The following is a 219,168-nucleotide window of genomic DNA, read 5'->3' on the forward strand; positions in this document are numbered from 1 at the left end:
CATAGGAAACAGTTACTGAAAAAGCACACTGTGAAGCTTTAATTTTGAGGCAAACAAGGATAAGTTGTCTGTTCTCAGTCATTTTAGAAGTAAATTTGGGAGTAACTCGAGAAAAGTGTCTTTAGACTTTATTCCTTTGTTGAACAGTTCTAGTACTTACAGGCTAGGGCTTTCTAAAAACCTCCTGGTGCTGTTTATTGTTCAGTTGCTGGGAGTCTCCCACCGGGACCTCAGCCAGGTCTTGGGGTGGTGTTGGCCTTTGAGGGTCCTGGCTTTGCTCTCAGGTCATGCTTTTGCTGTGAATGACCATAGCTGTTTTGGAAGCACTCCGGTTCTGACTTGAGAGATAAGGAATAGGGAATCCTGCCAACACGTGGGAGAACTGATAGGGACCGGCACACTGCCGAAAGCCCCAAGGGCCTGTGACCAGTGAGAGGCAGAGGTAGACTTTCCGTTGTCAAGGGCCTGTTCAGGTCATGTTACATAGTTGCCACTTCCTGACAACTGAGTTCCTGTGTGTGGCACAGGGTATATAGACTTGCCCCAAATGAGGATTATTTGCTCTGTGGGTATCCTGGGCTCCTGTCGAGGCCCCAGGTTGAGGAAGCCTGTAATTTCTGGTTGAGTAGATTGGTAACACAAGGCTTTGGCAAAAAGTAGAGAGTTGTGTATCTGTTGCTGCATTTTGGAGATGAAAACCCACCAACAGACTTAACCAGAGTGAGAATCAGACTGTCGACAGCAGGAAAGAATATAATCTGGCCCAAGCTGTTAATTTTCAGGAGGTCTATGACTTTCCCAAGGTTACTCTCAAAATCAATAGCAAAGCAGGGATGAGAACTGAAGTCTCCTTATTTCTAGGCCAAAACTCTCCACCTGATCAGCTCCCTATCCAGGGCAGATGTGCTGGAAAGATCTGTAAGAGAAGTAACCAGAAATGGCTCAAAGCAGACACAGTGAGAAGCTCGTAACAGAATTTTCACCTTCAAAGGCCTCTGCACTAGGATAAGTGGTGTCAGACACCCTGCGTGTTCACCCTCCACCCTCCCTCACACGCATGTTTTTCATAGACTATCTCAAGCTGCAGATGGGATAAAGGAGACAAAGCCCACTGATTTCTCTTATCAGCCAGACTGCAGCCAGGGCAGCAGACAGAGGTAAAGGTGATCTGGGCTAATTAATGAAGCCCAGCAAGAAAGAAGCAACAAATACAAGGAAACCATCTGGCATAAATTTTTAAAATGCAAGCAAAAGCACCTAAAATGAATGTTGAAATAAAAGGGTTTTTTTAATAAACTATTTTGCAAATTATGTTTGGTATCCTATGTCTAGTGCTGCTTTTATACAGCAATAGGTAGGGTTAGAACCTACCTATTGTGGGGGAGCTACAGAAAGCTGTCCTCTCAGCAGCCTGCCTGTAGTCACCCTCTCACCCCTGCCCTGCCCAACAACCTAGAAACAGGCTGGTCTCCCAGCATCCAGGCTTTGGAGGAGATAGAGCTTGCAGAGGACTGCTCTATGGAGATTAGTCTTTTGTCTAGTCCTAACAGAATGAGAAAAAATTTTTCACAGCATCTCTGCTGACAGTTTGCTTTCTTTCCCTAATGATAATATGCCTTACCTAAAACCCATCCACTATCTGTCAGAGGAAGCTGGTTGACTGTATGTTAGTAGATTAACCCACCCAGCCACTGGCAAGGTGCTCAGGAGTGTTTGTTAAATACAGCAGTGCTGAAAGATTGGAAAGTTGTCTGTGGTCCTTCCCTTACAGAAATTGCATTCATGTTCTTTAGTGACCTGTTCACAGATGAACATTTTTACTGTGTACATGAGTTTTCTGCGGAAATGGTTAAATTGAAGTGTGCTGTCATGAGATTCTGAATGCTAAAACTTGGTCACTGAACTTGAGTTCTCATTTTAACAGTCCCAGAAGTTGCCAGTACAGGTGGTTTTAGGGACCAGCAGGGTAATAATATAAGTGTTTGAAGACACCTGTGTTCAGCTCCAAGTGATTGTTGCCTTGTTGCTTATAGTAATAAGGCACAATGTTGCTGGATCTTTTTTTTTTTAATAAGAGGCTGGAAACAAGATTTGTGAAATCTCCCCATCTTTAAATGTTGGTGACTTATTCTAAAAATTTTAGAGTATCATATTATCTAAATAAAACAGGTTTCTGATCCAGACTTTCTGCCCTAAGAATTCAGGCAACACATATTTTACTGAAATCAATGTTGCATGATCTCTTTTAAGCATGTAAGTTTTATTACTTAAATATCTATTTTCTCTTAACTAAAAAGTTTAAAACATATACAGTAGGCCAAGAATAACCAGAAAAATGCTGTCAGTAAATAAGTGTACTTCAGAGTGAAGTACAGAAGATTTCAGATTACTCCCAGTGGTTTCAGTTTGAGAACCACCCCTCCCCGCAAACTTCTTGGCACAGAAGGAGCCGCACAGCTCCCTGTCCGGCCCAGCATCCCCGCTCCTGACTGGTGGAGACTGACTTTTTTCCTGCAGATCCACTCAAATGAAAATTATCTCACTAAAAAGATAAGTTTGATTTTTTTTTAAATTGGGAAGATACAAAGGGAGTTAAAATGAAGTGTAAGGAGTAAGACAGGGGGTGTCTTTGTGCAGCCCCCAGAAGTTTTGAAGCCTGAGGTGCAGACCCTCCTGGGGTCCTTCCAGCCCCAGTAGCTGAGACCTTGCTGAAGTTTTTGAAAAGCAGTTTCGCCTTTGGCATCATACAGATTTACCTCCAGATCAGTAAGGATTAAAGCAAAGATATACAGGTGGTTGGTTGGTGGTTTTTAAAAAAGCCAACTATGATCCCATCATTGTATTTCTAAGGAAAATGTAAACTGCGCGTACATTCTCTTAAACATCACAGTGAAAAACAAGTACCCGTATATGTGATAGGGCAGGCAGAGGGCTCCACCTGCTCTGTCCTTGGCAAAGGACCTTGGCCATACTGGTGAAAATGCCAGCTTGGCTTCTTCGCGGATACTCAGGTCACGCCATCTCACTGGAGCACCGGTGGACCCCGAAGGCAGGGCAGGGCGAGGGGATCAGTTTTGAAATGTTTCCAGGAGCTCTGTTCAGCTGTCTCTGTCTTCCAGCTTGGGAGTGCTGCGCAAAACTACAAGGACACTGAGGAGACCATGGTTCTATTGCCATTCTCTAGAGAAGACTTGGCTTGGAGTGTGGCTGCCTGGATTCGAAAATGTGTCCTTGACTCCATGGAGTAATTCTTGTAGTTTTGCCTGGAAGATACCCGAGAATCAGACACATGAGGCTGCTCCAGTGTGAGCTGTGGCAGCCCACTAGCCAAGGAAGAGCTGCAGAGGTTTAAATCCCTATCCATCTAAAAGAGTGTTGGGCCTGCCCAGTAGGGATTAGCAGTGAGGCTGTGTATCTCCTCACCCAGATATCATGCCCTCAGGAGCTGCTCTTGGTCCTGACGGGTCCCCAGGCTTAAGTTTTCAAGAGGTAGCTCTATGGGCTAGAAGGCAGGAAGGAGACCTGAAGCTTCACACAGCCTTGTGGCTGACTTGTGTGTGACGTTGGGTAACTCACTCCCTACTTCTGGGACTCCAATTCCTCACTGGTAAATTGAGGAAGTCTTTGCATGCTGGGTGAGAACTGGGTTCCCAGGGACACAGGTCCACCCTCGAGACTACCATCTTGCGTTGCCCACAACCTCCCTCGCTGATGCCTGGGCTAATCTAGCCTTACTTGGCAGTTTCCAAGAGTTTGACAGCCTCTTCATTTCTGCCTTGCTCCATGAACAGCAGGGCCAGCTCCAGCAGGGCATTTGGGATCAGGTAGTGGTCATATTTGATCTTCTTTTCACTGTGAGACAGAGGAGGACATTGTTTATAGGCCCTGCCCTTGAGACGCCCTTCAGGCTCCTCCAGAGCCTTCTCCAAGTGAAAGGATCCAACCCATGCCCTCAAGTGGTGTTTCCAGCTCTGAGTTACAATTTAGGAGGGTTCCCACTGCCTACCCCTACAAAGGCTTAGGATCCACAGCAGAGCCTTCCAGGCCTCTGCACCTGGGACCCAACTTCCTAATAACGTATGGCTCTTGTCATATCCTTAGCCTACTCCCACCTGAGTCCCCTACCTGCTTTTCCCAAGTTGAATGAATAATTATATTGGGAAGTGTCCTGTCTCCAATTTGGTCCCTTTAGCCTACCCACCATGCTGCCCCAGAAACACCCTTTTCACTGGGCAGGGCAGGACAGGACCCAGACCTGCCCTGTCTGGTATCTTTCCTGGCTCTTTTCTCTCTGCAGGATGAAGTTCAGTCTTCTAGAAAGACAGCCAGGCCCTGTGCAGTGGAACCCTTCCCCCCACCTTTTGTCTGCAGCTCTTTCCCTCTATAGTTTCACACAGGCAGGGAGAGCCTAATCACTGTCCCTCCAGCCTCAGGTGTCTCTGTGCCTGAGCATTTGCACGTGCTGTAACCTACTCCACTTAAAACTCCTCCATTGCTTTCTCTGCCTGATAAACTTCGCAATTTAAACGGCATACTTGGAAAGCCTTTCCTGGTATCCTGCGTTGGGTTTAGGGTCCTCCTCAGGGCACCTGCTATCTTCTGTGCTTCTCCCTAGCACAGCCCTGATCTTACCAGATTGAGCTGCCTGTAGCTATCTATCTGGAACGTTTGTGATCCCCAAGGGCAAGGGCAGAGTTGGTGAATTACAAACTTCAGGGGGCACCATTCACAGGGAACTCAGTGTGGATGGGCTCCTGTAGTTAAGCAATCCGGTGGCCCTGGGGGATGAGGTCTTAATGATCAGCGCCCAGCACGTGTCCTGGCGCAGAGTAGACACTATGCACGGTGCATAGAGGTAAGGCCATGTGCTGGAGTGAGTGCACATGAGGGAAAAACGTGTGAAAATTCTATCCAAGAGAACCTCGCCCAGCAGTAGGCCATGCGGATCGGAAGCAGCCAGAGGCACTTACTTGGCAGTGATGCTCCTAAAATTCTCCTCAGCCTCCTGGACACGGCCCAGGTATTTCAGACACAGGCCTTTCAGCAACTTCACTAAACACTCATCATCCACTGAGTACTCATTTTCTGAGAACAGGGCAGTGAGAGAAGAAAACAGGCTTGATCATTGCTGGGCCCTGGGAACACAGAGGTAACTCACACATGGTCCCTATCCTCAGGGAACTCACACTGGGAAGGAAAGACATACTGAGACGACGACAAAAGAGTGAAATCAAGGCTGAGAGAAGGAAGCCCAGGGGCTGTGGGAGCCCATGGGAGGCCTTGACTCTACCTGGGGGACAGGGGGTAGCTTCTTGGAGAAGCTGTCCTTGAAGCTCATTCTAGAAAGGCAAAGGTCAGTTGCCAGGGTAGAGAAGTAAGAAAGCAGAGGAAGTTTCAACTGAAAGTCCCGTGGTCTGACCCAGCCTGGTAGGTTCAAGGGCCTGGGGTAGTCACCTGGCCCCTTTTCCAGCATCTCTTCAGCCTTGGTGATAATCTCAAGTATCCCGTCTGTGAGTTCTGGCTGCTTCCCAATCACAGCGTAGCCATTCCAAATGTACATCATTTCCTGAGGGCAGGGGAGCAAGTCAGTCAGGTTTCCTCAGCGGAACCTCAGTTTCCCTATCTGTAAAATGGGCATCTCAGACCAGGGGATCACAAAAGGCCCTTCTAAACTCCTAAATTTTGGGGAAATAATTTGTTTAGAACAGTGTTATCCAATATATTTAATCACAGAAATCATTTTATGCATAGATGGCATTTGATTATAGGTTAGGAAATTCTCCCCTAAATTTTTTGTATAGGTACTTCCCCTGCCCTTCCTTACAGCACCACCTCCAATTTTATAATAGCTTTATTTTATAAAATATTTTAAAAAGTTGTTTAGAGATATTCAGGATACAAGTTCTAAATAAATTCTATAAATATTGAACGTTTTGGCCTTGGCCAGGTTGCTCATCCCAATGCATGAAGGTTGTAGATTCAATCCCCAGTCAGGGCACATACAAGAAGGAACCAATGAATGCATAAATAAGTGGAACAACAAATCAATCTCAAATAAATTTTTAAAAAAATGTCGAACTTTTTCATTTATGAACTATTTAACACATTTTAACAGCTGATTCTCATAACTGTACTATGAAATGGGCAATTATATATTATCCCATTTTCCATTAAGGCCACACAATTGGTGAACGGTAGAACCAGAACCAATGAAAGGTCTCTGAAGACCCTTTCTACTTTTCTGGCTGTCTTACCATTTGAATAACAAGGACTCCTAACAAACTGGAACCTTCTCTGATGCCTGCTAAAATCATGCCTGGAATGAGCATCATAACAGTGGTTCAGAATATGGTCTCTGGAACCAGACTATCTGAGTTCAAATTCTGACTCTTAACTCACTAGCTGTGCAACCTGGAAAAATTATTTTATCTTGCTACTTCTATCACTTAACCTAGTAGGGCTTTGTATCCCTGTCTGTAAAATGGGGCTACCACTGGCACCTACTCAGAGGGATATTGCCAGCATCAAAGGAGGCCATAGGCGATGGGTGTAAGGAACCTTGAACACAGCAGGTGCCCGGTAACAATGTCAGCTATTCCTATTGTTTCAGAGTGGAATATTGCAGGGTCCCAGGCCTCAGCAAAGCGAGATCCAGTGAAGGGAACAGTGTAAACAACAACTACAATTGTGTGACAAGACTGAAACAATCAGGGTAGAAACACAAACAGCTGAGTGGTGCCTCTGCCTGGGGACAGGCACATGGAGCAGTCTAGGAGGGGCTGCTCTTTTGTCTCCTTACTCCCAGCCCCACACCCAGCAGGCCAGCACTCTCTCAGAGGCAAGGGCCAGCCAGACTCATCTGCCCTCCCCCCAGTCCCAGGTGAATTGTGAAAGCCTCTTCAGGCCCTGGAGGCACAAAGGTCTTTCTCCCTCATCCACTTCCTCTGGGTCCATGGTTGTACCCCCGGCTCTCAGCTGATCCCCACAATTCCAAACTGGAGTGCAGAGCCAGTCACGAGCCTCTGACCCACCAGAGCAGGGATTGGTAAAGAGACAGGTTTGGGGGAGAGGTATCGCCTGGACTTCCGGATGGCAAACTTCTCCGTGGGTAGAGATTTCCCAGCAATCTTGAGTTTCAGGCCTGGCACAGCTCTGCAAGAGATGAGGGGGGAGGGGGGAGAGGTGGGGAAGGCAGGCAGGGTGAGAAAAAGCAGGAGAGAACTGAGAGTCCCCCAACTGCCCAGTGTCCGCTTGGCACCTCTCTGCACTTCAGTTTCCTCATCTGTGTGACGAAACAGTATTGGATTCATAATGGCCGTATTTCACAGGCCCTGTCCCAAGACCTGACCACTTCCTGTGGCCAGGCAAGGGGTTCCTCCTCACCAGCTGGCAGAAGTGACGCCCCAGCCTGCTCTGCCTTCTAGCTGTCCCCTCCACTCTCAGGCCCCATTTCTGGAGGGCCCAGTGGAAGTCTGACCCCATTTCACAGGGGAGATGAGCATCCAGAGAAAGGGAGGGGCCTGCCCAAGACCTCACAGCTTGAACCTTTAATTAACTCTTGCTGTGGGAGTTGGGGCTTCCTCAGCTGTTTCCAGGGGTAGAATAAAATGTGGTATGCAGCTAAGCGAGCCTCCACCGCTGGGGCCTCACCCACCCAGCTCCATCCCGCTCTCCGATTTCTCCCACATTCACAGGGTGTGGCTGTGACCCTCAAGCCTGAGCCGCCCAAGCCCAGGAAACAGCTGGACCTAGTTGTGAGGTCCTCCCCACCAGACCCCTCCCCTGCCTGTTCATTGTGGAACTTCTCGGGGCCTGTTTTCTCATTTCTAAAATGGAGAGGATGACGTAAAGGGGGGCGGAATTTGTCACCCCACGACATGACCTCTTGGCATAAAGATTATTTTAGGCAGGTTATTTTTAAGAAATAGCAGACATAGGAGAAACTCCTAAAAACCTAGAGGTTACCTTTTGTGAGAGACGTTTACATTTATAAGGGAAATACCATCTGTACAGGTGTATCACCACCCTCTCTGTAACAGGGATAGGAGGGTGACTCTCCAGAAACTTACCAATAGAGAAAGTAGAGACTTAATCTGCACAACAATCACACCCTCTACTGTGCTTTGAAAACCTCGAATAACTGGCTCCCCAGCCAAGCCATCTTTTGTCTTCAGCTGGAGACGGTATTTAAGGTGATGGCTTGGGCCATTTCAGAGAATTACTCAGTTTTCCTGTATAAAGTCTCCCATGTATAAAGGAGGCATACATGTCATTAAACTTCTCTTTGTTTTTGTCCTGCTAATCTGTCTTTTATAACAGGGAGGGGGACTCAGCTTAAAACGTAGAAGAATAGAGGGGAAATTATTGTCCTCCCCCACAGATACTCACCCTTTGAGGCTTTCTGGGAGAGTTGCGGGAGATGGAGAAACAGAGGCACTCAGTAGATGATACATGCTCTATGACTAAGACGCTGGTAGACACTGGGGGAAGCTCAGGTTACCCCCACCTCAAGGCCAGCCCTCACCACAACCGGGGAAGGTCCGCCACGCTCAACCTGCCAAGGCTGAGGACTGCGCTAGAGCCTTAGCAAAGGCAAACATGGCAGGCCGGCCTTACAGATAAGAGTAAAAACAGCCTTTAGTGGCTCCGGGCTCTATAAATATATCCTCTATTTGATTTGCAAAACAATGCTGCAAGGCAGAGGTTGTTCCCATTTTATAGATGCTGAAAGTGTTCAAGGTGACACAGCTAAGGAATGGCAGAGGCTGGATTTAATCCTGTTTATTTGATCCGACTCTGGCTCTCTACTGTGCTTCTCTGAGCGCATCAGGTTAACCCAGCAAGCAGAACAGGCCTCTCTAGACCTCGGTATCCACGTCTGTCCTCCTGACCCGATGAAAGAGGCTCAACGGAAAGGGCATTGACAAAACCACTTTGATGAAAGCAAGCCTCTGAACAGATACAAAGGTTCCAAAAGCAGCAGGAGGAGAATGTGGTGATGGAAGGGCATGGAGGGCTGTGGCACAATCCTCGGGGAGGGCCAGGGGCGATGACCACCCCAGCACCTCCTGCCCGGTGCCCTGGACGGAGCCTGGCTGAGGTCTGCAATGGGGGTGCTGTGGTAGAGCTCACCTAAACAACTCCACTTCGTCATCCCCAAACGGCTTGTAGTCGTCCTTCCCAAACATGCTGAGGTAGGCAGCTTTCATGTAGATGTAGGTCGCCTGTGAGAGGCAGAGGCAGAGCCAGAGTCAGGTGTGAGGAACCCCATCACGACTGCAGACGGCACAGGTGAGGACCAGTGGTGGAGGCCGGCCCAACTGCATGCCACATTTTACTCTGCCTTTGGAAACAGCTGAGGAGGCCCCAGCTCCCGTGGCAACTCACTGGGAACTCATTTGGCGCAAATACCTCATTTAGCAGCTAACATTATCCCCAAGCCCCAGGGGAGAAACTGAGGGAGCTGAAGCAACTTGAGGACTTGAGCTGGGAGTGAAATCCAGGACGGGCCCACGTCAAAGCAGCTGCTACCCTCTCCACTGTGAAGCAATGGAGAGAACAACTCCAGCAACCAGCGGATGCAGGGGCAGTGCTGAGGCTAGGACGGAGACACGGAGACACGAAGGCAGAGCAGGCAGCAAGGGCTTCTGGGAAGCAGTTACTTCAGACTGGGCCCTTGAAGGCCAACTGGGAGATTCACAGAAACCCTGAGAATGGACCTTCGAGGCGAGGGGAACAGCCTGAGCAGAGCCTATGTATAGCAAAGATACAAATAGGTAGCACAAAGTATGGGATGCATAAAAAAAGAAGGGTGAGGCCCGAAGAGTGAGCGTGGCCCTGGGTCATGGCTCAGTTCAGGATTCCTTGGAGGAACTGCCTTACTCTGTGCTAGGCCTTTACATACATCACCTCACTTGACCCCACAGACAGTGCCAGAAAGGAATCTGTACCCCCCTTCTGCTTCTTAAGAGGGCCTCAGCGCTGCTGGGGGCAGAGCTGGGAGTGACACCATATTTGTGTGGCTTTAAGAGCCTTGTCCACAGGGAGGGAAGGTGCGGCTGTGCAGACTGCCCTTCCTTCTCCCAAAGATCTATCCTGAAAAGCTGTGCCCCTTCCCCTTAAAAATCCAGTGCCAGAGGAGCCTGGCTCTGTACTGCCCTCCAGTGGCCAAGCCTTGCACCACAGCTCCTGCCACCTGGGGCTGCTGCCAAGGAGCTACCTACCTGCCATTAGCCCAGAAAGAAGTGTAGTGGGTGGAGGAGGAAAGGAAGCAGGACATCCTGGAGTCTAGTCTCTGGAGAAGGTGGAAAGCAGCCTCTACCTGGCAGCCCCACCCATGCTGAAGCTCAGGGCTACTCCCAGTTCTCTTCCCTCAGCACCTCAGTCTGCCCTTCACAAAATGAGGAAAAGCTGGGTTTTGTCGGGTGTGGTGGGAAAAATATTTCCCATTGCTAAAGCCTGTTCCCCATCCCATCTTTAGCTTCCTGGTGTCACCCATCCCTTCTCCCTCTTCCCCATCCTGGCACTGAGTCACTAAATCCTCATGACTTTACCTCCCATCTAGTTCTTGAGTCCCATTAACTCTGTGGCTCACCCCGTTTATTGCACCAGCCTACACGCCGGCCCCCTGCTCCAGGCCTCCAGGGGTCTTCCTACTGCCCTAGACTACACGGCCTCCTACCTGGTCTTCCTGCTCCCACTCCTGTCTCCTGCAAGCCATTTCCCACACCATAGATCTTTTTAAGTCAAATTACATCAGTTTGTCCCTGAAATGTTCTCATGATATCCCACCACACTTAGGACAAAACCCAAACCCCCTCTCACAGACCCCATACAGTCTCCCCTGGTTTCCTCTTCAATTTCATCTCCGCTGTTTCCGCTCCCTTTACATCATTCTAACCACGCTGGCCTCTGGGCCCTGCCCAGAATACATCAGAGACACCCAGCTTCAGGCAGGGGAGCCCAGCAACTGCAGGGGAGATTTCTTAAAGCCCAAATCTAAGCCACAAGCATCAAGGGCTCATTCCCTGCCAGACTAAAGCCCCAATGGCCACTTGGGGCTCCATGACCTGTTTTTCTGGCTCCTCTTCTTCCAATTATTCCCCGTCACTCCTGAAACTCAGCCCCGGCCTTTGCCTGTGCCTGTCCTCTGCCTAGGAGGTCATCATTCCTTCTCTGCCAGGCTCACCAGGAGAGGGCCCTTCCTCTAAGAGCCTTCTCCTGCTCCCCACCGGACAGCTCGCTCCCTTGAGTCAGCAGGAGGAAGGGTGGATGCAGTGACCTGGAGTTGTGACCCCTGTGGACATCCAGTTATCAAGGAATAATCTGGGGCCACACTGCTGGAAAACAGCAGCCTCCCCCTCTGTGGGAGCCCTGTCTCCCCAGTTATGACGGTTTGCCCATTGATTCCACAGTTTTCTGGATTACTCTGCCAGGGTCTGCGCAGTTAGATCGTCCTTGTCCTCAAGAATCTACAGCGAGTGGCCTAACAGGGATGGTTTCCCTGTAGTCCCCCTTGCACTTCTACCCACAGCCCGTCACCTGGCCACACAGCTTCTTAGCAGCACCAGGGCTTTCAAGCCTTTGTCCTTGCCGTTCTCTTGGCATAGGGTGTCCTTTCGCTTCCTCCACTCTCCACCCTAATTCCTCCTCCTCCACAACTCAGCTCAGATGTCTCCTCTTCCAGAAGCCTCTCTTGTCTTTTCGGCTGGGCTGCCCAGTGCTGCCTGAGCTCTGTTTCCCTTGTTACAGCACTGAATACACAGGCGTCGCCACCCAGATTCTAGCCATCTCAAACCAAGGGAAACATGGAGCTCTGCAGCAGGGGTGTGAGGTCCAGGCAGAGGGAGATGCCATAGCCACAGGCCAAGTCCCTAGAGCTGAAAGTTGGTGGACTCTGAAGTGGCCAAGGACTGGACATTAGGAATAAATGAAGCCCCAGAACTCAGGGCGCTACAACCCCCACTTTCACAGGAAACCCTTCTGAAGAAGGGGCTAGAGAGAGGGTTGCTGACCACCCCAAAGTCACACGGAGAGCTGGAGACGGAGCTGACTCACGGGGAGACTGCCTGCCTCTGCTGCGCACAGCAGCTGTGTGCACACCCCCACACCTCTTCCCCACGTGGGTGGACCCAGCTGCTCAGCCTATGCCACGGGAAGGCTTCTGGGTCACTGGTTCAAAAAGGTTCCCCAAGCCTGTGCTCTTGCTGAGAGTGGGAAGTGAAGAAGAATGAATGCCAGGCCCACAGGGAGCACCTCTAACAGCGGGGTGGCCTCAGGGCAAGCTAGGAAAAGCAGAGGCCTTTGTGAGTCACACAGGGCTGTCTGCAAATCCACAGTCGGCACCAGCAGCAACGTGGGCGAGGAAAGTCACACACCTTCTCTTGGCCTCAGTGGCCCTGGTGCGCCCAGTGGAGATAACCTCCGCCTCATTGGATGCGGTGTGGAGGAAATGGCGAGTGCTGGGCATGGGCTGAGAGCTCAGTGACAGCCTGCCCTTCCCCCAGCCCCACCTGCCCAGACCCAGAGAAATCCCTTTCAGCCTGGTCCCCAGGCAGGGTCCTGGAAAAGGACTTCACAGAGGTGGGGAAGGATGAGAAATGGGGACTTAAACTCACTGAGACACAGTGCTGTGTATTTGCCAGCACCAGACTGGATGCTCTCTGGTGACCTAAATGATTCTTAAACTCTTTGTTCGGAATTTTGTGCTGTCATTACCATGATAATAATGGCTAATACTTATTTCACCACTTATCTTGATGCTGTAAGTTTTCTCCTATAGTAGGCACCTGTTTTGCTTTGTTTTGCCTACATGGCATCTCTTTAATGCCCCCCCATGCTACTTCTTTTGGGGACATCACCTCATTTTTCTTTTAGGGAATCACCCCTCTTCTACTCCCTGTCCCTCAGTCCTCCCACCCCTCTGTTTGCAGGCACTGACATGCCGTCTGTGCCAGACCATGAAGGCTCAAGTCATGGGGCTGCAGCTGAAACCAAAGGGAAGATGCGAGTTTGGGGCAGGCAACCCATGGCCACCCTTCCTGTCACATGGAGAGGACCGGCCTACACAGCCAAGATGTCATAGAGCAGAGCACAGCCACACATGGAAAAACCAAGCCCAGATGACATAATTGGAATTCCTGGATCCAACCCTACCTGAACTCAGTTTGCCTAGAATTCTCTGCTGTATGAACTAATGAGCCTTGTGTGTTTTAGACCCACACAGTCCCATACAGTGGCCACTAGCCCATGTGACTTTTAAATTTAAACATGATTTAAAAATAAAATGAAAAACATCCAGTCTCCCTAGGAATATTTCGAGTACTCGGTATGTACATGCGGCTGGCGGCTCCCACCGTGGGCGGTGCAGGAATAGAACATTTCCACCACAGCCAAACATGCCGCTGGCCAGCACTCGCCTGTAGTGTGAGCCACGTTTCCGTCCCTTGTGACTAAAAATCTTGACTGACACTTTACAGGTCTGAAGTTTCTCTGTTCCTCGTGGTCTTTAGTCCCTCCCAGCCCTGCGTCCTATTAGAAGTTATGGTTCTGTTCAAGTTCCAGTGGAGACACCTGTGTCCAGTCAAGGGCTTGGTCCTTGGTCTGGGGGCACGTGGCTAATCTGGGTTGGCTTGGCCCCCCAGGGTCCCCCAGCACTGGGTATGAGCCCACCTTGGACCAGGAGTTCTCCTTGCTGAGCAGGTCGGCATAGAAGTAGGCCATCTTCCACTGGCCCTTGTAGGTGAAGCACCACATCAGCTCCCAGTAGCACATGTGGTGGAACTGCTTCCAGTGCTGCTGGGCCTCGCAGCACTCCTCGAACCGCCGGATAGCCTGTGGGCACCTGCTGGTCAGTCACGGTGGGCACTCTGGCCCTCGCCCACTCTGCTCTCCGCACCCCCCTGCACCCACCCGACTCCACTGCAGGCCCAGCCTCCTCCAGCAACGGTGGCCCAGCCCCCTGCCGGCAGACTGGCTTTGGTCCTGATCGTCCCCCCTCAGTCTCACATGACCTTAGACCCAGTTGCTGTCCCTTTCTGGGGCTCTAGTCTTCAGGTCACAAAGTGAAAGGACAGGACAGAGCTATATTGGAGGGATTACAGGCAGTGGACGATGTTCAAATGAAAGTGATGTAACAATGCCTGTGCCTCACAGCAAACTCCAAAGGTTTCTGTAGCTCCTGTGGAGTGGCCTGGGCCAGGGGCATCTGTCCCAATGTCTGAGGAATCACAGCCAGAGCCAGCGGGAGACCCCAGAACCCCACACTGCAGAGTCCGTCCAGGCCTTGGCTTCGTGCTGGGGTCTCCAGCAGGACTGCGATCTCCCCTCTGTAGCCCCTTCAGTGGTTCCCTCCCCGCGGTGGAGCCCTGCACTCACCAGTTTCCAGCCTCTCACCACACCCTGAGTAAGTGTGTCTTCTCATGCCCCTGCCTTCCTCCAGCACCTCCCTGTCCAGGAATGCCCGGGTCCTGATCTCCCTGTCAAAATCCTACCCCACAAATGCCACTGCCTCCCTCAGCTTCCCAGACTGCCTTGGAAGTGCCTCTCCCACTCCTGCTCACCTGTTAGTTCTCCCTTGGGGCCTCTTCCCAGTGGGCCCTGGCACTGAGTATATTATCTCTGTGTGTCTGACTTCCTGCTGGCCCGCAAGCCCCCCAGGGGTCCTTGGTACCAGTCTGCACCCCATTACTCACTGCGTCAACGTTGCCTTTAATGGCTTCAATCCTTCCCGCGAAGAACAGGAAGATGGCGCCCTGCAAACACACACATGTGGGCCTGGGGGGGGGCATGGGGCACACATGCGCTGGGGCACCTGGCAGGAGGTAGAGCTCACCTTAGGGTATTGCTTCAGGTAGGGCTTCAAGAGCCTTTCTGCCTCCTCGATGTTGACGTTCCCAGTGCCTGAGGCGGGGGGGGGGGGGGGGGGCAGGGGCACAACGCATGTCACTACCACCACTGGCCCCGGTGCTGCCCCCAGCGCCTGGTTTCCCCTCTGGGAAATGGCGATAATATATTCTCTATCCACAGTGACGTGAGGGTTAAATGAGACAGTGCAGAAGTCACATCACAGGTCTCAATAGCCAAGAGTCAGTGCCCACCAAGGGCTGTGTCCAGAACCCCAAGGAGCTGCTTCCAGTGTCCTCACACCCTCTCCAAGGTGGGCGTGAGCATCCCCATTTCACAGATGAGAACACAGAGGCCAGACCCCAGTCAAATTGTGGGGAAGGGAGCGGTCAGGGGCCAGGCCAGTTGATATGGCTGTTCTTTGTGGTTTCAGGGCCCCATCCTCAGGCTCAGGGGTCCCATCAGGGTGTGTAGCCCTTCACCCTTCTGACCCCTACCCTTAGAGCCAACCATTCCCCAGAGGCCCCCCGCATGGGCCCCAAGGGCCCTCCTACCGAGCACAAAGGTGAGGAAGGTGTGGTAGCACAGCAGCAGCATGACGCAGAGCACGGCCCGGAAGCTGTGCCCTGAGGCGCCCTCCTTCAGCTGCAGCAGCCCATAGTCCTGGGGGACAAGGGGACAGGCTGAGGCCAGCAAGGCCCAGGCTCCCCAGGGTCCAGCCTGGAACCCAAGGAGAAGCAGGGGCCTGGAGGTTCCTGCACAGCTGTGAGGGCTGCTGCTGGAGCTGGGGGAGGGTGGGAGAGCCCTAGACCCAGGAGGCCGGCTCAGCTGCTCCCAGGCTGTGCAACCCTGGACAAGTTGCTGCCCCTCTCTGAGTCTTAGCAGCCCTCCTGGGGACAGCGTACACCGCTGCCAAGGCCACCTCTTCGACAGTGCCTCACCCATTCCTCCCTCCATTGGCCTACTTGGCCTGTGGTGGGTGCTGAGGCCCTGAGCAGCCCCAGGTCTGATAAGGGCAAGAGGAATGACAAGGAGGCAGATGATCTTAACCACAGACCCAGGGCACAGATGGGACCACAAGGACTGTGGTCTGGGAAGGCTTCCTGGAGGAGAAGGCTCCAGAGCCTGACTGGGGAGGAGCAAGAGGCCAGACCCCACTTGTTTCCCTGTCTGCAGCCTCTGCCTCTCAGTCTGCCCTCCAGGGTGCTCTTGTTCCTTGTGACACACAAACCTGATGGGCCTCGCCCCTGCCTCAGACCCTGCATGGCCCCTTTGCTTTCAGAAGGAAGACGGAGTTGGCGCTGTGCTGGGGGTCTCCCCATTCTGGCCTGGTCACCCTCTCTTCCTGGCCAGGCAGCCACACCATCCGACCTCTTGGCCTTTCTCGTGCTCTTCCCTCCCATCATCATCCTGAAAGCCTACTCCTGACCCAAGGGCCTTCTTAAGAAAACAAAATGGAAAGGGACCCTCAGAGCCTCCAGTGAGTGTTCCCCCACCTGGGCCATGGACCACAGGTGGCAACCGAGGTGTCAGAGGTGCTCCAGCAGACGAGGAAGCGGAGAGTCCCACACCAGGGTCTTCCCTTCTCAGTTCTCGGTCTGTCCGTCTGACGGCGGCCGGGGAACCCAGGCCTGCGCTGGTGCGTGCTCCACATCGCGCTCGCCCTGGACTTCCTTTCTCAGCCAGCCTCGGCAGACCACGCATCCCAGCTGGGCTTTCGTAAGACTGTTTGAGCCTCATAGGATTTATTGTTATGGTTATGCTCTTATCATACCAAATAATATAGGTGTTCTGTGTAGTATGTTTACTTTAAATAAATTTAAGTAAAAATTTCTAGCCACTTTTGAGAACAATAATGTATAAGTAGTAACAATATAGAGGCCCATTGACATGTCAAAAATCAACAAGGGCCCTGGCTGGCGTAGCTCAGTGGATTGAGCATGGGCTGTGAACCAAAGTGTCGCAGGTTCAATTCCCAGTCAGGGCACATGCCTGGGTTGCAGGCCACAGTCTCCAGCAACTGCACATTGATGTCTCTCTCTCTCTCTTTCTCCCTTCCTTCCCTCTCTAAAAATAAATAAATAAATTCTTTTAAAAAATCAGCAAGGGCTAGAAAAAGTTGAGGTTTGAGAAACACTGACCTGATTTTTAAAAGGGGGGGGGGGAAGCCCCCTTTTTACTGAAAAGAGGCTCAGAGTCACAGGGGGAAGGGGGTGCCTTCTAGGCCAATGCTCCTTCCATCACTTCAGGCTTCCTCCACCAGGGAGCCCTCCTTGATCTGCTACCTGGTACTCAGGTTCCTGCCCTCAGTAAAGCCTCAGTATAGTGAGTATGGTTTCTGCCCCCAAGGCCTGATGCATAGTAGGGCTTCCCTTGAGCATGTCCCAGACCAGAAGATGGTCCCAGGGGGAGGGACTTGCTCCAGGCTTCTGAAGGGAGAAGAACCAAGTTCCCGATGCTCATGAGGCCCAGAGAGCACACCCCCAGGCCCCTGCACAGAGCTGCCCTCCGCAGCCACCCTAGCCCCAGAGCCTCCACCCTGCGAGGGACCAGGCAGGGATCACTGGCCCTACTTGACTGAAGGGTAGACTGAGGCCCAGAGAGGTTTGGGCCTTGTCCAGGGCCACACACTGAGGGGGACTGAGCCAGAACTGGCACCTGGGCCCGGTGGCCCCTCAGCCCCGCTTCGTCTGGCTGAGCTCCAGTCCTGGGGCTGAGTGGGTCGGAGATCCCAGAAAGCAGGTAGTTACCTTGTTTCCTGAAAATCCCACAAACTCCAGCAACCGTAGGATCCTAGTAGGGAGCATGGACAGCGTCTGCAGGAACAAAGGCAGGCGGGCACAGGGAGGGGCCCAGGTGTGCCCAGTGGGGCTCAGCCCTGTGTCTAATCCTGGGGGCTCAGGCCCTATGTCTAATCCTGGGGGTGCAGGCCCTGTGTTTGTGATCCTGGGGGTGCAGGCCCTGTGTCTGCAATGCCCCCGGGTTCCCAGGAAAGCCAATTTCCCCAGATAGGGAAGTGTTACAGTGTGACAGGAGCAGACTGCGTCCAAATCCTAGTCTCACCACTCCCAGCTGGGTCGCCTTGGGCAATACACATCCTCTCTATGCCTTACTTTCCTCATCTGTAAAATGGGAATAATAAGAGCCCCTACCTCATAAGGGTACTGTGCAGACGGGTCGAATTAATATGTGTAAAGCACATAGCAGGGGGCCTGCATGTAATAATCAGCTGTTGTAGTTGTTGTTACATTGGATCCCTACTTGGCACAGGGACTCCGTCATTGCATTCGATACTTAGAACAGTCCTGCACAGAAGGGACTACTGCCCCTTTTGACAGATGGGGAAACAGAGGCCCAGGTAAGTGACAGGACATGTCCAAGGCCCCAAAGCTCATCAGAGGTGGAGCCAGTCCTTGAACTCAAGGAGAGTTTGGCTATAACCTGCATCCAACACACTTTGCAGTTTGTATTCCTCAGCACCCGGCCTGGACTCACTGTTCCCATTTTACATATAAGGAAACGAACTCAGACCCGGGCAGGGATCCCCGCCCCAAGGCCTGCTCTTGGAACAGGCTTTGCCTGAAGCGGAGAGAACACCCCTGCCCTGTATTCCCTACCCCCTTACATAGATACACACACACACACACACACACACACACACACTTTGGAAAAGTCCCCAGGCCAGGAGGCTGAACTTTCCATGGGCAGCTCCTCCCAGGAGCAGACACGGTTCTTCTGAGTCTCCCTGCTCTACTCACACTGTTCCTTCTGCCTAGTGTGCTCTTCCTTGCCTGGAAAACTTCCCCCACCGATGGGTCATCTGAGATCCAGCTCAAATACCACTCCCTCCAGGAAGAAAGTTTCCCCGCCTCCCCCAGAAAGGAGTTTGGCTCTCCAGTCCCCGTGGGTCACCAGCTGTTTCCAGGACTCTCTCCTTCCCCCCACTACGCAAAGTCAGCCACCAGCTCCCCAGGGAGCTGATTTAGTGTTTTCAGTTTTTGGTGCTCTAAATACTGCCACTGTGGTAGATTTCAAACTTTCAACTTGGCCTGGGAAGGAATGCGCAGCAGGGACTCTGGAGCCAGTGCCAGCACCCACGCCCACCCGCACCCCAGCTGAGCCCCTGAGGCTGCAATATATCTGCTTACTGTGGGGTCCCAGGGGCGGCACAGGGCCCAGCACAGGAGCCCAGCAAAGCACATGTGTGCAGCTGGGGCGTGCAGGGGAGGCTAATTTTGAGCCCAGACACTTGGACATGGGGAGGGGCACTCCCACTCACCAGGTTGAAGGCGCCCATGCCGAGCTTCACACCTCCTACGAAGTGCCTGTGGTTCTCTCCCTTGCAGTATTGTGAGGACTGCACGAGGTTGTCCAGCTCCCTGCAGAGGGAAGCAAAGTCACGTAGTGGGGGCTGCAGCTCATTCCAGCCCAGCCTACGTTGCCCCTGTTGCCAGCCGATCTCAGGACTCACGCAGGTTTACACCAGTCCCAGCAATCCAGAAGGCTGATATCCAAGGAGTTTCCAGCCTCATCTCCCACTATAACAGCACACTCCTTGTCCTCAGTGTCAGCCATGTCAGCCATTGTGCACCTGCCTTGGCCAACACCCAGGCACTTGCCTGTGCTCTGCGTTTTGTCTAAAACACTTTCTCAGCCTGGGCACTGCTGGCATCCTAGGCTGCATGACCCTCTGGGGGAGACAGTGCATCACAAGATGTTGGGCAGCATGCCTGGCCCCCCCCTCCCTAGACACCGGCTGTGACAACCAAAATGTCTCATGGGGAGGGGTGCAAAGTCACCCCCAGTTGAGAACCACTGGGCTAACTCCAGCAGCCCCTCTTTCGGGAAGTCTCCTGGAGTCTCTCGGTTAGAATCCAGCCCTCTTTCCCCTGGCCACCGACTGTATGAAGCCCGTGTCCCAGCCTGTCTGGGGCAGGACAAAGGCTCTAAGTATGTGCCCGTCATCTTCCCCGGCCTTGAACACCTGGAGGACCTTTAACCAGCAAACATTGACTGCGGCCTCTCTGTGCCAGACACTGAAGGACAGCAGGGAGCAAAGCCACCAGGCGGCTGCCCTCATGAGTCTCCCTTCTAGAGGGCAGACCTCCATGGAGTCAACTGTGAAGGTAAGAAAGGCCTTGAAGAATGATACCGGGGCCTGACCGAGTCTGGGTTCAGGGAAGGCTCCCGGTGGAGCTGACATTTGAGCTGAAAACTGAGGGATGAGGAGGGATGAGCCTGGCACAGAGAGAATGTTCCTGGCAGGGAGGACAACGTGTCCAAAGTCCGTGAGGCAGGAATGAACTTGGCACGTCTGAAGAGCTGAAGGAGCGCCCGAACGCCTGAGGCGCAGTGCAGCGGGAGATGTGGTGAGGAGGGCGGGGGGCTCTGGGGAGTGACTTGGCAAGAGGAGCCTCGGGCCTTGGCAGAGGGCAACCTGACAAGGTTTGTGCTTTGCAAACATCACGCTGGCAGCCGGTGGGGAGACGGAGGAGGCAGAACGCTTGTCTGGTTTCCCTCGCACATTCCCGGCACAGGCCCACGGGGCGTGTGGTGCCCACGTACTGCATGGGTGTTACACCAGCGATACCTTGCAGTCAGACTCAGAATAGCTCTGCAGGGAAATGGTCGAGTTAAATGGGGGAAATAGAGATGATAAATAGCCTCAAGTCAATTCAAGTCGACTTTTAATGGAAAATGATTTTTTAATGCCAAATGGGCAGTGGGGGCGAGGGGAGATGTGCTTTCAGAGCTGTTTTCACTTTGGAATGGCAGACATTTGTGGTGCCACGTTAGGTAAAAGTGCTCTGTGTTGAGTCTTCATTCTTTCATCCATAAAATTGGCCTATGCCTTGCCCAGTACTGGGATGGCACAGAAATGATCTGGCCCTCAGGTAGCTCCCACCTTAGGGGGCACTTGGGGTGTGTGTGGTAACCACCCCTGTGTTCTGGAGACGTCAAGGAAGGCTTCAGGGGGAAAGTAACATTTGGACTGGGCTTTAATGGGTGTGTAGGAGTTCTGCTGCTGTTCTCAAAATTACCGTGTCCTTCCCCCTGCCCCCACCAGCCCAAGCTGTTTGTGCAGAATCTATGTCTTATGTTCTGTGAGTTCAAGGTCAGGCACAGAGTAAGCACTCAGGGGAACCATGAGACACACCCAGGAAAATGAGGGGAATAACATTCCAGAAAACTGAGGTCCTGGGGGTACAGAAAGCTGCCTGAGGCCTCCGGCTGGCGTTCTCCAGCTCCCACAAAGCAGCCCGAGGCACAGGGCAGCAGATGCTGTGCCCCAGGCCCCCCAGGCCAGCCCCACTCACTTGTAGGTCTGATAGCTGTTTCGAACTTTGATGCCGCCCTTGATGAAGCTCACCATGTTCTCATCCTGCAGGAGGGAGAGATGCTAAGAGCTGGGCCTGGGTGGGTAGCCAGCAGCTTAAGAAAGGTCACACAAGGCTCTGGGCTCTGCCTTCCCCCTTCCTGGGTCCAGCTCTTTGAGGGGCCCTGGGGGAATGGGGTCAGAGGTCAGCCAAACCAGGCTCCTTACCCTTGGGACTTGAGATGAGGGTCTTATTTACTAACTGAGACCTCCAAAATGCCCAGGGATTTGACTACACCCCCCCCTCACCAGCTTTGCATGTGTACTACGTGCTTGGAGAAAGGCCTTGTGATTCACCCAAGGTTCACAGTGCCTCCTGTGGGTGCAGGGCAGGGTGTGGGAAAGGAAGAGGGATGCCCGGTTTTGGATTGTTTGTGTTTTTCACAAGCTGCTATGTATCACATTTGTAATTTAAAGCACTAACACCTAGAGCCCACCCAGCAGTTCCACTCCTGAGTTTATACCCAGGAGAAATGATGAACACGGGCTGCAGGAGTCACCTTCAGGAATGTTTACAACACCGCTGTTCACAGCCGCCAAGACCCAGAAACAACCCAAACACCCTTCAGGAGGAGGATGAATGAACAAGCCGGCATATTCAGAGAAGGATCGCTACACGGCCACATAGGCTGGGTGAAGAAAGCAAGTCCCACACAGATCTAAGCCAACTAAAACATAATATGCTGTTCAGATACGAATTGGAAGATGAAAAAGCTATTTTCCAAAAAAATAGGGTGGGGGATGATAAACATAAACTCTAGCTAGGGGTCTCCCTCTGGGGAGGGAGGCAGGGCACAGGGTGGAGAGGGGCCCAGAGGGCGAGGAGGCTTGCTAGCAACGTTCTGTTCTCAGGGCGGGGGGCGGGGGTGCAGTTCATGAATGTGTGTTTATTTACTGTGTGTAACACTAGAATAAATAAAGAAAATAAAAGGCCATTTATGATGCAATTATAATCCTAATGAAGGATTAGGATCAATCCAATTCTAATCACCAGAGGACCAAAAAGATAGAAAAATAGCAAACAAAGATAAACAGCACCCAACAATAAATTTTATATGTGTTTTTCCACCCTAATGTACATATTTGCATGATGATTATATGTGATCATTCTAACCAAACTTTCTGGTAAAATCCTGAGGTGCTGGTTCTCCTGGTTACCGATGTGTGGTATGGAGCGTGGGCTCCTCATGGCCAGACCTGGGTCAAATCCCAGCTCTGCCATTTGCTAACCATGTGACTTTGGGAACGTGGCTCCTCCCCTCAGACCCTCCCTTTTGCAGGCCTGTGAGATGAAGATTGAATAATATATGTAGCTGTACATAAACACAAACATGCAGCGTGGATAAGGTATGTAAAAACTACATGCCTGTAATATATGCACAAAGCCTGGTATGTTGTAGATGCTACAAGTCAACTTGTCAGTTGAACAAATCAGTATGAAACAGGCTTTATGACCATGCCTGTGTCCCACGTGACCCTTAGCAGGAAGGCGGCAGTCACGAGCTAGAAGCACATCCTGGTAGCGGATGGGACACGTGTGCTCTGTGTGGAGCGGGTAAAGCCCATGACCTCTGCCACTGAGTCTGGCCAGGGCTGGGAGTGTCGCTTCAACCACAACGGGGCTGATCATGGCTGCGATAGGCCCTTCTGTCTTTGTCATGGTGATCCAGCTTCTGAAATCCCCAGGCTGCTCGTACAAGCAGAGGGTTCCTACCTGCAGGAAAGTCAGGGCTGCTCTCTGCAGCAGGCACTCTGCGTAGCAGACCTCAGCGTGGATTTCCTCTGTGGGGAGAAAACCAAAGCCCTGTGGCCTCCTGGGACTCTTGGCAGGAGGCTTGGGCCAAATCCTCCCCACCCCCACTTCCCAAAAAAGCAAAGGGAGCCTGAGTCAGTACCCTCCCCATCCTCCACCCCATCTCCCAGGTCAGCTTGTGCAGCACTCACCGCTGTTCTGAATTGGCTTACATTTCCTGCCCCTTGTCTGCCCCAGTCCCCCCATCCCACCACCCAGAGTGTCAGGACAGGGCCCTCAGCCTGCTCTCTGCTCCCCAAGCATCACTGTATCCAGGCCCCAAGACCTGGACAGTGTTGGGTCGGGCAAGGAGAAGGCACTGGGTTGCACAGATGAACAAAGAATCTGTGAGAGTAAAGGAAGGAGACCTAACACAGCCCAGGAGTCAGGGAAGACTTCCAGAAGAAAGGGCATTTGAGTTGAAAAAGGAATGAAAAATGAGGAAGCAATCGCTTTCTAGGAAGAAGCCCAGGAGAGCCAAACGACTGAGATGTTGGGGGACCGCTGAGGCACAGACGGTTGAAATGGGGCGAGGTGAGGAAAGAAAGGGGGTAGGTGCAGAGGACCCTGAATCTGGGGGACAGGGTGTCGAGGAGGGACTACAGACTTGGTCCTGCAGGCGACAGGGAGCTACAGACAGTATGAAGGAGAGAATAGCACCATCACATGCATTGTCTCTTGCTGGAATCTTCTAGGGCTCTCCAGGTGGGGAAGGACATTTGCCCCTATATTGAAGAGTTCCAAATCGCTCACGGGTGGCTGCTGCTGCTGCTGCTTGCAGAACTGAAGAGGCTGCTCAGGTGCTGGCAGCCCGGACCGTCTCCTCCACCGCTTTCAGTTCCCTCCCCCCATGTGTCAGCCTCTAGACCACATTCCCTCTGGGGCATGGGGGTCCATCTCTACTACAGTCAAGCCAGTAAACCTAACTGCACATGCAATGCTGAGCCCCCCTGGCCTGAGGAACCAAGTACATAGGCCTTATGACAGCATTTTCCTTCCTGGATTCCCAGGCGCTTAGCAGGTGATGCCATCAAGGAAGTGAGTCTTGTTTGCTCTCCCATCACCTGAGAGCCACTCCTCAAAAGGCCCCAGGTTTGGCCCACATGTGTCCCAGCCAGGGCCCTGCCCCCTCAGTGGGACTGGGAGGATAACTGCCCCTTCCTGCCCCTCCCAGGCCTGGAACTGGGCTGCCTGGGGCCAGCAGGATTGAGAAGACATCTGGATGAGGCCACACCTTCGGTGAACTGATCCATAGTGGGGCGGTGCACCAGGCTGCTGAAGGAGTCTGTTACAGAGGACTTCTTCCGGTACCTAGAGAGGGAAAAGGGGCCTCCGATCATTCAGGGAAGGTGAGTGAGGGTCCCAGCTGCGCTCTGACCACATCTGCCCCTCCCATAGGATGCCCCCCACCCAACCCCATGCTGAACTCCTGACAACTCCCCCAAATTTAGGGCTTTCTCACACTGGTGTCCCTGCTCTTCCCTCTGCTTGGAGCTCCCCCCTCCCTGCACTGCTCCTAGTCATCCTTCAACCAGCTCTGGCATCAACCCCTCCAAAAAGCCTTTCCTGCTCCTCCACAACCCCTTGGGCACCATGCTGGGATGTCACTGTTTATGGCTGTCTTCCCACCAGGCAGTGTGAGCGTCAGGCGGCCCAGGTCTGACGATTCCCTAGGCGGCCAGCACCCAGCACAGGGCCTAGCCTAGGACAAGCACAAGTGTGTGCCTGCCCAATGTCAGCCACATGCGGGGTCTATCGGTTCACTGATTTAAGCAGTTAGCATATACTGAACACCCGTCACATGCCAGGGGCTGCCATGACAGTTTCCTGCAGCCCCAGGGCAACCCTATCATCACACCCATTTTACAGACAGGGAAAGCCAGGTCCCCAGAGGGACCAGCCCAAGGCCAAAGAGTTATTAAGGGACAGCCAGGTTTGGTCTCCTCCCAAACATGCCTGGCCCCCGGGAGCTGCTCAGTGAATGGCTCAGACAAGAAGGGTCCTGAGGCAGCGCTGACAGGGACAGGTGTTAGCACTTGGGGACACATCCTTTTAGCTGAAAGGAGCAGCATTCATCACAGCACTTTCAGCGCTGGGATAGGCCAGCGTGACAGAAGGATGGGCCTCATGATACCTCAGCCCTCAGCCCTGCCCGCCCTGTGGCCTGACCTCTGACACAGCAACTGCGCCTCCTTCATCATGTTGCCAGCAAGCAGGATGTCCTGAGGGTCAAAGGTCATCATGGCCTGCATCTCCAGGATGGTGGCATACGTCAGCGAGTGGTACATGCTCTCCTTGGTCCTGCCAGAGAGAAAGGACATGAGAGTCCCAACTCCTAGGGCTCCAGAGACAGCCAGCCCTGTGCCAACCAGCCACCACGCCCTCTCCCATCTACATGGGGGCCAAGGAGGGGAAGAGACTTGCCCAAGGTCTAAAGACCTCAGATCCCAGCTGAGGGGCTTTAAGTGACTTAAAGCCAAATCTGAGACTCAGTTTCTCTTCCGTTCTGTACAGAGAGCAGCAACAAGGCTGCTGTGAAGGCTCAATTAAAATTGGCCCAAGGCCACACTTCCCTTCCCTCAGCCAGGGCTGGCCCCTCGCCTTCTGCCCTGCACCCCACAGGCGGAGCCCAGGTCCTGTCAGTGGGATCTCTTCTGTCCTCAACCCCCACCCCCGGGCTTGTCCGGTGCATGTTTCCTGGGCCTCCTTACTGGCCTCCCGCCTCCTGCCTCTTCCCATTCCACCATCTAGCTGACTGTGTCTCTTCCTGGTTAAACCCTCTGTAGCTCCCACATCCCATGAGATAACGCTCAGGTCCGAGGCTCCACGCAGTGCAGGGCCTGCCCACCTCCCCAGCCCAGCCCTCTTGTCGCTTCCGCTCTGTGATCTGGTCACATTCAAGGCTGAACCACACATGCTCTCAAGAAAATCCCACAGTCTCCCTCCTCCCAGGCCTTTACGCATGCTGGTCCCTCAGCTTCAGATGCCCTTCCCCTACCCGCATGTCCCCTGACTGTCAAGGCCTTTAAATGCCTCCCAGGCCCCTGGGAACCCAGGGCTCCCCCCTCAGGGGGCAGGTGTCTCTGACCACAGTGAGGCCCCCACTGGACCTACATCAGCAGAAGCAAAGCTCTCTCCCCAGACCTCGGGCACCTCAGGGACAGAGCTTGTGTGGGACACATCTCTGTCCTCAGCACCATGTACGGGACCAACAAGCCTACCTCAGGCAGCGGGCCTTGCCCTCCAGCCCTCCACAAAAGGGTGTGCTGGGGCTGGGGTAGGGGGTGGGGACAGTCAGTCTAACACATGGAGAGAGCGGCAGGCAGGGGGAGGGATGAGGACAAAGCCAGTCCCTCTTTGTACTCGGGGAAGTCAGAGTGCGGCTGGGCCTTGATTTATGCTTCTGCAAAATGGGGGCGATGATGCTGGCCAACCCAGCTCCTTGTGGCGCTGGTTGGAGAGTACCCTTGCCTGGCACACAGCAGGTGCTGCAGTGGTTTCACTCCCTTCCCCACATCCCCTCGTTAATTAGTTAGAAACTCCTAAGTGCTAGGCTTACATTGGGAATTTCAGAGCAAAAGGATGACTAAGGTTTATAGACTATTCTATTGTACAATCATAATCATGTGACTTTATGCATTTTCCTGCTTTTCTCATTCACAAAACACCTCTGTAAATTGTTGCTTTTATTTATTTATTTATTTTACTTCTGAGTGGCCCTCAGGTGACATCATCCTTGGAAGTCAAAGGTTTGGGAAAGAGACAAATGGCTGGTCCACCCCTCGCCAGCCCCGTTGGGACACCTCCCAGATCTCTGCTGGAACCGTTCGATCTGAGGGCAGTGGCCTGTGGCAAGGAGTCCGCAGCCCGTGGTGGGGGCAGAGCTCAGGCTGCAGAGTCCCTCAGACACAGGTTGGAATCTCGGCCTTGCTAGTTACCAGCTGTGTGGTTCTGGTGAGCCTCGCAGCCTTTCTGAGCCTCAAGTTTCTCCTCTGTAAAAGGGATACAATAATCCTTCTCTTCCAGACCTTGGGGGCTTAAATAGGATGCCATATGGTCAATGGTCAATAAATGTGAGTCCTTCCGTGTCCAGCCAGGGTCAAGAGTTATTACCCCAGATGAAAGCTTTCTCCACAGGGAGGGGGCTCTCCCCCAGCACACAGACCCATGCCCACTCCCGACAACCCCCTCCCGCCAGGCCTCTCTAATTCTCAAGCCCCTGCCTTTCTCTTCCTCTCTCCCCTAACCCCCACCCCAGCACCCCAGCTCCACCCACTCAACCCACGTGCTGAGCCCAGTCTGGTGCTGGGCCCACAAGGAGGAACAGCACCCTCCCCCCATCCCAGGGAAGCTGGCAGGCAAAGTGGAATTTCCAGTCTGAGGCCCAAGGCCACAGCATGCTCCTGGCCCTTCCCCAGCCCACCACCTGGAAGCTCCCCAACTACGGAACGGACTGGGATTTGGGATACAGAGGCATCACGACCTCCCTGGCCTCAAACACTCCCAGTGCTGTTTGCACTCCACAGACTTCTCGTTTGCACACACAGCGTCCAGACCCCTGGGAGCAACAGCCCTCTCACCTCTGAGCTAGACCAGCTATGGGACATGACGCCCACTGGGGTCTCACCTTCTGGGCTCGGACCAACTATGAAGATGGGGAGGGCACTGGAAGAGCCCTCAGAAGAGCTGGTGTGGAACCAGGGACTCCATGGCCTCCTGGAGGTCAGCTAAGTCCAGGGGCCTCCAGCCCTTCCCTCCTCCACCAGTAGCCAAGGCTCAGGCCCTTGTCAGCTACTTGTTTGCCATCCTTGTCCCCATCATCTGGGTCTCCTGGCTCTGACCCAACCCCCACTGATCCTTCCTGGGGCACCCCCTCAGTCCCAGCCTAAGGTCCCACTTCCGAGGGCCTCTCTGGGCAGGCTGCACTAGACTGAAAGGCAGAAACAGCACCCAACCCACCTCCCAAGCCTTTTTATTTACTTCACTATAGTTAAAGCCCTACCATCGCACGTCCAGGTCCTCTCAGACCCCACCTCACTGCCCTCTTCTCCAGCCCGACCACCTTCTGGGGGACTCGTACTCCCAGCCCCGCTTCCGTCACCCAGCCCTCTCCCTTCCGGGACCTGCTCCAGCTCTCCTCACTCCAACCAGGCCTAGCGTCTCTGCTCCTCGAATACACGGGACCCCCCTCCATCACTGTGAGGCCCTTGCACAGAGTTTGCTCTGCCTAGAAATGTCCTCCACCCGACTGTCTCCTCATCCAGCCCATCTCAGCCTCAGTGTCACTTCCTCCAGGAAGACGTCCAGGCTGGCTTCATGGTGGGATCTGTGCAGTGGCACTGGGACTCACGCCTAAAAAGGCCCAACGCTCGCTTGGTTTGATTCTCTGCTATTGCTGTCTTGAAATCCTTAATAATTTTTGAACAGGACCCCATATTTTCACCTTGCAATGCGCCCCAGAAATTATGTGGCCAGTCCTACAGCCTTCCTGGCCAGCCCCTCCCCATGAGTTTGGGGTCCAGGTATAACTCCCGACACCCCTCATTGCTTGTTTCACTGAGAACAGCCCAAGCCTTGCTCGGTACCGCAGCCCCAGAACCCAGCACACTGCTGGGCCCATGTGAACACTCATGAGGTTTTGCTAAATGAACCAGGAACAGGTACCCAAATCACCCCTTCCCACGGATCACACCTTCGCCTCATCATCATCCCACAGAGTGACTCTGCCTCAGGAGCCCGAAATGACGCCACCTCCCTACCTTCCTGCTTTGGCTCAGCACACCCGCTGCCCCTCCCCCCACTCCAGCCTGTCTTCTCTTCCTGATGTCTCAACTTACTTCTTCATACCAGCCGCTCTCTTGTGAAATACTCACTGCTGAGCCTTCCAACCTCCTGCTGCACCCACTTAGGAACCATGGCCACACAACTGCCCACTTTGTCCCAACCAACCCTGAGGGAAGCCACCAGCTACACAGGCACACTCTGAGCAGAGGCCACCAACCCCAGCCAGGCCTGTCACACTAAAACTTTTCCCCTCTCCTCCTCACCCCCAACACCAGCCTGCCCCCTCACTCTCAGCAAGGGGCTTTGCCTCTCTCCTCAGGGGAACCTCAGGGCATAGCATGAAAACACTCGGAACTTCCTGCACCTGCACACGACTGATCAACCTCCTTCCCTCCCTCCTGGTGGAGGAGGCAGGTGCGAGTCCTCTCGCCCAAAGTAAACTCCTCCACCTGCTCGAGCTCTGAGACAGCCCCAGAGGCCGTGGGCTGTGGAGCTGCGTGGGCCTGGACTTGAATCCTGGCTGTGCAACTTGTCAGTTGGGATCATTTTTTCATCAAGAAGACCGGAATGGAGTAGCTACCATGTTCCAGAGACAGTGTTCAGGGACAGACACAGTGTCAATCAAAATGAACTTGAAACAAAGACAACACTACTCAACAAGTGACAGACTGAAGGAGGGGGGCAAGCAGGAGCTCTCTGAAGGCAAAAGAACAGTAACATCCCCCACTGCCTGGGGTTAGGACAATGAAAGGAGACACTTTGTACACAACGAGGAACAGTGAAGAGAACGGAACACCAACATCTTTCCAAGCTTCAATGGCTGTGACTGCGGAGGGGAGGCCGTTTTGAGCCAGAATTGTTTTCTGGAGACCAGTGGTTCTCACCTGAGGTGGAGAGGTATTTTTGCCGCCCCCAGACATTTGGCAATATCTGGAAACATTTTTTGTTTGTCACAAGGGGCATGAGGAGTGTGCTACTGACATCTACTGTTTAGGGGGAAACTCTTACATTCGGAAAGAAAGCAAAGATCCTTTTCTAGAATGGGGATAAAGAGAAGCTACGCTACCTTCCATGTGTGGTAAAAGGTGGTCTCATGTGCAGACTGTCTCTGTGGTGCCACCTTTAGGAAGAGGGGAGGTGAGGTGGCCCCTCAATGAGGAGGGGCTGCAGGGGGGTCACTTAGGGATTCTGTGGTGGGTACAGCTTGAGGGACTGGGTGCAACATGGTATCTGGTTTAAACAGTTTCCTCTGGGCCCTGCCTCCCTTCTGTTGGCCCCATGTCTGCAGGACAGTTTAGAGTTAGACCAAGGGATAGCCCAGTCTTACTTAGCTGGGCTTTAGGGGATAAGGAGACAGGCCAGTGTCTGGGCTTGGAGTATGGGTAGGGCAGGCGAAGCAGCTGTATGCTGGGCAGCCTGGCCAGTGAGGGAAGGCAGCCACAGTCTGGGGGTCAGGGCTGAGTAAGGGACAGGTAATGACCAGGATGGAAATGGAGTCAGGAGTCTTCCGAAAACCATGGAAGGGGACACTGGATGTTCGGGGACAGTGCAGGAAGAGGCTTGGCCTGCCTCAGATGATGGCCGCACTCTGGCTGTAGACCGCTGCCTGCCCTGCTCTGCCCACCTCAGGCCCAGGTCCCCTCAGAGGGTGGGGGTGAGGTGTGGGGGCTGCGGCCGGAGCCCTGTTGTAAGACACATGGTGACTGTCATTCCTTGGGACCCCTGCCCCCCAGGGGCTGAGCCACTGACCCTGGCAGAACAATGAATGGGTCAATCAAGACTAGACAAATTGAACAGGTCAGGCTTGGGGACTTGGGGGAGGAGGACCCCTGCCCTCATTCTTTGCTTTCCCTGGGAGCTTGGGAAACCAGGTGTGGCAGAGGACAACCTAGAGCTGAAGAGAGTGGATTAAGGGTAAGCAGACCATAGACAGGATTAGACCCCGCCCCCACCACCCCCACCCAAACCCAGAGTGCAGGGGCAGGGGCGGCTCCCTGTCCAGCCTGAGGAATGGAGGACTCTTCTCTGGAGAAGCTGACATCTGGGGCCAGATCATCCTGAAGTTGATGCCACCAATTACAAGGCTGCCTGGCTTGGACTTTCCAGTTGGCCCTTTAAGAAACTCGCTCCTAAATATGACCATGCAAACAGCCAGGCAACAGCAGGCATTACGGAAAGACCCCACGAGTAGAGGGTTCCTTCATTAAACAGAATAGGGAAACTGGGGATGGCTGAGATTATGCAGGAAAATAATAAAACATGTTTAAAAGAGGTAATACTCTGTGGTAATAATAACAATAAATACTTATTCAAGTGCTTGCTCTGTGCCAGACCCTGTGCTAAGGACTCTCATGTTCCAAATACAATATAAAGAACTGAGAATATTTAGACAATGGAACAGAACAGAGAGCCCAGAAATAAGCCCAAGTCTCTACAGCCAATTAATATTTGACAAAGGGAGCAGCAACATAAAATAGAGTAAAAACAGTCTCTTCAACAAATGGTGTTGGGAGAACTGGAAAGCTAGCTACATGCAAAAAAATGAAACTCGAGCACCAACTTACATCATACACAAAAATAAATTCAAGGTGGATAAAAGACTTAAATACAAGCCATGTCACCATTAATGTCCTAGAGGAGAACATAGGCAGGAAAATCTCAGATATTTCACGCAGCAACATTTTTACTGATATGTCTCCCAGAGCAAGGGACATAAAGGAAAGAATAAACAAATGGGATCTCATCAAAATAAAAAGCTTCTGCACAGCTAAAGAAAACAGTATTAAAATAAAAAGAGAACCAACTGTATGGGAAAACATATTTGCCAATGATACCTCAGACAAGGGTTTAATCTCCAAAATATATAAAGAACTTACATGACTCCACTCTAAGAAGACAAGCAACCCAATTAAAAAATAGGCAAAGGACTTGAACAGACACTTCTCCAAGGAGGACATACAGAGGATCCAGAGACACATGAAAAGATGCTCAATATCACTACCTATCAGAGAGATGCAAATTAAAGCCACAATGAGATACCACTTCACACCGGTCAGAATGGCCATCATAAACAAAGCAACAAACAACAAGTGTTGGAGAGGTTGTAGAGAAAAGGGGACCCTAGTGTACTGTTGGTGGGATTGCAGACTGGTACAACCACTATGGAAAAGAGTATGGAATTTCCTCAAAAAACTAAAAATGGATCTGCCTTTTGACCCAGCAATTCCACTGCTAGGATTATATCCTAAGAACCCTGAAACACCAATCCAAAAGAACCTATGCACCCCAATGTTCATAGCAGCACAATTTACAATAGCCAAATGCTGGAAGCAACCTAGGTGCCCATCAGTAAATGAATGGATCAAAAAACCATGGTACATTTACACAATGGAATTCTATGCAGCAGAAAGAAAGAAGGAGCTCCTACCCTTCGCAACAGCATGGATGCAACTGGAAAGCATTATGCTAAGCAAAATAAGCCAGGCAGTGAAAGACAAATACCATAGGATCTCACCTTTAACAGGGACCTAAAGAACAAAACAAAGAAACAAGCAAAATATAACTAAGGACACTGAAATAGAGAACAGTCTGACAGTGTTCAGAGGGGAGAGGAGAGGGAATTTCAGGGGAATTTCAGGGGAAAAGAGGAAGAGTTTACAGGAAGAAGTATAAAGGACACATGAATAAAAACTAGGGGCAGGTGGAAATGGGAGGGAGGAGGAAAGGGCTGGGTGGGTGGGTTGGGATGGGAGTAAAAGATAGAAAATTGTACTGCAACAACAATTAAAATAAAAATATTTTAAAAAGAACTGAGAATGTTTAGAGAACAATGAGTAGTAGGAAATTAATCATATGTGCTAATTACAAGAATAAAGAAAAGTCAGCAGAAGGATTTAATGATAAGATCAAGGAAATCTGGAAATCAGAAAAAAAAGAAAAAGATATTGAATTGGGGGCAGGGGGTGATAAGAGGCTTAGAAGAGGGCTAATCCAGGAAGTCTAACATCTGACTTTAAAAAAGCTCAGGGAGGGGAAACAAAACATGGAGGAATGATACAAGAGAATTTCCTAGAACTGAAACAGTCTCAAATTAAATGTACCAAATAAAAAGGGCTACAGCCCTGGCTGGTGTGGCTCAGTGGACTGAGTGCTGGCCTGTGAACCAAAAAGTTGCTGGTTCGATTCCCAGTCAAGGCACATGCCTAGGGCCAGGTCCCCAACTGGGGGCATGCAAGAGGCAACTGATAATGTATCTCTCACACATTGATGTTTCTCTCTCTCTCTTTCTCCCTCCTTTCCCCTCTCTCTAAGAATAAATGAATAAAATGTTTAAAAAAACCAAAAACAAAAAAACTACATTCCAGCATGTTATTGTGAAGTTTAGGACATGCAGAAATAAAAGAGAAGAGCTTAAGCTCTCCTGGAGGAAAAAAGGTCACATGCAAAGTGAGAAGAATTAGGGTCTCACAGCTATAGTAGAGACTAGAAAACAAGGCACAATACGTTCAAAATTCTGATTGATGCAACAATTTCTAGAGGACACACTCTGGTAAAATGAGGGAGGATACAGGAGAGAAAAAGCTGGGGGAGTTCTGGGAGACACGCCTGTCCTCCGGGGGACAGGTTTCCAGGCCAAGGAGGAACCGAGTGCCCACCTGACATGCCTGAGCATTTAGGGAAGTGCTCGCAATAGTAGGGTCTGATGGAGTAATTATAAAGAGTTCAAGGAAAATGTATAATAAATTAGGCAAGTGAAAAAAAATGAGACAATTATTAACTCTGGAAGGGAAATGTAGTCTTACAATGTACAACTTGTCTCTGTGGTGAGCATTAACTACATAGTTATAATAATGTAAACATTTATTGTTGATTTAGCCGAATATTGTGATATAATGATAAGAGGGAGGTGAGGGAAGGGAGATGGGGCAGAGGTCCAGGAAAGCTAACTTCTTATTTGCCAGTAGATGATGTCTGAAAGTAGAAAGCAACAGAGTGAATTTCATGGTATCTGAATTTTATGTCAATTTCAGTTTCTGAAAAATTGCAAAAAGTAAGTGAAAAAGAGCAGTATAAACATATCATTTAGAAGTAAGACAGTAAACCCTAGAAGAATTAGATGAATGACTCTGATTATCACTCAAAAAGGCAGCCTTAGTCTTTAGCACTTCGGGATAAAACAAAGGAAGAGGGCTGTGTTAACTGATGGGGCAGAAGCCCCTGGTGGGTTTGGTGGGAACAGGAAATCAAAGCAGAAGAGGCCAGAAGAAGCCAAGAGGAAGGAAGTCACACTGACCTTGGGGAGGGCCTGGCTGCTCACAGCTGTGGAACGAGGAGGCTGAGCCGTGTTTCTGGGACTCCCAGGGGTCACTGTGACCCAGCAGGCTGAAGGCATTCAGTTACAAAGGGCCCTTTCACAGAAGACCTCTGGTTCTCCATGACACCGCAACCCCCCATCCCTACACTCACATGTGGGCTCCCAGAAGTGCACACACAGGCACACCTCCTACCCCCAACCTGGGCTTGAGACCCACCTGGGCTTGAGGTAGCTGAGTGCTTCTGAGAACTGGTTGGTGAGGAAGAGGTCCAGGGCGATCATGCACTGGTCCAGGGCCTCATGGAGGCTGCTCACAGCAGTCCTGAGGAGAGAGACATGGGTGTGATTCCGGCGACTTCAACCCCACTCCTGGCTGTAACAGCCTCTCCAGGGCCCACCCGACCTCCCCGGTGGGCCTTGGATGCCTGTCACAAGCTCCTCCAGGCTGCCCATTGGCACACAAGGACAATTTGGACCCACTGCTGAACGTCCCTAAAGGCAGAAGGAGAGCAGAATGGAGCGACATCTGAGATCTAGTGGAGGGGGCTGAGGACAGCGGGGCAAGGAGCACAGAGATTTCTCTTACCCCTCACAAGCGTAAAGGGAATCTTTGTGGCCCTTCTGACCCATTGGGCTTTTCTGTGCCCCCCTGGGGGGCACAGCCCACCTACTAAATTCCACTTCAGTCCTTTTCTTGCTCCTCCCCTAGGCCTTCTCTGGCCTGCCTCAGGCCCGTGCTCTAGAACCCCGGAGGCTCTGTCACAATGGGCTGCGGTGGGCACCGGCCTGTGAGGGCTGCCCGGCCTTCCGCGCTCAAGGCTCACCTTCCCAGCAGCACCTCCAACGTCTTCCAGTCCTCGCTCTTCTCTGCAGCTCTTACCACCTTCTGACACATAGTTTTTACTTATTTTTGTCTTTATTTTGTTTATAGTCTCTCTCCCTCTGCCAAAATATATGCTTCCTGAGGGCAAGAATCTTTGTTTTATTTCCTGCCATATCCCCAGCATCTAGTATCTGGTATAAAATGAGTGTCTGATAAATATCTGCTAAGTGAGTGAGTGAATGAATGAATGAGAGTCTAAGGCTAAGAGAGCAAATCTCTGACTTTTCTGGGCCTCAGCTTCCCCATTTGAAAATGAGAGATGAAACCAAGTCCTCTCTGATGATTTTGAGACTCTCTCTTCTCAAGAGGTCTCTTTAGAGGGAGAGAAGCTTTCAAAATGGGGCTCCGTGATCTTGCCGAAGGAGATCCTTTCCCCCCCACAATGAAGACAAAGCCCCTTCTCCACCAGGTAAACTCCTACACGCACTTTAAGGCCTGGCTCTGGAGCCCAGTGTCCTTCTCTGTGATACATCAGCAGAGCTTCCCAGGCAAACTGAAACTTGTCCCGTTCAAAAGTGAACTCTTGTTTGTTCTCCCAAACCTGTTCTCCCCAAGTCTTTGATAAGTGACACCCCCCCTACCCAGTTCCTCAAGCCTGAAATTTCATAGTCATCCTGAACACAGTCCTCTGCCGGGCCTCTGTCGTGGACTCCATCCCTAAGCCCTGCCGGTTCTCCCTCCTGAACATCTCCCAGCCCTCCGCCTGCAATGGCCGGTGCCCCCAGCGCCAGGTCTGATGGATGGCTCCCCCTTCCACACCCAGCCCCTCCCACCCCTTCTGTCTCTCTCTGTTAGACGATTGCGTTCTGTGTTTCCTGTCTCTTCACTCTCTTCTTTGCTTCCTGTTTGACTCTCTCTGCTAGAGTCTGAGTGATTTCTTTAGAGCTTCCATTTCACTAATTCTCTTCTGTTCAATAGTTGTATTTTTCATCTCCAGAAACTCCACTTTGTTCTTTTTCAAATCTGCTTGGCCATTTTGGGTGGTATTTTCTTCCCTGCTTATTGTTTCAAGTACATCTTTTATTTTTTTTTTTTACACATTTAAAGCACAATTATTTGTATTCTATATATCATAAGTCTAGCATGTTAGACTCTCAGAGAAACTAATCCTGCTACTTCTTGCTCCCAGTGCCTGTCGCTCACAGGGACCCGTGTCCTTGTGTGTCTTGTACTTTCACCACGATCTCCTACTTGATCGGTCGCCTTGGGATGAGGCCATGTTCCTCCAGGGAGGATGGTCATGTGCTCCGCCAGGTACCCTGGGGCACTGCCACCCTGAGATCACGCCAGTTACTTTTCTGTTTAGTATATTCAAGATGACAAAGATAGTGTTGTATTGAAGCCCAAAATTTGTGTGAGGGCAATATAATTTTCTATGGAACCTTTCTGTCCCCACCAGAACTGTCGTCTTCCATTGCAGGTGGCTGGATGCTTTGTTCTAGTCAATGTTCCTGTTGGCTGAAGACTTTTGAAGGTCCCAGATTCATGTGGTGGGGGTGCAGGCCCCTCCACACTGTGGCTGCAGGCCCAGGACCTTATTTCCCTTCCCCTGAGTGGCTGTTAAAACTCAAGGTTCTGGGTTTGTAAACACCCCCAGGTTGCTGTGGCTACATCCCATTCAGCAGCCTAATCTCAGCTCTCTCTTTATTGTTGGCTTGAGAGGATTTCTGTTACTTCTGTGGAAGCTCAGGAATGTATTTCAAAGGATGTTTGTTTTAATTCATCCAGCCTCTAGGTAGGGTTTTGTTTTGTTTTGGTTTGGTTTGGTTCTGGTTTTTTGTTTTGTTTTATTTTTAAGGAGAATTTTAGAGCCCTGGGTGGTGTGGCTCAATGGATTGAGTACCAGCCTGCAAACTGAAAGGTGGATGGTTCAATTCCCTGTCAGGGCACATGCCTGGGTTGAGGACGGGGTCCCCAGTTGGGGGCGTGCAAGACACAACTCACTGATGTTTCTCTCACATCAATGATGTTTCTTTCCTTCTCTTTCTCTCTCCCTCCCCCTCTCTCTGAAAATAAATAAATAAAATCTTTCTGTAAAAAAAGGAAAATGTTTAGAGGTGTTATTCCCTTTAATCTATCCCTCTCATAATAGTTTTTTAAAAGTTTTTTTTAATCCAAATATAACCATGTCATACTTTTGGACTTGCACCACTTTACTGCCTTCTCAGTACTCTTAGGATAAAGACCAAGTTCCTTTCTGTGCCCAAAAAGGCCCCACCGGAAGTGGCCCTGTCCCTCTCTTCATGAGACAGGGACAGTGTCTTCCTTTGTGCCCAGGGCTGAGCCTGTTCCATCCACCCATCTCGGTTGGATGAATGGATGAAGAGGCAGTGGGCACTTATGACCCCAGGTGTTTAACTGGCATTATCTCCTTGAGCCCTCACTAAGCCCCGTGAAGTGGGTTATTACCCCCACTGATGATGAGGAGACTAAGGCATAGAGGAGAGGTGACTTGGCCAAGGTCACATGCCCAGTCATGAGTTCTAACTCAAGTTTCTGCATGAGCCGGTGCCCACCAGCTCAGCCCCAAGGAGTCAAAGTCCATTGTCCTGGCTTATATCCATCTCTACACAGCTCCAGAGCCAAGAGCCTGCCCCCCATGTCTGTGCAACACCCCGCCCCACAACCACCACCATCTTCATCCCCCACCAAGGAAGAGGTTCTACCTGTTTGGAGAACCTGGAGAGGAGGACAAACAGACAGATGGACACACAACACAGACAGGTATTCCCTCCCCTGGCGGCCCCAGCACCTCTTCTACTTAACTACAGTGAGGTGGGTCTGAGGTGACCTCTCCCTCCTCCCCGCCCACAAATGCCCCTCATCTCCAGCTCCGGGCCAGGCCTGGGGACACAGAGCAGACCCAGACCCGGAACGACAGATGCCACAGATTCGGGCGAAGGCTGTGACATTCAGATCCCTCATGGGAACACTGGGGATTGAGGAGGCCAGGAAGGGAGGACGGGGCATACAGGGAAGCTTTCTGGAAAAGATGGCACTGAACTGAGGACCAGATGGAGAAAAGAAGTCTAAGAAGGGAAAAGAGTGTGAGCAAAGGGCTGGAGGCATGACAGCACAGTGAGGGGCAGGCCCAAGCCACAGGGCAGGGCAGGGAGACAGAAGCTCTGGAAGGCCTGCTGGGGGAGGGAGGGGCTGGGGAGCTCAGGAAGGCTAGGGACTTGGGGCCCACTGACTTAACAACAGGATTAATAACTCCTCCATCACCACCATGAAGTTATCACTTCAAGTTATCTAAATTGATGACTAATTAGTTCTCTCAGTCCTTCCACCAGCCTGGAGAGGCAAGCAGGCTCTTATCTACATTTGAAAGATAAGAAAGTGAAGACAGAAACCCAGTCTGCTCCTCCCAGGAGCCTGAAAGAAGACAGAAATGCTTTCTGCAAAAGCAGCTTGGGCAAACCTCTCCTCTCCCCGCTGACTGAGGTCCCCACTTGTCTACAGGCTTTCCCCAAGGTCTCTCTGCTCCAAGCCACCAGGCCATTAAATTCTTAAGCTCCCAAGTGGTGATGGTGGCACCTCCCCTGGGCTTTGGGGAAGCAGAGGATTGGAGGGGGGTACTAAGCACATTGGAGCAGGAAGCTGGATGGTGACCAATGCCAGGAGCTTTGGCATAGTGGGGGAGGGACACTTGATGCCAAGGGGAGAAGGGGGCTGGAAGCTGAGGGGGGAGCACCAGACAGCCTGGAGCCACCCCACTCTCTCCTTCCCTCCCACCTCCCTGCTTTAATCTTCCTGCAAGCTGCTACTTTCGTGATTGATGATGGGCAGGGCTCGGGAGAGCTGGGGAGACCCTCAGTCCCCACGGTGGGGGGGGGGGGGGCAGAAAACTCCCCTTTCCTGACCCAGTCTGGGTGAGGTGGCTGTGGGACAGTGGAGAAAGGGCAAGGATGTTATTCAGGGAGCAGATAGGGGTCTGAGCTGGGTTCCTACTCCCTGCTTCACCATTCCGGGGGCACTTTGGCTCAGAGGGTTAAAACATTATGTCTGCAGGGATCTGGCACTTCCAAAGTGACCTTTCTAAATTGCAAATATGATTGTGACTCTACTTCCAAAGAATCCCCTTTAACCCTGCATAAAGAAAGTATCATGTGGCAGGGCCTAGTGCAACATGGCCTTCAAGAGTTTTGAAAGCAGACAACCCTGGACTCAAGCCACAGCTCACCAAGTACTTGCTGAAGAAACTTGGCAAGATTCTTTAACCTCTATGAGCCTCAGTCTTCCCATCAATGAAATGGGAGATGGGGAACAACCTCCCATTTGCTGTGAAGAACAACTGAGATCATGTTAAAGCACAAGAAGCACTCAGGAAATGTAAGTGATTGTTATTGTTTCTAAGATTATGTATTTCCCTCATTTCTCTTATTGAGCAGCTCTGCTTTTATAATGAGACTAGATAACTTTAAAAGAAGGAGTATACATATCTTAAGACCCTGTGATTCTACTCCAATGGGGCAACCTAGAAGGACCCTCACATACATGCAAAGGGCAATTGTATGAGAATATTCATTGTTTGAATAGCAAGACACTGGGAACCACCTCAATAATTATCAAGGAGCCTGGATAAACAAGCAAATGGGGGTCACATTGAGTGGTGGATCACCATCAGGGCACATGGGAGCCAGAGCCACAAGGATCTAGAAGGCTAAACCTCAGAAACCTGAAAGTAAGTGAGAAAAAGCAAGCCACAGAATCATTCATACTCTGTGACTCCATTTGTATAAAAATTTTAAAGTAAGAGCAAGCTAAATATTTTTTTAGACTTACACACTTGGAAAAACAATAAAAACTAATACAAAATGATAAAACCGAAATTCAGAATGGTGATCCTTTCTGCAGAGGGAAGAGGGGAAGGGGTTCTCCGCCAGGGCTTCTTTCTCAGAAAGAAGACTGTGAAACAAACAGGGCGTGACGGCATTTTCTGCAATGGCTGGGCGGCAAAGGCTTGGAGTTCCCTTCACTGTTTGCTATATTTTTCTGAAGGCTTAAAATATTTCATGGTTTTTTGTGGGGGGACCAGGGGAGAGCGCAAATGCAGTCCCCCTACTACACAAATTATGCAGTCAAGTTGCCCACATTTGGGGAAATCGCAGGGGTCAGCACATCCAGAGTGCACTGGATAAGCCTCACCCAGGGAAATCCAAGTTCGTGATCATGGTGTCTCCCCTGCCAGGTAAGCATGTATTTCATGATTTTTAAAGTTCGTTTTATTGATTATGCTATTACAATTGGTCCATTTTTTTCTCTCCTTGATCTCCCTCCGCCCAGTACCCCCATTTCCTCCAGCATTCCCTCACCCTTAGTTCATGTCCATGGGTCATACATATAGGTTCTTTGGCTTCTCCATTTCCTGTACTATTCTTGACCTTTCCCTGTCTATTTTGTACCTACCATTTATGCTTCTTATTCCTACCTTTTCCCCCATTGTCCCCTTCCACCCTTCCTGCTGATACCCTCCATGTGATCTCTATTTCTGTGATTCTGTTCCTATTCTATTTCTTTGCTTGGGTTTTTTTTTGTTTGTTTTTTTGTTTTTGTTTTTGCTTTTTTAGTTTCAGTTGTTGATAGCTGTGAGTTTGTTATCATTTTACTGTTCACAGTTTTGATCTTCTTTTTCTTAAATAAGTCCCTTTAACATTTCATATAATAAGGGCTTGGTGAGTATGAATTCCTTTAACTTTACCTTATCTGGGAAGCACTTTATCTGCCCTTCCATTCTAAAAGATAGCTTTGCTGGATAGAGTAATCTTGGATGTAAGTCCTTGCCTTTCATGACTTAAAATACTTCTTTCCATTCCCTTCTTGCCTGTAAGGTTTCTTCTGAGGAATCAGCTGAAATTCTTACGGGAACTCCTTTGTAGGTAACACTTTTCTCTTGCTGCTTTTAAGATTCTCTCCTTATCTTTAATATTTGGCAGTTTAATTATCATGTGTCTTGGTGTGTTCCTCTTTGGACTCTGAGCTTCTTGGACTTTTGTATGTCTATTTCCTTTGCCAGATTGAGGAAGTTTTCTTTCATTACTTTTTCAAATAAGTTTTCAATTTCTTGCTCTTCCTCTTCTCCTTCTGGTACCCCTATGATTTGGATGTTGGAACATTTAAAGTTGTCCCAGAGGTTCCTAAGCCTCTCCTCATTTTTTTGAATTCTTATTTATTTATTCTGTTCTGGTTGAATGTTTATTTTTTCCTTCTGTTCCAAATTGTTGATTTGAGTCCCAGTTTCGTTCCCTTCACTGGTTCCCTGTGTATTTTTCTTTATTCCACTTTGCATAGCCTTTACTTCTTCCTCTATTTTGCAAGCATACTTAATCATTTCTGTGAGCATCCTGATTATCAGTGTTTTGGACTCTGCATTTGATAGGTTGACTATCTCCTTGTCACTTAGTTCTTTTTCTGGAGTTTTGATCTGTTCTTTCACTTGGGCCATATTTCCACATTGTAAGGGGTGGAGCCTTAGGTATTCACCAGGGTGGGGTGACGCACTTCACTGTGTTGTGGTGCAGTGTGTGGGGGAGGGGTCTGAGAGGGAACAGTGCCACTTGCTCAGCTCTCACCCTGCTTTCAGTCACTTCCCCCACTTCCCACAAACGAATTGCATCCTTCTAGGTACTGCCCTGGTGCTGATTCCTGGGTGGGTGTTTTTGTGTACATTCTAGGACCTCATGGGCCTGTCTAACAAACTCTCCTGTGAGACTGGCAGTTTCTCCCATAGCTGCAACCCCAGTGGGTTTTTACAGCCAGAAGTTATGAGGCTTTATTTTCCTGGTGCTGGAACCATGGATTGTGCAGTCTGTCTCACTCCCCAGTTGTTCATCCTGGTTTATCCATACGTGAATGTGGGACCATCTGGCCTGCCAGCCGCCACCTTGCAGCACATTCTCTCTGCCCCGGCTGCCAGTCTGTTCCCCTCCTACCAGCCTGGATGAATGTTTCTTCTTTAACTCCTTGTTGTTGGACTTCCATATAGTTTGATGTTTGGGCAGTTCTGATTGGTTTTTGTCTTTTAATTGGTTGTTATCCTTCTTTTGGTTGTGTGAGGAAGTGAAGCATATCTACCTATACCTCCATCTTGGCCTGAAGTTATTATTTCATGATTTTGTTTGTTTTTCTTTTCTTTTTTTAAAAAAATTTATTTTAATTGTTGTTCAAGTACAGTTTTCTGTCCTTTACTCCCATCCCAGCTCACCTTCCCATCCCTCCCCTATTTCATGATTTTTAAAGTGGTACAGATTGAAAACTTGGTTTGTTCTCCACTGACCCTCACACACAGGCCCAGGCCCAGAAAGGCCTCAGAGGTGTTTGTTGAGTGACTGAATGAGTGTCTATAGTGAAAGTGGCACTGCTTTGCCCCTGCTCTGCTCAGACCCCACCAGGATGGCACTAACCAGGGCAAGGGGCAGAGGCAAATGGACCTATGTGGCCTCAAAGAAAACAGGGACCTGGAGGGCATGCAGGCGGGCAGGTATGGTTCAGTAGGAGGAAGATCCAACAGTGACAGAAGAGTGAGCTCACTGACCTGGAAGCCTGCATGGGGCCAGAGGAGCCTGGAGCTGTAGAGAGGGTACTGGCTAGGATCTGAGTGTGCAAGGAAGAAGGATAAATGTGGCTTCTATCCTGGGAGTTGAGAATTCCTTGATAAGAGCCCTGTTCTACCTGCCTTCTGATCTGGAAACCATTTTTCTGGACTCAGTGGGGTTGTACTCAGTCAAGGCTGGGCAGAAGAGACCTAAGCAGGCTCCAGATTTACAAAGACCAGCCCAGAGCAAGAAAGGAGCCACCAGCCCAGCCTCCCTGTATTTTCCAAAGGAGGGTCAAGAAGTCCAGGAAGCAATGAGCAGGAAGGGTGCATATATTCTTTTGACTTAGTGTTTCAGATTTCTTCAGATATATTTTCAGAAGCTGGGTCATAAGACAGTTGAATTTTTAACCTTCTGAGGTATCTCCATACTGCTTTCCATAGTGGCCGTACCAATCTGCATTCCCACCAACAATGAAAAAGGATTCCCTTTTCTCCACATCCTTGCTAACATTTGTTGTTTTTTTGATTTATTGATGATGGCCATTCTGACTGGCGTGAGGTGATATCTCATTGTAGTTTTAATTTGCATCTCTCTGATGATTAGTGATGTTGAGCATCTTTTGATATGTCTATTGACCATCTGTATATCCTCTTTGGGGAAGTGTCTATTCATGTTCTTTACCCATTTTTCAATTGGATTATTTATCTTTTTGGTGTTGAATTGTATGAGTTTTTTATAAATTTTGGATACTAACCTCTTATCAGATATATCATCAGCAAATGTGTTCTTCCATTCAATGGGTTGTCTTTTCATTTTGTCGATGGTTTCCTTTGGTGTGCAAAAACTTTTTAGTTTGATGTCGTCCCATTTGTTTATTTTTTTGTTGTTTCTCTTGCTGGAGGAGATATATTACAAAATATTCTACAAAAAAATGTCTGAGATTTTACTGGCTATGTTTTTTTCTAGGATTTTTATGGTTTCAAATTGAACATTTAAGTCTTTAATCCATTTTTATCTTATTCTTGTGTATGGTGTAAGAAGATGATCTAGCTGCTGCTGCTTCTTCTTCTTCTTTGCAGATACCTGTCCAGTTTTCCTAACGCCAGCTATTGAATAGACTATATTTACCACATTGTGTGTTCTTGTCTCCTTTGTCAAGTATTAATTGACCGTGAAGACATGGGTTTATTTTGGGGCTCTCTATTCTGTTCCATTGATCTATATGTCTGTTTTTATGCCAGTACCATGCTGATTTGATTACTATGGCCTTGTAGTATAGTTTGGTATCAGATAGCATGATTCCTCCAAGATTGCTGTTGCTATTTGAGGTCTTTGGTGGTTCCATGTAAATTTTGGTATATTAGTTCTAGTTCTGTGGAATACACCATCGATATCTTGATAGGAATTACATTGTAATTACATTAATTTATAGATTGCTTTGGGTAGTATAGACCTGGAGAGCATTATGCTAAATGAAATAAGCTAGTCAGGGAACGATAAACACGATTTCACTCATATAAGTGAAACCATATGATTTCACTTATATGTGGAATGTAATAAACAAAATAAACTAACAAACCAAATAGAAACAGACTTATAGATACTGAGAACAGACTGACAGCTGTCAGAGGGGAGGGGCTTGGGGGACTGGGTGAAAAAGGGATTAAGCAAAACAAACAAACAAACAAAAACCTCATAGACAACAGTATGGTGATTACCAGAGGGAAAGTGAGGTGGGGGATGATAGGAGAGGGTAAAGGGGGAATAAGTGGTGATGGAAGGAGACTTGACTTGGGGTGGTGAACTTGAGACTTAACAATACAATATACAGATGATGTATTATAAAATTGTACACCTGAAACCTGTATAATTTTATTAAACCAATGTCACACCAATAATTTCAAGAAGAAAGAAAGAAAGAAAGAAAAGAAAGAAAGAAAGAAAGAAAGGAAAGAAAGAAAGAAAGAAGAAAAGAAAGAAAGAAGAGGGGGGGAGGGAGGGAAGGAGGAAGGGAGGAAAAAGAGAATGAGAAATAAGTCTAGGGAGGATAAAGGACTTGGCCAAAGTCATACAACAAAAGGTCAAGACTCCCCAGCGAACCCTCCCACAGTTCCGAGTGTCCCCCAGCCACCTGACTCCCAAGCTCTCCATGAGGCACACCCTCACACAGGCCCAGTGGAGCACTCCAGCTGGCACTGGCCTTGTCACCTCCCTGTTCATGTGTTAGCCCTGAGGTCCTTGGTAAATATTGTCCCTGGTGGTGAGGCTCCAGGCAGGGTGGCACCCCTCCCAGCTCACCTGGGCTGGATCTCCACCCAGCAACCTCCCAGCAGTCCAGGCTCCCAGCAGCGGCCCCCTAACCACCAGGGCCTAGGAAATGCAGAATTGATCCTTATCTCCCAGCAGTTAATCGCTGTCACTGCTCCAGGGGCAAAGTAGGGGTCCTACAGGGTTTCTCAGTAGGGTGGTGGGCAGGAGAGCCACACTGAAAGTGACAGCACCCACCTTTTTTGCCCTGTTTCAGGCTGCACCCAATGGGCTCAACTGGTTCATTTCTTAGCCTTTTAACTCCCCCAAATATCCCTGAAGATGAGGTAGTGTGCCTTGCCAGTGGGGACTCTGGCATCAGATGGAACTCGGTTCAAACCCCAGACCCACCTCTCACCTCCTGGGTGACCGAAGACAAGTTCCCTCCTCTGTAATGGAGGTGATAATGAGACCACCCACAGGTGTAAACGCCACAGGGGAGGAAGGCAGCTTTGGCTGTAGTACAGGCCTGTTACTACGGATGAGAAAGTTGGGACCCAGGGGGGAGTGAGGACCCAGGATCCCCCGCGCCTCCAGTCTCCTAGCGCGAGTTTCCGCAGCCCTCTCCCCCTCCTCCCCGCAGCGGCAGCACCCAGAGGCTCAGAGGCGGACGGGGTGGGGGCACGATGCCGCCTGGCAGGGGCTGGAAGCCGCAGTGCGGGCCGCGGGGCAGGTGGCGCAGGGGAGGCCAGCTGGGTGCCGGCCCCACTCCGCGGGCCCAGACCAGCCCGCGCCCCCCAAGCTGTTGCCGTTCCCGTTCCCGCCGCGCACTTACCCAGCGGGCAGGGTGCCCGGGGCGCCGGCCGTGGTCATCGCGGAGGGGGGCGGGCAGCGTGCCCCCGCCGGACGCCAGCTGTGGCCCAGGTGCAGCCGCCGGAACCCGAGCAGGGCGCTGTGCCGCGGAGCCAGGGACGCGGCGGCCGGGGAGGGGCGCGCCGGGGGCGGGGAAGGCGGCGGGGCCGGGCTGGCCTCGGGCTGCCCACCCGCGCAGTGGGACCACGGCCGTGGCCGCCTGCTGAGTACGCCCCCACCCCACCACCGCACCTTCAGCTCGGGCAGGTGAGAGCCCCGGGTGCCCACGGCCTACGTGGCCCATGTCCGGGTACCCTCTCCGCGCAGCCCCCAGGGACCAAGAGTTCACTCCTGCCTTGCACAGCTGCGCCTGTGTGAGGCCAGAAAGTTCTAGACCTGTCACTCTCCCCTCCTTCACAGCTCCTGCCTCCCCGCGCCTGGACCTGAGTCCTTCACCTTCCCATTGCATTCACTGGTGGGAGGCCTCCGGAATCAGGCTTGGATTTTAATCCCATCCAATAGCCCACTGGTGACTGTGTTTGAGAAGACAAGGAGTCGGAAAATAATGCGTTTTAGCACTCTCTGCTAGCCAACAGGTCACACTCACCTCCTCAAATAATCCCCATCACTGCCATTTTGCAGATGGGGAAACTGAGGCACAGCGTTGATGCGAGTAGCTCAAGACCACTCACCTAATAGAGGGCAAGTTGTGACTGGAATCAGCCCTCCTGACTACAAAGTTCACATTCTTGCCTCTTGCCCCCTTGGCTCCTCCCCTGAATCCCCAGTGCCTATGTGGGGGTCACCTATAACACTCCTCGGATGCCCACTGACTGCCCAGTCCTGAGGTTTATGTCTAGGGCCAGGGTTAAAGCCCACCTGGTCTCCGGGCAGAAAGAACCACTGGCCCATGAGGAGTTAACCAGCCATCACCCCTAGGCCCCAGATGCTCTTAACCATGACTCATCAGACCACGTGGCTGCCATTATAGCTGTCCCTTCAGACGGGCAGGGGACAGAAGGAGGAGGGGCTCTAGCACCGGTGGATCAGCCCTGAACTCTAGAATGTCAGAAGAGGAAAGGGAGGAGCTTGCAGAAGCAGCTGTGGTGGGAGGAGGGCTTGGACTAGGTCCAGGGAGAGCCAGGCTGATAGGGCCCCGTGGCAGAAGGCGCAGGTTTAGGGGAGTGCTGTTTAAATCCCAACAGGCTATTTGTAAAGGTAGTGGGTTCTTATCCTGCCCAGATGTGAGCAGAAGCTAGATGCTCACTTGCAAGGCTCTACGCCCCTCTGGGATTCTCAGACATAGGCACAAAAAGGTAAGTCACTACAAGGAGCAGGCTGCGATGACAGCCACCATTGGCTATAGAAATACAGATGAGGGGAACTGCTACACAGGCTGGCGGGGTGGCTTCCTGGAGAAGGTGGGCACAGAGTTGACCCTTGAAGGTTATTTATATACAGTGACAGCTGGAGTTTCCCAAGCTGGTGAGGAGAGCAGCAAGTATGTAAAGAGGGGCCTGGGTGATGTGGCTGAGGCAGGCAGGGGCCCTGCCACCTGCCACACACTTTCAAATCGTTAGGCATTTGCACATGCTGTTCCCTCTGCCTAGAACACACCTTCCTCCTGTGTCACTTACTATTCATTCATTTAACCATGGGTCAGCCCAGCAGTTTATGATGGAACGGTTTCCTCCGGAGCCTTGGGAGGGGCCAGGTGAATGAGAGGTCCTCTAGACTATATCAACTTCAAGGTAAATCTCTACTGTATTCAGTTAACATTTATTAAGAACATGCCATGTTCCAAAACTCCTACTCACCCTGGAGGTTTTAGTTCAGAAGCCGCCTCTTACAGAAGGCCCTCCCTCCCTGGCTGGCTCAGGGGCTCTCTGGGCACACCCTGCCCTAATCCCCGCCGACCTACCCCACTCACCCTGCGCTGCGTGTGGTGGTGGTGGAGTGAGGTTTGTCTGTGGCCGCCTCTGCCATCAGACTGGGAGCTTCTGGCGACTCGGGCCCGGTGAGACGCCCCCGTGTCAGTGCCTGACGACTCCCTCAGCACTGATACTGGGCCGGGCACTTGCACGTTTCCCCCTGAGGTAACGACCACAGTAACGAGTGACATTCATCAAAGGCTTACTACGTGTCACACGTGTTAAGTGTATAACAAAGATTATCTCATTGAATGCCCACTTTAACCACGGCTCTGAGCCTCAGTTACCTCCTCAGTAAAATGGAAATAATAGCACTGCTTACAGCAAAGGGGCATAGTGAGGGTCAGGACTCGCAAACATAAAATGTGCGGAGCCCTGGCTGGCCTGCAGCACGGCGCTGTGGAGGGCCTGATGACGGTGGCAGTGGCAGAACGGTAGATGCTTTCGCTCCCCCCTTTTTACAGATGACAACTGAGGCCCTGCCAGATGAGCAGCCCTTGGAGCTGTGACTCTCCCCACGCCCCCACAGTGACGGTGATACTAGAGCGGCTCACCGGTGAGTCAGAGCGTCAGAGTGGCCCACCAGCTCTCAGGAGGGCCCTGCCCCAGTGGTTCCTGGCCCCCGGGAACTCTGGCCCAGTCCCAGCCCTGAGGAAGGAGCCTGTGAGTCACCATGATTTCCACCTCCCAACCCAGGTGACCCTGCTCAGGCCACCTGCGCAACCCCAACTCAGGCTGGCAGCCAGGCCCTGGGGACCTGAGAGTGTCCTGAGGTCCTTCCTCCCCTGCCAGGGCACCTGTTTCCTGGTCCTCTGTGCCTGGGACATACCACGAGGCCTGCTTTCCTCCCTCACTCCCCCCCACCCCTGCAGCCCACAAGCACACACCGCTGGGCTTGCCATACTTTACGATAGCCCTGACGCCCTCATGCGGACTGCTTTCACCTGCACCATCTCTCAGCAATAAACGTTTGCTTAGTGAAACTTCCTCAGAAGGCTCCAGAAAGCTCTGCAGTAACTTTGTCTCCCATCCTATAGGAGGCTTGGACCAAGTGGGACTTGGACTCAGTCCTAGCCCTAGCATAAACCCAGGACTTGACTATTTCTCCTGCGGGGAAAGTGTGGAAATGGGGCTCCCAGAAAAGGGGGTGTGAGCATGTGAAAAGGGTGCCATTGTTGTAGAAAGAGCTTAAGCTGTGAAGTCAGCCCTGCCTCTCCCTCCCTGCATCTCATCTGTAAACCTGGACAAACGTCTCACCCGCTCCAGGATACTGCGAGGCTTACTGAGCATTATGCAGGAGACCACTCATCCCCTTCCCTGCTCTCAGTCCCTTCCTCCAGGGCTTTCCCTGGCATGAAGCGCCCTCATCCCCCCTCCCTGCCCCACCCCCGCTGGCTGTGCCTGCCCAGAAGCCCCAGAGCCCTGGGACTCCAGGGCTGCCCACTGCAGGGAGCTGGTGACTGTAAAACAGGTTGTCTTCAAGTGAGTGCCACCCAGCAGGTTACAGGCTTGGTCTCATTAATAATTCACAAGTAAGCAGGCTCCTCAACAAAGGGCTCTTGGAGACAGCTGTGAGTCACAGCTCTTCAACTTCCCTGGAGAGGGCCACTTGGGGGGGACCTGGCCTGCTCCTTGGGCCAGCCTCCTCCCACCCCCTGGCTCTGACCCCCACTACATGTGTGACCTTGGGCAGTCATGACTGCCCCACTGTGGCCCTTAGTTTCCTTCTTCCTGTTCAACCTCAAGAGAAAAGACGACTGGACCAGAAGCTCAAGGGCCCTCTGGGCTCTGATGTCTTCCATGCTGGGATCTGAGTTCTCCTACCAAAGTCTGGTCTCCAGGAGCTGCTGCAGGTAGGTTTAAGGAAGGGGCCAAGACCAGTTTTAATGGGAAGAAAGAGGCAGCTTTCTGCTGAGGGGATTCTGGCATTGAGTAGCCCCTGGTCAGGAGCTCGGACATGAGCTCCAGAGCCAGGAGGTTCTGAGCCCACCACGTCCACCTGTGCAGCCCCAAGCGAGTCACCCTACTAGCTTGAGGCAGGGCCAGGAGTGGCTTGCAGAGCAGGTTGGCAAGCCAGGGCTTACACCCCTGCTGATACCCTGCACCAGCGACTTCATCTCTGAACTAGGGATGTTGACGGCACCCACCTCACCGGGTTGTTGCAAGGATTAAATGAGGTAACATCCATACAGCACTTCGAACAGGGCCTTTTCTGCTGTCCTTTGAGCTTTAGTTTCCTGACCTGCAGAGCAGGGACTGCAGGACTGTCATGAGTCTTAAATAAGTAAATGGACTCGAAAGAGTTTTGGGACCACGCAAGGCTGTCCAAACAAGAGGGGTGGCCCCTAAGATGTGCATCCGGGCCCAGCCAGGACCACAAGGATGGAACCACACCCTTTGGACACACATTATGTACATTCTGGGCAGGTGTGGTAGGTCAAACACTGCCAGTGGCCATAGGAAGGGGCACCCTCTTTCTCAGGACGAAATTATAGACAGAAAGCCTTAGAAAGATGACCCTGTAACACCTAGACAGCAAACATGTCTGACATGAAGATCTATGGCACAAAGGTGTCCATCAGAGTGTTTTCTGTATTAAAGACTCAGTTGGAAATAACCAAAATGCCAATTGACAAGGAATTAGTTCAATGGATTATCATGAATTTGTAGGGTGAACTACTTGCAGATACTTAAACTGTGCTTGTAGATCATTTATGTGCTGGGATGACTGCACCGTCTCCTGACTAGTTTCTCTGCTCCTGCCTCTGTCCCCTTGTTGTCCTTTCTCCACACAGACCAGACCCATCTGATCGGATCACGCCATTCTCCTGGTCCAAACACCACACCCCGTGTTTCCTAGTACAAACGCTCAAGTCCCCACGTGGCCATGAGGCCCCGCATGACCCACACCCCCTAGCTCTCTCTGATACCACCTCCCTTTTCTCTCTCTTAGTCAGCAAGCCTGGCCTCCTTGCTTCTCTCTAAGTAGCCAGCCCACTCCCACCTCAGGCCCTTTGCACGTGCTGTTCCCTCTCCCTAAAATGTTCTCCCCCCACATACTCACCTGAGCACCCCCTCACCCCCTTCAGATCTCAGCTCAAACTCTGCCTCCTCTGTGAGGTCTTCCCTGACCATTCTATTTGAAATGGAATTCCTGCCTCCCACTTCAAATTCCTGCATTAGTTTTTCCATAGCACTTGATATCTGACATCCTGCATATTTTGCTGATTCTTTTATTCTCTGTCTCTCCCCATTAAATTCTACACTCCACGTGGGCAGGGATTTTTTTTTTTCTGTTTCCATTGCCCAGAACAGTGCCTGGCACAGAGGTGCTCAGTAAGTGTTTGCTACATGAATGAGTTTTCTGAAAGGTGGGAAAATATTTTTTAAAAGCAGAATTCAAAATTAATACTTAAAAAACCCTCATTGTCTGTGCATTTGAGAAAGCATGAGGAGGCCTCAATGTCCTCATCCTTTAGAGTGGGAACTGGACCTCTGCAGGCCGAGCTGTAGTGGGTTGAAGGAGCTGATGCAGGTCAGGTCAGGGCACCATCAAGGGCAGACCTCCATGCTATTCCAGACCACTGAGGCAGCGGGGTGGCCGGGGATGGGGGGCTTCTAGAGGCAGGGGCCTAGTTCAGAGGGTATCTGGGAGAGAAGCTGGGGCTGAGGGAGAGTGGCAAGCAAGAAGAAGGGTTACAGTGTGAGCGCAGTGCTGTGCGCTGAGACTGTGGGCATCCATCCCCCTTTGACTGGTCTGTGCCCAGGGCCAGTGCTTGGGTGTGCCCTTCAGTCAGCTAGGTGTAAAGGACGTACCCACCCAACCATTTTCTTGGTAAGATAGCAGAGTCACCTTCAATCTGAGACCTAGATGCTCTATCTGGGAGGGGGGTGTTCATGAATTCTTACAGTGGGTGGGTGCTTGCAAGAGCCGACCATTCCAGGGAGTAAGAGGAAAGCCTGAGGCTGTGGAAGGGACAGGCAGGGACAGACTTTATCCCATGGGAAAAGATGGGAATCAAAAGGAGTGAAGTATCTGCACAGGTTGCCTGGCCAGGGCACCTGATGGCCCACCCAGTGTCCTAAATCCTAATATAATTGTCCTGTTGAAGGACATGGGGCAAAACTAGCCATTTATAGGGTGGAGGAATAATTTTACCTAAAAGGAATAGATTTCTGCATTGCTGTTCATCCAAGAAGGGCTGGTCTTAGAAAAGGAAAACAAAGCTTAGGAGCCTTGAGTTCTGAGAAATTTTCTGCTCTCTTCTGGGAAGGAAGATGGTGGAAGACATACATTCGGCCCTCCCAGAAGCGGAAGTTCTTCAGGGATGCTGAGGGGCTTGGAGAAGGGCCCACTCTTCCAGGGTGGCTGAGGGGCTTGGAGAAGGGCCACAGAACCATAAAAATCTCCTATTACTCTTCCCTGCTTCCTAGGGTACTCTTAAGAGGCAACGGGGGTTATTAGAATCCTGGGATCAGAAGCTTCAACATCGTAGAATCTTGAAACGAAAGCAGTAAGTCTGGTGATCAACTCTGGATCTGAGACTCAGATCCAGTCTCAAGGAAGAGACACCAAAGCTGCCCAAGGATTCCAGTCACCAAACTACAACAAAAACTCCCTACATGGAGGGATCAGAGAGCTCCTTGAGCTCAGGCTCAAACCAAGGGCAGCAATTCTGTCCACAGCCGCCCCAGCAGTCCGCCATTCTCGGAGAGGGCCCTCCCTCCCAGAGCAGCTCAGCCACTTAAAGCAATCTGCCTGCCCACACTTCCCCCTTTGTTCCTGGTGCTGACTCCTACAGAAGCAACCATAAGTGGGGGGCACGGATCTGGTACGTCTGGGAAGGGGCCCTATTTGTAGGCCACGTAGGTGGTGGTCCACATTGTGTACAATGCATGGTTGTCATTTCCTTCTTGTCTCAGTTCCCAGCTACTGAGGGCCTGAGAAAGAAAATACCTACTTAGAATGGCTCCCTGCGGCCAACTGGGCTCAAATTTTAGAAACAGAGCCTAGCAGCCATTTCTACACAGGGAACTCTCACACAAACTGCCCTGCAGGGAGAAGCCTGCACTGCACTGCCAGCCTGCACTGTGTCCGGCCAGCTGAGCCAGCCCTTACAGAGGGGTTCCTGGAATCCCATGTCGACCAGCAGGACTGAGGTTTTTCCCATCCAATCAGAGCTGCACAGCTATCACAGTTCTATCCCCATCAGCTTCTTCACCAACCAACTAGAGTGGCTCCATTCTGACCAAGCTGGACTGTGCCTTTTTGACCAAACTGTAATAATCTGGAGCCCGCAGGTGCATGAGGAGGAACCAATCATGGTCCAGGAAGTGGGGACTTCTGTCTGCGTAAGCCAGCTCACCCCTGGCTCTGAGAGCACACTTTTCCTTTCCACCAAAGGTTGAAGACTGCTTTTCCCCTGGCTGGAGTCTCACCAGAGCAGAGCGGGGCAGACTGGTGCAGGGCGCGCAGCAGACTGGCACAGAGCAGGCCAGTGCGGGAGCAGAAAAGAGCTGTCTGGCCAGAGAGGGGTCTGGCCCCAGACCTGCCCGGTCAAAGGTTAGCCTAAGAGTCAGGCTGTTTTCAGGGTGGCGCTGTATCAAAACTGAGCTGTTTGCACTGAATCAAGTTTCCTTTTTCACTGCACCCCCATTCAGGGATTCCTGTCAGATTGACACCAACAACCTTCAGTTCACACTTTCTAATCCTGGTGCCAGGAATCCCACAGTTGGCTCCCAAACCTCTCAAAATCCCCTGCTCAATGCAAATACCCCTGCAGGAAGGTTACCTTGTACCATACCAGTGCAAGAAGGAAGTGAACTCACACTTGCCAAGCACTGACTGACTGCGTCCCAGGGCGGTCTATCAGGTCCTTTACCAGCCTGACTTCGCCAGGTCTCCCCACTACTCAGTGAGTAGCTATGATTTTTCAGCTGAGTAAACTGAACTTCTCACAGGCCAAGTAACTGAATCAAGGTCAGAGAGCCAATAAGTAAGTGGCAGAGCAGGGTCTGAATGCTCTCCCAAGCTCTCCACCCTTCCGGCTGTGGGCCACAGGGAGCACGGTTGGTGAGGAGTGAGGTGGAGGAGTCCCAGGTCCCAAGCTGGGAGGATGGAGACTTGGGTTTTTGCCTCAGAAGTAAGTCCTGGTGGGGGCAACTAGGGGCAATTAATTACCTAAGTATTTGAGTCCAGCAAGTTCCAGCAAGTTCCGTGAAGCATAAAGGCACATGTGTTCAGGCCCTTGTGCCTACTCCCTTACACAGGCCCCTGGGGGGCTGTTGTGGACTCTGCTTGGCCAGAGTTCGCCCTCTCCCTCCTCCTCACTCCTTCTCACCTCCCTCCCGTCTCTAGTGATTCTGGATCTCACCTCCCAGCTTGTCCATTTGCCACTTCTCAGCTCTTCCTTCTTAGTTTCTTTCTCCTGATCCCCTCTATCCTACTAATCCATACCTCAGCATCTGTCCTGGATCATCACACCAGCCTCCTCTCCGGGCTCCCTGCCTCCAGCCACACTGTGACGTCAGAAGTGCATACACATTGGAAACCCACCAGGCTCCCTGGTGCCTACAGGACCCAGCACAGCTGGATTCTTACAGGCAGGACAGACCCCGGGCAAGAAACCCCTGGGGACACAGCCGCTCCTCACTACCCTAGCCAGTGGAACCCACCCTCTTCAAAAATCATCCCCCCACGTGCTTCACAAAGCTGAAGCACACCCTCAGCCCCATTCCGTGCTGGGCTCCTGTGACACGGGGGGCACAGGAACACTGTCATCTCTCCACATGTGGAGAGACAGAAAAGGGTGACTGTGACTCAGTGTCGAAATGGTTGTTGCACAAATTCCTTCCTTCATGGTGCAGCAGGGTCATCCTTAAATATGTGAATTCCCCTCCCTAGCGCCCTCTGGTGGTTCCCAACACACTATGAAATCCCTGTTCTGGGCATCCTGCCTCCAGGATCCCATTGGCACTGATCCTCAACAACCCACCCCCTTTTTCTGCTCCTCAGGTGCACCTCAGGCTTTGACAAGAGCTGTCCTCTCTGCCAGGAATGCTCTGGGCATGGTCAATTTTACCATTTACCATATCACCCCATTTTAAGCCTTAAACATCATCCATCTGGTGTTTACTTATTTGCCTGCTAGTTTAGTCTGTTCTTTCCCACTAGAACATGGTCTCCTGAGAGCAGGGACCTGTATGTGTGAAGTGATAGCATATCTGCAGCGCCTAGTACAATAGCCTGGGACATGCTACATGCTCGACAGTGTTTGTTGAAAGACTGAATGAGAGCCGTGAGAGGGAAGCAAAGATGCTGGGGCCCTGAAAGCCACTGAGCCTGACTCAGGGGCCGAGCGAGAGCCCCTCTACGGCAGGTTACCCAAGTTGAGTCTTGTGGGGTGAAGGTCAGGAGTGGAAGATGGCATTCCAAGCAGAGGCAGCCCCGGCAGCCAGGCCCAGCTGCAAACGCGCTACAAGGCCAGCTGGTGTTGGCGGACAGCGTGAGGGTCAGGGAGCGATGGAAAACAGGCCTGGGCAAGCCTCAGCCTCCCACCTTGAGAGTCTTGAACTTTAACTTCCAGGTGACAGAGAGCCACGGAAGGGTTTCGAAGCAGAAAAATGACATGGTGTGGTGTGTGTTTTAGAAGAGACCAGTTGGAGGGATGCATGGAAAGGAGGAGTCTGGGGACCTGGGAAAGTTAGGGGCTGTTGCACAGTCCACAGGAAATGAGCAGCTTTGGGAGACATCCAGGAGAAAAACCAGCAGAACCTGGAGACTGGGGTGGAGGCAAGGGAGGAGAGGGATAGCTCCCAGGCTCCGGGCTTGGGCAACTGGGTGGATGACTGTGCCATTTTCTGAGATGGAAAAACAGGAGGAGGAACAGGTTTGGGGGTGAAGATGCAAAGTTTGATGCAGGGCTTGCCAAGTCTGAGGTGCTCATAGGATAGGCAGGTGGAGGCCTTGGTGGGGGGCAGGCATAGTCCTTCTCCAAGCAGGCTTTAGATAGGAAAAGAATTGGGGGTCCAGACATCGCAGAGGAGAGATTGGGGCTGTCTCTTCTCTCTTTCATGGGAACAAATCTAGAGACACCAACTCATCCAGGAGGTGGGGACAGCTTGGGAGGTGGAGGTGACACACAGGAGGCCTTGACACGTCTCTGACCTGTGGTGCATACAGTTCCACCCCAGACCAGACCTGGGACCTGGGGTTTTCCCCCACACTGCTGCCCGAGCTGTGGACAGCCTTGCGGGAGGGTAGTGTTCCTGCTCTCGCCTGTCACCCCTCCACTCACGCTCCTCTGGGAAGGACCAGGTGCGTGAGGGGCGCCCCTGAGCGGAGCCACAGGGCCGAACCTGGCCCGCAGCCAGACCGAGGTCCCGCTCACTGGAGTTGCCCTTGCAGGTGGCCCGCAGGCTGCAGCAGGGGAAGCCGCGCTGGAGCGGGATCGGAATGGGGGCCGTAACACGCCAGCAGGGGGCACGTGGAGGTGTGACAGGGGCTAGACTGCCCCTCCCGCGGCCCTGGGGCCGTTAGCCCAGCGGCGCACACCCCGTATCCGGCTATGCCCCCTCAGTTGTCCCTCCCGTCCGTTGTTCCCCTGCCGCCCCTCGGTCCCTTCCGCGACTGTCGCGGAGTCCCGGCTCCGCCTGGTACCTGCGGTCGCTTTTCGCAGGGGCCGCTCCTTTCCAGGTGGTCAGAAAGGCCATGGACGGAGGCTGGACTCTGCTGGCGGCGCGGGCGGCCCCTCGTGGCAGCGGCGGTGCTGGCGGTGCTCGGGCGGCGGCACCTGGACGGCGCGGGCGGGGTCGGACCGGAGGCTCCGCCCAGGCCTGGACAGCGCCTTCCTGAAGGCAAAGGAGTCGGTGTCGCCTACCACGGCAGACCTGGGGTCCCAGGGCAAGACCACTTTCGTCCAGCGCCATCAAGACCCATCATTAGTCCCCGGGAGACACTGAGGTCCAGGACAGCCAGGGATTTGCTCAAGGTCACAGAGACGGTCACTGGCGGAAGCGCCAGGACTACCCCAGGCCTCTCCGCTCCCAGGCTACAGCTCGTCCCGCGTACAGGTGACCGCTGCTGTCACCAAAGCCTTTCCCCTCTGCCTAACGACGGAGCCTGCCTTGCCGGGGCTGCCCCTGCGTGGAGTTAGGGTCTCGGGGCTGCTGCAGGGGCCGGGTACAGGGCCGGAGCGGCAGGGGCGGGCTGGGCCCAGAGTGGAGGCTGCTGCCCAGGCCCTGGGTCGTGACCCTGTTCACAGACTCCTGTGGGAGGCCGTGGTCAGAGGAGAATGAGCCACAAGCCATCTCCAGTACCAACTTTCTTTGAAAGCCCCTATTTTGTCTTAGGTCACATGCATTTAAAAGTTTTAAGTAACTGTTAACAAGTAGCAGAATCAGCTCTGGAGCGAGGCGAGCCCCTGGCAGCGCAGTCCAGCAGGACTCCGCGGGAGGCTCGGTTAAGGGCGAGGGGCAGGACAGCGCCCGGAGGAGGGATGTGAGAAGGATCATTGAGGGACCCCTGGAGACTTCCCTCAGTGAGCAAACAGATGGGGGTTGAGCACCAGGCAGCGGCAGGGTGGCTAAGGGGCCCTTCCTGTCTCCTTTTTGGGGTTGTATCCTAGATACAAATCACGTGTCTAATAAATGGTGACCGATTCTGACATGGAGACATTTTCTGTGCCAAGTTCAAAGCCAGGTGTTCTGCCCAAGTTCTTACTTCATTTCATCTTATGAAACACCCCCGTTTTTACAGTTGATGAGACAGGTTCAGAGGGATCAACTGACTCCCCCAAGACTGAGCTCTGCAGGTCTTACACGCAGGCTGGTCTGTGCCATCGGGTTCTTCCCTAGACCCTGCCCGTGGCCCACAGGGGGGCTGAGCGTCAGAGTGGGAGGCCTGGGCAAGGCAGAGGGCGGAAGCCTCAAGGCTCATCTGGGCAGCATCGCCCACTGTCTCCCTGGGAGGCAGCAGAGAAATGCGGCCTTTCCCCCTTTCTCTGAGCACTTGAGTCAGTCTTGGATCAACAAGGGCCCGAGAATGCCGCTTGTCTGACCACAAAGCTTGAGTTCCGGATCTGGAAATTCCAGTTACAGTGCACCCATGGGCCCCAAACCCTCGGTCCACAGAGCCTTGTCCAGTTTGGCGGCACTGGACACTGGGGGCAGCCAGATCACCAGCACGAATACCACAGGGCCTCCGAGGCCTGGTCTCTCAAAGGCCCAGAGCCCAGTCTTACCCTAGGTGGGGTTATAGTCCCACCAGCCTGTGAGCCCACAGCCAACACCACTTCCTCCAGGAAGCCCTCCTGTATCTCCCCCATGGAGGAATCACTTCCTCTTTGGAGGTTACATTTTTATCTTTCTCCTGTCATTTATCACTACCTTAGTTACTGATGACCATATTGGTGTCACTCTTCAGATTTCTCCCACATCTGTGTCTTCTTCCATGGACCCCAGCACCACTGCTGCAGATGGCAGGTGCTCGGTGTTGAGTAAGTGAAGAGGGAACTAAGATGCATGGTCTCTACTCAGCAGCAGGCGCTGTGCTGAGGGCCTTTATACACACTGCCTCTAATCCGGACAACAACTGTGTTTTGAGAATCTTTGAGTCAGAAGTTTAGAAATGTTCCTGAGATCAGATCAGGAGCTGGGATGTGGTCACAGGTTTCTCAAATGTCAAAGCTTGTTTCCTGTTTGTTTTCCTGCCTTTTTTTTCTCCTTCATCTTCATCATCAGTATCTTCATTATCACCATCATTCGTTTAAAAAGATGTTAGGCATTATGGGAGCCCTTTATCTGGGTTTTATCCACAGAACAACTCTATCGGGTGTTTCCTTTTACAATCCCGATTTCTATAGCTGAGGAAGTAGGGCAGAGGAATAAGTCATTTCCTCAAGACTACAGAGGCCAGGCAAGTGGCAGAGCTAGGACTCCACCCAAGCAGCCAGGCTTGACTCTTTAGCTTAACCCCAGCCCCAGTCTGTCTGCCCCACCAGCTCTTAGAACGCATACGGCATTTATGAACCACTTTCCCAAAGCTTATTTTGACTCTTGTAAGAACACCAAGGTTTTATTCTTGCCCTTGCTCTCGAGCCAGACTGCCGGAGTTGGAATCTTGACCTCACCACTGAGAGCTGCATGTGACTTCAGGCAAGTTAACCTCTGCTTCCTGATCTTTAAAATGGGAATAATATCAACACCTCTCAAAAGGGTGGTTGTGCTGACTAAACGAGTTAATGCAAGCAATACAGAACAGTGCTGGACACATAGCATGTGTTATGTGAGCCTCCTACTACATGATAGTTTTATTCGTAATCAGAGAGGAATGTTCTGGATCAATAAACTTTCAAGATGATCAATGTTTACCCCCTTTAATCATAGTATTTTCCTAGAATGTATTATTAGCTTTTCTGTCTTCTTAAAAACGAACATAAGAGCTCTTTGTCTGCCACATAACAGGAACTAAGACTTTACATTCATCATCTTCCATTTTCACAGTCGTGTGAAGTAACTGGTATCCTCGCTGAGGACCAGAGGGGTTAAGAGATTTAACCCGTCACATAGCTAGGAAATGGGAAGGCCAGAATGTAGACCCATGTGAATCCAAGTCCAAGGTCTGGGTTCTTTCTACAAGGCCAGGAAGCCCTCTCAGGAAGCTGCGATGAATCAAGGATTTCTTTGAGAACATCAGTTCTTGCTTAGGGCCCAGGGTTGCCGTGTTAGATCTCTGTCGCTATGTGGTCTCCCAAGGTGTGTGAAAGGCAGCCTGGTGTGGGGGACAAGCAGGTCTCGGAGCTGAGGCACCTGGGCTGGAACCTGACTTGCTCTCTAACAGGTTAGGAGGTCTTGGCCAAGTCCCTCCTATGTCTTTATACATCATGTTTTTCTGTTTTAAGTGGTGTGAGGAGTAAATGGGGGGATATATTGGCAGTCTCAGCATCAGGCTCAGAGAAGTTCCTCAGTGTCAGCTACTTTTCCTTGTCTCTTCCTTTCCACAAAATACAGTCATGCACTACTCAATGATGTTTTGGTCGATGATGCATAGATGACAATCGTCCCATAAGATAATAAGGAACCTGAATTTCCTGTAAGAAATGGAAGGATATGTGGTTCAGGAGGAATTTTTTTCTCTGACAGGAGCAATACCTGGGAGGTATGGCAGTAGACTCCCTCTCACTCACAGCACCTCAATTTTGAGCGCACACATTGCGCCCCAGTCAGTCAGTCAGCCACTGACCTTTCAGCACAGAGGAGCCCGTCCCCCAGCACGACATATGCAGAGGGTGCGGCAGCCCTGGCAGATCTAGCTTGATGGTCTTCTGAGTACATTGCCGTGCATTCTTTGTGGAGGACCTAAGGCCCTGTACAAGGACACAGGTCCCAGGAATTACCGTAACAGGTAGTAGGTGCCACTGCCACTTTGGTTAAAACTGTCTGTGGTCCTGTGGGCCCAGCCTGTCTGTGTACTTTGGAAATATTTTCAGGTTGTAATGATGTAAAGCACAGATAAATTGTATTTCTTCCATCAGTTCAATGCCAGAGAAAGCCCTTTGTGCTAGACAGGGTCAATGGAACCAAAAACAAATTTCCAGTGTCAAAATATTGAGTCATCAGCTCCATACCCTCATGTTCAACACCCTCTTTTCTTTATGGATACAACAAACTTTCTTAATCTCATGACTGTTCCAACATGTACTAGCTAAAACCATATTGCATGACAATCCCCTGTGATCCTTCATCTCTCCATCCTGACTCCTTATTCCTACTGGCCCCAGGCCTCCGTTCACTCCCTCCCGACAGTCACTACTATGGGGGTCTATGCCTCACCCAGCCCGTTTCTCCTCATTATTTCCAATCAGTCCGGCCCACGTCCCTGTTCATGGAGCAGCACTGACAGCTTCGATGCTCTATTTCTGACCCTGTTGGAAAGGACCAGTGTGGAGGGCTGCGGGGCAGTGCCCATAAAGTCTACAGCAGGGCACAGTGACGCCCCAGGCCTGCACACTCCAGCAACACTCACTGACTCGCCCACAGCAACTTCCGGTCCTTTGAGCTCCATTCATGGTAAGCACCCTACACAGTGCACCATCTTTAATCTTTTATACCCTAGTTTTACTCTACCTTTTCTGTGTTTAAACACACTTCAATACTTGCCATTTTGGTACAATTGCCTACAGTGTACAGTTCAGGTTTGGAGCTTAGGATCAGTAAGCCATACCATAGAGCCTCGCTGTGTAGTAGTAGGCTGTCCCATCTAGGTTTGGGTAAGCGCACTCTACAAAGTTTGTGTAATGACGAAATCACCTGATGACGTATTTCTTAGAATGTATCCCCATCGTTAAGGGACATATGACCAACACAGACCCCCAAGTTCTGACTCCAGAGAAACCAGAAAGGAGAGGCTGGAACCAAGCTCCGAAGTCTTGGGCAGCTGAACACATTCCATACACTCACTGGGGTCGGAAAGAAACATGGGTGGCGTCTTTTGGCAAAGACACACCTTCCCCTCCATGAGATAATTTTTCATGATACTAACCTGGATACTGTATTTTGCTGTGTATAATGCACACTTCTTTGCCCCAATTTTTGAGGGAATAAATAAGGATGCGCATTATACAAGGCAAAATATGGGCGTATAACATTAGGCCCTACATTTCTTACTTGAAGAGAGATGTTTAAAAAATCAGTGGCTTCCAAACATTTTATCTTGTAGCCCCAAACATATTCAATAACAAATTCTATTTCATGATTTTGAAAAAGCTACTTATTAAAATACTGAAAAAGTAAGTGAGTAGGATTTCAGACTATATAATATTGAATACAGATTGGTAATTACTGAAGATGATTATTGGTACACATGAGTTCATTCTACTGCACTGTTTATAGTTTTTTCATGCTGCTTGACTCTCTAAACTGATTTCATGGCCCAACTGATATGTTACAACCTGTAGTTTGAAAAATACCAAGTTAAAGAATAAAGTTTTGGACATTTTAGAAGGATTTCATACTCTATAATCAGATTAGGGTTACCTTTATTTCCTTCAAGTAGTATTTTCTGAAGATTTTCTTTAAAGATTTTATTTATTTATTTTTAGAGAAAGGGGAAGGGAGGTAGAGAACGTCAATGTGCGAGAGGAACGTCGATCAATTGGCTCTCACACGCCCCCTACTGGGGACCTAGCTGGAAACCCAGGTATGTGCCCTGACTGGAAATCGAACTGGTGACCTTTTGGTTCTCAGGCCGGCGCTCAATCCACTGAGCCACACCAGCCAGGACTCTCAAGATTTGTTTAAAGGGGGAAAAAAAACCCAACTTGCGTGCTCGAGCCATTACTGATTAAATACCAATCAGAAATTAAGGTTATGAAGGAAAAGCCTTCTAAGGGGTTAGGGTTTTAACCTGAGTGTGATGAGTATCAGGGGCATCTTCTGTTGTAGGAGTGATAGGGGCAGATTTTGATTCTAGAAGAATCTGACTGCAGCACAGAGGTCAGTTTGGAAACAGAAAGAAAAACAGATTATGGCGAGGAGATTAGAAAGCTTTGGCAAAAGCCTAAAGAAAAGAAAAAGACGACGAAGACCTGAACTGGGGTAGTGGCGTTGACTGGAGAAGAGGTCGGTCTGAGAGAGGTTTAAGGCACTGCCCTCACAGGACACTGCTAGGACACCGACGGTTTGGGGAGGGTGGCTCAGGGAAGAGGCCCATACACTCTCGGTAAACGATACAATCAATCAATCAATCAATCAATCAAAGGGTGGAATCAGAGCCCAGCTGGTGAGATGCTTCACCAAGAACTCAGAAACTGGGGAAAGTCTGCCTTAGAAGGAGTTAAACTGCAGAGTCCACGGGCAAAGATAAGCAAAATCACTCCAAAGAGACATTACAGCTACCCAACCAGCCAAATCAGACTATAACCTGATTAAACACATTAATCTAAAAACTGTGTTCACCAGAGGGACGCAGCAGCGCTGGCCGCAGAGTGAGAAGCCTCAGAGGCAGGGGGCACCCAGGCACTGGCGAGGGAAAAGGTGTCCGTCTCCTTTAGTCAACTGTGGGTGCTCCAAGCCCTGTGGCAACAACTTTTACTGGAAACTAACTTTCTGTTCTCTATGCCAGTTCCTGTGAACTTGCTTCATGGGACCTCTTCTTTACTGATGAAAATCAGGTTTCAAAACTTGAGGGTCAGGCCTTGGACCCAGCTGGATTCACCGAAGGACTGAACACCTAAATGAGGCCTCCTGGGAGCCCGCCTGCCTTTTGCAGTAACAGAGCCCTGACATCCAGGGGCGGCCTGTGAGAGCTGTGCTTTTTTTTTTTCTTTCAGCAGTCACGATCTGTGCCTTTCCTAACGCCTGGGGCAGAATCATGTGTCCTGGAAACACACCTCTGGGAAGCCTTCCCCAATCCTCTAAGCAGGAACTATTCTCTCCTTCCTCTGAGTGTCCCAGCATCCCCATCACAATCCTCAGTAAGCAATGTCGTGTAATTAGCTGTAAGCAGATGTCTAGCTCCCCTACCACCCACTGTTGGCAGGGCCATTCATTCAGTCTTCTCCTGTGCCTGGCCCAGCGCAGTACCCAGAACACAGGACCCAGAACACAGGGCCCTTAGCAAAGGTGAAAGGGAATAACGATTTTCTCACTCACTGTGCTCACAGTATACAGCTGTCTGAGGGCAACAGGTGCACTGTAGATCCATGCATCAGAAGTATTTTAATGCACGTTTTGTTTTTGTTTTTTTCCAGCCAAGCAGAGTGACTGAGCATAGGCTCTGGAGCCAGCTGCCTGGGTTTGAATCCTACCTCTGGCACTTTTTAGCTCTATGATCTTGGGGAAAGTATTTAACCTTTTTGTACCTCAGCTTTCTCATTTGTAAACTGAAAATAACAATACCTAACTTAAAGCATTGTTATGGAGATTAAAATGAATCAGTATATAAGTATTTCAAATAGTATGGGCACATAGTAAGTGCTAGCTTTTAGCTTGCAGCTATTATTTTTTTAAGCTCTATTCACAAAAAAGATTAGAGGTTCTTTACACTATGAGTCAGAACCCACAGGTCAAGTACAGAACGACCAGGTTCAACAGCACTGCAAACTAAAGGAGTAGATTCAATAAAACTCACAGGAGAACAAAGCGACTTGGAAGTTAGCTTTTATTCCAGTGGTTCTCACCTTGAGCTAGCAACTGTAGCATCATCTGAGAACTGGTTAGAAATTCGTATTTTTCTGTCCCACTCTATACCTACTGAAATCAGAAACTCGGGGGTTGGGACTCACGATCTGTAGTTTAACAAGCTCTCCAGGTGATCCTGATGTTCGCTAACCTTTGCAAACCACTTCTTTCCCCTCACCACCTACAACGTATTACGTCTAATCAGACTCTAAGGGCTGGTAATTCTCTTAACTCCGCCCCACTGTCCCAGGCCACAGCCACACTTAGGTCCTCACTGTCTCACCTGAATGAATGCAACAGCCTTCGTCTGCTCTCCCTGCCTTACCCGGTTTCCTCCCAGAGCCATCCTCCAGATCACTTCCAATGAGATCTCTCTTACACACAAACACAAAAACTACTCTTTTGCCCACACACTACTTAAATTCTTGCTGCTTGCTCGCACACAATCCCTGTCCTACCCACTTGTCTTGATACCCACCCACGCCCTCTGCCTAGAAATGTCCTGTCCCTTCACCCATGAGGCAAACTCTTCAAAATCTACTTTGTGCCTAATTTCTCGTGTATTTTTTTGTATAGAATCATCTTTATTGTAATTCACGAATACATCAGAAATGAAACTTTAATAAAAGGCATCTAGGTTCTCATGGGCTTCTGCTTCTGTTCATTTAGCTATATAATTTGAAAACCAACTTTGAGGATGAAAAAGGCCAATAATACCTTAGCTCCAATTTTTCACCTTGGGTATTCTAAAAGGGTCCCTGGGCCTCCCAGGTCCAAGAACCTCTCTCCCTCTCTCTGCTTGCTTGCTTCCTTCTTTCCTTCCCTCCTTCCTTCCTTCCCTCTCCCCTCCCTCCCTTCCTTCCTAAGGTTTTACTCATTTTTAGAGAGAGGAGAAGGGAGGGAGAAAGAGAGGGAGAGAAACATCAGTGTGTGGTTGCCTCTCACACACCCCCTACAGGGGACCTGGCCCATAATCCAGGAATGTGTCCTGACTGGGAATCAAACTGGCGACCCTTAGGTTTGCAGGTCCACACTCAATCCACTGAGCCACACCAGCCAGGGCTTAGAACCATACTGTCTTAATAGACCTGCCCATACTCAGTGCCTTCTGTAATTCCTCATAGATTTTACTGGGCCACCTGGCCAATGGAACATTCTAGTACCCTACCAGTTCTTAATACAGATTTGGGGCTATGCCTGAGAATTTGCATTTCTGTCCTCCTGTTCCCCTTTTTACTCTAAAGGGCAGTTACTATCTTCCGAGAAATAGTATCATCACTTTACCAACTCTCTCTGTCAGAGAAAGGGCCCAAAAGCATTGTCAACAGCCAAAATGTCAGGTGAGGCTCCTCTTCTCTCCTCAAACCAAGTTATTTGGAGTCTTGACTGAAGGCAAACCACTCGAACGCAGAACAAAAGCCTTCCCCTTACCTGTTTATGTATTCTGTCTGGAGCTTTGCCAGCACTGAAAAATTATTTTCATTTTTGCCAGCCTCAGGATTTTAAAATATTTATTTCTTTAATAGAAGCAAGGTTGGCTATCTCCCCTATATACTTATTTATCATTTACGGTAATAGTAATAACTAACAATGGTTAAGTGCTTTCATGTGTCAGGGACTATTCCAAATCCTGGTAAGGACTGAATAGAAGAATGGACAGGAAAATGTTTTGTAAGATGCCAGTGTGCTATGGGTAATAGGTCTATTTCATTAATCCCCAAGAACAGGGATTACATGAACTATTCTATTTATACTTCTCCTTTGGCTGTGGTGGAACACAAGTAGTGATTAAAATTCTGGAGCCAGTATCCTGGGTTCAAATCCAGCTCTGCCACTCACCAGCTGAGCGACTGGCCTCGTCAGGGCACCTCTTCTGCACAGTGGGGACGGTAACAGTATCTACACGGGACACGGTCAGGGTCGCTGTGAGGGTTAAAGGAACTAATATATGCAAAGCATTAAGGACCCTGTCTGGAACTTAATACCTGTCACATGTTATTATTTATCATATTCTGTTCCTAGAATTTCCTATAAGCAAATTTTTTTCACACAAAATGAGACAAAGCATGATAAAGTGGAAAAAGTATCATGTTTTAGAATCAAAGAGACCAGAGTTCAATTCCTGGCTCATCAACTTAGTAGATGTATAATGTAAATCACATTATTTTAACTTCTTTAGAGTTTGTTTCCCTATTTCTAAAATACAGAATAATAATAGTACTGTTTAGGGCTCTTGTAAAGATTAAACAACAACAACAACAACAACAACAACAACAAAAACACAGATAAAGTGCTTAGTACATAATGTGCATTCAATAACCAATAGCTATTTTCATTATTTTCAATAAAAACATAGCTTAATTTTTAAAATAAAAATACGGAGGATCCCTGAACAACATTTGGGTGGTTAGAGGCACCAACCCCCTCACCACACACAGTCAAAAATCTGTGTACAACTTAGATCAGCCGTCCTTATGTGCGATTCCTCACTGCACATCGAAAATACAGTCAACCCTTGAACACAAAGACTCAAACTGCATGTGTCCACTCGTATTATTAAAAAGCCATCAAAATCAAATCCTTCGAAACACTTCTGTGAGTGAGATATTATGTTGTTCATCAGATGAGGAAAACAATGCTCAAGGAGGCTAAACAACTTTGTTATCTTTCTCAAAAATGGGAAACCAAAGATTCAACCCCAGGATTGATTGTATGAACTTTTTACACCATGCTGCCCTTCTAGAATCCATGTCATAAATCCTCATTCAATAAATATATGCAAAGCCACCTATGCACGCACATTTGAGGCACTGTCCCTGTGCATACACATTTTCTATCCTTCAAAAAATAGAATTTTCCCCGGCCAGAATTTGCCCTGGCCGGTGTGGTTCAGCTGGCTGGAGCACCATCCCATGACCAAAAGGTTACAGGTTTGATTCCTGATCAGGGCACACACCTAGGTCGTGAGTTCAATCCTCCATCCTTGATCCCTGGTCCAGGACCATATAATCCCCGGTCCTGGTGTATGCGAGAGGCAACCAATGGATGCTTCTCTCTCCCTTCCTCTCTCTCTGAAAGGAATGAAAAGAAAATGTCCTCAGGTGAGGATGGGGAAAAAAAACCCCAGAACTTGGTAACTAAAAATAATAGCTAACATTTATTATATATTCTACACCAGTTAGTGTCACAAGCACTTTACACTTACACCTGACTGTATACCTACCTTGGTCACAGCATGGACGCAACAGAGAACCATGCAACACTCCATTTCAAATGGATGTATGGATAGTGTGTTTTATTGTTACTTTACCTTTATTGTTCTCATAGTTACAGGCTACAATTTAGTAGTTTGAAACATATAGAATTTTCTATAAAGAGAGAAACCTGACTAAAGATGTAGAAGATGGTTAACACTTTGTAAATACTGCCACTTAGCTCTCAGGAATACTTATCTGTCCTTTTCAAGCACAGGCTCTGGAGCCAGAGTCAACAATGTGAAATGTCATCACAAACAACTCTAAGATATTCATCCTACACAAGTGAGCATAAAGATAGAGATATACATACTTATATTTATATAATATATACATACTTTAATATTATATTGGTCCACCGAGTATACATATTTTAACAAAAGATAAGAATCTATGTAATCCAGTTAAACATACATAAGATCAGGGTACACATTACATCGAAAGTTGGTGTTTATAAGTTACAGATATTTCATCTTTTCCAGAGTTTTTAATTAAAAAAAATATTTTAAAAGCATTTCAAACATCTGTTCATTTTCCCAGTGCAAAAGAAGGTTGTTCAAGTCAACTTACCTTTTTCCTGAAGTGTAAGGGGAAGAAGAAACCCAAAACCACAACCTACCACAACTCCCAGCACTACCTTCTCAGTCACCTTTGCATATATCCTCAGTCACTGGTTTATCAAAATTTAAGCCTTGTGATTACGATTCAGCCCTTGCTTCATATGTATGACTTTTATGCTGAACTATTTCAACTTACAAAAGTAGAAAAAAGTTAGCAGTGTAAGAAAGTGGTTTAAGTTTGTTTTAAGCTATAGCAATCCAATTGTTTGTGGAGAAAAACAAAGCACCATTTCAAGATGAAATGAACTGGATGTTTTGGAATTATTCATAGGCTATGCAGTAAGTTACTGATAAACACAGATCAATACCACTTTGACTTGATGACCAGAGAGACTTTTAATTAGTTTTAAGTGCATTTTTCTTTATCTTGGTAAATAGGTATTCAGTACATTACCTAAGTCAGTAACCGATGTTAAAAAAAATAAGATTATAACTTAACAGCCTATTCAAATTCAGCTTGTCTGCTAGGTCAGTTTTACAGAAGATAGGCTTTTAACACATGAAGAGTTCTAATAATTTGGCAGGTCTCTTCTCTCCCAATTAAAAAAAAGATTTTTTTGCCAGCCTGCCAATTTCATAGGCAAAAAACATGAATAAACATTTTAAACCACAAAAATGGACAAAAAGCAATGTGATTTAATACATGTTACTTTTTCATTTGTATTCAGTGAAAGTTTTTACATTTCAAGTACTGAGCCTTCATTAAAGAAACAAAAAATATATATACAAAAATTAAAGTACCTTCCAGTTCTAGCTTGCTAAAGTTTCTTCTGCAAAAATACAAAAATAAACCTACCGTGAACTAACAAGGACAGTGCCGCAGCAATGGCAGAACAGCTGCCACACCCTGATGCTTGCTCACCTCATACGGATGGGTGTATTTTAGGTGACAGATTTCCTCCATTGTCTAGCACTTCAAATTATGGAGAGGTATCTGTTTATCTAAAATTCTTTAAATTCAGTCTGAAGCTGTAATGGTTCAATCTAAAGCATCCCTTTTTTCAGTAATGGAGTCAATTTATGTAAAATATTTTTCCTTGTCTATAAAAAAAGTTTTTTGATTCTATGGAAATACAAACATGCACTTTAGTCAATCTGTACTATCGTAAAAGAAACAGGATGTCCTATCCCTTCTCCTCCCTCATCCACTTAAATCAGGGGAAAATACTGCAAGTTTTAAGAAAAAACCCCACTGGCTATCATCAGAGTAACTACAGAACAAGGGTAGCACAGGGGTGAAAAGTTATTTCTCTATATTCCAGAAGGCAGAAGCTTGGGTGCTCTAGTTTAACACGCAGAAGTAGCAGAGGCAGGCAAAAGCTCACAGTAAACGCACACCAGAACGGGGACCCAGGTCAAGTTGTCTGACTCGGTTACTGCTTTTACGGGGAGGAGGGGAGACAAATCTGAAATGAATTAAAAAAAAAAACTTTTGTCACATTTACAGGAATCTCAAACCTTTTATATCCCCATGCTTATGGTAGTTTTGATATACACTGTAAATAGCTTCAGCATTCAGGAAGAAGAGTGTTATATGGTTGACAGAGGAGAGTTCTTCATGCTTCTGAAATCTCAGACTTGCTGAGTGCAATGGCCAGTTCTAAGTCTTCCTGCTCTTGCTGGGTCAGGCGGGCAAGCCTCTGCTCTTCCTCTCTCTCACTCTCCCTCTTGGCCCATTCGATCATATCTTCTTCAGAGGGATACTGCCATGGAAAAGGCAAATGAATAGACACATGAACAGATTAATGAGCAAAACAAATAAAAAGAAAAGAAGAAAAAATAGTTTTTACAAAGGGCATTAACTACTTGTTTCACCTGAAGGATGCTGGAAATAGTCTTCTTACATGTTAAATTTTTTTTCTGAAAACACCTTTAGTTTAACCAGTTACTAAATATGGTTTTATTTTAAAAATTAATGCAGCTCACAGCCAGTTTATAAAACTAAACATTAAAACATCATTTTAAAAAGTATACGCTTAAGGTGAGTTAGCAGATTTAAAAAGAGGAGGGGGCCAGCCTTTTTATCTAATATAAAACACCGACCACTCCCACTTCAGTGAGCACCCTCACAGGACAAACCGTGTTCAGCTTAACCCCACTGGTACCTCCCTACCACACCCTAACCTTCCTGCACAGAGAAACCATAAAGCAAAGAGTATAATGATTTTGCTGTACATACGATAAGTACTAAGCACAGTAAACAAGGTGTGGATGAAATTTTTTTTTAGTGCATTATAAAGATTTTGACAGTCACTGAGAACTTTTGACCCAGTCTAGATAAGACCTTAACACTGGTAATTAGGTCAGGGATGTATTTTTATCCCAAAACAGCAATCTTGGCAGATGCTAAATTAAAAAAATTCTACTTGCTTTCAAGTCCTGTTATATTCAGGAATACCATAATAAGATGAATATCCTAATAGGATGAAATGAAAGAAATTGTCAGATTTTTAAAAAATGATAGCTTTTCCCTAAGGAATTAGAGGGACTTTTAAGTTTTTAATGCTTAAAAAATCTTTCATAATAAAAAGAAAAGATGTTCTTAAGATTTTATTTATTTATTTTTAGAGAGGGGAAGGGAGGGAGAGAAGCATCAATGTGTGGTTCCCTCTTGTGTGGCCCCTACTGGGGGCCTGGCCCTCAACCCAGGCATGTGCCCTGACTGGGATCGAACTGGCGACACGTTGGTTCACAGGCCGGCACCGAATCACTCAGCCACACCAGCCAAGGTGGAAGACATTTTTATTATGAGCTGCTTTGTATTACACTATACTGAGATTTTGGAGTTTAAAATAGGCAAAATGCCTCAGCTATTGTTCGAGACTTATTCCAAACAGGTTTCAACTTGCTGAAATAATATTTAATGTATTAAATGCCATGAACTGCCAGAAGGTAACTTTATATTAAGAGGATTAAAATCTCTTAAAGAGCAATGCTGGATTCTATGCTTGCAACAACTCAAATTCCATGTAACAAAAGTAAAGAGTGTAATTCTGACATTCCATTTTCCAATAATCAAGATTTTGATTCCTATTCTGCTTCTTCACTTTCAGAAGAAGCCACTGGTGCTTAGAGTTCAGATTTGGTGATCTGACCAAATCTGGGTCGCTCAGTTTAACCCGTCTGACCTGGTGTATGCTGATTCCTGCCCAGTTCCTTCTAACTAGAAATGGCTGCTGGGATGAAGTGCCTGGCTGGGCGACACAAGGCTACACTGATGGAGGCACGGAGGCACGAAGCCGAGTGTGGCCGAGGTTGCCTGGCCACTAGATCTCCTATTTCCCAAATCATCAAGGCCTTTAAGTGATAAATAAAGCAAAACTCCTTTGTTATAGAAATAAAGCAAAATCTGGAAAATCAAACTGTTAGCTACTCTAAGAATTTTATTTTTTAAAAAAGCCTTGCTTTTTATCAAACAACAGTGGCACGTGTCATTTGCTTTATGTCCCTCCACAGTGACACCTCCATGGCTGGTTTTCTCATCTGTGTGGTGTCACAGGCCCCACCTCTGTCATTATCACAGCCCTCCACGTGTTTTTACTGACCTACCTGGTTCAGTCAGCTCTGGGAGAGGTCAAAGTACATATGCAAGGCTAGTGAAGTAGAGCCCTCCAAATAATTAAAGATTTGTTTAACTCCTAACGATTGTATTTCATAAAACTGACATTTACATTAACAAACACTACTATGTACAACCAGAGTTTTACTTGCTATTCAGAATTCCTGGCCCCGTCCTGTCATGCAATAGTTGTTGACTAGTCTCCAGAAATCTACAAAGCTTTATATACAACACACATACACAGTAACAAATACACAACATCATTATTGGCATTATTCACTCAGTGGGCAGACAGCAAATGACTGTCTAATGGTCCATCATCCACAACAATTTGCAAAACAGTAACCATAAGGATTTTACTTAAGTTGTTTACCAAGATAAAGAGAAAAGTTTACAAAACAACTGGTATATATCACAAGAAATAAGACTACTAAAATCATTTGTGCATGGAATATTTCAGAACCATCAAAACAAGCAAACAGAGGTTTTGGTTAGGGAAGAATAAATAAATATTTTTTTCTTAGTATGTTGGTAAATTTAGTTGGAATGATGTGTATTTGGCAGACTCCAAAGTAATCTTTGAAAACCCTTCAAACTGCAAATGGAAAGATTCTCCCCCAAACAGCCCATTCACAGTACTTACAGCACTGAAGTTAGCAAAATTGCTTGGGTCAGCCTCTTTATTGGTAGTGGTAGTAGTAGTAGAAGTAAATGGGTCGCAAAACATATCTGGATCTTTTTCTTTGGGGCTATCATTGACTGGGAAAGGCTGAAATGGATCATTCAGTTTAAAGGGATCGGAAGAATCCAATTTGTTGATGGGTCTTTTTCCTGGATCAAAATCATTACAATTAACTCAACCAGCAAATATGGCAAACACAAACACACAAGAACACGAACGCAGGGAGCATTAAAGAACTGGGGGTGGGGGAAAGGGGTGAGTGCTTCAACACACCCCCAATGTGGTCTCACACGGCCACACCAGCAGTCTGACCTCAACTTCCACACGCACCCTCTCAACTACAGTCCAGCTCCACGTAGGCAAATTAAAAAATAGTGAAGGGGAAAGGGGTGGGCCAGAAACCCCACTTTTGCCAAGAGAAGAAACATCTTCTTCCCCAAAATAGCATGGCTCCATGAAAAGACAAAACAAGCACGTAATCGGAGAATGACAAAGAATAAAGACAGCAATGCTTCTGCTATTAAAACCTCAGCGTAATACCATTCTCCACTGGCGGCAGTAAGGGCAAATGACCTTTGAAAAGTGCTAATATTCTTCTGATTTTTTTCTCTAGATTTACATACAACACCTGGGAACATGAAATTAAAATTTACGTTGGCAAACCCTACCTACTTCTTGCCATCTACCATGTATCGCTGGAGAACAGAGAGTTCTCCATGACGCACAAGGCCTACATCTTTGTGTTTGCTGGTGATCTGATCAAACAGCAGCATGTTGTTGCTCATTAATTCATCATCACTTTCAAACAAGTCCTCAAATTTTAAAGTCTTAAACTTAGTACTTCTTGAAGAAAAATGAGAATAGGTGTTAAAATATCTCCAAAAATACATATTTTCCTGAAATGTGTTAAACTGGTGATAGCAATCATGTCAACAGATTCTTTCCATTGCTGCGACAGCTCACAGAAGATGTCCCAGTTTCACATCTCAGTGGACCCTCCCGACAGCCCTCGCAGGAGGGCAGAACTGGAGGTACTGCCACCGCCTAACATCTCGGACAGGGAGGCCCTGAAACCGCACTCTCGAGATCACAGAGCCAGTGGGAGCACACCCGGAGTTAGAGCCCAAACCTCTAAGCTTCCGGCCCAGTACGCTCTCTCCAGCAAACCCTCCTTTCTTTGATCTTTCTACAGTGACAGACACTCACTATGCTGCAGATTTACATAAAGCACTGATATATTATTTTACTTAGGATTTAAAAAATACCTTCACTTTTGGCGTCATACAAGGCCAAAAACTTAAATGAGCAAATTGACTCTCATTTGTTTAATATAGTCTGACAACCTTACCCTCTAGCGATATATGATACAGGCTACTTTCCTTAAAAAATGGAAATCACTTAACTTGTTTACCTGCTTTTTCAACAGATAATTGAGTATTAACAATTATGTATGCAATTCCTTTAAACCAAGGGAGAAAAATTAATCTTCCCAAGAAATACCATAGGGAGGTTATTATGAAAAGGAAAGAACAGTAATCTACAGCTGCTGTGGTCGAAAACCTCCCAAGGAAGGATGTGTAATGGGAAGAACACTGTCCAGATGTGTCTTCTCCTGTGATGGCCCAGTAGCGCCACAATGACTCAGGGGCTGGCCTTTTCTGCCACTTCTCATGAACTTTATTATCTTCATTAAAAAACACCCCTTGCCATGTGTCAGAGAAAAACAACAACCCCCAAACCCCTTTTCTTTGCATAGTACTACAAATTAAAAAGAAAAAACAACTTTAAGAATTTGTTCCTGGACCCTCAAAAATCATTTTATAAGATAAAGGAGTCTTATTATATGAGGTAAAATACTTGTTAAAAAAAAACTTCCTTTTCAAATCACTATATTGCTAAATTCTGGATGGCAAAAAGCCATATATTCTCACATTAAAAAATTTAAGACTTCACATTTGTCAAGAAAAGACTCCAGCTAATCTTCTCTTATAGCAATTAATTAAAACACTCAAATGTAGGAAACTATCATTCAAACGGTAATCCATGAGCTTCCAAAAAAGCGAGAGACTTCATTAGTACTTTCTTTTTTCCATTTACTGCCTCTCTAAAATGATTTAAAAAGAAATTCGCTTTTGCCAGAAAAGCAGTTCCTGACAGTTACACTGGCTGGCCCCTGGGGTAATGTCTGTCATTCAGTGTTGGGGTCAGAAGAAAGAACAGCAGCAGGCTCCTGCCATGTTTTTTGACTTGTTCTAAGGCCCTTCAGATATATCTATAAATAAAACCTACACAATACTTTCAGAAAAGGAAAAGATCTTGTTGATCTAGGAAAGGTACTAACTCTCATACCAGGCGGCGGTGGGCAGGGTCTCGTTGGAGTTCCGACCTTTGGGGGCAGTGCGGGGGGTACATCTTCACTTCTGACTGGTGCTTCCTCCAGCGTATTTTTTGTAGCAACCACACTGCTGGCAGAGCTCAATGTGGCTGAACTAAAAGGATCTTCATTGTTGACCTGTGTTTGAAAAGAAATGTTTATACATGGTTATATATATTATACCAACCAAACTATATATATCATGTAGCATTTGAAAAACGGTCTTCAGTATTATGCAGCTTCATTTATTTCAATTCTGAAGCAAAGACATTTTAACTTTTGTATTCAGGGCCAAAGGAAGAATTTTATTAAATTGTTCTATATGAGTAGTAAGTATAATATCTTATTCTTTCCTTCCTTCCTTCCTTCCTTCCTTCCTCCCTTCCAATATTTTATTTATTTATTTTTAGAGAGGGGAAGGGGAGGAGAAACAGAGGGAATAAAACATTAGTGTGTGGCTGCTTCTTGCACACCCCTCACTGGGGACCTGGCCAGCAACCCAGGCATGTGCCCTGACTGGGAATCAAACCAGTGACCCTTTGATTTGCAGGCAGCACTCAATCCACTGAGGCGCACCAGCCAGGGCAACATCACTGTTTATTAAGAGTAACAGGCCATACCAGAACAAGCCAACTCTGATCAACAGTCTGTCAAGCTTCAGGCAATACAATACAAAACCACCTGAGGCCATTTTAAAGGGACTACATATCTTCCCTCAAATGAATATCTGATCTGAATGATTAAAAAAAGATTTCATACTTCCCAATGTATACTTAAATATAGGCAAGATCAGCAAAAGCCAAAAAAATGGCATTTTGAAAACATTAAAGACAGCTTGAAATCAGTGTTTTAAAGTGAAGTGAGCCATGGAACTGTAATTTGAGTCTTTATGTGAGTCTGAAGACCCTGTCTTTCTAATATGTGGAGTAATGAAAGACTGACTTTTCTAAAATGAATCAGGTGTTATGATTTTGGATCTTCTTAGGCCAGTATTTCTCTACAGGAGCACTACTGACATTTTGAGCTGGCCATAATTCTATGTTGGGGGTTGTGGGGGCTGGACAGGGGGTTTGCAGGGTGTTCAACAGCATCCCTGCTCTCTATCCGCTGAATATGAGTAGTCCCCCTCTCCAGCTGTGACAACCAAAAATATCTTTAGACATTGCCAAATGTTCCCTGGGGATGGGGAGATGGGGGAAAGTAACACCCAGCTGAGAAACAGTGGCATAGACAATTTGACTCTAATTTTACTGTTTTGGCTTCAACCAGTCCTAGAGCTATCCTGGAAAGTAGGTAGCAGACATTTAAGTGCTGGACTACGTGGATTAATTGTCTTAATATAAACCTAACAGCCTTAGAACAACAACAAAAAATCGATTAACCAACGCAGAGAGGATGGAATGGAATGCCCAGAGTACACAAACAACTATTGACCCAAACAATTGAGAGGAGAAAAATGTAGTTCAAAACTGGAAGAAATGTGTTCAAAAAGACAGAAGACTCTTAAAAATGAAGTTGTTGAGCAAACTTGTCAGTAGGACACTATAATTACCTGTACACTCAACACTGTCTTTATTAATAGAAATACATCTACTTTAATTATATCTTACCTTTCATTCCTATCTGAAATCAACATTTGCTGCAATGTATTGAAATCAAGTCACAATGTCTGTGAGAGGCTTAGATAATAGAAAGGAAGGGCTGCTCTTTTGGTGGAGACACAGTGTATTTCCCTTTCCCACCAACTTGGATTACCTTTGACAATGTGCTGAAGTCAGCAAATCCGTCTTCAAATGATTCATTTCCAAAAACAGAAGCAAAGGGGTCTGTGGCTAAAATGAATAAAGAAAATCAATACACCAGGACGGAAAGACATCAAATTTCATGTCCTCTTTCGTTTGGTAACATTAAGACAGATGAAAAATATCTAATTCCAAATAATAGTTCTGAATTTCTGACGTAAGTCCACAAAGACAGTGAACACATTGATATCCCTGCGAGATAAATATATTGCTCTGTATAAATCAACTGATAAATGATGTAGTATAAAATAAAAACAGGTAAACTAACTCTAGGGAAAGCATTTAACACTTTGGAACAACTGGGGAGCAAGACAGACTGCCCAATCCAGGGTTCAAGTACGGGAAAAGAAAACCTCACCACCTCTGGTTGTAAAAATCTGTGGGGGTTGTGGTGGCAGGAGAAACTCCCAGCCTCACAGGAATTTGTTGGCAAGACCCACAGTGTCCTAGAACATACACAAGTCCACCTACCTGGGTACCAACCTACAAGGGCCCAATCTGCTTGTGGGTAGTGGGGGAAGTGGCTGAAAGCCAGCCAAAAGCAGAGCAAGCGCTATTGTTCCCACTCAGACCCCTCCCCTACATACAGCACCACAACCTAGCGACATGGGTTACCCTGCCCTGGTAAATACCTATGGCTCCACCCCTTACAACATAACAGGTGCACAGAGACAAAGAAATATGGCCCAAATGAAAGAACAGATCAAAACTCCAGAAAAATAACAAAGCAACAAAGAGATAGCCAACCTATTACATGCAGAGTTCAAAATATTGGTAATCAGGATGCTCACAGAAATGGTTGAGCATGGTCACAAAATAGAGGAAAAAGTGAAGGCTATGAAAAGTGAAATAAAGAAAAGTATACAGGGAACCAACAGTGAAGGGAAGGAAACTGGGACTCAAATCAATGATTTGGACTAGAAGGAAGAAATTAATATTAAGCAGAACAGAATGAAGAAACAAGAATTTAAAAAAAACAAGGAGAGGCTTAGGAACCCCCAGGACAACTTTAAACATTCCAACATCCAAATCATAGGAATGTACAAGGAGAAGAGGAAGAGCAAGAAATTGAAAACTTATTTGAAAAATAATGAAGGAGAGCGTCCCCAATCTGGCAAAGGAAACAGACTTCTAGGAAGTTGGGAAAACTCAGAGAGTCCCAAAGAGGTTGGACCCAAGGAAGCACACACCAAGGTACATCATAATTATATTACCCAATATTAAAGCAGAGAATTTTAAAAGCAGCAAGAGAAAAGGAGAGAGTTACCTACAAAAGAGTTCTCATAAGACTAGCAGCTAATTTCTTGAAAGAAACCTTACAGGCAAGAAGGGAATGGAAAGAAGTATTTGAAGTCATCATGAAAGACAAGGACCTACATCCAAGATTGCTCTATCCAGCAAAGCTATCATTTAGAATGGAAGGCAGATAAAATGCTTCCCAGATAAGGTGAAGTTAAAGGAGTTCATCATCACCAAGCCCTTATTATATGAAATGTTAAACAGACTTAACTAAGAAAAAAAAATTAAAACTATGAACAGTAAAATGACAACACACAACTATCAACAACTGAACATAAAGCAAAAACAAACTAAGCAAACAACTAGAATAGGAATAGAATCACAGAAATGGAGATCACATGGAGGGTTATCAGTGGGGAGGGAGAGAGGGGAGAATGGGGGAAAAGGTACAGGGAATAAGAAACATAAATGGTAGGTACAAAATAGACAGGGGGAGGTTAAGAATAGTATAGGAAATGGAGAAGCCAGAGAACTTCACTAGAACTCACTGTCCAGTGAGAAACATGTAAGCAAACCATAATAAAACAATCTTAAATGAGCTATTTGAGGTTATGAAAAACCTATTGTTGGAGTCACTACCTGTCTGGGAGAATTAGGAAAAGTATCAAAGAAGACACTACATCTGAGCTAGGCCTTTTAAATAAGGGATGGGATCTGCCAGATCGATGAAGGTGGGAGAAAGCTATTTCAGGCAGAAAGCGCAGTAATTGCAAAAGCAATGGTTTAACCCGTGCTCCACATGCATGAGAAATTACCTGTTCCATCCCAGTGCACCTATCACATGGACTAACATTTCTGGTAGGAATGAACTGATCTGCTTTGACATAGATTTCACCTGTTCAGGCGTAAGTTCTACCAATAAAGTCAAAGAATGTTTATAGGAATTGCTGCTTGATACAGGCAAGTACAAAGAAAGAAAGGTAGTTGTGGGGGAAGAGACCTGTGAAAGAGAGGGTAAGACACAGCAAGCTAAGAAGTGCAGAAAAAGTCTCCTTGTCCTTCCTCAACTCTTCATGTCTACATCAAATCAGTTTTAGAACGACAGTGCCCACCGACCATTTAAATGTGTAAAGTGTGCCCTTACCCTAAAAATGAGTATACCATGGACATAAACGGGAGAGAGGCGAGGGAGGTATACAGGGGTAGGCAAAAGTGGGTTTACAGTGAGGAGTACATAAAACAGAGTTTATTCGTGTACTATTATATTACTTATTTGTATTACAACTGTAAACCTCATTTTGCCCACCCTGTGTATTATTTTTTGTTTGACTGTCACAGACAGTCACGGGGTGGAGGAAGTACAGAGAGGTGCGTAGAAACACAGTTAGTCCTCCAGGGGTACATAACGACTCAGAGCCTGAAGAGGATGTGGGAAGTCCAGAGTTACAGGAAATCCTACGGCTTCGGCTATGAAAGATGCTTTACTATTGTTACACATCTGCTGAGCCTGAGAGCCTGGGGCCCAGCCTAGTCATGGGTGCTGTTACAGGCCTTCCCTGCTTTCTCCTCCTCTTCCTGTTTTTCCTGACACCAGGGCAGCTGTGGCACCATCAGGGTGCAGATGCGCTCCTGACTGGCGGACAGGTGGCAAGGGCAAAGGAGCTGGGCTCACTTCACTGGAGGGACTGAGGAACCTGCTTCCGGCTTTTCCTCTGCCACCATCCCAGCGCTTTCACAGGAAGTCCTAGTGCATGTGTGGCAACAGTGTTGAGTTAGGTCAGGTCTGACTGAAATTTTGACAAAAAGTGTACACTGTGAAATAAATGAATAAAAAACATGACATTTATGTATGAACCATATGCTGCTGTAGCGAACAAGAGTTTTTCTACAATTTCTTCATTGAAGTAAATTAAACATTCAGCATTGGCCAAAAACACAGAGAAATGTATCCTGAAAGAATACATTTTTTTTTCCCAAATTGGGGAATTAGTAAGACTTTGGCTACCACTTTCTCTGATATTGATCATGACTGATATGAAGCAGAGGCCTGCTCAGACATTGGAAGGAGTCACTGAGTGTGAACTTGTTTAGAGTATGTGTGAGACACCTGCTGAGGAGTCCCAAAAATAACACAGTAAGGAACTCAGCAGGTGGCTTACTACCTACTGATGCACCCAGGGTCTGTGGGCCCGCAGAATCAGTCTTAAAATGCAAATGTGGCCTCACTAACACCCTCTTCTCTGTAAGAATAGAGGTAATGAACACTCTGGAAAAATACATAAAAGCATAATAAAAAATGTCATCTATAATGTCATTTCCAGAAATAACCTGTACCAGCATTTTAGCATACTTCTGTAACAGCTTTTTATCCTCGTATTTTTTCATTACATATTTGAGATCATACTATGCTGACATGCTTTTTTGTAATGTATGATGGATAAAGCTACACTTTAGGCATACCACATTTTATCCTGTTACCCTGATTTGATTTATAGCATTCACCAGTACCTAACTTATCACATATATGTTCTATTAAAGACAGGAACTCTGTTTTGTTGACCTCTGGATCTTCAAGGCCAAGAACAAGGTCTGGCAAATAAGACCGAACTCATATTGTTGAAAATACTTTAAAAATTTTTAAAAGGAGGATATAAACCACCTATTTAACCAGATTACCAACAAGGAAAAAGGGAAACCCGTTTTAAGGCTCACAAATAAATCCCATAGAACAGCTGTCTACCAGAGAATCCTGGGAGGAGCAAGAAATTTTCCCCCCTCTCCACGACCCGCTTATGGACCACAAGATAATCAAGCTCAAGCTCACTGAAAACCTTCAACAGATCTTCATGAATAACCTGAGGTGTAGACACTGGTCATTAATAAGGGATCCATTTTCTCAAGCTGGTCTCCAATTCATTCACACATTCCTTGACTCACATTTACTAAGCATCTATTATGTTCAAGGCTTGGTACTAAGGATTCAGAGAGGAATAAGGCATGAATACCTGCCTTCAAGGAACTTTAACTAAGTGATACACACACACACCACTGCTACACAGTAAGTGTTAAAATTCAGAGACAGCAAAGGAGAGGCAACATCTACATTTATGAGAAAGAGGCAAGGAAGACTTCAAGAGAAAGATTTCACTTTCTTTTACTGGTGGACAGAAAGGAGGTAGGAGAAGAGAGATACACACACCACACACACCTGCTCATGTGCACACATTTCTTTTTTTGACTTTTTAAAACAACTTTTTAGAGATTTATTTATTTTTAGAGAGAAGGGAAGGTAGGGAGACAGACAGAGAAACATCTCTTGGTTGCCTGTGCACGCCCCCGACCAGGCCAGGGACCCAGCTCACAACCCAGCTATGTGCCCTGAGTGGGAATCAAACCTGTGACCACTCAGTCTGCAGGGCAATATCCAACCCACTGAGCCACATCAGTCAGAGCTTTTCTTTCTTTCTTTCCTTTTTTAAAGATTTATTTATTTATTTACTTGTAGAGAGGAAAATGAATATCCAATGTGAGAGAGAAACACTGATCGGTTAGCTCCCACACAGACCGCAAAATGGGACCGACCCTGCAACTCAGGCATGTGCCCTGACCAGGAATCAAATAAGCAACTTTTCACTTTGTGGGACAATGTCCAACCGAGACACATCAGTCAGGGCATGCATACACATTTTTCCATTCAAAAATTAAGTGGCCTTGGAGGAGAAAGTCATGGACTGTGGCTTGCAGAAATGAAAAAAACTAAAGAACATGAAAGAAAGCAGAAGCTAAAAATCATAAAATATATGAACATCTGTGTTTTCAGCCTGAGTCATTGCCTGTAAAAACAAAGACCTACCTACTCTGAATTTTATTACTGCTGGAGCCAAAGACGCTCTGGGGATGCCACAAGTTCCCTTCTACTCACTGTTCACTATTCAGGATGTTGTAAAGCTTTTTTTTTTTAGGATGTTGTAAAACTTTAATTAAGAGTTGGGCCCTGGCTGGTGTGGCTCAGTGGATTGAGCACCGGCCTGCAAACCAAAGGGTCACCAGTTCAATTCCCAGTCAGGACATATGTCTGGGTGGCACGCCAGGTCAGGTCCCCAGTAGGGGACACTCGAGAGGCAACCACACATTGATGTTTCTCTCCCTTTCTCCCTCCCTTCCCCTCTATCTAAAATAAATAAAATCTTAAAAAAAACAAGTTGGAAAGACTCTGCATTTTCTCAGTCAGGAGTTAGTAAAATATCCTATGCAAAAAATTTTCTGACAACAAAACTAATCTCATTTATAATGAAGTGGCAAAAGAACTTTTACAAGTTGAAATAAAGTAGATGTAGAAACTAAGTAACCTGAATTTTCTTGCTTCTGTTTTTTCTTAGTTCTGTAATGTGTCTACCCATCAGTAGGAAATGCTAAAAAGACTCTAATGTGAAGCAAAATATTAAAAATATTTAATGTCCTCCTATATGTCATGCCTACTATACTTTAGAGGTCGAGTACAGTAATTTATCATTTAGTTTTTTTTTTAAATTTTTAGAAAGAGTGGAAGAGAAGGAGAAAGAGAGGGAGAGAAATATCAATGTGTGGTTGCCTTTCATGTGCCCCTCACTGGGGACCTGGCCCACAACCCAGGCATGTGTCCTGACTGGGAATCGAACCAGCCACCCTTTGGTTTGCATGCTGGTGTTCAATCCACTGAGCCACACTAGCCAGGGCTAGCATTTAATTTTTAAGAACAAAAATTTACACTTATGTTTTTATTTTTAAAGCTTATAGTTTTTTTTAAATTTGTTTAAATCATTTTTATTTTTCAACTACAGCTGACATACAATATTGTATTAATTTCAGATGTACACCCCAGTGTTTAGATATTGTATAACTTACTAATTGAACATCCCAATAAATCTCACATCTATCTGACACCATACACAGTTATCAGAATATTATTGACTACATATTTCCTATGATGTACTTCACATCCCCATGGCTATTCTGTAACAACCAATCTGTACTTCTTAATCTTTTCACCTTTTTCACCCATTCCCCCAACCTGTCTCCCATATAGCAACCCTCAAAATATTGTCTGTGTCTGTGAGTGTTTCTGTTCTGCTTCTTTATTTTGTTTTTTAGATTCAATTGTTGAAAGATATGTATTTATTGCCATTTTCTTGTTCATATTTTCTATCTTTTTTTCCTTCTTCTTAAAGAAGACCTTTTCATAATTCAAGTAATACTATTTGGTAGTGATGAACTTTAACTTTTTCTTTTCTGGGAAGCTCTTTATCTGTCCTTCAGTTCTAAATGAAGCATTGCTGGATAAAGTAATCTTAGTTGTAGGTCCTTGCTTTTCATCACTTTGAATATTTCTTGCCAGTCCTTTCTGGCCTGCAAAGTTTCTTTTAAGAAATCAGCTCATAGTCTTATGGCAGCTCCCTTGTAGGTAATTAACTGTTTTTCTCCTGCTGGTTTTAAGATTCATCTTTGTCCTTAATGTTCTGTATTTTAACTATGTATTTTGGTGTGGGTCTCTTTGAGTTGATCTTGTTTGTGACTCTGTGCTTCCTAGCATACTGTGACTTGTATGTCAATATAGAAGTCCTAACTAGAATAATTAGGCAAGTTCAAAAAGAGCACCCAATTGTAACAGAACAAGTAAAATTATCTGTGTTTGCAGAAGACATGATCTTAGATGTAGAAAACTGATTCCACAAAAAAACCTATTTAGAACAAATGAATTCAGCAAGTAGTAAGACATAAAAATCAATACACAAAAACCAGTAAGATTTCTATATACTAATGATAAACAATCTGAAAAGGAAATTAAGAAAATAATTTCAGCCCTGGCCAGGTGGCTCAGTTCACTGGAGCACTGAACGATATGCCATAAGGTTGTGGGTTCGATTCCCATGGGAAGGCAACTGATTTGATGTTTCTCTCACACATCAATGTTTCCCCTCTCTCCCCCAGTTCTAAAATCAAGAAGCATATCCTTGGGTGAGAATTAAAAAGAAAAAAGAAAGAAAATAATTTCATTTGAAATAGCATCAAAAAGAATAAAATACTTAGGAATTAACTTAACCAAGGCAGACTTAAGCACTGACAATTATAAAACATTCTGTAAGTAAAGAACAAATAAATGGAAAGACAGCCCATGTTCATGGATTAGAAGACTTAATATTGATAAGATTTTTAATACTATCCAAAGCAATCTACAGGCTGAATGCATTCTCTATGAAAATCCCAATGACATTTCTTGCAGAAATAGAAAACTCATTCTAAAATTCATATGGAATCTACAGGAACCCTGAATAACCAAAACAATTTTGAAAAATAATATAGGTCTCAAACTTCCTTTTTTCAAAACATATTACAAAGTTACAGTGATCAAACAGTGTGGTACTGGCATTAGACATTTAGACCACCAACACAGGCTAGAAAGCCCAGAAACAAACTCTTGCATATATAGTCAAATTATGTTGCAAGGATGCCAAACCACTCAGTGCAGAAAGAGCAAGTCCTTTCAATAGATGGTGTTGGGAAAACTAGATAGTCACATGAAAAAGGAATGAAGCTGGAACCTTACCTTAAAACATATACAAAATTTAACTCAAAATGGATCATGGGGGGGGGGGTAGAAGTGAGAGAGAGTATAAGGGGAATAAAGAGTAATAAAAAAGTATGATAAAAAACAAACTATTAAAAAATGGATCAAGGACTTGAATGTAAGATTTAAAACTATAAAACTCTTGGAAGAACACATAGGGGAAAGCTACATGATATATACAGCTATACTTTCTTGCATGTGACACAGGCAACAGAGTATATACAGTGAACTACATCAAAATGTAAAAGTTTTGTGCACCAATGGACAGTATCAACACAATGAAAAGGTAACCAATGGAATGGAGAAAATATCTGCAAATCATATGTTCCATAAGGAGTTAAATCCAGAATATATAAAGAATTCCTACAACTCAGTAACAACAAACAACCAATATGAAAAATGGACAAAGTGCTTGAATAGACATTTCTTCAAAGAAGATATCTAAATGCCCAATAAGCAAGCATATGAAAAGATGCTCTCGACATCACTAATCATTAGGGAAATGTAAATCAAATCAGTAAGATGATACTTGATACCCTTCAGGATGGCTATTACCAAAAAACCAGAAAGTGGTAAGTATTGGTGAGGATGTAGAAAAATTGGAACCCTTGGAATGTAAAATGGTACAGCTGCTGCCCTGACTGGTGCAGCTTCAGATGGATGGGTGTCCTCCCTCAAAGTGAAAGGTCACGGGTTCATTCCCAGTCAGGGTGCTTATGAGAGGCAGCTGATTGATGTTTCTCTCTCACATCGATGTTTGTCTTCCTCTCTTTCTCCCTCCCTTCCCTTCTCTAGAATTATTATTTTTTAATTAAATGGTATAGCTACTATGAACAACAGTATGATAGTCTCTGGAAAAGTGAAAAAAATAGAATTACCATATCATCCAGCAATTTCACTTTTGGATATATACCCAAAAGAATTGAAACCAGAGACTTAAATAGATACTTGTATACTAATATGAAGGGCGGCATTATTCATAATAGCCAAAATGTGGAAGCAACCCAAGTGTCTATGGAAGTATAAATGGATAAACAAAATGTGGTATGGACATACAATAAAATATTATTTGGTCTTAAAAAGAAAGGAAATTCTGACACGTGCTACAACACAGATGAACTTTTAAGACATCATGCTTAGTAAAATTAAAAAAAGATGAATACTGTATGATTCCACTTATATGAGGTACCTAGAGTAGTCAGATTCATAAATAAATGTGAAGTAAGTAAATACAGAAAGTAAATAAATGGTAGTTGCCAGAGCCTAGCAGGAGGAATAATGGGGAACTTTTCTTTGACGAGTGTAGAGTTTCAGGTTATGAAGATAAAACAAGTTCTTGAGATGGGTGGGTGTGATGGTTGCACAACAATGTGAATGTATGTAATACCACTGAATCTTACACTTAAAAAATGTTTAAAGTGGTAAATGCTATGTTATATATATTTTATCACATTATTTTTAACAACCCACTTATCAGAACAACATAAACAATATACCCCATCCTCAAGATTTTCACTCACTGGGCTACTATCATATGCTCTGTGAGGAGAGTAATTTATTCATCCATTCATTAAGCAATATTATGCGCCCAGGCATGGTTTAATGTTCTTGGATTACATCAGTGAATACAAAGATCCAGGTTCCTAAGGAACTTAAAACCTAGTGGAAGAAGAAGATAGATGAAAGAAAAACAAAGTAATTTCTACTGTATGCTGTAAAGTAATTAGCTGTAATGAACGAAGAAAGAGTACAGAGTAATTGTAAGGTAGGATTGCTGGGATGGGTGGTGGTAGCTGTAAATGTTAAATAGGGTGAATAAGCCTCACTGGAGTGACAGTTTGGTGAAGATTTGTTAGAGGGAATGGAGCATATTGTGTGGAGAGATGAAGAAAGATCAGCCCATGAATAGGGATAAGGTAAGAGCAAAGAGCCTAAGGAACACCAGCCCATTGTTTGAGCAACAGCACAGAGGACACTGTGGCTGCAGCAGAGTAAGTCAAGAGCATGCTCATTAGAGAAATTATTAGAAAGTTACAGGCCACTGTAAGGCTTTTACTGGATATAACTTGAAGACAGAGACAGATTTCCTTACAGCTAGGGATAGAATGATAGAAAAAGAAGAACCACAGATGACTTTGATATTTCAGGTCTTAGCAATATTAAAGATGAAATAACCGTGAATTAAGATGGAGAAAGCTTTAAGAGAAGCAGGTCGGAGAAAGAAGATCAGGAGTTCGGTGTTATTAGACATGTTGTGTTAGATATATCTAGCAGATCATTTAAGTGGAGATGTGAACAGGTAGTTGGGTATATGAGTCCAGAGTTCAGGAAAAAAGGTGTGGCTAGAGCTATAAACCAGCGTACTGACAGAATCAGCAAAGGAGACACAAGGAATGACCAAAGAGGTCAGTGGAAAACCAGAGACCTCAGATGGACCTACTGGGTCCATCTATTACTCCTTCTTTAACCCTGCGAAACAGCTCCATGTATGAAAATTGAATGAGACCATGTATGGAAAAGCAGCACATGGAGTGCTAGACTTATGCAAGTGCTCAATAAATGGTGTCGTTATGATTAACGAGAATAAGTCTTAGCTCCCTCCCAGCGATATTTATTCTACCACTTTACCAGAAATGAGCCAGAAACTGGAATTGAAGAAGATGAACAAAGGCAACAGAAACCTTCTACAGTAAGACTGCAGTCTACCACCTACGGACTGAGCCTGACTATTCATTCCTCTCCGCAACATAAGCTTTATCAAAATGTCCGTTTTCTCCTTGAACATGCCCTGTGTGTCTGGCCTCCATTCCTTGCTCAGGTCACTCTCTCTGCTTTACACAGTCTCTTTCCATAACTTATGTTTCCATAACTACTTATTCAAAACTACTTATAACTACTTATTCAAAATCCTAGCCCATTCTTTCAAGGCATACCATAAAAGCCACCTTCTGCTTTAAAAATCATTCATGATTTAGACTAACTGGAGGTAAGCTCTTTCCTCTAAATTTTTGCAGTTTTAATGAACTCTCATGGCACTTCCCATTCCTTAATGTAGGCAACTGAGAGTTAATTATTAATGTATTAACCTTTCATTTTATTTTCTCATGTTATCCTTTCTAATTATATAACATCCTTAGCACTATATTAATTCACCAGTTCAACAAGGAGAGTCTAAAAGAGTACACGTATTTACAAAAATACATAATTTAACCACTGTTACTACAATAAGCCTTTTAGAAATCGTATTTGCTGTCATTCTAAATTTTGGATTAAATCAATATTCTGTACTACATTAAATCTTGTTTTCTACACATCTGCTTTTTACATTCCTCTTCTTGCTACTCAGGCTGTAAGTCAAATTTCAACCTATAAATAAACAGCACACTGTTAATAAATCCCATCTTGTTACAATTTGTAAAGTACAAGAAATCCAAATTGTGAAGGCAATTCTACTTTCTTTCTCTATGCTCACAATACTCAATTTGTCACAATCAAGAAATTTGTGTACTGAATAACCTACCCAATTTCCATCTGAAAAATAAGGCATTCTATTTTCAGCATGATATTGATATATTTACTTGTTTCAGTTTACTTCCCTCTAATTTCCAGCTCTCCTATATAATAGCTGGTCTGTTTTGTTTTTAAATGAACAATGAGAAAGAAGCAGAGTTAGTTAAGAAGGCTTTTAGATTCTGTCAGACCTAGATTTAAATCTAGGCTTCACTTGGCTCAACTCCAGTAAGCTGTAGAACCTTGATTAAGTTACTTGATATCCTGGTCCTCAGTTTCCTGATCTTTAAATAGGAATATTACTTAAAGGTTATTAAAAAGATAAATGGAAAATTAGATATGATAAAAAAGCATGAGAATTGGATGCTATAATAACATTTAGCTTTTCTCTATATTATTACAGGACCCATCCACTATTTGGAAAGCTATTACCGTAACTTACTGGAAACCACTAATTTTTAAATTTAGGCCAAGATCTGTAAGAGTCAATGCTGACTTTAAAAGTGCAAAGCTACACTGGTTTTATATGAAAAAAAGTTACTGGTTTATACTGATACTGGCTACAGTACATATTCTAGGAAGATCTTCAACATGAACAATAAATGAAATAATAAATAAGAAAAGTAGAAAGTGATACTTAAACACTTGTCATCATTGTTATTAGTAGTTATAGTTTACAACTGGATGTAACTAGGCAATAATTTTAAAGCCACACATATGTAAATAGGACAAATACATTTGGAGGCCGAAGAAAAAAAACTTAAAAGAAAAGGGTAATGTTTACTGTTCAAAGAAATTGGTTTACCTGAGTCACTAGCTGCAACAACAACTGTGCCACCAGGAGCAAAAGGATCATTGTATTTCAGTGTTTCTACCTAAACAAATTACACAAAACCATGACTGAGTGAGGCAACATTTCATAGCTGAAATCTCATTGCCATAACAAAGAAAATATTCTTTACAGACTCTGATTCATTAAGGAATATTAAGTCATTAGGAACAATGTTTCCCCCTACTAATTTGCAATCTTATTAAATCAAAATCATACATAAAACTGCATGAAAGATTATGTACAGTTTAACAAATAAGTATCAAGTGAACACATACCTAATCACCTCCCACAAAATTGCCAACACCGCAGAAAGTCCTCACATGCTTCTCTCCGATCCCCACCCCATCCCTCCTATGCAGAGGTGCAGAGGTAATTATCATCTTGACTTTTGTAGTATTTATTTCTTTTTTCTTCATAATTTTGCTACTTGTATAGATGCACACTATTTTAACTTTTTGTTTTGAAACTAATTTTAGATTTCTAGAACAGCCGTAAAGATAATACAGAGATTTCCCATACATCCTCCACCCAGCTTTCTCTATCATTAGTATCTTATATAATCATGGTACAGCTATTAAAACTGCAGAATTAATACTAGTACAAAGCTATAGACTTAATTGGGATTTCAACCAGTTTTTCCATTAATGTGCTTTTCCTACTCCAGGATGACATGTTGCATTTAGGATACATACTATTTTAACTCTCACATATCGTAGTACCTAACATCAGAAAATGCTACATTTCCATTTTCTATTTGTTATCTAAAAACAATTTAGCAGTCTTCTCCTTAAAGAAAACATGTACTTGTGCATGGGGTGGAGGGAAGGGGGGGGGAGAGAGAGAGAGAGAGACTCTAATTCCTGCTAAAAAGATCCTGCCACTTTCAAATAAGCCATATATTTAAAACTCTGGATCAAGCTGTAAGGGTGAGTAGCTGCAAAGAGTGAGAAGCCAGTTGTCTCCTATAGTTTTCAATCACAGTCAAACAGATTGTCTCTTTAGGGAGACAACTGAACCTTTTCTTTCTGGCATATTTGTAAGAGGCCATCCAAAAGCCTTGGCAGACAAGTGAGAGGGGCATGGAAAGAGTTTTGCAATACTTATCTCCTACTCATTTATTTCCAATCATCAAGAAATTGGAGCCCTTGCTGGTGTGGCTAAATGAATTGAGCACCAGCCTGCGAACCAAATGGCCTCCTGTTCAATTCCCAGTCAGGGCACATGCCTGGGTTGCAGTCCAGGTCCCCAGTAGGGGGTGCTCCAGAGGCAACCAAACATTGATGCTTCTCTTCCTCTCTTCCTCCCTTCCCCTCTAAAATAAATAAAATCTCTTTTAAAAATAAAGGAAATTGGATATTATAATTGAATGCCAAAGAACAATGCAGAGCTCAATTTATAAATTCCCAAGTAAAACAAATGTATTTGAAAAGGGAAAAGCAATGCTGAGAATTCTATTCTCTCTTTTAAAAAGAGGATCCATTAAAACTCTGGGCAGAAAGAATTAATACTAACGAAGTTTTGGAACTGAAAATGATAGTTCTTATTTTGACTGATGCCAATGATATTATTTAAAAACTAGCACACTAGCTTATACTCTGATTACATCTGCTGAATAAATAAACAGCAATCGAAGAAAAAAAGCTGAACTGTATAGTAAATGACTTTCCAAGGTTCCTAATATTGGTGTGAGAGACAGTTATTCACATGGTAACTTAAGTCACCAACTATTAATTGCTTATCTTGACTTTGAGGGAAGGAAAAACAAGCAGGTCAGGTTTTTAACAAAAGCTTACAAGTTTTGTGTACAATTACAGAGAGAAATAGAAAAAACATGCCTGCATGCATGTCAGTTTGAAGTTCTAGTCCTTCATCATACACTATGTGACCACTTGAAAATGCCACTGGGACAGCAAGGGAAGAAAATGGATTATTAGCCCAGGAGTAAGTGGCCACAAAACTCTTTATGTTATGCTCAGTTTGATAATTAGGCAATTTCATACAAAAAAAATTTCATAACTAAAATTCACGTTCCCAAATCCTCAAAAAAGGTCACTTAACTTACTGAAATTCTCTCTCCTGTATCAGCCGTCCACTCCCCACTTTGACAGCAGGACCCAGCACCTACACGATGCTACCACACACTAGGCTAGGGCAGTAGGAAGTGGCGGCTGTTTGTTTGTTCTGGTTTGGTTTTAAAATTATGTCCCTTTGAAAATAGAGACCATCCTTGAGGGAATAGGAAAGACTTTTGGGGAGAGACTCAGGACTGGAGGCATAATCAGAGGCCTGGGTTTTTTTGTTGGTTTTTTAAGTAAGATTACAAAATCAAGAGTTTTGAAACTACAAAGAAATGAAGTTCAATTTTAGACTATAGTGGAGAAGACCTTAAAGATTTTTGATCAAGGTTTGAATTCAGTTCCATCATTTACTAAGCTATTACCACTTAACCTCTCTAAGCCTCATTTACTTTATCTTTTTTATTTTTAAAGATTTTACTTATTTATTTTTAGAGGGAGGAGAAGGGAGGGAGAAAGAGAGGGGAGAAACATCAATGTGTGTTTGCCTCTCATGCACCCCCTACTGGGGACCTGGCCCACAACCCAGGCATGTGCCCTGACTGGGAACTGAACCAGCTTCTGTCTGTAGGCCGGCATTCAATCCACTGAGCTACACCAGCTAGGGCTCATTTACTTTATCTTAAACATGAAGATAATAACATGAGGTTCTTAGGATTATTGTGAAGATTAAATGAAGTAACGTGAAAAGAGCTTACTTAGCACCATGCCTGGCACATACAAAAGATTAGATAAACAGCTACTCTTATATTGCCAATTTGTTGTTTTGTTTTGCTTTTAATGGAGAAATTAAGAGTTGTTAGCAAGGGCAAGTTGCTTTTGAAAACCGGGGAGAAAAAAGAAAAAGTAACTAAAACAAATGGCAGAAAAATTTCACTAGTGTAGAGGAACAGGAGACTTTTTTATTTTTAAATTAGAAAGAGCTGCTTTAGTTTTCTTGCTCTTTGAATGATACAAGTGAAGAATGAGAGGGTAGAATAAGGTGAGCGAAAAGAATTTAGTTTGCAGCCAATTTAAGAAGAATTTGGCAAATGGGTCTACACTGCAAACTATGCACTGTAGGAAAACACAGTATCCAGTAGCCCGTGGAAACCACAAATATTCAGTTACGGAAGCATTTGCTCAGTTTTACATCAATGGAAAATACCAGTTCCTGGCCAAGTAGCTCCTTACCAAAGACAGTAAGGAAGATACTCAAGAATACCAAAATCTATTACCTTTTTTAAAAAATATTCTTTAAAAAAGTTTTTTTACTGAATTTATTGGGGAGACATTGGTTAATAAAATTAATAAAGCTTTCAAGTGTACAATTCTATAATACACCACCTGAATACTGTATTATGTGTTCACCACCCAAAGTAAAGTTTCCCCTTTACCCCTGCCTCCCCCGCCTTCCCTTTGGTTATCACCATACTACAGTCTGTATCTATAAGGTTGACTTTTTTTCCCCCCAAGGAAGTATTCTTTCCTTAAAACTTAATTTATTTATTTTTAGAGAGAGGGTGAGGTAGGAAGGAAGACAGGGAGAGAAACATCAAGTGGTTGTTTTTCGCATGCCTCCAACTGGGGACCAGGCCCACAACACAGGCATGTGCCCTGACCGGGAATCAAACCAGCAATCTTTTGGTTCACAGGCCAGCACTCAATCCATGGAGCCACACCAGCCAGGGCAAAGAAAGTATTCTTAATCTAAGAGTATTAAAGACAAAATTCTTGTTTCAAATGCCTGTCATTCAACTGATCCTTTCTGTGTCTGATTTACTTATAAACATGACAATTCTGCCTCAAAAAATAAGCCTCCAAACAAAAATTTTAAAAGAATCTAAAATTATTCATAATTATTAAAACTGGATGACAGACACATGAAAGTATGTTAGAATATTTTATTGTATTACTCTTTTGAATATGTTTAAATATCCATGATATAAAGATTTTGTTTTTAAAGCCTCCAGACGATAAAGCACTTGGCTGGTGAACTTGGTTATGTTCATCTTCTGGGTTCCAGTGTTCCCACTGTTAAAATAGGAACACCAATGCCTGCTCTGCAAGGTTGGGGTGGAGATTAGGAACAATAAATGTAAAGCACATGAGAAGTAGCTGATCACATAGTGTGTGGTTACTAAATGGTGATTGTTGTACTATACATGTTCTCAAGAGTCTGACATTTAGTGGGAATTTGAACTTCTTTACAAGATTAACATTCTAGATGTGTCTATACAATAACATAAATGATTTTATTTTTCTAAAACATCAATGTTTTTCCCTTTAAATTGGTTTTCATTATTTTAATAATGCATATCTAACATTTCTGAAATCCTTTACTTAAAATTGGTATATATATTTCTAATAATTTATTTTAATATCTCCAATGGGACAATATTTGGTCCTTTGAAAAAAGTAGACTTGAGTTTTGGATGGCATAAAGTTATTCTAGTTAATTCCCATAGGTGATCAAGCTGTGAAATACTGCTCTGAACCAAAACCTAATTGGGTTAAGGGAAACTAAGAATTTTATATGGCCCATCAGAAGTAACCTAAAATAGGGTCCTTTTATCACCATTTATTTCCAGAAACTCACTTAGAACACTTGTTACCCATTTAACAGTTTTACCCCCTCACTTACCGATGTGTTACTGCTATTGCTGGCTGCACTGAAAGGGTCGGTGCTGGAGGTGGCAAAAGGATCAGCAGAAGGCTGCTTGAAGAAACAGTCAGATGCAAACGGATCTGAGCCTTTGAAAGGATCACCTCCAAATGGATCTAAGAAAATACAGCACAAACAGGAGAGATTAAAATCTATTACACTGGAGTTCCTCTCACCTGAAGGCATGACAACTGCAGTGATAAAAAGACATTCTGAGTTCCTGAAGAATCTAAGTTAGATACTTTCTATTATTTCTCCTGATCTTTAAAAAAGTGTAAACAGTTCAGTCTAGTTAAACAGCTTTAATTAACATTCTTTCCTACTAGTTCACCATTCACCCAAAGGACACCGATTTCTGACACTTAACTACACAAATGTTCCTGCATGCTAGGTTTCATAATACCTCTAAGCAGGTTTTAACTGGGGAGGCGGTACCACAAATTTGGTTACGGTTTTAATCAAACAGGCTTTTACCTAAAACACTTATTTTTTAAAATTAGCATATAATTTCAAAGGATCTCATTTTAAGACCCTTTATTCTATGCTATTGTTAACTAAAGAAACAACAACAAAAACTTTTAAATGTATTTCTTCCTCTGAGCTCAAAGGTAACAGCCAATAGTTTGGAACAGCTTTGCAAAGCATAGCTAAATGGAACAAAAGATTTGCTTTATTCCAATGCAAAAATCTTAGAAAGCCTGACTTTTAGTAATTCTTTAAATGTTTCCTTTTCCTCCATTCATTGGAATAGACTGCAATCTTAGAAAAACAAAAGTTCTAAACCCTGTAGTAGTGTAACTTCTTATACTCACCTAATCCTTGACTAGTAAGGAGAAATCAGTGTAAATATTACTAAAAGCATCTAATGCCATTTTTTAAAAAGTAAAGCTAACAGTTAAGTAAATTCACAAGAATCTACCACTTTTCTCTCTGAAAATGCCGGAAACATACAACATCTTAGAGGGACCTCAGATCTGTTTCAAAACTAAATAAAAAAGAAGTCTATTTCCTATAACAAGTCCATTTACTATAACTACCCAACTGTGACCTCTCATTCCTAAATACAACATAAACTTACAATTAAATTAAAGCTAAGATGGACCTCAATAATATACTGACCAATTTTCCCAAAAGGATCATCCTTGAAAGGATCACCTGTGATAAAATAAATAAGCAGAAATCAAAATAATAATATTTACTATTGTGGCACCATTACTTAAAGGTAACTTTAAAACAAAAGCAAAGGTTCTTAAAGCAAAACTTGTTTCATTAACTCTGCCTCAAAGTAGCTAACAATAAATGTCATCCACCTTTAGGAAATTTTAAAATAATAAAGAGTAAAAGCAGAGCAGCAACACACCTTATCAAAAAGGCAAATCTGAGTTACAGCCAGCTATACTTACTTCATAAGACTGGCACAACAGCAAGAATTTTACTAACAAAATCTCTACCCTTCACAACAGTATGGAAGGGGTATTACCTTCAAAAATAGACACTGAGCTTCACTGAGGCAAAAAAAAAAAATCGTATAGAATTAAGCCCAGAAATAAACCCTTACATTTATGATCATTTGATTCTTGACAAGAGCACCAAGACATTAAACGGGGAAAGGACAGTCTTTTCAACAAATGATGCTGGGACAACTGGACATCCACATGCAAAAGAATGAAGTTGGACCCCTATCGCACACCATATGCTAAAATTAATTGAAAATTGATCAAAGACCTAAATGTAAAAACTAAAACTAGAAAATTCTTACAAGAAAACATAAGAGCAATCTTTAAGACTTTGTATCTTAGATATGACGTCAAAAGCATAAGTGACAAAAAATAAATAAATTAGACTTCATCAAAATTAAGACAACAAAATACAAGAAAATATTTGCAAATCATATATAATCTATGATTCAGGACTTGTATTCAGAACAAGAACTGTAAGAACTCTTACAAGTCAACAGTAACAAGATGTGCAAATAGCCAATAAGCTCACAGAAGGATGCTCAAAAACACTAGTTGTTAGGAAACTACAAATCAAAACTACAATGAGATACTGCACAACACAAGATGAGGGAACCTTAAAAATGTGCTAAGCGAAAGAAGCCAGACACAGAACACACATTATGAATATAATTACATAAATATGCAATTCTACAGAGACAGAAAGTAGATTGTCACCTAGAGCTGGGGTTTAGGGGGATAGAAAGTGACTATCTATCTAATGGTATAGATCTGCTTTATGGGATAATAAAAAAATGTTCCAAAATTAGATTTTGGTGATGATCATACAACTCTGTGAATATACTAAAACCATTTTAGTATTTAACTGTATATTTTAAAGGTTCAATTTATATATCTTTTAACACTTTTACATATCTCAATAAGGTTTTTTTTAAAAAGTGTTCTAATATCCAGACTCATTAATGCCATGACTCTAAGCAAGTTATTATATGTGCCTCAGTTTCCCATCTTCAAAACTGATATAAACTGACCTATCAAGGTGATTTAGAAATAAGTAAAATGCAAAAAGAGCTTTAGCACAAGTAGTATTTAGCATAATTTACAGTGACATCAGATATTTTATTTTTTGTTAAATTTTTAATTTAAGTTTATATTTTTTATTGTTGTTCAAGTACAGTTGTCTCCATTTTTACCGTACCACACTCCCCTGCCCCACCCATCCCTGCCTCCCATCCTTGAACCTGCCCCTTTGGCTTTGTCCATGTGTCCTTTATACAAGTTCCTTGATGGCCCTTCCCCTATTATCCCCCATTATTCCTCTCCCCTCTGGTCACTATCAGTTTGTTCTTTATTTCAGTGTCTCTGGTTGTATTTTATTGTATTGTTTTACATTACTTTGTCCTCCTTACACCCCCTTCCCCCTAGCAATCAGGTATTTTAATTTATTAAACTTATGTTTCTTCACTAAGACTGCAGGCACCTTAAGGGCAGGGGTCAGGCTACTATCCACTACAGCTTCCATTGTTGTAAAAGCGTGGTGTGGGCACTTCCAGTAAATAATGGCTGGCTGACTTAAAAGTGCTCAATCTCCTCTCCTTTTGATCCCTGTTCTGAAGAAGAAACATACTCTTATTCATGGGTTCCTAAGACATAATCAAAGGCTTAGTCCTCGGATTTGGCTGGCTAAAGAGGACAAATACCAAAATCTGAGCATATAAAACCTTCCTCTCCACTCTACTTTTGTTACATCAAGTAGACTCTGAAAATTGAAGCTTTAATTCTTATACAGTTTATATATTTAAAAGCCTTTTTTGGTAAATCTATATTATGAAAATAAGAATACTTACTGCCAACAAAAGGATCAGACTGGAAAAAATCCAAGTTTGTCTCTGCAACTGGATCTGTCAGTGAACTTGATTCTACAGTAAATGGATCTTCCTGAAAATAATTTTCAATAAGAAAAAAATGTTTTAGGAACCAAAATTTTAAAAGGTAACATTTTTAAATAAAATAACATGCTTTGAAAAATCAACTGATGGTAATATAACAAATATTTCTGTGGCATAAAGTTCATTTAACACATTTTTCTTTTCCCTTAGTCTAAAATAGTGTATAACCCTTCTTGGGAAACCAGCAATAAGAATATTTATAGGTAAAATCATTTTTACCTCCTTTGAATGACTGTCTCTGTTGAATTCAGGACAGGCTTTTTCATTAACAGCTGCAGTCACCACTTCGCTTTCATCAGTCACACCGGAAGGCAGTGTTTCAGGACTACTTCCTGTCTACAAAATATTAATGCCACATGGACTGACAATGTATTTTCTACTTGGCAGAGGAAACTGACAAAGAATAAGCACAAATTACTAGAAAAGACAAGAAGAACATACATGCTGAAGGACTTCTTCTATAATATTTCTTTGGAAAATGGTATCACCGATCATCAAAGTCACTCAGGTCTTCACCACTTCCCTGTAGTCATTCTTCAGCTACACTCCCTGTCTTACTGTATCTACCTCCTGCCTCTTTCTCCAATTCTTCCCTTCTTTACCACACTCACTTTCACTATTATCCACTTATATAATTTCTAGTCCAAATTACAGTACTGCTTTTGTGCCCTTTCATTCTATCCTCCTCATAACAGTCAAAGTAATAGATCAAAAATGTGAATCTAATCTTAAACCCTTCTGGTTAAAAGTCCTTCAATGGCTTTCCATTGCTTTCTGGATTTAGACCAGTGTATAATAAGGCTTAAGAAGTGGCAGGGGCATCCTGGCCAGGTAGTTCAGTTGGTTAGAGCATCATCCCGATATGCCAAGATTGCAGGTTCAATTCCTGGTCAGGGCACATACAAGAAGCAACCAGTGAATGCATAAATAAGTGGAACAACAGATCAATGTTTCTCTCTCTCTCTCTCTCTAATCAATAAATTTTTAAAAAAGTGGCAGGGGCAATCTCCATTTAATACCACCCTTTGTCTTTGAAGAATAACCTAGTAATTTTCACCTTTTGCTCTTAAAAGAATATTCTATAATGTGTCCAACACTGTGCCGTTTAAATAAAATCAAGTCTGTCCTCTCAAATTTGTATTCTCATCATCCCACCTGTTACTGCTTAAGTTTAGGCTAAAACAACCCTCACAAAGACCATTACAACAGTCTTCCTAATATGGCCAGTCCCACTCTCCAATCCACTTCCCACACTTTCTCAAAGGTAAATTTAATCCTGTCCCTTCTTGCTTAAATTCTTAAATGGCTCCTCAATGTAGTTTGATAAATTTCCCAATGCTTCCATATAAATCCAAATTTCTTACTCTCTGGACCTTTTTGATCTAAAAGTGGTCATTTTAATAAAGGTACACAATCACCCAGGGCATTTATTTTAAAATACTGTACCTGGTTCCATCATAGAAACTCTAGCTCAACAAGTTTGGAAAGGGGCTCAATCATCTACATTTTGATCAAGTACCAGAGGTAATGCAGGCGCCACAGGAGAGAGCCGCATCTCCTGCTAACACTGTCCCTACCATCACAAGATAACCTCCAAAAACCACATGACCCTGTGCAGCGTGTTTTCTCCTGTCTCATACAGATGCTAATGCTGTTTTCTCTGCCAGGAAGGTACCACCTTCTACTTTGTTTAATAACCCCCTTCTCACTTTGAAGGTCACTTGTAAAGTTTTCCCTACAACATCTTCTCTGAGCCCCTCCAAGCTGAAGATCCCATGTTTCCTTTGTCGAAGCCCTTTAGTACTGTGTCACACTGCCCTACTGTGTGCTGCTGAAGGCAGAGTCCACTTGTCCTTTGCCTCTGTAGCTCTCACACAGAGCACAGCGGCACTCTTGCACGTAGTTAGTGCTCTCTAAATAACTGGTAACTAAGTGTCCTCAACAATAGCAAATAAAGAATTACTTTCAACTTTGGGTGAGAGTATTGAAAAACATTAAAAATGTTATTATCTATAGAACTATGGTTTTTGAAAACATGATAGATAACAAATAGACCAGTTAAAATAATATTTTTAAATTGTTAAAACTCTTAGAACTGTTAGATGAGTACCCACTCTCAAAAAAAAATCTCATTTTTCCTCAGATAAGGCAAGGTCACATATTTATATCAGGCATAATGCCAACAAAACTTTGATCCACACTGATTTTTTTTCCTGAAGTTGACTATGAAGGTTATGGAAGTATTACACTCACTGGAGACTCCTGGTGTATAGGCTCAGACTCCAGGGTGCTCTGGCCGTCCGCGTGCTCATTCAGGTTGGCTGTTTCACTGCTGCTGGTGCTGAGGCTGCAATAATCTGTAGCGCCATTTACAAGAATGCTGTGTGGGCTACTGCACCAGTTTAGTTGATTATTATGGTTTTCTAGCTCTTTCATTTCCATCAGTTTCATTTGCATCTGTCAATACAAAGTAGAAGTACAAAACAGAACTTATTACCAAAAGACATGCAATAGAAAATTGGCTCTACCCCTAGACTTGGTCAAGGATAAATTTGCTTCCATAAGGAGAATGCACTGGGAATGAAGCGTGACTCAGAGATTTCACTAATTCATCCCAGTAAGTTCTCCTCTTGAAATTCCAGTACATGTGGATTTGCTTTTGTATACCTTTTGAGAGCTCTAAGATTTTTGATTCAAATATCTACATATTAGCAGTCCTTCATAGGGTATAATTGAAAAAAGATGGGTCAATGTATTGGGAAACAGAGAGCAAAGTGCCACAGAGCAAGAAACATTTTGTGGTAAAGAGACAAAGTGAGGGAGAGTGCAGAAGACTTTGAAGCCATCCACACTCCCACCATGAAAGACAGGAGTGAAGACAAATCAAATGAGCTCTGTGAGTTCTTATTAATGGACTAGGGTTCTAGAAAGTAGTCTGTATATCTAAGCCATTGAGTGCTGAATAAAAGGCACTCAAAAGTTTTCTTGATCCCAATATCCAAGTGACTTTATACTCCTGGGATAGAGGGTAGAAGTCAATAAATTTTAACACATACACACATGTTGGGGTCCAGTGGCAAGAAAAAAAATCCTTATTTATACTAACATCTAAAAAGAAAAATAAATTTACAAATATCTTTAAAAAACTGAGAAGGTAGAATCAAAAAATATTTCTTAGTAGAAAGAAATAATTTAATTTTTCATAAAATATATATATATTTTTAATGACATTGAAATTCCCTTTATTTATTACCATGCTATGCTTATTTCTAGCAAACATAAAAATGAACAATTGATATTTCATAAATCAAGGCTCTGTTTACTTAGCCTTATTTTCTCCCATAAGGTTTTTAAGTTGCTCAATTTGAAATCTGTAATTTATCACAGATCATTCAGAGTCCTAACCTGGGGAAAGAACACCATTTTGGATTGGAAGACAAATGTAAATCCAGCTCTGTCACCTCCGAGTTAAATGATCTTACAGTAACCTCTCCAGGACTATTTTTTAACCCAAAATAGATGGAGTAATAACCATCTATTATATGAAGCAAAAATGTATGTTAGAACTCTGTAAAATGTAAAGGACTATGTGAATGATGGACAGCACAGCACACCACACTTCCCACCCCTCTAGCAACTTTTTTCCCTTCATTCACTTTCTACTAATCACACACTCTTAAAAAGTTAAAAGACTTTGAGCTCTTTGAGGGTAGAGATCACACCTTTTGGTATCAACTTTGCATCTCCAACATCTAGCACAATGATGCATACTGCAAATGTCTGTTCACTTAATGAACACAAGTACTGTACTGATAAATTTAAACAGTGGGCATCAGGAAACATATCCATCAAACTGGATACTACACATTTGTAACACACAGCATACATGTGCCTTGTACAGTCCTAGTGCTATAGAGCAGTGGCTTATAAACTGTTGTTTTTTACTTTACCCCATAAAAAGAAATAGATTTTATATCCTAACTCAGTAAATATATATGCATATATTTGGATGTCTCTGTGTGTATATGTATACATAAATATAAACATGTATATAATATATATGTAATTATATATAGTTTATATATTATTTTATGCATATATGTATATTGTACATGCAGTGGTGAAACAAGTTTCACAAATACTTATCCTTACTACATGTAATATAGTCTGATGTTTTCTATTCTATTTCATTAAAACTTTATCATGACTATTGATAAAAATTTTAATATCTATTACAACCTTGCCATTAAAAATGTATAACATTAACACTAAAATAATACCTATCATATAGATGTAGTAAGTGGATACACTAGTTTATTAAATAATTCTATTTATAACAGTTTATTCCTGCCTTGCTAGTATGGCTCTGTGGATTGAGGGTAAGCCTGTGAACCAAAGGGTTGCAGGTTCGATTCCCAGTCAGGACACATGCCTGGGTTGCAGGCCAGGTCCCCAGTTGGGGGCGTGTGTGAGAGGCAACCACATACTAATGTTTCTCTCCTTCTCTCCCTCCCTTCACCCTCTCTCTAGAAATTTAAAAAAGAAAAAGTTTTAAAAAAAGGATAGTTTGCTTCTCATGATTATTTCTGAGACAATCAGTAGAACCTTGAACAGAATCAGGCACTCTTATGCCTGGCTCTCTCAGCCTATGTTCTTCTTGAGTCTCTAAATAAACCTAATTGGTATAAAAAAATAAGTCACGCAACAAACTCTTTATAAATTGTATAAGAAAAGCACAATTAACTATTATAACACCTTCAAAATACCTGCATAAAAATAGTATATATCATGTAAGTATAATACATAGATTTAAGGTCAGAGGTTCTTTGGTTTTTTCTTGCTGCAAATACTAGGTAAGAAGTAAAGATGAAAACTCAGCAAGTCAGAAAAATTTTCTTCAGTTATTCCTTTTTTCCAGGGAAGTTATAATTTAAGCTTTAGAGAGCAGTGAACATCTCAGGCTAGTTTACAACCATATCTTTATTTTTACGGACCCATGGGAATATACTGCCCTCTTTGGGAAAGGCACAGAAGCCACTGAATAAAATGTAAGAAATAGTCATGTTTATTCTCAAGATTTGGAGATCAGATACAACGATATAATTTCTTCCACAGATACCAAACATATTCTGGCACACTTGGAAGTACACTTTACTGAGGCTATTTTCCTTGCTCACAAACACTGCTTTATTTTCTGAATGATAATTCATAATACTGAGTCCTTTCTACTTTTCTTATTTATGCTCCTTCCTTTGAAAGACGTCCCCTTTCAAAAAGTCAAAGAAAACAAAAAGACGAGTCAGAGATTGAGAGAAATTAACTGCAAACCAAGTATCTGAAAAAGGACTTATATCTAGAATATATGTTTAAAAAAAACATGTAATTTGGCCCTAGCTGGTGTATCTCAGTGGATTGAGCGCCAGACTGTGAACCAAAGGATCACCGACTGGTTCAATTCCCAGTCAGGGCACATGCCTGGATTGCTGGCCAGGTCCCCAGTGTCAGGCACATGAGACGCAACCACACATTGCTGTTTCTCTTCCTCTCTTTCTCCCTCCCTCCCACTCTGTCTAAAAACAAATAAAATCTTAAAAAATAATAAAAATAAAATTTAAAAACATGTACTTAATAAGAATAAAATTCAATTTTAAAAATAGGTGAAAGACTAAAATGGACATTTCATTCAAGAAGATGTATGAATGGCTGGATAATAAGCACATGAAAAGATACTCAACATCGCTAGTCATTAATAAATTCAAATTAAGAAAACACCATGAGATAACACATTACACCTACTAGAAAAATTATAATTAAAAATCAGATAATAAAAGTGTTGGTAAGACTATGGAGAAACTGGAACCCTCAGATACTGTGGGAATGTAAATGATACAGCCACTGTGGAAACCAGTTTAGCCACTTAAGGCTGAAAAAAGGGGTGAGCATAACTTTACAATATAATTATTCCACACTCAAGAGAAATGAAGACATATGTCTACACAAAGAATTATATGCAAATGTTCATAGCATTATTAATAATGGCCCCAAAATAAAGACTCCAAATGTCCATTAACTGGGAATGTATAAACAAAATACCTATATACTACCTGTATACTTTCAATGGAATAGAATGTTGATACATACTACAACATGGATGAATCTCAAAAAGGTTATAGCTTCAGTTTGTTCAAATTCAAAACAAAAGGAATGGACTATGTCCAAAGAAAACACAAATGGAGCTACTTTAAATGGAACTGGAGCTGCCATACCAGAGGTACGTACTGCTTTGCACATCTTGTGCCTCAAACCTCTGGGCAAAATAACCTTTGGACTGGGCCTAAGACAACACTGTGTCCCAAAGACACAGTGTGTCTTTCTTGTTATCTTTGTTTGCAAAGATAACAAGAAAGCAGATACTATGACTTCTGGGCTGGAAATTTAAAACAATGTTTAGAATTAACATCAAGGTGCTGTTATCTGTACCAAAAGAAATGCCTTCCTTCTGTTGATGTAACTGCTCTCCTTTCCCTGCTCAGAAGAACCCATTTGTTTCCTACCAAGAACACTCTATGGGCTTCTGCCTAAATTGGTGTGTCCCAAACAGCTATTCTACTGATCTCAGGTAAATACTTTTTTTGCCTCTCACTTTGAAAGGCCCTTTTATTTTTAAGTTAACAGCTATGTGATCTCTATGCTCCTATCTAACCCTCTTGCTTTCTACCATTCTATAAAATATTCTCCATTTAGGAAGGCCCAGAAATAACAAAGCAAAGGGTCTATCAGGAGTATCCAACCTGCGGCCCATGGGTCACATGCAGCCCAGGATGGCTGTGAATGTGGCCCAACACAAAATCATACCTTTACTTAAAACATTGAGATAATTTTGTCACTATGTGTCGCAACATATGTAATGTGTGGCCCAACACGATTCTTCTTTTTCCAGTGTGGCACAGGGACACCAAAAGGTTGGACATCCCTGAATGGACACACCACAACACTACACACTTATCTATATGAAAACAATTTTCTAATTAAAAAAATTAAAGGTTCTCAATAAGCAAAACTGATGTCAACATTAGATTCACAAAAAAGAAGACACTGGGTTATTATTTATAAAAATAAGTAACACTTAGCATTTATCGATCAAACACTATGCTAAAGTGTCTCACAAGTTTTGCTTCATTTAATCCTCACAGTAGCACTAGGATGGGGTATTATTAATTCTCCAGTTTTAAAGACAAGAATGTGATGCTAAAGTGATTCAGGCAATAAGTGGCAGAGCCAGCACTTAACCTGAATCATCTTCACCATGATTCCAATGATTATTACCACATGCACAAAATGAACGACAGTGTAATTTATGACTGGTGACGAGAAACCTGTTTGTATGAGATGACTGAAAAATTGATAATACACTAGGCAGAGAGAGAAGAAGTTGAGAAGTTATTATTTAGTGAAAGGATATGTGGGGGTCCAGTTGAGCATACTTCTTGCTGCTACAAGACTTACTGAACTGACTTCCTGCTGTGAATCTTGCAGGTGCTGCTGAAGAGGTCCCAGCTGGGCCTTCCCTGACTCCACACTCTCCTCTAGCTCTGCTGTTTCTTGCTGTAGGCGACTGAGCTCTTCTCTGGCTTTGGCCAGCTCTTCTTCGTAAGTGGAGATCTGAGATTCCTGACTAGTTAATTCAGCTTTGAGGGATGAGATCTATAACATGGAGGTGAATGAGAAGAAAGGGGGATATAAAAAGATGTCATTAAAATGTTCCACAAGGTAATATGTTTACTTGTTTAGTTTGCTATTTTGGTATTTTTTATGTAAATTTTTTATAGAAAAGAACAATCAGAGAACAAATAGAGGAGCACTGAGGGCACAGGCATCATACTTCCAAATAAAATTCAGAAAATAGCTCATTAAGTACCCTATTCTCCCTAAAGAGGGCCTGTAATTTCTGGATGAACCATGTTTCATTTCCTTCACGTGCCCAGAGTGTTGATTAGATTGCCACCTAACAACAAGAAACGGAGAAGGTTTCCATTTCAAGCCAGGAAAAGCAGCTAAGGCATAGATTCGCAGCAGTAACCAGCCAGTCTTTACCAGCTGGGCCTCCTCAGCGCATTTCTTTCTGACTTCCTTCAGCTGCTCCTCCAGCTGGGCTTTCTGCTCATCCAGGCCATCAAGGAGCTCCTGGACTTGCTGTTTCTGGGCCTGCAGTTTCTGCAAATTAGTATTCTCCCTTTGAACTTCATCTTGAAGATCCTGAAATACAAGAAAATGAACATATACTCTTTGGAGGCAGGGGAAGGTTAAGTCAACAATTTTTAAGAGCCTATCTTGAGGGAAAATCAAGTCTTACCTTATTAAGTATATTGTGTTGGTGGGTTAAAGGACTCATAACTTTAAATACAACGTTTACTCAGGACCTCTTCCCTAGACTCCAGATTTAGATATTCAATTTGCTTAAATCTGTCCTCAGATGTCTGATAGATTCCACTAACAAGTCAATAACAGAACTCCTGGCATTCCCCAGCCCCAAATCTGCCTTAACTCCAACCCACCGTCCCACTTTCAATTCCTCTGGCAAAACAAAACAACAAAAAACTCCCCCAAAATCATCATCTCTGACTCTACTCTTTCTCTAACATCTCAGCTTCAGTTTGTCAGTTTATATTCAGTATAGCAGCCACTGTAAAAAACCTATGTCAGATGATGTCACTCCTCTAACTCGAAACTGTGCACTGACTCCCCATCTCCCTCACTGTAAGGTGGAAGTCCTCACAAGAGCCTTACATGATCCCGATCCTATCTCCCAACTTCCTTTCCTTCTGTTCTCTTCCTTGCTTGTTTGATTTCAGTCATACAGGCCTCACCGCTGCTCCTCAAACATGTCAGGTATGCTCTTTTCAGGATCTTCCATTGATTATCCCATCTTCCTAGAAAGTTCTTCCCCCAGGTATCATCCACATGGCTCAGTCTCACATCTCTTTCAAGTTTTTGCTCAACTGTTACTTTCTCGGTGAGGCCTTCCTCAGCACCACCACTACCTCAGCCCTCCCCACCTCTAATTCTCCCTCATATAAAGCATGTGATTTTTTCCACTGTTTTTTAGAGAGGCAGGGAGAGAAAAACATCAGTGTGAAAGAGAAACATCGATTGGTTGCCTCTCATACACACCCGGACCAGAGATCAAACCCGCAACCGAGGTAGGTGCCCTGGAATCAAGCCCACAACTTTTGGGCTACAGAACAATATCCAACCAGCTGAGCCACACCAGCCAGGGCTATAGCATATGGTTTTAGTTACTTTCTGCGACAGCTTTATTGAAATAATCAGATGTCACACAATTCACCCATTCAAAGTGTACAATTTAATACCTTTTAGTATATTTACAGAGTTGTGCAACCATCACCATCACAACAATTTTAGAACATTTCATCACCCCCAAAAGAAACCCCACACATTAGCAAGCCACTCCCTACTTCCCTCCAGATCACTCCAAATGGAACCATACGAGATGCGGATTTGGGGGACTGGCTTTTTTCGTTGCTTCTCATGTTTTAAAGGCTCATCTTTGTGGGCAAAAAATAACTATTTTTACAAACTTTGTTAAAGTATAATTTATGTACCATAAAATTTGCCTACTTTAAGTATACAATTTGTGTTAGTAAATCTATACAGTTGCGCAAGAATCACCATAATCTAATTTTAGAACGTTTGCAACACCTAAAACCTTCCTTCATACTTTTTCAGTCACTCCTTGTTCCCATGTCTAGACCTAGGCAACTAAGGACCTGCTTTCTATCACTAAAGTTTTGGCTTCTGTAGAAACTTCGCCTGAATGGGATTCTATATATGTACTCTACTATATCTGGCTTCTTACACCTAGTATAATATTTTTGAGATTCACCTGTACTGTTGCTTGTAGAAGTAGCTTGTCCTTTTTATGGATGAGTAATACTCCACTGTATGAATATACATTTGATGGACATTTAGACTGTTCCAGTTTTTGGCTCTTATGAATAATTGAGCATATAATTGATCTTATTTATGGTTTTAGTCCTCCTACTAGAGTGTAAGCTCCATGGGTCCAGGGATATTTTTACGTTTTGTTCACTGCAATATTCCCAGTTTCCAGTATGCAAGAGGTACTCCATGACTATTTAGTGAATAATGAATGACATCACAAAAATGTCAATTATCTCCTAATTCATCTATACATCCCATGAAAATTCTAACAAGGTTTTTCAAGGAACCTGACAAGGTGACTCTAAAACATATGTGGAAGAGCCCTAGCTGGTGTGGTTCAGTGGATGGAGTGCTGGTCTGAGAACCAAAGGGTCACTGATTTGATTTCCAGTCAGGGCATATACCAGGGTTGCAGACCAGGTCCTCAGTTGGGGGTGTGGGAGAGGCAACCACACATTGATGTTTCTCTCCTTCTATTTCTCCCTCCCCTCCTCTCTCTCTAAAAGTAAATAAATAAAATCTTTAAAAAACATAAAAATAAAACATATGTGGAAGAACAATGAAAAAAAACATTATAAAACGTAAAGGGGTTTACCCTACCAGATATTATGAATTATGGGGAAGCTAAAAGGATAAAGACAGTTTGGTTTTGATGCAGGGACAGTCTAATAGACTAAAGGAACAAAACAGAGACTTTAGATATGAATACAGACATACACAGAAAAAAATGATGAGAAGACATGTATTAAAACTGACTGGAAGAGAACTACTCAGTAATTTTTTTTTGTTATATGGCGCACCAATTTAGCAAAAAAAAAAAACCCCACTAAGTCTCTAAATCATACCAATCAGAAAATAAATTCTAAGTATATTACACACTGAAACATAAAAGACAAACTTTAAAATGTACAGAAGTTAATAATAGATGTCAGTGTAGGAAAGACTTTCTTAAACTTTCTTAAGACTTTCTTAAAAACCCATTTTGAAAATGCTGGATTTATTCATTGTGCCAGACCTTATGCTTCATGATAAAGGCTACAGAGAATTTTTAAAACACATAATAAGAAATCTCTGTACCTGCTACTTCATTTGCTGTATGCCTATAATTTTTCTAAAAATAAAGTCTATTAAAAATACAAGAGGACTTCTGGTCAAGATGGTGGCATAAACACAGCTCACCTTCTTGCACAACCACATCAAAAGTACAACTATGATATAGGACAACCATCATTAAGAACTGTTAGAAATTGAGTTGAGTGGAAGTTTGACAACTATGAACTTAAAGAAACCACATCCATCCAGACTGGTAGGAGGGACAGAGATGTAGAACAGGCTGGTCCCACATTCACATGTGGTGGATAAATATTCAGGAGAAATACCTGGGGAGCAGGAGTCTCAGCCCCATACCAGGCCCCCCCAGCCCAGGGTTCCAGTGTCAGGAAGGTTAAGTCCCCATAACTTCTGGCTGCAAAAGCCAGCCAGTATTGAGTCAGTGGAAGAAACTACTAGAGTCCCAAGCAGTTCCTATTAAAGAATCCACACATGAACTTACTCAAACTCACTCCCTATGAACTTCAGCACCAGGGTAGCAGGCTGAAAGGCACCAGTGCCATACAGGGAGGAGCTGAAGTGTCTGGCATCAAAGCAAGAGCTGGGGACAGCTTTCTCCCAGACACAAAGGTGAGAAGAGGTCATTGTCCCTTTTCTGAACCCTCCCAACACAGAGCCAGCAGGCTGGTGTCATATTTGAGACTTCATTAATCTAGCTAACACTGCTTGCCCTGCCCTGGAGAACCCTTGAGGCTCTGTCCCACCCAACTTAAGGACCCACCCAAGCTGTTAACAGTAGCTTTGCCATATGAATGGCTGGTCTTGGTTCATGCTTCACAACTTCCTAAATCCTATAAAACAAGTTACAGCTGGCCTCAGTGAACCCTGCCCCCTGACCCCCCTACCACTTGCTAAGTGGCCCTATGCCTGGCACTAGCAGCAGCCAGTCTAGATTTAAAGCTTGGCTTCGCTTGGGAATCTCCAAGCCCAGCACAAATAGTAGCCCTCTCAGATTGCTTTATTGCTCAGGCAGGGTGACCCCAAGGCAAAACACAGATAGGGGCTGTCCTTGGCTTGTACCACCTGAAAACCACAGGGCCTCTGGAATAGTTGAACAGCTACAGACCACACTGAAGCACCACTACCCTGCCCCTGCACAGCTGATTCTCCACGGACAGTGGAGGTTGGTGGTCAGTGGTCACAGCCAGTCCTTGCAGCTGACTGGCCTGGGTAAATCCCTCCCATTGATCTGCCAACAGCAACCAAGGCTCAACTACAAGTGGAGGGTGTACTCAGCCCACTTGAAGGGCGCACCTTAAGTACCCATCTTGGGCAATAGGGTAGGCCGCACTACTGGACCCAACAGGACACCTACTACAGTAGGCCATGCTACCAAGACATGGAGTCAAAGCAGATCTAACACACAGAAACAAATGCAGGGAGGCTGCCAAAACAAGGAGACAAAGAAACATGGCCCAAATGAAAGAACAGACAAAAATTCCAGAAAAAGAACTAAACGAAATGGAGATAAGCAATGTATCAGATGCAGAGTTCAAAATACTGGTTATAAGGATACTCAAGGAACTTAGTGAGGACATCAACAGCATAAAAAAGATCCAGTCAGAAACTAAGGATACACTAATTGAAATAAAGAACAATTTACAGGGAAACAATAGTATGGTGGATAAAGCCGAGAACAAAACCAGTAATTTGGAACATAAGGAAGAAAAAACAACCAACTGAATAACAAGAAGAAAAAAGAATCCAAAAAGCTGAGTATAGTTTAAGCAGCCTCTAGGACACCTTCAAGTATTCCAATATTCACATCATAGAGGTGCTGGAAGGAGTAAAAAAAGAGCACAAAATTGGAAATCTATTTGAAAAAATAATGAAAGAAAACTTCCCTAATTTGGTGAAGGAAATAGACATGCCAAGTCCAGGAAGCACAGAGTGTCTGAAACAAGATGCCCACTCCAAAATACATCATACTTAAAATGCCAAAGGTTAAAGATAAAGAGAGAATCTTAAAAGCAGCAAGAGAGAAGCAGTTAGTTACCTACGGGGGAGTTTCCATAAGATAATCAGCTGATTTCTCAAAAGAAACTGTGCAGGCTACAAAGGATTGGCAAGAAACATTCAACGCCATGAAAAGCAGGAACCCACAGCCAATATTGCTCTACCCAGAAAGCTATCATTTAGAATTAAAGGGTAGATAAAGAGATTCCCTGACAAGAAAAAGATTACAGGAGTTTATCACCACCGAACCATTGTATGAAATGTTAAAGGGACTTAAAGAAAAAGAACTAAAACTAAACAATAAAATGGCAATAAATACATATCTATCAACAAGTGAATCTAAAAAACAAACTAAGCAAACAGGAAGAACAGAGACAAAATCATGGATACAGAGTGTTTTGATGGTTGCCAGATGGGAGGGCTGTGTGGGGGAGAGTGGATGAAGAGGTGAGGTGATTGAAAAGTACAAATAGGTAGTTACAGAATAGCCATGGAGATATAAAGTACAGTATAGCAAATGGAGTAGCCAAAGAATTTATAGGCATGACCCACGGGCATGTACAATGATGTGGGAATTGCCTGAGGGAATAGGTGGTGCTGGGTGGAGGGGGGCAAAGGAAGAAAAACTGGGACAACTGTAATAGAACAACAATAACAAATAAACAAACAAACAAAATACAGATGCCTTTTGCATGGGACATACTTATACTAAAAAATTATTTGTGCCCTGGCTAGGTAGCTCACTTGGTTGGAGCATCCCCCCATATACTGAAAGACTGTGAGTTCAATTCCTGGTCAAGGCACATACCTAGGTTGGGTGTTCAATCCCCTGTCAGGGAGAGTATAGGAAGCAACCAATAGATGTTTTTCTCTTTCATCCATGTCCGTGCCTCCCCGTCCCCCCTCTCTCTCTCTGTCTCTTCTGCTAGCTCTAAAATCAATACACTTGTCCTTGGGTGAGGAATAAAAAAAAGGTTGTGGTACATTTACACAATGGAATACTACACAGCTGTGAAAAAGGAACTATTACTCTTTGCGACATGATGGACTGACCTGGAGAATAATATCCTAAGTAAAATAAGCCAGTCAGAAAAAGACAAATACCATATGATCTTACTTATATGTGAAATCTAGTAAACAATAAAAACTGAGGAACAAAACAGGGCCAGGGGCGTGAATTCATGGAACACACTGACAGATCCCAGATGGGAGGGGGTAGTGGGACTGAAAGACATTAGCCAAAGAACATATGTGCATATATGTGTAGCTGAAGGACACAATGATGTGATGAAGGCTAGTGGGAAGGGGCAGGGGCTGAGTGGAGGTGGCAAAGGAGGGAAAATGGGGGACATCTGTAGTAGTCTCAACAATAAAAAAACAAATCAATAAAAATATCCTCAGGTAAGATTAAAAAAAATACTTTTTTCTAAAAAATGCTAACCATCATGTAAGCCTGTTGGAAAAATGGTGCCAACGGACTTGCTCAATGCAGTGTTGCTACAAACCTTCAAACTGTTAAAAAAAAATGCATTGCCTGTGAAACACAATAAAAGGAGGTATGCTTGTATATGTAGATGCTTCTGTGATTAAAACATTGAACGATGCTTTTTATAATTGCTTTTCATTTTATATTTTCTCAATTAACTAATTAAATCTAAAAATAAAACTACATGTTGCTTTAAAAATGGTCTTTAAAAGGGCCAGCACAATAGATGATCATCATGAAAGACTTGTCTAGTGCTAACCTTTCACGAGGTTACGTGATATCAGATTCATAATGGTGAGCTCCACTTGTGTTTTGTCATTAATTTGCCAGCATCACCTAAATGTTTTCTCATGCCTAAATATTTTAACCTACCTACACTGTTAACCGATCCATCATCAAATACAGAGATCCTGCTTTAGAAAGGCATCTGGCATTGGCTCTCAATAAATACATGGCAGCTTTCACTGTCCCTCCCTTGATTCATAATTCTGCCTTTGTTTCTTCCTATTCCATATGCCTAACTTCCTTTTTTAAAAAAAGAGATTTTATTTAATTATCTTTAGAGAGTGGGGAAGGGAGGGAGAAAGAAAGGGAAAGATACATAATATGCAGTTGCCTCTTGAGCTCCCCCTACTGGGGACCTGGCCCACAACCCAGGCATGTGCCCTGACTGGGAATCAAACAGATGACCCTTTGGTTCTGAGGCTGGTGCTCAATCCACTGAGCCACACCAGTCAGGGCCTAACTCTCTTCTAAAATAACTCATCAGATAGGAGCGCTTTTTAATCACTCGGCTATTTCAAAAATATGATGGCTCCCTCTCATCTGCAGAATAAAGTAAAACTGGTTACAAGACATATCGGAACCTCCAAACCTGGGCTCCAAGTTACCCTTCTACTACCTTCATTTCCTCACATTCACCTGTGCCCCAACCTCAAAAGACTCTCTTCCTTTTCTAAGCCATTTCCTCTGCCTTAAAGGCCTTTCCCCACCACTGCTATCTGGAAATGCTATCATTCTTAAAGACCCAGCCAAATTTAATCTCTTCTGACTCACCTCGAGTTTCTTTGGGGGTTTTTTGCCTTTGATTTTTAATTTTTTAAATTTTCTTTTCTTTTTTAAAAATATATTTTATTGATTATACTATTACAGTTGTCCCATTTTCCCCCCTTTATTCCCCTCCGCCCTGTACACCCCCTCCCACCCACATTCCCCCACTTTAGTACATGTCCATGGGTCATACACCTTGAGTTTCTTTTACCTGTGCTCTTACAGCAGTGTATACTAACTTCTATTATCACAATTAGTACACTGTATGATAAAATGCTGAAGGACACAGCTAATCTCTCGTCTTTCCTTCAGGTTCCACAACCTGGTACAAAGCTTAACACATTCCAAACAATAATTAAGCAATGACTAATACTATCACAAGGATTCTAGTATCTGGGAGAAACTATCAGCAAACGTGCCTAGGGTTGACAGAAAGAAAAGACTCGATGTTCTTTTAACATAGTGTGAAGAGTTTCACTCTGTTCCAATTACAGCTAAATATTAACACTAGCCCCAAACTCATCTATGATAAAATGCCATTTGTTAAATTAAAGTACCTAAATTTCTATTCATGATTTTTGTACTGTATAGACCAAGGCTGACCTGACATTTAAAATTTCCATTTTATGAAAATAATCTTTACTGCTTTAGCATGTCACTATGGCACATACTTTTTGTGTGTTTTTAAGCTTATTTTGTTGTTCTATACATTATATTATGAGCTATTCTTACTCTTCAGGAAGGCAGAATAACTGCTTCACTTTAACAGTGGCTTGAGTAAATACAGTGGTTTGAAAAATTCTTATATTTTTTAAATGCACCTGCAGATCTAAAATAATTTTATTATTTTGGGAATATAATTCACTGTGAATACCTTATTGTATTTTATATACATATATATAGATATTATAGATATACAGTAATGTACATAAAATTATTATATAGTTTATATGTAAGCTGACCCAAAATGCAGCTTTTAAGAATATTGGGGGGGGGGGATTATTTTTCCTTTTCTTTAATTAAAAATGTTCAGAGGTGGGAATAGGAAGAATATGTTACCTATCTGCATCCTCAAATATTCTAATTTCCCATCCTCTCCCAAACCCCAAAGAAAAACATTGGACTTTACATCTCTAATATTATGTAGTGTTTATAATTAGATGTAATTTGATGATTCTATTTTTATTATAAATCTAATGAAGAAAAAAATTTATCTTAAAAGGGTCATATAACCCTGGCTGGTGTGGCTCAGTGGATTGAGTGCCGGCCTGTGAACTAAAGGGTCGCCGGTTCAATTCTCAGTCAGGGCATATGCCTGGGTTGTGGGCCAGGTCCCCAGTGGGGGAAGCATGAGAAGCAACCACACATTGATGTTTCTTTCTTTTTTCCTCCCTTTCCCTCTCCGTAAAAATAAATAAATAAAATCTTAAAAAACAAAAAAAAGGTCACATAATATCAAAAATGTCTGGGACATAATGCTAAATTTAAAAGATGACTACAAAGACTGAATCACAAATATAAAGCCATCTGTGTTTATTCATAGGAAATACAGCAAAAATGTTAAATTGTTCTCTCTAGAATGTGAGATTGTAGAGTTTTTTCTTTCTTATATCTTTCTACATTTTACAAGATTACTATGGACCCATATTACTTTTATTACCAGGAAATGTAAAAAAATGACCATTTCCACGCCAGCATCAGTATCCAGATACACTTGGCTATGTTATTGTGGTACAGATTTACTTATCCTGAGACTAAGTGAAGGCAACAACGCCTATCCCCTTCCCACGTCCCCCTCTCCCCTTAACGAGGGCAGTGCAGGTATTCCTAGTGAATAGTATCTTGGACTAACCTAGGACAGTTTTGTCTTTACATTTTGATAGCCTTTTGGTAAAATCCTCTCCGATGTCAGCACTACCAAATGTCACCCCATCAAGTGGGGGACTGAAGACATTTGCAGATGCCTTTGTAGTCAGGCTCTGCTCTATTTTATTCCTTCTTTTTTCCCCAAAACATTTCTTTATTAACAGTGTATCTGAGAAATAGAAGCCACACATTTTTTACTTTGCACTTTCTTCATGTAACATTTATTTCATTCTTTTGTAGTTTATATTTTGGTTCCTGTCTTGCACCATTAATGAAATTGATGAATTTTTCTCTTAAAAAAGACCTTCGTGTTGCCCTGACGTGACTCTGTCAGCTGGAATGATGTCCAGTAAACCAAAAGGCATATACCTGGGTTGCAGACACAGTCTCCAATAGGTCTGTGTTTCTCTTTCACAGCAATGTTTCTCTTCCTCTCTTTCTCCCTCCCTTCTCCTCTCTCCAAAATCAGTAAGCAAGTCCTCAGGTGAGGATTAAAAACAAAAAACACCTGTATGTTTAAGGTGAATCCAAGACACAGAGGTCTAGAATATGCTGACACTGATAAATCTAAGAGCTTTGAAGATTTAGTTTTCAAACAATAATATTGCAATTCTTACACATTAAATAGGTTTTTTTATTTTTTAAAGATTTTATTTATTTATTTTTAGAGAGGGAAAGGAGGGAGATGGAGATAGAGATAGAGATAGAGAGAAAGAGAGAGAGAGAGAGAGAAACATCAATGTGTGGTTGCTGGGGTTATGGCCTGCAACCCAGGCATGTACCCTGGCATCTACCCAGCCAGGGTTTCGATGGGAATCAAACCTGCGACACTTTGGTTCGCAGCCTGTGCTCAATCCACTGAGCTACGCCAGCCAGGGTTACATTAAATAGGTTTTATAAAATTAGGCTTCATTTAAGTTTCCTGCCCTTTCTATTTTAGCTGTTTTGCTATTCTGATAATTTTGAAAAGTGAAACAATGTAACTAAAGACATTAATGAAATTCATCTAATGCGTTACTCCCCACTCCCACCCCCAGGTTATAAATGAAAAGAAGTTAGCTTCATCAATAAAAACTTGCCTCAGCAAAAATTATTTTACAAGTTAAATTAACAGTTCCTGCAAATTTTGCCTATAAGAGAAGAATTCTATATAATCTAAAATGATCACTCACATAGATAACTTTTCTTTTTTCTATTACACAGATTTTATGTAAATACTCTCTTGCTGTACAAAAGAATTTAACAGTATAGTTCATTGAATGTCCCCTTGATCATTCCTCCTATCCTACTCCCTTTCCTAAAGCAACACACTGGCCGGCAGTCATGCTCTATTTTCCACAATTATGCTCTACTTGCCTACCTGTGCCAGCACCAGCAAAGGAAAGGAGGACACAGAGATCAGAGAGTGGCGAGGATGAAGTGAACAAGACTACTGAGATGCAGTGCCAGGTTTGTTTTAGAAAAATACCAAAGCTGGGCATATCCAAGGTTCCTCATCCAGGAATGAATGGATGCTTGAGAGGAATGTTGGCTTTATTTTAAAAGAAATTTCCTTGCACTTTTATAGTCAATTAATATTTGCCAGAGGAAGCAAGCAAATAAAATGAGCCAAAGATAGTTTATTCAATAAATGGTATGGGGAAAATTGGACAGGTATGTGCACAAAAATGAAACTAGACCACCCTTCTTACACTACACACAAGATAAATTCAAAATGGATTAAAGACTTGAATGTTAAACCCCAAACCATAAATACCATAGAAGAAAACACAGGCAGTAAAATCCTGGACATTGCTCATAGCAATTTTTTTTTATCTGATATATCTCCCCAGGCAAGGGAAACAAAAATAAATAAATAAATAAATAAATAAATAAATAAATAAATAGGATACATCAAACTAAAAAGTTTTTGCACACCAAAGGAAATCATCAACAAAGTAAAAAGACAACCCACTGAATGGGAGAACATATTCACCAACGATATATCTGACATGGTATTATTATTCAAAATTTATAAAGAACTTATAAAACTCACCCCCAAAAAAATCCAATTAAAAAATCGACAAAGAACCTGAATAGACAGTTCTCCAAAGAGGACATACAGATGGCCAAATAAACATGAAAAGATGCTCAGTCACTAATCATCAGAGAAATGCAAATTAAAACCACAATGAGATACCACCTCACACCAGTCAGAATGGCCATCATCAATAAATCAACAAACAAGTGCTGGCTAGGATGTGGAGAAAGGGGAACATTTTTGCACTGTTGGTGGGAATACAGATTGGTGAAACCAGTACGGAGATAATGCAAAAATTTAAAATGGATCTGCCTTTTACCCAGCAATCCCACTTCAGGGAATATATCTAAAGAAACTCAAAACACTAATTCAAAAGAACATAAGCACCCTTGTGTTCTCTGCAGCATTATTTACAATCGCCAAGATGTGGAGGCAGCTCCAGTGTCCATCAGTAGATGAGTGGATAAAACAACTATGGAACATTTACACAGTGGAATACTACTTGGCCAGAAAAAAGAAAAAAGAAAATTTACCCTTTGCAACAGTATGGATAGACTTGAAGAACATTATGCTACTAAGTGAAATAAGTCAGTCCGAGAAAGACAAATACCGTATGATTTCACTCATAAATGGAATCTAATGAACAGACTGACCTAACAAGGAAAACAGAGACATACTCATAGATGGAGAACAGATGACAGCTAGTGTGGGGAGGGGCAGGGAGGGGAGGGGGTGGAGGGACTGAGCAAAAAGGTAAAAGGGCTCATGGACACGGACAACAGAGTGGTAATTACAGGGGGAGAGAAGTATAAGGGGGCTTAATGGTAATGGAAAAAATACAATTAAAAAAAAGAAAAGAAAAAGAAATTTCAAGGAAAATGTCCTCTTTTCTAGAAATCACACAAGTACTGAAAATGATAAACTCATTCCCAACCCTCCACACTCAATGAAGTACTACAGGGATAGTGAAAATAAAACTTAAACAAATACATAAAAACTCTTACCTATTAAAGAGTAAAATAATTCATTTTAGCAACCCAAGTTAGTTTTGTAACTGAAAAAGCAACTTAAATACTAAACCTATGAAATATTAGAAACACAAATGTTTATACTTGTTTCATATAGAGTAAAAATTAAATATAAAATACGCTAATTTATGAATAAAACACTTACTTACATTTAATTAATTTACAAAAACTCTTTATACTAAATCCAAACTAGAAATAATTAGATACATCCATTATGTTGGCCTAATTCTCAAAACAGAAGATACAGAAGTATTCTTAATATTAAAAAAGTACCAACTGTACAGCAAGATGTTTAAGTCAAGGAACAAACAGGGAATTTACTAAAGTAGGGCGGGCATCAGAGAACCTCACGAACAGCCTGCCTTTATTTCCCAATCACATGCTTCCCAGCATATGTTCTAAGAGCATTATCACCAGGAAAAGAATGCTGAGCTCATGTAACTAATTTTATTTCCACCCAAAATAAGCCATCCTTCTTCATCTAAAGGAAAAAAAAAAACCCTAATTGAATTAAAATTTAAAAAACACATGGACAATTACTACGAATGACTAAACCTTTACTGATAAAGTATAAACAATTTGGAGCTGCTTTTGCACGGGGATAGTACAAACAATACGAACAAGTCTGACCCTTCACTGTGCTCCCAATCCTTCCTGTCTGTGGTTTCTGGATGTGTCTAGACCTATTTTTAATTTCATGCACAAAATTGAAGTTTATTCATTTCTATTGTCAACTGCTTCCTTAAATTTACCTCCATTTAACAATATCTTAATCTAATATAGTAAAAGATATGGTCCAAGGTACAAATTCTATGCTTAAAGAGTTCATAACACAGGCTGAAAGATATTGAAATGTACATACATACATATGCACTTAACTAGCACAATATGGTAACATACTGGACATGCCATGTAAGTGGATACACACTCCAGTGGAATTTCCAACACAGAAAAAAACCGGTGTAGACTGAAGCAACAGGAAAAGTTTAACAGAAGTGGTGGGATTTGAGTTGTGCTTTCAGGCATGAATGGAATTCACATAAGCAGGGAGGTAGGGAATTTTAGATTTCAACAACAAAAGGTGTAAGAGTGGGGAATAAGGAAGAGAATGTCTGGCACACAGTTCAGAGGCAGAAAATAAAATATTAAGTAGTAATAGAAAAGGGAATGTATCTCATCTTTTTCCACCCCCAACATAACCATGAGTTACGACACCCCACATCATTAACAGTGGTGGTGGGCAGCAGGAAGCATTTTCACCTATGACAGTCATGATACTGAAATTAGTTTAGGAAGAAAGGCAAGAAGAGAATGGGGTGAACACTTATGCTCTGCCTTTACATTTTTAGATGTTAGGTGATAAGGGTGGCAACCAGTGAGAAAGAAAAACACTGGTAAAAATAGGGAAGTCCAAAATTGAAGCCTTTTTTCTCCCAATACAGTGAGACTCATTTTAGACATATCAACTTTGAAATGATAAACACCAAAATGCCCAAGTGGAGAGATGAGACTGGTATTCAGGAGAAGAGAGGGCTGGATAAATACTTGGGAGTCAGTGGCATCTGGATGACAGGGGTATGTAAAAGAAGGAAGTCGGGGAGGAAAGAGAGTGTCAGTCAGCCCCTGGCAAAGGAAACAGAAGCAAAGGGTCAGAGAGGCAGAACATCTAGGAGAGTGCAATCCCAGAAAGCAGTAACCAGTGGATCCGGCCTTAAGTTTACTGCTGGTCCTAAGGAGAAAAATTAAAGCATAGTGGTTATTAAAGTACAACAGACTAAATAAGGTTAATGAAAGGACAGGAAGGGAAAAAATGGCCACGCAAAGCAACAAAAACAGAGAAAAACAGGCCGGTAGCTAAAGTGACAGCAATAGTGAAAATAAATAAATAAACAAAAAACAAACAAACAAATAAGTAAATAAATAAATGTGTTTTCCAATTGGTCAGTCCTATCTATATACAGACAGCTCAACGTGGAGCTCAAAAATGAAGTGAGATAAGAAGGAGATGAGAGCAGGGCACAGAATCCCACTACTAATCAGTGCATCTACTGAACTTTGACTCGATGCTGGTCACTCTGTGAGCCACTTTACCTGCATTTTCTCATCTTAGTCTTACGGCAACTCTTAAGTGCTAGGTATAGGAGACCATTCTGCATGGCATGGGCCCAGCTCACATTTGGAAAGACCAGTGGAAAGCAAGGTCCAATGCACAGGACCCACGTCCATGGATGGGTTCTCCTGTGGGGAATCAGACCTGCATTGTACCTAGGCCGCTTTGAGACTTGCTTTTTGCTAAAACTCCCTCACCCTGAATTGAGGCAGCAAACATTTACTGCATATCTTTAAAGTAACTTCCTAAAATCCATGCTAAACCTTCCAAGGACAAGTGTAACCAGTTCAACTACTTTTCCTTTTGCATTTGCAAATATCCTTCTTTTGTGATGTGATTAGCCACACCCTCTCCTTTGTTTTCTGTTAAAGGTAACCACCTAAAGTGAACCTGTACACAATCAATGAGGACCATCATGTAATGTGCCCAGAAAAACAATAAAAGCTTGTCAAGGCGGGGGCTGAGGCGCTCTCCCCTGGAGAGAGTGGCTGTGCCGTCCTTTTCCTACACAGGACTCGGTAGTCTGTGTGAATTTGTCTCATGTCTCATCCATAACGCCTCGGACCCGTCCACCTCACTAGGGAGTTTTATCATCCCATGTTACAGAAGATAAAACTAATGTGTAGAGTTGTTAAGGTACTTACTTAGGACCAAAAACCTAGAAGAGCCAGAACCAGGAATTAAATTCAAGTTTGTCTGATACCAAGTTGTTCCTATAAACTTCTGGGTAAAACTGAAGAAAACATACAATGAAGGTGAATTTCTAAATATCTGTTAACTACTCAGAAGAAAAATTTTAATGAAATTGTACACAGGCAATTGTACATACGCAGTTTAAGGTAGGAAAAAATGTAGGTCCCTCTTCTTTTAACAACGACAACAAAGCCCAAATCATAAACATCTGTAACAGAACAATGCTGGAGAGCCTGTTACCCTCGGGTCACTTTGGGCCTAATTCCTCCACACTTAACAGCGTGCCGCATGGGAGCTAAGAGTGGTCATCTCATAAAATTAAATATGAACTTAATCACTGGTTTGGCTTTCAAGAAAAAAATCTTGAAAAATATTGAAAATTTTCAATATGTAGTTCATGGGACTACAGATAGGAAACAAACATTTAAAATTTAATTATGTAGCACATTTTCTAATTTACTGAATTAGGAAGACTATATAAATGCAAAAACAAACAAAAAAATAACTAGTCTTTTGGCACTTTGATTCACACATAAACAGGCTTTGAAAGTTTGGTAACTGGCTTGAGGTACAAGCTCATACAATAACTTTCTGTGACTTTATAAATACAGAGAAAAGCAAGAGCACTCAGAAAAGCCAACTTTGGATCAGGCAGACACTCACTGTTAGGTCAAAACTCCCTTCACACCTGATGCCTTCACGTTGGCATCTCTCATTAGCATCTACATTAGGAAAGGGGGGTCAGAAAGAAGCAGTGAAGTACACATTCTTCCGTTCTGCTATTTATTAACAGCTCCAGTAAACTGCTTTTTGACAGAGAAACTGGAAAATAAGTACTAGGAGTTGCAATTACTTAACAGATTCTAATTATCCGTGTTATTACTAGTCTGTGCTTCATTACCAATGGGTAAATCAGAGTTAATTAAATAGGTACTGAAGTCTACATATTACCACTTCTGATAAGTTGTCCTGTGCTTCAGAAAATTGAAAATGATCACTAAAATGAAAAGTTTTAATTATTTGTAGATGTCAATTATCCATATCATCATGGTCTAGTGTCTCATTACCATGGATAATACAGAGACACCTGTAATGGAATGGAATGAATGAGTAATAAATGCACTAACACAAAGTTTTAATCCAATATTCTTTTCAATGAACTTTTGTTTGACCACTACAACTTGATTTGTGCTAACCATGCTCCAAGATGCCTTTTATTTACAGCACCCAATGCAAAAATGCAACAATTTAGACTTCCTATGCCAATCACACATCTGGACTTAGCAAAGCTTAGGTTTAACACATACCTTACTGTCACCACTAAGTAAAGAAAGATAGCTTTGGCCGGTGTGGCTCAGTGGATTGAGCACTGGCCTGTGGACCAAAAGGTTGCCAATTCGATTCCTGGTCAGGGCACATGCCTGGGCTGTGGGCAAAGTCCCCAGCGGGGGACATGAGAGGGGCAACTGATAGCTGTTTCTCTTGCACATCATGTTTCTCTCCCTCTCTTTCTCCCTCCTTTCTCCTCTCTCTAAAATAAGTAAATAAAACCTTTAAAAAATAAAAAGAAAGATAAGCAAATCGAGAAGCAATTTTGACAAAAAAAACTATAATTTAAAAAAATCAAATATTCAAGGATAGCCCATTTAGCCTAAAAGGAACAAAGCTCCTATAGGCTAAAATTCAATAAAATTGAATTTTATTATTTGAGGCTATTTAAATTCACATCCTCAAAAGACTGCAGTAGGGAAAACCAATAGACAGATGCATACAAATAAAACACTGTCCATCATAAAAAAATTTCATACTTTGAAACATTACCTGGTTAAATTTAGAAGCTGTCCAAGATTATATCAGTAACTATATCTATTTCTTCAGATTTATAAAACTTTATAGATTATTTTATCTTCCATTCTTAAACTATTTTCAGCATTTAAGAACCTCAAAAATTGCACAATAATGTAACTGAAGTAACCCCCTCATCTCACTACCACAAAAAGAAAAACATTAGTGATGAACTCTTGACTTCTGCACTACCTTTAGAAAATTGCAGTGCATGTAATAAATGCAGTCTTCCAATCTGAGCACCAGCTTCCAACAAGAAGTCTCTTTGCCTTCTTCCTCAATCCCTCAGTAAATCATTCTCCCCATGCTGGCACAGTCCACCTGGCAGACAATCTGGTGAACATCCCACATCAAAACAAAACAGTGCATCTAACAATTTAGAGCTTTCACCCATTTATAACTGTGAAAAGCAGGGAAGTCAAACATACAAGTAACATGTTAAGAAATGCCCATCCATGAGCTCTTGCTGGCAGCGGCTCCCAGTGCTTTCACACCCAGCCTCCTGTAGGCACTGGTGCAGCATTCAGGAAACATGCCCCAGGAACAGTCACACGCAATGCTTACAGTTCTAACTGCAACACTGCCCGACCTTCTGTATTTTTAATGTTTGAAATAACCCTTTTTGTGTCATTTCCCAGTCAGAAACTGAGGTTTTATTGTCTATTTTGTTTGTAAAATGAAGCTACTTAACACAGCACCTAGTGAAAATGAATCAAATCTCTTTATGCCAAAGTTTAAGATATCCTGGCTACTAAGCAACTTATAAAATACTATTTTAAATTATTCTGTATCATATCCTCCTACCAGTATCGTGAGAAATAGTCCTTTAAAATACTAGGTTTCCTAGCTAACAAAAATCTCACGCCTATGAAAATGCAATTTGCATTTTCATGATGTAGATGATGATGCTGATAAGTTCACTCATTTAATTTTACTTGTGTAATACTATTTATATCACAAGTCATTCAAACTTACTTTTAATGATATAATATGTAGGTAAATATTATCTTTAGAATACTTTCAAAACTAGAAATTTATGATGAAAAATACTGCTTTCTCATTGCAGTGTGATCTCTGCAGGCCAAAATTCAGAGAAAAACAATCATTTTACAAAGGACAACTATTTATATCACATGTGTAATAGGTATTCCTTGATCTATTCACCAACACCACAATCATTATATAGTAAATGACCCTATACCTTTAAAATAAATTCTCCTACGTCAGAAATGGAATACTGAATTTCACAGCTCACGTACCTGAACCTCGCTTGTTCTCTGTTTAAGAATATCTTCTTTCTCCTTAAGGTCCTGCTCCACATTATTCTTTTCCCTAGAAGACCAGCAAACAATGCAAGAATATTTGAGAACATCAGCTACAGCCGGTATGGTTATCCATCCTCCTAATCCTGAATCGCTTTTTAAATACATAGTGAAACATTCAATTTTTAAATGAAGGGCAGATTTTTCTACCCTCTTTTAATTATTTATGGAACAGAAATCAATATAAAGCTCTGACTGTTAAAAAAATATCAAATCTCCTTCTCACTAAAATGTGGTGAAAAGAGAATAGATTAAAAAAGGAAAAGGAGAAAAATAATCAATGAAACATCGAGGTTTCACTGATCTCACTGTTGCTATAGAAATGCTGTCCAATGAAAATTGCTGGTGAAAAAAAGGAGGGGTTGCATCAGCTCTGTAAGCTTAACCCTTAAGTACCACTATTAAATTAAATGAAAATGCTAATAGAAACAAATATTAACATTTACTGAAGTGGTAATGTCCCCTTAAATCACTGGTGTGTGCCAATTTGAGAATGAAATATAAAGAAAATGGAAAGGACTGCCAATACACAGGCCATTTGCTCTAGCAAGTACATCTGCTAAAAAAAGCTATTTTAGATCACTGATCAATCCCAACTGATCAAATATAAAAAACAATGTAGCATTAGCATTTATCTTTCTACTCTTCAGATTAAACATGCTAGGATCCCCTTTTACTTTGAAACATCATTATTTAAATTCATACATTATCCATAAGAGTGGGATTCCTAATACATGAATCCTAAGTAATCTTAGATTCAGAATTACAAAATGAAGCTATTTTCTTTTGATACAATAAATTTAACTGCTGTTTGTACTTAAATCACACACACACTGCTCCCTTCACTTTCTTTTCTACAAAACAAGAGAAAAAGCTGTAGAATTCTGCAGTATTACATTTTTGGGGTGGGGAGAAAGGTTAAAAAAGACAACATGAAGAAGAGAGGAAGGCATTCAAGAAGTCCTCCAGACTAGAACTGCAGAGCTGCCCATGGAGCTTCATGACCGTGTTTCAGTTTCATCTCCCACATGAGGTTGGGCTCCACTAAACTGGAGCACACAGGAAAGTGAGAAAAGGAGAGGCTTAAGGGGCAACTACATTTATATTTCTCACCTTTTTTAGGTGAAATTTTAAATGTAGATAAAACTCAACTGTTTTGGATATGTAGGTACAATGTTTTTAAGATCTGCATGGGAGGAAAAAAGCACAAGAACAAAGCTATATGTGCACTGTTACTTTTAAACACTGGAGACGGCCGAGGAGCTCACTAACTGTTCTCAGATGGGTCGCAATGTGGGTCATGATGTTGCTGAGATTTTCAACAGTCTCTTACCATATGAATCACTGTGGCAGCCTGTTCCTCCCATACCTCAATCTACTTATTATGCAAAGGTCAACCTCATAACCAATCCTTATAAAATTATGTAAAGTTGAAGAATAGAAAAACACAGGAAGAAAAATCTAAATATGCCCTAGAAATTCTGCTAGCTCAATCTTAGAAATTTTTTCTTTCCCCCATACACGAGCAGAAGAGTGTTCTCAGTCTGGCTGCAGCATGTCAGAGATAAGTCACATGAGAAACTAGCCCCTCCCCCCACCCCAGATCCTCAGAGGCAATCCACACAAGGTCAGTATCAATTCAGCTCCTGGTTTCTAATAGTACATAACAACAACAGAAAACATTATATGGTATCATAGATCAGCATTACAAACACTAATGTGTGTTTGTACTCAACCCCTTCTGCTCCGCTGTTAACTGCTTTACTGGCTGTGTCTGCTGAGAAGATCAAGTGTACGTGCATAAAAACAGGGCGGCAGGAAGGCAGTAAGCTGACACACCAATGGGAGAGCAAAAGAAAGAAGCTTACTTGGTGAAAAAGGAAAACATTACAAAGGACTTTCAGCTCTAACAAGCAAACACAGTCTATGTTTGGGTAAAATGAAGGATGCTTAGAAAGTACAAATTTCTCTTTACAAATTTTGGGTGAGGGAAGAGTGGGGAACAGTGGTAATGTCTACAAACATATCTTGAAAACATATGTTTTCGTATGTTTTCCCAACTAAATAAAATACGGGAATCTTGAGGCATTAATTTCTCTTAGTACTGAAATCAAATTTAACTTTTGATCTACTTTTATCTAGTAAAATTCTGGTTTCACAATTCCTTTTATTATTTAAGCCAAGTAGTATAATATATATTCCTAAACAGAAAACTTAAAAAAAAATTGCCAGTTATATTGCTTTCTATAAAAAATATAACGGAAATTCTGTCCTGAAAATCAGCCTGACAATCAAATAATTTCCTCATTGGCTTATATTATAATTACAGAGATGCCAAATTGTTATTCTGTAGTATTCCATAGAGTCAACATCTATGGGGTGTCCAACCTTTTGGTGTCTCTGCGCCACAGCAGAAGAAAAAGAGTTGTCTTGGGCCACACATTAAATACATTACCACACATACTCACAAAACAATCTCATAACGTTTTAAGTAAATTTACGAATTTGTGTTGGGCTGAATTCACAGCCATCCTGTGCTGCATGCGGCCCATTGGCCACAGGCTGGATACCCCTGCTAGCTATCCTTCTCATTCTTGACAAGTAAAAATATCTAAACACATTTAGATGTACTAAAGATGCTTGGCCACATTTCTTACACTTTCCTCTCTTTCAAATTAACACATATTTTTCTTTTCTTTTAAAAGAGACTTTATTTATTTATTTTTAGAGAGAGAGAGGAAGGGAGGGAGAGAAACATCAATGTGTGAGAGATACATGGACTGGTTGCCTCTTGCATGCCCCCAACTGGGGACCTGGCCCACAACCCACACATGTGCCCTGACTGGAAATCGAACCAGTGACATTTCGGTTCACAGGCTGGTGCTCAATCCACTGAGCCACACCCGTCAGGGTTCAAATTAACACATATTTTTCTAAAGGTGATGGATGCATAGCTAATGCAAAGCATTCTGTTGAATATTAGTGGTTTAAAATTTTAATTATTTTCAAGATTCTGCACCACAATAAAAAAATATTTACATGCAGTTTCCTAAGAAGTCTATTGATATATGTGGATAAGACAGACATAAGATATATTTCAAATACAGGTGTATGAGCATTTTTCCCAGAGTAGTAGTACTCATCTTGGATGTCATGACAGGAAAAGCTATTGCCTTCACCTTAGTAAATCTCAGAAAAGGGAAATGAAATGATCCTACACACCCTCTATCTTAGACTATGCACTCCAAGACGCTGGTACAACCTAAGGGATCCAAGAATACCAAAGCCACACAGGAAGGCCAGGGATAGAGCTCCCTGGTGTTCCAAAGGCTGACTGTTCTGATTCTGTGGAAACTAGTGTCTGAACTAGCAAGGAAAGTAAAGTCCAAGCTAGGCTTTCGAAGTCTGAAGTTGATCCCTATATAAACCTACTATCAAGCAGTTAAAAACTATTCACAAGGACAGTCAGCCTCAGGACCTAGAGTTCTTGCAATTCACTTCCATTTACCCAGGCTCTGTTTATGGGGAGGAGGGAATGGGCCATCTGCCTTAATTTTTACATAGTACCAATCTTTTCAGAAAAACAGGATTAAATCACCTTTAAAGTCCTTTCAGATACAGTTTTATGTCTTTTTTCCTAAACCGAAGCATCTATTATTTTCCAACTGGAAAACAATAAAAACTAGAAACCAACTGAAAACTAGAAAGTTGTGAAAAACATAAAGTTATATTTTTCCATCCTAAGACTTATTATGTAACACTAAAGATGCTCTTATTATTAAGTAGCTTAAGTGCCAATGAATCTAATAAGCAAACACAAAAAAGCACGCTATTCTCATTATGTTGTCTTCAGTAAGGCATGTGGGTTTTATGTAAAGTAAGAAAAATGGGACTAAAACTGGAGAACTGGAAACAATCTGGCTCTGCCATGAAATGGTTCTGTTGACTCAAATCAGATCCCATAAACTTTCATTTTCCTACTTTTCATTATACAGATGCTAATATCTCTACCATCCTAAGATATGCAAGGCGAAATGTACAAGATGGCATGTAATTAGGGAAAAAGGTAGTCTTTCAGCCCATGCTTTGGTTGTTTTTAATTTAATACTAACATTACTTATTATTTTAAATAACATTGGTGAATAATTTTTAAACTTGTTCAAAGGAATTATGAGTTACAAAAAAAGTTTCAAAAATGATCTAATACACAGGGGCTATGTAATCACTGAAATCCCTACCCCCAAAATCTTGTCTACATATTAACAATAATCCAGCTCTCTACTATTAGAAATTCATTACATGGTTTTCTTGTCCTTTTTTAAATAATTTTTTTTATTATATGGTTTTCAAAGCATAAGATTTAGAGTAAAATAGTCCGGAATTCAAATGCTGGCTCCATCACAGGACGTAATATCTAGCTGTAAAAACCATCAGGGATTCTGTCCACAGGGAGAGATGGGAGTCCACTAAACACCCAGGTGTCCTCTTAAATGGCCAGCACACCCTCGACTCTGGTGCAGGGAGGGCAGATCGCAACCAACTAAAGACAGACTGGGTTGCACAGCTCCAGGTAAAGAGCTGAAGGGACTGCTACCAAGGTCCCTCTGCTGAGTCCCTCTCCCACACCGCCAACAGATGCCATCTTCCCTGGATCAAGCACTCCCCTCCAAACTGCATCAGCCTGGAGAAATACGACAGCCCTACCCTCCCAACTCCCTGTCGCGAGCCCTGTCTAGCTCATGCCTTTGGGAGGAGTCACCAAAAAAAAAACAAACAATCCAATTAAAAAGTGGACATAGGACCTAAACAGACAATTCTCCAAAGAGAACATACAGAAACCAATAGACATCTGAAGAGATGCTCAAAGTCACTCTCATCAGAGAAATGCAAATTAAAACCACAAAAAGATTATCATTTCACACCTGTCAGAATAGCTATCATCAATAAATCTACAAATGGTGAGGATATGAAGAAAAGAGAACCCGAATGCAGAACTGGTGAGAATGCAGATTGATGCAGCCACTATGAAAAACAGTATGCCACTATGAAAAACAGTATGAATGGTCCTCAAAAAATTAAAAGTGGAACTGTCTTATGACCCAGCAATTCCACTTCTGGGTATATATCCAAATAAACTCAAAACAGTAATTTGAAAGAATATGTGTACCCCTATGTTCACTGCAGCATTATTTATAATAGCCAAGATATGGAATCAATCCAAGTACCCATTAGTTGGATAAAAGAATTGTTGTACATACATACACACACATGACAGCCATAAAAAAGAATGAAATCTTACCATTTGTGACAGCATGGATAGACCTAGAGGATATTATGCAAAGTGAAATAAGTCAGTCAAAGACAAATACCATATGATTTCACTTATACTAGGAATCTAAAGAAGAGAATAAACAAACAAAATTGAAACAGACTCAGAGACAGAGAACAGACTGATGGTTCCCAGAGGAGAGTGAATGAAAGAGTTGAAGGTTAGATTAAAAAGTACAAATTGGTAGTTACAAAATAGCCATGGGGATGTAAAGTACAGCACAGGGAATGGTGTCAATAGTACTGTAACAACTATGTATGGTCCCAGGTGGGTCCTAGAAATATTGGGGGACCACTTTGTAAAGCATATGATTATCAAACCACTATGCTGTATACCTGAAACTAACACAAAATAATAGTGAATGTAAACTGTAACTGAAAAATAAAAAAATTTTAAATGAAATTAAGATATTCCCAGATAAAAGTGAGTGACTTCATTATCATTAAACCTGTGCTACCACAAATGCTAAAGGAAGTCTTTCAGGTTGAAATAAAAGGATGCTACTAGACAGTAACTCAAAGCCACATGAAAATATCAAGATCTCAGAGGTTTTAAATGTTGTACCACTTTACATGAAACTGAATTAAATTGCTTCCTTATTACCAAATGCACACTACAACCTTATGTTTCCATAACTCAATCAGTAACACCATTCTTGAAGCAGTCATAATCGAGACCTTCTGTATCAGTACCACAGATCTCTACAGGGCCAGAAACTGATTAGGTTGGATTATATAAACAAAAGGGCTCCAGATTCAATAACATAAGTAATGCTTTCCCCAGAGCTAATACCTTCTAAAGGTATCTGAAATAAACTAAACCAAAAACATAATTAAAACAAATTCAAACCATATGCTAACACTGCCTTAAATATATATACATATATATGTATGTATATATATGTGTATATGTTTATATTTTTAAATCAGCTCTCAAATATAATTGAGGTAGAGATCTATATATTTAGGAATATAGACCCTGGATACACAGTTCCTGTTTCTCTTCAACCAGGGAAAGAGTGCTCATTCAGCTACTCCAGCCAATGTTTGCTGAGCACCTACTCAGTCAGCGCTGTGCTCAAAGTGCTCGGCTGGTATTAGGGATGATGACAACGAAGGTGATGATGATTACTAACATGTATTAATAGAGAATGTACCATGTTCCAATAACTGACCCGGTATTTTATATGGTATTATTCATATTTGCACTTTACATTGAAGAAACTCGAGTGCAAATAATTAACTAAGCCACTTGTCTAAGTCACATCAGGGGTCAAACTGGGCAATCAGGTTAGAAAGCCCAGGCTCGGAAATATTACACTATATTTGCTCTATTACAAATTAGAGACATTCTGTGTTATCACACAGAGCTCAGAGTCTATTGTGGAAAGAAATATAACCCAGTATTGTTAAGTGTTCTGACAGAAGGAAATTGAGTGCTCTCTGAGCTGAGACAGATATCAGGGAAGGCTTCTTAGAAAAGACTTGTCCATTCCTCATCTGAAAAACTGAGATAAAACTACTTACCCTTTAGCAACACTGCAAAAACTGAGTAAAAGAATTTATATAAAGCAGGCAGAGCACAATGCCTAACAATCATTATTGTAATTATCTACCCCATTTACTGGCCCCAGACCAGGATAACAACTGGCCTGACAGGATGTAGCTTTTACTTCCTGATATTCTTGCTAAAAGGACAGAGACAGGAAGGAAGAAGAAGCTGGTGGGAGACAAACAAATGTTAACTGCTGCTCAGCATAATTCGCTGCCACCACCACACTGAGTGAGTGAAGCAATTTCTCAGTACATCTCGCCTTACTTATCACTGCCAAGTGAGCCGCTTAACTTTCAGAGCAAGGGTTCTTGAAACTGGTTTCATGGATAGTTTTTAAGGGCCTGAGAACTCCTGAAATAAATGCAAAATGGTGTACATAGATACACATTTTTTTCCTGGGCGAAGTCTGTCTTCATCAGATTTTCAAAGGAGCTCCTTGATACAAAAACAGTTAGTCAAAATATGAAAAATCAAACCACTAAACCTCATTCTCTGTGAAGATTAAAAATCCTTTTGTCAACAAAATCCTCTACTATATCTTCAAAAATAAGCTATTATTGAGTTGTTTTGCTTTATTTCATCATTTAACATATGGCCTTCTAGAATGCCATAAAGTGTAGGAATTAAATATGGGAAATATTCTAATATTTATAACATACTCTGACTTCTTCATTCAACCAACTAACCAACCTATACTGAGATTCTATGGTTTCAGGCAATGTGTGTCGGTTTGTTAACCTATCCAAATGAATACGACACAGCTCTTGACCTGAAGGAGTTCAGATTTTTTTAATGCATATTTTTAAAAGGACCACAATAAAATGTGGTGAGTAGTATTATAAAACACTAAAGTTTCTAGAAGTAGAAAGGAAAGAGTAACGAGCAATCAACCTTTCAGAGGTTTGACTAAGGAGATGGTATTTAAGCTGAACCATGAAGCATGAGTGAAAGTTTGTAAGGCAAAAGGTGCCTCAGGCAAAGGGGAACAGTAGGATCAGAGGCAAAGAAGAATTAAAAAGCAGTGGAATATTGAGGTGAGAGGTAATAAGCCTACCCACCAGGTGGCTGGAGAAAAGGGATAAAACTGAAATAGATTAGAGCATTTCCTGAACCCCGGGAGTACGAGGGCAAACATACTGTGTCTACTTTCAAGAAAGTTTACAGTGCTATCAGCAGATGAGTCTACTTTGTTGTGGGAGGTGGCTAAGACAGAAGAATGATCAGGATGCTAAGAGAACACCATGAGGGAAGAGCCTTTGTGTCATACTCAGAAAAGTGAACTAGATCTAGTTGGGAATGGGGAATCACTAAGGGATCTGAGTTGTTCTTCATACATCAAGTGGAGGTAGGATGGTCAAAAAGCTCAAAGCAGAGAGTTAATTAGGTTATAACAGTGATGCAGATAAGAGATAAATGCTAAAACGAAGACGGAAACACAAGAAAAAAGGGACAGATTTCAACAATGAGCGAATTATTTTCTCATCTATTACATACGCTAAGCATTAGGGTTATAATAGTGAACAAGTGAATAGTTCCTATGCTTAAAAAAGTACATAGTCTAGTTTTATTTTGCCAAACAAAATAGACAATTAGAATAAAGTACAGTAAATGTTATGACAAGTGTAAATATAAAAACAATGTACAACAGGCTATTACATAAGACTTGACAGGTACAGGGTTGTGACATACAATAGTCAGAGAAGGCTTCCCCCTCTGGAGGAAATGGTGTCCAAGGTGAAATCTGAAGGATGAGGAGTTAATTAGGCAAAGAAGATGAGACGGTAGGAATGATTTCAAGAAACATTTCAAAGACAGGAGCATAATGATGAAGGAAGAAACAATCTCAGGTTGCAGCCCAAGTGATTAGATGAACATCACTGAGAAAGGGGAATGAAAGAGACAGACAGCGGGCAGGGAAAGACTAGAAAGCCTGTCCTACTGGAGATTCAGATGAAAGCACCGCTGGGCAATAAAAAATACAGCTAAGGTGAGAGATGCAGGTATTTGCTAAGATTATCATAATACAATCATTGCTTTTCTTTCTTTAAGTTAAAAATATCATACTAATTTAGTCTGACTGACGTATTTAAATCCCTATGTAGCAAAAGTTAAAGGAATTAGTGACCTAATATAAACATTTATAAAATTGAATTTTAACAATCAATTTTAGCATGGGTACATGAGTCTCATCATGATGTTAATGGAGTTGACAGATGATGGAAGTTTGCCTACATTGTAGATCTCAAGTAAATAAAAGCCGAGGGAAAGTATTTTTACAAATGTCAAATCACATATAAATGTATTGCACATTTGTAAAATATGACTACAACCAAAAACCTAACAAGGCTTTGGAGGTATGTCATTTTCTTAACTAAAACAGTCACAAAATGTTAGACATGTTCTTTTTATGTTAGCTGGGATTCACTAAACAAGACGGCCTCTAGAACAACTTAACATTAGGGTTTCTAGAAGTTAATGAAACCTCAATTGATCAAAATAACTAAGAATTGCAAATGTTTGCACTGGCAAGAACATTTTATGTATGATGCTCTACTTCCCATTAAAACTCACAACAGAACATTTCACATGTTAGATAATGACTGATGAACTCAAGCACATCCTAGAACATTGGGCTATGTGTCTATTTTCATAGGCCTGACAGGCATAGAAGACAAGTATTTTCAAATCTAACAACTATTTAGTGTACATTACATAAAAGGCAAAAAATGTCAATAGACCATTTATGGACCATATGAAAATGAAAAGTCTACACACCATTACAGACTCAGTAATCAAATGTTTACTTCTCCTATTCTGAACCAAAGTAAATGTTTTTAAATCTTAATAAGAGTCACACTTATAACAGAAAGAAAACAGATGTAGAACTTACACAACCTGGTTTGGGTGCCAGTCAGCACGGTTGCTGACTTGATGTGTGACTTTGGGTTTGATTCTCCCCCCGCCCATGATTAAGAAAGTGGGGCTATATGATATTCAAGGGGTTTTGTTTTGTTTTTACTCTCTAGGATTCCAACATTAGAGGCTTTATGTAATAGGCAAAGGCCAATTTTTGAACAGAAAATAAGAATTTGGTAGGTATGCTTAAAACTAAGCAATGACATTTAGAAAGGTACCCAGCATAAGTTTACAGAATATCAAGTTATATTATTCAGAGATGCTGATCACTGAAATTACTGGCGACTTAAAGCCATACTGTCTTCAGCAGACATTTACCTCTCCAGAATTCATTTCTCTCTCTTGCAAACTGTTCACATGGGAATTCCCTCTCCGACTCATGTGGTGTCCGTGGCAAACTACCACCCACCACTCTCAGGACAGAGTTTGTGAAAAATCAAACTACATACATCCCTGGCCAGATTGTTTCAGGGTAGGCAGGACACTAAGCCAGCCCAATCAGGTTGAATCTTAGGAGTTGTGCAGGAACTGCCAGAAGAGAGGCACTCCACAGACTGGAAATTGTAAGTACATGAGGCTAGATTGCTATAGCCACCTTGACAACATAATCAGAAAATCCATCTGAAAATGGATCAACCCAGCAGAAGTGGAAACCAGAAATGGAGAGAGCAAGAGAACTGATTATATGGTTTGAGCCCCAGTATAAAGCTATGTTGTAAGTCACCACTACCTCTAAGAGCTCTTAATTTCACAAGTCGACAAATTCAGTCCCACTTAAGTATGCCTGGGTTGAGTTCCCTCTTGCAATGGGAAAAAAATCACAAACAAGTTTCTCTGCAGCAATCTCACTACAGTCTCATGGATGAGGAAAGATCATTACCAAGTTCTTGCAAACAGTCCAGATAAATTATTTAATTCCCTTATGTCTAAATACCACCAATAAAATAAAGTATCAGTCAATGTCCGCATCAAAGTGTTGTCAAGGTAAAGAAGGGGGTTTGTGTAAATGCAGTGATATTTAAATACAATGCCTTATAGATGGAAAAAGTCTCACTTTTAAAAAAGTAATTTTAGCCTTGGCCAGCGTGGATCCACAGGTTGGAGCAATGTCCCATAAATCGAAAGGTCGTACATTGGGTTCCCAGTCAGGGCACAGCCTAAGTTGCAGGTTTGTTCCTGGGCTGGGGTGTGTACGGGAAGCAACCAGTTGACGTTTCTCTCTTACATGAATGTTTCTCTCTTTCTCTCTCCCCAATTCCCTTCCTCTCTCTCGAAAAACTTAATAAGCACGTCCTCGGGTGAGGATTTAAACAAAAGTAATTTTAGGAGGTTATTTTTACAATGAGTATGGCCATAAAGTTTCCAAGGAAAAGGGAAATTAAGGAAATATCAATAGTGTCTGCTGTTATTAGAATCAAATCTGATTGTATTCAAGTCTGTTCTACATGGTACCTATGCAAAGAAAGGAGATTTTACTCTAAATCAAGTAGTCCTGAGATTAGGTATTGGTTCTACAGTTGACAGATTTGTATGACTTTCACCAAAATAACCTCTCTAAGCATCTAAACTCCTAACGTATGAAACAGAAGCAATAAATATCTATCTCAAATCATAAGGCTTTTGAGAGGATCAAATGGGATAGCAACTATGAAAGCTCTTAGCATGGTCTCTGCATTTAATATTCCTTCCACAAAGTGGAATGCAAGCTAGTCTTATAATTCACTTCCTTAATAGACTGTGCTCTTAAACAACGTTTTTCTAGTGTGTTATTCAAATATCTAAAGTTAGAGGAACACTGTATTTCATTCATTCTAACATACAAAGTTTTCACTGTCTGAAATCAAAGAGTATCTAACATTTGATGACAAGCCATTGTTTATTTGGCTTTTTTAAGTGAATTTTCTTTTTTTTTTTTTAGTGGTACAGAGGAAAACAGTGCCTCTTGCAATTAAAGGTTGCCTGAGATTTGATGAAATAAGGTGTATCAATTCCCAATTGAAGAACCATGCTACTTAACCAAGTAAAGTAGTATTTACTAAGAAAGAGAAAGAGAGAGATATTTATACAGTCAGCTGTAATAATTTTATTTACATACCTCTGCAGGTCAACTAGCTCATTGTTAAGGGTATCTAGCTCCTTAATGGCAGAGAAATCTGCAACAGGACTTGATCCTATGATGTTCTAAAAACAAAAAGTTCACAATTATACATTATTACTCTAAAATTATATATGCCAAAGCATTTAAAATGTTTAAAAGTACTACATGGATATAGGGTATTACATTTTTTATGGTATTACCAACAATTTTAATTTATTTAAGAACACCCTATCTAGTACAATTTTAAACGCACACTGTTATGTACTAAGGTATTTTCCCTTAAATTCTCTAAAAGTTATTGTTCTAGATTATGTACCATCACTTCAGATCCCAATGTCTTTGTCACTTGATTCTAGCCTGTCCAGAACTTGTAGCACAGCCGTATCCGATTTATAAAGTAATTCCCCCACTGAAGTGTATATTTCTTGTGGAGATCAATGGTGATTTATTTGTATTTGTACCATGTGCCACAAAGTATACAAATATTTGTTGAGTCTTAGAAGTAAATGGTGGTTGGTTTTATTCAACAAATGTTTACTTTTGTTAAATACTTTTCATGTCTATTTAAAGTAAAATCAGCTGCTCATGCATGTTCCATAGTAAATATTATCACCGTATATGAAACTATCTTCATATATCACATTCTTTACATGTTTCTCCTTCAATAATGAAGGTGTCAAAATTGGTCTCTGAATTTTACTTGCAGTTAGAAAATCTTGCTGGGTTTATTTTGGGCTCTACTATTTTACTAGCTGCATGATCTTCACTGTAAAACAGAGAAGTAATTTCTTCCCTGAATACTTTAAAATTAAATGAAATAAATAATACATGTGGAGTCATTCTACAAATTTCATATTTTATACATTTAAGTTATTCTTGTAATTAACTTCCTCAACAGAAGATGCTGTTAAAAGATGGATGGCCCTGGCCCTGGCTGGTGTGGCTCAGGGGACTGAGTGCCGGCCTGTGAACCAAAGGGTCACTGGTTTGATTCCTAGTCAGGGCACATGCCTGAGTTGTGAGCCAGGTCCCCAGTCAGGGTATGTAAGAGGCAACCACACATTGATGTTTCTCTCCTTCTCTTCCTCCTTCCCTTCCCCTCTGTCTAAAAATAAATAAATTTTAAAAAAATTTAAAAAGATGGATGGCCTCTCAATGAGCTGCTTCTACCTCAGCTCAATCTCCTTTGTGAAATGACTTCCACAGCTCTCTTATCACTCTAACTCAAAAAGAGTGACTCACATTTGACTGTCATTCACTATTAAAAAATATCATTTATAAGAAGAGTGAAACAAACAAGTTTAACCTCAAACAAGTTATAAGGTGACACCACAGACAACTCCAAAGGATGATGAGTGTACTGTAGTCAGGGCACAGCTTGTGTCACTCAGCTGCTGACACAAAAGCAAACTCCCGTACTGAAGCAATAAAATGACATGCAGACAGGAAACAAACAGGACATCCAGTATAAAAAGGGCATACACAGAAAAATGTACTGTGTTCCCTTCTTTCAAAATATGTTCTCACCCTGTTGTGTACATTACCCCAAAGTTCCACTTTGGTGACTTTAAGTGGATCAGAGAGCCTCGGGAAGGCAAGTTAGAACACATACAAAGACCAAGTAACAGACATGCGATAGAGGCATGCTGTTTAGGTTATTTTCTCTGCATTAACTTTGCTGCATAAAAAACCTCTAACATCAAAATGTATCTTGTAAACCCAAAACTGTAATACTAAAAAGGCATAAAGTAAAGCTCTAACCTTGAGAGAGTAAAGAAACTGAGAGTACAAGAAAGGCGAAAAGCAGAGTGCTGCAGAAGGGAAAAAATAGTCCAAACTAGAAAAAACACAGAAAGGAAAGCAACATTCAAAAAAGGATTAGTCAAAGCTACAAAAAAATGCAGTTCTCAAAAAAAAATCAGCTTATAAAAAGAGATTATTGTACAGACAAAATAAATGTTAATTTTAAAAATCCCATTTTCATGAATAGCACTGATATCTGACATAAACAGATAAGTCTATGCTCTCTTTAGTGAATAAACTTTAAACGAATCTATTACATTAAAAACTGTAGAGCAGACACAACTTGAAGTGTCTACTAGTGTCACAGAGACGTCAATGAACAAACAATTTGCTTCAGCAAGTTGTCGTATCTGTAATTTGTGTTCGTGGGACACTAAGTGGGTATAAAATGAAGGCAGCGAGAGGGGGAAAAACCAGTCACATAAGTAAAAGAAAGGGGAATACAACACAGCACTCTGTAACTGCAAGAGAGTCACAGCAGAGGACGTGAACAGATTTGCAACCTTTACCTTTCTGGTGGCATCATTTTAGCCTTCTCCACAATTTAGGGAACCCACATCCCACATCACAAGAAATCTCAAAAAACTCATAAAATGTTCCTCCCCCAAAACTCACAAAGCCAATAATCAAATACTTATTTTATTTAAAAATAAGTAACTTCTATACCTGGTGGCCATAAATTTCCATTTAGACAACTTGGAAACAAATTAAATTTTGACTTTTATTAGGTTTGTTTAAATGGGATTTTTTTAAACCTATGTGACAAAATTAATGCAAAACCGAAATATTCTATTGACATTTTAAAGAGTGCTTTTCTGGAATCACACATTTGACAACTCCTATAACGCTGAAGAGTCACCACAGCAATGATTACTTTATAGGTCACAAGAAATTTAAAGATTCAGAGTATGTATTTTTAATAGCAAATAGCCACTAGAGTATGCAAATCCAATGCACTACACTTGGAAGGGTTTCTAGAGGAGGAGAGAAAAATCCAGGCACCACATGGCTAACCAATGGAGTTTTGAAAATTTGTACTGATGGCCCAAAACCAAAAGCAGCAGAGCTTCTTTCTAGCTGTGCAGGTATGAAATTCAGTTGTGTGCTCAGGAACAGAAGGTCATCAACACGGCGAAAACCACACAGTTTCAACATAAAGTTTTTCTTGTATTTTTTTTTAATTTAAAACTGATACCAAGCAATTATAATCTCCTTGATTTTGTTTTCAGATTTGTATTCTTTTTTGTTAAGAGTGAATCATCGAATGGAACATAATAATTAATTCTTATGAATTTCATTTAAATTTTATACCCTATTCATAAAAATTAATCCTCGAATCCAGGAAAAATCCACAAAGGGGGGGGAAAAAGACCACATTTTCCCAATTTGGAGACTGGAAATGTGGATGCCATGTGTAATGAATGATGGGGTCAACGAGGGACAGCTCAAAGATGTCGTACATGCATTCAGCATATTTACAGTCACAAACCAAACCACAAACAGCACACTACTCTGCTCCCAGCCAGATACACTGTTCCACTGTTCCGTCCAAACCCAGTCTGTCATCTGACATAGTACTTGTTCCTTTCTATAAGTGCATTCAGGTTTTCTTTTAAGTCATCTTACCTTTTGTAAACTGGCCCTGTCTGATGGTGGAATCATCTCAGGAGTAAGAGTGTGAGGAGGATCAATACCCTTTATTAACTTCTGATTGATTAGATGAAAAGCTAAGGCAAACTGATCCTTTGAAAGCTTCCCACAGTCCTTTGTGTCACACAATGCCCTGTACAAATAAACACAGAGTATATAAATGCCACAACCACCACTCTAAAAACCTAGTAAGACTATATAGCTTTTTAAAAATGATCACTTGAATTAAAAAAGGAAGTCTTACTAATTTGTAGCTTGCCCAAAACTCAATCCAGTGTTAGAAGAGATCAAAAAAAGATAAAGACTGACAGAATGTTCATCCTGGTGCTGAGCAGGGGTCTCTAATCATGGTTTGTTTTGTACTTTTTCTTACCAATTTTCACAGCCACTACTGAGCAAGAGTTACAGTGGACCAAAGAATCCCAACAATGTCTACTCCCAAAATTTCAACATTAAAAGATGTAAAAAAATGAAACCTAAGTTTCAACAAATTTGGTTCATTAGTGGCATTAGCAAAATTCTGAAACAAGCAAAACTTTCCACGTCAGCTTGCTTCCACAGCTCTTGGAGTGGGAGGGGATGAGGATCAACGAGTCAGAGCAGGAACAACAGCTGCAAATGGAGATCACGTGCGAAGAAAGAGCAACAATCTGGAAAGCTTTACAAAGTCACTTGAAGAAAAACAGCACATGTTTTATTCTATTTTCTTCTTTTTTTAAGGTTAGCTTTCTGAAGTCCTGATCTGTCTGATTCACTGAAAACCAGTATGGCCCAAAAGACAGACTATAGGTTACAGTGTCAAAGAAACCTTGAATTCTACCTTTCCTACTTATTCTTGTGATCTTAGCCAAATTTTCTAACCTCTCCAAGCCTTAGTTTCTTCATCTATAGAAATAACATCCATCTTGCAGGTTACTGTGAGAATTAAAGACAAAGTACATAAAAAGTGTGGGCATAATGCCACACCCCTAACAGCTGCCATTTTACTGAGCATTGTGCCGACCCCAGGCACTCAAAAGTGGCAGCTATTATTAGTTATGCATATAATCTTCCCAGTCTTGGGTTCTTGTCCCTTTGTTCTTTTCTAAGTTTCTCTTTGCAACTATGTGGTTCCACTTCTAATGGTTGCTTCTCCTTGAAAACATCAAGTTAACCTCTGCCAGTCATATGGGTTGGCAGCTGGCACACTCTGAAGCGTGTTCATGTACATTATCTCACTGAATGTGAAAGGCATGAGACACATTAAGGCTTGTCTTTTTTAAGGACCAAGAATGTAATTCATATGTGAAGGTATAAAAGTATATATATACCCTACAGAATTATACAAATATGTTTGAAGACATTTCAAATTTCAGATTTTGGATTCTCCCTTAAAAATTTAAGTTTGATGAACTGATATAAATAGATGCTGTATTTTAACATTCTAATAACAATTAATTGACACTGTCAATCTTATAAAACTTTAGGTAGCCTATTCCCAAGCTTATGTCCATTATCCAGAAGAAATCTTCAGTTTTAAATTTTTCAATAAAGAATGCTGAAACAAAAAGTTTCGTATTTACAAATGCCTAAAACTAATGCACAAAACCAGATTTGATTCAAACCCAAATTTGTTTTTTAAATCGATTTAAATGAAGTCTTACCAAATATGGGCTAGTAAAGTAGAAGGTAAACCTGTCTTCAGAAAGATTTCACGAACTTCCAATCCAGATACAAATCCATCATTATCTTTATCAGTTTTCAGAAAGATGTCATCATATTTAGCTTTTTCTGCAGGTGACACAACCCACTGCAGAGGAAAATGTACATATATATATATTATTTCTGCCAAGTGAAACAAACATTGAAGTGGTATCTTTCAACGCGTAACAGTATCCGTCACAAATTCTGAGCAATTCTACCCCACACTGACTACTATCTATAGCGACAGTGCATCATCTTCATCACACCCCCAACCAAAACACTGTGGTAAAGAGAAAATTACAGAAGAAAAATATAGGTCTGTGGGACTATAAAGATGTCCATTTTACTTTTTTCCTTTTTAAGTAATGAGTAAATTTGAACACAGTTAACTCTTGACTTATGAATGACCACATGAATATGGGTTGGGAGAGTCTGTTTAAACAAAATATTCAGATAATTCTCAATCTCCAATTTTTATAGTTTCATTCAGCACTGTTAACTATGGCCAAATTGGCTGATTTGCATAGCCTGCCATTATTTTCCTTTTTTCAACCTAACAAAAAGCAAGTTGGAGGGAAAAAAGGCGTTGGATAGCCCGAAATTGGATAATCTGAACCCAAAGAATCAAGAGTTAACTGGAAATTAAACAAACAAAACACCTGTTAACTAGTTAGGGCAAGCATGCCAGATTAGCATGGAGCATCTGCTACCTCCAACTTTAATACCAGGTAGATCAAGGCAAAGCCAACGAACCATCCATATGACCTAAGTAAGGCCAAATGCAGGAGAAGGATTATCTCTTTTCTCTGGGACATCACATTATGCAGATTCAACCAGAGAGAGCTCTAAATCTTGATCCCTTTGATTGCTCCTTTTATCTTCATCAAGCATTCAACTGTTAAATGCCATGCATTTTTTTTTTAAAGTTAACACTGATAAATCTATACCTGTCTTAATGGTGCTTTGGTAGGTAAAATGCCTACACGTGGTAAGGAGTGGTAAGATTCCTTGGCTGATGCTGAAGCCCTGGGGACCAACCGCATAGGGCCTGATATACTGACCGTTTTCCTCTTAGAAGGTGGCACCAAGGCTGGAGGCAAGGACATTGGCACGGGTTCTTTCTCCAGTGCGCAGTATACCAAAAACATGGCCTTCAAAATAGATGAACCAGGGTCATATATATTAAAATCATTAATAACATCTACCCATTGAATTAAATATTGTTCAATACCAAAGTATCTTTAATACATCTCAAATCCCTTTTTTAAGAAATTGAGCTGGGAAGGAAAGAAAGTGGAAGAGAGGGAGATATGAAAGAAAGGAGGGAGAAAGAAAAATAAATTAAAATAAAATAAGTTCCTAAGCAACTTTCAGGAAGATATCCTGAGTAGCGAAATCTTAGAGAAACACCCTTCAGCAAAAAATTCTTGCAATGCCAAAGGCAAATGACCTGGGGAAAAATATTTGCAAAGAAAAAGCTAATCTCCCTAAAGTATAAAGAATTCCTAGGAATTAACAAGAAAAAAAATTCAATAGGAAAATAGGCAGAGTATGAACAGATATTTTACAGGAAAACTACAAATGGCCTTACCCTTTAATACACAAAAACATGCTCACTCTCACTCACATAAAAAATACAAGTTAAAATTATATTAAAATACAATTTTCCACTTAATTGGCAAAAATCCAGAGTTTCATAACACTTCGTTAGCTTGATGAGGCAAACAAATACACTGCTAGTGGGAATTCAAACTGGTACAAAGTCTATGAAGGACAAATTGGCAACATTTTCCAAACTTATTTCCCCTTTGGCTGAGCAATCACATTTGGAAATCTATCCTGACTTACCTGATTACATAAGAAACGCTGTATGAAAAAAATTACAGAATTTCCTATATCAGCACCCAAGTGCTCATCAATTGAAAACTGGTTTAAAAAATTATGGTATATATCCATACAATGAAATACTATAAAACAAAAAAATGCAGGGGAACATTCTATATCTTGGCTGTGGTGGCATCTTCACATGTATATACAATGATCAAAACTCATCACATTATACACTTAAACTAAGTGCAGTTCATTGTATATTAAGTAGTCTTTAATAAAAGTGACCAGAAAAAAAAATCACGGAGCTCTCTATATGAAAGACATTCGAGATACACTGTTATACATGACAAAAGCACAGTGTTGGACAGTATATATAACTGTGTATACTGTGTTATCTTCTATGGTAAGGGGGTAATAATTACTCAGATTTGTTTATTTTGCATTAAGAAATTCTGCAAGGACAAATAAGAAACCAAGAAAAGTGGTTCATTATGGAGTAGTATAAATGGGCCAGCTGAGGGCAATGACAGGACTGGGATTTTCCCACTGAATATTCTCTTATAGTGTACTGATTTCTGAACCATGAGAATGTATTACCTATTACACTTGTTTTTTATTATTAAATACATAAAGCACTTGCACAAACAAGACAACCTACGTATAGACAGTATCAGGATATTGCTTCCACTTTGAATTCAAGGGACCTTCCACACTTTAAGAAGATGAAAATTTCCCACAACTATCTTCAAGCATATGAAATTACTCAACCTGGAACCCCAGAAAGGTTACAATAACAACAGGAAGAAAGATTTAATACTTAACTTTTTTCTTCCATTAAAAATGACCATTGTTCCCCCAAATAAGTTTGCTTCTAATTCTAAGTTTTGTGGGACTTTAAAATACTTATTGAACACCTAACACAATCCATGATTTCTGTGATTACTAGTATTATTTTACAAATGAAGAAACTGAGGCTAAGTTATGTTAAGTAACTTGTCCAATATATTCTTAAGAGGTGATAGAGTAAAGTTTAAACCAAGATCTTCTGGCTACAAAGCTCTTTTTTCCAGATTTGATCATCTGTATTAAGAGCACATGTAATTTTACAATACCACGCTCTCTTCTACAAGAAATAAAACCAACCTTTGTCCTGGCTGGGTGGGTCAGTTGGTTGGAATGTCAACCCCTATACCAAAAGGTTGCAGGTTCAATTCCACATCAGGGCACATACCTAGTTTGCAGGTTCAATTCCTGGTCAGGGTGCATATAGGAGTCAACTGATTGATAATTTGCTCTCACATTGATGTTTTTTCTTTCTCTCTCTCTCTCTCAATGTCTCTCTCCTCCCTTCCCTCCTTCCTTCCTCCCTTCCTCTCTTAAATCAATAAACATATAGGATTTTTTAAAAAAAAAAAACAACTAACCTTTAACCCATTGGTATCCAAATTGTAGTAGGCATCAGAACTACCTGAGTAGCCTGATAAAGCACAGATTTCTGGGCCCTCCTCCCAGAATTCTAGAATCAATAAAGCTGCAGTTGGGTAAAGAATTTCTAGGAAGTTCCCAGGTGATGCTGATGCTGTTTATTCTGAGACCACATTTAACCATTTGATCCAAACCAACAATTCTCCTTTCTTCATTCACTAGTCAACTTGAGCATTCAATTTCAGTTTTCTTGCTTTTTCTAATTTCAGTTTTAGAAACACAAATTTTCTATCTCCAAAAGCTTAAGCCTCCAGAAAAAAAAAAACCAACCTGGCTAGCACACACGTTCAACCAAATAAGCAATATCCCTAATATTATCAGATTGACACTGAGCTAAAAGAAGTGATTAATGGGAACACTGAAGGTCAGCATTCCTCTTGCTGCAGATGGGAGTCATTTCCTGGAAAAGTGGACACTAGAAGCAAAAAAAGCTATGTCAGCCATCAGCTGCCAATAGACAACACATTTTTTGAAAGTTAAAAATATACTATATTATTAATTTCATGTTGCCTTGAAAATATCTTGACAAAAGTGTAGTCAATTTTTCTACAAAACAAAACAAGAAAGTGACTTTGTTTGTTTTCTTACAATACTGTGCTTTATCCCAACCAAAGTCTGTCATCAAAACAAATGTAGCAACTAAATCAAATGATGACCATACTCAACACACACACAAAAGGTCTGGTTGGCAACTAGTTTCTAAACCAAAATGTATTAGCAAATGCATTTACACAGCCTGAGGCAGACACTTAACCAAGAAGCATTTAGAGTATCTTTCTGAAGATTTCAATGTAAAAAGACCAAAAATAAACCTAAGCTTAGTCCAGGATATCAGAGAAAAGGACAAAGAGAAACTTAAACATAATAAAATAGGTATTGTGGATATATATAAGTCTAAAATATCCTGTACAGAAACATTAGCATATCCAGAGAGCATATGTAAAAATAGATCATAAACTTGGCAACAAAGAAAATCTTGAGACCCAAGATGGCGGAGGAGTAAGTAGAAGCTACACTAACCTCCCTTCTCCCAGGACCAATCTGGAATTACAACTACAATGTAGAGAAATCATCCTAAATAACCAAATGAACACTAGCTGGAGAGAAGTCTTACAACCACAGACAGAAGAAGCCACATCACCACAATGTGACTGGTAGGGAGTACGGAGATGAGAGAGGTCTGGCTGGGCTCTCCCAGGCAGCAGCTAAAGTTTCAGAGGGACATTTTAGTGGCTGGGGCGGGGGGATGGCATTTCCCCTGAGAAGTGTGGGGTCTAAAACCAAAGCTGGACTCTCCAGCCTACAGCGCCAGAGCCAGGAAGGAACCCAAGTAACACATGGCTATGAAAAGCAACAGGGTTTCTGTCTGTCAGAAGAGACAGCTTGAGATACAGAGCCTCTTAAAGGGCCAATGCACAATATTTCATTTGCAGCCACTTACCCGGGGTCCCAAAAGAGGGAGGGTAGAGTGGACTAGAGATGCTTGAGGAAAGTCTGGGGTTGGTGGCTCTGGGGGGAGAACTGGAGGAACAATCACCAGGATCCCTGTGCTAAGTCATCCCCCATACAGCAAAAGCCATCTTTCTCAGGCAGAGCTCTCCCCCGCAAGTGGCACCGGAATGAGGGAAAGCAATAGCCCTATCCTGTGGAGCTTAAGCCATGCTGTTAAGTATAGCTTGAAGCTATATTACTGAGCAGTTAACAACTAAGGCAGATCTCAGGGAGCTCTGAGGCCTCAGCTGACCTTTCCCTGGGCAGGGTCCTGCCTTCGTGTGCAGCCTTGTTCTTTCTGCACACACCCAGGCCCAGCAGAGGAAGCCACAAGCTGTGAGCCACTGATAGCTCCAGCCCAAATGTCCACCAGTAGATGAGTGGATAAAACAACTATAGGACATTTACTCGGCTGTAAAAAAAAGAAGAAAATTTTATCCTTTGTGACAGTATGGAAGGACCTGGAGAACATTATACGAAATGAAATAAGCCAGTCAGAGAAAGACAAATACCAATGATTTCACTCATATGTGGAATCTAGTGAACAAACTGAACTAAAAAGGAAAACAAGACAGATTTGTGGATAGCAAGATGACAGCTAAGGAAGGAAGGGGGGGTTAGAGGTGGAGGGACTAAGCAAAAAGGAAAAAAGACTCATGGACATAGACAACAGTATGGTGACTGCTGGGGGGGAGGGGGTATAAGAAAACTAAATGGCAATAGGAAAAAAATGCAATTAAAAAATAAAGTACAAAAGAAAATCTTAACAAATTTTTTTAAGGAGAGATTTTCTTTTAATCCTCACCTGAGGATACGTTCACTGATTTGAGAGAGAGACACACACACATCATATAGAAAGAAACATCGACTCGCTACCTCCCATACACACCCTGACCAGGGACCGGATGTGCAGCCTAGTTATGTGCCCTTATTGGCAATAGAACCACAACCTTTTGGTTTACAGGACAATGCTCCAACCAAGTCACCTGGCCAGGGTTACCTAAAGGTTGTAACGACCACATTCTCAAGTCATAATCTAATCAGCTAAAATATATCAAAGGGAACAAAACCAAACAAACATATTTAAATACTTTAAAAGTAGGAAACACTCCTAAATAGATGAGCAAAAAAACCCTAAAAATTATCTAAAAAGTAGTGAAAATAAGAGAGTACTTTGCACCAATATCTGTGAATCCAACTAAACCTGTATTCAGGGGAAAAAATGTCTTTTAAATGCTTTGAATATTAAAGATAAAAAACAAAAGGACTTAGTACTCATTTTCAGAATTATTTTTAAAAAAGTAAACCAAAAGAAACTAGGAAGGTGCAATTAAGATAAAAGTTGGAAAGAATAAAAGTCAATACATAAGAGAAAGAATAAATAAATCCAAAAGATATCTTTATTAAAAAATCAATAAAGTAGATAAACTCTAATTAAAGAAAAAATGAGGAGAAAAAAAAAACAAGTAAGATTTGGAATGAAAAAGGACTATGATCACAAACCCAGAAGAGATTAAAAGAATAATGCAAATAAATCTGTGGCAACAAGTTTGAAAGTCAAAGAAATGGATAATTTCTTAGCAAAATAAAGGAAGAAAATTTGAACAGACTAATTTGAAAATAAGAGATTAGAACGGGTGTTAGAAATTTACCATTCATGAGTTCACAGCAGAATTTTATCTAACCTTTGTGGAAAAAATGAATACAACTCTATTTGAAATTAACTCTCTAATTACTAAGGACAACATGTCTTCAGATAAGATGTCAGAACTTTCTCAGAATACATAAATGAAATGAAACTAAAATGTTATTCATGTTTTCCTTTAAAGAAAAACAAACTGAAAATTTAGGCATATATGCGAAGTTAAATTATCCTATAGCAGAAGCAGATACAGAGATGCTTGGTCAAGTTGAGATACAAATGACAACACTCTTCAGCATCTTCACAGTGCATTATCCAAAGTATGTATTTGCATGTATCTTAAAGTTAAATAAAATGAAGAGAGCAAACACATTTTCTATTATCCATTTGTTTAAAAATATTTATTGATGACCTATAAATTCTAGGTAAAAATAATCATACCAACAATCTTAGGGAAATAAGTTTTCCTATAGGATGAACTGAAAGGGGAAATTTTCACTTGAGAAAGCCGTTACGGTGTTTAAGATTGTAAGAGCATTAGGTCACTTACCACTGCAAACTCATCTCTGTCAAGCATTCCATCATGGTCAATGTCACTCAACTCCCAAACCTTAAAAAATAATAATAATCATCAATGAGAAAAATAATGTTCTTTCATTTCATGTGTTACATGTAAACACTAAATATAAAAGTTGGGGTAAAAGCTTCACCTAAACGTGTATTTTTTCTGAGAAATTTCAATTATGCTTATTATTATATTGCTATTATATTAAATGCTATATTAACATTACTATAAAAAGAAATAACTCAAATACATTTTAAATAGAAATTCCTTTACAAATTTTTAAAACTATTTTCTTACTCTCAAGTCATAAAACAATTATGTATACAGTACTTCAGACAACTATTGTACAATGCTTTGTCACAAACATCATCTAAATTAATTCATGCAGCAGCTCCATGTGGTGCTAACAACCCTGTTTTCCCTGCACTACAGAACCCCTAATCCACTAAAAGAAATATGCAACAAATACCATGTTATGGATCATTAACTAGCTAATAAGGTCCAGGCCAGGGCTTACCAAGAAAAAATAAAATCTAAAAGGCACTGGTAGATTTGGTCTAAAACATGAATAAATTCCATAGCTTCAGAACAGTCATAAAACCACAATAAATCCTTGGGAAGAAGATATTTAAACATTCAACAAAATCTCACTTGGGCAGGAAGAAAAGGTGAGCTAATGAGAGACAGGAGAGGGGATAAACAAGTGCTTGGTCATAAAATGCCTTGCAAGGAGTTTAGACTTTCTCCTAAATACAATGGGAAGCTACTAAGAGGGTTAGTTTTACATTAAAAAAAAAAGGTAACAGGATTATATTTACAGTTTAAGAAATCTCACACTGGATTACACAAGGGAAAAATGATTAATAAGAAACAATACTAGAAAATGGCTTTTAAATTAATATTTATTAAGCAGCTAACCTATAGGACACCTACTGATCTAGCAGTAATGCTGCAGGTGGTAAGGTGGTAGCTGTTACCATCATCAGCAGCAGCACAACAGTTATTGTTCAAAAAGTATGTACCAAGCACTGTGCTAAGTATTTAACAAACGTTATCACATCTAATCCTTACAACCCTGTAAACTGGGAATTATACTCATTTGAAAATTAAAAAACTGAGACATGCTTTTCCAATGATTAGTCATCCAAGGTCAAAGAGCTGAGAAGTGGTGCAGCCACGATTTGGCCCTACAGAGTCTGATTAAGCAAGTGATTAAAGAAAGGACTGGAGGTTTAATGAGAGTAGGTAAGGTTTGAACATGAAAGGTGGTAAAGAAAAATCACTATGGAAACAGTGCGAAAGTAGGTGGCAGTAAGGACAGCTCAGCTGAAAATGTTGATCATGAAATTATGGCGATACCAATCTCTATTAGACTTTCTCAGTACTCCATGTGCAACCACAGAGAAGGTAAATAATTAGCTTCTTGCAAAGCTTGGTTTTCACTGAGCAAGCAAGAAGTTAGAAAACATGAAAAAGGGAGCTAAAGATGCTGATATGAAACTGTGGACCATAAAAATCAAAGTTGGATGAGGAAAAAGTAAATTCAAAAGATGGGGAAAGTAAGGAGTCTGAGATTTAAAGATCTTGGTGAAGTCAAAGAGGTAGTCTTCCAAGGACCTAAGAAGGAGACCTAGAAAGACGGAAGTTCTATTCAGAGAGTAGAATTTATGATTTCAGGGATGAAACTGTTCCTTATGACAAGGCTGCATGATACAACCACGGGATAGGTGGTGGAAGATGTAAATTCCTGATGGTCTCTGGAAATCAAGTCAAGGAATTGGATTTGAGAGGTCAGAGCGTGCATTACAACACAAAGAAGAAAGGACCTACTTAAGGGGCTTACAGACATAGATAATTTCAAACACTCATATTTTAGAGAGAATAATCAAACAAAGAAATAAATTGGCAATGATTTTATGTATTACATCAGAACACAAAAAACTCTGTAACAACTTCAAAATAAGGTCTGTCCATTTTTTTTTAACAATGAGCTATAAGTTCTCCAGGTTGATACAGAATTAAAACACATAAAAATTACATTTAGAATTTAGTAATATCTTACTCTTCCAAGGATATCCACAGGTAACTTAGAGTTGAGCAACACTGGTTTCACTTTATCACCAGACAGAAATCCATTTACTGGGCTTAAACTATCAAAAATTGCATCATATTTGGCCTTATCTTCAGACTATAATGTAAAAAAAGATTGCAAATTAAAATATTTAAAAGGATTCAATTATAATTATAAAAATCAAGCCTTCAAAGAATAGGTAACATATTTTTAACTTACCACTTAAAAAACATCTTCCCTTTTATCAAAATATAGTATATTAAATGATAATTTAAGTTCCTCCACCCAAGAATTCGGTATCCCCTCCATTCATTTTATGGCTGGAACACTATCTTTGCTTTTCTTCTCTTAGTTTAGAATCAAAAGAATCCAAAGGTAGAAGGGCTTTGAGAAGAGCCCTTCCAAAGAGAGAGCGTCCAACCCTCTCACTGAAATAGATCCGCAGCAAGGAAGTAACTTTTATAAAACATACAGCTAGTTGGTGACATTCCATGACTTTCTAAACATGGTAAGATTAACATTTCAAACTCAAACAACTCTGAAAAAGAATATCACTACCATAGGAATAAACATCAAGTGTCCTCCATTTTTCCCAAAACAAGATTTCTTATCAGTAACAAGAATTTCTAAAATCCTGGAAAGTTACTTGTATAACATAAAAAACTACTGTTCATGATTTGTCCAGTTAAGTCCAAATCCCTACACTTTTTAAAATTAGTTAAGAGCACACAAGCATTCAAAGACATTCAAACCAAAACAGCTTTCTGACAAAACTGTACACATTTACTGAAGGTCATTTGATCTGCTCTATTCTAAAAGTATTTTTAAACTACACTTTTAAAAATCTGAAGCTAGCTATAACCAGTGTAATGTCTCCAAATATCTATAAAGCAAAAGGCCCATTTCAGAAAAAGATTTCATGAAGAATTATTTGTCTTGTATCTCTAAAAAGAATACCTATTTAACCAGAATTTTTAAGCAAAACATAATAAAAGTGGGGTAAAATATTCATCAATATTTTAGTAAATACAGGATTATGACATCATTTTTTAGTTTACACTGTAACACAAATGAGATTAAGCCAACGTTAATTGTCACAAAATGATTGACAGTGCTATAAGATCCCTCCAAAAATTTCTAGTACCAATATTGCCCAGAAAGTAAAAAATTGAAAGTCTAATGCAGATTTCAGTATATTTTGGAAGTAGTGAGAGAGGATTACATGGAAGAAAAGCAGGGGTAACGAAAGGATAGTCACCAAGCTTACTTACTTTTACAGCCCATGGGAGCTCAGTTGCAGAGGTTCCACTGATTAGCAAGGGACTACCGGTATCGTGCTAAAAAGGAACACAGAGCACATGAAGGGCTGAAATCCTCGTATCAGTAAACAGTGAGGAAAAAGAGGTCTTTGGATTTAAACACATTCATGTGAAATGTTGGATCTCAATGAACACTCTATTTTACATGAACTATTTTATATTAATTCTATTAAATCATCTAAGTACAAATGAAACAAAAACCTGAGTTAGCTGCATAAACAACAGTGGAACACTAAATAAAACTTCAGTGTTACAGAAGAAACCTATTACAGCTGAGATCAAGATAAAGATATCTGAATGTAACGAAAATATTTATTACCCTGTTAACTGATGACTTCTTCCCAACACTCTTTAAGGAAAGCTGACTGGGACAAGAACTTAAGATTTATAAGTTACAAGTGCATGAACCTATCAAGAGGATGTCCAAGTAATTATGCTTATCTGCTTGTAGAGACACGAATATATTTGAACAAATTTTATAATATAGTTAGGCAACAAATCCCTAAATTATCCCTCTGACTCCATGACTGTAAGCCTAAGAAGTACAGAAATTCTCAAAACTGAAGTTAAATTTATAATATTCAAACCACATCCTTTTAAAATATTGAATTTAAAAACAAGCCAAGAAGAGTCATAAAACTTCTGAAAAAAGGGAGTATGGGTAGAGAGGCCTAGCCCGATCAGATATAAAAACAAATTACCAAATATGATCATTAAAACAATGTGAGATCAGCATGTGAATAAACAGATAAATCAGTGAACAGAAAAGTCCAGAAAGAAAAACAAAGCATGTACGAGAATTTAGCACATGACTGAAATAGCATTTCAAATCAGTAAGGAAAAGATGATAACCAATAAACTGCAATAGATCTGTACAACAGTCATCTTTAAAAAAACATAAATTTGAATCCGTACTCATACCTTACATCAGGACTAACATAAACATAAAAAAAATATTAAAAAATTGAAATCCTAATAATTCATATATATAAAAAACAATGACCTCCCTATTAAAAAAAACACCATAAACATACACAAATGACAAACTTGGAAAAAATATTTGCAACTCATACAGACAAAGAGCTGTTTTCCTAATATATAAAGAGCTTCTAGGATTCAGTAAGATAATGACCAAAACCCATGAAACATAAGCAAAGGCTATGAAACAGACATTTCACATAAAGGTAATATAAATGGATGATGATAAGCATGAAAAAAACTACTTGACTTCATCCTATAAAACCAAATGGACAAATTAAAACTACGCTCACACTCCATTTGTCCCTTATCAAAGTGACAAGGATCCAAAAGTTTGACAACACTATGTTAGCAAAAATGTACTCAACCAACTGCTGATGGGAGTGTGAACTAGTGCAACCACTATGAAGACACGTTGATATTATATGTGAAAATTACAAATGCACAAACTTTTGAACAGAATTTCCATTTCTGAGAACTTACCCATATAAATACATTTCTGCATATTCAAAATGATGTACAGTCAAACCTTGGTTCCCAAATGTCTTAGTTCTTGAACAATTTGGTTCTCAACCAGGCTGTCCAAAGAAAAAATGTCCTGGCTGTCTAACAAAACTTCAAGTCTTGATTCTCTATCCAATAACCCTTTCATGCTGATTGATGCCTACACGCTCAGTCCCACATCTCTCAGGTGACAAAGATTTGGTTTTCAAACAAATTGCTTCTTGAAGTTTTCTAGAACGAATCAAGTTCGAGAACCAAGGTTCCACCACATATTCAGGTTTATTATGCTCTACAGCATTTTTTTAAATAGAAGATTAGAAACAAGCACCATGGCTGGTGTGGCTCAGTTGGATGGAGTGTGATCCCATAAACTGAAAGGTCACGAGTTTGATTTCCAGTCAGGGCATATACCTAGGATGTGGGTTCAGTCCCTTGTCAGGGCATGTTCAGGAAGCAACTGATCAATTGATCAATGTTTCTCTCACATCAATGTTGTTTTCTTTCTCTTTCCCTTTTTCTCTCTCCCTGCCCCCTTCCTCTCTCTCTGGAATCAATGTCTATATCCTTGGATGAGAATTTAAAAAATATTTTTTTAAGATTAGAAACAACCTAAAAGCCTTATCAATAGGAAGTTAAATAAATTATGGTCAATAGAAGCAAGGAAATATTAATAGAATGTAGCCATAAAAATGAATGAAGAAGCTTTCATGTAATGATACAGAAAGACCTCCAAAATATATTGTTATTAAAATAAGGTATATAATTGTATATACAGGATACTACAATTAATATAAAATAAGGACGTAGGTATTATTGTTTCTTAATATACACATATAACAACTCTGCGAGGACATATAAGAAACTAGTAACAGAAGTAGCCATTACAAAAGAAAATGAGCAGGGTAATAGAAGTTGGGGGAAATTTTTTAATACAACAATCTTAAAAATACAATTTAAATTTAAAAGCACTTCTTACAAATCTTGGAGGAGGAACAGCCAAGTTCAAGCTACTCAGTGAAACCTCCAATCCATTCTGGGCACATGCCACAAGACGCAAGGCAACAAAGAATTCCTGAGGAAGAAAAGTATGACTGTAAGAGCATTATCTATCTATCCATCCACCCATCCATCCATCTACAGGCATACTTAAAATCTGAAAATACAACAATTCACAATTACTCCAAAGTCTTTATGCAGCAACAGATATATGCAGCACACTTACCTGAATAACACTTGCTTTAAAATTTAGAAAACATCTGTGTATAAAGATGGTCCCAACATTATAAACAGCAAAAAAAAAATGTGTTAATATACATGGGAAAATATTTAAATAGTGATACACATAGTGGAAATTAAACAAAATTAATGACCATGCTTCAAATTATATTTAATGGTGTTAAGAAATGCTTTTTATCATTTAAGTGAGGAAAAATAACATGAAAAAAAAGCCCAGAAGAAAATAATATACAAGTGTTATCAAAAGTCATCTCTGGATTTAAGATTATAAATTTCGAAAGTGGATCATTCCAGTGACTCAATCACTGCTATTCCAGAGAAGCTACAGAAAATAACTGTGCAGCACCTAAAAACAATTATATAACTGCTTGACTTCAAAACACTTGTAAATCTCTCCCCAGGTTCCTTGGATTTTGGTCATTTGAAATCTCAGTCCAGAATGTAATAAATAAACACAAATGATGAAGCAAATAGTTTTCAATTAAAGTCAGGTCTGGGAATAGACAAAAAAACTTCACTCCAGTTGTATAACTTACAACTTGTCAATACTCTCTAGCAGTTATTGATACAATTAATCCTTCATTACTTTTCTCAAGCCTCCTATTCTCACCAACACCCTTCTCACCCAGTTCCTAAACTATTCTTAGAAACTTGCAGGTTGCCTGTTGTGTACAATACTTTGCCTCAACTCATAAATTTCTTGAAAAAATGCTATTTGAAGATCTCCCCTTTTCTTTGTATTCATTTCACAAGCCTCTATGCAATCTGACTCCAACTCCCACATTAGCTAGAGAAACTACTGACTATGTCACAAATAACATCCTAACCACCAAATGGTCTTAAAAAAAAAAAAAAAGCCCTGGCTGGTGTGGCTCAGTGAATTGAGTACTGGCCTGCAAACCTAAGGGTCGCTGGTTCGATTCCCAGTCAGGGCACATGCCTGGGTTGTGGGCCAGGTCCCCAGTAGGGGGTGTGTGAGAGGCAATTGATGTTTCTCTCCCTCTCTTCCTCCCTTCTCCTATCTCTAAAAATAAATAAATAAATAAAATCTTAAAAAAAAAACACCACCACCACTCCTCCTACGTGTTCTTTCTGGCAGCCTGGAAGGCACAATCTACTCTAAAGTTTTCCTCCCCTCACCAACATAGCTTCATAAAGCTGTGTTCCTCTGACCTTGCAAGTCTCTTTGGTGGAAGCTAACGTTTAAATCCTCTAACCTGTAAATGCTCGTACTCTAAGTATTCCAATATTAACCTTCTTTCTCTTCTCATTCTGTGTGAGATTCAATTACTCAGGTAATCTGGTATACCCCCAAAGCAAAGGTAGGTTCTAAAGTAAAACAATCCTGCAAAAAAATTTAATTCTGCTACTCAAACCTGTGAGGCCATAGGCAAGGTAAATAAAATTCTTCCATAAAAAGGGAGGGAGACTAATAGCTACCTCGCAATATATTATAAGAACAAAATAAAAACCATACTATAGGAAGAAAGCACCTACTGTCATTTTTGGCACATAGAAACTCAGTAAGTATAGGTTTCTTTTCTTTCTTTCATATGTTAATTCAAAAATCTATTCCCCCAATGCAAACACCAAAGTTTAACTGCAGTCTCATAAATCCAGCCACCTAGATGTAACAAAGACAACTTAAACTCAACGTCCAAAGTCCAGAAATATCAGTGAAGAATTTAAGTGGTCATCTCATGAATAAAGGAACCACATCTGTCACATTCACATGCATATTTTCAAAGCTTGGCTCAAAACAGGTACTCAACGAATATTTGCAGACTCTGTGTGCTCATATGAATGTGGTGTTCCTATGCCTCCAACGTACCAAAGTGGCCCTTCTGTCCAGGAGCTAGCTCCAATGGGGACTACAATCTAGTCCTAGAATCTTAAGAGACTGGGTATTCTAACCTCATCAAAATTTTCCCATCCCCTTTCTGAGTTTCACACTACTTCAGCAGTCCCCATGTTAGGGAAAGTCCGCCTTGAATAGCAGTACTTAGCCAACGTATCACATGTAGCAAGCTTTGAATCCAATCCTATAGAACTCTGAAATCCATCCCCAATAAGCAGAACTTCAAAGAACATTGATAGTGTCCAACATACCCAGAACTACATTCACGTATTTCTGGTCTAGGGTTTAATTTACATCTAGCTTATAAACCCTTCTTTTGGTTTATGTGTCAGAGGTAAGACATGAACAAGAATACTCAGGTTTGATTAGCCAAGAATTTCCTTTCAAATGTATGAGGCAATAAGTTTATTAACTTAACAGTTAATGAAATCCATGTTCATTTATAAACCCTGTACAAGTAAGAAATTTAATTAGTAAGCTACAAAGAGCAAAATCTCTCTGAATGACTGAAAAAAAAACCCATGCTATTATTTGATGTGTCCCCCAAATTCTTATGTTCAAATCCTAACCCCCAAAGATAACGGTATTAGGAGGTAGGGCTTTGAGGAAGTACTTAAATAATCAGGGGAGCTCTCATTAATGGGATTAGTGCTTATACAAGAGGATCCAGAGATCCCTAGCACCTTCTGGTATGTGCAGACACAACAAGAAGTCTGCAATCAGACAGAGACCTGACCTGTCCTGACCATGTTGGTACCCTAATCTCAACATTCCACCCTTTAAATCTATGAGCAACAAATTTCTGTTTATAAGCCACATAGTGTGTGGTATTTTGTTATAGCAGTCCAAACAGACTAAGACCCTCCAGTAGAACAATGTCACCAAATTAACACTAACCAGTGTGAATTAAGTTACTTTAATGCCTACTGATTAGAAATATTTTCATTGTTGTGGCACTTGCCCTTGCAAAACTCTAATGTTGGTAAAAAGCAATTCTTAGTTTAAAAGTACAAAGCACTGGCGGGTGTGGTTCAGTCAGGGTCCCAGTCGATTCCTAGTCAGGACACATGCCTAGGTTGTGGGTTCAAACCCTGGTCAGGGTGCCAGGCAGACAACTAATTATGCTTCTCTGTTATATTGATGTTCCCCCTCTCTCTCTAAGCAATGAAAAAATGTCCTTGGGTAAGTATTAAAAAATAAATACAAAAAACTGTTGGCTTTTTTTTTATTCTGAATCATTCAAAAAATTTTTCATATGAATTTCTAAATCTTACCTGTTTGTTTAGAATACCTTTGCCATCTGTGTCAGCTAAATCCCAAATCTGGGGGGAAAAAAAGGAAGTATCAACTTATATTTTAAACAATAATCTTCTTAAAGACAAATTAAATCCCTGAAATTTATAACTTCATGATCTTTGGTATTCAGATTTAAGAATCATTGAATTAATCCCTGGTCAGTATGGCTACGAAGGTTGGAGTGCCATCCCATACACCCAGAGGTCTCGGGTTTGATTCTCAGTCAGAGCATATACCTAGGTTGCAGGTTCAATCCCCAGTTGGGGCACGTACGGAAGGCAAACCAATAAATGTTCCTCTCTGTCTGTCTCTCTCTCCCCGTCTCCCTTACTCCCTTCGTCCCTCCTCCCCTCCCCCTTCCTTTTTCTCTCTCTAAAAGCAACAAAAAAAAATTTTAAGGCAAAAAAAAATTATTAAAAAAAATAATCATACAATTAAAAATGGAAAGAAACCTTAAGTATCATTTAATGCAACACTACACAAAGGTACTAAGGCCACTAAGGCCTGGTAAAGTTAAGTGACTTTAGAACATTCAGGGCATCAGAGAAAGAACTGGTACCCAGGTCCTAACTTTCAATCCAATGCATTTTTCTTTACCCCAGGTTCTAACTCCAGTTTAATGCTCTTTTTACTAAAACATACTACCTTGATTTTAGACTTTTACTAAGATGATATTCTTTCTTATGGGCAAGTCAAAATAGTTAATGTTTACTTGTGGATAACTAAATCATTAATGAAAATTTCTAAGGCTTTTGAATACTTATCATGTATAAGGACTCACTAGGAGATCAAGCCAGCAGAGAGACTTTCCACTTTTTTGTGCTTTTTATTAAGCCTCTCATCCCTACTCTATTCACCACACACAAAACACAGTTAGAGACAGTTAAAATAGAGGAAGTAAAGACAGAGCCAACTCTGAGTGGGTGGCAAGGTTCCCAGTCTGCACTGTTTCTCCCCACAACACCCAGATGTACTATTACTTCCTCATTTCATCCTACTAAAATGTAATGTTTTCTAAACATGCGAAAAACACCTCATTTTTCAAATTCTCTCCATCACATTACTGTAACTGCCTCTATAACTCAGTTCTAACTTCTGTGTTTCTTGATGGTATCTTTCTGAATTTGCATCTAATTTATCTATACTACTATATATTCATTATAATCTACTTATAATAAACAAATACTACCTTTCCAAGTATCAAGTCTGGAAGCCCTGATTTTTTCAGGAAAACAGCAGCATCAGAAGCCAATACCCTTCCAGTATTGCCAGTATCAACCTGAAAAAATACAAATGGTAAGCTGACAACAAACACAAAATTATTTGCCTTCCTTGCTGTGATTTGGGAAGTTACTTTTTCAAAAAGGGAGTGGAATCCTTTGACTAAACCAAGGCCTAAACTAAACCAATATATGGATAGCCATGTAAGTAGAGTACCATCTAGACAGCACTGGCAATTTACAAAGTGTTTTTTATTGTGTCCAATATACAAATGAAAGAACTGAATTTCACAGGAAGTAGAGGAAATTAGTGGAGTCATAACATTAACACATTATCTCCTGACTCCAAGTCTTCCATAGTTCAATTCCAATGAACTTAATGGCAATGGGAAAAAAAAGGGCAGCATTTCCTGGACAAATGGGAATAGCTGCATGTTATCTATTTTTTCAACACCTTTAAATCATTAACTTCTGCTTTTATAGTTACTGTTAGAAACTGCAACCCTTTACTTAAAAAAAAATCAGAGCAGCTCTAAAACCAGCAGTGATTCCAAAATAAACTTAAAGATTTTAAAAACTGTCCATAATAAACTTAAACATTTTAAAAACTGTTAAGTTCCTAAAGCACATCAAAGGTAACATATCATTTTAACTGAGAGGGACTTCCCTTTAAGACAGAATGAGGTCACCAAGAACAGAAAAGCCGTTCAAAAGAAAAAAAAAAAAACTGACACTCACTTCTGTAAAGATTTCCTAAAGTTCTATTTGTAAAAATGAAAATTTTTTCAAGTTATGAGAAAGATAACATGATACTAGGATATTTGTGAGCTAGCTATTTTTCCAGTTTAGTTAAAAGACTAAACTGGGAAAGTTTGTTGTAAACACATACAAAACATTCCAGACAGGCCAATCCCATCCAAGAAGCAAAAGAGAAAACCTTTCTTTTAAATGCTAGAACATAGGATAAATCTGGCACTCAGCAAAAATGGAAGAATTGCCCAATCCAAGTTTGGGGTAACAGGGAAGTACAAAAAGGGTTGGGAAACCTGCCTCTAGAATTTTCCAGAACTCCTTTTCTTTCTCCACTTCCTGACCAGGATGGGGGTTAAAAAAGAATACCTACCCCAGCATAAATATAGAGGCAACACTCAGGGGAAACATTAATCAAACTCTTATTAAATATTTATGTACCATATTCCAATGGAGAATTTTACTATCTTCCATTCTTTTGGTTACTAAAATAAATTAAACACAGCCATTTAATTGTTGTCATCCATAGTCAGTTTCTGTGGTACTCTGATGCTTGTCTAAAGTCTCTGCTATAAGCTACCAGCTACAATTATGTCTTCAACAAAGTCTCAGAGCCACATCTAAATAACTATACCCTGTACTCTGAATTGTTAACACTTCAAAATAAAAACTTTTGGTTAAGACTTTTGAGCTGACATCATTTAAACAATTTTCAGATTCTATAGTGAACTATAAGAATTTCCAGGACTCTTAGCAGTCCAAAAGTAGATATACAAGGTCTATCCAGAAAAAGTACAGCCATTGTTAATATAACAAGAATGTCTGTGCAACATCAATGTAACCTGGCAGCCAAAGACAATGGAATGGAATACTCATGCCTAAAAAACTACTTTATTAGTTAGTGGGGGCAGTAGAGCCATTGAGTGAACATGTGTACTGTGTGGCCGTGGTAGTCAAAATGACTAAGTAAGTAGAGCAACGAATCTGTATCAAAGTTTGTGTTAACCTTGAATATTCCTCCATGGAAACTATTCAGAAGATTCAGAAGGCCACAGCTATGGGCAACTGGTGACTGGCAGTATCATCACCACACAATCGTTCATACATCACACATTGTACAGAGGTTTTTGGTGAAACAACAAATCACCCAGGTGTCTCAGACCCCCTACAGCCCAGACTTGGCACCCTGTGAATTCTGGCTTTTCCTAAAACTAAAATCACCTTTGAAAGGGATTTCAGATCCTTGATGAGATTCAGGAAAATACAATGGGGCAGCTGATGGCAATTGAGAGAACTGTGTGAGGTCCCAAAGTGCCTAATTTGAAGGAGACTGAGGCATAATTGTCCCGTGTACAATGTTTCCTGTATCTCGTATCTTCTTCATATCACCTGGTTGGATGCCTTCTGGACATACCTCAAATTTTATGAAAGCAGACTCCTGACCCAAGACGCAAAACAAGAATTAGGACTGATTAAGTACTGGGAAAAATGTAATTATAATTATTTACTTGAAATATTGTTGGTATTACTTTTAATATTCTACTTTTAATGGATATGTGAAAAAGCCCTTTGTTTTTCTTATACTATCTCTAACCCTCAATTTAGTAGGCTCTGTGTTTGTACAGTGAACAAAATAGTTTTCAATGGTATCTGATTCTCCCTGACTCGTCAGAATTCAAAATCACATCCTTTAACTGAATGTCCTTAACTTTTTATGACAATGTAGTAATCATTACATCGATTAAATAAAAATTTGGTCTCCTTTTGTATCAGGATATAATTGGGAAAATCAGTTGTGCAGAACAAGGTAATACTTGAGAATTATTCTCTTTTATTCAGATAGAACAAGTCACTATGAAGGAACAAAAACTAGCCCACTGGAGAAAACTGTCCTGCAGCTTGGTTTATAGGGTCCCAGTCTCTCAGACAGTAAAAGCAAGGTCAGCAGACTAGTAATCTTAGCAGATCTGGGAAGCCTCAAATTGAGATCTATTCTCTCAAACGTGTATGTGTTGCGGGTGAAATACACAGGGAGAATTTCTAAGGTTTGGATCCTAGCCTCAAAATACAAAAACAAATAAAGTTCAGTTGGAGATGCTTTAAACATTTTAGGCAGAAGTTCATTCTCTGGCCATAGAATTTGTTAAATGAGAACATGTGGCTCTAGATCTGTAAGTCACACTATGTAGACAGCCAGGTCAAATGTCATGAGACCAGCCTTTTCTGTTATCAGGATCACAAGGTGAGAAGACTATTAGAAAAAACTACCCAATATTTGGAAATGGGCACATGAGATTGTCTACACCCTCAGGAGATTTATCTGCTCTATGGTGTGCACTCTTGATTGATTTCCGATCAACAAGACTATTTTACACTCTGTAGAGACAGTAGTTAAATTCGTACCCATGAAATGAGAATTGTGTCTGTAGAATATAAATCTCTATAACTCATACTCTCATTTTTACATCTTACTGGTTCTCCTAGTAACTAGTGAGTTTAATAAAATCCTTGACACATGTTCATTTTACACGTGCATGAGAGTCATAGTTTTAACTATAAATATCAAAATTTAATAAGTCTTAAATACAACTATAAGTCATTTCCATTTGGCTTAGAAATTAATTTGGACATTTATTTCTGGATGAATACATCTAATGTTATATGGATTTTTAAGATATATAAATATTTGAGGCAATTAAGTATTTAGGCTTAATTATCTTTCCTTCATTTCCTGAGAGCTTGCCAAAAGTATTTTGTACTCAAAGCACAAGAAATTGAAAACAAGAAATATCAAATTTATCCAGCTGACTGGTAATATGTATATACACAATCAAAGGTTGAAAATATATTTATGTTCAATCTAGGAAGACAAACAAGAATCTTACCTGTCTATAGTATTTTTCATATACAGGATTCCCACTTGATAACTAAAATAAATAAACAAATAGAAATTAAATTCTATTCAATAACTTCTATTAATATATTTGCATTCATTCAATAGCGATTTGAAAAATAAAGACAAATAAGAATAAAATATCCTTGATTTCAAAAAACCTGGTTTCGTTTCTTTTGGGAGAGAATAAAGGTAGCCCCATAGATTACTAAGAATCAGGTATAAGAAATAAGAATTTTAAAATTACTCTTGACATCAGAACTCTCTTCTTCATCAAATTTTACTCAAAACCCAACATATAACAAATTAGGGGTGAAATGCTGGTTAAAAGACCGCTGAAAGACCGAAAGCCTTAAGCAGTCAACCTCTACCCAAGTGCCCAAAGTACCTATGAATACAACATATTATTTTATGGAAAAACCATGTCAATAAAATGAATACACCAGAAGATATACAAAAAGATGATACTATCATCAGATCTGAAATGCTTGTAGGCAGGGAGTGCCATTCAATTCACACCTCAATTCAAAGGACAAATGAGATTTGGTCAGCTGATGAACAGACTGATCATCCCATCTGAAAGGCAGTTTAGGAGCATCAATGTTTGAAGGCTTAGGTTCACCTGTACATGAAAGCATAAGAGTGTTCTGGAACCAGGAAGGGAGTTTAGGAAGGCTTCATACAGGAGATACCAGTTCAGGAATCAGAAGCATGAGTAAGGGGAGAGGGTGGTTCTATACCCAGGTCACTGCATGCACAAAGGCGAGCATACAACCGAAAGCTCAATTACGTTGAAAAGAATCCAGGAGTCCTGAATGGTGATACAACATGAAGATAAGATAGTGAAGTTTTATATGAGACAACTTATGAAGGTCTTCATCTATGTGGTAAAAGTAAAGAATATGAGGATGAAAAAAAGAAGACAAATTCAAGAGCTATTAACTCAGTCTTAGTTCTAGGTGATTTATATGTGAAGAAAAGTAGAATGGAATGTAGAGTGCTACTTAGGAAATAAATGTAATGGCCCAGTAAAGAACCTGAACACTGGCAATAGCAGAAAAGAAAAACATGCTTTGAAGAAAAGTTTGTAAGACAGATTTGACAGGGCTTATTAAATAGATGAGGGGGCAGGAGAAGTTTAGTTAGAAATACAAAGATAAAACGGGAAAAAACTCAAGCAACAAGGTAGGGCCTATAGTCTCAATGGGTACAAGACTGGATTAAGAAACCAACGTTCACTGAGTGCCTACCGGGAGAACACATTATGTTCAGTGCTTTATAGATACTTCCGTACTCTATTTTTGTGAGCCACATATTATCTATCAACCTACTCTGCAAATAAGGAAAACTAGTGTGAAGTTCAATTACATGTGTCAATTTGGCTAGGCTATGGTACCCAGTTGTTTGATCAAACACCAGTGTAGACGTTACTGTAAAGGTTTTTTTTTTAGATGTGACTAATATTTAAATTAGAAGACTCTGAGTAAAACAAATTACTCTCCATAGTGTGGGTGGGCACCAACCAATCAGTTGAAGGCCTTAAGAGGAAGAATAAGACCTCCTGATGAAGGAAGAAATGTCTCTCCAGAGTGCCTTCAGACCTAGCTGCAACATGAACTCTTCCCTGGATCCCCAGCTTGCTAGCCTGCCCTTCAGATTTAGGACTTGCCAGCCTCACACATGAGCCAATTCCTTAAAATTAATCAGTGTGTGTATGCACGTGTGTGTGCCCCCTGTTGGTTCTGTTTCTCTGGAGAACCATACTATATCTAGTCTCAGAGAGGTTACTTGCCCAAGCTTTTAAATGGCGAAACTGGTCCAAAATGTAGTCCCACTCCCAGTTCCATGCTCTTTCACACCATGCCGCTTCCCGTATGCCCTGGTTTGCTCAGGACAGTCCTGATTTATAGCCTGCTGTCCCAGCATTCCATCCAGGTTACCATTTGCCTCAGATCCCTCATTTTCTTAAATGAACTATTATTATTAATTACTACATTAAAATCAACCAAGATGGATTCAATATACCTCTAACTGTACACATCTAGCTTCTGGCCAAGGTATCAGCTAATACTGTGTAAATGCCTGTATCACTTGAACAAGTGATGAAATCTGAATGAGAACTAGTAATAATTTCATCTTTCTTTTCCTGATTCTTTACAGATAAAACATAACTAACACTTTCTTTTAGGTGTTACTTACAGCATGCAGAAGACTCAATGAGAAGTATCCTCAGGCACAAGCAACCATGGACACAGCTAACTCCTCATAGCCTTTCGAGACATGGAGAAAGTATTTGACACTGGTGCTCCTGCTGGCTATTTGGTGTGCTGGTCAGTACAGTGACATGTACAGTGACCTGCAAGATGCACCAGGCAACCAGCTGGCTAAGTCAGTGGGGAATTCTAGGTTAGGTGGGAGGAGTCAAGTCTGGTAACTTATGAGGTGGTTTTGTCATTTATTGCAAACTATAAATTTGCAATTGTTCATTATTTTGTTGTTTGTCAATCATTTTTATTATCCAATAAGCCCTTTCAGTAGCAAGGAACTAAAATGAAGAAACTGTATATTTAATACAAAGTTAAATGAATTTCCATTTCTGTAGAAAATTAATAAACAGACAATTTGCATAAAACTTTTGAGGCTATTTCTATTTAAAATGGAGCTCTAGTGACATAATTATTATGAGTTAGTTGCAACTGTCAAAATTTATAAATGTTTTCATATATCCACAGTTAAAATTTTAAGGAGAAAAATTCTATTCAATTAAAAAAAAAACAAAAAACAAGAACTGCAACATGGCAATGTATGTGCTCTACTTGCAATCTATCACCAGATTTTAAACACTGGATGGAATCTTTGAAAACTGACTTTATAAATTCAACCTAAGTGTCTCCATATTGAATCTTCTTGAGAACAAGTAGCATTTTGTTCAAAATTAGTTGGAAATCTTTAATCAAAGATTAAAGTTCACTGATTAAAGCTTCAAAAAAAGCTTTTAACAAATACAATTTTTTATGTAGTTTTTATTCTTTTTTGTTTTAAGATTTTTATTTATTTATTTTTTAGAGAGGGAAGGGAGGGAAATAGAGAGAAACATCAATGTGCGGTTGCTGGGGGTCATGGCCTGCAACCCAGGCATGTACCCTGACTGGGAATCGAACCTGTGACACTTTGGTTCGCAGCCTGAGCTCAACCTACTGAGCTACGCCAGCCAGGGCCAAATACAATTCTTATAGACAGCATTTGCCAAGGCACTGAAATACATCCCTCAAAAGCAAGGGAAGGACTGATGAGAGCTCAAATAGTATACAAGATTTAAGTTTGAAATTCTATAATTATACTTTGCAATGAATTGTAGGAGTTCCACCAAAAGAGTATTATTCCTATTTTTAACTGGAAAAAAAATTATACTCTGTGCTGGAATTAAATGGAATTACAGAAAGCCTTGCAACTTTGTAGCATCTAAATTTAATGGAACATGTAATATAATCATAGAGACAATTTATATGACAAGATTTGTCTTATAAAAACATTTGTCTAAGAAACTACCTTTCATTGAGGCAAAAACACACTGCCTTTGAAAATATGGTGGCTGATAAATTTATAGTTTTCAATAAGAAAAAGAATTAAGAATATTCTCCACTTAGCAAAAATTTTACTAACCAGGTATATCACCATCTACATGGAAAGTATATTAGCAATTAAAAATATTACTGGTTACAGAGAAGGGTGAACTGTAAGAGCTAATAACCACAAAACATATTATATAACTCTGAAAAATACTACAGGCAGTTTTATGAAAAATTAAAACTAGTTAAACTATATTAGAAAATAAATACTTTGTTCAAAAGGTATTAAAGACAGCTATGGCTAAGAATCTGATTTAAAAATCAAATCTGATTATTACCAAGAATAACTATTCTATTTATGTGTTTTAATATTCTGATAATCAATGTAAAGACTTTATTTTATTGTAATATAGAACAAATGTTTTAGAAATTTTTATTTTTGAAAACAGACTTTGAATAGAACTGTTTTACTGATCTACCAATGTATAAAACCATTCTGATGGCCAAAAAATAAGTATTTTTAAAAACATATAGATTGAAAATATAATGTGTCCCTTTCATTCTCAAAAATGACCCAGTTTGAATGAAAATTATATATTCACCCTGCTTACACTGGAGTGTAAATACTTTGCTAGAGAAAGTAAATGAAATATGCTTCCTCAATAATGAAAGGTTAATTTTTAAAGACAATTCGTTGAATTTTTAGTGCCTAGAAAAAAAAATAAAACCTCACACATGGTAAGGAACCCTGAGCTCCAAACTGCACCTTATTAACCATCACATCACAAACTCATCAAGTTACCACACAAACACATTTGAGAAGGCATGAGCTTGCTTGAGTGCTCTAAAGTACACCTTGTGCTGCCTACTATACTTAAATGATACAGCTAAGTGAGAGTGGAAAAAGCCATTCGAATTGCCAATTCACTCATCTAGCAAGATGACCAAAGAGTGTTTTTGGTGTATCTCAGTAAAACTGGCGCGCTTTTTTTTTTTGCTGAAATATAACAATTTTAGAGTTTTAAAAAATCACACATACACAACACATATAATGATGCATAGAAAAAAATTTGAATGGTATATAGCTAAAATGGTAAGAGTGATTATGTTTGGATAATGTTTGGATAATGGGATTAAAATGATTTTTACACTCCTTGAACTACTCTGTATTCTCTGAAAACTTTTTTATAATAAGCATGCCCTATGTTTTTATATCAGTAAAATTAAACAACAAAGCTATTTTCAATTTGGGGAAAAATACAGAACCCCTAAAATTTGAAATCATTATGCAAAATTACATATGAATTTTTTATCTAATAAATTTCTAAAGGAACACTTCAAAGCTAAAGTTGTCGAAATCAAAATGTGACCTTTTATAATTTTAAAGTAATTATTTATTCATTAGCTATATCATAAATTCTTATCAGTTGCCACAAAGTAAAAGTGGGGCAGCTAATTTTATTAAGAAAAAAATCATGTAAGGTACAATAAACTTTACTAAGAAATAAGTTATTACAAAAGTATAGTTCAGTATATATTATCCTATGGTCTGGTAGGTTGTATTATAATTCTAAATCATTTATTCTCCTTTTATAAAAGCATTAACATCCCTGCCTGTTGCAGGGTGACTGAGCAGTTAGTGCCTCTCTGTGGGTACCTATTGCTGGGTTAGCCATAAGCTTTAATTTGGCCAACGAAATATAAGCAAGCTCCAGTTCCAAGTAGAAGCTTTAAGAACTATGGTGTGTTTCAACCAGCTTGTGCTCTTTCCTCTCTGCCAAGGAAACACTATTCTCTGCCAAGAATAAACAGGGTGTGTTCCTTCATCCTAGATACTGAAAGGAAAAAGAATTGTGGAGTAGAACCATATAGATTCATATAGATTACCACAGAACCTATAATGTGAGCAATAAATACACCTTTGTTATTGTAAGCACTAATATTTGGGGTTGTTTCTTAGTGCAGTATAATCTAGCAGAAGTTAACACATAGGTAATTTAACACCGAAGTGTGCCAGGTAGTATAAAAATAAAAAAAGAGGTCCTGGTTATTTGAAATTCAAAGATTAATAAATGACTGTTGAGTTGCTTCATATAAAATCTTTTATGTCATTTTTGGGAGTTTTTTGGAGGAGATGCTGGATTATATGACTTCAAGAGCCTATGATTCTATAGTGCACAAGACAAACTAAAACTTTAGTATTAGGCTTATTGTAAATGGTTATAGTACAATGTGGAAAAAGGTAAAAATACAAAGACATTCTCTAAATAATGTCAGTTTTTTTCCATTAACTAAAAAATCATATGATTTAAAGAATAACCAGTGAATAAATTAGTAAAATGACAAGGGGAATGGGTATAAATATAAAGGAGTAGTATGGAGGATCTTCATGGTAAAACAGTTTATCTTAATTGTGGTTATAATTACATGAATCCACACATGATAAAATTACATAGGCATAGTATATACATACAGAACCATAAATAAGTATTTGAATAAGGTCTGTGAATTGTGCCAATGTCCATTTCCTAGTTCTGTTATTGTACTATAGTTACAGGAGATGTTACAATTAAGTACATTTGGGTGAAGGGTATATGTGACTTTTTTGAACAACTTTTTGCAATGTCCCATGAAAAGGTCAGGTTCAAAACCACTGTGATGTAGACAGAAGGTGGCAATCCAAACAGAAAGAGCACTGTATAACAGCAAGCAAATATAGACATCTAGGTAGTGAAAAGGAGACAATGGGATGAATAGATTTAATTCTTTCAAATAAACCACTCAAAGTCTTTTTAAGTTTCACTCTCTCTAAAAATATATGAAAATGGGTAACAATTCAGTACTAGTGAGCATAAAAAAATCAGTGTGATAATGCACATAATTTTCTGGGTATTTTACCTTACAAATATTTTTAGTATACACTAGCACTTACTAACACACAAAAAGTCAGCTACTTAGAATTCAACCTCCTAATACTCCATTTTCAAGAGAGCCAAGGAACCACTAGGGAAATTAGCCCCTACATCCTTTGAATTCTTCCATTACAACCACCACCACCACCCCTTTGGTGGCGGAACAGCAATTCCTAAGGCTAAAATAACAAATGAATACAACCAGAAGAGCCTATGCTTTTATACACATATGTTTACACAACGTGAATGGTTTGCACAGTAGGAGACTAAAACCTTCTGGTAGACTTGAGACTCGTCTAGAAAAGACTTGAGTATTTCACCATACAAAGGAAAACAGGGTGAAAAATAGTAAACAGAAGAAAATAGAATGAAAAAAGGAGCAATAAGTAACAAATGGCAATCCAAACTGACAAAGAAAAGAGCAAACAGAATCTGAGAGTCAAGAGAAAGTCAGTAACAAAGAAACTTTAGAAAGGAAAACAATTCTGAAGCTGGATAGAGAGGGTGGTGAAAAGCAAGTCATCTGAGCAGCCCTCACCTTTAGAGCTAGTGGGGAGGAGAGCCCAAGAAAACACAGGCATCCATCAGAGCAGTTCCCTTAGAGAATGCACAGTATTAACCCTCAACTCTGTTATTCGCAACTCATTTAATAATTTAATAAACGTGTACTAAATGCCTTCTAGGAACATAACAAAAGGTTTAGGTGTCTGTGGGTTGCAAAAATCATACAGGGCTTCTGCTCTGTATAAAATATATTTTAGTAGAAGTTTCAATGCTTCATTCTGCAAACATGCTAACATCTATTTGTTCCACAACAAACCATTATGAATTGATAGCATAGTTAGCAGGCAAAGACCTAGGAATACTCCAAGTACAGTTTTATGGAAAACTTTCAAAATCTGGACCTAAGAATACATCTGCTTTGGAGATTATCAGAAATGAAAGATTAAAGGGACTTTAAGTAGGCAAAAGAATTTCAAAGTACAGTATAGTTATAAACTACTGATAAACTTAGTGTAAACAGACTATACCAATAACTCAAACTAATAATGGACTGGCTTTTGTAAAACCCAGTTCAGCCTGATCAAAAATCTAAGTGGCCGAGTAACAAAGAATGAACGTGTATTCATTCACGTTCAAAGAGTAGCTTTGGTCTCTCATCAGAAGGCAGCGAGTCTTACATATACCATTCTAGCCAGTCCAAAATAAACAGAAGTCACTAGGAGAAGCATTATCTTTAAGCATAAATAACTAACATGTGAATTTATCTGTACAGTACTTAACTTTTACAAAGAATATTCATAAGTTCATCTCTCATGTCCTTTTCTTCATTAATCCAGATGTTCACATCAATTTCCATGGTTTTAATACCGCACTTAATGCTGGTGAATAACAAATCGGTATCTTTGGCTCAGACCTCTTCTCTGAACTCCAAAATTATATACTGACCATCTACTTTATATCTCCCCTTGGATATCTCCCAAACATATTAAGGAACTTGTATTTTTTTCCTCCAAAAACCTATTCTTCTCCCACTACTAACCACTTAGGTGCAGAAAGCAAATACCTAAGCCAGCTTGTCCCCTGACTTTCAACTTTCAATCCATCAGTGAGTCCTATCAATTCTAATTCTAAAACCGTTGTTGAACTCATCCTCTCTCCCTAGCTTCGTTCATGAGTTGTCTTGACTATTAAAACAAACTTCTATGCATCCTCTCTGCTTTTATTCTTGCCTATTTTTCTCTCCACACAGACTGCATAGTAGTCATTTAAACACATGTATCAGGACATAACATTCCGTTTAACCCCTCAATGGCTTCTAATCTGACAAAAAATAAAATCCAAACTCCATGCCATGACTCCGAGTCCCTGCTGGCCTTTCTAGCATCACCTAGGGCAACTAAAATAGCAAACTCTGTCCCAAATCACAGGCTTTGCACGTGGCATTCTCTCTTCCTGAAAAGCATAGTTGGTGTCATTTTCTTTAGGACTCAGCTTAAATATTACCCAACCAAAGATTTATTTGGATCATCAGAAAGAAGGCCCTCATGTCAACTAGCTGCATTTGTAATGGTTCTATTTCCAAGTAAAGACACATTCTGAGGTACTGAAGGTTAGGACTTCAATACCCTTGACTGGTATTCAAAACTATAAAGACCTAAATAAATAATTTAAAACAACAGAAATCTTTGTTATTTCCATTCTTTTCTCACTATAGACCTCATATTTAAAAAATATATACCCACATAGGCTTACTTTTTATCTCAAGTATAATTTGAAATAAACACTATTTCCAGAATAAAATAAGCCCTTAAAGTGAACTGAGAAAGCATACATATCTGCACATTTATTAATTTTCTATTTCTCATTTTTAAAACAGCAAAGAACATGGTCAAAAAGAATGTTCATTGGAGCTTCTCATTAAGATCATGGCATAGGCAGACATGACTCACCTCTCTGCACAAGCACATCAAACTCACAACTAAAATATAGAACAACCATCACTCACAACCATCAGAAATCAAGTTGAATGGAAATCTGACAACTATGGAATTTAAGATACCACATCCATCCAGACTGCTAGAAGGGGCACAGATGCAGAATGGGCTGGTCCCTCACCTGCCTGTGGTGGATAAATATTCAGGAGGGGATATCTCAGGAGCAAGGAGTCCCAGCCCCACACCAGGCCCCCCAGTCCAGGGTTCTAGTGCCAGGAACATAAGTCCCCACAATTTCTGGCTGCAAAAACTAGCAAAGATTGAATTGGTGGAAGAAACTGCTAGAGCTCCAAGCTGTTACCCTTAAAGAACCCACACATAGACTCACCTCTGCAGACTCACTCCCTCTGAGCTCCAGCACTGGGGTAGCAGCTTGAAAGACACCAATAGTATACAGGGAGAAACTGAAGTGTTTTACATAAAGGTGATTAGTGGCCATTGTCCCTTTTCTAAACTAAACCCTCCCATATATGACTGGTACCATATCTGAGACTCCATCAACCTGGCTAACACTGTCTGACTTGCCTTGGAGATCTCCACAACTCAGCCCCTCCCAACATATGGGACCACCCAAGCTGCTTTTCTACATGCATGGCTGGTCTTGGCTCAAGCTTCACAACTTCCTAAATCATATTAAACAAGCAACAGCTGGCTATGGTAAGCTTCAGGGCAGGCACTAGAAGCAGCCAGATTAGCTTCACAGCTTGGCTTTGCCTGGGAATCTCCAAATCCAGCACAAGTAGCAGCCTTCTCAGATTGCTTTATAGCTCAGGAAGGGTGGCCCCAGGAAAACATAGGTTGGGGCTGACCTTGGCCGCACCACCCAGGAAACTCCAGAGCCAGTGCACCCAGTGGACAGCTACAGACCACATCAGAGCACTACCACCCTGACCCTGCACAGCTGATCCTCCACGAAGGTGAAGGTTGGTGGTGAGTGGTCACAGCCAGTCCTTGCAGCTGACTGGCCTAGGCAAATCCCTCCCATTGACCTGCCAACAGCAACCAAGGCTCAGCTACAAGAGGAGGGTGTACTCAGTCCACTTTAAGGGCGCACCTTGAATATCCAGCTTAGGTGATGGGGAGGCTGTATCACTGGACCCTACAGGACACCTACTACATCAGGCCATGCTAACAAAACAGGGAGTCAAAGCAGCTCTACCCTATATTAAAACATACACACACACACACACACACACACACACACACGGAGGCTGCCAAAACAAGGAGACAAAGAAACATGGCCCAAATGAAAGAACAGATCAAAACTCCAGAAAAAGAGCTAAACAACAGAGTTCAAAGCACTGTTTATAAGGATGCTCAAGGAACTCTGTGAGGACCGACCTCAGCAGCATAAAAAAGATCCTGTCGGAAACAAAGGATTCACTAATTGAAATAAAAAACAATTTACAGGGAAACAACAGTAGAGTGGATGAAGCCGAGAACAAAACCAGTAATTTGGAACATAAGGAAGCAAAGAACAACCAATCAGAACAAAAAGAAGAAAAAAGAAACCCTAAAATTGAGGACAGTAATATCAGCCTCTCGGACAACCTCAAAAAGTCCAATGTTCATATTATAGGAGTGCCAGAAGAAAAGAAAGAGCAAGAAATTGGAAATCTATTTGAAAAAAAAAAAAAGAAAAGTAACTTCCCTAGCTTGATGAAGGAAATAGACATGCAAGTCCAGGAAGCGCAGAGTCCCAAAGAAGTTGGATCCAAAGAGAACCTCACCAAGACACATCATAATTAAAATGCCAAAGGTAAAAGATAGAGAATCTTAAAAATAGCAAGAGAAAAGCAGAGAGTTACCTACAAAGGAGTGCCCATAGGACTATTAGGTGATTTCTCAAAAGAAACTTGGCAAGCTATAAGGGACTGGTGAGTATTCAAAGTGATGAAAAGCAAGGGCCTACAACCAAGATTACCCTACCCAGGAAAGCTATCATTTAGAATGGAAGGGCAGATAAAGTGCTTTCCAGACAAAGGAAAGCTAAAGGAATTCATCATCACCAAACTATTATTACATAAAATATTAAAGTGACTTATTTAAGAAAAAGAATATCAAAAGTATGAACATTAAAATAACAACAAACTCAAAACTATCAAGAACTGAATCTAAAAAATAAAAACAAAATCAAACTAAGCAAATAACCAGAACAGGAACAGAATCATAGGTAGCCCTGGACGGTTATCAGCTGGGAGGGAGAAAGAGGAGAAACAGAGAAATGGTGTAGGGATCAAGAAGCATAACTGAGAGGAACAAAATTGATAGGGGAGTGTTAAGAATGGAATAGGAAAAGGAGAAGCCAAAGAACTTATATGCACAACCCATGGACATGAACTAAGGGAGGGAGTAGATTGCTGGATGGAAAGGGGTACCGAAAGGTGGGGACAAAGGGGAAAAAATTGGAACTGTAACAGCATAATCAATAAAATAGACTTAAAAAAAAAGAATGTTCATCAATGTAATAACTTAAAGGTGGGAGCAAGGGCAAATCCTTGAGTTTACCACTGACACCCAATTGTGTGGGATGATTAATAGCCTAAAACTAATAGAATTGATTAGAAGTTGACCTGTGTTCATTGAGGGTAAACAAAGATGCTGAAATTTAGTACAGACAAATAAAGAGTAGCTCATTCAGGAGATAAAATATAAGGTTTGCATAAATGAGACAAAAAAATTTTCACAGGTAATGGGGTAGCAAGAGACTCCAAAGATCAGCAATGAAATGCTGCTTTTTAAAAAGGCAAGTTAAATACCATCTATACCCCTTATGCCCTTTTCCAATTAAAAAAAAAACATTAAAAAATAAAAAGACAAGAAGATGGGAGGGAAGTGGGGAGGGTTGGGAGGGTGGGCTGGATTGGGAGTAAAAGGGAGAAAACTGTACTTGAACAATGGTTAAAATAAAATAAATAAAACAAAATAAAAAGACAGACTTATTGGGCCAAGATGGAGGCGCAGGCAGAAATGCTTCACTTCCTTGCACAACCAAAAGAAGAATAACAACCAATTTACAACAAAGAACAACCAGAACTGCCAAAAAATCATTTGCATATAAGTCCAACAACCAAGGAGTTGAAGAAACATTCAATCAGACTGGTGCACTGAGTCAAAGAAATATGGCCCAAATGAAAGAACAGATCAAAACTCCAGAAAAAGAACTAAGTGACGAGGAGATAGACAACCTATCTGATGCAGAGTTCAAAACACTAGTAATCAGGATGATCACAGAATTGATTGAGCTCGGTCGTGAAATGGAGGAAGAAATGAAGGCTACCCAAAGTGAAATAAAGGAAAATATATAGGGAGTCAACAGTGAAGGGAAGGAAATCAGGGCGCAAATCAATGATTTGGAAAAAATAAGCATCCAACTGGAAAAGAATGAAGAAACAAGAATGCAAAAAAAAATGAGGAGATACTTAGGAGCCTCTGGGACAACTTTAAACATTCCAACATCTGAATTATAGGGGTACCATAAGAAGAACAACAACAGCAAGATATTGGAAACTTATTTGACAAATAATAAAGGAAAATGTCCCCAATCTTACAAAGGAAATAGACTTCCAGAGAGTCCCAAAGAAAATGAAACCAAGGAGGAGCACACCAAAGCACATCATAATTAAGTTAGTTACACAAGATTAAAGGAGAGAATCTTAAAAGCAGCAAGAGGAAAGGAGAGAGTTGCCTATAAAGGAATTCCCATAAAGCTGTCAGCTGATTTCTCAAAAGAAACCTTACAGGCAGGAAGGGGCTGGAAAGAAGTGTTCAGAGGTCATGAAAGGCAAGGACCTACATCCAAGATGACTCTGTCCAGCAAAGCTTTCATTTAGAATGGATGGGCAGATAAAGTGCTTCCCACATAAGGTTAAGTTAAAGGAGTTCATCATCGCCAAGCCCTTATTATATGAAATGTTAAAAGGAATTATCTAAAAAATAGAAGATCAAAATCTTTGAACAGTAAAATGACAATAAACTCACAACTATCAACAACTGAACCTAAAAAACAGAAACAAAAACTAAGCCAACAACTAGAACAGGAACAGAACCACAGAAATGGAGATCACATGGAATATAATCAGTTGGGAGGGAGAGGGGGAGAATGGGGGGAAAAGTTACAGGGAACAAGAAGCAGAATAAACGGGCACAAAATAGACAGGGGGACATTAGGAATAGTACAGGAAATGGAGAGGCCAAAGAACCTATGTACAACCCATGGACATGAACAGCTGAAACAGAGGGGGCAACACTAGAGGGTGAGGGTGGGTAGTGCAGGGAGAAGGGGGATAAAGGGAAGCAAAAAAAACTGGAACAACTGTAATAGTATAATCAATAAAATATATTTTAAAAATAAAAAATTAGAAAAAGAAAAAATAAAGACAAGTTAAATTATAAAGTATAAACTTAAATACACGACATTTTAAAATCATATATATTCATAATGTTTTACAGCTTCATAACAAGCAACATATTGAGTCCTTATCGAACATTTCCTATCCTCCAAGTACTAGTCCTCGGCACTTTACACATTAAAGCTGGAATGTCAAACTCATTTTCACCAGGGGCCACATCAGCCTCGTGGTTACCTTCAAAGTGCCAAAATAATTTTAGGACTATATAAATTTAACTACTCCTTAACTGTTTAGGAGTTGAAATTGTATTCGGCCCTTTGAAGGCAACACAAGGCTGATGTGGCCCTGAGTGAAAATGAGTTTGACACCCCTGCATTAAGCCCATTTAATCTGACATGGTACATTTATAACCATTTTACAGATGAGGAAAATGAGGCATTAATAAACTGAGTAGCTGACTCAAAGTCACATACCTATTTAAGTGTCAGTACCAGTATTCAAATCGTTGAAGTCTAATTGCAAGACTTTCACTCTTAATCATTAGGTTTGTTATTCCCTATCATCAAGGCTATTATCGTCACCATTATCTTACTACTTTCATATATACTGCATCATTTGAACTTTTATTAACAGAGAGGTATTTTCCAATTCTAAGACACTTTAGTTGTGCTTCTATTTAACACAGTATCAAAATAAAGAGAATTTTATTTTTTTAAAAGATTTTATTTATTTATTTTTAGAGAGGGGAAGGGAGGGAGAAAGAAAGGGAGAGAAACATCAGTGTGTGGTTGCCTCTCGCACATCCCCTACTGGGGACCTGTCCCACAACCCAGGCTTGTGCCCTGACTGGGAATCAAACCAGCAACCTTCTGCTTCACAGGCCAGCACTCAACCACTGAGCCACACGAACCAGGGCCAAAATAAAGAGAATTTTAAGTAACATTGTTATTATTAACCCACAACTGTATACACTAATCCACCTTTTGTTTTCTAGTTTCACAATCAAACACTAAGTAAAAGCAATGCTCACTGCTTTTGCAGTGTTCATTGTCTTTTGCCTTCCTTGGGTAAATTTACTCCTAATTTCATTCTTTCTGACACTACTATAAATGGAAAATTCTTCTGTGAACTGTTCATTGATAGAGTATAAAAATGCAACTGATTTTTGTGTGCTGATTTGGTATTTTGCACCTTGGCTAAATTTGTTTATTAGCTCTATCAGTGTTTTTGTGGAATCTTTAGGGTTTTCTACATATAAAAAAACATGTCATAAAGCATGGTGGCTCCCAAAGTTAAAAATAGAACTACTATATGAGCCATCAATCCCACTTCTGTGCTTACACAAAAGAACTGCAATCTGGTTCTCAAGAGAGATATTTGTACTCCCGTGTTCACTGAAGCATTATTCACAATAGTCAAGAAGCAGAGACAATCTAATTGTCTATCAACAATAAATGGGAAAAAAAGTGTAGTACATACATCAAGGGAATATTGTTTAGTTATAAAAAAGGAAACCCTGTCATATCTGCAACATGAATGTATCTTGAAGACATTATCCTAAGTGAAAAAAGCCAGTCACAGGACAAATATTCCATGATTCCACTTACATGAGATTTCTAAAGTTGTCAAACTCACAGAAGCAAAAAGAAGAATGGTGTTGTCAGGGACTAGGGAGGAAATGCAGAGTTGCTGCTCATTGGATATACAATTTCAGTAATACAAGATGAAAAAGTTCCAGAAATCTGCTGTACAATAATGTGCTTATAGTTAACAAATCCGTACTATACACTTACAAATTTGTTAAGGGAACTGATCTCATGTTATGTGTTTTTTACCACAATAAATTTTTAAAAATATACCTACAAACAATTTTACTTCTTCCTTTCCAATTTGGATACCTTTTATTTCTTTTCCTTGCCTAAATGCTCATGCTAGAACTTCCAGTACTATGTCAAATAGAAGTGATGAAAGTGGGCATCCTTGTCTGGCTCCTAAACATAGGGTAAAGTTTCCAGTCTTTCATCATTGAGTATGATGCTAGGTATAGGTTTTTCATATATGGCCTTTATCGAGTTGAGGGAGTCCCCTTTCTCGCCGGAGTATTTTCATCATAAAAGGATGCTGAATTTTGTCAAATGCTTTTTCTGGATCAATTGAGATGATCATGTGGCTTTCCCCTTCATCCTATTAATGTATTAAATTGACTTATTTTCCTAAGAACCGTTCCTTCAAGTGTGTCTTTTCCTGGAAATATCCGAAAGCCAGGAAACAAAAAGTATCCTTTTTCAGCCAAATGACAGAAACTGTGACTGGAAAAATACTGTCAGTTTATCTATACTTTAAAGTAAAAAGATCTGTTGCTTTAATCCTCAGTTTAGTAAAATGCTAATAGTGTGTTACTTTTAGCCATACACACTCCACCAATTTGTCATTTTGGCTTACTCTTTTTTGAAGATGCAAAAGTTGCTCTGGGGATTGTCCACTGATTACTCATGCAGATCCTGCAGGTAATTACTTAGACCAGAAATTGTAATTGCTTAACATCTACCTAGAAGGTACTAGAAACAAGAATTTCTACTATGAAATTGGAAAAGAATATAATTTTGGTGCATGGGTACAAAGATAAGACTCAACCAGTCTGAAGTGCAGTATCCTATATAATTATTGGACTAATTCATAGTTTAGAAAATACAACTCTGGCTGGAGTACTTACATGAACATTAAACTTGATGTGTTTGTTGATGAGAGAAAACAGCTAGTAGGGCTGAGAATACTTAAAATAACCTATTTTGCTTAATGCTCCTAGTTGAGGGTCTATTGGAATATTAATGAAAATATGCATTATATATTATAGTCTATGTGATTCCATAGAAGACTCAATATATTAACATGCAAATATATTACTCATTTATTCAAACAATTGCTGATCCACTACGTATTACTGTGCTAGGCACTCCTGATACAGACATAAACAAATAGGATAACTTCTTTGCCCTCCTGGAACTTAGTGTTAACGAAGAAAAAAGAAAGAAAAAAATTATACACAACAGCTAAATATAAAAATGTACTTGCTGCACAAAGCTGATTGACAGACAAATAAGAAAGTATTCAAATAAATTGTACTTATCATCATTATCACCAGGGAGAAACAAAGAACAGAGAGCATTACACTGAGGAAATATAAAGTTGAAAAACTTGCTTTTCAAATGCTGAATGGCAATTCAAACGTATTACAATGGGAAATGAAGATATGAAAATAAACATTTCTTAAATATTCAAAAACACCTGCTTGTTCATTTGTTATTCATTCAGACATTTATTGTACAGTAGTCCCCCATTTTCCATGATTTAATCTTCCAGTTTTAGTTATCAAAAGTCAAACACCATTCAAAAATATTAAATAGAAAATTCCAGAAATAAAAAAAAATTTAATTTTAAACTGTGTGCCATTCCCAGAAAAGTAATGAATTCTCTCACGCCATCCTGCTCCAGCCTGACCAGAACGTGAATCATCCCTTAGTCCAACATATCCTCATTGTACGTGCAATAAAATATTTAGGGAGAGAGACCACATTCACGTAACTCTTATTATATTATAATGTTATAATTGCTCTATGTAAGCTCAGTACAATCCATGACTTCAGGTGTCCACTGGGTGTACTGGAACGTATCCCCTGTGGATGAAGGGGACTAGTGCTACACATCTGTATGCTGAGATACTGAGCATACTAAAGTAAGAAACTAGTCTCTGACATTAGGAACTGAGGATAGTGGGAAAAACAATGACAAACCACTGTGGTAAGTGCAACAAGAGGGAGCAAACACAGTTGCTATGGTATCAGAGATACCCTAAGGGAGACAAAAGAGGAAAAGCCGTGTCTGAATTATGGCATTCTCTTCCCTTATCCTACTTTATGGTTCTTCCTAGCTTTTATCATTGACATTTATACCTATTTGTTCTCTTGGTTTCTGTTGGTCTCCCTCACTCACAACATTAACCCAGCAGGCCAGTGACTTTGTCTTGCTCACTATGTATTAACAGTACGGACACCAATGTTTTGCAGATAGTAGGTACTTAGTATTTGTCAAATGAATGAATCAAAGGAGAGGAAGAGAAATTCAGGCAAAGCAAGAAACACATTCAAAAAAAGATTTGAGAAATAAGCCATGCTGGGTGTTCTTGGTCAATAACTATAATAGCAAATATTTATATTTACTAAAGGACATACTTATGAGACAGGCACTATTCTCAGCACTTATATTATGTCATCTAAATGTCACAACTTTATAAAGTAGATACTCTTACATTTACATATGAAGAATCTGAAACACCTATTAAATAAATGCCCAAATTCACACAGGTAGTAAATAAGTTGTAGAACTAGATTCCAAGCCGTACAGCAAAATGCCAGGGCTCATTCTTTTAACCACTACCCAAAAGCACTGAAAATTAACAACCTCTCTGAGTTGTTTCAACATATGTTGGAAGGAAGGAAATACCCACTATAACCAGTCTTTGTGAATATTATGTTCTTCATATACTTAAAACCCTATATGTGTTACTCATTAGTAGCATTAGTTTCTTAAAAACATGAACCACATTTACCAAGCAAATGACTAAGTAAATCCCCCACCCCCAACTTTCCAATTACAATTTAGAGTAGGACTGCAGTAAACCCTAAGAATTTACATTTCTAGCCCTGGCTGGTATGGCTCAGTGGACTGAGAGCCAGCCTGCAAACCAAAGGGTCGTCAGTTCAATTCCTAATCTAGGGCGCACGCCTGGGCTGTGGGCCAGGTCCCCATAGAGGGCCCATAAGAAGCAACCACACATTTGATGTTCCTCTCCCTCTCTTCCTCCCTCCCTTCTCCTCTCTAAAAAATACATAAAATCTTTAAAAAAAAGAATTTACATTTCCAAAAAGTTGTCAGGTGACACTGATGGTATAAAACCATGCTCAAGAATCCTTGAGCTACATAACCAAAATGTGAATTAAACCTCTTTCAAATAATACTAGGTTTCCCAAACATCGATGGCTGAACTAGATACCCTCTGCGTACTGAAACTACATATGCATGTTTCCGCCAAAGATTAGGAACAAGTGTCCACTCTGAACAGTTATTCCACGTTGTACCAGAGGTTCTAGCCAAGGAAATTAAATAAGAACAAGAAACAAAAGTCATCCAGATGGGAAAGGAGGATGGAAAACTATCTCAGATGACACAATCTCATACACAGAAAGTTCCAGAAATCCACTTAAAAAAAAAAACTATTAGAATAAATGAGTTCAGCAAAGTTGCAGGATACAAGGTAATATACAAAAATTAATTGTATTGTTATATGCTTGCAATGAATATGAAAATGAAACTAAATTCCATTCAAAAAGCTTAAGTCAATTTTTAAAACCTTAAGAATAAATTTAACAAAAGTATAAAACATACACTCTATACATTACAAGACACTGTTGAACAAAATTATAGCTATGTGTGTATATATGTGTATATATATGTGTGTATATATACACACATATCTATATATTTATTTATATATATACATCTATCTATCTATCTATATAAATAAACGGGGGGAAGTTTCCTTTTTGAGGTGACAAGTGCTCCAAAATTGAACGTGCTGATGATTGTACACATCTATGAAGAGATCACTGAACTGCAAATTTTAAATGGATAAATTGTATTATATGTGGATATGTCAATAAGGCTGTTTTAAAAAGTTTAATTGTGTGTGCTCTCCCTCAAGGGACTTTCCTTTCACCCCCTTCTTCCCCACAACGTGTGGATCTCCTAAACCCTAAGGGAGCCCAGGAGGCTTGCAACCAGGGAGCACTGGGCAGCAGCAGGTCCTCCCGGGCTAGCCCCCAACCCTGTCTCCAAGGCCCCCTTTTCTCTGACTTCCCAGTGAGTTAAAGTAACCCCGCCAAGGCTTATTTCTTTCCTGTAATGTTTCTAAAGAGCCAAAGCAGCCCTGCCTAGGCTCTCTCCTACTGCTTCTCCTATCCTAAGGCCTCCTTGAGGAGGCCTTAATTCAAATTTTTTTTGAATTAAAAAATTCAAAAATTTTTTAAATTATTTTTTAAGTGTTCTAGAGGAACAACGGAGCAGGAAGTTCAAAGTAAGTCTCTCAACATCAAAACAATTTTTAAACATTTTATAAATTCAGTACCTCTAGTACTTCTTAAAATTATTTGATGGCTCATGTTTCTAAATGTAGACATAGTTCAAAAATTATCACTAATCTTGACACATGGAGTATTTTTAAACTAGTACTAGAAATTAATTCATTAAATTTACAATTTGCAGAATATGCTTTTCTTTTCCTAGGCTCAAGATGAAAATTATAATTAGCACCTAAAATACTCAACCGTTAAATATTTTAAATATTTATTAAACATGTAAAAGTATATAAGTTGTGTCGCTTATATACTATTTTTAAAAATAAAATCCTTTGTGAAGTTTTCGTTATAAGGGTTTTTCTGGTGAGGTTATAGGAAAAAGTTTAAGTCTTGCCCACCTTAATCTAAGAACACTGATACTGGTAAAAACTTCAGTACTAAAATAAGGAAGAAATTAGTAGTAAAGAACTGTGAGGTATAAAAGAAAAAAGTCTGCCAAGGACAGAGACAAATCAATTTCAAGCAAGTCTGGCTCAAAGTATAGTCAGTAGAGTTAAGTTTTTGAACTGTTCTAGAGAGCCAGATGGTGCAGAATCCACCCCCCACATCTTACAAAGCCCTGCATAAAACAGTGCCAGAAAAAAAATACACAGAACAGAATGTAAGAACAGACTAAGAATGAAAGCATTCCAGCCAAAGGATGAAAACTGTAGGCAAACTGAAATTATCCAATCTTCTCTAAACTTACAACTTTTAGTGCCAATTTAATATATTAAGTAAACTTTACAAATTACAAATGGCCTTTATAAGTCAAATTAAATATGCTCAACTTAGTTCCTTCATGTGTTTTAGACATTATTGCTCCTGAGAAAAGTACTGCTGTCTGCTTTGCCATTCAAAATCTTATAAACTATACAAAAATCGTTCAAGTTTAATTTCAAAACTCAAAGACATAAAAAGGCAACTCAGTCATGTACTACCACATATAACTCTACAAAAAGGAATTCAGTGAACAGTATGTCAAAGGTTGTTTACAACAGCATTAATTGATATACAAATTATCTGTATACATAAGGGCTTAAGTAAACTATAAAGTACCTATTCAATGAATATATCCTAAAGACACTTAAAAATGCCATTAAGACCACATTGGAAAATACCTATACTATTAAGTTAAAGAAAACAATACAAATTTATACATGTGTGTGAGAGGAAGGGGGGAAAGAAAGAGAAATAGAGATAGGGAGAAAGAGAGAGGAGGAGAAAGAGAGGGGTTACAACCATATTAAAAAAATAATAAAAGCAACACCCTGACCAGATAGCTCAGTTGGTTAGAGCCCCCTCCTGATACACCAAGGTGCAGGTTTGAGCTCAGGGAAAAGCACATGTAAGAATCAACCAATGAATGCATGAATAAGTGGAACAACAAATCAGTTTCTCTCTCTCCCCATCTGTCTCTCTCTCTAAAATCAATCAATAAGTCAAATTTTAAAAAATAAATAACATTTTTTAAAAGTAAAAAAATTAAAAAATGGGTTGAATGATGATCCATGCTTTTTCTTGCTGTTTTACTGCACATCAAATTTTCTTTTAATGAGTGAGGAATTTTCTAAACGAAAAAATTTTTTAAATACTTACAAGTTCTGCATATAAGTATCAATGATAACAGCACTTGTATTTACTGAATGTCTTCTATATTGCACCAACGTATATACATCATATATTAGGAAAAGGAAGCTAAGAGTTTAAGTAACTTGCCATAGTCAACCAGAAAGAATACAAGTGGCCCAGAGGAAATTCAAATCTAGCTTTGTTTTGTACTAAGCCTAGTGCTCTCCCCACTAAGTAAAACTTCTCTCAGTGTCCCTGGGATAGAAATCTTGACACTATGAATATTTTACATACTATTTTAAAGTCACAGTTCCTTTAAAGTCTATCCTTGAAACTCCTTCCTAATGTCCTATGCTCTAGGTTAAAATTCTTGCTTTATTACAAAGTTCCAACATAATCACAGCATATTCCATAGCACTCCAGTGCCTGACTTCTATCATCCTCTATCACAGCACTTATCCCTCTAGAGTCAGTGTTTATCTCCCTAAAAGACTAAAAGGCACCTCGGCACATGAGTTTAGGTCTTATTCTCTCTGTATGTCCAAGGCCTAACACACTGGTAATACACAGGAGGCATTCTGTAAATATTTTCTGAAATAAAAGAGGATCAACAAGCAACAATGGAAGCACCATGAATATGTTTCATATTTTTAAGTATATGCATAATGATATACTTGTGTTGTACCTATACAAGAAAAGATTGAATGAGGTTGCCAATAATCCTTAGTAAAGATTAATAATCCTTGCCAATAGTAAGTTTCAGCGATCTATGAAAAAAGTGCAACATATCAAAAAAAAAATAGCCCTAATAATCATTATTGCATATAATCTTCACCACAAATATGGGTTTATTCCCCATTTTACAGGTTAAAAAAGATGTTAAGAAATTTGTTATATTACAGTAAATAAAGGAAATATACCTAAGATTCTGACTGCAAAGCCCAAGATTTCCCATCGTTTCATCCTCTCAACAATGTTCATATCCAGAGCATCAGAAATCCTCAGACCTAGTGGTTCCAGGTTTTATTTAACAAAATGAAGAATTTTTGTTCCTTGGGGAATTTTTCTGATACATGGTATCATCTTTAGCAACAGAATACTGAAGGAACTCCAAGCCCAAGTCACCACACCCAAGAGGGTATCAGTTTGAAAGTAAATACTGGCATGATGGGCACTAACTCAGACAGGCTTAGGTTTTCATGAGTTAGAAATTCCTAGAGATTGCAAAATGTAAATCTACCATCTGGTTACAAAAGTCTACCTTCCTATCATGTTTACAAAAACCCTCCACTATAATTTGCTACAACAATCACTTACTAGGGATGTGGTCTACACAATAAGTTGATTTTTGCATAATAGTAAGTTACAGCCTAGCACATATGTTCAATTATAACCAAGGATGGCACCATAATTGGTTCTATCAGACTATTTTGCCCTTCAATAGAGACATTCAACTCATAAGTCATTTATATTACCTGGGTTATAATCCTGGCTCTACTACTTAGCAGCAGCTTGACCTTGAACAAATTACTTCACCTCTGTGCCTAAGTTTTCTCTTTCGGTAAAACAAGAATAAGGATGATCCAGTTATCAAGCTGCAAGGATTACTGAAAAGTTCATCAGGTTGTAAGCATTACTGAAAGCGGTGCCTGATCATCATAAATGCTCAATGAATATTAATAATTATTATCATTATCCCAATACTGACCACTTTTCTGTCTCTCCTCCTTTCACACACTCACACAGGCACTCACACATGTATATACACACACACACACAAACCCCACTCTGAATAATCTGTTACTTCTGCGTAACAATAGTGTAATATGTGAATGTTCATTTTCATCCCTATATTGTCTGAAATATCTTCAATGAATGTTTATAGGAAGCAGCATACATAAATGAGCTTGAGAATGGATGTAAATGGGTTCAAATCTCAAATCTACCACTTAAAACAACCTTGAATAATACAGAAGATTAACTCCTACTTGTAGGAGTTAATATTGTGAAGATTAAGTAAAATAATATATATAAATCATCTAAAGGTACCTGTTTATCAGGAATTTAATATCAGTCTTTTTCCTTCTCAAGAGTGGCATAAGAATATTATCCTTCCAGGATCTTTGCACTTAATATTTAGCCCACTTCACAACAGTGATGTAGGCAGACACGGTCGCCTCTTTGCACAACCACATCAAAATTACAACTAAAATATAGAACAAAACACTCAAGAATGTCAGAAATTGAGTTGAATGTATGACAACTAAGAAAGTCTGACAACTACAGAATTGAGGAAACCACATCCATCCAGACTGGTACGAGGAGCAAAGATGAGGAACAGGTTGGCCCCACACCCACATGGATAAAAATTCAGAAGGGACATCTCAAGAGTGAGCAGTCCCAGACCCACACCAGACCCCTAGCCCAAGATTCCAGTGCCAGGAAGACAAGTCCCCACAACTACTGGGTGCAAAAACCAGTGGGGATTGAGTGGGTGGAAGAGGCTGCTGAAGCTCTAAGCAGTTCCTCTTACGGAACCCACACATGGACTCACCTACTCAGAATCGCTGCCTCCAAGCTCCAGCACTGGGGTGGCAGCTTGAAGGGCACCAGTGGTACACAGGGAGAGACGTAAGTGTCAGATGTCGGGACGAGCAGAGGCTGGTGCTATATCTGAGACTCTAACAACCTGGCTAACACTGTGTGACCCAACTTGGAGATCCACAGAGGCTCTACCCCACCCAACTTACTGGACCACCCAAGCTGCTTTTCCAGTAAGAATGGCTCTTCTAGGCTCCTAAATCCCATCAAACAAACAATGGCTGGCTTAAGTGAGTCATAGTAGCAGCCAGATTAGAGTCACAGTTTGTCTTTACCTGGGAATCTCCAAGTCCAGCAGAAGTAGCAGCCTTCTCAGATTGCTTTATAGCTCAGGAAGAGTGCCCAGGCGAAACACAGGTGGGGGCTGACCTTGGCCTGCACCACCCAGGAAACCCCAGGGCCAGCGCATCCAGTGGACAGCTACAGACCACACTGGGGCACTACCACCCTGCCCCTGCACAGCTGATCCTCCATGGAGGGTGGAGATTGGTGGTAAGTAGTCACAGCCAGTCCTTGCAGCTGACTGGCCTGGGCAAATCCCTCCCATTGACCTGCCAACAGCAACCAAGGCTCAGCTACAAGAGGAGGGTGTACTCAGTCCACTTTAAGGGCGCACCTTGAATATCCAGCTTAGGTGATAGGGGAGGCTGTATCACTGGACCCTACAGGACACCTACTACAACAGGCCGTGCTAACAAGACAGGGAGTCAAAGCAGCTCTACCTAATACATATATTAAAACACACACACACACACACACACATGGAGGCTGCCAAAACAAGGAGACAAAGAAACATGGCCCAAATGAAAGAACAGATCAAAACTCCAGGAAAAGAGCTAAACAACAGAGTTCAAAGCACTGTTTATAAGGATGCTCAGGGAGCTCAGTGAAGACCTCAGCAGCATAAAAAATATCCAGTCAACCCTGGCTGGCATAACTCAGTGGATTGAGCACGGGCTGCAAATCGAAGTGTTGCAGGTTCAATTCCCAGTCAGGCCACGTTACCTGGGTTGCAGGTCACAGCCCCCAGCAACCGCACATTGATGTTTCTCTCTCTCTTTCTCCCTCCCTTCCCTCTCTAAAAATAAATAAATAAAATCTTAAAAAATATATATCCAGTCAGAAACAAAGCATTTACTAATTGAAATAAAGAACAATTTACAGGGAAACAACAGTAGAGTGGATGAAGCCAAAAGTCAAATCAATTTGATTTGATTCCAATTCATTTAATCCAAATGAATTTATTTAATCCAAATCCAATCCATTTAATTTGTGACATAAAAAGCAAAGAACCACCAATTAGAACAACAAGAAGAAAAAAAATCCAAAAAAAGGAAGACAGCCTTCCGGCCAAAATGGAGGCATAGGTAGATACACTTTGCCTTCTCACACAACCAAAAAAAGGACAAGAGATTTTAAAACAAAAAATAACCAGAACTGCCAGAAAATCAAACTGTATGGAAGTCTGACAACCAAGGAGTTAAAGAAACATTCACCCAGACTGGTAGGAGGGACAGAGACAGACAGCTGAGGTAGACAGGGCTCAAGGTAAGGCAGTGGCTGGAGGACCAGATAACAGCTGGAAGACCTGAGGTCCCACATTTATGTGTGGATAAACTGGGAGGAACAACTCGAGAGCAAGAAAGACCATGCTACCCAGGGTTCCAGGGCAGGGAAATAAAGCCTCAAAACCTCTAACTGTGAAACCTGTGGGGATTGTGGCAGCAGTAGAAGTAACTCCCAGCCTCACAGGAGAATTAGTTAGAGAGACACACAGGATCCTAGAAGGTACACAAACTGCCCACCTGATGGGAATCAGCACCAGAAGAATCAGCACTAAGTGATGAAGAGATAGCCAACTTATCAGATGCAGAGTTCAGAACACCGGTAATCAGGATGCTCATAGAAATAGTTGAGTATGAAGCCCTGCCTAGCGGTAGCTCAGTGGATTGAACGCCAGCTGTGAACCAAAGTGTCGCAGGTTCAATTCCCAGTCAGGGCACATGCCTGGGTTGCAGGCCAGGTCCCCAGCAACCACACATTGCTGTTTCTCTCTCTCTCTTTCTCCCTCCCTTCCCTCTCTAAAAAATAAATAAAATCTTTTAAAAAAAGAAATAGTTGAGTATGGTCACACACACAAAAAAAAAAAAGAGAGAGAGAGAGGCTTAGGAACCTCCAGGACAACTTTAAATGTTTCAATATCTGAATCATAGAGGTACCAAAAGGAGAAGAGAAAGAGCAACGAGTGGAAAAATTATTTGAAAATATAATGACGGAGAACTTCCCCAATATGGCAAAGGAAACAGACTCTCAAAAAGTCCAGGAAGCTCAGAGAGTCCCAACGAAGTTGGACCCAAGGAAGCACACACCAAGGCACATCATAATTACATTACCCAAGATGAAAGATAAGGAATCTTAAAAGCATCAAGAGAAAAGGAGACAGTTACCTACAAAGGTGTTCCCATAAGACTATCAGCTGATTTCTGAAAAGAAACCTTGCAGGCAAGAAGGGGCTGAAAAGAAGTATTTGAAGTCATGAAAGGCAAGGACCTACATCCAAGATTACTCTACCCAGCAAAACTATCATTTAGAATGGGAGGGCAGATAGAGTACTTTCCAGATAAGGTATAGTTGAAGAAGTTCATCATCACCAAGCCCTTATTAATGAAATGTTAAAGGGACTTATCTAAGAAAAAGAAGATCAAAACTATGAACAGTAAAATGACAACAAACTCACAACTATCAACAACTGAACCTAAAAAAAAAAAAAAAAAAAAAAACTAAGCAAATAATTAGAACAGGAACAAAATCACAGAAAAGGAGATCACATGGAGGGTTATCAGCGGGGAGGTAGAGCGGGAGAATGGGGGACGAGGTACCATGAATAAAAAGCAAAAATGACAGGTACAAACCAGACAGGGGGAGGTTAAGAACAGTATGGGAAATGCAGAAGCCAAAGAACTTATATGTATGATCCATGGCATGAACTAAGGTGGGGGAATACTGGTGGGAGGGAGGGTGCAGGGTGCATGGGAATAAAGGGGAGAGAAAAAATTGGACAACGGTAACAGCATAATCAGTAAAATATATTTTTAAAAAATAAAATAAAATAAATGAAGACAGTATAAGCAGCCTCTGGGACAACCTCAAGAGATCCAATATTCACATCATAAGGGTGCCAGAAGAAGGGAAAGAGCAAGAAATTGGAAATCTATCTGAAAGAATAGTGAAAGAAAACTTCCCTAATTTGGTGAAGGAAATAGACATATAAGTCCAGGAAGAACAGAGAATCACAATTATGATGCAAGCAAAGAGGCCTACTCCAAGATGCATCCTTATTAAAAGGTCAAAGGTTAAAGATAAAGAGAGCCTCTTAAAAGCAAGAGAAAAGAAGTTACTGGAATGCTGCCAGATGGGAGGGGAGAGGGAGAGAATGGGTAAAGATGATGGTGGGGTTAAGAAGTACAAATAGGTAATAACAGAATAGCCATAGAGATGTAAAGTACAGTATAGGAAATGGAGTAGCTAAATAACTTATACGCATGACTCACAGACATGAACAATGGTAGCAGGACTGCCTGAGAGAGCTGGGGGCGCTGCCTGGAGAGGAGTGAAGGGGGAAAAATCAGAACAATTGTAATAGCATAATCAATATAATAAAAAATAAAAATAAGTATTTAGCCCACTAGATAGAATTGTTCCACGACTAAAATGAGACCACTAAGAAAGGCAGATAAATCACACAGAAAATTAAGTTCACGATTTCCAGTTGTCTCGCCATTTAAGTGTCTTAACATCAATATCTATACACAATCATTCATGGCTCATGGCAGGTTTAGGAGTAAAAATATGAAAACAAACTATTCCCCCATTCCTATCCCAAGAAAGCATATACCCCTGTATCTCATATTAGCCTTAATGGATCCCTAAGTTTAAATCAGTGATTCTTAACTAGGGGCAATTTTGTCTCTCAGGAAACATCTGGCAGTATATGGAGATATTTCTGATGGTCCCAACTGGGGACAGTGCTACTACTATCTCGTGGATAAGGATGGTGCAATACATCCCACAATGCACAAGACAGCCTACCACACCAAATAATTATCTAGCCCAAAATGTCAATGGTGCCAAGGTTGAGAAACCATGATCTAAAAATATCCTATTACTATATAGAAGTTTTCCCAAAAAGTATATTTTTGTCCCAGTGTTTTTGGGCAAATTCTTATTTTTATTGAAAACATAACAAGAAATAAGCAGCTTGATTATTTCAGATGGGAAACTCCTGGTACCATTAAATTCCCATTTCAAAATCCCCAATCTAAATGGGGAGGAAGTGAGGCTGATTTTTCTCTGTATATCTGCACCACATAAAAACAAGATTTTAAAAAAATGTTATTTATTTATTGTTAGAGAAGGAGAGTCAGAGAGAAACATTGATGTGTGGTTGTCTCTAATACGCTCCCTCCTGGCTACCAGGCCTGAAACCCAGGCATGTGCCCTGACTGGGAATCAAACTGGCAACCCTTTGGTTCACAGGCTGGTGCTCAACCCACTGAGTCACACACCAGCCAGGGCTAAAAACAAGTTTTTAAAAGAACTCCAACCCTTATTTTTTAATTGCACCTCCAATTCATGAAAACATTATTTATGTCACCAAGGTAAGTTTCGTATACTTTACTTCTATCTTACTTTTATACAAAATATTAAAACGTTCACTTTTATGTGATAGGAAAACATAACATGAGACCAACTTTTAACCAATGTCATTTTTATATATCAGGTTGATAAGTTTGATAATATGTTGATGAAACTGGAGAAAAAAACACAAACACTGTTGTTGAATGTAAATTACCAATACCTATTCGAATTAAAAATATGTTTTGGCCTCAAATTATAGCCACTTAACTAATATACATACTCACACATGTGCACAGATATGAAAAGGAATGTTCATTGTTGGCAGTAACAGAAGAATGGAGACAACACAAATGTCTACCATTAGATGGGTAGTTAAATAAATTATTGTATATTCAGGTAAGGGAAAGTGCTGAAGTTCTGAAAATAATAAGGGAGAGCTGTATGTGTTGGTATAGAACAATCTAGACCAATTAAGCTTAAGAAAGAATCAGTAATAACAATAATGAGCCACAAAATGATATGCAGCTTACTCAAAGGAAACATAAAAAATATATACACCATTTGCATATACATCAGACTGTCGCTGGAAATACACACACAAGAAACAGGCAAAAACAACTGCCTCTGAGGAGACTGAGGGCCCAGAACAGGAAGGAGACTTTCACTGGCATGGTTTGAATTTTTTTTAACATGGGTTTATACCAGCTCTTTTATTTACTGACTGCAAAATTTAAAGAACTCAAATTCTGAGCCTTAGTATTCTCCAATTTGAAATGATGATAATAATAGCCTAGCTCATTGGGTATTATAAGATCAAATGAAAGAGCATAAAATGCTTTATAAATTATAAAGCAGAACACAAAATTGTAAATTAGTCCTCTGAATGAATTCTCCAAACCAATTATAATTATTTTTATCATTCTTCTGACCAATTTCTCTAAACCCGAAGATGTTTGGGATGAAATGTGAGTGCAGATGCAATATTACAACACAGACTTTTTTACTTTATCTGTAGTTACTGGCTTCAATTTTAAAAAGTAGATTTTCAAAAAGTTATCACAGAAATGCTAAGTCAACTGACTACAGAAGGAATACATGCTCACCACTGAAAAGAAGGTAAAAAAGACTATACCCACACTATTAAAAAATCTTGGGGTTTTTCCTTCTAGTCTTTTTTTCTTTGCATGTTTAACTAGATTAATCGTTTAAATGTTTTTAAATGTTTCCACTTTACTGTAATACAACATTGGAATTACATTCTCAGATTATTAGAAGCTTCTAATAAAGATAATTTTTAATGAAGGCACAATATTTTATCTTCTTGATCAGAGTTCAACCACTTTAAAATGAAATTCCAGGATGTGAACTCTGCCTGGATTAACTTTTTATTTATTTCTGCAAGTAACCAGGTTATGTATCTTTCTCTTTCTGTCCAACCCCCTAACAGAGTTCCAATTTTACTAAGTCCAAAACTCACATATAAAGTGCATTTATAATTCCTTGAAAAGCAAGTACAACACCTTATATTGAGCTCTAAATCAGACTATTAGTGAGAGAGGAAATAACAACTATGATTTGTTGCTAAATAAAGATGCTCAATCTTTTTCTACTATGTGTTAGTCTAGTATCATCCTGTCTGCAAAAAGAGTGAAAACAAAGAAATATACTCTGAGGTTATTCAGGGAAGACTCCTATTGGACAAACCCAAATGTTCCTAATTAATTTTAACTATGACAACTCCTCCCAAATGCTGAACATTCCAAGCCATTTTTGAGAATAGTTAGTATCATTCAAAAAAGAAAGGGCTTCCTGAGAATACTGGATTATCACTTACATATTCTGCTCTGTACTTATTGTCATAATTGTTAAACCAGCCCATTAAGGTGATACATTTATTAACACAACTGCATAATTTTTTAAAATTGAAAATAAATACCAGAAACTGAAATTATGGGAGATTTTTCCCTCCAATTTTTAAATTTTCTATAATGCAGTTATATCACTCTTACAATTTAAAAAAGCGTTAAAAGGATAATTATTCTTATAGAATTTATTGTTTTAAACCATACACTAAAATTATTTTAAGTCTCATTCTAAGGACCTTTTTATTATTAAAAAAGAAAAATCCTTGACCTGGCCAGCATGGCTCAGTAGGTTGGGCATCAGCCTGCACAGTGAAGGCTCCCAGGTTTGACTCCTAGTCAGAGCACTTGCCTGGGTTGAGGTCAGGTCCCAGGTCAGGGTGAGTGTGGGAGGAAACCGATTAATATTTCTCTCCCACTCTTTCTCCCTCCCTTCCCCTTTCTCTAAAATAAACAAATAAATATTTGTTTAAAAAGACAGATTCAGGATCAACTCTTTAAAAAAATCCTTGCTAAATTAAAAGAAAACTTCAGTATAAAACTACTGGAAGACTACTTAAAAGACTCATATCATGCCTATTTCAATAAAATAAAACCTTTATCATCATCAAGAGCACTACTACACACCCATAATTGTATTGTCAAGATAGCATGAAAGACAATGAAGATTCAGAAGCACAAGACCTGTCTTCCATTCTCAAGTTCACTACCTAATTAGGACAACAGGGGATATACTGAAAAAGAGAATCAAAAATACACGGGGGCATGCCAAGCATCTAGTGCACAGAGAGGTATAGTGAAATAAACTGCTTTTGTTGGAGTCCTACAGACCTTGGTTCAAATCTTAGCCCTTCCATTTACTATTTACATAAATTACTTTCCTCATTTGTAAAATGTTAAATTAAGTGACATTAAATTTCTGTCATATAGTAATGCCCAAAGGGAAGCTAACAGTATTACTGTTATTATTAGGGATACAGTCTTGAGGAAGAAATGGGCAACTGGAAAATTTTTTGAAGAGAAGTATTAATATCTTTTTTGTAATCTACCACCATAAGCAAAAATCACAAGATCTTTCTCAAGTTTTACTTCACATTGACAAGAAAAAAACTAAACATCCAGTGAAAACTACTAAAATTAGAAAACACTAATGTACACAGCACTAAGTACCCTGGGGAAGTCACCACTAAACCTGCACATCGTAGAATATGACCTATAAAAAAGAACGTTAGTTGGAAAGGTCCTTAGATCAGCTAATTCAAACTCTCCTACTAGAATGTAAGCTCCGCGTTTTGTCTCCAAGCTCCAAGATTGTTATCTATTTTGTTATTAGTATATCCTCAGTACCCTGAATAATTACTAGTACAGAGAATGCTCAACAAATATTCATTGAATAAATATTAAAGTTAAGAAAACTGAGGCCTGGAGACTTAACTCAATGCCACACATTGAACTAAGCTTGGCAGAGCTGGGACTGGAGCTAACCTTTCATTATTCTAATAGTTTATCTTCTCTGGTAGCTGGAGAATAATAATTTAGATAATTTATTTTGGTGGTTGGGGAGTTGAAGGTTGGTTGGCAGGCAGAGGAAGGAAGGAGTAAATTAAAACATTTTTTCACATTCTCCTCTGTCAGTTTTGCTTAATTGATAAAGGCAAAAAAAAAATTTATAAACCTGGCTGGTGTAGCTCAGTGGATTGAGCTCGGCTGCGAACCAAAGTGTCGCAGGTTCGATTCCCAGTCAGGGTACATGCCTGGGTTGCAGGCCATGACCCCCAGCAACCGCACATTAATGTTTCTCTCTCTCTCTCTCTCTCTCTCTTTCTCCCCCCCTTCCCTCTCTAAAAGATAAATAAATAAAATCTTTTAAAAAATTTTATAAACACAATTCCAACACAGTGCCTACCACATAATAAGCAGTTAGCAAATATTTGTCGAATAAATGAGCCCACTCCCAAACCATTATTTTCTCATGACTAGAGGTGGAAACTAACTCCAGCATCTGTTTAATCTTTGTAACAGCCATAGAGCCCTTTAGAATTTTCAGCCAAACAGAAGACAAAGTTATTAATCACCTTCATCCAGATGGGCACTGAGGGAAAAGAGATGAATTAAAAGACATCCCTGCCCTCGAGGATCTCTCTCTCTCTCTCTCTCCCTCTCTCTCTCTCTCCCTCTCTCTCTCTCTCTCTCTCTCTCTCTCTAGAGTTCACCTAAGTCTGTCTGCATCTGTTTCTGTCCCTGCCTGTGTGTGTGTGTGTGTGTGTGTGTGTGTTGGGGGAAGGGGTTGACATAAACACATCAATAATGAATGTGAAACCAGGTTGCACTGTTATCTCAGTTTATTGCCTCAAGCAGTTAAACTAAATTAAAAAACACAAATTAGCAAAGTTTTAGATTAACAAGGAGGTACATTAGGGTATATTAACACTTGAGAAGATTCTTTTTTGTGTGTGCCTTTACAAAATATCTTAATGTCTTAAAATCAAAACACTCCAAATTGACTTATTAGACTTGTCAATACAAATGAACCATCTACGTCCTCATATATGAGACTCTGAAGGATATTACTCCCAATTCAGTATTTATTCTGTGTATGTTAACACTTAAATATATTTTAAAAAACACAAGAACAATTATTTAACTGCCTATAAAACTGACAGAGCCTGAAGAAAACCTCCAGAAATGACAGTAAAGAGAAACTAAAAACATTATCCAGGGAGAGAATAAAGTAGGCACACAGCTAAGTAGTAAATCTACAGAAGTCTTCAAGAGACCAGAATCTTCAAGAGGGGGAAAACTCCTCCTCAGAATTGGTCAAAAGAACCAGAGAGCAACAGCCTGCCAACAGGACCTTGTTTATTAATGCAACTCACTAACTAGACTCATAAAAAGTGAACACCCGAAAGTCAATGTTGCCATTCCTCAAATTTGAGTTTCAGGAAGACCCTTCCAAAGTGATTCGCCACCAAAACTAAATCACCACAGTCCAAAGATTCTTCCCCATTACCTGCTTGTTAAAATAGGATAAGCAACACCAAACAAATTGGGAAATAAACAGACTTCTTACAAGACTGGTAATTTCTGCAAGCTGAAGCTGTTTTACCTAAAACACATGTTCGTATGTGGTTCCTGGTTTCTGGGGAGAATATTTTTCACTCAGTCTATCGTAGTGCTAAGTGGAACACCCCAAAACTCTCTGTGCCCAAAATGTATACCCTATCTGTGTTAAAATCTTACGAGCACTGACAAATTCAGGTCAAGGAGACTACAAGGTGGCCGGAAGATACTACAAGGCAAACAGGAAGGCTGGGGTGGGCCCCGAGGGGAAAGTACCTGGCCACCAGCTGTGGAGAGAACAGGATGAGAAGTTGAAACTGGGTAAGTTTTGGTCAGAGTAGTGGGAAGGAATTGACAGGTGCATATCACCTCACCATCCTGGACACCACAGGAAGATTATAATTGGCTTTCCTTTTACAAAGAGGGAGAAACCAGGATCCTAGAGTGAGTGATGCTGAGAGGTTGTCTGGGAAGCACAAGGACAGGGTTCTGAAAGAAAGAGAAAAGGAAAAGACCCGAGAACCGCTTTTGATGAAGATTCCCCCAGAATGAGTAATCTCTAGGGTCGGTTCCCAGCCCAAGATTGATGGCACCACCACATCTGTTGAAGGATGTTTTCCTGTTATCCGCTTGGACAGCGATCAAATGAAATCCCACCGGGTAGGAATGGAAGCAGAGGTGAGCAGGAAAAGACTAATCGAGGGTCTGCCCTGGAAGGAAACCTGATCAGGAGGGGAAGAGGCTGAATTCAGGGAGGGCTAGCTAGATAAGTACTTGGGTAGGATGAGACTTATTTGGAATAGAGAACCCTGGAGGAAACTGTTGGCGAAGGGTTGCCTTTCCTTGGACTCCAGTAGAAACAGGCCGGTTTAAGGAGAAAAGATGCCGTGAACGTCAGGCTCGGGAAGGTGACTAGAACTGGGGTAAGCGCTTTGCCCGGCGGAGGGCTGACCCGGGGTTGAAGCTGATCAGCAGTAGCTCAACAGGCGCTCACCTGGGACAGACTGGCTAGGAAGGAGGAAACTTCTTGCGAGAGTGAAAGCTGAGTGGAGGGAGAGGGGCCGGGCACCAGCTGAGCGGGGCTGGGGGCACGGTCAACTCAGTTTGGGTGGGGAGGAGTAGAAAGGAAGGGGCGCCAGGTGGGGCGGGGCCGAGGGCGCCCAGCGACCACAGGTGGGGTCCGGGCATTCTAAGCAGAGCTGCCAGTTCGGGATGGCGCCCTCCCTCCGGCACACGCGCGCACGCTCCTGCTCTCCGCCGCCCCGCCCGGGGCCGGGACAAACAGCACGAGTCGGTGAACCAGAGAGGGTGGTGGGGGAGGGGGCTGGTCGGGAATACCGGCCGACCAAGCCCAGCGGATGGGCTGGCGGCGTTACCTGTGTCAGGGAGAGCTGGGCCGCCGCAGCCATGGTGTTTCCATCATGCACGGGAGGGGAAGGAAGGACTGGCGGACGGGGGCTAGGGCGGGGAGAAGGCGGAGGGAGCGGCCAGAGGCAAGGCCGGGGCGGGCAAGCGGGCGTCTCCCCTAACTTCGACAACTTCCCTCCTCTCACCCGCCCCGCCCCGCCTGGCCCCGCCCGCCCCAGCAGGCCGGGCGGCACCCAAATCCTGGCGCCGGAGTTTGCGCCGCGGGACTGGAGCCTGACACCGAGGGCGGAGCCGCTTGGGAAAACCCAGAGCACACATGAAATTAAGGATAATGGGTTTTGAAGGCACTGACAACTCCGGATTGTCCTGTGAACTTTAGGCAGATCTTCTGCTTCTATAAAATAAAGTAAATATTTTTTTAAATTTTAATTGGGGAAATTATACCCCAAATCCAGGTTTCTTGTGAGGACTAAATGATACTCATATAATGATATAAAATAATAACAGTACTTTATATACACATCAAAATCTGTGCTAGATGCTTTACTTTTTAATTGTATAAAAGAAAGAACTGAGACATAAGCTGTACAAATGAGGAAACCAAAACATTTTTTAAAAGTGCCATAGCTAAGGTCATACAGCTAATTAAATAGCTTAAATAGGATTCAGATCTAACTACAAAACCTTTCATCTAACCATCTCCTTTAGGGTGTGATGTTGAAAAGAAGACTTAAGTCAGACCCTCTAGGAGCCAACATCTAGGAAGGAGGAGGATGGAATACTTTCCTTGCCTGCTTGCTGCCTGCCTCTGTAGATTCCTCAATAAAAGAGCACTGGGCCCTGACCACGTAGCTCAGTTGGTCAGAGCTTCACCTGGATACACCAAGGTTGTGGATTCCATCCCACCAATGAATGCATAAATAAATGGGAACAACAACTCCATGTTTCTCATCACTCTCTCTTACTTTCTTTCTCTCTCTCTCTCATCAAATTAAAAAAATTAAAAATAAATATAAATAAAAATATTAAAAGAGCCCTGAGACCACTTTAGTTGCCTCCTAACTCATTCAATAGTCCACCTGGCAAACTCCTCCTACTTTCTCAAGACACCAGTATCACCTCCTTCGCCAAGTCAGAATTACACACTCTCCTTTTCAACATTTTTTTTCCTTTACCTTATGAAGTCGTCATCACCCCAGTTACTGTTTACATCTGTCTACCCCTCTAGACCAGAGCTCCTCAATGACAAGGACTGTTTCAGATATACTTCTATACCCTCAGACCCTAGCACGTAGTACATACTCAATAAAGATCTTTGTTCCTATTGTATTAAATATAATACAACTAACACTTTCTCATGATGCCATCTTCAATTAGAATAGCCAACCAGTTACTTGAAGCCCTCATATTTAAAGACTTGGCTTATATGCTACTTATTTGAAGGAGCCTTTTAGGAACTCCCACCCTACTTCTTAGTTGCTCTTGTATATTCCATATTATACTCTGCCTTGTCCTTTTAGTTAGTTGAGGACTTTTTTGCACCCCCTACTACACCTTAAAATCCTTGAGGACAGTGTGCTAATTCATGAGTACATCCCCCTCATAGTTTAGTCTAGCACAGGGTAACCCTCAATAAATGTGTTTACCCAGAATTGGTCATCCTTTCTCAGTCATGGCAGCTTCCCACAACAATAAGCCACAACTCTGTCAGGCCCACACCCCTGTTACCATTATCACAGCAGTTTCTTCTGGCTCACCAGGAAGGCCAGCTGAATGAGAAGACCCAGGACTGACTTAGCCCCACTGAAATTTTTAGATTTTTTCCACCACAGACAAACCACCCAGATATGCCCTCAGAGACTCCTGACTTCATTCAGACTTCCTTTCACAAGGTCCAGCCATGAAGAGCGAGTCTGCAGGTCTGTTGAGCAACCACTTACTGAAAAGTCTCCCTTAACCTCTTTTTGCTGTTATTCTTTTTGACTCAAGAGAGAAGGGGAGATATTGTTTTAAATTACTCCACCCTCATACCTCTATCAGCTATAACCATAGCTGATGTTTCTGCTTGAATTTTCTATTTTCCATTATCACATCTGAGCTTTGCAACAGACTGCAAGATATACTTTATATACGAGATAACTGAAGGTCCTAGACCAGGGCTGTCCAACTCATTTTCACCGGGAGCCACATCAGCCTCGCGGTTGCCTTCAAAGGGCCGAATGTAATTTCAACTCCTTAACAGTTAAGGAGTAGTTACATTTATACAGTCCTAAAATTATTTTGGCCCTTTGAAGGCAACTGTGAGGCTGATGGGGCCCGCCAGTGAAAATGAGTTGGACAGCCCTGTCCTAGAGGTTAAGTGATTTGCCCAAGGTTATTCAGCTCATAACCAAAGCAGTGGAGCATAGCGGAATAAACAGGGCTGGGACATCAGAAACATGCAGGTTCCAGTGCTAGCTCTACCACTTTCTAGCTGTACAGTCTTAGGGTGGTTGTCAAGATGAATAAAATAACATATATAAAAATACCTACCCTGGCTGGCGTAGCTCAGTGGATTGAGCGCGGGCTGGGAACCAAAGTGTCCCAGGTTTGATTCCCAGCCAGGGTACATTCCTGGGTTGCAGGCCATAGCCCCCAGCAACCGCACATTGATGTTTCTCTCTCTCTCTCTCTCTCTCTCTCTCTCCCTTCCCTCTCTAAAAATAAATAAAGTCTTTAAAAAAAAATTTTTTTTAAATCTGTTTCACTGTTTAAAAAAAAATACCTAAAGATGTAAATATATAAATTTAGTTAAGAAATCTGAAAGTGATGGAATAAATAGCTTTCAGGAATACAAATTCACTTGCTAGTCAAGACAACTCCTCCAAATCAAATGAAATACAAGGTATTACTCTTGAGTGAATAGATTGGAGTCCCAGGTGTATAGAGTTTCCTAGAAAAGCAATGTGGGGCAGCAAGGAGAATATTGGGGTCGCTTACTATGTGACCTCAGGCAAACCATCTAACCTGTTGAGCCTCAGTTTCTCACGTATAAAAATAAGTAAATCAATGTGAAAAATGTTGAGGAAATACAAGGAATTATTGCTATACTTATTTTGTGACTGATGTTAAGTCAAAAACAACACATATTTATCCAGCATTGCTTTTCACAGTTTATAAATGTTTTTACATACAGCATCTAGCACAACTCCTTGAGTCAAATGGACACATGACAGAAGTTTGTTGAACTGAATGCATAATCTCATGTGTAGTTATTATTTGGATGCTTATTTTATCCCCATTTCAAAGTTAAGAAAATCAAGGAACAAATATTTTATAAATGATTTGTTTCAGTAACTGTCACTTAGAGCATGTTTGGGCCTTGGTTAAAATAATAAAAATGATAATTAGACTCCTCAGCCAGGGAAGAGTATAGGTAAGAATCACTAAGTGGAAATTGCCCTAAGCCCCCTTTCAGACCACCAGTAATTTTCACTAGCTTCCTCCTCCGCTCACTGGTTCTGGTTTAAAAACTTGATACATAGTGGAGGATGGGAATGATAATCCAGACTCCCCAAAATGCCTAGAATTTCTGGGACTGGATTTTTGTAAATGACACACCAATGACAGTTTGTGAATGTGTGTCCCAGATCTCATCAAATCACTGGGTCATATCCCAAATCTATTTTAGGAGAGTAAAATGCAGATGATGGAAGATATGTTATTATTTAATTCATTGTAACAAGAAAGAGCTTTTTGGAGCAGACAAAAAGGACTTAAATGTCTCTGGGTCTCTATACCTTAAATTTCTCATGTGTACATGGGAGGTAATAATATCTACCTTGTAGGGATGGTATAAGGGTTAAAAATCACGCAAAATGTCCTATCAAAGAGGCTGACCTGGAATAGATATTCAGTAAGTGGTAGCTGTAAGGATACCATTCTCCAACATCACTTCATCATTTAACTCTCTATCCCTCAGACAACCCTCCAATTGCTAAGTCAGTTTTGCAGGTGTCTTGGCCATAAAAAAAGAGTGCCTTGAACAGCTGACATACTTATCTCTCTCATCGGGAAAGATGTTCTCTAGGTAAACAAAGTTGTGTCTGATGACTCAAATCTGGATACTGATAACCAACAATTGCTGCTTTTATATGCATTATTTTATTTAATCCTCACAACAACACTATAGGGACTATTAATTAATTTTATTTTATAGAAGAGGTATTTGTGCAAATTCATGGTGACAAGACTGGAAATTATATACAGGTCTTCTGACTTAAATGTGCTTTTTACTAAGGCATATTGCTGGTGTCCTGCAGACATTGACCACCCCTAAAAAGAATGAATAAAACAATGTTGACCATTAGAAGCCGGAGTTGAGACTCTGGATTTATAATAACCCTAAATCCAAGATGATCTAAAGAGAAGACTTAGATAATGAACAGTTTTTTCATTAGCCTGTCATTCCATCTTTCCATCCTACTGTATACTCCCACTCCCCCTCCCCAACTTACGGTTAAAGGAAACCACAGCTACTTTTTTTTATTTCTTTATTGTCCAGCTTTTGGAGGTGACCATGATATCAGCTCTTCATAAACACAGCACATCTGTGATGTCACCATTTAGAAATGCAGAATGATTGATTGACACTCTGAAAAAAAACAACTATGAGGAGCTCTCTGACTATACAAAGAACCAATTTATTTGCATGAGGCTGAAAAAGGACTTCCATATAAATGGTGCTAAGTTACAAAAAAAATTATACTACAATTGTAATGGTAATCTGGAGCTCACGCTTCCAAGCTGCTGGTTTCATAAATATAGCCCATTATTGTTCATGCTTGCCCAGGGCAGAGAGAGTATGTGAGGCTGCACAATAATAACGATTGTGCTACACAAATAACTGTACCCGTGCCAAGGACTGAGAAGAACAAGCAGTAAGAGATTTTTAAATGCCACACACACTCAGTGGTGATAGGACAGTTCAAAACTGTCATCATTGCTCATTTTTCAGGGCATCAGGTGTCCTGGGAAAAGCCTAAATTTAGGGCTGGGAAGGATCAACTTGATCTAGTGTCTACTCTGCAACTTTCTAGTTTTGCAACTTTGGACAAGTCAATGAACGATACCAAGCCATGTTTTCCTCCTCTAAGCTGAAGGTAATAATAGCACCTGCCTGATAGTGCTATTATGGTGATTAAATGAGGTTTCATGTGAAAGCAGTTAGCTAGATACCTGGCATACAGCAGACACTAGATAACTGTTAGCTCCTTTTCTTCCTCTTGGAGAATAATTAGGGTTTAAGAAGCCAGAAACAAAATAGAAATTCTTTTTAAAGAGCTGCAGTGGTTTTGCAAAGCCTACCTCAATGAGTTTTTAAATAAAATGTATTCATCCATTAGTAAAAATTTTTAAGTACTATACAGTGAGGGAAATTATTACATTTATGTCCCAGAAATTCCGCTGGTTTCTGTGAACAAGCAAAGCAGATTTACACTTCCCCTATTTCCTTCCTTTCTCTTTTCTTTTGTTTTTCTTATGAAGGGCCCTGGAAGCTCTAAGAAGCCAAATGAAAGAAAGAAAGAAAGAAAGAAAGAAAGAAAGAAAGAAAGAAAGAAAGACCATGAGAAAAAATATTTGCACTCAAGACTGCAGGTCCTTTCATCTGCAGATTTCAAAGCATTGTCTCCATCACTAATTACTAGCCCTGCTTAACATGTGGGAGTGCTAAGGCACCATCAAATTAAGAAGCTTGCCCTAAATCACAAGGCAAGTCAGCGGATGGGCTACAGACAGAACAAAGCTGTCCTGTTTGCCAGCCTTGGGCTCTAAAGTAGGACACATGAGAGTCAACAGTCTTCAAATAATGAGGAGAAAAGTTTGGGGAATTCTGATTCCAAACCTTTGAATCACTGTATGACAGGAGCGCGGGCTTTGGAGTCCAGTTTGACTTCAAATCTCAGCTCAGGCCCTTCTGGTTGCACAGCCTCAGTCAAATTACAGATTACAGTTTAGTTTCCTGTTCTGTAAAATGCGGAAATTCTTACTTCTCCAAGTTTGGGGAAAGTTAAATGATGCAACTTTTGTGAGAGATCCTAGCGCAATGTCCTGCACTTAGCAGGTTCACATAGTTGGAGAAAACTAAGACAATCCACATATAGATATAAAGACAAACAACTCTTTCAGTCAAATATTTTTGAAGCCATAATCACAGTTGTGTCTCAGTTTAAAACGATGACTTGTCTTGAACGTCTCATAACACAAATAAAGGATGCCTTGTTCTGGCCTTTGGTGCTTTTCTTTCTTGATACTATGCTTTTAAAAAAAAGATTTTATTTATTTATTTTCTGAGAGAGGGGAAAGGAGGGAGAAACGGGGAGAGAGAAATATGTATTGGTTGCCTCTCAAGTGAACTCCAACCAAGGGCTGAACCCATGACCTAGCATGTGCCCTCACCAGGAGCTGAACAGGAGAACTTTTGCTTTGTGGGACGCTGCCCAGCCAACTGAGCCACACTGGTCAGTGCTGTGCTTTCTTTCATAGCCCAAATCCAACGTATTAGCAAGTTTGTCGGCTCAACCTCCTATATACATCTGAAATTCCAATTCTATTTTCAAAATATATTCCACATCTGACCATTTCTCATTATCTTCGCTGCCACCATTGCCTCTCTCCCAGACTATGGCTAAAGCTTTTGAACTACTCTCCCCAATTCTGTGCTTGCACTACAGTCAGTTTTCTTTATCACAGAGTGAGTGTGTTAAAACATGTCAGATCTTGTCATTTCCCTGCTTAAAACCCTCTGGGCTTTCTCATCAACTCCTGACAACTGCCCACAATGGGGCCAGATCTTTCCAGGTGAAGTATATCCTGGCAAAGCACAAAAGAGCAAGTATTACTTTGGTAGAGCAAGGTAAAGATGAAAAAGGAAGTCTAACAGGCAGAGGGAATAGTGTGCCCAAAGAAAGGCTCAGAAGCTAACAAGAACAAGGAACTGGGAAAAGTATTGTAATCAGCTGGGCTGGATTTTGTTAGGGTGCAAGGTTAAGGTGAGATGCCTTATGAGCAAAAAAGAAATGAAATCTTTATTCTAAGGGCAATATTGAGTCACTGAAGTGTTCCAAAGGTGGAAAATAAAAATCCAGTGTGTTTTAGAAAGGTTACTGTCTTCAACATTGTACTGAGAGTTCTAGCCAGGCCAAATAGGCAAGCAAATAAAAGAAATAAAAGGCATCAAAGTAGGAAAGGAAGATGTAAAACTATCTTTATCCACAAATGAGATGATAGCTTATATAGAAAATCCTAAAGAAACAACAACAAAAAAACCTATTAAATTAAAAAGTTTAGCAAGATGTAAGATCTGATATGCTCAGTTGTATTTCTATATACTAGCAATGAATAATATGAAAATGAATTTAGGAAAATAATTTTATTTACAACCACATAAAAAAGAAAAAATATTAAGAATAAATTTAACAAAAGAAATATATCTTGTAACTAAAAACCCCAAGACATCATTGAAAGAAATTAGAGAACGCATAAATAAATGGAAAGATTTCTCATGTTCATGGATTAGAAGACTTACGGTTGTTAAGATGCCTACACGCCCCAATTTGATCTACAGACTCAGCTCAATCCCTATCAGAAGCCCAGCTAACTCCTCTGCAGAAATTCACAAACTGATTCTACAATTCTTATGGAATTACAAGAGGCTCAGAATAGCCAATCTTAAAAATGAAGAGCAAAATGGAAAGATTCACACTTCCTAACTTCAAACTCATCACCAAGACACAGTAATCAAGACAGCATGGTGCTGGCATAAGGAGAAACATATAAATCAATGGAGTAGAACTGAGACTTCAGAAATAAGCCCATATATTTACGGTCAATTGATTTTCAACAGAAGCACCAAGACAGTTCAATGGGGAAAAGAATAGTCTTTTCAACAAATGGCTCTGGGACAAGTGGATTTCCACATGCTAAAGAATGAAGTTGAGCTTCCACCTCATTCCATATACAAAAAACAACTCAGAATAGATCATTGATATAAAACTCTTAACACCCTGGCTGGTGTAGCTCAGTGGATTGAGCATGGGCCTGTGAACCAAAGTGTCACTGGCTCAATTCCCAGTCAGGGCACAGGCCTGGGTTGCAGGCCATGTCCCTAGTACAGGGTGCACTAGAGGCAACCACACATTGATGTTTCTCTCCCTGTCTCCCTCCCTTCCCCTCTCTCTAAAAATAAATAAATAAAATCTTAAAAAAATAAAACTCTTAGAAAAAACAAGTTTCTTAATCATGAAACTATAAAACTCTAAGATATAAATTTTCATGACTTTGGATTAGGCAATGATTTCTTAGACATAACACCCAAAGCATGAGCAACAAAAGGAAAAATAGATAAATTGAACTTTGTCAAAATTAAAAATGGTTGGGCTTCAAAGGACACCATCAAAACCATGAAGACAATCCAAGGATGGGAGAAAAATATTTGCAAATCACATAGCTGATGAGCAAATTTCCCAGGGCGTATAAAGAAATTTTACAACTCAACAATAAAAGGCAACTAAACCCAATTAAAAATGAATAAATGATTTGAATTAGTATTTCTCCAAAGAATATATACAAATGGCCAAAAAGTTCACAAGTTCACAAGAAAGCCCAACATCATTAATCATTAGAGAAATGCACATCAAAATCACAATAAAACACTTTCCACAGCCACTAAAATGGATGTGATTTTTTTTAAAGGGACAATAGCAACTGCATATCCGCATGTTAAATCATGAAATTGTTGGAATTGTTGCAATATCCAGTGTTAGCAAGGATGTGGAGAAACTGGACCCCTCACACATTGCTGATGAAAATGTAAAATGGAACAGCTACTTGGGAAACAATTTGGCAGTTCCTCAGAGTAAAACAGAAAGTTACCATATGCCCCAACAATTGTATTCCTACGTATATAGCCAAAAGAATTGAAAACATATGTCCACATATAATTTTATATATAAAATTCATAGCAGCATTATTCATAATAACCAACCATGAAAACCCAAATGTCCATTACTGATGGCTGGGTGAGAGCATCTGTACAGTGAATGTCAAAAGGTCCAAGAAGTTGAACCCCTTGAGCTCTGGGCCACTCCAATATGAGAGACATGGGAAATGAAGAATGAGCAAAGGAGACTGAGAAGGAGCAACAGTGAGTTTAGAATAAAATCCGGAGTGTATGGTGTCTCTCCTGAAACCAAATGAAGGAAATTTTTTCAGGAAGGTGTGAGCAACTATGTCAAATACTATCATAGGGCTAGTTAGATGAGGACCAAGAGTTGACCGCCAGCTTTATCAATATGGAGGTCATTGGTGACTTTGGTAAGGACAGTTTTAGTTAAAGAAGGGGGTAAAGCCTGATTAAAGTGGGCTCAAGAGAAATTTAAAGGAAAGGATTTGGAGTCAAGAAACATAGATAATTCTTTAAACTTGTTTAACTGAAATGAAAAGCAGAGAACCAGTATGGTAGGTAGAAGGGAATGTGGATTCGAAAGGTTTCTCTTTTTTTAAGATGAAAGATACCATAGCATTTTTTAAAGTTAATATCATGATCATTCAGAAAGAAAAATATTGATAATGTAGGCAAAAGAGAGACTTGTTGGAGCACAGGGGAAAGGACTGGCATTTAGAGTACCAAAGAGAGGGTTGAGTATGCAGGCATGCATGCTGGTGGGTGGGTTATCCACTGACAGGAAAAAGAAAGAGAAGGCATTAGAAGCTTAAGAGAAACGAAGTTATGAAATAATCATTTAGAGAAAGTTTATGGACTTTTAAAATAAAATGGTCGGTAGATAGCACTAAAGGCCCACTTGAGGTTAGTGGTGATGGATTTGAAGAGTCCAGCTGACACTGCTGTGGGTTTTTCTTCGTCCACTTTTCCAAAGAAGGAGAGTTAGATTGTCCAGGGTAAGGGTTTTGTGAGGCAAAATAACAAAACAAGAGCAGGGAAGAAAGAAGAGAACATGCTAAGGGAATGATTAAAAAAACTGACCCTTGGAATTTAAGTGGGTTAAGGAAAGATGTGAAGGACATGAGACAGATGGGGGATGGTGAGGAGGTGTTGGGATCGCTGGCTTGCAGGACCCAGGGGGGTATCAGAGAATTGTTGGAGCTGAGGTGTTGGAAGGAGTGAGATGGAAAGAAAGGAAAGGTAGGAAGATAAGACAGATTATTGGTAGATTCTTAATAAATAAAAACAATTCCTAAAATAATAGTAGCAGACCCTGGCCAGGTAGCTCAGTTGGTTAGAGCATCATCCTCATACACCAAGGTTACGGGTTTGATCTCTGGTCAGGGCACATACAAGAAGGAACCAATAAATACACAAATAAGTGGAACAACAAAACAATAAATTGTCTTCCTTTCCCTCTCATCAATAAATTAAAAAAATAATAATAGTAGCATTAAGACCTGTTCATGCCCTCAAAGTGCTCACTATGCAGTGGGGAAGACAAGGAAGAAATGGATGTAAAAGATTAGTGCAGACAATGCTTGGGGAAACCAAAAGGAACCCTCAAGTGAACATGAGGCTCAGGTCAAGAGAAGCATCCAAAGAACATGGCATTTTAGATGAACCTCAAAATGGAACAAGTGCAGAGCATGGCCCAACACAGCAGTGAAACCACTGCAGCCAGTGTTCAGAAAGCAGTGGCTGGAGCATGAAATGGGAGCTACAGCAGGACCTGAAACTAGAGAGTGGGCTGGGGCCCGGTTAGGAGATCTTCGAGATACCAAGCTAACGCCTGAGCACTTTTCTGTGGGTAACAATGAGGTCAGGGGCCCTTCTATGGAATTGAGCCCATTCGTTAGCACAATGTGAAGTCATACTGGTTTCTGTATCCTGACCAGTCTAAAGTTACTTCCTTCTTTATCATGCACTTAGGTCATATTTAGAGTTTTTACATTTCACTAGGATTTTCTGTTTGTCCTTTTAAAATCATCTCCACTCTATTGTGCTGGCATTGTTAACCTTCTCCAAACAAGGTACTTAAACATGCCCATTCACTTTCCTTCAAGTGGCCTTCAAATCCACTCCCCAGTGTTGGTAGGAAAGTCAAATATGCGACCCCTTAGGGTCCTGCCAGAAGGGGGTGGGAAATAGGTTGACTGCGATCATAACTATGCTGTCCAGAGCATTAGGACCAATTGAAATGGACAAGAGTTGAAGGTGAAGAGTCACATCCTCCCAGGGTAAAGGCAGACGCAAGGGGCACAGTCTCACAACCAAGGTGTCACAATTTTCCTAGGAACTCAGTATCAATACCAATGATGGGGCCAATCTCTTTGCAAACTGTATTTATGATGTCATTTGAAAATACCATAACCTCTGTCTTCACGACTAACCAGAGGAGTGCTAAAACTATTACCTTCTCTACCAAGTCTGTAGCTTTGGCCCAGCCCCTGTCCTCCTCTGGCCCCAAGGTCTTGCCTATAAAACGAGAGGGCTGGATTCACCCTTCTTTAGGGTTTATGCTCTACTTTTTCTGTTATCATTTATTCATTATTAAGCTCATAACATGTGCCAGGCATTTTTCCAAGCAGGAGACCCTCTCTGGAAGGAGAAAGAGGGGTCCCCAAACTCCTGTTATGAATTATGTCGGGCTTTTCTTGTTTAAACACTTGAAAAAAGTGTTAGAAGGTTGCTCTCACACAATTCATTTGAAAGATAATCATTGAAAGGGCTTTGTTTTGTTCCAGCAGCTGAAACGGTAAAACCACCAGAATGACACGCAGCATTTTGTACTGCCCTCAAGTGGTGGCCCACGTGTCTTTTCCTAGCTGCAGTTTAGGAAATAAAATGTGTTTTCAGAACAGTTCATGGCGTCTAAAAGTAGGAGGGTCTTAGAGGGCTTGAGGAAAGGGCATCTGATAGAATCTCTCTTCCTAAAAAGGGAGGGCTGAAGCCCATCATTGTTTGAATCTATAGGGTACATACTTCCTCTTGTTTCTCCTTAAAGAGCTACTATTTGATAACCATGACTCTCTCCAGTCCTATTTCTCTGCTCTTCTTATTCACGGTCAATTTGCTGTAAAGTCATCTACATACTGTTTTTACTTCTTCATCTCCAATTTATTTTTCATTAAAAAAAATTTTAAAAGATGTTCTTTATTTACTTTTAGAGACAGGGGAAGGAAGGGAGAAAAAGAGGGAGAGAAACACCGATGTACAAGAGATACGTTGATCAGTTGCCTCTTGCATGCCCTCAACTAGGGACCTGGCCCGCAATCCAGGCATGCACCCTGATTGGGAATCAAACTGGAGACCTTTCAATTCACAGGCTGGTGCTCAGTCCACTGAATAACACCAGCCAGGGCTCCAACTTATTTTTTAAATGTTTTACTTTTAAGTTACTTCAAAATTCCAGAAGATTTGTAAGAATATTACAAAGAATTCCCATATACTCTTCACCCAGATGTACCAGAAGTTAACATTTTGTTCCAACCTCTTTATTTCTGTGTGTGGTATGTTATATACACATATGGAGATTTCCTGAACCATTTGAATTGTAGTATTTACCCCTAATATTTGAAATACTTCAGTGTGTATTAAAGAACAAGGATATTCTTTTATATAACTATATGCACACCCCTGGCCCAGTATGATGATCAAATTCAGGATATTTAACATTGATGTAATATTTATACATAGTTCATATTCAAAGTTCATTGACTGGCCTGGTAATGTCCTGTATAACAGTTCCCCCCAGCACAGTGTCTGATTCAGTGCCTGATCCCCAATCACGCTCTGCATCTAGCCGTCATGACTCTTCAGCCTCCTTCAGTCTAGAACAGTTGCCTAGTCTTTTCTTGTTATTGTGATATTGACAGTTTTGAAAAGTACAGGCCCGCGTTTTGCAAAGTTTCCTTCTATTTGATTTTGTCTCGTGTTTCCTTATAATTAGATTCTGGGGGTAGGGGGTAGGAATACTGCAGGATACATCAGATGAGGAGAAATGTGGTGTCACTTGATCCCATTATTGATGGTGTTCACTATGATCGGTTGGTTAAGGTGGCATCTGCCAGGTTTCTTCACTGTAAAGTTAGCATTTTTTTCCTCTGTAAATAATGAGTAATCTGTGGAGAGCTACTTTGAAATGCCCTGTCCTCTTTAAAACTTTTGCCCAAAGCTTTTGATATTTACTGATAATTAATTCTTGCCTGAATCAATTACTATGGTGGTTGCAAATGGTGATTTTATAACTCTGTTACTTTGTCTACATTTTTTAGTTGGCATTCTACTGTAAGCAAGACTTTCCCTTCTTTCTTATTTATATATTTATTATCATCAGTATAGACTCATGGATTCTTATTTTACCTAATAGTTTATAATCCATCACTATCACTATTCATTTTAATGTTCAGTTTGTCCCAGATTTGGCCCATGAGAGTCCTGTCAAGCTGGACTGGTATCCATTAGAACACGTCCATTATTTATTTTTTTAGCACTTTTTTAAAACACATATTTATTTTGAGCACTTTCTTGCTTTGTGCTATAATATGATGTTCCAGGTTCATCATGATACTTACCCTGCCTCCCTTGGAAATCATGCATTTTTCCAGAGAGCTCCCCTTTGAAAGGGAAACCAAGATTTAGGCACCAGATTGCTCATTGCTACTGGAGTATAATTGCTTGTACGCCCTTTAAATAGACAGAGCCTGGGGGGAAATGACAACTTTATCTAGTTCAGCTATTCTCAGTCACAAATTCATGACTGATTCCTCTAATTCAGGGGTGTCCAATATGCAACCCACAGGCTGCATGAGGCTTAGGATGGCTATGAATGGCTGTTATTATAGTTGTTAATTATATCAGTTGTTATTTCTCCTCTTTCATTTCTGGTTTTATTTATTTGGGTCCTTTCTCTTTTTTTCTTGGTGAGTCTCGTTAAAGGTTTCTCAATTTTGTTTATCTTTTCAAAGAACCAGCTCTTGGATTCATTGATCTTTTGTATTGTTTTTTTAAGACTCTATTTCATATATTTCTGCTCTGATCTTTAATATTTCCTTCCTTCTACTTTGGGCTTTGTTTGCTTTTCTTTTTCGAGTTCCTTTAAGTGTGAAGTCAGAGTGTTTATTTGAGCTTTCTCTTGTTTTCTTGAGATAGGCCTGTGATGTTATAAATTTCCCTCTCAGGATTGTTTTCCCAGTGTCTCACAGACTTTGGATTCTTGTGTCCTCATTTTCCTTTGTCTCAAGGTATATTTTGAGTTTTTCCTTGATCTCATTGTTGACCCATTCATTGTTTAATAACGTTATTTAGCTTCCATGTCTTTGCATGTTTTTCAGTGCTCTTCTTGTGATTGATTTCTAGTTTCATAGCATTGTGATCAGAGAAGATGCTTGATATGATTTCAGTCTCCTTAAATGTATTGAGAATTGTTTTGTGTCCAAACATGTGGTCTATCTTAGAAAATGTCCCATGTACACTTGAAAAGCATGTATATTCTGCTTTTGGGGGTGTGAAATGTTCCGAAGATATCAATTAAATCCATTTGACTAGTGTGGCATTTAAGGCCACTGCCTCCTTGCTAATTTTCTGTCTGGAAGATCTACCCACTGAAGTCAATGGTGTGTTAAAATCCCTACTGTGTATGACTGTATTTCTGTCCATTTCTTCCTTTATGTCCATCAAGATTTGCTTCACATATTTAGGTTCTCCGATGTGGGTGTGTAAATGTTATCAGGATTATATCCTCGTGTTGGACTCTTCCCTTTATCACTATGTAGTATCCTCCTTTGTCTCTTACTATAGCCTTGGTTTTAAAGTCTATCTTGTTGGATATAAGTACTGCCACCCCAGCTATTTTTCCCTTTCCATTTTCATGAAATATCTTTTTCCATCTTTTCACTTTTAGACTGTGTGTATCTTTCAATCTGAGATGGGTCTCGAGGAAGCAGCATACATATGGGTCATGTTTTCTCATCCATTCAGCTACCCTGTGTCTTTTGGTTGGAGCATTTAAGCCATTTACATATAAGGTGATTATTGATGGATATGTAGTAGTGCCATTCTATTGTTAGACTGTTTTCCTCTGTTGTTTTTCCTTTCTCTTGTTCCTCTTCTTCTTAAAGCAAACTCTTTAACTTTTGTTGCAGTACTGGTTTGTGTTAATAAACTCCTTGAGCTTTTTCTTGTCTGGGAAGCTCCTTATTTCTCCTTCAACTTTAAATGATAGCCTTGCTGGGTAAAGCAAGCCTAGCCTTGGTTGTAGGTCCCTGTTTCTCACCACCTTAAATATTTCCTGCCATTCCTTTCTGGTCCGAATTGTTTGAGTAATCAGATGCCAGTCTAATTGGTACTCCCTTGCAGGTAACTACATGCTTTTCTCTTGCGACTTTTAGGATTCTCTCCTTGTCTTTAAGCCTTGTCATTTTATTTTATTTTATTTTTTTAAAGATTTTATTTATTTATTTTTAGAGAGGGAAGGGAGGGAGAAAGAGAGAGAGGGAAACATCAATGTGTGGTTGCTGGGGGCTGTGGCCTGCAACCCAGGCATGTGCCTTGACTGGGAACCAAACCTGCGATGCTTTGGTTCACAGCCTACGCTCAATCCACTGAGCTACACCAGCTAGGGCAGCCTTGTCATTTTAATTATGACATGTCTCAGTGTAGGTGTCTTTGAATCCAACTTGTTTGGCACTCTCTGAGCTTCCTGAACATGTGTGTCTTTTTCCTTCACCAGATTAAGGAAGTTTTCAGTCATTATTTCTTTAAATTGTTCTCAATCACTTGCTCTCTCTCTTCTTCTCCTGGTATTCCCATGATGTAGATGTTGTTCTGCTTCATGTTGTCCAAAATGTTTCTTAAGCTCTCCTCATTTTTTTAAATTCTTTTTTCTTTAATCTGCTCTGCTTCATTGTTTTTTTCTGCCTTGTCTTCCAAATCACTGATGTGACCCTCTGCTTCATCTAACCTACTGTTTATTCCTTCTAGTGTATTATTTATTTCAGATATTGAGTTCTTTATTTCTGACTGATCTTTTTTTATGGTTTCTATGTCTTTTTTCATGTTTTTGAGTATCCTCATAATCATTACTCTAAACTCTCTATCTGATAAATTGCTTGCCTCCATTTCATCAAATTCTTCTTCTGGAGAATTCTCATGTTCTTTCATTTGATGTCTGTTTCTTTGTTTTCCCATTTTGGCTGCTTCTTTGTATTTTCTGCCCTAGTAGCTAAACTAACCAACATTAAACTGATCAGCTGTTCAGCTATTCAGGCTGTAATCAGCAGCTTGGCTTAAGTGCCACAAAATGGGACAGAGTAATTCCTGCAGGCAGGGATATTACTTCCCCTAAAGCTAATGCCACTTGGAGAGGAGAGCTCTGCCTGAGAGAGATGGCTTCTGCAGTATGGGGAATGACTGAGCACAGGGATCCTGGCAATTGTTCCTTCAGTTCTCTCCCTAGAGCCAACAACCCCAGACTCTCCTCAAGTGTCTCTAGTCCACTCTATCCTCTCTCTGCCAGAGCTCAGGGTAAGTAGCTACAAACTAAATTTGTGCATTGGCCCTTTAAGAGGCTCTCTGAGTCTCTGGCCATCTCTGCCAGCCAGGCAGACATCCTGCTGCTGCCCTGGTTGGTGTGGCTCAGCGGGTTGGTTGCCAGCCTGCAAACCAAAGGGTCACAGTTCTATTCCCAGTCAGGGCATATGCCTGGGTTGCAGGCCGGGTCCTTAGTGGAGGGGTACATGAGGGGCAACCACACACTGATCTTTCCCTCCCTCACTTTCTCCCTCTCTTCCCCTCTCCCTAAAAATAAATAAATAAAGTCTAAAAAAAAAGAGAGAGAGAAGTCTTGTTGCTTTTCACAGCTGGACCTTTCCAGCTCTGGCGCTATAAGCTGGGGAGCCCAGCTTGGGGTTTAGACCTCACATTTCTCAGGGGGAACACCCCAGTCATTGAAATGTTCCTCCAGAACTTCAGATCTGTGTGTCATTTATATGTAGGAGTCATGCCAAATTTCTCAGTATTATATGTGCTATCAAAGCAAGTACACCCCCAACTCATTCTTCAACCTATTTGATGCTCACTTAGTCCCCCTATTTCACTCAGTCTGCTCCTGTCATATCATCAGTGGCCCAATATTTTTATATCCTTATCGTATTTGACCCTTCTACACTCAGCTGACCTCTCCAATTTTCTTGAAACACTCTCTTTTTTTGGTTTTACTCTCTCTTCACAGGCCTCCCCCCACATTCTCCTTGTCTATACAACTGTCATAAAACACGTTGCTCCTCAAGACTCTTCTTGGCTCCTTTTGCTTCTCTCTTTATACTCTCTTCCTACATGATCTTAACTATTTCTGTGTCTCCAAATGCTGTGTTCATCCCAGACCTCTCTTCTGGTCTCTAAATGTATAACCAATTGCCTGATTGACATCTGCTTGACTATCTCACTGACATTTTATGTTTAGCATGTCTGTCAAATCTGCTTTCTCTAGGCTCCTGCCTCTCAGGAAACGTCACCTCTATCCACCTAGCAGCTCTAGCCAGAAACCTAGGGATCATTCTAGATTCCTCTATTTTCCTCCACCACAATGTTCAATCCATCTGGGAAATATGAAAATTTTACCTCCAAAAATAGGTCCAATTAGTCCACTTCTCTCTGTTTCCACTACTACCACCTCATTCATCATCTCTCACCCAGACTATTCATCAGCCTCATAGCTGGACCCCCTTTTATCCCACACACATTCATTCTCCATGCAGTAGCTATAACAACCTTTTAAAAAACTAAGGAAGAATGCAAACTTACATATACTGAATGTTCTTTATATGTTGGGAACTGCTATAAGCACTTTATACATATTTAACCATCACAACAACTCCATGAGGTGAAACCCAATTTCACCTCAATTTTAGAGAAAAGAAAACTGTGGCACAGAGAGATTAAGTAATTCGCCCAAGGTCACACAGCTGGCAAACAGTAGCACTTAGGTTTGGACCCAGACTGACTCTTTACCTTCAAGTTTACCTACCACATGACACTGGATCATGTTACTACCCAGTTTCAAATACCTTCATGGCTTCTCACTCTACTGGGAATAAATTCCCAACTCCATACCAAAGCCTGCTGGGACCTGTAACTGCCTCCTGCTTACCATCCTTTCTCATTTCATGCTGCTTCCCTTTCCTAGCCACCTGGTTTGTTTTGTTCTTATTTTCCAACTTCCTTTCCTGTCATCAGGCATTACACATCCTTTCTCTAATTACACTTCTTACTGGCTCCTTCTCATTCTTCGGGTCTCACTTAATTATCTGTTTTGAAAGAAATGCCCTCATCTTGCTATTTGTTAAGTAGCTCCCTTACTGGTATGTACTGTCTCAGCCCCATATTTATTTCCTTTTTAGCCCTTAAAACAATTTATAATTATTTATTTGTTTGTTTACTTGTTTTGTCTGTCTTCCCTGCTAAGATTAAGTACTGTGAAGGCAGAGGCTGTCTCTTAGTCACTTTTGCATATTCAGAGCCTAACATGAGCCTAGTACATAGAAAGAACTCTAGAAATATTTGTTGAATAAGTGTATATTATCTTTTCCTACTTCATAGCTGCTGTTTACTCATAATTTCTGCTTCCTCATCACTCCATTTCCTTCCACAAATACCCCTACGCAATCTCATGGCCTTTTTTGTTATATCATTTCAGTCATAGTTTTTATTGCTACTAATTGCCTCAATTACCTCATTCATGTTTCCTAACTGGAATTCCTGAGAGAAGTATCAATTTGTCCAACTCATTTTTTAGGAGTCACACCATGTTTGCAAGCTTATGGGTTTCTTGCCTTGGGTCAGATTCTCAATCCTGATCCGAACAGCTGTGGGGGCAGAGTGCAGGTAGGGATGGTCTGTCTGCACAGTGCTGCCTTCCCACAGGATTCAGCAGGCACCATAATTGATATTTGAGTACAAGCTGCGCCTGCAGTAGCAGCAGCAAATAGTCAACCAGGCCTCACTAAAGGATGGGTTTCCCCAGCAGTTGCTGTCTGGGAGGCAGGTCTCAAGTTATCTTGGGTCCTGTTTACTTTCCTTGTGAGGAGAATAGTAAACATAAGTTGAAAAGCCTCAGATTTACACAGCATTTCTAAAACTGTAAAGGGTGTTTGCAGTCATCTGCATTTGTACCTCCAGCAACCCTGTGATAAAAAGGCAATATATATTCATAAAAGAAACAATAGGCCAGCACATAAATGCAACAGCAAAACACATAGATGCACCCAATTATACAGTATTAACACATACAGAACTGTAGGGAGAAATAGACAGATGCATAGTTATAGCTGGAGCTTTTAGTATCTCTCTTTCAGAAACTTGTATATCAAGGTTTGAAGTCTAATTACCATATTCTAACAATTCTACACCTTATACAAGGTTGAATTCTAGGAGAAGTAAAGATGTAATAAATGTGAAAAATAAAATTACAAAAGAAAAATATATAGGAGACTATTATAGTTTATGACTGAGGAAAAGGAAAGGCAAAACTTAAAACACACAAACTATAAGACAATAGTATTGATGAATATTAAGGGCTTCTATTCGACAAAAGACAATGTGGACAAAGTAAGTAGATGAGAGAGAATATTTTAAATACTTAATACACAAAACTCTTGCAAATAAACAAGGCAGCAACCCCTAGGAAAAAAATAAGCAAAAAATATGAAAGAGGAAATCCAAAATTCAAAAGGCGTTCAAGAAGAGATGTTCAAAAATATTAGCAACATACTATCCTCATATATCTATTAAACTATAAAAAATTGATAATGCACAACGTGGTGAGGTTGTGGGGAGGCTGGAATGCTTATGCATGGCAATGGGCGTATGGACTGGTAGAGCCATTGTGGAAAGCAATCTGACATAAGCTGTGCAAGTTAAGAACTCATATTCTATGAGCCCGCAGTTCTACTCCTGGGATACTTCACAAAGTCTTATGCAGGCACATAAATGGGTATGCATTAAAATATCCATTGCTGTATTATTTATGATGGTGGGAACTTGAAGACAACCTGTCTGTCTATCACTGAGAGCTGATAGCTAAAATATGATAAATGTTATATCATGAAATATTATACAGCAATCAGAAGCAATAGATTATATATATACACGGCAAAATGAGTTCATTTTAAAAATACTACTCAGTGAAAAATATGAAGAAACAAAATGATATTTAAACACTACACCATTTACATAAATTAAAAATACATCTGTCCTGGCTGGTGTGACTCAGTGGATTGAGTGATGGCCTGCAAACTAAAGGGTTGCTGGTTAGGTTCCCAGTCAGGGCACATGCCTGAAACGCAGGCCAGGTCCCCAGTAGAGGGTATGTGAAAGGCAACCACACATTGATGTTTCTCTCCCTCTCTTTCTCTATTCCTTCCCCTCTCTCTAAAAATAAATAAAATATTTTTTAAAAATACATCCATGCAGCCCTGGTCATCTCAGTTGGTTGGAACATCATCCTATACACTGAAAGGTTGGAGGTTCGACTCCTGGTTAGGGCACATACCAAGGTTGCAGGTTCAATCCCTGGTTGAGGTTTATGTGGGAGGCAACCAATAGATGATTCTCTCTCATATCACTATCTTTTTCTCCCTCTCCCTTCCTCTTTCTCTAAAAAAGTCAATGAATGAAAATTCACATTTTGTAAGAACATATACAAACAAAGAGATATATATCACATAGAACTTAGTTGCCTGTGTAGGGAAGGAAAAAAAATAAAAGGGAAAACAACAACATTTTAAAGTGATAATCACCCATCAAAGATAGTAAAGTGCCAGGTACTATGGGGTATTATTAACTAAACCCTCTTAACTCAAAGTCAAACCAACCAATGAATGAATGAACACAAAACTGGAAGGAAAGACAACAAAAATATTGCAGTTACCTCTGGATTTGGAGATGATGAGAAATGTTTACATTTTCTTAATCTGTTAGCAGACTCTAAATTTTTTACATAGAACACCTGTTACTTTTGAAAGTTAAACATATAATTAGAATTTTTGTAAAAAAAGCAACTCATTTGAAGGAGTATGTTTCAGTGAAAGGCTGGTGGTGTTCTAAAGACAAGTCCTGGAAAGAAATACAAAAAATTTCCAAGTGCAGAATGGGTGGAGCCAGGCATGAATTTCTTTTCTTGTTAAACTACCTTAATTTCTAAATAAAGTGTGTACCATCAATTTAACCAAGGCAAAAGCAGCAGTTTAAAAAAATTAAAACGTATCCTTATTCTGCATGGAAATTAATATTTTATCTGGTAATATTTGAAAATATGTAACAACTAGCATATATGCTTGACCAAAGAGAACAAGCATTGGTAGTAAACACTGCTTCTAACAGACTGACACCCCTAAAATGCAGATCACCCCCACACCAGCCCTCCAGCTCCATTACAATGTTCGAACTCAGCACCTGAAGCCTTGCTCATTTTCACAATGGAGGACTCATGTTATAGAAACAAGCATAAAGCTGAAGGGTGCCAGAATATGCCACACCCCCAAAATGCCACTTTGGCATAGGATTATTTTCAGCTAACTTGAAGAACAGTGGATACAAAAGGGCCACTCTGATCTCCCCTTTTTTGCTGAAAACAGAAAACTCCCACGTGAGACCTGCCCTCCACATATCAGGAAAAAGAAACATGCTTATCGCCAAGGACGGAAAGCTGAGACAGAATTCTGAACAAACAGACCTTCTTAATATAACTCTTATCTTCCTTTAGCCTCCCTGTATATTTTAGTTATTTTCCACAAATGCTTCTCCTTGTTCAACCTCGTATTAAGGCATTTAGGTTTTGCCACTTCTTTGGGTCTTTACTTCCTTATGAGGGCTCCTGTATCACATAAAACTTCTATTAAATAAATTTGTATGCTTTTATCCTGTTAATCTGTCTTAAGTCAATTAAATTCTCAGGCCCAGCCAAAGACACTAAGAGGGTAAAATCTTGCCTCTCCTGCAAAGGCAAACTTCCCAAACCAGAATACTAAAGATTGTAAGGCCCAGAAACTAAGCCAGGCATCAACCTACTAGAAAGAAGGAAGAAAGAGTTCTCACTGCTCTTCTCGGACCTCACTACCCACCTGCTGTCAACCTGTGCCCCACTTTTGACTCTGAAATTCAGTCCACACATCCTCTTCTCCATCAGACAGGTTCTTACACATTCTACAAGATCTGACTCAAAAGTCACTTCCTTCATAAAGCCTTCCCTGAAGCCATTAGCCAGAGTTTTGTTCATTCTTTCAACTAATAGTTGTCGAGCACCTTTTAAGTTCCAGACCCATATTTTTAGCCCTGTGCTATCAAATGACAGCTGTGTCTCAACCTGACTCACCAGCTAGACTTGGACTAGTCTTTGGTGTACTTCTGGTAAAATAAAGGCAGGAAGGAGTCAGCATTTCCTTATAGCTGAGTTCGCAGTAGATCCCTGTATTAACCCAGTTTCACAAATGTGAAAAATGAGGCACAGGAAAGTTAGGTTACTTGCTCAAGACAATAGAGCTGGTGACAAGGTAGAGCCAGGAACAAGCCAGGGTGGCCTTGAACAGCTCACCACCACACTCGCTGTATCACTTCTTTGTATGTAAAGGCTGCCACACTTAATTGTTTGTTTGTAGTTTGGGGGTGTTTTGTTTTGTTTTGTTTTGAAGAAATATTTACAAGAGGGAAATCTCTTTGTGCTTATTTTCCTGTAAAGGGTAGTTCTTCCACATGGAACATTGCCTGCTATCTATCTGTATCCAATAGTAGATACACATTCACTCATTCAACAGATTAATGCAAGGAAAGGATAAGCTTTGGAACCAGACAAACTCGAGTTCAGACACTGGCCCTGCCCCTGACCAGCTGTTTGACCCTGAGCAAGTGACTTGCTTACTCTGAGCAGTTTCTGCATCTATAAGAGGAAGATAATAATGGTGTCCTGTACAATGGCAGCTATGAGGGCTAAATGAGCACATTGCAGAAGCTCCTCAAATTTAGGTTGCTTTGCAATCTGTGAAGAGCTACATGAATGCATATGATAATGATGTTGTGAGCAGGTGGTACAGAAAAGATAAAAGTAAAACCAGCAAAACCTACAAACAACTAATAATTAAAAATTAGGGCACACGACAACAAAGAAGCAAAAGAACTTTCATAAAGTATTTTTATGTTGAGAAATCTGATTTTGTTTTGAGTGCTTGATACATCTGCAAAAAGAAAACATCATAAACCACAAGTACAACGATCAGAACTGCATAGTAAATTCTAAGAAATATAGATATGTAAACAAAATAAAATTCGTGGATGTACCAGATAAATCGAAAGTGGGGATTAGTTTTATACAGAAGCTTATTTACCAACATTTAATCTCATAAACATCATGGCAATGACAGTAGTAATAGCTACTATTTGTTGACTGTACATTTATATCAAGCACCTTACACACATATCTCATGTAATCCCTACAACAGCCTCATGAAATAGGAAACATCACACCTTTTCCATCAACGAGGAAATCAAAGCAGCAAGAGGTAGCGGGGCCTTCCCAAGGGCATACATAGCAAAGAAGGTGGAGTACAAATCCAAAGTTTACTCAAAAAG

At 41.4% G+C, this 219,168-nt stretch overlaps 2 protein-coding genes, 1 long non-coding RNA gene and 1 other non-coding gene across 11 annotated transcripts; 1 reads left to right on the forward strand and 3 right to left on the reverse strand.

The window, feature by feature from the left end:
• Nucleotides 1–1,529: 1,529 nt before the first annotated feature.
• Nucleotides 1,530–56,319, reverse strand: TTC39A (tetratricopeptide repeat domain 39A). 2 transcript variants are annotated; one of them, XM_028512899.2, is made up of 18 exons: nucleotides 56,221–56,319; nucleotides 34,328–34,432; nucleotides 25,182–25,313; nucleotides 24,247–24,323; nucleotides 22,935–23,002; nucleotides 21,162–21,226; nucleotides 19,124–19,223; nucleotides 17,595–17,660; nucleotides 15,399–15,507; nucleotides 14,834–14,901; nucleotides 14,694–14,753; nucleotides 13,672–13,833; nucleotides 9,133–9,224; nucleotides 7,032–7,152; nucleotides 5,455–5,566; nucleotides 4,971–5,085; nucleotides 3,736–3,852; nucleotides 1,530–3,263 (listed from the first exon to the last, which is right to left on the reverse strand). In XM_028512899.2, exons 1-18 carry the CDS (start codon nucleotides 56,271–56,273, stop codon nucleotides 3,140–3,142), a joined length of 1,746 nt encoding a protein of 581 aa, XP_028368700.1. In that variant the 5' UTR covers nucleotides 56,274–56,319; the 3' UTR covers nucleotides 1,530–3,139. The 2 variants fall into 2 exon arrangements, with proteins under 2 accessions (XP_028368700.1, XP_035881962.1); XM_036026069.1 differs by lacking the exon at nucleotides 56,221–56,319 and adding an exon at nucleotides 45,614–46,029.
• LOC114498357 lies at nucleotides 40,029–40,192 on the reverse strand. The gene has a single exon (XR_003684780.1). It is a non-coding gene; the product is annotated as a U1 spliceosomal RNA (small nuclear RNA).
• Nucleotides 56,320–67,017: 10,698 nt separating the features above from the next.
• Nucleotides 67,018–195,752, reverse strand: EPS15 (epidermal growth factor receptor pathway substrate 15). Of its 6 annotated transcripts, none has more exons than XM_028511330.2 (25): nucleotides 195,572–195,752; nucleotides 160,954–160,995; nucleotides 157,288–157,377; nucleotides 156,077–156,124; nucleotides 152,685–152,780; nucleotides 150,179–150,244; nucleotides 148,899–149,024; nucleotides 146,822–146,881; nucleotides 140,885–140,974; nucleotides 139,784–139,929; nucleotides 138,117–138,273; nucleotides 134,685–134,770; nucleotides 122,728–122,800; nucleotides 104,436–104,597; nucleotides 103,848–104,045; nucleotides 98,595–98,798; nucleotides 96,561–96,677; nucleotides 96,240–96,330; nucleotides 94,055–94,090; nucleotides 92,915–93,051; nucleotides 88,190–88,259; nucleotides 75,985–76,061; nucleotides 74,205–74,367; nucleotides 71,817–72,004; nucleotides 67,018–69,317 (listed from the first exon to the last, which is right to left on the reverse strand). In XM_028511330.2, exons 1-25 carry the CDS (start codon nucleotides 195,602–195,604, stop codon nucleotides 69,171–69,173), a joined length of 2,703 nt encoding a protein of 900 aa, XP_028367131.1. In that variant the 5' UTR covers nucleotides 195,605–195,752; the 3' UTR covers nucleotides 67,018–69,170. The 6 variants fall into 6 exon arrangements, with proteins under 6 accessions (XP_028367131.1, XP_035881961.1, XP_028367132.1 ...); XM_036026068.1 differs by having other exon boundaries at nucleotides 150,179–150,241; nucleotides 195,572–195,714; XM_028511331.2 differs by having other exon boundaries at nucleotides 67,021–69,317; nucleotides 96,561–96,673; nucleotides 98,591–98,798; nucleotides 195,572–195,714.
• On the forward strand, nucleotides 194,454–197,136 carry LOC118500625. Of its 2 annotated transcripts, none has more exons than XR_004903197.1 (3): nucleotides 194,454–194,520; nucleotides 194,620–194,855; nucleotides 196,272–197,136. It is a non-coding gene; the product is annotated as an uncharacterized LOC118500625 (long non-coding RNA). The 2 variants fall into 2 exon arrangements; XR_004903198.1 differs by lacking the exon at nucleotides 196,272–197,136 and adding an exon at nucleotides 195,785–195,902.
• The last annotated feature ends 22,032 nt before the right edge of the window (nucleotides 197,137–219,168 follow it).

The sequence above is a fragment of the Phyllostomus discolor genome, chromosome 5, assembly GCF_004126475.2.
Source record: "Phyllostomus discolor isolate MPI-MPIP mPhyDis1 chromosome 5, mPhyDis1.pri.v3, whole genome shotgun sequence".
Classification (NCBI taxonomy): domain Eukaryota; kingdom Metazoa; phylum Chordata; class Mammalia; order Chiroptera; family Phyllostomidae; genus Phyllostomus; species Phyllostomus discolor.

Coding starts and splice junctions, on each gene's coding strand:
- TTC39A (XM_028512899.2), bottom strand. CDS start 56,273: ATGGCCTTTCTGACCACCTGGAAAGGAGCGGCCCCTGCGAAAAGCGAC. Junction 9,225..13,671: donor AGGAGAACTCCTGGTCCAAG/GTGGGCTCATAC, acceptor TGCCTCTCACAG/GCGACCTACATCTACATGAA. Junction 3,264..3,735: donor AAACTCTTGGAAACTGCCAA/GTAAGGCTAGAT, acceptor GGTATCTTCCAG/GCAAAACTACAAGAATTACT.
- EPS15 (XM_028511330.2), bottom strand. CDS start 195,604: ATGGCTGCGGCGGCCCAGCTCTCCCTGACACAG. Junction 149,025..150,178: donor AGCTCCCATGGGCTGTAAAA/GTAAGTAAGCTT, acceptor TTTACATTATAG/TCTGAAGATAAGGCCAAATA. Junction 134,771..138,116: donor ACAGGGCCAGTTTACAAAAG/GTAAGATGACTT, acceptor TTTTGTTTTTAG/AACATCATAGGATCAAGTCC.